The sequence below is a fragment of the Odocoileus virginianus genome, chromosome 20 (assembly GCF_023699985.2).
Source record: "Odocoileus virginianus isolate 20LAN1187 ecotype Illinois chromosome 20, Ovbor_1.2, whole genome shotgun sequence".
Lineage (NCBI taxonomy): Eukaryota > Metazoa > Chordata > Mammalia > Artiodactyla > Cervidae > Odocoileus > Odocoileus virginianus.
This window is the reverse complement of record NC_069693.1, coordinates 23,796,761-24,049,135: the sequence shown is the minus strand read 5'-3', so window position 1 is coordinate 24,049,135 and position 252,375 is coordinate 23,796,761. Positions and strand designations below refer to the sequence as shown.

General features: G+C 38.1%; 3 protein-coding genes, 1 long non-coding RNA gene and 1 pseudogene across 6 annotated transcripts; 1 reads left to right on the top strand and 4 right to left on the bottom strand.

Annotated features, from left to right (window-relative positions):
- Positions 1 to 9,972: 9,972 nt before the first annotated feature.
- On the bottom strand, positions 9,973 to 19,434 carry PSMD7 (proteasome 26S subunit, non-ATPase 7). The gene is made up of 7 exons (XM_070451084.1): positions 19,267 to 19,434; positions 17,207 to 17,298; positions 16,055 to 16,147; positions 15,262 to 15,359; positions 14,611 to 14,691; positions 11,813 to 11,904; positions 9,973 to 10,900 (listed from the first exon to the last, which is right to left on the bottom strand). The coding sequence occupies exons 1-7, from the start codon at positions 19,338 to 19,340 to the stop codon at positions 10,462 to 10,464; spliced, it is 969 nt and encodes a 322-aa protein (XP_070307185.1). The 5' UTR covers positions 19,341 to 19,434; the 3' UTR covers positions 9,973 to 10,461.
- A 59-nt stretch (positions 19,435 to 19,493) lies between these two features.
- On the top strand, positions 19,494 to 176,968 carry LOC110122666 (uncharacterized). Of its 3 annotated transcripts, none has more exons than XR_011482175.1 (4): positions 19,494 to 20,473; positions 21,120 to 21,205; positions 97,373 to 97,577; positions 176,853 to 176,968. It is a non-coding gene; the product is annotated as an uncharacterized lncRNA (long non-coding RNA). The 3 variants fall into 3 exon arrangements; XR_011482176.1 differs by having other exon boundaries at positions 21,120 to 21,210; XR_002309300.2 differs by lacking the exon at positions 176,853 to 176,968 and adding an exon at positions 98,858 to 100,775.
- Positions 161,566 to 162,180, bottom strand: LOC110122665 (large ribosomal subunit protein eL20 pseudogene; annotated as a pseudogene).
- Positions 162,752 to 167,741, bottom strand: LOC139029893 (protein PALS1). Its single transcript, XM_070451079.1, has one exon. It carries the CDS (start codon positions 167,475 to 167,477, stop codon positions 165,450 to 165,452), a length of 2,028 nt encoding a protein of 675 aa, XP_070307180.1. The 5' UTR covers positions 167,478 to 167,741; the 3' UTR covers positions 162,752 to 165,449.
- Positions 176,969 to 235,360: 58,392 nt separating the features above from the next.
- LOC110122673 (small ribosomal subunit protein uS12-like) lies at positions 235,361 to 239,475 on the bottom strand. The gene is made up of 3 exons (XM_070451886.1): positions 239,454 to 239,475; positions 237,822 to 237,866; positions 235,361 to 235,874 (listed from the first exon to the last, which is right to left on the bottom strand). Exons 1-3 carry the CDS (start codon positions 239,473 to 239,475, stop codon positions 235,432 to 235,434), a joined length of 510 nt encoding a protein of 169 aa, XP_070307987.1. The 3' UTR covers positions 235,361 to 235,431.
- Between the last annotated feature and the right edge of the window lie 12,900 nt (positions 239,476 to 252,375).

Genomic DNA, 252,375 nt, shown 5'->3' with positions numbered 1-252,375 from the left:
CCAGCTCCTGGTAGCCATTCATTTGAGAAACATTTCCTCTTTTCGTGAAATAGAGGGAGGGATACCCTGGACTTGAGCTCATGGTCAGCCAGGGGCTTACCATCCACTTTTTTGAACTTAAAGATTCTGATGGGACCCATCAGTGCAGTCTTGATGCTTTTGACATGGAAGTGATTTTGTCCTGGATCAAGCCTTGCTCTGATCTGGCTTCTTTCTGGGGTGGGCTGGGGTGGGGGGAGGCAGAAGTGTGCAGAGCATCTTCTCCTGGGAGTTCATCAACTGAAGTCACTACCCCCAACACCAAAGTCATTTCTTACTTGACAGGGCTATGCTGTACTTTGAGGAGGTTTTGACAAAAGTTCACATGTTATACAGACGTCTCATAATAAATACAAATAAAACATCTCTAGTCAAGATTGTTCTCCCCTTTCCTATCTCCCAAAGTAGCTGCTGTTCAGTTTGCTGTCCTTCCAGACTATTTTATGTGTATAAATCATATGTACATACAATTTAAAAGTATATAAGAAATGAGATCTTACACTTGTTAAGCAGCTCATCTCATTAAATGATACAGGGGCACCTTTTCGCGTTTGTCAGCCTAGGTCCAGTGAATCCTTTAGTGCGTGATATTCCATGTCATGGTTGTTCTGTAACACACCCACCTTTGTCCTAATGGGCACTGCATTTGTGTCCAACAGCCTCTCGGCCAGGTCTTGTGCACCTTTTCTGGAAGGGGGCAGTCCTAGAGTTGGACTACTGAGTACAGATTTTAAAAGGGTTTAAAATTCCAGGTTAGGAAGGGTTCACAGTGAAAGCCTGCCTCTTTTGTTCCTCGGGCAGCTATTGTTGCTGGTTTCTTTTGGATTCTTCCAGATAGACTTTAAAATCCCAGCAAATTCTACTCAGTTGCCCTTCAAAAAGGTTCTTGTTTTAACAGCCTTAGCAGTGGACAGGACCCCTTGCCACCCCACTCTGGGAACTGGATCTGTGAGCTCCCCTGTCTATTCTTCCAGCCCTTCTTTCACTTTTCCAACTCCTAACTCTGGGCATCTTCCCTCTTACTTTTACATGATCAAAGTTGTTTGTTTGTTTGTTTTTAAACACTTATGTTCTATTCTGTAACCATAATGCTCTACTTTTTCTAAAGGTATATTTAGAAAACTGAAAAGCAAGAAAAATGTTAATATTACTATAATGATATAAACGCTGTTTACTCCAGAACTAAATGGTGTAATGTAATACAACTATGTATTCTTCATACAGCTCTTTAACCTTAGGGTTTCTAATTACTGATCTTTGCTTCTATTATATCCTCATTTTTTTTCTTTTCTCTGAAGTGTTTCAAGTTAAATTAGACAGTCAGGAAGGGTCCCCACCTCTACAAGCTGTAATAAGTCCCTGATAAATTAGCCAAAGCTACAGAATTATTTTGGAAGTGAAGAGTAGATCTGACTCGGTTTGTCCCCCAAAGTCCTTAGTGGGGCTCAAGATTTACATAAGTAAGACCTCACTGGATTTGGAAAGCTCAGCTGTTGCTCCCCCACTCTCCTTCTATATCAGGGCTCATGGCAACCTTCTAGAAAAACTTAGACTAAAGACCTATGTGCTTCCATTCAGGGGAATGCTTATAAACATCAGGCTGTTCTTGGTCTTGAGCTAAACTTAGCAACAAGGCCCCAGTCTCATCTTGGGGAAGAAAATTGAGTCAGTGCTCAGAATTATTACCTCAACTCAGTTCCCAGCAGTCTCCCCCATGAATCTTTTTCTCCAGGTCCCTCTGATTCTGAGGTTGGTTCAAATTCCACAGTCACAAACTCACTTTCCTATGGTCCATGCTGTGAGTCAAGCACCAATCAGCTGACTCAGAGAGGTGCATGTGATTTATCTTTGGCATGCTATCTGTTATTTGTACCTTCTGAACATCATTCTGGACTCAGGGCCTCGCTTCTACTCAGTCGGTCCCGGTGACAGTGATCATTGTTTTCTTTTTGATGCTTGTCACAATTTTGGCCCCTTCACCTTGACTCTCTTGTCACCTCTCCAGATGTCCTTGATGGTCTCCGTGACATCCAATCCCAACTCTAGTTCTCTTGCCCAAACACAGAATCAGCTCTTCCACTAAGAACCCTGGTCCTTTTTGGTGTAAAATAGTACTAGAAACCAAAATGTGGGCGTTCCATCAAAATGGTACCATGAACTCATGACTTGATCAGCTTCTTGGCTTCAAAACTGTAAAATAAAAAGAGAAGACAAAATATAAAAAAGAAAAGGCTGGCTTAGAAACAAGGTAAACAAGCTCATGGGTTATAAATAAAACAAAAATGCAGAATGTTGGGCAAGATGGAACTGTTCGGGTCTGCTGCACCTAGAGCCTGGCAGTGGTCGCTGAGAGTTCAGCTGCTGTGGGGTAAAGGATCTAAGTATGCTCCAGAATAAATGGGGAGTGGGTACCAGTTGTGTACCTGATCTGGCTTTGAGAAAGATGGAGGCCCAAGGAGGAAAACCCCTTAAGCCAAACCATCCCACTGGTTGTGGCCTGGATCTGTGACATTCCTAGGTTACTCTAGGCTAGGGCCCCAAATTGCCATTCAAAGACCAGGCTGTAGAATGGTAGACAGCAGGACAGGACGTGGCGGCTGCAAAACCATCAGACAGGAAAGAATGAGTGCAGATGGAGAAGGAGGAAAAAAACAACTCCCCTACTGAAAAATTTTGGCTCCGCATTTCTGAGAAAGACATTCGTGAGTGGTCTCTTGGCTGATGGCCTTTGCTGTCAGGGCAGTAGGTGAGCAGTGGACGCTTTCATGGGAGCCTTAAGTGTCATTGTCTTTTGGGGGGTGATCAGTTTCTCCAGAGATGAGTCCTCTGCACCTCACCTGAATGGGAGACTATACCTGAGTCAGGTGGCCTGCCTATAGGCTTCCTGGGAGTAAGAAGCAGGAAGGAGCCAGGGTTTTCGGAGTCCTGACCACAGACCTTTTTGTCCCCCCTGGGCTTCTGCTCTGGCTCAAGTCCCTGCAGCCAGCAGAGTGGAGGGAGCCAAACTGTACAGGGCTTCGGGGCGGGGACCCACCCTTCTGTGTAGAAACTTTTACCTACCCCAGTTTTCAACTTTCTTCCTGCCTTCCTGCTGCCCCTAAGTACTGAGTCTCTGAGGACTTGCTCATTTCCTTTCTGCATCTCCCTGTGTCTGAGGTTAAGATTTCTCCCTGGTTAGTTACACTCCTCCATGTCCAAACTCTTTGTTAAACGACCTTGTCCATTGCTGAATCCTCTAATGTTCTCTCTGCCCTTGTGGATTAAGACTTTTCATAAAGCTTTCTTCACAGTTGTTTCAGCGAGGCTGGAGAGGGAGAAGAGGCGCTTCATCTGCTGTCTCAGTTAACTTCCTCTCCTTTGATAGGTCTGCCTGTGGGCAGCTTGCAGCTGAGCACAGAGGTCCCCACGAGGGCTTGGCTGTTCTGTTATATTGACTTTCGACTAAGCTGCTGTGTTTACCCCCGTGGCACTAGCTCCAATCTTAAGCCTGAACCTTTCCCGGCTCAGAACCCTTGTTGGCTTAGCTCCTGCCGTGTGAATTCGAGGCTGGGGCTCCTGCTGCTTGGTCACTACTCCTAATTTCCTCCTTCCAGAAATGTGTTTAATTCCCTCCTCCACCTCTCATTTGCTGCCTCTCAAATTGGGTCACTTGGCAAGGGGAAAATACGAAACATTTGACATACATTCACTCTCGTTTTAGTACAGTCTCGGGAGGGAGGAAGGATAAATATTAATACATATATGTCAGAACTTTTTTCCTGTTTATTTTTTTAATTGGAGGATTGTCGTTAACTGGAGGACATTGTTACAATGTCATGTTCATTTCTGCTGTACAACAATGTGAGTCTGCTATATGCACACATACATCCCTTCCTTTCTGAGACTCTCCCCCATCCTGCTCTTCTAGGTCATCACAGAGCAAGCTGAGCTCCCTGTGTTAGGCAGCAGCTTCCCGCCAGCTAGCTGTTTTACACACGATCGTGTATATGTCAGCACTACTCTCTCAGTTTGTCCCACCCTCCCCTTCTGCTGTGTCCACAAGTGTGTGTCTATTTCTGTCCTGCACATAATAGGTTCATCAGTACCATTTTTCTAGATTCCATATATATGCATTAATATATGATATTTGTCTTTCTTTTTCTGACTTTACTTCACTCTGTTATGACAGACTCTAGGTTCATCAACACCTCTAAAAACAGAATTGATTTTTGCTAATCAGCCATGATTTTGCACCTTATCTTTTAAGAGCATCGACTTGGTTCCTAACTCTAGGGGTTTTATTTTGTTTTGGTTTGTTATCTCCAAAGCCCCTGGAGGCAATAGGTAGTCCTGCTTATAAACAAGAGGGATGTTTTGCTTCTGCATTTTCTATTAATATCTTTATTCTAAGGTTTTCATTAGGCAATGAAATTTAAAATGAAAACCCTATTGTAGTCGATTGTGGATTACCCTGGTGAATTCTTATTTTTATCTATAGGGGACAGTCTTCTTAAGTGCCCCCCCATCACCCCCTCTTGATATGCACACCTTGTGGTATAATTCCTTCTCCTTGAGTGGGAGCGGTCTAGAGACTTGCTTCTAACAAACAGAATATTGCAAAGGTGATGGGCTCTCTCTTCTGTGATTAAATTATCAGAGATTGGGACCTGGTTCTTGCTTACTGACTCTCCATTGCCTTCTTGGCTTGTGTACTTTTCTTTTTTAAAAAAAGGTATGTGTGTATTTATTTACTTATTTGACTGTGCTGGGTCTTAGTTGCGACACACAGTATCTTCAATCTTTGTTGCAGCATGCAGGATCTTTAGTTGCGGCATGTGGGATCTAGTTCCCCGACCAGGGATTGCTCCCAAGCCCTCTGCTTTGGGAGTGTGGAGTCTTAGTCACTGGACCACCAGGGAATTCCCTTGGCCTGTGTACTTGGATGAAGCAAGCTGCCGTGGTGGGGAGGCCCACATGGCAAGCAATCGAGGGCCTCTTGGTGTCAATAGCCAGCGAGGAACCGAGGCCCTTGTCCGACAGCCCGTGAGGATCTAAATCCTGCCAACAGCCACATTCTCCTGGAACCCTGAGACAGCAGCAGCGCTGCCACCTTGATTGCCACCTGTGAGTGTCGGTGAGCAGCGGACCCAGCTAGGCTGTGCCTGGGCTCCTGACAGAAACTGTGAGAACTAATGTGTGTTGTTTTCAGCCACTAAAGTCTATGGTAATTCGTTATGCAGCAGTAGATAACTAATACACTATCCTAGCTCAGGTGAAATGGTCTTGGATTTGCATGTCTTCCACGTCCCAGGTCCTGAATGTGGCCAGTCTTTTTTTTTTTTGGCTGTGCCGCACAGCATGTGTGGATCTTAGTTCCCTAACCAGGGATTGAACCTGTGCCCCCTACAGTGGCAGTGGGGAGTCCCAATCACTGGACCAGGGAAGTCCATGGTCATGATTTTTAATAATGAGAGAGCCTTGGCCTGTAGTTCAAAAACAATCACACTAATCAGGAATAAAGATAGAAAGGTACCAGCATCACTCTCCTTCCTTTACTTGGGAAAAGAAAATACTGGGAAGTGGGAGTCCTTTCAATACCCACCCTGAGTCCATGGCCTGACATCACTGCCCAGGTGGCACCGATGACCTTAGAGGCCTTGGGTCTGGCCAAGCCTGCAATGGTGCCCTGTCTTGGGTTGTCATTCATTCTTATTTGGGCAAGAGTTGGCACAAGTCTTGTCCAGACTCTCAAGGACAATTTTGGGTCTGTTTTTTGTATAATTACAGGGTGAGCAGTAGGGTAGACTATGCCAGTACAGCGGTGAATACGCCTGGAGGACAGGCTCCGCTGTTTCAGGACTCCCACTGGGGTTGGTTCAGGGGGCACATCTCCCACCTCAGTGATGCCTCCCTCATGAGCATCTGGGCCTTGGTGAGTTGTGGGTGTAGAAGCATTCTTTTCTCCTGGGATGGAATGCATTTCATCCTTGAACTTTGGTTTTTATAGTCATGGTTGTTTGCCAACTCTTGTGATTGGTTCACGTTGGTTAAAATATGGGGTGTATTGGGTGGAGGAGGAGTAGCTCCTGCATTCAACTTTGGCTTTTATCCCATCCCTACTCTTGAACAAGGGCACAGATCCCTGAGGCATCAGCTGTCTGCCTTGAGGTACAGAAGCCCCAGGTTAGGTATATTTTTCCCCAGCTTTATTGAGATATAGTTGACATATGTGTTAGTTTAAGGTGTACAATGTGATGATTCATGTACATGTAAAATGGTACCACAGTGAGGTTCGTTGACACACATCAGCTCACAGAGTTCCCATTTTGATGTTGTTGCAACCATTTAAGTCTGCGTTGTGGTGAGAACTTTTAAGTTCTACTCTCTTAGCAACTTACAAGTGTAGGATACAGTCCCAGAGTCTTATCTGCTGAGGGGATAAAGCCAGGGTTGAAAATGGGGCAGAGGGGATAATAGATGAACTGAGGCTGTTGGTTGGTTATTTTGGTTAAAAGCTTAGCCAGATTATCACTGATCAGACACTAGCTGTAGCATGTAGATAGAGGTGCTATGTTGCAGAGAAGGACAACGCTTCATGGACTGAAATAGACACATTCGTATGAGAAGAGATCTTAAGCTGGGAAAGGACTGATCCACAGAGTGCTGATGGTAAGGCAAAAAATTAGTAGTTTTATCTACATTAAATCAAGGTTGTCTAACTTGCATATATGCAGAAACTACCGATTTCTTAAAAACACATTCCCAGAGATTCTAATGCAATAGGTAAATTGTATAAATTTACAAAGAAATAAATGATATCTAAAAAGGGGTAATAAATGCTCACTATGCACTATAGCTTAATGATTTTACTACAGTTTACTATCATCTGTGTTCTTGAGGCTATTTGTATCTATTGTATCCATATTTGGGTAATACTATGTAATGCTGTGCTAATGTGCATCTTTTCCCAGTTCATGTTGGCCTTGAAATCAGCTGTGTTGGGAGTATTTACACCAGGGAAATTGGCAAAGGCCACAAATCAATACCCTTCCTCCTCTTTTTTAGAGAACTGGCTGTTACACATTTATCAGCCCTTCATTGGAAATGGTCCTTAAAGAAACCAGGAGTGGTATCAGTAGTCAGGAAAATCAAAGCATGAACTATCTGAAGGGCAGAGAAAACTTTATTTATCACAGAGTACAGCAGGGGTGAAGGTGTGGCAACTTGACCCAATTTTTTTGCAGCAAGATGCTCTCCAGATTCCTTCAAAGCCTAGTCTAGATGGTTGCAGCCAAAAGCAGAAGTGGTGGGAAGCAAATTTGGGGAAGGTTGCCAATTCCATGCTGAACTGGAACGTGAACCAATGTCTCTTGTTGAGATGATATTAGTCAATGGTGCCATCTAGTGTTGAAGTACAGATTGGCTCCAAAGAGGGATGCTTAGAGGAAGCTTTCTCTTGAGTTAGGCCTTGGAAACACGCTAACAGTTTCCTCTATTTTCTTTTTCTACTTCATTTCCCTGCTTCTGGAGTAATTTTCTACCCACTCCTCCAAGAATAGCCACTGGTTTTTTCTTGTTGCTATTGTTTTTTTTTGAAAGATATGAATTCTGTGTGGTTTCCAAGCAAAAGAGAGAAATGCCAAGAGTTGAAAGGCAAAGATATGGAAATCAGCACTTTCCTGTATTATGTATAATTTGAAATGAATTTGCTTAGGGAAGTTGTAGAGATCTTCTCTTGTAGCAGATGCTTCTCTGCTTTTCCAGCATGTCCCAGATATCCTTCCTATTTCCTGTGACAGGGGCACATGAAGTCATCACAGCATGTTTTTGCGTAACAAAGAACCCAAATTCATTCTTAAGTCTTTCTGCTTCATAGATATTTTTTTTGTAGAAAATAGTAGAAGGAAAGTCCTGTTCATGACTTCCAAGTGAATAGGATCTTACATTCTTTTATGAGAATGTGTGTTAGTAAGTCTTTTATTTGAAGTGAAGGTAATTGTATATGATTAAGTTCTCAAAGCTGGAGAGTCCTCCAGAAACTAGAGTAAGATTCTGGGATTGTTAATTCCCAGTGGAAAGGTTGACTGCATTATGAGCATTGGAGAAAGCACTGTGGTAGTCCCTCAATGAATATTACTTCCTTTTTTCCCCTTTGGTGATTGATGATCTGTGAAAAATGAAAGAACATTTAACTAATTAGTGGACTCAAAGCTGTTGTTCCACCCTGACAGTTTTTATCTTTTCACTAAGGATAACTGACCTGTAAGTTTGGGACTCTTTCAGATGTTAGTTATCAAACAGAATACCAGTAAGAAATCAATGCTATCCTGTCTGTAATGTGTGTAGCTGGAGCAGCCTGAACTGTCGCTGTGAAACCTTTCAAAATGGAAGGAAGGGAATGTCACAACTCTAGATATGAAGTCTGAAAATGGGATCAGACTTTACCCAGGATACTCTTTCAGTGTTCAAAGAACAACAAAAGTAGTTTAGAAATCTCACCTTGAGACTGCTAAGCTGTGTGAACACATGACTTTATTTTAGGTGAGGGCCATGTGTTTTGCAGTCAAATCAGCTGCTATTTATATAAGCAAGCCTTCATCAACAGTCTTATAAAGCTCACCCTCTTACGTAGGATGGCAGCAATTTTGCCTGAGAAAATGAGCCTACATGACTCTAGAGGCTACAGACACTTTTTGTTAGAAGGAGGAACTGAAGATCCTGTTAGTAAGGTAAAAGTCAATTTTGTCCATATGCAGGTCCAACTGTTAAATATAACAAGGCCTGGGTATTCCCATGTTCTTACATGTTCAAGACATTCCAATTTATCAAACAGTGACAACTTAAAAGCCTGTGACATTGTCCTATTAGACCCTGGGAAAGCTTTTTAAATGATCATTCTTCTAAAGGTGGATCTGATCCTGTGTAGTCTTGAGTTGCCCCCACCCCACCCCCACCCTACATAAAGGACTCACTCTTTGGGATAACTTTCTCCTTGCCCCTGCTTGGCCCCAGGGCCGTGGCATCTCTTGTCTTTGCTGCCTACCCTGAAATGTTCCCTTTCTCACACCAGTCTGTTCTAAACATGGCAACAAAATCTCAAAAACGTTAACACACCCTTTGTCATTTTAAATGCATCATCTCAAGCTTTGAACTATGTATTTCAAATTTCTTTTACTTAGATGTACTGGGAACAACCATCTGATGTTTGACTGCCACAACAGACAAAAAACTTCTCTAGTTTTCTTCCCTTTGCTATTTCTTTTTATCTCAGCATCTTAATGAACTTTGAAGTGACCACTGACCTGGGTAGTTCTATTTCTGTCAGATAAAAATCAACCCCCAAATTTCCACTAACTCGTTCTTTGGCAGGCAGGTCTGTTGATTAAAAATGTATGCTTCTGGCAACTTTGAGGCATTGTAACATTAAGAAGTGGTTTATGAGATTCCACTAACTTCATTTTAGTGCTATTTTATTGTATTCTTAAATAGTTGAACACCGATAGTCCATGTAGTACATTAGAGAACTCTTAGAGAGGTTCTAACTACTCAAAAAAGGAAGTTAGTATCCAAGTGACAGCTATTAAGTCAAATGATTAAGTACCTTTATTTACTTTGGGAAGCTTTGTTCCATCCCACTGACCTTGTCGTTTGATGTACCTACTGCAATAGTAAGTAAATGTGTCCCTTATGAAAACTTAAGAAAGACTGCTCTAGGGACTTCACCAGTGAGGAATCTGAGGTATGAACTATGACCCAGGTCTTCTGGGCCCAGTTGGGAACTCTCATTACAGCTCTATTTTTAAAAGAATGAGATTCTCTTTTTCATAAAGGATCCAGTCTAAAATTCTTTCAGGCAGCTTCAAGGATTAAAAACTGTCAATTAAAAACTGTCTTTGTTGCTTCTGAAAATAATGGATCACCACTCCCAGAGTTAAAAACGACCAGAACACAGACTTAAAAACCAAGCCATTTAATTGTTTCTTTGAAGGTAAACAATATCTTGATCCCAAGCCCCGAGAATGCCAGAGCTACGGGTCTGAGAAGTCCCGCGGGGCAGTATTCTCAGAGTCCTGAGGGTCAGACCTCAAAGTGTTCCAAGGCAGAGCACTTATGGAATTCATGCATTCCATTCTGCAATTTTGTAGACTGCCAGAAACAGACCCCAAGAGTCTCTTGAGACGGGAAAAATTCAACTCCTGGTCTCACAGATAAAAGTAGGGGGAGTACGCTTACTTCTCTTCACTTTTCTCACACAGTCTGAAACCTGAGCTATCACCTCCCCAACGCACAGTAGCCGAAGCTGCAGTTTAGGTTCGAGGTCAGTCCCTCTATCCAGAGAGCTCTCATCAATACAGCTTTTTAACAAGCACTTTAAAGAACCCTCTGGCGGCACAATGAGTTAGTTTACAAGATTTTAATTTACAAATTAAAAAGCTACATGTTTTATTTTTTCTCCTTTTTCTCTTCTTTCTTTACATCACTCTTTTCCTTCTCTTTCTCTTTGTCATCTTTTCTATCCTTTTTGCTGTCTTCCTTTTCTTGCCCTTCTTTCTTTTCTGCGTCCCGGTTGGCAATCTTGTTGTTGATGAGGTTGTGCAAGGCGACCACAGAACGGATCAGTGAGGCCAAATATACCACCACCATCTGATCGTTGGTCTTCAGGTAAAAGGCCTTGACAAATTCCTGCAGGCTGACATCTGGCAGCAGGTTGAAGACATCCTGCAGCTGGTAGATGATCTGGTGGTTGATGGGCAGCTTGCCAGTGGCCACCTTCTCCAGGTAGCCCCTGATGTCTAGGAGCTTGGAGTTGAGTCCCTTCAGACCATGGACCTGGTTTGTGATCCGCTGGGAGAGAGTGCCCACTGTAGTGTCTTTGATGTCTCTGTAGGAACCCACAAGAAAGAGCAAAGAAAAGGTATCCATCAGTGTCCTATACCATCACACAGATTTTCTCATTCTAAGGGAATAACTCAGTTTGTGAGGAGGGGCAAGTTTTCTAAAGCAAAAATGTTACTTCTCCATTTGATAAAGATTTGAGTATAAAGTGCCTTAACCTTGTTTTCATTTGGAAGCATATGTTTTATCTTTCTCATCACATGACATCTTTCAAAAGAAGAGAGCTAAAATGAAATCATGTTCACTAAAAATTAAAAAAAAATCCCCCTCTACTTCAATTTCTCTTTTTCCTAAAGAGGGTAGCATTCTTTTCACCTGCATCTATAAGATGTTTTGAGATGCTTTTAAATCAGTCAGTACCAACTTTCTGAACTGAAACAAATCTTATTGAGAAAATCTATGACCTTTCAAACAAGTCAGGGTTCTGTAAGTATTTTTCTTTTTTCTTTTTTAATATTTGGCCATGTCGGGTCTTAATTGTGGCACTCTGGATCTTTAGTTGCAGCATGTAGGATCTAGTTATCTGAGCAGGGATCAAATTCGGGCCCCCTGCATTGTGAGCGTGGAGTCTTAGCTACTGGACTACTAAGGAAGTCCCCTACAGTGTAAAAGGCCTTGATGCAGATTCCCTGCAGAAAACTGGCTAGCTACATTCATTGAAAAGGACGTACACTTAAAGAACACACACTTGCTTTTAACATGCATCTATTCCTGTCACAGCCAGCATTGTAGTTTCCAGACAAGGTGCGCTATCCAGAGTCATAAATCCTAACTCAGGACATTTCATAGATGATCCAGGACTACAGCCCAGGTCTCTGGACTCTTGATATGGATCTTTTCCTTACACTAAGCAGCCTCTTGGGCAGTTTCTGATTCTGATGCCATCCTAAAGTCTCACCGTAACAAGTGTTCAACTCCAACTTCCTCGGCTTCCTCAGCTCCAATTTCACTGGTCACGTGCTCAAATGTTTTTGAGGTTGGAGTTCCATCCTGGGAGAGGAGACTTAATTATAGTTATTTACTTACAACAAATAAACAAACTAGCGGTTGTTTCTTTTCACACCTTGATGCTTCTGCTTTAAGTCAGATCACTTGAGGGATGTTATTACTGGGTTTTCTGTGGCAAGGGTGGATAAAGTTTGCTTTGAAAGCTGTCACAGCAGTCCTACTCAGGGTTGAGGTGTACTGGGGCATCATCCTTAGCTTATTTCTGAGGAAAACCTTGGTACTGTCTTTAGTAGAGATGGACATTCAGAGAAGTCTCAATTCAGCTAAATTTTAAGGTTTGTCACAGTTCAATCTAAAATAGGCCATACTCTCAACATTGTGCCTGAGACAAGTTTATGTTAGAGAATATAACTTTGAACCATCTACTGTCCATTGGGTCAAATGATCAGTGCACCAAATAACGTGGTGAGAATCACTGATTTTCTGGTGGCCTGAATTAATCAAGGAACCCATTAGTAGATGTGGTTTGCTGTATTACCTACTGATTTCTTTTTGAGTTCTCTATTCTGTTCTTTTTTTTTTTTTTCCATTTATTTTTATTAGTTGGATGCTAATTACTTTACATCATTACAGTAGTTTTTGTTATACATTGAAATGAATTAGCCATGGATTTACATGTATTCCCCATCCCAGTCCCCCCTCCCACCTCCCTCTCCACCCGATCCCTCTGGGTCTTCCCAGTGCACCAGGCCCGAGCACTTGTCTCATGTACCCAACCTGGGCTGGTGATCTGTTTCACCCTAGATAATATACATGTTTCAATGCTGTTCTCTTGAAACATCCCACCCTCGCCTTCTCCCAGAGTCCACAAGTCTGTTCTATACATCTGAGTCTCTTTTTCTGTTTTGCATATAGGGTTATCGTTACCATCTTTCTAAATTCCATATATATGTGTTAGTATACTGTAATGGTCTTTATCTTTCTGGCTTACTTCGCTCTGTATAATGGGCTCCAGTTTCATCCATCTCATTAGAAGTGATTCAAATGAATTCTTTTTAATGGCTGAGTAATAATCCATGGTGTATATGTACCACAGCTTCCTCATCCATTCGTCTGCTGATGGGCATCTGGGTTGCTTCCATGTCCTGGCTATTATAAACAGTGCTGCGATGAACATTGGGGTGCACGTGTCTCTTTCAGGTCTGGTTTCCTTGGTGTGTATGCCCAGAAGTGGGATTGCTGGGTCATATGGCAGTTCTATTTCCAGTTTTTTAAGAAATCTCCACACTGTTTTCCATAGTGGCTGTACTAATTTGCATTCCCACCAACAGTGTAAGAGGGTTCCCTTTTCTCCACACCCCGATTTCTTGATGGGACTCAGGAGGAACTTTTCTCAGATCCAGTGCCAGAAGAGGCAGTGCATCTCCTGTAAAGGCTGTGAATTGTTTGCAAGCAGGAGTGCAGTGCAGCGCGTGCACAGGATGTAGGCAGATGGCTTAGATGCAAAGCCTGGCCCGGCCGTGTGTGTGCCAAGGGAGCTGTGCGATCTTGGGAGAGTCACTTCACTTACACTAAGTGGTATAAACATCAGCTGTTGTTATTTTATCCAGCATAGTGTGAATCCTGAAAATGACATTTTCCTCTTGGCTTGGTATGCTAGGATGGTCAAAGCCTTCCAACACCTGTGCAGGACTTCATGGCATGTCTTTTCAGGTACTGATTTTTTCCCTGGCTTCATCGTATACTATGACCCTCACATCCCCTCTATCTTCTATTAAAAAATCCTGTTTCATTGGGGGGTGTGTGTGTGTGCATGCATATGCATGTGTGTGCGCAAGCAGCCTCAAACTCCTTTTTGAAAGAGGCAAGGTAAAATTTAACTTGTAACAACTGTATCAAGACCAGGGAGGAAAGCTTTACTGCAACTATGCAACAGATCTGGATCTAAGTTCTCTAGTAGTAAGGCAAAGAGAAACCCACACAGAGCTCAGGGCAAGGAACATTTGCAGGAAGCTAAGTTAAAAAAACCTTTTCCAGATTTTAAAATTGGATAACTATAAGAAGGAAGACAATATTTACTCTATATCTCTCCGACTTCTGACTTTGGAAATTCAAGATTGAGCTCTTTGTATACCCTAAATGCAAATACTTTATGCTCAAAACAAAACTCATATAGTTTCCACAACAAATCTTATCCTAGAATCTGCATTCAATTCTGTTTCCTGGAAATAGAGAAAAGCTATTTTGGCAGCTTATCCTGTCCATACCCAAGGCACAAGCTAGCAAGACCACACAGCAGGTACTGAATACAATGGAGCCAACTATATAGGTGTCAAATTGTACAGATGGGTTTTGCCATCTAGCTCCAGGCAGTTCTGACTTACTCTATTTGAAAACCTAGTAACTTCCAGGAGAAGACTGTCAGAGGTGGGCCAACAGTGGAAATGGGACTACATTAAGATGAAGCTCACCAGGCTCTGCATTTACTCTGCTGAGAACATCTCTGGGTGATAATTTGACTACTTTGGTCTCAATTTCATTTGTAAAAGGAGATTTTAGATTGCTGTGGTCCTCTCCATTTCTAAAATTTGGTGACTCAAACACTCAAGGGGGAAAAAACATAATATCAAACTGTTGACAGAAATCAATAACCTTTTGTTATAAAGTATTTGTTGACTTGAAATGGGGGAAAAACCCAATGGCCCTAAAAGTAGCAATTCTAAATAGGCTCATAACAAGATGACTTACATCATGAACTTCTTCCACCGAAATATATGCTTCTGTGGGCAGTCCCAGGTCCTTTGGCTTCACATCAATGATGACCAATACCTGGCAGAAAAACACATCTTAGCAAACCACCTTGTACTAAGCACACAGGGAATAACTGCAGCCATTCTGAAAAATGATTACTGAAGCTTTTTCATTCATTTAACCAGATGAGCCAGAATTTTCAGGGAAAAAAAAAAAAGACTTTACATTTCAAATTTCTTATCATTTGCTCTGCTCTTCAACCCCATCCATTAACAAGGTGAAAGGTAGATAGTGAGGAAGGAATCAAGCAGAAGGAAATTAAGAGTCAAGACAGCCAGCGTTTTAATCCTAGCTGCACCCTCAGAAGACCTTACTAACCATTCTGAACCTCAATTTTCTCATTTGTAAAAATGATAACAATCCCATACAGTTGAGAGGATTAAGGAAGGTAACTTACATACTTAGCACTGAGCAGATGTTTAATTTACTAAATACATTGGGTTATTGTATACTACAAAAAGCACTGCAAATTAACACAAGTTTATAGAGAAAAAGTGGTGAAATGATTCACTATCCACTAGGAGGCTCTTTTTCTTGTTTTTGGCAAACAATTATCAGTCAAGGGTTTTAAAGATAAAATGCACTTACTGAGTTAGGGCAGTATCTTTTCATGAGTTCATTGATGGCGATGTCATTCTTGTGTAGTTTAGGGCCTGTGTGGTACCATCCAACTATTCTTTCTCTGGCTATGAAGGAAAAAAATAGTGGCTTTCAACTGTTACATAAAGATCTATATATTTCCCTCAAAAAGGGTAAGAACTTCAGTAGTTATGTTCTCTACCTTTTCAAAAATTCCAGACATCCAAACCTTGACATGCTTATGAAATCTTAAATTCAAAAGCAGGAATCTCTGAAAATAAACAGCAGGAGAAATCTAGAGAGAGCTATATCTCAGACTAGTTTAGGAAACCAGCCATACATGAAGCAACTAGAAAACAATTCCAAGGGAATATATAAACAAATGCAAGTTCATCTCACATAGATTACAACAGTGAGAGCTGTGGGAATAAACATTTCCAAAGCAATGTGGCTGCTGTAATGAAATGAAAATGATCGACATGAAAGAGATATTTACCTTGGTGGTACTAAAGCTCTAGAGGCATGTGGATTTTATTTGATAACTTTTTGCTTTTCTGCTGCAGAGGGCTCTCTCCCCCCTGAAACCTAGGTGGTCTAGCTGGCCTTAAATTGCTACGCCAGTTTCTCATTTATTCTACCTCATTTGTCTACTACCACTGGCCTTACTTTAGTCTAGCTAAGTGAAAGGGTCTTTGACATTAGAGAAACAAAAGTGAATACTTATAAAAGGCATTAGGGACACACAGGTACATTTACATTACCACCCCTCACACACATATACCCGTGCTACAATGCCACCTACCGTTGACCTTCTTAAACATTCCATACATGTTTTCCAAGTAATCATGGTCTAAAAACCAGACAGAATCATCTTTGTCGTCTTCATCAAAAGGAACTAGAGAGGAGGAAAAAAACCCCCAAAAAACAGTTTAGGGTGCCAGATAGAAAGAACTCTAAGGGCATACACCACAACTGGGGACCTCTAGGCCAGATTTGACCCATGTCTTTAGCTTGTCCAATACAGTATTAAAAGTATTTTTGAGTTGTTTTTATTAAAAACTGGAAGATTTCACATACAAATCTAGACCTCCAGGCTCTCTTGAAAAATTGGAAGACCTGGCAGTAACTGGCTATAGCCATACAGAGGTCACCTCCATTGAAAAGGATACATGTTCTTCAGTTTGCTAAAAGCGCCATCATTTCCTAGTATTTCTGTTGGGCAAATTACATTACTGCCTGATCCTTTTAGACACTGGAGTTAGTGACCTCTAGTCTAGTAGCTATGCCAGCAATTATTTTGTTGTTCATTATTGTTGCTTTAATCATAAAATACACAGATACATTCTTCTGAACATTCACAAAACAGAGTGAAAAGAAGGTTTTTACCTCCCCCTTGCCTACCCATGTTACCGCTGCTGCTGCTAAGTCACTTCAGTTGTGTCCGACTCTGTGCGACCCCATAGACGGCAGCCCACCAGGCTCCGCCGTCCCTAGGATTCTCCAGGCAAGAATACTGGAGTGGGTTGCCATTTCCTTCTCCAATGCATGAAAGTGAAAAGTAAAACTGAAGTCGCTCAGTCGTGTCCGACTCTTAGCGTAACCACGTTTAATAGTTTAGTGCAGGGGTTGACAAACTATACCCACTGCCTATTTTAATAGTTTTATGCAATATGGATATTAGTTTGTCTACATACTGTTTTTAGTTGCTTTCCTGCTACATCGGCAGAGCTAAGCAGTTGCAATGGAGACCACATGGCCTGAAAATACTTAAAAATATTTACTATCTACTTCTGTGTGTAGCCTTTAGCATCCCTGTTGCAATAAAAAAAATGGAGACCACGAAATTTTCTTTCTTTTTAAAAGTTAAGTGACATTTTAATCATACTCAGAAAATGTAAAATTTGTCTATTATAAAAAAAACAACTGAGGTATAATTGACAGATTTTTCTTTTACCTGCAAAACTGTTGGATACATCGAGTACTTTCTTTTGCCACGACCCCAAAAGCACACCAACAACACGTTTTTGGTTTCCAACCTTGCCTATTCTGAATGAGAAAACAAAAGATCAATCTGGATAGGAACAGACTCAACAAGAAGATACCTAAAACGAAATACCAATGCACCGATACAATTCAGCTTAGCTGGGAACTGACCCCACTAAACAAATGTAGTTAGTCTTAAAACAAACAAACAAACAAACAAACAACCCTCAAACCTTATAGAAATTTAAAATGGAGAAAGTGAAAACTCCCCAGATCTTACAGTTTTAAATGTTATCTGGTTGGTGTTTGAAAACACATTTAACTTTTTATTTTGATAACAGCTTACCTTTCTTTCTTAAACTTTCTCTATGTTCTCTAGCCTCCAACCTTTTCAGGGATAAAGATGCTAAAGTTGAACCAGTGTTACGGTCCAGGTTGCCAACTCTTCTCTGAAACAAGCCCAACTAGATGGCGTACACAATTCTGTGTGTTATCTGGGGGCTGAGAAAATTGTGCTGACCCAGGAGTGTGTGTATGTCATTGGTCATCTCTCTGAATGGCTAAATGAGGCAGAAGCTGGAACTGAGCTGGTGACTAATCAGCTGGGAGGAGGGCTCAGTGAACGAGAAAAATTTCTCCAAATTTCTATCTCCAAACCAAACCCCCTTAGTAATTCTGTGCTAAGGAACGACAAGTGTTTCACTTATTTCATTGGTTTTTATGTAGAATTCTCCTTTAACCACTAACAAATGTGACATAACAAACAATTCTATGTTCAAAGGACAGACAAAAGTCATTGTGAAATGAACCACAATTTCTTAACAGTTGGTGGTTCACACCGATTGAACTGTACTTATCTAAACACATGATTTGGCAAACTTATAAATGCTTACTATGTCTAGGGCTTGGATCAGAATTAAGTATTCTGCATTCTGATTTTTTGGGGAAATCTAAGTTCAAAGGAAATTTCCACACATGGGTTTTTCTTCCAATCTACAGAAATGAATTTGTGTTTCAGAAAACCCTACAATTGTCTGATACAGCAGCTTGCAGTGTCTGCCTTCACTATGCCCTTAAAAATGTTTGTTTAATTGACTGAACAGAACTGAAATGATTCCTGCCTTCTTAGCACTTCTAGTATCCTATGGGAGAAAAACAGTAATTGTACAGTGGAAAAGCTCAGGTATCTTGTTAGGCTAAGGGTCCTACAAAGAAATGGAACTAAACTGAGGACCCTAAACCTCACAGGAGTCTTTGAGTTTGGTTTTGGCTCTGGTTGAATTGGGAGTTGTATAAAGCAAGAGAACGGGCACTTAGCAACAGTGACTTTATAGCAGATGCTCCCAACTGGGTCTTACAACTTTCCAATTCAAGTAACTACTGTAAAACTTATGAACACGTGTAAAGGTCCCGCGAGAAGAAGAACTCGAAAACAAGCAAGCGAAGGCAGAAGAAACATCTGTGGGATGTTTTCTTATTCATTAACGCCTACATCTCCAACTGGTCTCATTTTTACAAGAAAAACTTGACTTTAAGACTTAATATAGCTACGTTTTAAGCTATCGTCAAACCAGATTCCCACTCCTGAAACTTCCACAAGTTAAAAGCACAGTTCTTGGCAGGGAGCCCTTCGGGACCAGACTTTCGGTGACAGCCTTCAGAGCCAAAAAGCGCGAGTCTGAAGGGCTTTCCTACCAGACATCGAGTCTCTTAGGCGAAAAGGGGCGGACGAGGCGATAGATGGGCAGGAGGACTGGAGATCAGGATCAAATGAAACCTGCTCCCCATACTCTGGCATCGTACGGAGTGGGTAAAGGAAATGATCAGCTCAGCTCCCGGGAGTGCCGGCTGGGCAGAAGACTCCGGGTAACTTGGGCTTCATGAATGGACTTAATCTGGGCCCCTCGGCGACTCAAGGCCACCCCCGGTGCGTCAGCACCCCCGCGGCCGCCGCGCCGTACCCAGCGCGCCCGTGACTCAGCAGCGGCGGCGCCACCGGCCCCGGCAGGCCGCCCCGTGCCGCCCGCTCACCGATTGAAATGATCCACCACACTGAGCAGCACCAGGGGGTGGACCACCACCTTCTGCACCGCCAGCTCCAGCATCGCGACACACCCCGCCCACCAGGCCCTGCGCCCCGCGACCCGCAAACACCGGCAGCCGGAGCGGCAGTAACTCTCGGCTATCCTCCAGGCCTGGCTCCTCCTCTTCCGGCTGAGCCGCCGCCGCGCGACTCCTTCTTCCGCTCCCAGAGTGCCCCGCGCGTCGGACTGGTAGTGTCCCTCCTGCTCCAGCCTTGAGGAGGGGAAGTGCTGGGGAAGGCGGGACCTGGCTCGGGTGACAGGCTAAGAATTTCCCAGGTCATGAAAGCTAACAGCTCACTAGAGACTGAAAAAGGTTGACCTCCCGGTGTTTGCCCTGCACTGTCACCGCTGTGACTTTTCACCTCAGAATCTTCTTAGCTCCCCTCCCCTCCCCCACCCGAAGACCAGACAATGCTGAGGAAAAAATGTAAATAGTAGTGTTTCCATCATTCAGAAAATGTTCACTTTCAATTCTAGTCAAAATCCTCCAGAATTTCTTAGAGGTTGTTCAGTCGCTCTGTCGTGTGCGACTCTTTGCGACCCCATGGACTGCAGCACACCTGCCTTATCCTTAAAAGGAGCTTCTTAGAGGAACTAGCTTTGAATTTCTAGCATTAGGGCATTCCCTTAAAATAGGTTTGGTAATGTATCTCATTATTATTTTATTGTCGGAGAATTTCCTCTTAATCTTTGCTGTGGACTCTTAGCTAATAGTCAACCTGGCTATGTTTTCCCATCTGTCTTTATATTACTTACCATTTAACAAGAGCTATAAGAATGAAAACTTATAAAAAGATTGACCAAAAAAGCTGGAAAGCCGTAAGGGAATATGTTTTCATATTTAGCTGAAAAAGAGAAAACAGACTAAAAGAGGAAACGTAGGAAAAGAAGGTTTAAGCTTATTTGCGGAAGGAGGCAAACTTAAAATCCATACAAGTCTAGTTTTCTGTCAATTTTTTTTTTTTTTTTTTTTAGTTTTCTGTCAACTTTTTGAGTTGCTGTTTCTGCAAGCAAAAATAGTACTTCAACAACGTGAATTATTTATTGTTTGTCCTGTTTCGAGGGCTTCCCTGGTGGCTCAGTTGGTAAAGAATCGCCTGCAATGTGGGAGACCTGGGTTCCATCCCTGGGGTTGAGAAGATCCCCTGGAGAAGGTAACGGGCTACCCACTCCAGTAATCTGGCCTGGAGAATTCAATGGACCGTGTAGTTCATGGGGTCGCAAAGTGTGGGACACTACACAGCGACTGAATAATAACAACCTGTTTTTAAGCACCTTCCAAATTACCTGTAACACCAGAGAACCTGACCTCTCTGAAGAATGACCAGGAGACTTTTGTTCTGAACCTTAGCTTTCTTCCAAAAAGAAAGCTTTTGATAGTCTTTTTTTAATTTTTAAGATTGGAGGATAATTGATTGCAAACTTTTGCTCTTCTTTCTGGGCCCTGCCTCTCACTTTCATTTCATGTACTGTTCCAACTTTTGGGAACACTGTTTTGGATTTTCCTCATTTCTTTTAATAGTTTTGATTTGGCTGTTAGATAATTGCTGCTACTTCTTAAGAATTTAAATAATAGAAATTTTAAATTAAGGAAATTTAAGTCAGTTCCATTGTGTGATGTGTTAAAGCTTGCTTGCTGGTGTTTAGTGCCTTGTTCAAAGTAGATGTTCTTGTTTCATCTTTTATATGACGCTATTCAACATGGGGTAGACATGTAACTGTTACAAAAAGATCTTGGAAGGGTTTTTCCCCTTAATTTTTTAAGATCAAAGGTTGATTTTAATTTTTCTTATGTGTCAGGTTAGGCATAAGAATTGAAGTCTAAAAGAAGCATGTTTTTGGACTAACTTATTTAAAGGATGTAAGAAGACAGCTTGAAACCATAAGTAAGGTATTTTTCATGTCCTATTTTTTTCTTTTTCTTTTTTAATGAAACTGACTTGAAATAATAATTGATTTTGTACCCACTAGGGGCTAAATTCATCCAGAGGAATGTAGAAGAAGACATAAGAAATCTACTTTCTTTTGTTCATTTAATTCTAGACTTCACTTTAAGAGGCTCTGATGAGAGCATAAGTGTAGTACATTTTATTTTCGTTTAACTGTTTTTCTATATTTTTTAAAGAGATGTAATTTTTAAAATTTTATTTATTTTTTATTGGCATATAGTTGGCATATTATATAAGTTATAGGTGTATGATATAGTGATTCACAATTTATAAAGGTTATACTCCATTTATAGTTAATATAAAATATTGGCTATATTCCCTGTGTGTATAGTATAGTTTTGTAGCCTATTTTATAATAATAGTTTGTGCCTTTTAATCGCTTACCCCATGTCTTTCTTTTTTAGTGTTAAGTTCATTTCTCAAATTTATTGAGATGTAATTGATATGTAACATGTAAGTATAAGGTGTCCAATATGATGATTTGATACATGTTTATATTGCAAAATGATTACCACAATAAGGTTAGTTAACACTTGCATCATTTCACATAATCACCATTTTCTTTTTGTGATAAGAACATTTAAGAGCAACTTCAAATATATAATAACTATAGTTATTATTAACTATAGTATTAACTATAGTATTATTAACTGTAGTCACCATACTGTACCTTAGATCTCCATTTCTCCATTTTATAATTGGGAGTTTGTACCCTTTGACCAACAACTCACATTTCCCCCACTGCCAGCCTCTGGCAACAACTAACTATTCTACTCTATTTCTGTGGATTCCAGTTTTTTCAGTTCTGCATATAAGAGAGATCATATAGTATTTGTCTTTCTGTGTGACATTTCACTTAGTATTAATACCCTCAAGATCCATCCATTTTGTTACAAATGGCAGGATTTCCTTCTTTTTTATAGCTGAGTATATATACACCACATTTTCTTTATTGACACTTAGGTTGTATCCATGTCTTGGCCATTGTGAATAATACTACATTGAACATGGGGTTTCAGACATCTCTTTGAGATAGTAATTTCATTTCCTTTGAAAGTGGGGTTGCTGAATCATATGGTGGTTCTATTTGTAGTTTTTTTTTTTTTTTTTTAAGGAACTTTCATACTCTTTTCCATAGTGGATATATCAATTTACATTCCCACTAAGAGTACACAAGGGTTCCCCTTTTTCCATATCCTCACTAATGCTTCTTATCTCCTGTCTTTTTGATAATAGCCATTCTAACAGGCATAAGGCGATAGCTCATTATGGTTTTGATTTGCATTTCCCTGATGATTAATGGTGATGAGCATCTTTTCATGTACCTGTTGGTCATTTGTATGTCTTTTAAAAAAATCTGTATTCAGGTCCTCTGCCCATTTTAAATTGGATTAGGTACTGTAATCCCTTATCTGACGTTCTTAGTGCTTGTGAAGTTATTTTTGCATGTGGATGGTTGTTCCAATTGATGTTTCCGGGAGAGGATGAGTGCTAGAAATTCCTATGCCACTGTCTCATTCAATCTGTCACTTATTTCACCTTTGTCTTTCAATCTAGGGAGATAACTCCCAGAGACCTTAGTATCTTGAAAGAGTTCTTATTTTTGTCATGTCCAGAACATGGAATAATAGTCCTGCGATCATGGCAGCAATACTTTGAACTCTGCATCCTCTGTTTATCATCTTATTAGATTTGGAAGAAAAAGTTAGAAGATATGCCACCTTTAGTCTAAGCTGTATTCATTGCTGGAGTTCACACATCCTTGCAGGGGTGCTGAAAGTTCACCATTTTCTTTGGTGGTGTCCTGTTTCCCTGATTTCTTGTGTTCCCTATAGCCATGCACATGCATTTGAAGAAGCAGTCACCTCTTCGAGACTTTCTGGACTGACTTCAGAAAAAAATAAACACCTTCACTTGTGAGTGCAGTCTGGAGTGTGCTATGGCTGTGGCTCTAGTGGTGTGGGGTGTTAATTGTGGGTGTGAGTAGAACCTCAGGGTTCAAGGGTGTGTGACTTGTTGGCTCAGGTACGGGTCCACCACATCGATAATGCATGATTCTTGGGGAGACCTGTGAGGGATCTGCAGTAACTGCAAGGACTGTTGAGGTACTCAGTGGTGCCTTTAGGTCTCTGGTGCCTAGGTTCCGGTTCAGGTAGCAGTGGTGGTAAGAATCTGGTGGTGTGCACATGCTTGGCAGTAGGGGCCAGCTGCAGATTCCTGTGTGGGGGCTGGGGCCTGCTGTAGACACACACACAGTGATGAGAGACAGGGCCAGCAGCAGAGGTTGGAGCCAGCTGCGGGTTCATGAGTAGCCGAGAGGACCCTGGCTGAGTAGTGTAGACCCATGTGACTGCATGGGTTAGTTGTAGGTGTGTGTTCTAACTAGACCATTCTTAATTGCTAGTAATGGTACCCTACTCTAATCAGCTGAAGCAAAGGGAAATTCATTATCTCATGTAACAAGCACATTCAAGGGCCCTGCTTGTTCCAGGGGTTCAGTTTCTCCATCTTTTAGCATCTTTCAGTGTTTTGGTTGCATTCAGACAGATTTCCTCCTAGTGATTGGGAAACATGTTGATGGCTCCAGATAGTCACAGGTTTAAATCTTTAAAGGAAGGGGGACTTTGGACTGCAAACCTTTGTTTATGAAATTTGATTGACCTTTCTTGCACTGGGAGCTTTTCTGAACTGACTGCTGTGCTCGAGGGAATGTAGTTCTCTAAATGTCCAGTTTAGAGTCGGTTTGGAGATGGTACAACTATGATCAATCGATCAGCTCACCATGACCAGTTTGAGTGGGGAAGGAAAAAGGGGATACTGTAATTGGAAGGGGGGAATGAATGCTTAGCTGGCAAAAACAAGTCTGTGATATAAAGAGCTTAGCATGGTTCTTGGAACATAGTGAGAACTCAGCAGATGTTAGACATGGTTATCATTAGATTGTAGGATTGTTATTATATGTTATAGGAGACTATAAGAATATTTTCTTGGGAATTCCTTAGTGGTCCAGTGGCTAAGATGCCTGCTTTCACTGTCAAGGACCTGGGTTCAACCCCTGGTTGGGGAACTAAGGTCCTATAAGCTGCGTGGCACAGCTTAAAAAAAAAAAAAGTTTTTAAAATTTTTTATTAACTGGTGTTTATATTTTAAGTAATCCAGCAGTAAAAGAGTTGAAATTTATCTTTTGCATTTGCTGAGTGTTTTTTTTTTTTTTTCCGGCTGTGCCTCATGTGGGATCTTAGTTCTCTGGCCAGGGATCAAACCCATGCCCCCTGTATTGGGAGCATAGTCTTAACACTTGACTGTGAGGAAAGTCCTTGTTGAGTGTTTCTTTATCCTTCTTTAGCCTCAGGTATATTTAGTTTACAGAAGAGTGTTTAAAAGATTCCTTTTTCTAAATGTATTGGTGATCATTTTGATTTTTCAAAAGGCTAATTGTTGCAGAAAGATTGGATTCGTTTAAAGAGGTTTTTCTTGTTTTATGCTTTACACAAGTGATGTCCCTGTGTGTTAGCCATGGACACCTGCATGATTGTTATTTCTCTTGTTGTTGTCATATTTCAGGTAACTGCAAATTAAAAAGGAATGAAAAAATTACAGCAATTTCTAGTTTATATCCAGAAATGGAACTCTCCACAGGAGCCCTTGCATGGTACAAATATGTTAGAAAACCATTTTCCATTGTGCTTTGAAAGCCTGTAAGGAGGCCACAGTGGAGCATAGTTCATCTATCTTGGATGAAGCCCAGAGAGACTGTGCAGACTGTAGGAAATCTCCCATCTGAAGAGTTAATTTTCTTTCAGGATCAGTGTTAGCGGCTGCTGTGATTAAAACAGGACACTTTAAGATTGGTATAGGAACACTTATAACAGTTGACTGTAAAAGAAAACCCAGGAGGCCAGATTCAGCCTTGGGAGCTACTTTGGTTTGAGCCTCAAGGACCTTTATTTTGAATTTACCTCTTCTTTGATTACACATGTATTCAGCTGTTTTTTTTTTTTAGTATTCATTAGATTAATAAATATAAGCAAGCAACTAGTTTCACCTATGTAATATTTTAAAATATCTTGAATGCCATTTTTGTCTTTTGTTCCTATTCTTTTCAGAGCTACTCTTTTTTTTTTTTTATTATTATATATTGGAGCATAGTCGATTAGCAATGTTGTATTAGTTTCAGGTGTACAGCCAAGTCATTCAGTTATATATGTGTGTGTGTGTGTGTGTATACTTGTATCTATTTTTTTCAAATTCTTTCCCTATTTAGGTTAATACAGAATATTGAGCAGTTTTCCCTGTGCTATACAGAGGCACTCTAGATAAAGTGTAAAATTGAACTTTTTTTTTAAACCAGATTTTAATTTTTATTTATTTAAAAAATTTTATTTACTTGGCTGTGTCAGGTCTCAGTTGTGACACATGGGATCTTTGTTGTGACACATGGACTCTCTAGTTGTGACATGTGGGCTCAGTAATTGTAGGACACGGGCTTAGTTGCTCTGCAGCATATGGGATCTTAGTTCCAGGGGCTGAACCCATGTTCCCTATGTTTCGAGGCAGATTCTTAAGCACTGGACCACCAGGGAAGTGCCTTTACCAAATTTTTATATGCAGGTTTATGAAGGTAGTGTGGAAACAAGCATAAGGTTTGAGGACAGATCCTTTTAAAGTGGAAGTTGCTCAGTTGTGTCCGACTCTTTGCAACCCCATGGACTATACAGTCCGTGGAATTATCCAGGCCAGAATACTGGAGTGGGTAGCCTTTCCCTTCTCAGGGAGTCCTTCCCAGGGATCTTCCCAGCCCAGGGATCGAACCCAGGTCTTCCTCATTGCAGATGGATGTCTTACCAGCTAAGCCGCAAGGGAAGCCCTTCATCATTTTTAAGGACATATATATTTTCCTTTATTTTCTTCAAGATAGTAAATCAAAGTAGCATTTTTTAAAATTAGAAAAACAGGGGCAAAAATATTAAATAATGGCTGTTTCTCAAACAGAGCAACTAATTTTAGATTTTTGTATTCATCTTTCAGTTTTGGGCACATGCACACATACTTCAGTTGAAATTGAAGTTTTAATGCAAGTAGAAAAACTATTGAGAAATTTATGATGAGTTGAATCAATTTGAAGTTGCTATACTTTGTGTTTTAGGAATAGAGAAGTGTTTGTCTTTTTTTTTTTTTTTGCTTTCAGCAAGAACAAGAAAGGGCAAAAGTCAGTGTGTTGTTCATATAATATGAAAGATTCTTCTTTTAGACCTGAAAGTCAGAAGTAGGCATTAACCTGGGTTTGTGGTAGTGCTTCATTATTATTGACATTCTCTCAAGTTTTCCAAATTTCTGCAGTTTGTTCCTGCAGGTACCTCTTCCCTCCTCCAGCCAGGACCTTCAAGCCATCTTTCAAATTGCTGACATTGTTTTTTTCTCCCAATGCAAAGTGCTGATATAACTTCCTTAAAATCCTTCAGAACCTTTCCAGTGCCTACGAGATAAAATCTGAACTTTAGGAAGGTGTCTAAAACTCTTCCTAACTTTGCCTCAACCATCCCCTCAGAGCCTCATCCCCTATCCCTCTCTCTTCTGTGAAACCAGCATGAAACTCCAACCGTTTAATCTGTTTCCAAAGAAATGTGCTGTTCCCTGTGCTCATCATTCTGTTTCTGTTTTCTGAATTGCCCTTGACCTCTTAAACACCAGAATTTCTAGATCTCTCTCAAGGACCACACTCAGTAGATCATCTCTTGTTAGTTTTCTTTAACTTCCCCAGCAGTGTTGGTTCCTTTCCTTGAAGTCCCCACGGCACTTGGTACATATTTCTATTGTATTGCTCATCGTGCTCAATAGTAATGATTCATTTGACATGCATCTCTTTAGTCTTAGTGTATATGTGGAGGCCAGGACCATAGCTTAGTCATCTTATTAGCATCTGCACCAGAGTCATACACTTACTAACTGTATTGTGTAACTTGGGTAGTGTGTTACACAGTACATCCATAATGTTGGTCAGTGATCTTTCAGCATGCAAAAGAGTAACAGTATTCTCTGTAGTTTCCTGTTTAGTCAATGATCTTTCAGCATGCAAAAAAAAAAAAATAGTATTCTCTGTAATTTTCTATTTTAGTTTCTCTGTATGCAAAACCAAAACAAAACCAAAGTTATATGGAATGAGCAAAGCTCTTTGATTAAAAGTTTCCCATCATTGCATGTCATTTTAAATATACCCGTTGTTTTGAATATAAATGAGGTGTGTTGAAATGTGAGTGAAAAAAAATTCATGAACTATTATTGATGAAACCATTCAAAACCAAATGGTATATTCTGGGTAGCTGTAATTTTTCAAAAGGTACTATGTACAATTTTAGGTTAGTGTCAGATAACCTCTTCACCTTCATTTCTCTCTTAACACCTTTTATCATAATTTCTGAAGCTCCCCTTTGTAGTTCCAGTTAAAAGTCCTGAGGCAAGCTCTTCAGAAGTCTAACACCTGCTTAGGGCTGAACTGGCAGGGGGAAAAATTGAAAAGCAGTGAAGAGTCTTTTCAATAAAGTACTTAGCATTTTAAATAGTAGATGTTTGAAAAAAAAATAATGGTAATAATACTATTGGAAACTCTCATACCACCCCACGCAGAGAGAGGAATGTGAAGCTGTTTAGTAGGTTCTTTCTTTGAGTTCTCAAAATCCTTCATTTGCGAAGATAGTTCAAACTTGATTTTGATCAAATTAAACTACTAAGAATGTGAACTTTTCCTTGAGCACAGATTTATACTTTCTCTTTTAAAATTCAAACCCTTTTCCTTCCAACATCAAAGAGAAAGGATTCAAGGCTTTTAGAGTCTTATTCTTAAATACCAAAAACCCTGGGATAATAGTTAGAAAATTAAGAAGGGGGTTTTAAAATAATTAAATTTTGATTCTCATCTGCTGTTTCATCTTGACTCTCTAAAGTACCATAGTCTAGGTTAATGACAAAGTTTTAAAAAGGTGCATGTGTTTTTTTTAACTCTTAATGATTTTGTATTGTTCTCATGAATTCCTGGAGCCTTTTAAGATTCAGAGACCCATGGTGGACTTTTTGAGGTTACAAATTTTAATATTTTATCTTTTCGTTCTGTAACTGGAGGAAATTTAATTTGTTTTTCCAGCAGAGGGAGACATCTGACCATGAACGTGCTGCTGCTGCTTACCAGGAGTATTCTGTAGCCCGTTTTATCAATATACATAAAAAACTCAATGTTCAAATTAACTAGTTCAATAAGTAATTTAGCTCATTGATTTTTGGGCATATCCTAAGTGCCATTACAAGCTGCGGATATTTTAAATGCCATTACCTAATAGAAGGAATGTTTTAAGCACCTTTTATTGATTTTATTACTGCTTTATTTTGCTGTCTTGGTTTAAAATCATTTTAACCACTCTGTAATCAAGAAGAAATATATCGTTGGTGAAATACAGTCAATTTCCTAAAAACCTTTGACATCGTTAAATAAGGAATTACAGTTGTTAAATCATGTCAGGCAATAACTGAGGGACAGAAGAGATATAAAATTTGGAGCAGTGGGCCAGCATACCAGTAAGCTGCGTTGACCTCTAACATTCAGCCTCTGCATGTGACAGTCACACTTCAGGTTTGCTTATGGTTTTTACATCAGCAAGACAGATTTAAAATCTCAGATAGCAGGAAAGATGGAAGAACGATAGCAAAGTATAATACAGGGACAATTATAATGCTTTTTAATGACCTTTTGTAGCTTTCGGTAAAAAATGATTCTCTAAGCAATTTTTAAATTTCATTTGCTTTACTTGCTAGATTATAGGATATTGATATTCTGCATAAAAAGCAGTCAGAGTGCTCATAGAGCTTTTTTTTTTTTTTTAACACTTTCTTTTTCTGCTCATTTGATTTTCTATTAGCTGTATTACTGAGCTGATCAGCTGGTAGATAGGCAGGGACACCGGTCCATACACTGCTTAATCAAAGAGGTGCAGAAGTGGGTAGTGACCACTGAAGCTTGATACAAGCCTGCTAATGAGTTGATTGCATTGACATTTGATGTAATTTAGCTGTAGAGTGGCAAATATCAATACCTGTATATGATTTGGCAGATGGTTGTTGAACTGTGATTCGAAGTTTAGAATGATTCCCGGTAAAAGACCACCTGGCAGTAACCCAGGAACAGGGAACTGAGTTTTCACCATTAAATGGAATAGATCCATAAAGTCAAGTGTTTTGATCATTAATAGAATCTTCCCTTTTCTTTTAGCAAATGTTAGCTTCAAGAGGAAATTGATAATTATGCATAGGTCTATTAAATGATCTTAGGGAGAGCTCTTTGCATTCCTTCAAATGAGCTCAAATCTATAGTTGTGGCAGTTATTCAGCAAGGAAAGAAAACTAGTTAAAATGCTGATAGGTGTCGTTTCAAATATAGCAGGCATGTTGGAAGCATCTTTGTAGAATTAATTTCTTTGAGGCTAAAAATCAGATTTGGTTGTAACATTATTGATTATTCTATATTAATTTATATACTATATGACTATGTTATGAAATAATTTAAGGTTTACTGAGGATTGTTATGTGTAAGACACTCCTATAAGTGTTTGAAATATAAAGAACACCAAGATGATGCCCTCTTTTCACTCAGTGAAGGAAGGGTGGTAGATGGACTCATACCATGCACGTCCCATGGAAAGAATGGAATAAAGGTTCAGGAGCTGTGGCAGCATAGAGAAGAGTAATAGGTTCCTCTGTGGCAAGAGGAAATGTCAGGAAGGGCCTTATGAAGGTGTCACTTAAAATAGGTTTTTAACAGAGATCAGCATCCAGAGGTAGGGGGACTAGCAATACAAAAGCTGTTTTTTAAATAGGTTTCAGTTTTTAGATCAGTTTTAATTTCACAGAAAAATTGAGCAGTGAGTATGGAGAGTTGCTATATGCCCCCTGACCCTACAGATACACAGTCTCCCCTACAGCCAGCATCCTGCATCAGAGCGCTACATTTGTTACAGTTGATGAACCTGCATTGACATGTAGCTATGACTCAAACTCCTTAGTTTATATTAGTGTTCACTCTTGGTGTTGTACATCTATGGGTTTTGACAAATGTCTGATGCCGTGTATTCACCATTGTAGTATCACAAAGTGTGGTTTCACTACCCTAAAAATCCTCTGTGCTCCGCCTAATCATCCCTCTTTCCCTCTGATCTTTTCACTGTCTCTGTAGTACAAAAGCTTTTGAAAAATTTGAACTGTTTCATACACCATTATTTATATATATATAAAAATATAAATGTGTTGTATAAAGAAAAGTGAAATAAATAAAATGTATTCTCTTTCCAGCTGAGGTGGTAGAATATTACCAATATTTCTGAAGCCCTGGTGTATTCCTGTCCAACTGCTTTCTTCTGCCCTACCAACACTTCAAATTATTTAATATTCAAAGTACACCTAGTTGCAAAGCACACAAAAACCTGAAGACCCACGTCCCTCTTATTCTTATTTTTGGTTAGGTCCATGCAAGATGAAGTGAAGAAATGGGTTGATATTTGCCTACTGACTTCAGATTACATGGAAAGCTATTTTGTGTGTGTTGTGTGTGGAAAGAAAGGGGGAGTCCTGGATAACCTAAATGACTATCAAATTTGAAATAGGGCATAGTCTGATTTATTCAAATTATGGTATCTGCTTCACTTTGAGCTTTACAGACCTTTCTTTTCTTGCTCAGTATGTCCAGATTGAATGACTAACCTCAGTGTCATATGGTAGAGCCACATACTTGGCTGTGGAGACTCATTCAAAATTTTCATGGATATAAACATCCATATCAGCATGGAATACTCATCTTTAAATTTAGCAGCAAGCATTTTCAGAATTATTGGGTATTTTTATAATTTGGCTGACGTCCATGCTCTTATTCCTTTGGTTTCATTTTCTAGTTTCATAGGACTTATAGCTGAATATGTTTTATATTAAAGTCAATGTATGTTGAAAAGTAGACCTCTGTAGGATTCTTTCCTTCCCTCTCTGACCCACTCTGTGGGCCAGTTCTTTGCCTACACCTGGATAATATCTCAGACACACCCCTTAGGTTTTCCAGCTACTCTTAGATTTAAGAAGATACATTCTAATTACCTCTAGTCATTATAGCAGTCTAATAATTGGTAATAAAAATGACCAGTCCAGTGTAACATTCTGAACTTTATTACAGTCCAAACCACTCTTCTTGCCCAGCTTGGTGATAGGTTAGGTTGAGAATCTCTCAGTAGGAAGTGGGGATGGGGTGACTTCTCCATTTTCCTTTTGGAGCTTTTCTTCCCCACTTATCCCAAACCCTGGGTAGGGCTGAGAGAAGTGAGGGAGTCTGGCAAGCATAGGAACGTCTCCCTTGGCAGTCCTGTCCTGATCCGCTGGTGGTGTTCTCTGGGCTTGGCAGAGGCTCTGACTCTGGAGGCACACTCCCCTGGGTGCCCCCTCTGGGAATGTAGGACAGCAGCTCACGTGCCCCTCCTCTGCATTCCAAGTCCATCTCCAGCCTCTTTCTACTGGGGCTGACCCTCTTGAGTTGGGATCTCTTTTTAAATGACCCCCTGATTGCCTGTTTTACATAGGGCCAATCATGCAGTTGCTGTGGGGATTAAATGAAATAACATATGTAAAGAGCTCTTCCTGGCATTTATCTGTTGAATAAGTTGATTTGTGTTGTACTGGGTACCTTCTCTCTGGGGTCACTCTGCAAGTGCTTTATAAACCTAATTGTAAACGAATCCTAGGAGATAGATTTAAGAAACTCCGACTCATAAGGTTATTTGCAAGGTCACGAAACTAGAAAGTGGCTAAGCTTAAATTTGAACACAACTCTGGTGCAACACAGGAGTCTCTGGTCCTTTGGACTATGGTCTGTTGCCTTCTGAAACAGCCTTGCATGGGCCATATTGTTCTAAACCCTGGGAAATCTGGTTAATACTCTTGGATTCTAGTGCCGGTTCTACCTTATCAGTTTCTTAAATGTCAGGTGTGCTATAAATCTACAGGAATTTAGATTTATCTTGTACTTTATCTTGGATACTTTCACTTGACTATGTGACATTTGGACAACCTTAGTTCCTTGACATGACTCCTTTATCTCCAGAGACGTGGGCTACATTTCTGATCAACTCAATCAGAAATTCAAAGAAATTTATCCTGATAATCCAGAAAAGCTCCAGAAAAGCTTCATTGGAGTTCATAGCACATGTGGAGCTTTGAGCCTCACGGGATAGTCTCTGTAAGGTAACCGTACATCTTTCTTTTGCCTCCGGTAGTCTGGGGACGACAGAGGATGAGATGGTTGGATGGCATCACTGACTCAGTGGACATGAGCTTGAGTAAGCTCCGGGAGTTGGCGTGCTGCAGTCCATGGGATCATAGAGTCGGACACGACTGAGCGACTGAACTGAACTAAACTGAGTATGAGAACTGATAACCAAGACAGCTCTGCAAGCTGCAGCTGACTGCCGAGGGTGACTGCAGGTTGATCTGTGCAGATTGGAGCTCAACAGAGAGCCCTGGAAGAGTTTGGAACCTTATTCATTCTTACTCACTTGGGACAGCGGGTTAAGAAAATTTACTTTGGGAAGAATTGCCCAGAGTTAGACTCAGATAGAGCAAACCATAGAAAAGAAACAAAATCCTTAGAACATTAGTTCTGTTTTGTTTTACTAAGGTGTCATTTACAGAAATCCTAATGGTAAAGCCAGGTCCTGGATATACACTGCTGTGAAATGTGTACTTAATCTGTATGTTCTAGAAACCTACATTAAAATTAGCTATCATTTAGCTTCTTTAACTTTTGTAGCCCACCAAGCTGCAAACTGCCACAAATAGATAATTCGAAGATCTGCTTTTCATTTGCCCTGTTGCTTGCAGCAAAGAGAAGTTAAACCCCACATTGTAAACTGGCCAGTTTCTGTATTCAGTCAATTTAAATGGATAGCTGTCCCTTCTTTACTCTGCTGTGGAGCTATTGTCAGAGGAAATGCATTCAAAAGTCTTATTTTGTGTGCTGTAAAATAATTGAGGTCTTATGATAAGAATACCAACTCTAGTTAGTCCTTTTTTGGGCTCTATGGAGAACTTAGTGATAATCAGGAAAAGACATTTCTCGTTTTTTGTGCCTCAGCTTCCTCTGCAAGAAAGTATAAGTAATAAAGCCTGCTCTTTAGGACTTTGTAAGGCTGTGTGGCAGAGTATTTTAAGCTCCTTGGAGAAAAAACCTACTCAGTGAAGTTGCTATTCCTTTTAACGTCAATTATGTTCTGAAACACGATTTCAGAATTTTAGGATCCCAGGACCTATGATTGAACTGGCAGCTGATGGATTCAGTGGAATTCAGAATTCTCCTTCTCAACACCACACCAAAATTTGCCTTGGCTCAAAGAGGTAAAACATACAATTATGGTGAGAAATGTAATAATAAATCTACTGTAACAACCTTGTTTCCACCACATATCTTTTCTGGTATTTATCTGAATATCCATGCTTATGAAAACTAGAAGAAGTTGTAATTTCAATAGTACCAGCAACTCTGTGAGTATACAAAGCCATTTAAATTATGATCTGCTTTTATTTTTTCAAGGTGCGTGTCTGAAAGATTTTCTTTTTTTTTTGTTTGCAAATTTTAAAAAAGGAGACAAACAGTTAAAAGTATGGAAGTTCCACGCATGCTGCTTTTTCTGCACCTTGAGGACTAGCAAAATCTTTAATATGAGACTTTATTTGTACAAAGCAAAACTTCAAAACCACTCAAAAGCTTTTCTTATTAACTGCTGTCAGTCCTGTGATTTACAGAGGCAATAAAGAACTAGAGGGGGCACATTTATCATGGAGTTCAGCACACCAGGAGCCATTTTCTCCAGCGGTAAAGGCTAGTGATAAAACAAATTCTTTTGTTCTATAACCAAGACACATTCTCTGTTCCTTGCTCTCTAAACTTGGCACTACTTCATCCACACCTGATGATGAATTGTTGGCATGAAAACATTGATGGCATACCCGGAACACCTGGCTGTGAGAGGTGCTGCGTGTTTACCTTCAACACACAATAGCCAGCTCTCAACACACTTGTGTATTAATTCCTAGTTTGCCTTGAACAGTGCTCCGTGTGTGTATGTGTGCACACTTTCTTTGGTTTCAGAAGGGAGTATGTGGAAACTTTAAATAATTTGGGTTTTATTTCTTTGTTCAGTAAAGAGCATATAAAATTTGGATTTTGGGAGCGGCACATTTCTTGTTCTATTAAAGAATGCCTCATCTGAATTTTGATACCGAAAAGCAAAATCAGTTCCGGTACACATTGTTTTTCCATTTTCTTTGTTTTTTTTTTTTTTGTATTTTGTTTTCTAGGCAGATAGGTGTGATATACTTTTAAAAAGTTATTTATTTTTTAATTGAAGGATAATTGCTTTACAGAATTGTGTTGGTTTCTGCCAAACATCAACGTGAATCAGCCATAGGTTAAGTTGTCTCTGAGCATTGATTGTAACTTTTGGGGGTTTTTGAAATGAATATATTGGACTTTGAGCTAAGGTGGACGTAAAGGCTACAACACTTTTGCTCTTTGGGAGACTTACAAAATGGAACAAAATGAAGCATTTTGGAATATTCTGTAATTGAGTACATCCATCATCCAATAGTATTTATTAAGTGCTCACCTGTGCATGACAATGTTCTGGGCACAAAGATTATTGGGAAAAAGGTCAATGACTTGGAACCAGAGACAGTGGTAGTGTTTATACCTTTGGGAAAATGAACACAAATATTAAATTGTGAATGCTATTCTTAATGGAGCAAGTTATGTCGTTAATTTAGTCTCAGAAAAAGACAAGAACACTCAAAATCTCCTGGCCTTTTCCAATTATATAATCATTAACTATACTCTTATTGGTGTATTAATGAAAAATAGTGTGTTTGAAAGACAGTAGTAAGGCAGAAGAGGGGAAAAATTCAGGAAAAAAATTTGGGCCAGGTGCTTTTGAGACTCATTGGCCACTCTTAAAAACTTTTAGCTGGGAAGGAATTTGGAATAGAATTATGTGGGAGTTTCATTTATCCATCTGTTCTTTGCAGTGTATAATTTAGTGGTTAAAGTTGTTCTCTTGCTTCTGTCACTATCAGTTTCTTTTCAGAGGAAGGGGAAATAGGTCCTTTTGTCAGTAATTTGGCAGAAGTGCTGAAAAGCCCATTATCTCTGTTGGAGAGAAAGCAAACCACCCCTGATATTTGAGGGCCTGGCAGGCTTCATAGAGAGAGATGAGCCCAGCGAGAAGGTTGTAGTGTGAGAGGTGGTTTTATTTTTTTAAAATTTCTGGGAGATACTGATTGTTAGACGTTCTTTTTGAAACTGCCTAACATTTTCTTGAAGCAAAGTTATCTGCCCCTTACTCTCCACTCCCAAAACAAATTCATTGATATTAGAAGATATGGGAGAGAGAAGGAAAATAAAGCACAGTCATTTGAATAAAGAAGTCGTACCTTTTATGTACTTTATGCTATATTCTGTGTACTTGGGAAAGGGCTGCATCTGTCCAGAGGATGGTGGAAAATTGAATACTATGCTTTATAGTGTGCTTCTTGTAGTATTTCCTTAACCAAAAAGGAGCAGCTGTTGAGTAGCAGAGAAAGCACTGTTACCAGCCTGAGCATATGGAAGTTTGAAGCTTTGGCTGATATGGATGTCTGGGCAACGGTTGCAGAAAGACTGTCATAATTGTTTGCTGTGATTTTAGGTCCACACTTCAGTGTTGGAAGGGAAAACTTTTTACAGAGGCTTACTTTTTTTTTATATGGCTTTGAAGGGAATTGTATTTTACTTCTGACACTTACTGTATTGTAAAATCTCTAGTCTCTGATATTTAAAGGTGGAAACTTTTAACTTTCTTAAAAATCCAACTCTAGGGACTTTTTAGTACTATAGCCTCTCAAATAATCTTAAAGCTTTGAAAAATTAAATACTTTATTTTATGAAGCAATTTCGGGGTCAGTTTTTTTTCCCTAAAATGTATGCTTTTATGTTGGGTAGTTTAAAGACCAGCTGTTAACTGAAACCAACCGTCTTCGAAGTTACATAAAGTTGTGTTTCCTATTAGTCTTGTATCTTTCCTATTAGTCATTTGTGAAAGGATATAGGAACATCTAAGAGAACTCTAAACAAAAATTGAAAAAACAGATGTCAAAACCATATTGACTTGATAGTTTGCTATTTTTTTAAAAATAGAAAAGGAGCTTAGTAATTATTAGTGGATTATGAAATAAGGCTTGTGATGCTAATTTATCAGAGAATTATTTGTGGTAGTTTGCAGTTGAAAATTGGTGTTTATCTAGAATTTCAGAGAATCAGAAAAATCAGTTCAAGGTTATGCCTGGGAGGACCATGAAGGAGGAACTTTGACATTTTCAGTAGTTGGGCATGCATGGGCCTCTAAAGGTGTGTTTATTATGTTGTCATGGTGAGCAGTGAATTAAAAAAATAACAAGACTGATCCTTGGGTAGTTGTGACTTATTGGTAGTTATCTTTACAAGAGTTCCATGCTGACTTAAGTAAAGATCTTTGGGGGAAAAAAAAAAAAATCAACAAACTTTATTTTTCAAATAAATTCAGCTAAGAGCCCACAGGCTTCCATGACACTGCACTGAATTATTATTAATGTGCACTGCTGTGAAAATAATGCTTGCTGCTGTTTAACAATAACCCCGTCCTCTGGAATTTTAGGCAAGTGGTAGGAAAATGAGAGGCAGATTTAAATGCTGCTGCTGAATTAAATGTGCTGGTTGATGGGCACAACATTTTTATAGTTACTTGTGCAAGGGAGTGTAGAAAGAGATCTTTATTTGGGGTCAGGTCACATGTGGGACCGGTTGTTTGAGAGGCGATTTTGGCAAGCACGGGCATTGCTCCTGTTTAGGAAAAGACCTGTTCAGCCTATTGCCTTGGATGTCCCAGTTACAGCCTTCTCTTGAGGGTTATGTGTGGTATTTCTTGAAGGCAGGGATATGGTCTTTTAAGGATCTCCCTTATTGATTTTAGGAGTCTGTTGTTAAAATCAAATATTGGATACATCATTTCTCATTAGTACTTTTTAACTTGAATGTTTAGTAGACTTGATTTGAAGTTCATTATTATGATTACAGATAACTTATCTATTTGGAGTTATCTTTAAGTCAAGGGCCTACATTTTCAAACATGTATTCCATTATTCCTGATAGTCTTCCTTCTTCCTACACTCTCATCTTTTAGCCATGCCAGACTATTTGCTGTTCTCCACATATGCCCTCTCATATGTTGCCTCTTCAGCACCTAATATCTGTGTGCCTTTTCCCACGCTGTGCGGACGGAATACTTATACACCAACCCCTGTGCATTGTATAAGGTCCAGGTTATAGTATATTACTGCTGAGAGTGATTTCCAAAGCCGTGCATATACTTGCATGGAGTAGACTTCTCTCTGACCTCCTCCCCTACAGCACTCATTTTTTAGTGTTAATGTGTTCCCCCTTCTTCTGTGGATGGTACGCCCTGGAAGTTAGGGGCAGTGTGACTCTTATCTTTGTATCCTACATGTGGTCTTGTACAGCACCTCATGTGGTTCTACAGGGTAGGTAGTAGATAAACCTTTAGCAATTGGAATCCAGTTGTGGATGATTGAAGATCCCTTATAAGATGAGATAGTCAAGGGGTTCTGGAAACTATTAATTGGTCATGTAAGTGTAATTCTAGTGGATGGAATTTAATTTTATTAAGGAAGCCTCATGGCCATGAGGGTGACAGATGTCACTAAAGGGTGGGGTTGCATCTTCTAACTCAGTGTGACTTCCTGTTTGGGTGGAGAAGCCTCAACAATGTGGTATTTTGGAGGACATTTAAAATACTTAGGTGCTTTTGGTACATTTTCAATTAATCCTTAGTTTTCCATAGAGGCATGGGAATCTTAGAGATTGCCTAAAGTCACCACCTTCTCTAGGCAGAAATCTCTTCCTAGACCTTCTTCATTGTGTCTGCTTCAAGACATCAGTGTTGTGGAGATTGCCACTCTGACCATTAAAAGAAAGCTGGGGAGAGGGTAGAAAGTTTCTTCCTGTGATGGCTTGTTCATAGTTTAAGTCACTTTTCCTCTTAAGTTTTCTCTTTTCTAGGCTGACTGTTTCTAATTCCCCCACCGTGTGAGTCCATCTTGCCATCTGGCACAGCTGATTGAGATGGAAAACTTATCAAAGTCACCTGTTCCACTGGCTGGCCAGTGACTGATCCAGTTTTCTGTCTCTGGAATCTGACTAGGAGACAGTGACTGTAGTTAACTGTAGGGAGCTGAGCTAAAGGGACCTGTGGGGGAGGAGGCCTGAGTCAACACCTGGCAAACCAGTGTCAGATGAACTACAGTTATGGTACAGCCATAACCACAGGTCAGAGGGAGCTGAGTGTAGAGGATGGAGCAGAGCCACGCAAACAGAATTAAGAGACAAGACTCATGCAATTCCATAGAGAGCTGGAGAGAGAGCCTGTGTCTGTCCCCAAAGGTGGGCCCTCGTGGCAACTGGAACTGGGAGGCCTTCTTCCAGGGGCATCTGTCATACCGATGTGTGGCACAGGAGAGGGGATGTTGGCAGTTACTCAGGAGGTAGTTTAATGCTTATCTTCTGAGGCAACAGCGGTTTAGATCATAGATGCTGGTATGAGGCTGGCAGCATTTGGATCCTGTCTCTGCTACTTACTACTATGTGACTTTGGGCTAGTTATTTACTCTTTCTCGGGGCCTTAGTTTCCTTACATGCAGGGTGGACACAGTCCTAAGACTTACATCATAGCATTGTTGAGGAATCAGACAAATTAACGTGTGTAAAGCATTTTATTTGAAAGAGTACCTGGCCTCCAAAATGTTAGCCATTACTATAATTAAAAATAATAATAGTTGTAGTTGTTTTACTGTTGAAAAATCGGTCAGACCTTATTTTTGAAAGTAAAATATAGTGGTTAAGATGGTGGACTTAGTCAGAGTCTGACTGCCTGCCTGGTTTAAAATAACACCATTTCCAGCTTCTTCAAGTTTTATAAGCTTCTTGTGCCTTGGTTTCTTTATTCTCTAATAGTGCTAATACAGAGTTCATGTGAGTGAAAGTGAAAGTCACTCAGTCGTGTCCGACTCTTTGTGACCCAGGCCAGAATACTGGACTGGGTAGCCTTTCCCTTCTCCGGGGGATCTTCCCAACCCAGGGATCGAACCCAAGTCTCCCACACTGCAGGCAGATTCTTTACAAGCTGAGCCACAAGGGAAGGCCAAGAATACTGGAGTGGGTGACCTATCCCTTCTTCAGCAGATCTTCCCAACCCAGGACTCAAACCGGGGTCTCCTGCATTGAAGGTGAATTCTTTACCAACTGAGCCATCAGGGAAGTTCATGTGAAGAATAGTGCTAATACTCCCAGAATTCATATGAAGGTTAAATTAATTAATATGTGCAACATATTTGGGAAAGACTGTGTATAGGAAGGATCTCAATAAATATTATTACTACCTCTTGTGACTTCAGCGTGGCTTTGGGTTTTCACTAAGACATTATTTTAATGAAGCTATAGGAGACCTAAGTATATTTACTTGTATGCCGTTCTGTCTCATTTTCTTCTAGGAGTCATAGTCTCTCTGATGGTCATATCCAACTGATGTAGGATTTCACCAGCCGTCCATGAGGTAGAGCTTGAAGATGTCTTGTGGGCTGTAGAAAGTGTACATTTGGAGTTCAGAAAGAGGTCTAGAACAAAGTTATAGATTTGAGTAGGTATAGCAAGGTGATAGGCTTCCCTGGTGGCTCAGATGGTAAAGAATCTGCCTGTAATGTGGGAGACCTGGGTTCAGTCCCTGGGTTGGGAAGGTCCTCTGGGGAAGGGATCAGCTACCCACTCCAGTGTTCTTGCCTGGAGAATTCCATGGACAGAGAGCCGGTGGGCTACAGTCCATGGGTTTGCAGAGTCAGACACCACTGAGTGACTTTCACTTCACTTCAGCAAAGGTGATGGGAATGGGCAAAGTCATCTTGGGAGAATGTTCAGAATGAAATGAGAAAAGGCTTGAGACATATCATTGAGGTTTTGGGGGTAGTGGAGATTTTGGAGTGGGGTAGAAGGTGACAGAGGAACATGAGCCACCAAATAATACTCAGTGTGTTCAAACAACTGGTACTAATAATGAACATGGTTGAAAGCATACTGTGTGTCAAACATGGGTCCAAGTTCTTTTATTCATTTATTTAATCTTCTCAACAACTCTTAGGTAGATATTATTATATTCTCACTTTACAGAGATACAGAGACGTTAATTTGCCCAAGGCTGCAAAGCTAGTAATTGATAAAGCCAGAGGAATTTGAACCTACAATCTGATTCTAAATCTTACAATCTTTTTTTTTCCTTTTAATATTTTCCCCTTTTGTTTGGATTTTAAAAAGTAAAGTATAGTTGATTTACAATGTTTTGTTAGTTTCTGCTCTGTAGCAAAGTGATCCAGTTGTGATTCAGTTATATATTCTTTTTCAGATTCTTTTCCATTATAGTTTATTATAAAATGTTGAATATAGTTCCCTGTGCTATACAGTAGGACTTTGTTGTTTATTTTATATATAGTAGTTGGTATTTGCTAGTCTCAACCTTCTGATTTATCCCTCCCCACTCATATCTCCTTTGATAACAATAAATTTGTTTTCTGTGTCTGAGTCTGTTTCTGTTTGTAAATAAGTTCATTTGTATCACTTTTTAGATTCCACATATAAATGATTAGATCTTAGAGTCTTAATGACTATACCAGCTGGCCTCCAAAGGCAAGTAAAATAAAAATAGAGACTAGAAGTTGTCTCTCTTGGCATTTAGATTGTTGATGCTTTCCATTTTGGTTTATTTCTTTTATTATTGTTTCAAACAACAGCACATGATGTTGTCTAGTAATAGCAACTCATGGTATATTTAGAAGGTAAACAGTTGTGAACTGAGAAATGAAAGTGTGTTGGTCAGTTTTTGCTGCAGTAATAATGAAGAACAAGCAACCCCAAGCTGTCAGTGGTTTACAACCATAAGTGCTATTTCTTGCTCGTGAATCTGTGGGTTGGCTCTGCTTCAGGCTATAGGATGGGTTAGGTTGGTTTCACATATGCATTAATTTGTTATGGCTACCGTAACAAAATACCACATCCGTGGTGGTCTAAACAACAGAAATTAATTTTCTTAAGAGTTCTGGAGGCTAGGGATCCAAGATCATGGTGTCAGCAAGTTTGGTTTCTCTTGAGGCCTTTTTCCTTGGCTTGTAGTTGTCAGCGTCTCACTGTGTCCTCACTTTGTCCATTCTTTCCTCTGTGTATCCCTTTGTGTACGAAATTTCCTCTTCTTATGAGGACACCAGTCAGACCGGGTTAGGGTCCACTCTGACAGTCTCATTTAAATTTAATCATCACTTAAAAAACCCTATCTCTAAATACAGTCACAGTTTGAGATACTGGGAGTTAGGACTTCGATATATGAACTTGCTGGGGTGGGGGGCCCCAATTCCGTCCACATCAGTGTTTCTCCTTCTTCTGGGACCTGTGGTTAAGTGGAGCAGAAGCATAAGATACCCCTTAAGGCAGCTTGGAACTGGCACACTGACACTTCTGTCCACATTCTGTTGTTTAAAACAGGCTTCACGACCAAGCCCAAAGTCAGTGGGATTGGGGTCAGTACTCCAGCCACAACCAACCTATGGGATTAGTGCAGAGGAGAGGAAACACTGAAGACCAGATATAGAATTCACCACAGAGCACTAAGGGCTTCCTGATAGCTCAGTTGGTAAAGAATCCGCCTGCAAAGAAGGAGACCCTGGTTCTGTTCCTGGGTTGGGAAGGTCCCCTGGGGAAGGGAAAGGCTACCCACCCATTCCAGTATTCTTGGACTTCCCTTGCTCAGCTGGTAAAGAATCTGCCTGCAATGTGAGAGACCTGGGTTTGATCCCTGGGTTGGAAAGAACCCCTGGAGATGGGAAAGGCTACCCAGTCTAGTATTCTAGCCTGGAGAATTCCATGGACTAAATACTCCATGGGGTCACACAGAGTTGGACACAACTGAGCGACTTTCACTTTCATTCAGGTGTTTACACAGAATTAAACTGTTTAATTGAAAACCAAGTCCATACAGAGCGACTTTCACTCATGAAGCAATAGCTGATCTTTTCCAAGAGGTTTTGTTAAGGGAAGTAGAATGATGGGGTAATAGGTAGATGGGACACCTGTTCTCAACAAATGTAGATGGTGTGTAACTAACAGATTTCGGTGACAGTCTTTCAGAGCAAGCCTACCAGTGGCACGAACCGGAACAGGAGTGCCTTCTCTACCAACCTTGACTTCTTGGCGATCCCTAAATGCCTCCTCTTTGTTCCTGTTCTTGTATGCTGAATGCCTTTCCCCATTTTTATTTTCTTGAATAACCACTGTTCATCCTTCAAGACTTAGTTCAAAAGTCACTTTCTCTGTGATGCTTCTGTTTCCCTGAGGCAAAGCAGGTACTTCCTTTTCTATTCTCTTGCAGCACCTTTGTTTTAGCTTTTATTACTTTTTAAATTATAACTTTGTGTGTAACTCAGATATCAGCTTTTCTTTTGTCCTCCGGGTCCAGCATCATCACAATCAGTGTATGCCCTGGGTCCACAGGATGTGAAGTTCAGTGCTGCTTTGGGCTCACAATCTAAAGTGGCCATCACCACAACAAAACCTGAAATGATAACTGCCACCCTTACCCCCTGCACGGAAACAAAAACTGATAGTAAAAATTTAGGTTCACTTGTTAAAAATCTTAAGGGAAAAGATGCTTTTGGAAGGGAGGTGGTAGAAGGGTTTATATCATACTCTAAGGCAAATAACTACAAAAATCCCTTATGGACATTACTACTCTTGTTTCAAATTTCTTCTTGGTCATTAGAGAGTCTTTGCCCAGCATTGCCCAGTCCCTCTGGCTTCTGCATGGCTGCTGGCTAGATTAGTGCCATTCACGTAGAAAATGATGTATGTGGTGCTCCCTGGGGTTGTGTGTCGTGGCCCTGGGCCAGTTGTGTCTTCTGCCTTGCACATCTGCCTATACCCTTGGGACTTTGAGTTGCTGTTCCCTGTTAACGCGAAACAATTCAGCCTGCTCCATTTAGTCCTCCAAATGCATAGTGATACTCAACCCAGAAGAAGGGAAATAGAAACCACTGACTGTAGAAGGAGGTTTAGTGACTGTTTTTGATAATTTTAGGAGGCCCTTTAGTGGACCATACCCGTAGGGGCCCATCAAGACATTTTCTAAACCAAGCTGATGTTCTCTTATAAGAAATTCTTATTGTAGTTTTTGTGATACTGCAGTTTTCTCCATATCACTATACATGTTCACTTAACTGTTTACTATGATATTCTTTAAGGCAAGAATTTTGCTCTATTTGTTTTTGTATTCTGACATCCACAAGAGTCCCTGAAACTTAATAAGGGCTTAAAAATGTTGGCTGAAAACCTAAATGAGTACAATTCAATATTCTCTATTTTAAATCATAATCAGTAAGCCAATGGAATATGAATTTGAAACTAGTAAATATATGTCCACATTCCCAGAATTGAACTAGAACTGTTATTTTATTGAACCTGAACTAAATTGAAGTAAAGCTTCTTGATATTTTCAATGTAAGTCAGTTAGAATTGCTTACTGGCTTGAACCAGAGATAAGCTGCTTCACTGCTGAATGCAAAAAGGGGACTAATTTGAAAAAATTACCAGTTTATTCATATTTAGTAAGGTACTTAGACATTCTATGAATATGAAATTACAGTTTCATTGACAGTAGATCTAAATATATTAACTAGTAGGTAAGATCTTTTCCTCTTTCTTCCAGTGAGATCACAGAATTTCTTATAAGATTCTCTGACCTAACTGGAATTATTCTAGGGCTTGCCAAAATACTGTGAGTAGTCTTCTCTTTGTCTGTCTCTGTCTCTCACTTACTCAGTCATTCCATGACTCCTTGCCTTATTGCCAGAAACCCACTCTAGAGTAAGATGAAGATCTGTAAGGAAATTAGGCTATGGGAGTAGGGAACTTTTATTTTGGCAGGGGGAGGTAGGAAAAATAAAATAGCACTAGGAAAAGCTTTGTATCAAAGTATGTGCCCCAAAGTCTTATACATTTTGCTAAATAATACTGTAAACTTTAATAATAGTAATGATAGTAACATATGGTTAATTTGGATCTAGTAGAACAAAGTTGAGTGAACTGTGAGAAGAAAATCTTTGTATTTAAATTTTACTAAATTTCTTCTGCCTTCCTGATTTGTGATGAATTTATATTGGCTTACCATTCAAAAACATAATTTCCTCCCCTTAAGTTATTTGAATTCATTTGCAAGACAAACTAAAATCTGGTGAGTAATTTCAGAACTTTGCCCTTTAATTTGGCTTTATTAATTGATCCATAGAAAATATTTCTTGAAAGTGTTTTCCTTCAGCTAAAAAATAATATGCATGGCTCCAAATAGTCTTATTTTATGATGATATGCCGCATTGTCTCATCTGTTATCATAATGTAGTGATAGTCCCTTTAATTGCCCCAAGATTCCATTAGAATTTAGAAAAGGTTAATTAGTTATCCACTGATCTTAGTTGAAGAAGATTTTTAAAAAATATAATATTACAAAACATTCTAGTAGGGTATGAAGGTAACACCACAAGGGGGTACTATAATTTCATCAAATTTGTCCTGGTAAGTTGGCTCAGAAAGTGAAATGATTAGAGCTTGCAGAGTTAATTTTAATATGCTAATACATCACAGCAAGTTGGGAACTTAAATAAGATGATACAATTAATATACTTTTATGGGATGTAGAAAGACTTAGTAAGGTCATTTGTAGATTATATTAGAGCTACATTTAGAATTATTAGGTTTAAGATTCAGCATTCTTAAAAGAAATTAGCAGATGTCTGACGTATGCATTTTAGTGACCTTTGAAGGAAGAAGTGAATGCTGAATTGTGTGGATCTTGTTCTGGGTTCTTAAAATAAATTAACTCTCCGGGCTCCCCTCTAAATACAACTAGGCTCAAGTCTTTAGATTTTAATTTCTTTAGTGTTGCAACATAGGAAATATTGCAGTATGTTAATCCCAGAAGGGATTTTTTAAAAGGATATTTAATCATAGAGGACTCCAGTTTCTTAATGTACCTCTGAAATGATTCTGTAATATTGCTTGGTAGTAAATTTGAGTGGCTTGTAGTCTCTCTTGGTCGGACAATTCTCCTCTTTTATTTAGACCTAAGTATATATATTTTGGATATGCTGAAGCATGCAGGATCTTAGTTAGTTAGTTCAGTCGCTCAGTCATGTCCGACTCTTTGAGACCGCATGAATCGCAGCACGCCAGGCCTCCCTGTCCATCACCAACTCCCGGAGTTTACTCAAACTCATGCCCATCGAGTCGGTGATGCCATCCAGCCATCTCATCCTCTGTCGTCCCCTTCTCCTCCTGCCCCCAATCCCTCCCAGCATCAGGGTCTTTTCCAGTGAGTCAACTCTTCGCATGAGGTGGCCAGAGTATTGGAGTTTCAGCCTCAGCATCAGTCCTTCCAATGGACACCCAGGACTGATCTCCTTTAGGATGGACTGGTTGGATCTCCTTGCAGTCCAAGGGACTCTTAAGAGCCTTCTCCAACACCACAGTTCAAAAGCATCGATTTTTCGGTGCTCAGCTTTCTTCACAGTCCAACTCTCACATCCATACATGACCACTGGAAAAACATAGCCTTGACTAGACGGACCTTTGTTGACAAAGTAATGTCTCTGCTTTTTAATATGCTATCTAGGTTGGTCATAACTTTCCTTCCAAGGAGTAAGCATCTTTTAATTTCATGGCTGTAATCACCATCTGCAGTGATTTTGGAGCCCCCCAAAATAAAGTCTGACACTGCTTCCACTGTTTCCCCATCTATTTCCCATGAAGTGATGGGACCAGATGCCATGATCTTAGTTTTCTGAATGTTGAACTTTAAGCCAACTTTTTCACTCTCCTCTTTCACTTTCATCAAGAGGTTTTTAGTTCCTCTTCACTTTCTGCCATAAGGGTGGTGTCATCTGCATATCTGAGATTATTGATATTTCTCCCAGCAGTCTTGATTCCAGTTTGTGCTTCTTCCAGCCCAGCATTTCGCATGATGTACTCTGCATATGAGTTAAATAAGCAGAGTGACAATATACAGCCTTGACATACTCCTTTTCCTATTTGGAACCAGTCTGTTGTATATGTCCAGTTCTAAGTATTGCCTCCTGACCTGCATATAGGTTTCTCAAAAGGTGGGTCAGGTGGTCTGGTATTCCCATCTCTTTCAGAATTTTCCACAGTTTATTGTGATCCACACAGTCAAAGGCCTGATCTTAGTTTCCCTCAAATCCATGTTCCCTGCAGTGGAAGCACCGTGTCTTAACCACTGGACCACCAGAGAAGTCCTTAGACTGAAATCTTTGAAGATGCTTATATGGTAAAGGAAATTTTTTTTTGTATATAACATCTTGGTACTCTGTGTTTTTGTGCTAATTTTACCAGGTGTTGCTCATTTGCTGTCAGGGTAGACCAGGGTTATTTAAAATAAGCTTATGATTCATCTATGTGGAAGAGGAATTACATGTTTACAGACTGCAAACAGAACTGCTAGATATTGTTTTTTATCACATACTTACCCAGTGGTGCATTGGTCCAATATTTAGTATCGTGCTTGGATTAAATGAGATAATGTGTGTAAACTGCTTAGCTTAGTAGCCAGGGCAATGATGAGGCAGCTCACAGCATCAGGGCTGCTGGGGGCCTCCTTGGCTCTGCCATATGCTCCTCATCTCACCACAAGATGCAAGATTAGAAAACTACCTCAGTGTCTCTACCCCTCAAATGAGCACAAATGCTAGAATTTAGTGACTAAAAAACACAGTCGTTTTTCTTGATATTCTTCTACTCAATAAAGTAAGAAATCTATATTTTTATAATTTGTAATTTACTCTTCCACAGGACTAAACAAAATGCATAATTTAATTTTGTATTTTAAAAAAGCAACCTTCTCAATGTATGGCAAAAACCACTACGATATTGTAAAGTAATTAGCCCCCAACTAATAAAAATAAATGAAAAAAAAAAAAAACAACAACCTTCAACTCTTTTGATGTACTTTAAATTATCCTAGGCTAAAAACGGTTGCTCATGATATCCAAGGACATACTTTGGTATTTTCTTTCTTTTTTTCCTTCTTTTTGCCAGTAAGGGACTCCTGTTTACCTGAGGGCCCTGACTTGCCTCCACTCAGAATGATGCTGATCACTAAGCAGTGGCAGCTGTTTGGTAAGATATTTTCATTGGGATCATATTTTCTTCTTGGCTTTTCAGTCCTCATGCTTGTTTCTGAAATCCTTTGTATAAATTCAGTCTTTTGTAGTTCATACTGCCTCATATCATTTCCCTCTGCTCTCTGTGCATGATTTCCTAATGCCAATATGTGTTATTTCAGAATCTGGGCTCTACTTGTCCATCTTCCCTTCTGTTCTGCCTGGTGATGGTCAAAGTTGACTTGACTGGAAGACTTAGTTCCCAGTGTTACTATACTCTGAGCCAGTGAGAATCAGTCTCTTTCTTTCAGAACTTTGATATGTTAAGCTTCATATAAGCTTATCTTTATGGCTAATAAATGGACTTGCCAGCTGGCTCAGATGGTAAAGAATCTGCCTGCAATGTAGGAGACCCGGGTTTGATACCTGAGTTGGGAAGATCCCCTGGAGAAGGAAATGGCAACCCACTCCAGTATTCTTGCCTAGAGAATTTGATGAACAGAGGAGCCTGGTGGGCTACAGTCCATGAGATTGCAAAGAGTTGGACATGACTGAGTGAATAACACACACACAGCTAATAAATAGATTATACAACAGCATGCTCAGCATCAACCCATTAAAAATAGTGCCTGTTACTATCAAAGTCACTTTTTAAATGAGTGGCTCTTTGGAGGAAATGAGATACTAAGAAATTCCTGCTTCTGATGGAAGATGCAGTGGAAAATAGAGGGCCCTGTGGGGAGCAATCTTTTGCTTATGATGGCTGAATTTTAAATATTGATGCGGAAACCAAACATCGTGACAGGAATTGTGTCTATTTTCTTCACGATTGTTTCTCCAGAGCCTAGGATAGCACCTGTCATGTAATAAGCTCATAAGAAATATTTGCTGAATGAATGAAATGAAGAACGGGGTCCTGAGCACACAGTGGGACTATTGCATGATGCACCCAGACTGGATGACCTGACTTTTTGGATTTCCTGAAACAAGTGCCTTTGATGGTGACCTTCAGCATCATGTTGTGGCCCCAGGAGATCACTAAGCTGCCTTCTTCCATTAGCTATATCTTTTTCCAGATAGGATATTCATACAGGTGTTGCTACTTCTAGACAAAAAGCCCCCCCTTTTTTTTTCCTGAAAGGGATTGATTTATTTGACTTGTTCTGAAGATGGATTGTGGGGATTGGGATAAACTATTTCCTTGAAGATTAGGAAAAATTAAAGGAAAAAACCCATCTTAACTCCTACTCTAACTCAGGGATTGACTGACATAGAGTAGATATCTAATCTTTGCTTCTTGCCTTGGGAGAGGCTTGTGTGTCTTGCAGGTTGTAGCAAAAGAGCCATAGGAATGAAATGGGGTAATTGATGGTCAAAGACTCAGCCAAGCATGTGGTGATGGGTAGGCATCACAAGGCCAGAGGAGGGACTTTTTTTCTGGACTCTTTTAAGTCAGAAACCAGATTGTTTCCTGTCCTCCTCTGCCACATCCAGTTGGACCACATGAATGAAGTATCTTCTTCTTAAATCTTGAGGTCTCGTCCCTTCTCTTTTTTATCTGCTGCGGTGATGGTTCAGGTTCTCACTTTTGTAGCCTAGACCTGTAACATGGTGAAGTGCTGTACTGGACTTCTGTTTACAGCAAAAATGCTGTTCTGGACTGTTGTAAAGTGGTCCATTGCTGTCTGCAGTATTCTAACAAGAGTCTTTTCCTTTATTCTAGTCTGCCTCAATTGATTCCTTTATTCCAGTCTGCCTCCATTGATTCCTTTATTCTAGTCTGCCTCAATTGACTGTTCACCCTGCTGCCAGAAGGATCTTTTTGAATGGATCTTTTTAAAAGGATCTTTTTAAAATCTTTAAAAAGTAGAATCCTATCTATTTTCTATTGAAAAAAAAAAAAAAAAAAAAAACAACCCACAGTGACTCCCCCTTGCTTTCAGGGTAAAATCTCAGATAAAAATCCCTGGATTCCAGGCTAAGGATCTGGACTATGCCTACTTGTTAAGCTTCACCTGTTATAACTCCTCCTATCAGACCCTATACCTCAACCTATATATATCCTGAAAGTTATCAGCTCTTTTTTTAATCCCTGTACCTTTGTTTTAAGATTTTCTTATTTATTTATTTTTAAATTAAAAACATTTAATTGGAAGATAATAGCTTTACAGTGTTGTGTTGGTTTTTACCGTTTAACATTAATGAGCCACAAGTATATGTTTGTCTCCTCACTCCAAAGCCTCCCTGCATCCTTGTACCTTTTCCTGTGCAGTTCCTTGAATTTGAAGCATCCTTTCCTCCCCTTTCTCTGCCTTTGTACTTGGTCATGGTTAGTGAGAGCTTGATAGTGGAGCCACATTTCCTTGGTGCCTGATTTATATTATCTCTGTGCCCTCTGTTGATCAGAGGCAGTCTGCCTGCCTCTTCCTGTTTTAAAATGTATGCTTTGTTTTGGGGTGTTCATATTGTTTCTTGTTTTCTGTTCTGTTTTTAAAAATGTGATGATTTTTATAGTTCACTGAAGAAGTAATATCTCTTAATTCTACTGTAATCATATAATGTCAGAAGTATTAATCAAACAGTAAAAACTAAAGAGATGATTTCTACCAATTATAGAAGCTGTTCTGTCATGTTCAAACCAGTCAATCCTAAAGGAAATCAGTCCTGAGTATTCATTGGAAGGACTGATGTTGAAGCTGAAACTCCAATACTTTGGCCACCTGATGTGAAGAACTGACTCCTCAATGAGGTACCATTACATGCCAGTCAGAATGGCTGCTATCCAAAAGTCTACAAGCAATAAATGCTGGAGACGGTGTGGAGAAAAGGGAACCCTCTTACACTGTTGGTGGGAATGCAAACTAGCACAGCCACTATGGAGAACAGTATGGAGATTCCTTAAAAAACTGGAAATAGAACTGCCATATGACCCAGCAATCCCACTCCTGGGCATACACACCGAGGAAACCAGATCTGAAAGAGACACGTGCACCCCAGTGTTCATCGCAGCACTGTTTATGATAGCCAGGACATGGAAGCAACCTAGATGCCCATTAGCAGACAAATGGATAAGGAAGCTGCGGTGCATATACACAATGGAATATTATTCAGCCATTAAAAAGAATACATTTGAACCAGTTCTAATGAGATGGATAAAACTGGAGCCCATTATACAGAGTGAAGTAAGCCAGAAAGATAAACACCAGTACAGTATACTAATGCATGTATACGGAATTTAGAAAGATGGTAAATATAATCCTATATGCAAGACAGAAAAAGAGACCCAGATGTATAGAACAGACTTTTGGACTCTCTGGGGGAAGGCGAGGGTGGGATGATCTGAGAGAACAGCATCGAAACATGTATATTATCAAGTGTGAAACAGATTGCCAGTCCAGGTTGGATGCATGAGACAAGTGCTCGGGGCTGATGCACTGGGATGACCCAGAGGGATGGGATGGGGAGGGAGGTGGGAGGGGGGTTCAGGATGGGGAACACATGTAAATCCATGTCTGATTCATGTCAATGTATGGCAAAACCCACTACAATATTGTAAAGTAATTAGCCTTCAACTAATAAAAATAATTGGGGGGAAAAAAAAAGAACTGACTTGTTGGAAAAGACCCTGGTGCTGGGAGACATTGAAGGCGGGAGAAGAAGGGGATGACAGAGGATAAGATGGTTGGATGGCATCACTGACTCGATGGACATGAGTTTGAGTAAGCTCCAGGAGTTGGTGATGGACAGGGAGGCCCTGCGTACTGTAGTCTGTGGGGTCTCAAAGAGTCAGACACAGCTGAGCAACTGAACCGAACTGAACTGACTGTCATATTCGCTGTCAAGGAAAGGCCTATTTAGAGTCTCCCTAAAGGCAAGGCAATGAGACTAACAGGGGGTCTGATATTTGGTGGAAAAAATGCAAAGAAGGGAGAATGGGTAGAAATGGAGATGATGATTTAAAAGCACTTGCAAGGTTAATATACTCGCTAGATAACTTTCTTATTAAAAGTTCTTTTGTGCCTCTTTCTGGGAATAGGTGTACAAATAAAGTATCTCTTTTTGAATTTCTGTGGAGTCTTGATAAGTATTGCGGGGCTTATTCTTGATTATCTGTGTGAAGCTTTAATTAGAGTATAGTAATATATTTTTGAAGCAGAAAAAGCAGGAATAAAAAAATACTTCAGCTAATTCTCAGTTTCTATTTAGCAGGATCTGATATGAGCAGAAATAATTAGAGTGATAAAGTCTAACCGGCACTAGTAAATTTGACTAAAAGCCAAGAGCAGCACAGCCAGGACACTTATGTTCATGTTTAAATTACTCAAGTGCTTAATTGTATAATTTCAGTTTCAATTACTAAATGCCTTTACTTTTAAAATTAGTCCTTTGGGTATTAGCTGCATGATGTTGTTATTAAAGTTGAAAATCTGCTATTATGGTTTAGAGGATTATTGTAAAGTTGTTGGCATATGTCTTGTTTAATAAATAAGTTTAATTGTGCATGTAATCTGGTAATTTAATAATGATGAATTATATGTTAGAGAAATATAGAGTGACAATTTTTTCTTGGGATAAAACAAAATTACTTTTTAGGATTTATTTTTTAGAGGAAATATTTTATTATAAAAATACCTAAATGCCTGTTGTACCATGTTAAATCCTGTGAAAAGTAAGACCAAATGGAGATTTTACAGTAAAAATCCCCCCCTCATATAAAAGAGGTTAGCAGTAGAGAAATGAAGTTTGATTAACAAGGAAGTGTTGTTTATACATTTAATGCTTTTTCAGTTTGTCTCGCCTCTAGAATATTAAGAGTATGACAAAGTAGCCCATACAGAAGATTAGTGAATTTTTGCCCCGAGAGGCATATTCCCGTTTAGATGTGAACTTGCAGCTGCTATTAATGTTAATGAGCTTCACTATTCAAGTAAGTCCCTTGAGCTCATCCTGAATTACCTTGGGCAAAACTATCTGATTGGCATTATATTGTTCATGCTTCTGTCAGCTCTAGTTGTCTCTATTGAATTCCAGTGGCCAAAAAAAGCCAATTGTTTTCGACCTGTATGTCAGAATAAGAAATTTCAGAAATTTAGAATTCAAGTATATTCTCTTTTTCTAAATGATATTGTCCTGTTTGTTGATTTTTAGTTGAAGTCATTGCATCAAGAAGGGTTGCTTTTTTGACCTCTACCTTTCTTTGATGGGTAAAGAAACAGAGGGACGAAAGGTTTCTTCATCTTTTGTAAAAGATGTAAAACTCCAATTAAAAAATTCAATTGATACATTACCTGACTTGTTTCAACACATTGAGAGGAAATTGAATGCTTTTTAAAAAGCTGGGTATAAGCTTGTGATGGGTACATAGAATATTAAACAACTAAAAAAAAATTCTTGCCTGTAGGTAAAACAGTAAGTTGTATTAAAAAAGAAATGAAGTCATTTACATCATGAAGCTCAGTTATAGACTATTTATATGATCATGTTAATTTTAACACTGATTATTGATTTAATGAAACATTATACAGTTATGTTGGGTAGGAGGAATTGTGTGTGTGTGCGTGTCTGTGGTGGGCTAAGTATTAATAGATGGGTGGATAGTGGTATAAATCTTTATTTTCCATAATAGAAAATCAATAGATAAGCGTATTTTTGAAACATTTTTTATTATTTATATTTATTTATTTAACTTTTTGCTATGCTGACATTTGCTATGTGCTGGCATTTTTCTAGTTGTGGCAAGCAGGGGCTACTGTCTAGTTGTACTGTGTGGGTTTCTTATTGCGGTAGCTTCTCTTGTTGCAGAGCACAGGCTCTAGGGTGCAGGCTTCAGTAGTTTGGGGCTCTAGAGCATAGGTTCAGTAGTTGTCAGTGCATGAGCTTAGTTTTTCCTCAGCATTTGGGATCTTCCCAGATCAGGGATTGAACCCGTGTCTCCTGCATTGGCAGGTGGATTTTTTTACCACTGAGCCACCAGGGGAGTCCCAATGATAAGCATATTAATTAAAATACAGATGTAGATATTAGAAGAGCTAAAGCAATCAAAAGTGTGTGTCTATGAAGAATGCCCACCAATTCTTTAATATTCCTCTCTTCAAGAGGTGAGCGAGTGTAGGCTGGACTTAGTGACTCATTTGATGAATAGAATAAGGCAGAGTGATAGTTTGTGACTTCTCAGATTAGATTGTAAAAGTTATTGGGGCTTTCTTATATCACTTGCTTTGGATGAAATCAGCTACCATGTGTAAGGACACTCAAGCTGTCCTATAGAGTGATCTGCATGTTGAGGGCCTTGTAGTTGCAACAAAGTGAAGCACACGATTGAGTCTGGGGATGTGGCTATACATGGCCTGTGTCATTTAGTGATAAACTGAGTGATCATTTCTAAGGTGGAAAATGGAGACTTTCATATCCTGAACCTTTTGTTGTTGTTTAGTCGCTATAGTCATGTCCAACTCTTTGTGACCCCATGGACTGCAACATGCCAGGCTTCCCTGTCCTTCACTGTCTTCCAGAGTCGGTATTGCTATCTAACCATCTCATCCTCTGCCACCCACTTGTCTTTTTGCCTTCATTCATCAGGGTCTTTTCTAATGAGTCGGATCTTCACATCAGGTGGCCAAAGTATTGGAGCTTCAGCTTCAGCATCAGTCCTTCCAATGAATATTCAGGATTGATTTCCTTTAGGATTGACTGGTTTGATCTCCCTGTTGTCCAAGGAAGTCTCAAGAGTCTTTTTCAGTACCACAGCTTGCATCAATTTTTTGGTGCTCAGACTCCTTCATGGTCCAACTCTCTCATTCATACATGACTACTGGAAAAACCATAGCTTTGACTATATGGATCTTTGTTAGAAAAGTGATGTCTCTGCTTTTTAAAACCTTGTCTAGGTTTGTCATAGCTATCCTTTCAAGGAACAAGCGTCATTTAATTTCCTGGCTGCAGTCACTGTCCGCAGTGATTTTGGAACCCAAGAGAATAAAATCTTTCACTGCTTCCACTTTTTGCCCCATCTACTTGCCATGAAGTGATAGGATTGGATGCTATAATCTAGTTTTTTTGAAGGCTGAGCTTTAAGCCAGCTTTTCCACTCTTCTCTTTTACCCTTATCAAGAAGCTGTTTAGTTCCTCTTCACTTTCTGCCATTAGAGTGATATCATCTGCATATCTGGGGTTGTTAATATTTCTCCCAGGAATCTTGATTCCAGCTTGTGATTCATCCAGCCTGGCGTGATGTACTCTGCATAGATAAGAGGGTGACAATATACAGCCTTCTCATACTCCTTTACCAGTTTTGAACCAATCAATTGTTCCATGTCCAGTTCTAACTGTTGCTTCTTAACCCACATGCAGATTTCTCAGGAGACAGGTAAAGGTGGTCTGGTATTCCCATCTCTTTAAGAATTTTCCATAATTTGTTGTGATCCATACAGTCAAAGGCTTTCTTGTAGTCAACAAAGCTGACATCTGAAAATTGAGCTCTAAACTATTTTAACTTCGTGGTTGCCCCTATAAATTTTGGATAGTGAACAACTCTAAATGGACCTCATTAAGATTTCTGAAATTAAAATATAACATATTATTTAACTGTTCTCCACAAATGTTATATGGCCTCCTAGGGTTTAATTAATTAGTTAAGTAGCTGATTCTCTTTGCTTATATTTCTGGATTTCAGCTTCCACTTTACTTTCGTCCTCAGAGGCGTCCTTGGGCTTCCCTGGTGGCTCAGAGGGTAAAGAATCTGCAAAAGGGGGGAGACCCAGGTTCAACGCTGGGTTTAATCAGGAAGAGCCCCTGGAGGAGGGCGTGTCAACCCACTCTAGTATTCTTGCCTGGAAAATTCCATGGACAGAGGAGCCTGGTGGGTTACAGTCCTTGGGGTTGCAAAAGAGTTGGACACAATTGAGCGACTAACATTTTGAGAAGTGTCATTTTCTTAGTAGCCCAACTCTGCATTTGAGTTTTATTTGAAATTATTATACCCAGCATTTTTAGTTGGTTGCAGTGGGAGAGTTATTCAGGGTCTCTAGTTTGTTCCATTGGCAAAGATTCTGATTTAGTTATGCCAGTGTTTGTGAAGAGTCGAGTCTGTGATGACCAGTTTGAAAAAATTCCATACTCAAGATAAGAAAGCTCAAGAAAAACTGCTCATTACCAGCCATGACAGGTATTGTTGATACCCCATAGTATTCTATCAGCCCATCTACATTTGCCTGCACTGAGGTCAGCCCTGGGTATGCCAAGCTTTTCATCTTAACAATTCCCACATGAGGGCTTTCTCTGGTCCTGTAGTATCTGGGCTGGGCACAGGTGCAGCCTATAAGGGTGGGATTGGTTTCATGCTCAACCCTCAGCCAATGAGGGCTAAAAGTTAGTAGATAAATACCCTTCCTCCCAGGCCTCATGCACATAGGTTTTTGGGGCGTGTGTTACAGAAGTCTTGGAGCGTTTTAGCAGCACTGTGCTTCTGGCATTTGTCAGGTAATCTGCTCAGCAATGCACCCTTATGTGATTTTTTCTTTTCCCCACTTCCTCACTGGTGCCTTCTGGGACCACTTCTCAAATTGACTACCTATAGCTTTATCTTAGGGTTTGCTTTTGGGGGAAACATAAGATGCCATTACCTAGCTATAAACTTTTTTTTGACTTTGTATAGTGGAACCAGTCTCCAAGAATTAAAAAAAAATTACCTTATTATTTATTTTTGGTTGCCCTGGGTCTTTGTGGCTGAGTGCAGGCTTTCTCTAATTGTGGTGAGTAGAGGCTACTCCATGGATTTCTAAGGTTTGAGACTTCCCTGGCGGTCCAGTGGTTAAGACTCCAACCTCCCAGTGCAGGGGGCCGGGGTTTGACCCCTGGTTGGGGAAGTAAGATCTTGCTGGCTGCACAGCACGGCCAAAAACAAACAAACAAAAAGCCTGCAGTCAGTTTTTCTTGATAAAATACAAAAATGACTTCTCTTTGAATTTAGTCTTAATAAAAAAAGGTTAACTGCTTAGTAACAATTTTGGGTTGATATGTGGAGTGGGGTGTTTTTGTGGTCTGTTCTCATTTTAAAAAATGCTGTAGGAAAAGTGTTGATAAAGCTACCTTTTCCTTTGTTTTTTTTTTTTTTCCTGATATTTTAAGTCAGTTTTTGTCTCTTAAAATGATTTAGAAGTATTGCAAACTATTCTGTTAATTGACCCAGAAAGAAAAGTGGTAAATCTTTCTAGAAATTCCACAGACTGAGAAGTGGTAGCACCAGGTGATAGCCTTGATTACTGCTGCGTAAAAAGTGAGAAAATTAATAAGAATAAATATGAATTCAAACCTCTGTAAATAGTAGAGGCTATGATTAATATTGGTAAGAATTCCACTTGTTATATATATGTTTCTTTTTTCTTTTTAATTTCTTATTTATACTTTTGGTAACACAGAATTGTTTTAATTTGCATGTTTTGTGGCTTTTTCTTTTGGTGCTCACCGTTGGACATCCAAAGTAACCTCTCATTAAGGGGTTTTCAGAAAGTTTCCAAAGATGGACATAATTGAAAATAATTATATGTGCAGATAGGTTTGATCTTTGTTAGTTAGTGGTGATTTGAGTTTTTCTTGGTGATGCTGGAAGGAGGTTTTGATCAGGTTGGTATGTCACTGAGGGGCAGGATAGCAGAGTGGAAGATACGGCTTTTGACTTCAAGTACCCATCCTAGCCTTTTGCTGACTTTGTGCACCTAGGAAAATGGTAGTTTCCTCATCTGGAAAACCCACTTTTGTGAGGTAATTATAAGGGTTAAACAAGGTAGTCAGTATGAAGTACTAAACAGAGTGCCTGGCATGTGTTGCAACTGTGTAATGCTAACTTATTGTAATGTAGAAACCTTGAAGTAACCTAAGCAGGATGACTGTCTCCTATTTCCCACTTTTTCATTGGTGCTTAATTTCTGAAGAAATGTGGTCTTCTTATAACTTTGCATGGGAGTTTTTTATACTGCCTCATTTAGCTATCATATTGTTGCACAGTTTATTTCTCCTCTTGAAATAGCTCATCCTAAAATATGGATCTCTCTCAAATTGTAATTTCAATTCTGGCATCATTTCCAAAATGGTTTGGTCTGTGTGGGGTTGTATTCCAAGTACTGTAACATCACATGTTTGACCTACCCCATTCCTTTTGAAAATTTAGTCTGGGCTCAGTTCCAAGATAAGTATTTTATTTTGGGATTCTCCTGGATACTGTCTTAGGCCCCAAATAGTTGAGAGTGACTCCCAAATTGGAACTTAGGCCCCAAAATGTCATATTAGGGTACCAACATGACTATTTGATCATAGCATCATATTTGTGGAAACAGTTTAGTTAACAGGAGAGTAAAGAATTAAAAATCGGTCCCAGTGTAATATTCCCTCCATAAGGCATGTTGAGTAGTAAGGCATGTTGAGCACTCACTGCATGGTGAGTGTTTGCAGTCAAAAAGCTTTTTTCTTAGGCACTTCTGTACTGGTAATTTGAGTCACATACTGATGGTGAATCAAGACTGTTCTCAAGCCTGTTATGCCAATTTTACTTGATATTTTAACTATGCACTGTGGTTAAATATTATGTAAACTGATGAATTATGAGCATAAGTAAAGAGTTGTTGTTTTTATGAAAATTATGTAGAATACTTTAGAAAAACTCAAAGGCACGCCCAGTGCTGTCAAATTAGATGTTTAGTGCTGGAAAATATCACAAGTCCAGAAGTGTTCTCTTCCTAGAGTGCAGGCAAGTTTCTTTACCTTACTTTACTTTAAGGATATGGACTAGAAACCATAGACATTGTCTTAGGTGCAGCTCATGTGAGTGTGATACTAGAGTCGATGGATTTATATCTAAAGAAAAGTCTTGGTTTTATATCAGAAGTTTGGCAGCAAATATTTTATAGCAAATAGATGGCTTGGATAGAGGAAGAAAATTAAGATGTCACATATTGTGCAATAGAAGGGAGACATTATCCAATGAACAGTCTGTTGATTAGTAGTCTGCAGATTAGTGAATCATTTATCAAAATATTTTATAGGTGAATATTTTTATAATATTGATAAACAGGCCCAAAGTGTAAGACACTGCTTATGAAAACAATTACATGAAAAGTAGAATGTGCATCATGAAGAGCCCAAGAAACACCCAGAGCAGTGGCCAGCAGACTACCACCTGAAGCTTAAAAATTGCTGCTTGAGGTAACTGACCAAGCCACGAATCCTAGAGCACTTAAAACCTATGAGTTTACTGGTTTACAACAGCTCACAAAATATGGCGTGGATGATTTCTACAAAGAGTTTGTTTTTTATGAAGTTGTACGTTTTCTAAAGAAAACTACCTGAGAAAGATACTAAAAGAACTATGTCCTTTTAGCTATCACTCCTTTACATTCCCATTTTAAGGACTGTGTAGGGTATATAAATGCCACCTTTTCCCCAGCAGGTATCATCTGTTTGATTTAGCCAGTGATGGATTAAGGAATTCTGAAGTGTTTATCAAATAAAACAAGTGGAAGCTTTTGACTTTTATTTTGGAAACAATTTAAGATAAAAATGTAGGTAGTGCAGAATTATTGAGTCATCAATGTGATACTGTTTATAGTACAATAATGTAGTAAAATAGTTTCCAGTTCAGCATATGTTGCATCTTGGAGAAAACTGGCCTGAGCTTGACAACCACTGCAGAAAATCTAGATGTATAAGAAAATAATAAAGGGCATGATTTATTAGTTTTCTGATCTCAAAAAAATCAAGGGTTCTAGTGATTTTTAGGAGGATGATATATAACATAGGGTTGAGGGTGACAATTTATAGGAAAATGAAATTGTGAATGATGCAGAAATTATGCATGCCAAAAGAAGAGATGGAACTGAATATGAAGAAAAGAACAAATCAAGAGGCAAAATTACTCATGTTGTAACCAAAAAAATACCCCTGCATAGTATACTGAACTACAGTCTGAAAGTTGCATGCCAATTAATTTGTATCTAACAAATTAATGTTAGATTTATTGAATGAACATATATTTGCTTTTTAAGGTAAAATGTTTATGAATTTAAAGTTATTTTTCTTCCTTTAACCTAAATTAAATTTTTTTTTTTAAAGTTAGCATGTCAACCATCAACTCTGAATAAGATAGTAAGATTTCTACTGTTCTTACGTACGCTCTCTGAGCTTCTGTTGCTGCTGTTAGCTTGATTCTTCTCAAATTAGATTCAATAATGTGAGATGAAACTTTATCAATTGAAAGTTGAGAGGCATCCAGAGTCAGCAAACTTAACTCCAGTGTCTTCCAAGTGACACAGATATTATACCTTCAGAAGGGCAAGAGTAAAGTGACTACTTAGGCGTTTAGGTGACTTGGAAGCTGTGATCTTCACCCACATCTCTTAGAGAGCATTGGGGTATTTCCTGTAGTGGTCAGTCATATAAGTAGATACCCATAGATTTGGGAACTAAACACTTTTAGTATAGACTCAAAATTAGCTGTCTTTGAAAATGTGACTAATGCATCAGCACCATGCATCCCATAACTGCAGTTGCACATTCAGCAGCTGTAGTTTTGCTGTGATACCAACAGGTGAGGTCACAGGATTGGTGGCAGTTTTGTGAGCTAATGAAATTATGGGCTTATAAAACAGTCTATATGCAGGACTTTTGTGTGCTTCTATTTTAGTTACATTTTGTCTTTTTTTCCCTTTTTCCCATGTATCACCCTTTGGCTATTACAGAGTTGAGGCGGAATCCCTTGTGAATTGTATGAGCCTCAGAAAAATAAAGCAAACATAAAGACAAAAAAGACTTGGTTCTCTGTTCTTACTGCCTACATGAACACCCACTCACTGTTTCCTTTTCACAGTGAATAGGGTCTAATATGCCTCACATTATGAACCTTAGAGCTTCAATTAAGTGATTCAATCACTCTGTTTTGGTCATTATGCAGAATTGACAGAAAGTTTTCTTCTTGCTCCCAGAAATTGCTGATATTCCTTTGGGAGAACTAAATAAAGACACTATTAAGAGGAACATTAAGAAACCTGACAAATGAGAACAACAGACAGCAGAAGTCAGCACATGTTCAAAGGAAAGTTACTACAACCTCTGTCATTGCATTTTCAAAAAATCCCCTTCTCGGATGATTAGTACAATGCTCACGTACTTCCTAATGTGTTTTGCTCATGACGTGATGTATTCTAGGCACATTTGTGGGTGTAGCAGGCTTTTCTTTTACAAAAGATTTGAATCAAAAGATGGACTGTATTTAAGTGGGTTTTTTTGGTTGTTTCAAAAATGCAGTATTAAAATATAGCAGTAGTAAAACTGTACACTAATAACTCTCATTCTCCCCAGCTTTGGATCAAAATAGCTAGCTATTGCATCATCAGTAATATAGATATGAATTTAATACAGTTGACAATATGGCTACACCTCTCTTGAAGCTTTGAGGAATGAAGAATACAAAAACAAGCCAATAGCTATTATTTTCCTATATCCCTGTGCATCCCTTTAACATCAAAATCCCGTACTAATGTCATAACACTCTTCTTGTTCCCCTTTTTCAAACTCTTCAGTTTAACCACTTTGTAATCCCCGACCGTTATATTAACACCTGGCCCTTATTGTTCTAGGAACCTTTCTACTGGATTCAGCAGTTTGGTAAGTTAGGCTCTTGGTTAATGTTGAATGAGTACATGGTATCTCTCCCAGCCAATCTTGCCTACCAGTCTTGCTTTTCTCTGCCCTTCACTGGTATCTCCAACCATCCCAGTGTCTGTTTCATTCAGGCTTTTTGGTAGAATTCTATGATTTATCCATCATAAGAGTGCCCCTTCCAATACCTATTACAGATACTTTACCACTTGCAGTTTATTAGTTTTGCAGTCTTCTTTATTCTCCCCTGACCCTGCCTTTCCCTAAACACACACAATACTCACACTCTGCCTCCTAAATCCATAGCATGTCAACAGTAGTATCCAACAATCTCTGGCCTCTTCCCTCTGCTTTTTTTCTAAATTCCTTGAAAATAATTTATGGTCTCTATCAGAGGGTGACTTGACCTAATTTAAGAGAGATTAGACTACCTAATAAAACCACATATCCTATATTTGACACATTATTTCATAGCCCTCTGACATTCCTTTCATACTTCTCTGGCAGCCTCAGATGATTCTTTTCCCTAAAGCCGATTCTTGTATTTTGGCACCTCAGCCCCACTGTTAGTCATAGTCATTGCATCCTTGAAATCTTCCATTGTTCTGGTCATATTTCAACTTATTTTTCTCTTATTTTTGCATTTAGTGTTTCTCTTTCAATTTCGTTTTCTCAAAGTAGGTTGTTAATTAATTACGTATACATTTTAAAGAGACACTACCTTTCGTTTGGTTCAAGTAAGTAAAGTAGGATAAATGCTTGACTCATTTTTGTTACCCATTTTTAAAATAATGAATTAGTTTCTAACTATACTTTAAAGGTGGCCAGTTAATTTCTTTAAACAATTATTTCGTTATGAAGTCATAAGTTGAAACATACTCAATAGGCTTCAACCCTTATTGAAGCATAAATTATCCCAGGTTTGGTCAGTGGGAGGCTCTTTAAATTGGCACTTGAATCTTTTTGGCATCACTCTGGTAGACTTTGCTAGTTTTCCTGCTATGTGAGATAACAAAACTTTCAAGCTCATTTTATTCATTTCCTGCCAAAGGCTTAGAGTCAGTTATTTCGCCAAGAAGCCCTATATTCTTTTGATAGGAAATGCTATTCCATCACCATGATCTGGGCTCTAGGGAGGTTCATTATTTCATTGTATTGTGTCTGCAAAAATGTCTGCTGAAATTTTGATTGAGATTGTTTTGAATCTATAAATGAATTTGGGGACAATGGATGTCTTAACGATATTGAATATTTCATTTGGGTTATTTCATTGATTTATGCTTTCTTAAATTTTTCTCACTGTTCTGTTGTATACAGAACACTGTGTAGACATTTTTGGTAAAGTTTATATCTATGTATTTCTTAATCTTTGATGTAATTGATAATTGCTCTTTAAATTTATTTTCCAAATTTTCCCCTTCCTAGTATGTAGAACTATGACTGAGTTTTGTATATTGACCCTGTATTCTGTAATCATTTTAGCACATTTATTCTGCTTAAAAAATAAATGGAATCTGTAGGATTTCCTGCTTATATGACAGTGTTGACAGTGTAAATAAATAGTTCCATTTATACTTAATGGTCTCAGTTCAGTTGCTCAGTTGTGTCCGACTCTTTGCGACCCCATGAATCTCAGCACGCCAGGCCTCCCTGTCCATCACCAACTCCTGGAGTTTACTCAAACTCATGCCCATTGAGTCGGTGATGCCATCCAGCCATCTCATCCTCTGTCGTCCCCTTCTTCTCCTGCCCCCAATCCTTCCCAGCATCAGGGTCTTTTCCAGTGAATCAACTCTTTGCATGAGGTGGCCAAAGTACTGGAGTTTCAGCTTCAGCATCAGTCCTTCCAATGAACACCCAGGGCTGATCTCCTTTAGGATGGACTGGTTGGATCTCTTTGCAGTCCAAGGGACTCTCAAGAGTCTTCTCCAACACCACAGTTCAAAAGCATCAATTTTTCGGCGCTCATGGTCTAGATGCCTTTTATTTGTTTTCCCTGCCTTATTCACTAGTTAAAACCAATAGCATAATGTTGAATACAAGTGGTGAGGGTGGATATCTTTACCCTGTTCCTGATCTTAAGGAGAAAGTATTTGTTAGTCTTATGCTGTTAACTGTGCTGCCAGATACAAGTTTACATAGTTGTCCTTTATCAGGTTGGGAAAATTCTCTTCCTAGTATGAGAGATTTTATCAGGAAAGGAGGTTAAATTTTTGTCAAATGTTTTCTTTCCATATTTGAGTTGGTTGCAGGTCTCTTTTTTAATTTAACATGATGGGTACATTGCTTGATATTTAAAAATTAATTCAGTTTTGTATTCTTGGGTTAAAACTCATTTGGTTATGCTGTGTTATGCATTTTATGTATTGTTGGATATATGTTAAAATGCTTAGAAGTTTTGCATCTGTGTTTATGAAGCACGTTGTTTTGTGATTTTCTTATGTCATTCTTTGTTGTAATTAATTTATTTTTAATTGAAGAATAATTGCTTTGGAATACTGTGTTGGTTTCAGCCAAACATCAACATGATTCAGCCATCAGTCAGTCAGTTCAGTTGCTCAGTTGTGTCCGACTCTTTGCAACCCCATGAATTGCAGCATGCCAGGCCTCCCTGTCCATCACCAATTCCCGGAGTTTACCCAAACTCATGCCCATTGAGTCAGTGATGCCATCCAACCATCTCATCCTTTGTTGTCCCCTTCTCCTCTTGGCCTCAATATTTCCCAGAATCAGGGTCTTTACAGATGAGTCAGCTCTTTGCATGAGGTGGCCAAAGTATTGGAGTTTCAGCTTCAACACCAGTCCTTCCAATGAACACCCAGGACTGATCTTTAGGATGGACTGGTTGGATCTCTTTGCAGTCCAAGGGACTCTCAAGAGTCTTCTCCAACACCACAGTTCAAAAGCATCAATTCTTCAGTGCTCAGCTTTCTTTATAGTCCAGCTCTCACATCCATAGCTGGAAAAACCATAGCCTTGACTAGATGGACCTTTGTTGACCAAGTAATGTCTCTGCTTTTTAATACATTGTCTAGGTTGGCCATAACTTTCCTTCCAAGGGGTAAGCGTCTTTTAATTTCATGGCTGCAATCACCATCTGCAGTGATTTTGGAGCTCAAGAAAATAAAGTCAGTCACTCTTTCCACTGTTCCCCATCTTTTGCCATGAAATGATAGGACCGGATGCCATGATCTTAGTTTTCTGAATGTTGAGCTTTAAGTCAACTTTTTCACTCTCCTCTTTTATTAAGAGGTTCTTTAGTTCTTCACTTTCTGCCTTAAGGGTGGTGTCATCTGCACATCTGAGGTTATTGATATTTTTCCCAGCAATCTGGATTCCAGCTTGTGCTTTATCCAGGAGTGGCAGCTGTGCAGCACAGGAGAAGCTGAAGTTGAACAGTTCTATGAAGACCTATAAGACCTTTTAGAACTAACACCCAAAAAAGATGTCCTTTTCATTATAGGGGACTGGAATGCAAAAGTTGGAAGTCAAGAAACACCTGGAGTAACAGACAAATTTGGCCTTGGAGTACAGAATGAAGCAGGGCAAAGACTAATAGAGTTTTGCCAAGAGAATGCACTGGTCATAACAAACATCCTCTTCCCACAACACAAGAGAACACTCTACACATGGACATCACCAGATGGTCAACACCGAAATCAGATTGATAATATCCCTTGCAGCCAAAGATGGAAAAGCTCTATTCAGTTCAGTTTAGTTGCTCAGTCATGTCCGACTCTTTCCGACCCCATGAACTGCGGCACACCAGGCCTCCCTATCCATCACCAACTCCTGGAGTCCATCCAAACCCATGTCCATTGAGTCAGTGATGCCATCCAGTCATCTCATCTTCTGTCATCTCCTTCTCCTCCGGCCCTCAATCTTTCCCAGCACCAGGGTCTTTTCAAATGAGTCAGCTCTTCACATCAGGTGGCCAAAGAATTGGAGCTTCAGCTTCAACATCAGTCCTTCCAATAAATATTCAGGACTGATTTCCTTCAGGATGGAGTGGTTGGATCTCCTTGCAGTCCAAAGGACTCTCAAGAGTCTTCTCCAACACCTCAGTTCAAAAGCATCAGTTCATCGTCACTCAGCTTTCTTTATAGTCCAACTGTCACATCCATACATGACTACTGGAAAACCCATAGCTTTGACTAGATGGACCTTTGTTGGCAAAGTAATGTGTCTGCTTTTTGCATTTCTTTAAGGTATACATTTTTTACATTACTTTAATAAGATAGACAATATTATGGTCTATAAAAAAGTATCAAATTTAAAAGGAATTTAAATTATACAAACTATGCCTTTTGACCTCAAAAGGAATTAATTTAAAAATCAATAACTGAGAAAATATGGAAAACCCCCAAATGTTTGGACACAAAGCAGAATAGTATTAAGTAAACCATGCATCAAAGAAGAAATCAAGGGGAATTTAGAAAGTATTTTTAGCTGAATGAAAATGAAAGCAAAAAAAATACACAATTTGTGACTATAACTGAAGCAGTGCTAGAGGACATTTATGGGGCACTAAGCATCTATATTAGGAAAGAAGAAAAGTCACAATTCAGTCACTTAAACTTTTATCTTTCACTTTAGAAACTAGTGAAAGAGAAAAACTAAAAACAGGTACAAGAAAGAAAATAGCAGAAATCATTGAACAGAAAAACATAGAAAAATAATGAAACCAAAAACTGGCTTATTGAGAACCTGCCTTCATTCCCCCAGAAGAGGATGAAAGACTGTAAAGATCCCTGCTCACATGGAGCTTATGTCTTAGTAGAATAAGATTTAATAAAATCAAGAAATCAAAAAAAGTTGTGAAGAAAATATAATGGAGGTGGCAAGAATAGTACACTTTAGGAACAGGTCAAAAAGGCTAGCTGGGTGGGACTAGTGTCATATTTTATCCAGGCCTAAATGACAAGAAAGTGGTGTTGGATCAAGATCTAGGGGAAAACTATACAAAGCTGGTGAAAAGGCCCTGTGGTAGGAAGAATAATATGAGGAAGAAATATGCTTCTATCTTGCTTAAGCCACTGTTCCTTTAAATATCTTTTTCTCATCCTTTTCTTCCTCTGCTACCCATGAAAATTTATTTTAGGTGTGTCTCATTTACATAGTATGTAGTTTTTTGAATCTGGCTTGAGAGCTTCTGTCCTTTAAACCTGGAATTTAACTAACTTATATGTATCAAATTATAGACACATTTATTTCTATATCTTTCATTTTATATTTTTTTCCAATACGCTATGCTTTCTTGTTTCCTTTTTTTGTGGAATTTATTACCTTTTTGTTACACTTTCCTCATTCTATTATTTTTTATGTTTTGTAATTTTATATGCTTTATATAGTGGTTTTCTATTAAAATTTTTTATTAGTATAGTTAATATACAATGTTATATTAGTTTCTGCTGTAGTATATAGTGGTTTGTAAATGATCACATTCAAGCTTAACATTTTTCTTTGATGCCTAAAATTAATTATTGCATATTCATTACTTATGTACAAAATGAGAATCAGCATATTGCTCACTTTTCCCTAACCCATCACTTTCTATGTTAAAATTATCTTAGATTTTATTTCTAAATTGTTAATTTGGAATCAGTTATTTAAACTGAAATATTGATTTTATTAGTTTATTTGCTTAGCACTTTTCGGTCTGCCATATCTTCTTCCTGGTCTTTGTGTTCTGGATCTTTAGTATAATCACATTATATATGTTCACTTAATCTCTTACTGGATGATGGGTGAAGACTCAGTTTTGCATCTCTTGAGCTTGGCTTATAGTAGATATGTAGGAAATGTTCACTGAATGATTTTAAGTTTTGCTATTATATCTTGGCTCTGTGCTTGCCTTGATCTGCTTTCCTCTTTTTTTAGGTTACCTCATTCTTCTTGGTGTAGGTCCTTATATGGTAACAGAACAAGGCTGTCTGCTGCTTTTATGGTGTACCACAGGTGCATCAGATTTGTCAGGAACAGTCCTTTTAAACTCAGGTCTCAAGGAGATTTTCCGAGAGGACGCATGTTTGCTTTATCTTCTGCCTTGACCTGCTTTTGCTCTGCTTTGACCCTCAGTCAGTTGCTGAAATTTATTTCCCTAGAAATTTGTATGGATGGTGGCAGAATACTTTATAGGGTTGAGATCGCTAAAGGGTAGGGATGTTAATGGAGGAGCAGATATGCACTGAGTATTTATTTGCTAATTGTGAAACAGGAAACACACATCTCAGGCATTAGATTGTGGATGAATCTCCAGATAGTCTATCTGTTTATCTGGTCATACAGTCTGACTATGTGATTCAAGGCAGGATCATTCTATAAAGACTCTTCCACAAAATCCTAGAAGTGTTAGGATGTTTACCCTAGGCATACATTTTACATCAATTTTCATTCTATTATATTCAGTCACTTGAGATATCAGACTAAAAATTTTCCTCTTGTGTTTACACCTTTAAAAGCATGTATTGGCTGTTATCATGGGTCCCTAGCTAACTCAGTGGTTGTTTGGTCAGACTATTCATTATTAATTTTTTATACTTTTTATGTCATTAGTTCTGCCCTTGTTACTTCTGCATTCCCGTCCCTATCCACAGCTGGCTTGTATGTGCTAAGTCACTTCAGTTGTGTCCAACTCTTCGTGACCCTATGGGCTATAGCTCACCAAGGTCCTCTGTCCACAGGATTCTCCAGGCAAGAATACTGGAGTGGGTTGCCGTGCCCTCCTCCAGGGGATCCTCCCAACGCAGGGACCGAACCTGCGTCTCCTGCATTGCAGGCAGATTGTTTACCCCTGAGCCGTTGGGGAAGCCCACAACTGGCTTGTGTCTACTCAGGCTCTCTTAAAAGAACTCCGAGTTTTTCGAGCAACCCCTTTTGTTTATCTTTCTCTTGAGAAAAGCTACCACCAGGGGTGAGTTAGGGCAATGACCAGGAACCCTGTACCAACGGGGCTGCTACAGTCATGGTGGGAGTGTGGGTGGGGAATAGTAAAGTGAATCCAACCAGTACCAGGATGTCCTGGATATATTTCCTTTCCCCCTTTCCTTCTCTCCACCCTCTCAGGTCCCTTTAGAACCTAGCAAACGACATAGACATAGTCGGGCATCTTCAGCCTGAGGGAGTAACTTTGTTGTTGTTCCTAGTAATCATTAACATTTACTTTCATCACCAATAAGAAATGACCAAGAAGACAGCTCGGCTTAGACTTTTGGAAGGAGGCTGTAGGAATATGGGGTGTGTTTGTGTGAAATACACTTTGCCATAGTTGTATGTTCAGGCCTGAAATTAAATAGCCTGATAGTTGACAGAATTCTTGCTTTCCTCTATGGAATTTTCAGTCTCTGAGCTGCACTATGTAAAATATTCAAGCATTTAAAATATATACTCACATGAGATTTCACTTAGAATAGGACTCTATGAATATTCATGTTGAAGTATTTAGCCTCAGGGTGTGAAATATTAATCTCTTACCTGAGTTTTACATCTAATTCTTTTTCAGTGACACAGAAGAAAATTAAATGTTACCTGCCACCAGGGGCATCATTAGGACAGGCTCTTTAGGTTAAAACTCTAAAGGAACTCAGCCTCAAATAAAATTTTGCTGATTCCTATCATGCGACAGACACAACTTGTAAAACTATTACTCTTGTTTTTGTACAATAGTGACCTATTTCTCCAGATGTGACAAGCACATAATATTAAAGATCAATTTCTATTGTAGTTAATGTGAGTAGTACAAGTCGTTTTTTTGTATTAGAATTTGCCATGAAGAGAGCATGCCTAGAGATTACATCAATAGAAACTATAAAGATAGATTCAATATGATGAATAAGCAATGAAAATAAATACTCCACATTGAGTAGAAAAAGTTAAGGCGTAGTACTGGGTTACATTTCTGTTGTGGCACATGTTTATTCGTATTTGTGTTTTTATTGTTACTTGGATAGTTTCAGGATTTTTGTTTTTTTTTTTTTGAAGGAGTGAGACAGATAAGGAGTGGAGGGGAAAAGGCAGCTGAGGGGTAGTTTTTATATTTGTTCCATTGTTTATTAGAAAAATAAATATTCACTGAGGAAAATTTAGAAATAATGGATAAATAAAAATAAACCAAAAATACTTCTGACCCTATTAATGGGAAAAACCACCACTATAATTTCAATTTCTTATAGTTTATTTGGTCTTTTATTCTATATTAAAAATGTAAATAAGTATATTTTACAAAAGCAGAATCATCTGTTAAAGTCACTCAGTCGTGTCTGACTCTTTGCAACCCCAAGGACTGTACAGCCCATGGAATTCTCTAGGCCAGAATACTGGGGTGGGTAGCCTTTCCCTTTCCCAGGGGATCTTCCTAACCCAGGGATTGAACCAGCTGAGTCACAAGGGAAGCCCATAACTTGCTGTACTTCAATAATTGTGACAGTTTTCTTGGAATCATTTAAAATAGCTGCATAGGATTCTATTGAGTTTCCCTGATGGCTCAGATGGTGAAGAATCTGCTTGCAATGTGAGAGACCCGGGTTTGATCCCTGGTTTGGGAAGATCCCCTGGAGAAGGGAATGGCAACCCACTCCAGTATACTTGCCTGGAGAATACCCATGGACAGAAGAGCCTGCTGGGCTACAGTCCATGGGGTCACAAGGAGTTGAACATGACTGAACGACTAAGTATATGCACCCACTTCAGTATTCTTGCCTGGAGGATCACACAGACAGAGGAGCCTGCTGGACTACAGTCCGTGGGGTTGCGATGACTTGTACACGGTGGAGTGACTAACACTTTCAGGATTCTATTGTATGGATGTATTAATAATTCATTTAAATTGATATTTTTGATATTTAGGTTGTTTACAATTTTATGTTGTTATAAGTGGCATTTCAGTGAACATCCTGAGACCTTAACTTGTAAATAGTATGCACTTTTAGTACCTTTGATATATATTGTCAAATGGCCCTCCAGAAAGAATATATCAGTTCATGTTCCCTCACCTTCCCTAATGCCAGGCATTTTCATTAAAATATATATGTATTTGCTAAATTTTATAGGGAAAATTCAGTAACTTTTTAATTTTAACTGAGTTAAAATTCTACCTTTATCACATGAAATGTATTTTTAAAGGCTAAGTTCTTAAAGAATAAAAGAGCAAAAGAAAATTTTCCTTTCCTTTGTACTGGAGGGAGATGGAATATCTTCAAAAGAAATGATTTTCATTTCAAGGATTAGTAACAATTCCAGTTGTGGAAATCATTGCAGTGGTAGGACATGGCTCCCTTGAGACATAGATCTTTCTCCATTGCCTTTTATTACAATTAAATTCATTGTGATGAGGTTTTAGCTGTATATAATTCAGCAAATTTACATATAAAAAACTAACCATGGGTTTGATATTGATACAATCCCATGAATTTAATGACTACAAGAGTCTGACTCAGGGTTATAATTAAGAAGCACATGGGTGGCCTTGGATATAGGCTAGCCAGGAGTAAGTAGATTACTTTCATATTTTGAGTTTAGTCCTAGGTGGGGAGAAGAATGCCAGATAGCATGAAAGGATAGTATTCCAACCAATAACAGTATTTATATTCTTCTAGAAGAATTGTTATTGTAATAATAAAAATGTTTGTTTAGGCTGAGATACTCACTATAGAAGTTCACTAACATGTCCATGGATTGACCTCACTAGCTCAATTTTGAACTCAAAGATTATATACATTTATTTTGGCACCTTTATTGGAAGATTAGCTTGAGTATTGGGAATTCCAATGAAAAACTGTAGCATGGAGGCATCCTGCTTGTGTCTCTCTATTTAAATGCTACTGGAAGTCTGTGTTTTATCACCCATATTTACTAGATTATGAGAGGTATTTGGCAAAAGCATATTAGATCATCCAGTTTATTTGTTTATCATTGTTGTTCTAAGATGATCATTGTTTCTGTTATCCCTACTCAACTATTGCAATTCTCTTCTGTGGTTCCCCCATACCAGACACATTATTGCTAGATTAAATGTCTAAAGAACATGAATTTGCTGAATTATAGACAGATCATATCCCATCATGCCAAAATCCTTTTGAAATCTTGAGTGGCTGTCTTTCCCGTTAGAAATTAGTAGGACTCAATTATCTGCCAGTCAAAGCCTATAGTTGTAAATGTCATTGCCTGTCTTTCCAGTTTCATGTTTCATGATTCATCTTCAGTTTCATACCCTGAATTTAACTCTTGCTGTCTTACCTGCTTACTTTTTAAAAACAGCTTCTGTTTTGAACTGGGATGTGCTTTTTCATTTACACAAGAGAATCTTGGGATATAAAGTCTGGGAGAGACCTTCACCATTCATGCTTTGTGATTTTTCAAGACTCAGAACATATATTCCTGACCCTGATTTCTAGTTGAAATGGTTTATTTCCTCTGATTTTCTATATTCTTTATTCATACTCCTCTTAAGACAGCATTGATCACATTCTGCCCTATTTTATAGTTGTTTATGTACTTGTCTTATTCCTCTAATAGATTAAAAATTGCTTGGGATCAGGGACTGCATTTTATTTTCTTGTTCTTGAATTCTTTGTAGCACCTAGTACAGTGCTCAGCATACATTACTGATACACTTTTATGAATAAATGTCTAAAAGACACAGTGAGAAATTATTTGCATTATTCATTTGATTTTGAGGGTATTTAATTATGATAGTAAATTTTGATGACATCTAAAACTTCCAATTTTTGTGCATAGAAACAAAGACTTTATAGTATAGTTACAGTTCAGTATAGTTATCTATACTGAATCTTTTGGAGGGCAGATTAAAATTTTTAATTAAAAAAGCTTTGATATAACTTGAAGTTTATTTTAAAAAAAATAGCATGGAGGCAAAATTACCACCCTTATAAAAGAGCAGTTAAGGCTGACTTGAGAGATGGGAGCGAACATAAAATGTGTGAATTTTCTATTCACTCACTTTCTTGATTCTGTCAGTGCCCTGTTCAGTCATCCTGAAGGAATTTAGACCTAAGGCATTTTTGGGGTTCTCAACCAGTCACTGTATTTAATCTTTTTAGAGAACAGTTTACAGATTTGTTGCCTCTGTTCCAGCTCAGTCTGAATCACTTGAACAACTGCCTGACCACCTTTCTTCTTCATGCATCCCTGCTCTCAGGGCACTGGAAACACTCTCTGCTTAGAATCATCTGCAGAAATGTTGTCGATAAACCTGTTCCCCAACATCATTCATGACTTCCTGTTGATGAAATTCAGACTGGAGCTTTGAAGTCTGTGCTCTGGCTAATCTGGTTCCCTTCTACCTGTGCAACCTATCTTTCCTTTTGCAAATGGCATTTTTTTTTTTTTAAACTTGGAGAATCATAACTTGGAGGTCTTTCAAATCCACCACTCTTAATCTTTCTATAAGCTTTGTATGGTTGGTGCTGCATGGAGCAATTTCTCTCTCCCTCCTTTTTCTTCAGACTTTGTCTCTCTGGCCAGGTCATCTTTCCTCCACAGGAATTCCCTCCACAGGTGCTACAGCCTCCCCTCTCTGGCCCACTGATGGTCTAGTTTGCCCAGTTGGGCCTGGTTGCCCAGCTGCTGCATTTGCCTGGTTTCTCTTAATATACTGATCACTGGCACACATTTGGTGCCAGGGTAAATATCTAGTGATAGAAAGTGGAAATCATGATGTGTGTATCTCTTGTATTGCTGTGGTGCTTATAATGTGCTGGGGAACCTTCAGTGAACATCTGAGGGTCTATAACTTGGGCAAAAGTTCTATCTATAGTACAGTATGCTGCCTTTCAGAAAGTTTGTGATATTTTCATGATACTTTTATCTATCATAATTTTTTTCTTTTCCCCCAACTTATTGTTCAGTTGCCCAGTTGTGACCAACTCTTTGCAACCCCATGGACTGTAGCATGTCAGGCCTCCCTGCCCCTCACCCTCTCTTGGAGTTTGCCCAATTTCATGTTCATTGCATTGCATCAGTGATGCTGTCCAGCCATCTCATCCTCTGATGCTCTCTTCTCCTGCCCTTAATCTTTCTCAGCATCAGGGACTTTTCCAGTGAGTTGTCTGTTTGCGTCAGATGACCAAAATACTGGAGCTTCAGCTTCAGCATCAGTCCTTCCAGTGACTATTCAGTGTTGATCTCCTTTCAGATTGACTGGTTTAATCTTGCTGTCTAAGGGACTTTCAGGAGCCCTCTGAAAGGAGTCCTCCTTTCACAAGTTGGAAGGCATCAATTCTTTGGTGATCTGCCTTCTTTACTGTCCAGCTCTCAGAACTGTATGTGACTGCTGGGAAGACCATAGCCTTGACTGCATGGACCTTTGTTAGCAGAGTAATGTCTTTGCTTTTCAACAGCTGTCTAGGTTTGTCATCACTTTCCTGCCAAGAAGCAATCATCTTCTGATTTCATGGCCGCAGTCACCATCCTCAGTGATTTTGGAAACCAAGAAGAGGAGATCTGTCACTATTTCCACCTTTTCGCCTTCTATTTGCCATGCAGTAATGGGGCTGGATGCCATGTCCTTATTTTTTTAAAAAATATTTAGTCTTAAGCCGGCTCTTTCACTCTTCTTCTTCACCCTCATCAAGAGGCTCTTTAGTTCCTTTTCACTTCCTGACATTAGAGTCGTATCACCTGCATATCTGAGTCTGTTGATATTTCTCCTGCCTATCTTGATTCCAGCTTGTAACTCATCCAGCCCAGCATTTCTCATGTACTCAGCGTATAGGTTAAACAAATGGTGACAGCAGACAGCCCTGTTGTACTCTTTTCTCAATCTTTAACCATTCAGTTATTCCATACAGGGTTCTAACTGTTGCTTCTTGACCTGCACATAGGTTTCTAAGGGGATAGGTAAGATGGTCTGGTATTCCTATCTTTCTAAGAGCTTTCCACAGTTTGTCATGGTTGCCCGTTTGTTTGAATTCCTGTGGAGGAAAGAGGACCTGGCCAGAGATACAACTTCAGTTCAGTCCAGTCCAGTTGCTCAGTTGTATCCAACTCTTTGTGACCCCATGAACCGTGGCATGCCAGGCCTCCCTGTCCATCACCAACTGCCAGAGTCTACCCAAACCCATGTCCATTGAGTTGGTGATGCCATCCAACCATCTCATCCTCTGTCATCCCCTTCTCCTCTTGCCCTCAATTTTTCCCAGCATCAGGGTCTTTTCCAATGAGTGAGCTCTTTGCATCAGGTGGCCAAAGTATTGGAGTTTCAGCTTCAGCATCAGTCCTTCCAGTGAACATCCAGGACTGAGACAACTTATAAAACTCTAAAAAAAATGTTGGATTTCACTGAAACACCTTTTGTATGATAATTTTAAAGCACATGATAAATACGTAAAATTTAGCGTCTTCTTATACATAACCAGAGTAGACTTATGCCTAAATAACAGCATGGCTGTTGACTGCCTAAGTAACTGATGCCTAAATAACAGTGCCTGTTGGCTGCAATTGGGCATTGAATGTGGAGGTCAGGACCATCAGCCCCTGTCTTCATGAATAAATTTAAGCCAACTTTTTCAGAATTTTCCTAAAAGCAACCTAAACAACTTAGGAAAAAACTCTGATTTTAAAGGACTTGCCAGGGGAATTTGTGTTCTGTGTCTCGTTTATCCTCCCAGGTGACAATGTGCAGTGGCAGTCTCTGTGCTCCCAGACAGAGAGGATAGCCCATTCTTTGGGTAGGAAAATGAAAGGACTAAGGCTTTCTGATGGCTCTTTGAAAACTCTGCTCTTTCTCTTTGCCTTCTTGTCTAAAATATTTATTTGAGTATTACTAAAAACTAATCATTGCAATTTTCTTTGTTTCAGATTAAATGGTTCCTTGCAGTCTAACACTTGATTTAGCTCTGCTTTGTTATTCAAATTTTACGTTTTATAGCAATACAACAGTTAACAGCTAGTAAAGCTCTGTGAACATCAGGGGACCTGACCATGACAGTAAATAACACATACCATGGAAGAAGTCATCTGCAAGTTTTAAAAAGCCATTGTCATATTTATATAGAGAGCTCTGTATTTTCTCCACAAGAGGGCAGGAAAGTCTGGGCTGTAAATATAATTTTTCCAAAAAAAGTTTTTATGGGAATAAGTGTTTTTACTTTATCTTCCATGCATATTTGTTAAAATATAAAAATGTTTCCACTTAAAAAAAAGATCCATGAGTAGATTTTTTTTTTTTTTAAATGTTTCTCTTATCCTCTGGGCAGGTACTCTTTAGCTTTACCTCTTCTAGATTCTAATCATAGGTTCTAATTGCTGAAATGAGTGTTGTTAGGCTACTGTTATCAGTAACCAAAGTAACTCCTTTTCATCTACTCTTGATTTTAGACCCTTAATAAAATGCGGTGGTAAGGAAAAGACCAACTTTTCACTAGCTGTTTCTGTCAACGAGAAAATAATACCCATGTCAAAGGAAAGATCACATAAGTAAATCACAAAAATCACATAATAGGTTTGAGGCCAGTCCTGAACATCCATAGGCATTCATACATTCTCCTGCTCATATTAAGTTTTATTCTTCACTGCTTCCCACTGGCTCCCACCCCGACACCACTTTCTTCTGTTTTGTTGTGAGAGATTTAAATTATAGGCCATGCTACAAAACCCATCTAAATCTGTGATATAAAAAACTAAGTGCTTCTCTCTTCTGGTGATCACAACAGGATTGGCCTAACATGTTAGGTCCCACTGTGCTGACATAACAACAGGATATGCCATGAAGGAGGAGACATTTGACAAATTCAGTTTATTTTCATAAACATATACTTGGGGAAATATTTGTAGGATTCACATTTGGGGGTTGAATGCTCCTTGAATATGCACTTCCATGTGAACATTTTTTTTCTTTTTTTCTGCTTATCTTTCTTATTTTTTTAAAAAAAGAGCTCAGAGACAATTTGAAAGATAAATTGTGTAAACCAATAAGGCATTAAAGACTCAATTTTTGTTTAAGGCCGACAGTGATTCCCCCCTGTAGGGCATGAAATTAAAATGTGTGCACAAAACCAAATGATTTCTTCAGTACCATGTTTTTAGTGGCAGTTGTCCTCTTGAAGCAGTTAGTGCTGCTAAAAGGAAGCGAAGTGGAACAATGCAGGTGGCAAAAGATTGATTCAAAGAGGATGTTTATACAGAAGAATTATTGACAGCTACAGACATGATCAGTTGGCACAGCTTGGTGATAGGCATGGCGAAAAGATGTGAGAAAGATATCACAGAAGTAACAGAGGGGCTTTTTTTTTATTTTTATTTTTTGCTTGTGAGATGCAAGTATAACTGTCGCTCACTTGCATACCACAAGTGTAAGCAACATGGCCACCCACACGCTCTGTTTGCTGCAGTATGACTGTCCAGAAATTCCAAGTCATTCGGCACCCCTTCCTTTCAGTGCCATGGCAGATTGCAGCCCCTACGAAAGGTCTACTTGAAAAATCCCTTATTGTCTCACTCCTCATTATAGATACAGATGGCCACATGGGTTTGGGAAAAAGAAACTGTAGAATATGTAACAGTCCTAAAAGTTCATTTCAGTCCTATGAATGCTTCATGTCTTTTTTTCATAGTTTGTCTTCTTTTCAAAACAGTGGGAGTTAACTATTTTTCTTAGAAGTAGTGTAATAGGTGGGGTATATATGTATCTGTATGTGTATCTATATATTATATATATATATATATAAAATAATTTTTTTTTCCATTGTAACTCATTTTTGTCCAACTTTAACATAGTCAGTCTTGGTTGAGTGAGTGATATCCCAGCATTTCTGGCTTCCTTCCAGCAGGCAGCCCTTTGCAGAGGGAAAAATGACAAAGTTCGACTAATAATTCCATAGCACAATGTAAAGGGGAATGTACTAAACAGACTTTACCCAAAGGAAACATGAGGAAAACATCTTATTATAAGATATATATTTAATATGTTTTTCATATTTGGAAAGAGAAGTTAATGTCTGGGAATGTCCTTTGATTCACTGGCCAGAAGAATTTTTGTTACTCTATGTACCTCTCCCCTACCCCCACGTCTTTAGATTAGAAATGATTTATTTACAGAGAAAAGAGCAGTACTTTGATATGTTATACTAATGTTAAACATTTATGGGGTTTAAAAATATTTATGAATGTGTAAAAGTTATTAAAGCGAATGTGCTTTAGGTTACCTTGTGATCAGGTAGTGTGAATATAGAAACAGGAATTTTTATGAGAGAAAAAGACGAAGAGAAAATATTTATGAGTAAATTTGTAAAGTTTAATAATCTTAGGGTATATGAATGTGTCTCTTTTGTATATAATTTAAAATATATACAGTAATCTTGTTTAATGTAGATTTAATATATATGTACTTCTGTAGAGTCTTGATAAATTATAATCTTAAAACTCCAGAAGTTTCCTTATAACTCTTTATTTCTATTCATTCAAAAAAATGAAAAAAATTTTTCAATAAAAAACTTATTTGCTCTTCATTAAAAATTATTTGGAGAAACATTGCACTGCTTTTTTGGGCATTAGTTTTAGAGGAAGAGAATTTTTATTTGTTCTGTAAGATTATTCAGGCCTTGTGCTAGTTCACAAGAAAAATGTTCAATACATTTTCGTAAAATTGCATATACAAGTAGGATACAAAGATAGAGGCTATGGACTATTTCAATGACCTAGAAGTAAAGTGAACCTAAAAGTAAAAGTTTATATCTTTATTAACTCCCATTTTTCTAAAAGCATCTACTTATCCTTAAAAGGATAGATGCCATTCTAGCAAAGTTAATGGCACACCTAACACAAACAAAGCAAGGCCCTTTCCCACCCCCCAGTTTTTCAAGGAAACTTTACTCCAAAATTTTTCTTAGTTTTCTATTTTGCATCTGAGATTTGTCAGCATTAAATGATGCTTAAAACATGCACACACAAAATCCTGATCTTTATGTACTCATCAGAACAGGGGTTAGGGCGTTAATGAGACCAACCTAAACGTGTTGAAGAGATACCATCTTCCTACTTCCCTTTCTCTCAATGCTGAGGCCTCTTTTGTGGCTTTGTATCCAACTAAGCCAACTCAGCCCAAAATAAAGCCTCACAGATCTCCTTTCACTGTGGAAGAACTGGAGACGATCCCAGTGCAGCTAAACTTTATGTACTTCATTATTATTTTACCACCTCAAATTCTTTCTGCCTTGTTGAAACTTATGTTGAATTTTCATACATATCTACAACTGTTGTGATTACTTAGTTTAAGCAGAAAATTAATATTTTGATCCTAATCCCATTATTGATGGCAGGAGGTGTGGGAGAAGAGACAAGAGGGCCCATTATAAAACCTTAAGTTTTGTGCTTTACTTTGGTGTAATAGCTGTGGTTTATAAATTTTAATTATAGTGAAAATTAGTAGGACATGCAAGGTAGATTTTTTAATTAAAATTTTAATTATGTAAAGAATCACTTGATAATTTAGTTTTATCAAAGAATTGTAAAAACCTGTATAGAATTTACTTTTCTTTCTTTCTTTTTTTTTTTTTAACTTATTTTTCTTATTAAAGCTTGCATTTTATATCTGTTTAGCCATTTAAAAATATTTATTTATTTGGCTGCACTGGGTCTTAGTTGAGGTATGTGGGATCTTTAGTTGCAGCTTGTGGGGATTAGTTCCCTGACCAGGGATTGAATCTGGGCCCCCTGTGTTGGGAACTTGGAGTCTTAGCCATCAGACTACTGGGGAAGTTCCTGTATAGACATTTTTAATTGTAGTTAATGACTGTCAAGATCTTGAGGATTTTTATACTCCGTGTTTACTGTGGTTCTGTCACTTGGGGAAGTAGATAATGAAGGTCGAGACTAGTTAAATTGTTGATATGGAAACAATATGTAAGTGCTATCTTTATGAAAATATTAAGTAGGTAGGTATTTTTTTATTCCTGTAAATGAAGATGCCATGGTTGAATCCTTAATTGAAGCACAGGTTTCACAGTGTTGGGGAAAAGGCAAAAGGTGAGAACTAGCAACTCAGTGCTCAGCTTTGAGCATCAGATTAAGTTATAGGGGGAAGTTGCAATAAGACAGTAGTCTTGAGAGTCAGGCTTTGTCAAGAGAGAGAAGGGACTTCTGTTTTCCAAAGCTCCTGTCACATTGTCCAGAGACAATAAGCAGAGGCTGAGAATGCAAAAATGGCGATATCCACTGGGCTCTAACAGTGCCAGAACAGATCAGAAGTTTTATCAGTGAGGGACTTCAGCAGGGGTTACTGCAGGGTGACCAGGAGGGAAAGAGCTCTCTCTCTGGAGGCTGCAAGGCAGTGAGGACCCAGAGGACAACTCAGGGTCTGACCCTTGAACCCCAAATGCTATAAAAATAGTACAAAGAGCTCCTCTGTATTCTTTACTCAGAACTACCAATTTATAACTTAAGCTTTAGCGGGCTCTAATTATATGCAGGTCAGGAAACAACAGTTAGAACTGGACATGGACCAACAGACTGGTTCCAAATGGGAAAAGGAGTACGTCAAGGCTGTATATTGTCACCCTGCTTATTTAACTCATATGCAGAGTACATCATGAGAAACACTGGGCTGGAAGAACCACAAGCTGGTGCAGATGACACCACCCTTATGGCAGAAAGTGAAGAGGAACTAAAAAGCCTCTTGATGAAAGTGAAAGAGGAGAGTGAAAAAGTTGGCTTAAAGCTCAACATTCAGAAAACTAAGATCATGGCATCCGGTCCCATCACTTCATGGGAAATAGATGGGGAAACAGTGGAAACAGTGTCAGACTGGAAACAGTGTCAGACTTTATTTTTTGGGGCTCCAAAATCACTGCAGATGGTGATTATAGCCATGAAATTAAAAGACGCTTACTCCTTGGAAGGAAAGTTATGACCAACCTAGATAGCATATTAAAAAGCAGAGACATTACTTTGCCAACAAAGGTCCGTCTAGTCAAGGCTATGGTTTTTCCAGTAGTCATGTATGGATGTGAGAGTTGGACTGTGAAGAAAGCGAGCACCGAAAAATTGATGCTTTTGAACTGTGGTGTTGGAGAAGACTCTTGAGAGTCCCTTGGACTGCAAGGAGATCCAACCAGTCCATCCTAAAGGAGGTCAGTCCTGGGTGTTCATTGGAAAGACTGATGCTGAAGCTCCAATACTTTGGCCACCTCATGCGAAGAGCTGACTCATTGGAAAAGACCCGGATGCTGGGAGGGATTGGGGGCAGGAGGAGAAGGGGACGACAGAGGATGAGATGGCTGGCTGGCATCACCGACTCAATGGACATGGGTTTGGGTGGACTCTGGGAGTTGGTGATGGACAGGGAGGCCTGGCGTGCTGCGATTCATGGGGTCGCAAAGAGTTGGACATGACTGAGCGACTGAACTGAACTAAATATTATTATATATAATATATATGAGATAATTATATCTAAAGATATTATTTTATAGTATATAGAATAATAATGTAAAATTATTTTTTGAACCATTTGAGAGTAGGTTGCATAAATTGTCCCTTTTTTACCCCTCAGTCTTTCTGGGTATGTTTTCTAAGAACAAGGATATTCTCATACATAATCATATCAAATGCAGTACTTCTATGTAGTCTATGGTACATACACCAATTTCATCCTTTGCCCCAACGGTATCCATTTTAAGCAGATTTTTTCTACTCCAGGATTCAGTCCAGGGCTACCTTGTGAATTTTGTTGTCTTGTGAGATGGAATTAGCTTTAATTGACAATTTCTAGTCCAATTTCTCATTCCACACACCCAACCTCCACCTCCCAGGATGGGAGCTTCAGGGCAAGTTTTTTCTTAGTTTTACATATTTATCTGTAACACATGTTAATTGTGCTACTCGTATCATCTGTGTACCCTTTACCATTTCCAAATGCTTCCAAATGAGCCCTCTATGTGCAGTTGAGAGATTTTGTCTTTTTTCTGCATAAAATCGGCATCAAGTAGACTGTCAACCCAGTGACAAAGGGATTGTTCTCACTTCTCTAGCCTTGTAGGGTGCTTTAATGAAGTTAGAAGAAAGTCAGGGTCATATATAATAAAATACAATAGCTACATTTTATTACATGAACTAGATACTTAATATCTACACTCTTACTTTATCTCCAAACAAGTCCATGATGTAGGTTATATCCTTCATGGATCATAAGTCCAGTGTTCTCTAGCCTTTGTCTGACTTCCCACCACTCTTGATTTTCCACTCACAGAGACATTCAAGTTTCTCAGAGGGTTGTGTTCTTTGCCATCCCAGGGTCTATACAAACACTCTTCCTTTGCCTGCAACAGTCTTCTCAATATTTTTTGAAGAAGCTTAGCTGTTACAGGAAGATGAGAGATAAGAGGGTCAAGAGGGAGTTTTGTGTGTGGTTCTTATTTTTGGTGTTGTGTGTATATTTTAATGACAGCCACATATTTATTTTAGTAGCTGAGGGGAAAGAGTAAAGAAGATAGGATAAAGATACAGAGGATGGAAGTTAATGGAGATTCCTAAAGAGGAGGGTGGGATGAGAAATGGGATACAAGTGAAGAGATGAACTTTGTACAGCTAGGAAAAATCAGTGGCAAGTGTGCCAGAAGTTGAAGTTTGGCTTTGTTTAAGAGTCCTACTTTTCACTGTGTAATGGGAGGTTAGGTCATCTGCTTGGCTACTCTGAGTAAGGAGGCTGGAAGAGAAAGGGAGGATGAAGGGTGAGAGTGGATAGACAATAGGGCCAAATCATAAACTGAGGAATCTGGGGACAGAGTTACCTGTGCCCTCATTCTTATGCTGGTGTTCTGGATAGCAGTATGATTTTAGAAGCCTCTTAGGTGTAGCGTAGTGTGGGAGCAAAAGGAATGTAGGTATAGGGTACCTGAGAAAGACTCATGGAGTCCTGGCCTATAGGACGAACAATAAGAGTTTTCCTATGTGGTTAGAGTGGCACAGATAAAAATACAAGGGGATATGGAAACAAGGAAGAAGTGGAAGTGATTTGTGAAAGGAAACCAGATGGAAACAGAAGCATTTGAGAGGACACCAGCCTGACTGATAAAACTGATGACCCAGTTGTTCTTCCCTGTGCATTAGTTCTGTCTAGTACCCCTAATGGAAGATGGTAAAAATCTGAGCTACACAGAAAGGTTGTCTTCTGAACCTACATGCCCTAAGAAAATATAATTGCCTTATAAATAACATCAAAAAAGTCTTATAAGACAAACCCTAGTTCGGCTATCTTATAAATGGGAGGCACTTGTAAATGTTAGTGTTACAAGGATGGAATTGGTTGAGGAATTTCCATTGAGAGTTGAACTGAAAGAGATGTGAAATGATAGAAATGGAAATCTTTCTCTTATGAGCCTTTGGAATATAGACCTTTTTACTTTCCAATAATTTTCTGCCTGAAGCAATGACATGTCTAATTAATAATAATATTCTATTAAACAGTATGATTAATCTGAGAGATCATTATGAACAAGTAGATTAAAAAAGCAACCTAAATCCCCTTGGTCTGATTTAAGATAAAATAAACCTGAATTTCTTATCCAGAGAGATTTTTTTCCTTGTGATATAACTTGAGGGTATGTTCTATTTCTTTGATTCTTTTGGTGTGTGTTCTCTATTATCTGATTAACTTAAAGGAGACTTTTTGAATAAGTAGCACCTATTCAGTTGTCCCTTAATTTAATTACACTTTTGTGTAAGCTATTTGCATGCGGATATTTTTGCAGAATGTATCAGTTACATAATATCTTTCTGTTGTTAGCTTCATATGGGGCAAAGCTGTTAATATTTTACTAATAGAAAAAAAGATTTGAGAGAAATAGGCAGAGAAGAACCCCATGAAATATTTCAGCATAAATTCTAAAGCTTGAAGCTTTGTCTGATTCCTAAGCTAGAGAAGTGGCAGCAGCACTGTTTAGTAAGTTCAGTGATTGAAAACAGCATAAGTGGTCTTGATTTCTTAAAGGGCATGATTTTATGCAAGTCCAGATATTTTAAGAATTGTTGTTCCTTAAATCTCTAATTCATACATGAGAAGATTACTGATAAACTTTCCCTCAGCAGGCGTTGGAATACAGCCACTGAAACTGAGGTTTCGGAACTGCTTTGCTTCAGGATTCAGTTTGCCACTTACAGGCCGTGAGATCTTCGACAAGTTGGTTAATGCCTCAAGCCTCAGTGTCTTCATCTATAAAATAAAATTGGGAAATCACTGCTTTGCTAGGCAGAGTTTCCTCATTTGTGTGCCTTTTCTACAGAAGGTGTGAGTGTTCATCTTCTTGGCCCTTTCACCTTAGGCTCCAGCAGTGGGACGGGCTTCATGGGTTTCTATACATACTGAGTAGTGGGGAAGTTGAGGAGGCAAAGTCAGTTGTGAGAATTAAAAGTAATATATGAGGAAAGTACAGCCTTTAGCTTTGTCTGGGACCTCATAGTTGTCCAATGAGAGTCAGCATCTATTACTACTTATTGCAGTTGAACATTCATCAGATTTTTAGATAATATATGTTATTTTTAGTGAGTCTTTTGACTTTTAGTCCGTTATCTTTCAGTGAGTTGTCTTTCACCTGGAATTTTAACATTACAAAGATTTATCTATCAGCTGAAACTTGGAGCCATATGACAGCTACCTAAATTTCCTAGTAGTACACGGACATTATATATATTTTACAAAACATTTCTCACATTGTATTACCATTTTAGTGTACGATCAATACTAATTTTGATCAGTTTCAACATTTGATTTTGCCTAAACTGATTGTCTCTGGACATCACATAGACCAAATTCTGAAAGTTCAAGAAAATGCTACTCACATGTACACACCCCTCCTATCTATAGATTGTTTCAGTAAAACACACACATTGCTTAGATAGTAATACTTATAAATGTTGACGCAGTTGTAGTAATTTGTGCTATTGTGTAATAAAACTTGATTGGCATTGGGAATACTTCCTATAATTCCTTCTAGTAGCTAAAATAAGGGTGAAAATGTAGTAAACAAAAATGACAGAAATATCTCATAATGTAGGTAACATGAGTAAAGTTTTAAAGTGTCAATGGAGAATGAAAAAAATTGGGATGTTAAGAATTTAAAGATGCGACTTTGAAATGAAAACATGTTTTAAACTAAACATATTAAGTGGAAGTTATCTAGAAGACAGTTGTTTAGTCGCTAAGTCATGTCTGACTCTCCTGCAACTCCATGGACTGTAGCTTGCTAGGTTCTTCTGTCCTTGGGATTTCCCAGGCAAGAAAACTGGAATGGGTTGCCATTTCCTCCTCCAGGGGATCTTCCCAACCCAGGGACTGAAACCTTGTCTCTTATGCTTCCTGCCTCCTGCATTGGTAGGTACCTTCTTTACCTCTGAGCCACCAGGAAATCCCCTAGAAGATAATAGGATAAAAACTCAGTGAAGGTATATGCTCTTAAAATACATTGTATTGATAGTTAATCATCATCTCCATGATGGTTTTCATGTATTTCAAATATTTATTTATCCATAAAGAGTGTATGCAGGGCTTCCCAGGTGTCGCTAGTGGTGAAGAACTCACCTGCTAATGCAGGAGACTTAAGAGACACAGCTTCGGTTCCTTGGTTGGGAAGATCCCCTGGAGGATAGAAGAATCAGGAGAGGAGCCCATGGAGTGTAATGCATTTCCACTATTGAGTTCTCCTCTGTGGGTAATTTTAGTAGCCCTTGAGTAAGTTAGAATTCCTCCTAATCTGGCTAATTGATTCTCTGATCTCTGTAATCAGAGATTCGTACCTTTTTGGTCTTATCAATACTTAGTGTAGTGCAAGTAGTTCAGACTTTAAGCAAGATAACCTTGGCTTCAGAATACAGCGGTGCCACACCGCAGTGCCAGCAGGTGCCACGGTGAGGCAGTTTATGTGCATAGTGCCTAAGGAAACAAAAGGCACGGAAAGCGTCAGCCTTCTGCATGCCGTAATTCTTTCGAGTAGTATCAGATGCTGTTTTTGATTTTGACAGGTCATGTGAATAAAATTTTTCCATGGTAAGGACCATGTGCAAAAAGCCATTCTGTTCAGGGAAACATTTGTGCCTGTCCCATGTAGGCTTTACTTAAGTCTCATATGTACACATAACAAAAATCATGTTAATTCAGACCCCACTAGATTGGAAGGTCTGGTAATGGTGATGAGAGCTAGAGTAGCCTCTCCCATCTTCTTTCTGTCACTCTGCTTTGGGAGGTCCTGGCCCTATACTCCTCTTCCTATTCAATATCCTGGTTGGAGGCCTCGCTGCCTCTGTTAACATGGTGATCAGCTAATGAAGCTTAAAATGGTTAATGAAGGAGTAGATGTTATAAGTTTGATCTCTGTCATCACCCATAGGGCAAAGCATCCCATTCCATTTCTGATCTCTATTTATCTGTGAGTTTGGTGAGAACTTGTTGTGACTCTTGTAGAACTTCTTCTATTGTCCTTCAGCTTCTTTACAGAACAGCTGTGATCTGAATCTGGGTCCTGGAGTCTTGCAATAAGCGGGGTAGATTGGATTTTACTTTTGGAATGTTCATGATCCATTGAGCAACTTATTAGCATCATAAAATTGCAAGTTTCTTCCATATTAAGAAGGTTAATTTTTTTTCAGACAGTTTTAGAAGAACTATTTACACATGGACAAGATACTTACAGTGTGACACAAGCTTATATTATTTAAATTGGTAGTCTAATTTAGCTGGTGTCATAGTAGATTGTTATAACAGCCTCTCAGTGAATCATACCTTTCTGCTCCACACCTGCTTTGTTACTGTGATATCGTTTTTCTTGCCATCAAGAAGTGGAGTCTCTTTCTCTACTCCCTTGAGTCTGATCTGGCTTTGTGATCTGCTTTGGCTGATAGGATGTGATAGAAGTGGTATTTTAGACTTCTAAGTCCAGGTCTCATAACTTCTGTTCCCATAGCAGGGGGACATAGCTGTTAAGGAGCCCAGGCTATCCTTCTGGAGAAAGAGGCCACATGGAGCAGCCCCAGCTGAGCACCAAGGCCACAGACAGTGAGTCAGGCAGTCTTGAATCCTGAAGTCCTAGCTGAGTCACCGCTCTGCCAAGTCCTTCCCAAATTCTTGACCCACAGATTTGTGAGCAGTTAAAATGGTTGTTCTTTCAAGTCAGTATACTTTGAAGTGGTTAGTATGCAGTAATAGATAATCAGTTGAACTACAAATCAAAACCATCATGGGGGCTTTTATAAAAAACAGATTCCTAGGTCCCATCTCCAGAGATTCTGATTTGTCTAACTCAGTGAAACTAAGCCATGTCGTGTGGGGCCACCCAAGATGGACGGGTCATGGTGGAGAGGTCTGACAGAATGTGGTCCACTGGAGAAGGGAATGGCAAACCACTTCAGTATTCTTGCTTTGAGAACCCCATGAACAGTATGAAAAGGCAAAATGATAGGATACTGAAAGAGGAACTCCCCAGGTCGGTAGGTGCCCAATATGCTACTGGAGATCAGTGGAGAAATAACTCCAGAAAGAATGAAGGGATGGAGTCAAAGCAAAAACAATACCCCGTTGTGGATGTGACTGGTGATAGAAGCAAGGTCCGATGCTGTAAAGAGCAATATTGTATAGGAACCTGGAATGTTAGGTCCATGAATCAAGGAAAATTGGAAGTGGTCAAACAGGAGATGGCAAGAGTGAACATCAACGTTCTAGGAATCAGCGAACTAAAATGGACTGGAATGGGTGAATTTAACTCAGATGACCATTATATCTACTACTGTGGGCAGGAATCCCTTAGAAGAAATGGAGTAGCCGTCATGGTCAACAAAAGAGTCTGAAATGCAGTATTTGGATGCAATCTCAAAAATGACAGAATGATCTCTGTTTCCAAGGCAAACCATTCAATATCATGGTAATCCAAGCCTATGCCCCAACTAGTAACGCTGAATAAGCTGAAGTTGAACGGTTCTATGAAGACCTACAAGACCTTTTAGAACTAACACCCAAAAAAGATGTCCTTTTCATTATAGGGGACTGGAATACAAAAGTAGGAAGTCAAGAAACACTTGGAGTAACTGGCAAATTTGGCCTTGGAGTACGGAATGAAGCAGGGCAAAGGCTAATGGAGTTTTGCCAAGAGAACACACTGGTCATAGCAAACACCCACTTCCAACAACACAAGAGAAGACTCTACACATGGACATCACCAGATGGTCAACATTGAAATCAGATTGATTATATTCTTTGCAGCCAAAGATGGAGAAGCTCTACACAGTCAGCAAAAACAAGACTGGGAGCTGACTACGGCTCAGATCATGAACTCCTTATTGCCAAATTCAGACTTAAATTGAAGAAAGTAGGGAAAACGACTAGACCATTCAGGTATGACCTAAATCAAATCCTTTAAGACTATACAGTGGAAGTGAGACATAGATTTAAGGGACTAGATCTGATAGACAGAGTGCCTGATGAACTATGGATGGAGGTTTGTGACATTGTACAGGAGACAGGGATCAAGACCATCCCCATGGAAAAGAAATGCAAAAAGGCAAAATGGTTATCTGAGGAGGCCTTACAAATAGCTGTGAAAAGAAGAAAAGTGAAAAGCAAACGAGAAAAGGAAAGATATTCCCATTTGAATGCAGAGTTCCAAAGAATAGCAGGGAGAGATAAGAAAGCCTTTCTCAGCAGTCAATGCAAAGAAATAGAGGAAAACAACAGAATGGGAAGAACTAGAGATCTCTTCAAGAAAATTAGAGATACGAAGGGAACATTTCATGCAAAGATGGGCTCAATAAAGGACAAATGGTATGGACCTAACAGAAGCAGAAGGTATTAAGAAGAGGTGGCAAGAATACACAGAAGGACTGTACAAACAAGATCTTCATGACCCAGATAATCACGATGTTGTGATCACTCACCTAGAGCGAGACATCCTGGAATGTGAAGTCAAGTGGGCCTTAGGAAGCATCACTACGAACAAAGCTAATGGAGGTGATGGAATTCCAGTTGAGCTATTTCAAATCCTAAAAGATGACCCTGTTAAAGTGCTGCACTCAGTATGCCAGCAAATTTGGAAAACTCAGCAGTAGCCATGGGACTGAAAAAGGTCAGTTTTCATTCCAATCCCAAAGAAAGGCAATACCAAAGAATGCTCAAACTACCGCACAATTGCACGCATCTCACACGCTAGTAAAGTAATGCACAAAATTCTCCAAGCCAGGCTTCAGTAATATGTGAACCGTGAACTTCCAGATGTTCAAGCTGGTTTTAGAAAAGGCAGAGGAACCAGAGATCAAATTGCCAACATCCACTGGATCATCGAAAAAGCAAAAGAGTTCCAGAAAAACATCTATTTCTGCTTTATTCACTATGCCAAAGCCTTTGACTGTGTGAATCACAATAAACTGTGCAACATTCTGAAAGAGATGGGAATACCAGACCACCTGACCCACCTCTTGAGAAATATGTATGCAGGTCAGGAAGCAACAGTTAGAACTGGGCATGGAACAACAGACTGGTTCCAAATAGGAAAAGGAGTATGTCAAGGCTGTATATTGTCACCCTGCTTATTTAACTTATATGCAGAGTACATCATGAGAAACGCTGGGCTGGAAGAAGCACAAGCTGGAATCAAGATTGCCAGGAGAAATATCAATAACCTCAGATATGCAGATGACACCACCCTTATTGGCAGAAAGTTAAGATGAACTAAAAAGCCTCTTGATGAAAGTGAAAGAGGAGAGTGAAAAAGTTGGCTTAAAGTTCAACATTCGGAAAACTAAGATCATGGCATCTGGTCCCATCACTTCATGGGAAATAGATGGGGAAACAGTGGAAACAGTGTCAGACTTAATTTTTTTGGGCTCCAAAATCACTGCAGATGGTGGGTGATTGAAACCATGAAATTAAAAGATGCTTACTCCTTGGAAGGAAAGTTATGACCAACCTAGATAGCATATTAAAAAGCAGAGACATTACTTTGCCAACAAAGGTCTGTCTAGCCAAGGTTATGGTTTTTCCAGTGGTCACGTATGGATGTGAGAGTTGGACTGTGAAGAAAGCTGAGCGCCGAGAAATTGATGCTTTTGAATTATGGTATTGGAGAAGTCTCTTGAGAGTCCCTTGGACTGCAAGGAGATCCAACCAGTCCATCCTAAAGGAGATCAGTCCTGGGTGTTCATTGTAAGGACTGATGCTGAAGCTCCAGTACTTTGGCCACCTCATGCAAAGAGCTGACTCATTGGAAAAGACCCTGATGCTGGGAGGGATTGGGGGCAGGAGAAGGGGACGACAGAGGATGAGATGGCTGGATGGCATCTCTGACTTGATGGACATGAGTGTGCGTAAACTCCGGGAGTTGGTGATGGACAGGGAGGCCTGGCGTGCTGCGATTCATAGGGTCGCAAAGAGTTGGACATGACTGAGTGGCTGAACTGAAGCAAGGATAGGGTCACCCCAAGCCTCTGTAATGTCCCCACGTGACTTTAATTTGGGAAAATTTCAAATCAATGGAGAAGAAGAAAAAATAGCACAGAAAGCGCTCAACTACTCCTAAATCTACAGATTGTTAGTATGTTACCTATTTGGTTCATCTATCTTATTAGATAAAAGAATCTGTCTTATTCATCTCTTTTTTCTAAAATCATTTGGAAGTAAGTTGCAGATGTCATTTGTTTCATTTGAATACTTCAGCATTTATTGCAGAGGAAAAGAACACTTTTACATGACCACATTATCATTCTCATATCTAAGAAAATTAACATTGATTCAATAAAACCACTTAATATAGTCTATATTCAAATTTTTAAAATTTGGAAATGTCCTTTGTAGATTAAAAAAAAAATCAATTGCCTACTCCTATCAAAGGAATTCCACTTCTTATATTCTGGATCAAATCTCCTTTTGCTTTCTTAAAACTTCACTTCTTTTCATCATCAATTTTTGCCTTTGTACAGAATTGTTACTACCAGCAAATGAACACATGCCCTGTCATCTCCCTTTCTTTAACTTCTCATCTCCTTACTCCCCATCTCAGCTAAGGCCTCATCTCTAGGTTGCCTTTTACAACAACATTTAAATCATAAAAGTTGCTGACACTAGCTTTTTGTGCTTCCTTACATCTTATTATCTTTTCAAAACTGTTGTAGGTTCTCTGTCCTCTTCACTTGCACAAAAAGTTTCTCTCTAAGGTTACCAAAAATTTTAATGATTTCAAATTCAGTGGTTACTTCTCTATCCTCACATTCCTTGACCTCTCAAATCTTTTCCCCATAGCAAACTATTCCTTAAAACACTGTTCATTTGGCTTTTGTGACATCACACTCACCAGGTTTCCTTCTTATCTCTGTGGCTGCAACTTCATGTTCTTTTTTTTTTTTTTTTTTTTGCTGATTTTCGTAACCTTTTCTGCCTGACCTCTTAAGTGTGGGAGATCCTCAGGGATCTCTCATCCATTGACAGTCCCTCCCACTAATACCCTTGCTCCAAGCCACATGATCTCATTCAGTCCTAGGCCCTTTGCATGCATATACTCAGAGGTTCCCCAGTTCATATCCAGCCCTGACCTCTCTTCTGACTTCATCTCATGAAACCATCTGCCTACCTGATATCTCTACTTCGATGTCTAAGAGTGCCCCCAACGTGCCCCCAAATATTTTTGATTCCCTCCCCTGCCTTACTTCTGCCCCAGGTCTTCCCAATCTCGGTTGCTTTATTTATCCAGTCCCTCAAGGAAAGCCCAAGAATAAACTTACTCTATTTTCTTCACCCTGCACAACTAACCAATTTGCAAGAACTTCCAACTCCACCCCTGAAAGGGACTCTAGAAATGCTCAACTTTTCTCACCTGGTCCAAGTCACCTTCATTTCTAGTCTAGATCACTGAAAGACCTTTGAGCTAGCCTCTCTGTTTTCTTTTTAACTCCCTAATCTATTTCCCCATGATCTGTTGTCACTTCTGCTGAAAACCTGCAAATTTTTTTCTCTATACTCAAAATTCTTACCTAGCCTGTAAGTCTTTTGTAACCTTACCCTGCTTGCCTGAATCTGCAGTTTTATCTTGTTCACCATGACAAAACTGTCTTGGCCTTCTCTATGTTCCTTGAAACTGCTCTATTTTCTTCACAACACTTACCAATTCTAATAGCACTCTTTCGTTGTTGCTTTCCGTTTGTTCTCTAAGTTTAGGGGTTTGGATTCTTATGTGGGCACTGTCATGTCTTCAGTATTTAGAATGGTGTCTGGCACCTATTGGGTAGTAAATAATTGTTTAAATGGTGGATGATACCAACATTAGAAATCTGGGACTCATCCTACGATTCTGTCATGCTCTGGCTTTCTACTTCTAATCAGTAGCTGAGTCCCGCAGATTTTTTACTCTTGATTTTTCCAAAATCTGTCTCCTCTTCCCTCATTCTACTACTGCTGTCTTAGTTTATACCATTAGTACCTATGTGGTTTCTAAGCCTCTGGCCAAGGACTGACGTTGCATAGAACTTTTTTCTTCCTACAGGAGAAACCAATCAGCTACTCTTTGTGCTACTGTGATATTCCCACTTCTGCAATAGGACCTCTGAGGCTTGGTCACACTTACCTTTTACTGTGTTCATCTCCTTTTACAATATTGTAATCCATCTGGATACAGGGACCATATCTTTCTGATTTTTTTTATTCCTGACACCTAGCACAGTGCCTGGCATATAGTAGATATCCATTAAACGTTCGAAAGAAAATGAGTAAATACGAATGGATGAGTCTGGCTAAATGGGGCCATTTGAAAACAGCTACAGTAAGATACCTAAAATTTAGATATATAGATAATGATGTTTAACTTGTGAATTTAAAATTTTAAAATCAAATTCACCCATTATAATTAAGCCTCAGTGAGTAATGATTGATAAACTTGCTTTTGAAATTACTGTGCCCTGCATTCCAGTATCTTCAGTTCTACCTCTTAATGTTTTTTTAGATAATTTTATATGTGAAAATTAAAAAGGTATCATCTCCATTTTTTTCTTATAGATATATAAAAATAACTTAGGGTAAGGAACCCCATGTTATATACAAGTTTTAGAAAATATTTCTTTTTCTTGCCCTTTGTGTCTTTTGGTGTCTTTTAAATTCACAGGGCTTCCCTGGTGGCTTAGATGGTAAAGAATCTGCCTGCAATGCAGGATACCTGGGCTCAATCCCTGGGTCAGGAAGTTCCCCTGGAGAAGGGAATGGCAACCCACTCCAGTATTTTTACCTAGAAAATTCCATGTACAGAAGAGCCTGGTGAACTGTAGTCCATAGGGTTGCAAAGAATTGGACACAACTGAGCGACTAACACACACACACACAAATACATTTCATATATCTAAAATAATTTAGGAAAACTGTAAATAAAATTATTCACACATCCTAAGATCCTAATCTAACAATGGGTGATTTGACTTTTCATTCTTATTTTGGCTACAATACTCACTCCACATGTATCTTTTGTTTTTTTAAAATATTAAAATCAGAATATATAAGTCCACATTGATTACCAGGAACCTGTAACTTTGTACTATTTCCAGACAATGAATATATAGTATATTTTGCATGTAATTTTTATCTCCTTCCATCAAGTGTTAACAATATGTTGTATTTGCCATGGGCCTTTAAAGCTTCAATGCTGTGAAGAGCTCTGCATGAAATTTTAAAGAGACTGGACCTTTCATCTGCACAGCAGCAGGGCACCTTGCTATAGGGACAAGAAAGGGGGAGAGAGAGAGAACATTTCTGAAGCAATAGCAAAAAATAACAGCAGAAGCAATTATTTCATCAAAGGTTGATTTTTTCTTTATTCCCTATATATGTGTGTATGTGTGTGTGTGTGTATATATATATATATATTTTTTTTTTTTTTTTCTTTTTACAAATTTCTTAGCTGGAGATTGCTGTATTGCCTTCGTCTTCGTCTCCTGGTGTATGTTTAATTTGCAGGTTTCACATGGTCAAAATGGGCATAAATTCATAAATGAAAAATATTTATTCTAGGAAGTGGTGTATTGATAACAGTATTTAAATACATCTGCACGAGATATGCAAGTTGGGAATGATGCAAAGAACTAAATTTGGCATTCCCTAGGGTTCTTAGTGTGTTTATCTGCTTGGGGATGTGAGTGATAAAGATATCTTTTCTTCTTGACTTCATTTTTTCTCTTTTTTCTCCCATAAACATTAGCATAAACTGACTGCCCTGGGAGGGTAAGAGAGTTTTCTCTCTGTCTCTGTGGCTAATATTTACATACTTTTTTGGGGGGTTGGGACTGGACATCCCTGGCTGTGAAGTGAATCAGTACTAGCACTTAGAGCAAGGACATTATTTTACTGGCAGTGAGAAAAACCAAATATAACCCACCATTTCCTTTTACTGTGACACTGAGATTGCATCAAAATGAAATGCCTGGGCTTTTCTGTGTATAGGACCTGAACTTTTCCCTCAGACGAACCTTAGTAATCTTCCAGAGAGCTTTCTGCATTTTTGAAGTTGGAAGAATCATGTTGTGTTCTGGGTATTAAACTTGGTAGTATTTTCTTTCCTGTTCTGCTGTTTAGTCTTGGATGACTTGCTGTAACTTCTCTCTGTCTCCATTTTCTTTCTCTTCTCTAAACTGTTAAGAGGATTAATAAAATACTTACCTGAGCATTGAGGTTTCTGAAGGAATCCCCATCTCCCCATATTACTTTCCTATTTTTTTTGTAACTAACCTTAAGCTTCAGTTCAGTTCAGTTGCTCAGTCGTGTCCGACTCTTTGCGACCCCAAGAATTGCAGCACACCAGGCTTCCCTTGTCTGTCACCAGCTCCTGGAGTTTACTCAAACTCATGTCCATTGAGTCAGTGATGCCATCCAGCCATCTCATCCTCTGTCATCCCCTTCTCCTGCCCCCAATCCCTCTTAGCATCAGGGTCTTTTCCAGTGAGTCAACTCTTCGCATGAGGTGGCCAAAGTATTGGCACTTAGTGGCTCAAAAAGAAAACACATTTATTCTCTTCCAATTCAGGAAATCAAAAGTCTAAAATGAGTCTCATGGATCTAAAGGTGTTGATGGAGCTATGTTCCCTCTGGAGGCTCCAGGGGGATAATCTGTTTCCTTGTCTTTTCCAGATTATAGGAAAAGACTACCTTTCTTGGCTCATGGCCACTTCTGTCTACAAGGTACATCACTCCAACCTGAGCTTCTATCACCCTATTTCTTTCTCTAGAGCCCTAATCACACGTGAAAAGTTCTCATTAGCAGGTAAGGTAACATAGTCACAGGTTCCAGGAATTAAGGCATGGATATCTTTGTCAGGGGGAGGTATTATCCAGTTTATCACCCCTTCAACATTAAACTGCTTGAAATTTGTGTAATCATTCTCTTGTTTCTTTCTTCTTCATCCCATCCTCAACTGGCAGTGATTGTGTACAAGAGAAAAGTTTCATTGACATCCTCTCCACAGTTGCTCTTAAGATTCAAGCAGTGATTAGCTTCAGAGGAGTAAACTTCTTTCTGAGATGACTCCCTAAGTATTTGAAAGTGTTTTTCCTATATCTTTGAGAGGCCTGTGGACTATGAGGAAGCAGATTTTTAGGGTCCTTTGCTTTAGGTTCAGCCTGATGCCTGGAGGTGCAAATGTTTGAATTCCAGCTATTCTATGCTTTCTCAGTGGGTGGTTATACTTCATCCTCTTATATTTGTGATAAACCTCTCTTCATTTTTTAATCAATTCACATTCTGACCTGCTGCTTATACTTTTAGGAAGATCTCCCCTTCTCTGCCAAACTTAGTCATCTAAACTTCACCCTCTCTTTTCCATAGCACTTGGTATATACTTTTATTATAACTCCCATCTCTTAGTATTATAAGTCTGTGTCTCCTAAAAAATGGACATGTTCGAGGGCAGAAATCCCACCTTAGTTACCTTCTTATTTCCTTCACTAAAATGGTGATTGGCACAGAGTAAGCACTTAGCATGTATTTTTCTGAACAAGTGAATTACTAAACAACTTTCAGTGGATCCCCACACCCTATAGACTGAAGCCCAAATCTCAGCAGATCATGAAATCTTTAGTTTCCCTTCTTCCCTCTTCATGTTCCCTATTTACTGTTCAATTCATGGCCTCCCTGTGTTGTACTGCTTTCTGTTCTCCAAATTAATCTTGATTTAATCTTCAAATCTTTGTTTCCAATGAGACAATATATAAACTAACATTTGAGGAGATTTGATCTGAGCCTCAGTACAAAGCACTTTATTGGCATTTAATCCTTATAATACTCCAATGTAGTTTGTAGTTTACATCTTACATATAAAAATTCTGATGCTTGGAGAGATTACACAACCTCCCCTAGACTACATGGCTATTAAGGAGTAGCTCTGGGGTTTAATGGAGAAGGCAATGGCAACCCACTCCAGTACTCTTGCCTGGAAAATCCTATGGATGGAGGAGCCTGGTAGGCTGCAGTCCATGGGGTCACTAAGAGTCGGACACAACTGAGTGACTTCACTTTTACTTTTCACTTTCATGCATTGGAGAAAGAAATGGCAACCCACTGTAGTGTTCTTGCCTGGAGAATCCCAGGGGCGGAGGAGCCTGGTGGGCTGCCGTCTATGGGGTTGCACAGAGTCGGACACGACTGAAGCGACTTAGCAGCAGCAGCTGGGGTTTAAATTCAACCCCTGAGGTCTGGAGCCTATGCTGATTATTCTCTTTGCCTCCTGAAGGGATTGCTTAGCACTTTCCAGAAAACTCTGCATTCCTTTTGTGCCCAACATAGTGCTTAAAAAACCTACATCTATTTAGGATTGAAGGTTGGGGTGAAGGTTTAATTATGATGGCTCTTTTATGGCTGTAAATCAAAAAGAGCACTGGTAGAGCCGCTCTGGAGAACTGCTTGGAATCCATTCCCAACCACATCTCAATCAGCAATAGTCACAAATGCCTGAGAATTAATTTCCAAAGAAACAACAGTCATTATATGACTGAACCGAACATCAGCCATCCCTCCCTTCTATCTCATTGGTGTCCAAGCCTTTTTTGTTTAAAGCAGTGGAATCCATTCTTGAAAAAAATCTCATGTAGACCTCTAATATACAAAATAGGTAAAAGTGTACATGAATTTTCAAGATATTAGTGGGTCCTTCCAGAATTCTTACATAAGTCTCTTTCTCAAGCTTAAGGACACAGCATCCTTCCCTGCAACTCCTTTCTTGCACCCCTACTTGACCGAAATCTGTATGTGTTAATGCCAGGTCTGTGGTGAGAAGCCAGGTGGCCTAGGTTTATGATGGATATGTGATATATATATTCTTCAGCAATGGATTGTGTCATTCACTTAGATTGTTTGAATTCAAAATAGGCTTAAAATATCCAAAAGGAGTGGAAATATACCTGAAAGACCATAGAAGTTCCTAATAGAAAAGAAACTCACTTAGGGCCCATGGAGGAGCTGTTCGTTTTCTAAAAGGCATTCTGGAGTGACATTGCCTTGGTGAATCCACAGTCTAGGCACTGGCCTTTATGCTGGAAGACTGAGAAATTTTAGTTTGTCCATATAGTATGTGGTCCTGTTGGCCTATTGGTGGAACCAAATGGATCCCTGGACTGAGGTCCTTGTTGACTCTTTGAATAGGCACTATCATCATGTGCTTGTCTGAAACCTTTGTTCTGTGCTTCCATGGCTAAGCTATACTTGTTTTACTTTACCGGTTATATCCTTAGCTATATTAGCACATAAGCAAGAATATCATCCGGTATTGCTGACTCTGAAGACTTTCTGCTTCTGTGACAGGAGACGGCATACCATTCATGATAGTTAAAAACTTAGGTGTTGGATTAAACAGGGCTGAACTCAAATCCTTGGCACTACCATGTGCATATGGTCTATGTGATCCTTGCTAATTTCCTTAACTTCTCTAAGTTCATTTTCCCTTCAATAAAATAAAGACAACCGAGGGTTGTTGTCAAAATTAAGTGAGATATGATGTGTGAAAGTACCTGGTGGCTGGCCTAGGAGATTGCTTCGGAATTGGTAACCGCGAACTTTGTTGCTATTTTAGGCAGCCTCTCATCTCTCTCCTCTGATCCTTTCTGTGTTGATTTTCAAGTTTAACTTTCTTCTTTTTTTTTTTTTTTAATTCCAGATTCCAGGAGGATGCCCCCACAGTAGTCTTAAAATGCCAAACATGGTGTCCCTGGCACAGCTCGCTGCTCAGTGCCTCCTCTCCTCTGCCACTGAGGAAATCATGCTACAGGGGCACCCGATGCCAGTCCTGGCTCTCATCTGTGTCGGTGCTGACCATGCCGTGGCTGTGAACCAGGACGTGAGTGGGGATTTCCTCTGTGAAGGTACAGCTCTTTCTTTGACTCCTTGATTGAATGAGTCTGCGCTCTGCCCCTTTCTCCTGATCAAGTATGTGAAGTATACACAAATTGTATGCACATCACATATATCTATGCTTGTGGGACATTCAAGGGATACATAAATATGTAAAAACTTACTGTTTTCCTTCATTCTCTCAGCTGTTCTCCCCCTGTTAACTGAGCATGGCTATTATTTTAGTGTATATCATTCTAGCCTTTTTAAAAAATTTTATTCTAGCCTTTTAAAAATATCATTCTAGCCTTTTTTCTGTGCAGTTATATACTTAATAAAAAATGGTGTTATAGTCTTCTTTGGCAACCTGCCTTTTAAATTTAACATTTCTTGATCTTTTCATGTCCGCATATACAAATCTATCACATTCTTCTAAATTTTTGCATAGTTTTCTGCAGGTGGGTGAGTCAGTGTTTACCTGAGAGTATTGATGAATACTTAGTTTTTCAGTTTTTTTATATTAAAAACAAGGTTTCAGTGAATATTTTTGGGTTAAAAGGCATGTGCCCAATTAACATTCTAAAAGCCATGCTACACTACTGTGAAAGAAAGCTATTTCTGTACACAGTGATCAATATTGGACTTTATTTAATCTTTACAATTTTTAATAATCTGGGTAAAATCCTTATTTAAACATACTTTTTTCTGATTACATGTGAGACTAGCCGCCTTTGCATGTTTTTAATTTGTACTTATGAATACTGTCAGTGTATTTTTCTCAGTTTTATTGTGGGTTGTCTTTTTTAAAATGGTTTTATAGGAACTCTTTGTATGCTATTGCTTTTTAGCTCTTTGTTGGATATACCATAACCATTTTCTCCTAGTTACCTTTTCAAAATGGTGTTCTTTGTATCTTTTACTATATATAGAAGTACTATATATAAAGTTTTATTTTATCATTCTTGTTTTCTTACTGTGACACTTAACGATATGTTGTATTTGTAAAGGGATATGAAGGTGTAAACTCAGTCTCCTTTGTGGTGAAACAGGCTAATATTAATCACACACCACAAGTTAGAAAAGCAAAGCAGAAACAGTTTAAAGATCTGTTGTAAATTCCAGCTACTTTCCTTTTGAATCAAATCAAGTATTTATGAAACGCCTATGTGTTTTGTGTGTTAGATAATGAAAAATACAAACTATGGATTCTAGAGAGCATTTGTATGTGAATCACGAATATTTAGCTACACTCTGAGAAAACTACACAGCATTATTTAGCTTAAGTGCTAATTTCTTTTTTTTTTTTTTACAGAAAGAAGTAATATCAAAAGTCAAAGGTCAACAGAGTACATAACATTAGTACCTGTTAAAGGCCATGAGCATAGTAGAATACTTGAATTGAGACTTAAAGCCTGGGAAAGACACAGTTATGAGGTTGTAGAATCTGTAGCAGTTATCTATTTCTGCATAAAAACCACCTCAAATCTTAGTGGCTAAGAAAGTACCTGTTTAATTTAGCTCAATATTTTATTGCAGGTTGACATTGTTGGTTGGGCTTAGTGGGCAGTTCATCTGATGTGCGCTAAACTTGACTAACCTTGGCTGAGCTCCTTACTTATGTATTGACAGTCAGCTGGCAGATTGCCAGGGCTGATTGATTTATGATCCACAAGATCACATCCGGGACAACTGGGATGACTGGGGCCATTTCCCACATGGACTTGCAACCTCTAACAGGTTAGCCTGAGTTTATTTCCATGGTGGACACAGAATTCCAAGAGTTTGAGAATGGAAGCTGGGATGTCTCTTGAGGCCTAGGCTCAGAATGAGTGTAGTGTCATTTATGTGTATTCTCATGGTCACAGCTATAAGACCAGCCAAGATTCAAGGGTTCTATACCTCTTGTTGGAAGGTGTTGAAATAGTGTGACTCTTGTAGTCTACTCCAGGAGTCCAGTTCAGACTCACGTTTGCTGAGTGATTTAACCCTTGCAGTTAAGTGTGATGACCATGCTCAAAATCTATCTTTGACAAAGCCTAGTAGAAATACCAATATAAATAGCAGCAGGGTAAAAGTCTGAATACAAATGGCTTTTTCCTCAGCCAAATATGTATTGACTTTTTAGGAAACCTTTCTTTCAACTTGTTTTAAATAGGTCAGTTAGGAACATGATGTCTGGATTGCTAGGCTGGCCAGGGTGATGTATGGTTATCTTGCCTTCCCACTTCTTTGGGAAAAAAAGCACTACATACTGAAAGGGTGAAGGAGATGTGGTGTTTAGTTCTGTTAATAAATGCCATGGTCATGAATGCAGAGCATTAAAAAAGCTACACATGACAGTTCTCCAATTTAAAAGAGCCAGCTTCAAGTCTTGATTTCTTTATTTTCAACTTAGTTGACTTTGCAGTTTCTGATTTCAGTAATTGGTGTAATTCCTCTTACTTTATTTTGGTTTTGTAGAAGCAGTTCTAGAAATTTTGTCAATTCTTGTTTTTACTATGCGGAGGTAGGGGGAGGTGGCAAATAAGTCCTTTCTCTAATAAGCTTCTCTCCCCTAAATTGACCACGATAGCTTCTCAATCCAGACAGTTATATGTGAGGTTTAGACAGAGCCAGATAGACCTACTGGTTCATGTCTTTGTTTATAAAGTTATGGTTTCTTGGTCAAACCTTTAACTCAGAACGAAACATGAGTAATGTCAGGGTGTAACATTAAAGGGGAAATACTAAAGATGATGCTTTATAAAAATTCAAGGTTATTTTTTGTTGTTCTCAGTTCTTCCTTACCTAAGGACCATATATATCTTGAGGTTGTTACATATTTATGCATAAAAATCCCAGTTTCCCTCTGATTCTTGTAAATGTACCAAATGATGCTAATTAAAATAAACATCCTGTTCAACAGAGAAACAGTGTATTATAGTAGAACTGTCAGTGAATGCTAGAGCCAGAGTCTTGTTTGAATTAGGAGTATGTCTGCTAAGTTAAGGCATCCTACAGAGATGTATAATGTCAGAGCTTCCAGCAGTCCATACTGTCTTTATTGAGAGACGTATTTATATATTCCAGACTAGTAATTAATCACTCAGTGGGGTTTTTGGGGGGACATCATGCTCACAGAGAATCTTTTTGTGCTGCCAGGAATCACAAAGCATGGGCACAATTAAAATGCTGATTTAGTTTATTATATTGAGGCATGGAACAGGAATGTTTAAATGATGTTGACAGGGCCAGAATTTCAGAACTACCCTTTTAAAAATAGAAAACAAATGCCTACCCCCTTAAATTAAATTATATTAATAACATGTTTCTCTAAGTTGCTTAGAAGCAAAATAAAGCTCTTGACATTAATTAAAATTTAAAGATATTGTATCATTTGTTGTTAATGTGCAGTCTTTGTTAGGGGAAATACATTTCAAAGTGATCTATTTATGAAAATTAAATGGAGGAAAATTGCCTATTGAGCAAATGTCATTTAATAAGGCTGCTTTTCTTAGAAATGTGGATTCTAAAGTAACAAATGTTTTTATATTCTAATAATGGTTTCTATTTTTGATCCTCTAAAAATTGTCTTTGTTACTTGAATTTTGATATTTCCACACAGAACTTCATTGTCAGGGGGGTTATAAACTCTAAAAACCAGGAAGGCTTTCATATGTTTTGGGGTATTGGGTAACACGCAATTGCAAAGAGAATTTCATCTGAAATTGACATGGTTAGGCACTTGGATCTCATTCAGAAATCACGGCAGGACCAGAAGCCAAAGGGTCCCATTAGCAGCCTCTAACTAGCTTTCCTCTAATGAATACTGTGTTCTGTGTCTTTAAGCTACACTTTTCTGGTGCCACACAAGCTAGAAACTGCCATGAGATAATGGATAGATGTTGTCAGCAAGGGGGAGCTAATAGTCACCTCTGTGTGGACCTCACATGAAGATAATGTACTGAAAAGTTGCACATCTCTACTATTATGGGAGAAAGTTGGTTTTTCACTCTGATGCAGGTTTTTTTTTTTTTTTTTTTTTTTTTTTTGTGGCATTGGTACAGATGCATTTGACTTGAGCTTAAAGTTCACTATAGAATAAAACTGTTAGAAAATGTTAAAATTATGTGTTCTTCAGTGAATGAAATAGAGAAACCATAAACTATGCATATTGTTCCTTATCATGCTACTGCCTTTTTTTTTTTGCGGACTTAATACTCCAATTACAATACAGGAATTAGACACCCCTGTTGGTCTTGATAATTCTGGTGATAGGAGTGCAAATTCGATGGATGAAAGGGAGTACTTCTTCTATGTGGGATCCCCCACTAGTTAAAATTAAAGCCCTTACAGTGAAGTCAATATTTATTTTGTGACCACTTACATGGAGTGAGTTTTCTTCTGGGAAATATTCCTGTTTTTTTGGAAAAACTCTTTGACTTATGTTAAATAATAATTAGCTATTTTTAACATTTTGTTTTTCCCCCACATCCATTTAGCTACTAATTCCTGTGGCTTCCACTCTTTAACATCGAAATGTTTTGTTCCCTGTTCCTCCATAGGCTCCCAAACTGCCATCACTACAAACGTTGGTTTATTTATCTGTCTCCTTTACTAGACTATAAACTATTAGAGGGCTTGAATCACATCTTATTTGACTTGGACACAGTGTCTGGCACATAATAGGTCTATATGTATTCCATGTATAAATGAAGGCTTTTATATAAACCATTTAATTGAGTCAGTCTTAGCTGAGTGTGGGGGTGGTTTTTGACTCCCTCCCCACAATGGAGTTTTGGCAATGTCTGAAGACACTTCTGATTATTCTTACTGGGGTATGTGTGTATTCTACTGGTATCTGGTTGGTAGAGGCCAGACATGTGGCTGAACATCCTACAGTGCACAGATTTTCAACAGGAGATATCGGGTCCAAAATGTCAGTAGCGCCAAAGTTGAGAAATTGTGTTCTGACTTAATTTTCAAAGTGTCTCTCTCAGGTAGGTGGACAGTTTCTTCACTCAAGATATGAGAAAACACACTTGGAGAGATTAAATGACCATTCCAAGTCCTCTCAGTGGAAGGTAGTGACAGGACCAGGAATTTAACCCTAGGCCCTTGATTCCACATGTTAATAATAGCTAAATTACTTCAGTTACTTAGGTGAGCTACTTAGATGAGTACTGTGATATTTCACTTTAATTATCTGGGCATTTGCCTTAGATTTTAGCCTTGAAAATCTGTCCATGTACTACTTGAGTGTAATATTAATCATTAGAAAATAAGGCAGAAAGTATTTGTGTGCTTATTTGAAAGGTATCTCTCCTGGAGATTGCTTTGGATTTTATATAAAAAATTTTTGAATTTTCTGGACTTACTGAGAGTGGGTTTCTCTAGTGAAGTGACTCAATCTGTGCCTGGATCTTATTAACAGTTCTGAATGATTAGTAATACAAGAATATTTAATATGGTTAAACTTGAGACCTGAAACATTTGAGATGGCCATTAGATCTTTCAAGCTAATACCTGATTTAATTTTTCATGTAGTACCTACATACATTCTGGGATTACACAGAACACAGAAGCTGTAAGCACATGAATCTGCTTACCACCTGAGTTGCAGCTCTGAAGTAAAAACTAGGGTGTGTTTGTGTCTAGACCACTGTATGTTGTTTAGTGCTTGCCTCTCTAGAAGCAGCAGGAAAGATGGAATAGGAAAGATGCTGATCAGAGTAACTAATTGGTCTAAGGGGAAAAATAGTTGGATGAGAGATGGGAGCTCTGGTGTGCAAGGATATTTCCAGTATATAAGCTTTTGAGGGAGAAACAGAGAGAGATATTTAAGACATATTCTCTCTCCTCAAGGAGTGTTCAGATAGTAGATGAGATGTATGTATGTATCAAAACTAACAGAATAAGATAGCAGGAAGGTCAGATGATGGTAATAGCAGGGAACACAGAAGACAAAGTATTTTATATTGGTGAGATTTATATTTTATATTGGTGAGACCCAGGAAGGAATTAGCCTTCTTGGATGTAAAATACACATATTTAATCCAAGTTGGAAAATATAAGTTAAAAGCATTGGTTACAAAAAATATTTCATAGTAAGTTATTATAGATAATATCATTTTAATATTGTCAAATGAAAAATAACCCTTTCCTGGAATTTCTGTGCAATCTTTTTGATATCCAGATGTTCAAAAAGTAAATATCTTTATGAAAGATTTATTTTCCATTTAAAATTCTTTTTATGCTATCAATTCTTCATGTTTGCAGTTTCTGAGTATTTCTGGGTTCTTTAGGGCACAATACCACATTGCAAGAGAATTATAAGAACCTTCTATATAATAATCCTTGAAGCCACTTGAAGTAGAATTTGAAGACTGTTGAGAAGAACATAAAATACCCTTACTTCCATCCTACCTTTGAAAATCTGCATTGACATTGCATTTAAGCCTGTGGTTCCCTCAAAGTTGGAATGGGTGGCTCTTCAAGAACAGCTGAGTCAAAACAGCAGAAAGATAGTCTTAGAGGCAGATTCAGGTTTATGTTTTCAAAATTATGAAAAATATCCAGGACAAAAATTATACTTTAGTTCATAGTAGAAAGGAAAGTGTCTGAGAATCATTCCAATGAGAGGCAGAAGTAAAACTACTAATTGGCAGTACTTGTTTTATCTTTTACCTTAATTCCAAATTTAGTATTAGACTGAACCATTTTGGCCACCAAAAATGGCAGTTTCAAAGTTAAAACTAACAGTGGCTAAATATGCTGGGAATTGTGGCTAAATATGCTGGGAATGGAGAATTCCAATTTTGAAATCAGCAGTTGAAGAAATATAGGAATACGTTAACAAAATACAAATACGTGAATAACATCAATACATAAAAAATTGTGTCCCATTCAAGAATACCAACACTTGTGAAAGTTAGATTGATGGCATCAAAAAGTTATACTGTCCATCTGATTCATGGCAGAGTAGAAAGATAATTCATGTAAAAATTATAAAATTGAGAAGTCTTAAAAGAGACTAGAGGAAAAACAGGTAACTTGGTGATTTCATCCCCCAAATCTTATTAAAAATCTTTCAGTTAAGCTTGTTTAAAATTCTTCATTAATAGGAATGTTTGAACATATTACTCAAAAAAGCAGAATTAAACAGACCTCGAGGTTACGTTATTTTACACTGAGATATTACACAAGTTGTTTTTTAGCTCATGGAATATGGCAGCTGAAAGGATTAATTTTAAATTTCAGTCCAACATATCTAAATTGTAAATAGTAGAAACTGTGCTTTCCAAATGATTTGAACACTTTTATTCAGATGAATAGAGGAACACACTATCTCCTTTTAAATAGGACTGGTGTCAGGTAGAACTGTGAAGTAGCTAAAGATTTTTCTCTATTTGGTTCCAGACTCTTCTTTTTATGTAGTTTCATGTCCACGTCTGTCAATACCTACTTTCAGAAAAAGAACTGATAAACTCATTCACAGAAGAGTGAAATGCCTGAGGTTCACTTTGTGACCACTTTCTGAAAAGTTGGCAGGCTGACTATTCTGTCTATTTAAACATTCTGCTAAACTATTAATTTTGGAATTCAATTATTTGATTTAATGATTTTTTAAAAAATTTTCTGATTTTCCTTGAATATAATCCTAGTAAAAAATGACTTATATATGTGGTATTACCATCTTCTTACTTGGGCTTTATATAAGATTTGTTTTCAGAACTTTTTTTTTAAAATTAATTAATTTATTTATTTATTTTAACTTTTTTTTTTTTATTATTAGTTGGAGGCTAATTACTTTACAGCATTGCAGTGGTTTTTGTCATACATTGAATTAGCCATGGATTTACATGTATTCCCCATCCCAGTCCCCCCTCCCACCTCCCTCTCCACCCCATCCCATAACTTTTAAGATGACTGTTTGTATAGAATCTGACGGCTGGGGCTGGAATTAGTACCTGGTATGTAGCTTATAAGGAAGGTTCTAAAAAGTCTGTGTGAACAAATGCAGTGTTTGGAAGAACATAGGCCATGGACTGGGGAATAAAGTGATGGTAGAGGAATCAGGTAAAGAAGCAGATCAGCAGATTTGACCATGGGATGGGGCAGATGTGAGGCCAGAAAGGTAAAGCTGGGGCCAGCAGGGTACAAGCAGTGGAGAAGATGGGTGAAGGTGAGGGTGAAGCTCAACTGAGGACTTCATATCTGCTTCCTTGTGGGTCAACCTTCTTGGGCCTGGGTCCTAGAAGAAACAGGGCAGAGCTGGACTTTCCTAGATATTATGATCATATTAACCTTTGTAACCAAGCAATTTGTTATGTATCTGTTATGTACAGAATATAAAACAGACATTACAGATGTTGTTTTGAAGAATCAGTGATCTGTAGAGGAAAAACAAAGTGCACATCGGAAATTGTGGGTATGAAGACAATTCATTGGTGACTGTATTATCTAAAATTAGGTGTTAGAAATATTAAAATTCAGCATTTCAATTCAGGTATTTGACAAAGGAGATATCAAAAGTGAAGAGGATCCACGACCTCATTTAGGTAAATGTAGAGCCACTTCACAAATGTTTATCTCGTCCTTTATTCAGAAAAATAAAAAGTAGAAAATGTGAGATTAAAAAGTTTCATAAAATTAATTTAAAAATACTTTTATGTTCTAAGACTATGTCTTATAAGAAAAGCTCAGTGATAACCATGCAAAAAACTATGAAAGCAAGTTTGCTCTGAAGTCTTACTGAATATCAAGCACTTAATGAATACCCATGCTTTGTCCAGTACTGTGCAAAGGGATAAAGGTAAATATTAATAGAAGGGTAGGAGTTAGGCCTCCTTCTTTAACTTCTATGCTCAGATCAGAGAAAATTCTGAGGAAACATCAAACACACTCTGTTAGATGCCAAGATGAGTGTCATAGCTTATTTTGATGATATTAAATTATGTAAGTGATGGTACTCCAGATTTTCACTCAGCTTTCTTCTTCTAAATGTACTGTTTCTTTTTCTCCATCTGTCTTCAATATTTTTTTTAGCAGTGTGACTATGTTGTGTCTTTTTTTTTAGTAGCCTGTTTTTGCTTTTTTAAAACAAATCCCGGTTGAGGTTTTCTGGGATTGGTTGGTTTTCATTAATTTTGGAAAATTTTTTCTTCAAACATTTCTTTCTATCTCTTCATTCTGACTTCAGTCTATATATGTTAGGCCATTTGATATTATCCTATAGCCCTGTTTTTTCTATTTTTTAACTTCTTATTTTCCTTCTTTGCATGTGTGTTTATGTTTTAGTTTGGACACTTTTTATTAATCCATATTTAGATTCATTCTGTCCTGTCTGCTAATGAGTCCATCAAAGGAATTCTTCATTTCTAATACTACTTTTTTTCTTTTTACTTATGGCAATTCCATTTGAGCCTTTCTTGTAGTTTGCATCTTTGCTGACATTACCTGTTTGTTCATATATGTTCATCTTTTCCTCTAGATCCTTTAATATTCTAATCATACTTATTTTAAAGTCCCTGATTGATAGTTCCAATATCTAAGTCATCTCTGTGTTTACTCTTGTTAGTTGGTTATTTAACAGTGACTTGCATTATTATTTTTTAATGTCTTTTACTTTTTATTGAATTCTGGACACTGTGTAGAATAATTGAAGAGACTGAGTTAAATAGTATTTTTGCCTGGTGATAGACATGCCTTCTCTTCTTTCATGCCAGTAGTGTGGAGGTTGCATGGATCTATTCAGAAGTTGTGCCCAATTAGGGCTTTCTTATTTTTATGGTTAACTTTAGTTCTTCACTGGCTTTGGATTACCCCAGTGGTGGCTGGTTAAACACCTTGTGCTTAGAGTGGGGCTTAGGAGTGCCCAAAGGCTTTTCCTCAATGTTCCCATTCTACCCTATCTACCTGAGCTACAGAGGGGTGTCACTTTTTATTTCGTGAATTGGTATTGGGCTCTTGGTAGGCACAGGGAGTTCTCTGTTGTGTTGATCCAGCCTCAGTCTTAAGAAGCTGCTGTGTGTCTCCGCTTTGGGGTTAAGGTTTTCTCAGCATTCCTTCCTCTCTTCCCACGGCAGCCAAACTCTGCCTTGAGTATGTGGTTGGTCTTAGGTAAGAAAGAATTTGTCTCTCACCTAGCAGAAGCTGATCTCTGCTTGGCATCAGTCCAGAATCCTGGAAGATCTCCTGCTTCACTTCTGCTTCAGTCCCTTCCTCATAAGCAGTGCATCTTTGCATGGTTGCTGTGGGCAACTGGGTTTATTGTCCCTCCTTTAATCTCTCTGTGTAAATATTATCATACTAAGACAAAATTTGAGGATTGCTAGACAGCACTAAAATGCTCAGAGGAGACATCACTATCCTTTTCTCCTTTGCAATAGTAAGATAGTTGAAATAGTTGAAATGATATTAATAGTGTTAACCTTGAACTTCCTGAAGCTGTTTCTGAATCCCAAGTCCTTTCACCTTTGAGTTTTAGTCAATGCCCCTCTCTCCTCCATCTTCCTTCTTCAGAGTAATGGAATGGGAGGATTGAAGCTGCATGTCTTCTACTGCAAGTTGGGAAAGGCTCTAGAAGCTGGGTGAGCAAGGTAGGGGTTGAAGGGAGCTGAAGCAGCAAGTATAAGAACACCTGTGTGTGTGGGAAGGGACCATATAGAAGTAAAGAACAAAACAAGAGAAAAAGAGAAAGTTTAAAGAAACTTTTAAAGTGTTATTTATTTTTACAGTGCCGATGTTACAGATCAAAATCAGACCTGATTTTTATCAGGATCCCTTTTTTCCACTTTTTTTCTAAAGTTTTAAAATTTAAATTATAAATACTTTTATATTAGCACTAATATTAATGTAAATAGGTTTGTAAGGCCACAGTGGAAAAATATATTGAAAAGTTCAAACAGATTTTTGAAGCTGTATAGACAAGGTAACTTACCAAGCTATCTGTGAAATGTCTTTCTTTCTTTAAAGCATTTATTATACATTCTATTCATATATCCCTCCAAAGTAACATTGTATTGTGTTTCAGAACTAGAGCTTTTTTTTCTATGTGAATATACGGAAAAGACTTTATTGTATTTCTCCAAATGTAAGATGCACATGGTTTTTCACATTTTAATGTCTCCAAAATGGGGATGTATTTTGCCACTGATGGACTATCATGATAACCTAAGTGGCATGATTTTTTTCTTAGTAAATAGTATGTTTTATGATTAATGACATCTTAAATTTGAGGAAATATGATATACTATTTTACAGATGAAGAAGCTAATAACCATTTTGACTTTTGGGTAGTGATCCACCTACAAGGTATTACATGCTTATGTTTGAGATATTTAAAACCTTAAATTTGAATTTTTAAAAAATGTATTAACTTTTAGCCATGGTATAAAATATAGTGCCTTTCTTCCTACAGATTTAAATTATTTTTATTTTATTTCTTCTGCTTTTCAGTTTATTCACAATCTCTGTAGAAATTTGACCAATCTATTTTCACTCCTATTTTCAGAGCAACTGGTGTGTATTTTATGTTCATAAAAGGATCTTCCAAAAAAAAAAAAAAAAAGGATCTTCCAATAGTATATGTGCTTATGTGCTTCGTCACTCAGTCCAGTGTTATATATGCATGGAGAAATTAGACTAAAGTACTTAATTTCTCTTGTTTCTTTGAAGGGGATACATGTCCAGAGGACAATATTTTAATGTAATTACTATGTAAATGGTGGCAGAAAAAAACCCTTGAGTTTTTAAATTCAAGCTTTGTCGGGTAGATCATAATTTGTTGTCTTTGCCTCATAGGAATCCAGTTGTCTTGATTACAGTGACTGGATAGCAAAAGATGACTAAATGAAATGAATGACTTGTGCAATAATAATTTTAAACACCCTTAAGTTATCCATAACTGTTAGCTTTAATTAAGGGCAGAGAATCTTAGTTACACCTTGACATCAAAAAGTACAGTCAAGTCTTTACTAGATTTGTTCATTGTCTGTATTGGGTCATATATGTATATAGCTTATGGGTTAGATAATTTGAGAAAGTAAATATTCTTTCTCACTATCAACATAGTTAAAACTCTTCTTTGAAGAGTTGTCACTTTTACATAGGAAAATATGGTGATGTAAAGAAAGCTGTTTCCTAATTTGACTTAAAGCATTTTATTTGATTTGGTGGCTTCTCTTAGACCCAAATCTCAATCATCCCCCCTTAAATATTCATTCCTCACTCCAGTAACACACGACTTCTTTAACCCTTGAATTCTGAACAAACACATGTGGAAGAACAATAGGATAGAATTCTGATAAAGCAAAATAAGCACTATCAAACCAGAGTTTTGGCATGTGTTTTGGAACAACTACAAGGAGCTATAATGTGCTCTCTAATCAAGCCAGTTGGTCTCATTTGGGGGTCATCACTGAGGAGATACTAAAGAACTGTACAGAGGCTCTTTTTAGTGTCTGAGAGAATTCATCTAGACCCATTTGTACTGAATCAAAGATAAAAACAACTCAAGTTAATATTGATGATATTTTAACACATTGAAATGAGAAAAAAGGTAAAAATGAACTCTGCAAGTGAATGTAATTTAAATGAAATGCTTCTCAAGGAGCAATGCAATTGGCTGGACTTAGGAGAGATAAATATTTGATAACTTTTGGACTTAGGTCTGGGGCAATGTAGCTTGATTCTGGGCATATGAAAAAAATGAGAAAGGACCTCATTAGAAAATTTCAGGATATTAATCAGTCCTGGTGACCTTTGGGTAAGGACCTCGTTAGAAAATTTCAGTATATTAATTAATCCTGGTGACCTTTGGGTTGGTTGGAGGAGTGGGATTATAAAGAAACTGTGTACCTACTAAGCACTCATGTTGAAATTGCTAGAGATCAGTAGAGAATCTACCACAAATTCATAGAAACACACTTTCCACCAGAAAAGCTGCTTTCACCCCCTTATATTTAATAACTGAAGTGTAAATGTAATTCATGGGTCTTCCTGGGTGGCACAGTGGTAAACAATCTGCCTCCCAATGCAGGAAATGCAGGAGACCTGGGTTTGATCCCTGGTCAGGAAGATACCCTAGAGCAGGAAATAACAACCCACTCCAGTATTCTTGCCTGGGAAATCCCATGGACAGAGGAGCCTGGCAGGCTACAGTTCATTGGATTGCAAAGAGTCAGATATGACTGAGCATGCACACATGCAAATGTAATTCATAGTGAATGTTTATATATAATCAATTGTTCTTTAGTTAAAAGAGGAAAACCAGGAAGAATGGATACATAGAGGAATTAGATGTGTATGGAATGGATTTGGGGCTAATGGGTGTTTTAAAAGGAATTCAAAAGGATAACATGTATCAAGACATGATACCAGAGGAGGAAAGTATTATTTAAAAGCCTAGTCACTATATATCATGCAGTAATTCCGGTATTTCTGAAATGTGTAAGACTGTATTAAAAATAAGTTACAAAGTTCTATGGCTTCAATGCAGGTTCATTCAGAGAACGGGAAAAAAGCCCTTTGTAAAATATGGAAACCATCTTGAGTTCAACAAATGCCAGAAAAAATTATAATTGTAAAACTGAGATGTCGAGTATCGTTATTACAGTGGCTGTGTTGTTTCCAATAACAATTTGGCGTTTTATTTAGTCTGTAACAATCTACAATTGAAATATAAAATAAAGATTTTTCTTTTATTTCCCTCTGAAGTTCTGTGCCAAGCTAAGCAGAACTGAATGAAACATCTGTGGATGATTAAAGCAAGCTTTCCTATGAGGCTTTGAATAGAAAGTAAACATGGATTTTATCCACAGTCAACAGCATTTACAAATGTAAAGGGGGGAGCTACTGAGTTTGTGAAGAATGAGCTGTTAGAGAGGAAGCAGAAGTAAGACACAGCAGATGGCGATAATTGGTTCCATGTGGTGAAAGCCTTCCGTTAGAAAAAATGACAGTGAGCTGCTCTGGTTGGGTGATATTTTATTGAAGCAGTATTTGTGTCTTGTTTCCTATCTTTGTCTTTCTAGAATTGTCCCATCTCACAAAACCAATTAACTGTGACTAACAAGTGAGGGATTGTTTGGGAGTGTACTTTAGTACTCATGAGTGAGAAAAACTTGAGTTAGGGTATTATCCAGTTTGGGGGAACGTCCCTTGAGTTGGACGCCCACTCATGTCTTCTACCTGGGATTTTCAATTCTCCAATTTATTACTTAACTATTTTGGGACAGTCAGAGTTCCCTAACTTCTTGAGACTGTGTTGTATAGTGCTGAAGGAACCCTGGCTTTGGTGCGACTGCCTGGATTTGAATTCTGTTTCCCTTTCCTCACTAGTTACCTGAACTTGGGGCATGACCTAACCTTTCTATGCCTCAGTTTTCTTATCTGTACAGTGGAAATAGTTACAATACCTGACTTGGAGTATTGTACAACCTAATGGTACAGTTGTTGTAAGGATTAAAATTAATATACTTTAAAAATGACCACCAAGTCATCTGGACCCCACCCTTGACCTACTGAAGCAGAATCTGTATTTTTGATCACATATTACTTCTCAGTAAACAATTTTTGATTATTTATCTTCACTATAGGCTTGTTAATATCGTTGGTAACTGATGTGTACTATTGTTCTAATATAGAACATACATTTTATAAGATCTATAAGACAGATTGTTTAAAAGAGAGGAAAATTAAATATAAAAATTTGAGTGTCTTTTTTCCCATATCCTGGTAAATTAGGATTTAGAAGTCACTGGTTTAGAATATATTAATAACATTAAAGAGAGTAGACTTCAACTAGCCACAATCTTCAGGCAGCAACAGCAAACAATAGGACACAACCCCAGAGCTTTGGTAATCAGTTTCTCCATCCCCCCGGGCTCATGCCAAGGCCAAATGTGAAATCCTGTTCCCAGTTCCCTCTGTTTTGGATTTCAACAGTATTTTTGTTTACTTTTATCCCTTTGTTCTTTGTGCTTTTTTATATCGCCAACCAACTCACTTTTTGCAGTTATGACCTTGATGGTATTCAGAATCCTCTGTTCTTAGCCACAAATGTCAGTAGCTTTCAGAAAAGATGAAATAAGCTCTTTGTTTTTAATTGTTGATAAAGGTTTCCTCACTCGCACCTTCTTTCAATTTTCTTCCCAACTGGCAGCAGTTGCAGCAGCTTTCTTAGTTCTGGGTCACTGGCAACCCTGTCTGAGTTATGCTGCATCAACATGCAGAGGTGTTAATCTTCTTTTGTTCCCTCTCACAGCCTTTCTCTAGCTTCATAATTATCTGAGGTTGGTAACAACTCGTAAGAGCATACTCTGTCACCTTGAATCAAGAGGGTTTTAGCTGAAAACTCAAAGTCTTTTAAAGATGTTGTTTCTCTCAGCCATGCATAGTGAGCGAAAATTTGAACATGACAGTCCTTAGTTGTAATGATATTTAGACGATGGATCCCATTACTTTGCATAATGTGGGGTGCTGACGTTTTATTCAAACATGTAATCCTTGTCGCTGAGTGTGGGAAGGAGAGAGATTGCTACCTGCAGTAGGGGCGATACAGGATGGCACTACAGAGAAGTGGCATGAAGCCCCAAATAATAGCAATAATCATCTTCCGTTTCCTATCTTGTCAGTTTTGTAATTCACATGATGTCCTCTGTTTTGATGATTCTGAGCAGCTGGTGCAGTTCTGAGCAATGTGTAGAACACTTCTTATATAAATGACTTACATGTTAACATTGGTTATATTGAAACAAAGTAATTTGTATCATTAGAATCATATCAAAATATCACTGAATTACTTATAGATAAGCTTGCATTTGAATGCTTATTCTTTACATTATTATTATCTTGAGAGAGAATTCATTGGTGCTTTAATGTCACAAACTTTGTGGTAAATATTCAAGAACAGAAAGATAGTAGTATACACTGCTCTTTATTAGATTCAAGAAGAGTTTTATTTAGCTTGAATATCCGATATGTACCATGAACTGATTAACAACTTACAAATTAACTGAATGCAACAAAATAGTAGACATAAAAATGCAAAGAATTCCATCTTTAGAGTTCTTGTAGGAACATGGTAACAGCCTAGAATTTTAAGTTCCTACCTCCTTTCCTAGAAATCATACAAGGAGAAAGCAATATATAAAGCATAAAATTAGCATAACATAGAGTCAAGGAGAAAGGAACACTTGGCCTGAGTGATGAATCACCATTGAAGATATGTGGGGAAGACCATTCCAGATTGTCGAAGGTAGTACAAAGGCTCTGGGGAAGAAATGAGATTAGGTACCGAAAGAACAGAAAGATCTGTGAGGCTTAATTAAAGTGAATGAATGGGGAGTGTGTTAGGAGATGATGATGATGATGATGATGATGGAGACATAGGCAGGAGTCTGAACATGCAGGGCCTTATTCATCAAAGTAAATAATTGAGTTATTATTACAATATAATAGACAGCCATTGGAGTATTTATAGCAAGAGAGCGACATAGTTTTATTTATTTTTTAAAAGATCACTTTATTATTGGGACAATTGTGAAGTTTGAGTAAGGTCTGTAGATAATAAAATTATCCATGTTAATTTCCTGATTTTTGAAAAGTATACTTTTTTATAATGATACCAGAAATGATATTATATTCTTTATTGTTTAATTAAAAGCGATCTTTAGCACTCATGCAATAACTATCAAGACATCACAACATAAAAGGCTTTGTTTATCAATATGATGAGGGAGATACAATTGACTTTTTGCATTTTTTATTATTAAATGTTAATTGTGATCAGTGTATTCTTCATCCAAGAGAAAGTTATTGCTTTGAGGAAATACAGCTGAAAGTATTGAGAGGTAAAAAGGTGGAATTGTTACTGAATTGTCACCTGGACCTATGCTGGCATCCTAGACTGGGCTGAGACCCCTTGTTTCTGCTGGGGAAATTCTTTTTCTGCTTGGATTTGTGATTCCAGTAACAAAATGAATGCTGAGACTGAAACAGTGCAAGTTTTATTCAATGGCCAAAGAATGGAGAAGTGGGAACTTACTGAATAGTTCTCAAGTTAACTTCTCAAACTGACACCATATATATGACACCACATATAAAAGAGGGTCGAGGTGGGAATTGGAAGCAACAGTTAGAACTGGACATGGAACAACAGATTGGTTCCAAATTGGGAAAGGAGTATGTCAAGGTGGTATATTGTCACCCTGCTTATTTAACTTATATGCAGAGTACATCATGAGAAACGCTGGGCTGGATGAAGCACAAGCTGGAATCAAGATTGCTGGGAGAAATATCAATAACTTCAGATATGCAGATGATACCACCCTTATGGCAGAAAGCAAAGAATTAAAGAGCCTCTTGATGAAAGTGAAAGAGGAGAGTGAAAAAGTTGGCTTAAAACTCAGCATTTAGAAAACTAAGATTATGGCATCCGGTCCTGTCACTTCATGGCAAATAGATGGGGAAACAATGGAAACAGTGAGAGACTTTATTTTGTTGGGCTCCAAAATCACTGCAGATGGTGACTGCAGCCATGAAATTAAAAGACACTTGCTCCTTGGCAGAAAAGTTACAACCAACCTAGACAGCATATTAAAAAGCAGAGACATTACTTTGCCAACAAATGTCCATCTAGTCAATGCTATGGTTTTTCCAGTAGTCATGTATGGATATAAGAGTTGGATTATAAAGAACGCTGAGTGCCAAAGAATTGATGCTTTTGAACTGTGGTGTTGGAGAAGACTCTTGAGAGTCCCTTGGACTTCTAGGAGATCCAAGCAGTCCATCCTAAAGGAAATCAGTCCTGAGTATTCATTGTAGGGACTGTTGCTGAAGCTTAAACTCCAATACTTTGGCCACCTGATGCAAAGAACTGACTCGTTTGAAAAGACCCTGATGCTGGAAATGATTGAAGGCAGGAGGAGAAGGGGACAGCAGAAGATGAGATGGTTGGATGGCATCACCAACTCGATGGACATGAGTTTGAGTTGACTCCGGGAGTTGGCAATGGATAGGGAGGCCTGGTGTGCTGCAGTCCATGGGGTTGGAAAGAGTCGGACATGACTGAGCGACTAGACTGAACTGAACTGAGAGGAATATCCATGACTTATCTGAGAACAGGGGTGTGGTTTGGACCTACAACCAAGGCAACATTCCTTTTCAGTCCTTGTATGGGTTTCCTCAGTTGTCATGGCAACTGTCTGCTGTCTTAGTGCTGGTGGGTGTGTCATTTATCTAATGTAATACAATGACTGTTTAATGAGGTTCAAGGTCTACTGGAAGTCAAATGTTGACCGTCTTGGGCCTCGCTGGTTCTAACTAGTTATTGTCTTTTTGCAGCTTCCTCCTGAAATTTAGATAAGAGCAATTGGTTTCCACTTGAGGGAGAGCCAGGGGTATAATTCTGGGGCAACAGCCTTGATAATGGGATATCTAAAATGCTTCAGAAAAAAAAAAAATGTGTGTGGAGAGAGAATGATACATAAATGTGGTAAATGTTAACTTGGGAATTTGGGGGAAAATTACATAGAGCTTGTTTGTGCTATTCTTGTAGTAATGTCACAACTTTTCTGTAAGTCTGAAATAATTTTGAAATAAAAAGTAAAGAAAGGAAACCAATGCTGACCTGTGTAAGGAATGATTTATATACAAGCAAATGTGGGAGCAGAGAGACTAGTAAAAGAAGTATGGCAGTGGTCTAGGAGAGCAGTGATAGTGGGTGGATTGGGAAAGTAGCAATGAAAATAGAGAAAAATGATCAGATTTAAGACATACATGGTTGATTAAATATGGTTGGTGAAGGAAAGAAAGGAATGATACATGACCTCAGGTTTCTTGGTTGAAATGATGCCCTTTTCTGAGAAGGGAAGACTAAAGTTATTCAGAATATATAAAAAGTTATCCTGGTTATTTGAGGTTTTGAGTTATTAGAGTTTATGGTGCTAGAACCTACAACTTACATTTTATAAAAGTTAAATTCTTAATCTGACAAAACCAGAGGTTAAGTTCCTATAAATAACAATTAGTTTTGCTTCATTTTGTTGGTGGCATCTCTGTCTTTGAAAGAATATACCACGTATAAGAGAGGAAGCATTTGAGTGGGTTGGTTAAAAGAAAAAATCCCATCACCACATTTGACTAAACAACTCAGTATTTCCTCACCATTACCAGTCAAGAACATGATACAAGGATAATTATGCAGAAAAATTCCAAGAATTATATTTATACTATGAACATTGTATGGGCTTATTGTAATAAATTCAAACATTATGGAAATAAAAAGTACAATTTTTCTTCTCTTATAATTCTGTAGTGAGGAAAGTCCAATAGCAGTTGGATTGTTCTCCTTCCACACAGCTATCCCTGTAGTTCCCAACCCTCTCCATATGTATCTATAACGTAGTTTTAACTTTTTGTATATATAAAAATAGGGTTGTATTAGTTATCTCTTGCTTTGTATAAAATTCCCACCATCCCCCTCCCCCAAACGTAGCAACTGGAAAAAACAAACATAATTTCAAAGATTCTATGGGTCAAGAATCTGGGTGTGGCTTAGCTGAATCTTCTGCTTCCAGGTCTCTTTTGAGGCTGCAATTAGGTTGCTGGCTGGGGCTGTGGTATCAGATGAAGGCTCACCTGGGAAGAATATGCTTCCAGATCACTCATGTGGCTGTTGGACTAAAGCCTTAGTTACCTGTCTGTTGGAGGCTTCCCTTATTTGCCACAGAAATCTGTCTATGGGGGCAGCTCACAGTATGGCTTCACATCATTGCCAGCATTTGGGCTTTTTCTTATGCAGGGTTTTGGTCATTCTAAGAGGTATGTAGTGTTACCTTATTTTTTCATTTGCGTTTACCTGATGATAAAGGGTGTGGAACATATTTTCATATGCTTGTTTGCCATCTGTATATCCTCATCTTCTTTGAGGTGTCAGTTAAAATCTTTGGCACATTTTTAAAATCAGGTCATCTGTTTTCTTATGGTTGAGTTTTTAGGAGTACTTAAGAGTTGGAGAAGCTGGGTGTTCACTTAATGTGCTTTCACTTTCTCTGGCGAGAGCAGTCATGGGTGGAAAAACTCTCTTGGATGTAAGCTATATTGTCTTGGGAGAGGGATACTGCAGGTTAAGTCAAACTGCTCTTACCCTTTCCAAAGCATCCAAATTCAGTTTTTTTTTTCCCTCCAGTGGGATACTAGAATCTCTTTAGAGACCTGGCCTTCCAAAAAGGTTTTCTTGTTTGTGCGTATTTGTCTAAGAGAGTGTTTTCCAGTTACTCACAGACTATAATAGGCCAGAGTGGCTGGAGCCGGTCATGAGCCACTGCAGGTCCACAGCTAGAACTGACATCTGTCTATATGTCTATCACCTAATGCTGGATGGGTGAGACTCTCCTAGGTCTGTTGACACATAGTGCTGGATTTCAGATCTCCCACAAGGCACTTCTGTTGGTGTATAAATGCTGGATTATTATTTTTGGCAGGGAGTGATGGTGTCAAGGAGGACAAAGCAGTGAATGTCTTTGCTATGATGCTGATGTCACTTTTCATCTTACACATTTTGGTATGTGGTATTCTCATTGTCATTTATATTTTTTAAAAAACTTTATTATGAAAAATTTGGATAGTGAAGTAAAATAATGAAGTCTCAATTTTTATACCACTAATTTCAACAAATGTGTCCGTTCTTGTGTATCCATACCATGCTCTACCAACCTTCTGGTTTACTTTAAAGCAAAGTCAGACATATTTTTAAAACATCTTTAAGTATTTTTATTTGCATCTCTAACAGACTTGAACTCTTAAACATCTACAAATGGAGAAAGTAAATGAAATTCCCTGTATCATTTAATAGCCAATCAGTATTTAAATTTCTCCCACTTATCCATGAATATCTTTTTTCAGCCAGTCAGTCAGTTCAGTTGCTCAGTTGTGTCCGACTCTTTGCGACACCGTGAGCCATAGCACGCCAGGCCTCCCTGTCCATCACCAACTCCCAGAGTTTACCCAAACTCACATCCATTGAGTTGGTGATGCCATCCAACCATCTCATCCTCTGTCATCCCCTTCTCCTCTTACCCTCAATCTTTCCCAGCATCAGGGTCTTTTCAAATGAGTCAGTTCTTTGCATCAGGTGGCCAAACTATTGGAGTTTCAGCTTCAACTTCCAATGAACACCCAGGACTGATCTCCTTTAGGATGAACTGGTTGGATCTCTTGCAGTCCCTTGCAGTCCAAGGGACTCTCAAGAGTCTTCTCCAACAAAAAGCATCAATTCTTTGGTGCTCAGCTTTCTTTTATAGTCCAACTCTCACATCCATACATGACCACTGGAAAAACCATAGCCTTAACTAGACGGACCTTTGTTGACAAAGTAATGTCTCTGCTTTTTAATATGCTATCTAGGTTAGTCATAACTTTCCTTCCAAGGACTAAACATCTTTTATTTTTATGGCTGCAGTCACTATCTGCAGTGATTTTGGAGCCCCCAAAAATAGAGTCAGCCACTGTTTCTATTGTTTCCCCATCTTTCCCATGAAGTGATGGGACCAGATGCCATGATCTTAGTTTTCTGAATGTTAAACTTTAAGCCAACTTTTTCAGTCTCCTCTTTCACTTTCATCAAGAGGCTCTTTAGTTCTTCTTCACTCTCTGCCTGCCATAAGGGTGGTGTCATCTGCATATCTGAGGTTATTGATATTTCTCCCAGCAATCTTGATTCCAGCTTGTGCTTCATCCAGTCCAGCATTTCTCATGATGTACTCTGCATATAAGTTAAATAAGCAGGGTGACAATATACTGCCTTGACATACTCCTTTCCCAATTTGGAACCAGTCTGTTGTACACGTCCAGTTCTAACTGTTGCTTCCTGACCTGCATACAGATTTCTCAAGAGATGGGTCAGGTGGTCTGGTATTCCCATCTCTTTCAGAATTTTCCAGTTTGTTGTGATCCACACAGTCAAAGGCTTTGGCATAGTCAATAAAGCAGAAATAGATGTTCTTCTGGAACTCTCTTGCTTTTTCGATGATCCAGTGGATGTTGGCTATTTGATCTCTGGTTCCTCTGCCTTTTCTAAAACCAGCTTGAACATCTGGAAGTTCACGGTTCACATATTACTGAAGCCTGGCTTGGAGAATTTTGAGCATTACTTTACTAGCATGTGAGATGAGTGCAATTGTGTGGTAGTTTGAGCATTCTTTGGCATTGCCTTTCTTTGGGATTGGAATGAAAACTGACCATTTTCAGTCCTGTGGCTACTGCTGAGTTTTCCAAATTTGCTGGCATACTGAGTGCAGCACTTTAACAGGGTCATCTTTTAGGATTTGAAATAGCTCAACCATCACCTCCACTAGCTTTGTTCGTAGTGATGCTTCCTAAGGCCCACTTGACTTCACATTCCAGGATGTCTGGCTCTAGGTGAGTGTGAGTGATCACATCATCGTGATTATCTGGGTCATGAAGATCTTTTTTGTACAGTTCTTCTGTGTATTCTTGCCACCTCTTCTTAATATCTTCTGCTTTTGTTAGGTCCATACCATTTCTGTCCTTTATTGAGCCCATCTTTGCATGAAATGTCCCCTTGGTATCTCTAATTTTCTTGAAGAGATCTCTAGTCTTTCCCATTCTATTGTTTTCCTCTATTTCTTTGCGTTGATCGCTGAGGAAGGCTTTCTTAATTTGGCTGGTTTTATTACCATGGTGTTGTTTAACATGTTCATCTAACTTTAGTTCACCTTTAACTAAAGGCTTGATCAGATTCAGGTTGAGTTTAATAATTTTGACAAAGATTTCCTATAACTGGGCTTCCCTTGTGGCTCAGCTGGTAAAGAATCTGCCTGCTACGCGGGAGACCTGGGTTCGAGCCCTGAGTTGGGAAGATCCCCTGGAGAAGGGAAAGGCTACCCACTCCAGTATTCTAGCCTGGAGAATTCCATGGACTGTGTAGTCCATGGGGTCACAAAGAGTAGGACACGAATGAGCATCTTTCACTTTCACTTCTCTTATAACTGGTGCTGCATACTTCCTATAATATCAAGAGACTGTAATGTTTGATTGTTTTTCTTCATGTTATATTATCAGTGGGCTCAGGTGCTTTCAGCCTAATCCATCCATTATAATGTTCCGCATTACTCTTATCTAATGGTGTTAGCAGTCATCCATGATCACTGCCCAGATCCAATATTTCATTAGATGTTGTGAAGTGGGGAGTTTCAATTTTATAAATTCTTAATATCAACTAAATGATTACCCTGAGATAGATTTCATAGAGAAGGGCAGGATACACTCTGGAGTCTCTTATTTGTCATTTTTTCAAAATAAGTTGGTGTTTTAGAAATCTCTAGAAGTAATCATTTTGAATGTGTTACTAAAATGCATGTATTTCAATGTTTGTATCTCAATCTATTGCATTCCTGACTTTTTCAGTGTTCACAAAGTCTGTCCCATATTTGGCCATTGGAGGTCCTCTGTACTGTTCCTTGGTCCTTTTCACGTGACCCTTATAGTCTTGTTTTCTGGGACAAGTTATCAGACTTACATTGTACAAACTTACATTGTACAACTCTTTCTCCTGATCTGGACTCTGTTACTTCTCCAAGAAGTTCTGGGTTTTTTTAATGGGAACCATAATTAGTTTCTAAATAGTCTATGATTTTATTCTTATGTGTTGAGTTATTCAGAAGAGTGTTTTTAAATTTCTAGGTAGGTAGTTTTTGGTTTTATTATTAATTTCTTTATTTCCCTGGAGCAGAGAATATTACTGTATGATTTTCTTTACAACTTTCCATTGGATTAATTAAAAAATGTTTTATGAGCATTTGAAAAGAAAAGCGACTGTTATATTGTATTCACAAACATCCCTTATCTGTAAGTTTTAAGGGAGCTGTGTTGAAAACAACAAGCTATTATAGAGGTTTGTCGATTACTTCCTTTCTGAAAGCATTCCCATTTACTTTAAAGGGCTGTGATTTAGAATGTAAGATTAGGGTCTATGGAGAAAATCTAATTCTCATCTGTAAAATGGGTAATTTGAAACAGCATAAAATTAAATTTTCTTCTCTTTATCAAGGATTAAGTTCCACAGAGAACAAATGTAGATTTTTGCTTCTGTGAAAAAGTACTTGGATTTTGTTGGTAGCTCCTGGAGGAGTTGAAAATGTCATGCTTTGGGAGCTGTGGTGCTAATTAGTATATGCAGTAATTTAATCATACAGTGAAATGCAAACTGTTGAGCAGATAAATAAATGAGAAATTACTGGATAGAGGACAACATAATTTTTGTCAGCTGCACATATTTTCTTTTAATACTGCTTCTTGGTAACCTGTTAGCCTGAAGAAAACAAAGATATGGGTAGAAATGAGTACAATGCAGATGCCCACAGATTGTGCCTTTTCCTTCCCTGGAATGCTGTGAAATTATAAGAGTGCTTGCATTAAGAAGGCCCAGCATATTACCTGAACACCCCATGAGAGGGCCAGCCTCACTTGCTCTGGGATGCCATCTGTGACAGGCAATGTTCACGTGACACTTCAATACACTTGGTTGTGGCCTAGTCAAGAGAGCCATCCATCTACGAGTCTCCTTCCATTTCAGCTGTTTAAAAATACAATTTCACACATTCTTTCATTTTATTAATGAAATGCTATGCTTCAAACCAAGGGGCTTGCCTGCCAGGTGGAGCTATAATTATGCCTGGGCAGTCTGCAGCTGTGCTTAGTTATAAAGCTTTAACTAAAGAAAAGAGAATTCAAGTTGCTTTTCTGCATCTCATAATGTTGCCCCCAGATCAGTACATTTATATGACAGTTAAATAATTTCTAAAGAGATTGCTGGCATTCAAAAATATTCCCCACCCCACCCCCCCACCCCCACCTTTGGCCAGGACATTGAAAACCTGGTGCTTAAGATGACCTATTTTTTGGTTCTCTTTCAGCAAAACTAACCCTAAAATGATTGTTTTGTTTGCTTAGAAACAGCATAATACACCTTTTCTTTTTTTTTTTTTCATTTATTTTTATTAGTTGGAGGCTAATTACTTTACAATATTGTAGTGGTTTTTGTCATACATTGACATGAATCAGCCATGGAGTTACATGTATTCCCCATCCCGATCCCCCCTCCCACCTCCCTCTCCACCCGATCCCTCTGGGTCTTCCCAGTGCACCAGGCCTGAGCACTTGTCTCATGCATCCAACCTGGGCTGGTGATCTGTTTCACCCTAGATAATATACATGTTTCGATGCTGTTCTCTTGAAACATCCCACCCTCGCCTTCTCACACAGAGTCCAAAAGTCTGTTCTATACATCTGAGTCTCTTTTTCTGTTTTGCATATAGGGTTATCATTACCATCTTTCTAAATTCCATATATATGCGTTAGTATTCTGTATTGGTCTTTATCTTTCTGGCTTACTTCACTCTGTATAATGGGCTCCAGTTTCATCCATCACATTAGAACTGATTCAAATGAATTCTTTTTAATGGCTGAGTAATATTCCATGGTGTATATGTACCACAGCTTCCTTATCCATTCATCTGCTGATGGGCATCTAGGTTGCTTCCATGCCCTAGCTATGTATAAACAGTGCTGTGATGAACATTGGGGTGCACATGTCTCTTTCAGATCTGGTTTCCTCGGTGTGTATGCCCATAAGTGGGATTGCTGGGTCATATGGCAGTTCTATTTCCAGTTTTTTAAGAAATCTCCACACTCTTTTCCATAGTGGCTGTACTAGTTTGCATTCCCACCAACAGTATAAGAGGGTTCCCTTTTCTCCACACCCTCTCCAGCATTTATTGCTTGTAGACTTTTGGATAGCAGCCATCCTGACTGGCGTGTAATGGCACCTCATTGTGGTTTTGATTTGCATTTCTCTGATAATGAGTGATGTTGAGCATCTTTTCATGAATACACATCTTTCTTGACCCCTTTTTACTTCCCACCCGCTACCCCGAGTCTATTGGCAAATCTGCTGGTCTGATTTAGAAAAATACCTAGGATCCAGCCACTTCGAACCCTCTGACAACCACAGCCTGAGCCCAGGCTGTATCACTTTTTGGCAAGACCGCCACCAAAGCTGTAGATACAGGCTCCTACTTCCCTTCCGTGGTGTGTTCTACACCCACCCACCTGACCTCTTGAAAAGGTAGATTGGGTTATGCTTCTGCTCTGTTCGAGACCTCTTTTGGTGTCTTCTCATTTGGAATAAACCTAGAGTTATTGCTGTGGCCCACCACACTGTACCTGACAGGGACCCTTCTTGCTTCTCTCCTCTCATCTCCTATCACTCTTCTCATTGGTGCCTCCCTCCCAGCTGTACTGGCCTCCCTGCTGGTCATGGACACAGTGAGCATGATACTATCTCAAGGCTTTTGCACTGCTTGTTTCCACTGCTCAGAATATCTTTTCACACGTATATATGTAGGGTTTGTTCCCTTCATTCAGATCTCTACATAAGTTTGCCATATCAGAGAGGCTTTCCTCCCCAAAATCTTACCCTCCTGCTTACTGTCTTTTTCCTTACCTAGGCTTATTCTTTTCTTAACTCTTACCAGCATGATAACATGTAATCTAGTTATGCAGATAAAAGTTGCAAGAGTGCCCATATTTTGTTTCATTCATGCATTGTGTTCCTGTGACTAGAACAGTGCCAGTTACATTAATGCCAAATCAGTATTTATTGGATGAATACACAAAGATCAGTGCCTACTGAATCTCCTGCAGTTGAACTGGGTGCCCTCCTGCCAGGAAAGTCCCAGCCTGAATTCATACTTTCCTAAAGTTGGATATAGCAACCCATCAATTCAGTTCAGTCGCTCAGTTGAGTCCCACTCTTTGCGACCCCATGAATCGCAGCACGCCAGGCCTCCCTGTCCATCACCAACTCCTAGAGTTTACTCAAACTCATGCCCATCGAGTCAGTGATGCCATCCAGCCATCCCATCCTCTGTCGTCCCCTTCTCCTCCTGCCCCCAATCCCTCCCAGCATCAGGGTCTTTTCCAATGAGTCAACTCTTCGTATCAGGTGGCCAAAGTATTGGAGTTTCAGCTTCAGCATCAGTCCTTCCAATGAACACCCAGGATTGATCTCCTTTAGGATGGACTGGTTGGATCTCCTTGCAGTCCAAGGGACTCAGGAGTCTTCTCCAATAGTTTTAGTTCCAATGCTTTTAGTTCAAAAGCATCAATTTTTTTGGCACTCAGCTTTCCTCACAGTCCAACTCTCACATCCATACATGACCACTGGAAAAACCATAGCCTTGACCAGACGGACCTTTGTTGACAAAGTAATGTCTCTGCTTTTTAATATGCTATCTAGGTTGGTCATAACTTTCCTTCCAAGGACTAAGTGTCTTTTAATTTCATGGCTGCAATCACCATCTGCAGTGATTTTGGAGCCCCCAAAAATAAAGTCTGACACTGTTTCCACTGTCTCCCCATCTATTTCCCATCAAGTGATGGGACCCATAGCCACTTCTATTTGGCACTGCAGTCTTACTGTGTACAAATGGCCTATTGACTGTCTCACCCTTTTTTCTTTCTTTTTTTTTTATGCACAATGATTTAGCATTTACAAGCCTTTCCCCACATATTATCTCATTGAATTCTCATTTTTTAAATTTTAGTGGTGAGAAGATGTAGATACAATATGACAGAGTTGGGATTGAATCCCAGGTGTTTTAAGCTCAGTGGACTTTTCCTGCCTAAACAAATAAAATTATATTCAGGTGCTTTTTATAAGGATAGCCTTTTCAGAATTTTAAGGAAGTTGATACACTTTTAAAGAAGAATACTTTAGGCATTAAAACTTACTGCTGTTGAGATTTAAACCATCTTCAGCAAGAAATAAGGTAGGAAGAACATATTCTAAGGATAGGTTGAACTTGCTCACAGCATGGCAGCTAGTTCCACATGGGGCATATTGGAGGTCAGACAAAAGCTGCAGATCTCTTAAGGCCTGGACTATAATTTTTTTTTTTTTATGTCACTTCTACCACATCTGGATTGATCCTGTGATCAAAGTGGGTCACAGGGCCAGTCCACATTTCAGGAGAAGAGAATAAACTCCATCTCCTGACTGAAAGTAGAAAGATTACCATCGCAAAAGATGTGTTTTGGCCATTTGTCAGAACACGACCTACTTCCAGATGTCATCCTGAAAAACTCTTAATTTTATTACCAGTAAAGAATCGAGAACTTTTAAAGACAATGATGATAATTACCCCTTCAAAAAACTATGGATTTTCTTCGGTGTACTGGTTATTGAAGAAAAGTTTCACTTCTGAATAGTACCTTCCTCACTGGATCTGCCATTAGATCCAAGAGATTTATTGTCCCCGTTGATTGTGACAGCATTGATAACACCTTCAAAAGTAAGAACAAAAACGTAATAATGGAATCTCATTGAGTTCTCTGTATTTCAAATACATAGCCCCTGTTGGTATTTTGCAACAGGAGATAATGAAGCTGACATACTATTTGTCACAAGGAAGCTTGGACAAGACGATGTAGACCAATCATTGCAATGCAATTCTATTAGCAAAATAAAATTTGAGGTAATGTTTTAATCTTGTAGTCTTTCAAAGTAAAAAAAAAAAAACACAAGCATATGGATGGTTTTAAATTACTTTTCTTTAACATTTATTTAGATATACTTCTACCATAGTACAAGGTACATGGTGGGGCACTGAATAAATATTTGCAAATGTTGGATATTATAACAACTGCAAAATCAGTTTTGTCTTAGAAATTTCTTATGAGAAAGAAAGTACTCTGATTAACTCTAACTGTAGATTCTTACCAGGTGTTACTCTTTTACAGACATATGTAAACTATATGTATATAGTATACCTAGTCATTGTTTTAACTTTCACTTTATCACTATCATTTTCAATTTTGTGATATTCTGGTCTCATGTTTTAGTTTCCTACCCTGTTCTGTCTTCCCCAGCTCACCCTCTGCTGCTTGGCAGGACAGTTTGTCTGGAATTGCTGAGTTAACAACTTCCTCTGCTACGATCATGTAATTCTAATCTTTCCCCTCACGAGAGGACTTTTGTGAATTCTAAGCCCATATGCTGCACATTCCCACTTTGCCTCTGAAGTAAGTTCCAGACACGTGACAAATGTGGTCAAACTATTTACAACAAATGTCCACAGGAGCATTCATACTCAGTGACTGGGAAACTAGGGTTGATTCACAGAAAAGTTTCTGTTTGACTTGACTGTCATAAACAATGAGATCACAGAAGTAAATACACCACATCTGGCGCTCTGGATCCTTGCTTGCATGGATATTTCTGGAAAGAAAAAAGCTGTGTGTTATCAGGCAGCATCATATTGTCCACATAATTACAGGGTTTTCTAAGAAGTAAAAATTTGTGGGCAGAGGTGATTCTATGAGTAACTTTCATAGTAAGAAAGCAGTCACTGTGTTTCAGGCGGCACTATTGTATAGGCAAATCAAAGCATTTGGATGGTTCGATGTGCCGTGGAAATACTTGTGGTAGAAGCAAACATCAACTAAGTTCACAGGTTACAGTCTTGGCTTAGTGCAAGAAAATAGTTGACTAGCTGTCCAGAACGTATAGATATCTTGTTTTTTTTTCTCTTTTTAAGAGGTATTTTCTTAAGATGCTCTTTAGTTAAAAGAGCTTGTCCACATTCAGATGTTTTTTCAGTTACTTAATTTCATAACAAAGTAGGTGCAAAAAACTTTATAATAAATAAATTAGGTACAAAAATGCCAACTTGATTATCTCCTCAAGAATTAACCAAGCATTCAAATAGTTAAAATTGCTGATAATTGTTAGCCATGAATATATATTTCAGTTAGGGGTAAAAAGAAATAAATTCTCCTAATGGGCCAGAATATTTGTTAAAATATATATTTTTCTTGAAATGTGTATTAGGTATAACCTATATTTCTTGATTCTTTAGCATATTATTTGCACTTCAAATGCTTTTTCTCTCCTTATAATGCACAGTAACAAAAGGTATTATTATATTTGGAAGTATGTTGGCAAGGGAAACTGGTAGAGTTAATCCAATAACTTGAAGCTTCTTGGAGAAAAGATGCTATAGAAACTCAGGTATTATTATTATTGTGTGGAGCTGGACACCCTGCCTGCTGTTTATGAAAGCTGGCCATTTAAGAAGAACTGCAGAATTGGCATAGGTGGAATTGAAGGTGTTTTCAAAGTTTGAAAAAGTTAAACAGGTAATAGAAAAACATTTTTTTTTTAATTTAAAAAATGGTTTGCTTAGATTTCTTGTTACTACTCTCCATTTCTAAACATGATGCTATCAATGATTATTTTCTAGATATAACATGAAAGTGAAAAATCCAATTCTGGGAGGTGCTAGTAGTCAAACTGGAAATATGATTCTTTAAAATAGAATTTGTAAAGCACTGACCTTTGAGATTTAGATGAAGGAGAATCCAGGATGCACAGAATGACATATAGTTTTACATTGATAACTGAACAGTTGTGAATGGGAATTGTCAGAGTGTGTCAGTACTGGGGAGGCAGTAAGTACAGTGGAGAGAGGGTCATCTCTGAAGTTAGACTGGCTTGAATTTAAATTTTGGCTTACTAGTCATGTGACCTTAAAAAAAATCATGAATCTCTCCAAGCCTCAGTTTCTTCATCTGTATATTGGGGATGGTAATATAAAAACAAAATTAGTGATTTGCACATAGATGAGTTCTCAGAAATGGAGGCCAACATACCAACCAAGTGTTACCATCATCCTAATTAAAATTGACCTAGAATTATACTGGAAGCTCTTAACTGAGTTATTAGCAAGATATTTATATAGTTTCTGCATAATTAAGTTCTCTTAAATTACTTTTACGTTCAGCTGCTCACTTTAGAGAATGAGATGGAGAAAGGAAAGGTCACAGAAATTAATTCTCCTGTTTTGATAGTTATTACTCATTACCTTTGGAGGTGAGAGGGAAGTTATTCATAATACAAAAACATTGGTTTGATGTAAGTTTTTACTACAAAAATAGCAGTTAAGAAAATAAGTTAAAATTTTGTTAGTTAATTATCCAGATACCTACATGTTTATTTCACTGTTATCAGTGCCATAGTTAAGAGTTTTCCTGGATATCATGTAGTAAATGACCTCTTCAAGGGTATATTGTAAAAATTGCTTTAGCAATATTTCTACCAGGTATATTTGCTTATTCCAATTATTTGAGTTATTCTGTAACTAACAAAACAGAGGAAATGTGTTTCAACTTTTTCTTTCTGTAGATTTGTGTCTCAGAAGAGGATATTGTAGTGTTACTAGTTAACTTTAGATAAAAGGTAAATATTACCTAAGTTCATTTGCATATTGGATCCTGTGTCTGAAAAGAATTATTGAGTGCAAACATTCTGCATTTCCAAGTACGATGAAGTATATTTAGGGTGTCAGAGCAATGATTTACAACTATGTTTGTCCAGCTACAGCATTGATGGAAACACTGGGCAAATATCAGAAGCAACTAATTTTATTGCTGTGGACTGCTCAGTAGACGTGTCTTTATTCAGCTGAGAAAAGTGATTACCTCAGTTCTTTTTTTAAGATGGTATTTAAATTCGACCTAGATAAAAACTTTAAGGTGGCTTTATTTCACTGAAGATCAACACATTCTCATTTCTTAACTTTTAAAAAACAACATAAAAAATATTGGTTCCTGGGTACTCCTCTTGCTATACAGTTTTACCTGTGTCCCCCCATTTATATATACATGCATATCTGCGTATAACCATTTACTTTGTTCCTGCTATTCTCTTTCATTTAAATTGTTTATTCATCCTCCCTTAATTTTTCGCTTGTATTCTCCTTGCTAGTTTAGAAATGAATTCCTCTTTCTGAAGAAGCTCAGCAGGAACTGTATTAATGTAGCTGGAACACCACTATTGTGGTGTCAGGATGCTGGGGTGACCTCTGTATTTGAAAAATAGAAGAATTGAGAAGTATCTAGCAGCTAAAATTCAGGAGGAAAAAAAATCTTGATGTATCTTGTTCATTTCCACCAAGGAAGTGTTTGCCACATCTCCAAGGTATCCTGTGAGAGAAAAATCATGATTAAAAAAAAACTTCAAATGAAGATGAAACAGGCAGAAAAGCTGAGTCTGGGATATGTATTAATACTTTCAAGTTGCAACTCATAAGAAACCCTGGAATGTTGAGGTGCATGATTGATATGAACAGAAATACAATATTGCCCCTACCCCATTCACCTAAATGTATTATTTCCAGGAATGAGAAAAATCCAAAAATTTATCTTCCAAAGATAGAAATGGTTTGTGTTTCTAGCTATCCTTTATCAATGTCAGGCTATGATGGTTGGATATTGCCTGGGTATCCTTGTTACTGAGGCCAACACAACTTAGGACTGACAGGATGTCCATTTCTCTCCTGCTGGGTCACTTGCTTGCCAACAATATTTTTTTTCCATGAATAATATTCAGTGAAATATGTGATATTTAAAAACAAGATGCTTACCCTTGCAATTGTTATTAAATTCTTTTCCTGGCCAATAATACATAGGCTTTGATCTAAAGTTCTACCACTGCTAGAAGGACTTGTGTGATTACGATAATGTGCACTGCTCTTTTTGCTATTCCTATAGGGAAAATAAACCCCACATTAGTTCCATATTAGTACCTGACTTGGAGAAGTTAAAAAGCACCAGAAAAAGGTTAAACAGAGTCAAGTACACATAAGAGAGCAGGGGTTATTAGTGTTCAGGGAGCCATTAAAAAATTCTGCTTATACAGAAGAATTTATTGGTGCTCCTGCTTCTGGCCACTTTATGCATTTTAATAAAGAGGGTGTGTGTGTGTGTGTGAGAGAGAGAGAAGAGAGAGGGAGAGAGAACAAGCGTGTATGTCTGCACTTGCATGCATTTTGTGGCAATGATTGAACAAGGACTTTAGCTATTTAGTCTGTTGCTAATTTTGTCTTTCTTTCCTTCTTTCTCCCAAGTCTCTCTCTCTAACTTTTGGCTTCTGAAAGTTCTGAAAGTCACTGTTACATTTTTATTAAGGCAATGCATGAAGAATATGTCTATTGACTCTATGGATATTTGTTTTTCTGATACATATATTTGGGAAGGCTTTTTATTTAGCTAGGTGTTTGAAGACAATTATCTAGAGAAAAAAACTAAATTTGCAGTTATATGAAACAAAGTTTATGAAATTCTATATTTCTTGGTGCTTTGAAACAAAAAATGCAGTTTAATAAGATACATGGATCATGAGTTAAAGTTGTGTGAGCATACACATTTTACTGTTCCTTCTACATTCTCATTGAAATGATCAAAGGAATATAAAATTAGAGAAAAAGGCAGGCCAGTGCTGGAAATTAGAATAAAATGTTACCAACACTTAGGAGCTTGGAGAGATATTTGCAAAATATTCTACGGACAAGATTGAACTGTGAGGAGAGCTAACCAGTATGTGAAAGAAATGTCTTTTTTTCTAAGAGGAACAGACCCTGAGGCAGACCCAGTTGTAGGCTTGATGAATCTGGGTACTTGAGAAGAGTAGTCTTCATGAATGGAGGAGGAAGACAAATATTGGTCTGAACATATGCACTAGATAGAACTCTGCACAGCACTTGCTCCTGACTTATACCTGGGTCAAATATCAGGATTAGTTATGTAGAGCTTGATTTTATAGCTAACCTCTATACTTTTTTTTTTGGATGTGTTCCTTTTAATCTTTTACCATTGTAGTTAGCGAACACATTTTGTATGACTTGAATTATTTTAAATTTATCAAGATTTGTTTTATGCTGCCAAATATGGTCTGCCTTGGTGAATGTTCCATGTTCACTTGGGAAGAATGTGTATTCTGCTCTTGCTGGATAGAGTTAATTAGGATATGTTGGTTGAATGTATTGTTCAGGTCTATATTCTTACTGATTTTCTGTTTGTCTATTCTATTATTGAGAGATGGGCATTGAAATCCCTAACTATAATTGTAATTTTATCTATTACTCCTTGCATTTTTATCAGTTGTTGCTTTATGTACTTTGAAACTTTATTATTAAGGGAAAAAAGTTTAAAAGTATTATTTTATTTTGGTAAATTGATCCCTGTATAGCTATGATATTCTTTACTCTGAAATCTAGTAAGTCTGAAAAATACCATCACTCTTTCTTTTGATTAATGTTAGCATGGTGTATCTTTTTACATTCCTTTATTTTTAACCTAAATGTGACTTTGTATTTAAAATGTGTTTTTGTAGGCAGAATGTTAGGTTTTGCTTTTATATCCAATCTGACAATCTGTGCCTTTTAGTTATGATATTTAGACCATTTATGTTTAATGTGATCATTGATATGGTTTGGCTTAAATCTATCACCTTGCTATTTGTTTATCCTCTTTGGTTTTTTCTTCTTTTTCTTATTTTTTGACTTAATTGAACTTGTTTTATGATTCCATTTCATTTCCTTTTTTGATGCATTAGCTATAACACTTTGCTATTTTAGTGCTTGTTTTACAGTATACAATACATAGTTTTAATTTACCATGGTTTACATTCATGTGACTTTATACCGTGTCATGTTTACTATAAAAATCTTACAATGGCATACTTCTTTCTTCCTTCCTGACTTTTGTACTACTATTGTCATATATTTAGCTTCTACATATGTTACAAATTGCATACTGTTTTGTTGTTGTTTTTATTTAAGTAATTATGTTATCTTTTTAAAAGATTTAAATAATGAGAAAAAATCTACATACTTACCTATGTTATTATTTCTGGTTGTCTTGATTCTCTTCTGTAGAGCCATATTTCCATCTGATATTATTTTCCTTTGTCTACAGAGCTTCTTCTAACATTTCTTAGAATGCAGGTCTGCTGGTAATAAATTTTCCAGTTTCTATATATCTGAAAAAGTTTTATTTACTTTGTTGTTCAAAGATATTTTCACTGTGTATAGAATTCTAGATCTCCTCAAATCAGGAAGTTCACTGGGTTCTGCCTCAGTTTTCCCTCCCTGTAGAAACTCTCTCCAAGCAGTAAGCTAGAGAGGTTTTAGGGCTCATTGTGTTTGTTTTTCACTCTTAGGGATCACTGTTTCCACTGCCTGATGTCCTGCCGGGGTTCAGCCTGGGCAGGACCAGGAATAACCAAGGGATAAGTGGCGTCGGCAAGGAAGACAGACAGACAGACAGACAGACACACAGAAGGTTGCGTAGAAGAGGTAGATTTTTTTAATTTTAGGATAGCTCAGTTTTTATAGAATGAATGTTACCTCCCCTTTAAGTCACCACATATTACATCAGATATTGGTTTGTGCTTCTGTCAATATTTTTTTTCCCTATGCTTTTCCCCTGTGCATTCATTTAGAACGTTTCCGATTACAGGGTTTATTCTTAAATGTCCTGTACATAGTCTTCTTGCCTCAATGGCCTAACATTCTCACTCTAGCAAAAACAATGTTCCACAAATCTCAGGTATAGTGTAAATTCTTTGGACAATAAAACAATACATGGGAAGGGTCACAGTAACATGTTTGACATTTCTGAGAATAGTACCATGAGAAAAACCTGATATTTTTCTTTACCTGAAACCACAAAATCTCAGTTTACAATGATTAACTATTAAACAGCAAAAACACCTCTAAAGCAGCAAAACATCTCTATTAGTAGTAAGATAATGGCAGTGAAGCTGGTTAATATAAATCTTCTATTGAAATCCTATGTATCCCATTTTCTAATTTTACAAAAATACCCATAATATCCCATGTTGTTTAAAGAAAGGGAAACAATGAACAAATAGCAGCAAGGAAATAGCAATAGTGAAAACTCTTTCAACCAAGGAGCAAGTAAACTAAAGCAGTATATCTACTTCTAAATCTAAATGCCTCTACTCTTTTCTATTCTAGAACATTATAATCTTTTAAGCAAGCAGCCAAACTATACCCGTGGCCTTTTCTTTTTTGACTTGATGTTTATGGTTGTGTCCTGAGCCAGAGCAATCATGAGCATTTCCAAAAAGGCTTAGACTTTTCCAGGGAGGCCTTATTACTATATATTATATTTCCAAAAATTAATAGAAAGCCCAACAACAGTAAGACAGAAGGAAGAAAGGGACATACCGGGCCCCCGGGACAACCTCGAGGGGAAGAGCTGCCTTGCAGGTTCCTTTCTCATCCCGGTGGCTCCGGAAGGGACATATTGGGCCCCTGGGGCAGCCCCGTGTGAGGAAGAACTGCCTTGCAGGTTCCTCTCTCGTCCCGTGACCTTGTCACGGACTGGGCACATCCCGGCGGCTCCCGACAATGTCCAATGTCCTGAAAACTGTTACTCATATATTTTGATGCTTACTTAACTGTTTCTGGCAGCAAGGTAAATCTGGCTCCTGTTATTCCATGTTGTTTGGGAGGCAAAGTCCCTTTACTTGGATTATAATCAAATTAAAAAAAACTTCACGTATTTAGCTCTATATGTTTAGTGAAAGTGAGTCTATGAATGTTTAATCATCTTTGAAAATTCTGCCACTTATCATTACATAATTTTACTTTTTATTTTATTTATTACTTAAATTTATGTTTCATAATTTTTTGTCATTAATGTTGCTACTCCTGCTTTACTTAAAAATTTTATTGGAGTATACCAGAAAAATAAATGACCCAATCAAAAAATGGGCCAAAGAACTCAACAGACATTTCTCCAAGGAAGACATACAGATGGCTAACAAACACATGAAAAGATGCTCAACATCACTCATTATCAGAGAAATGCAAATCAAAACCACAATGAGGTACCATTATACGCCAGTCAGGATGGCTGCTATCCAAAAGTCTACAAGCAATAAATGCTGGAGAGGGTGTGGAGAAAAGGGAACCCTCTTACACTGTTGGTGGGAATGCAAATTAGTACAGCCACTATGGAAAACAGTGTGGAGATTTCTTAAAAAACTGGAAATAGAACTGCCGTATGACCCAGCAATCCCACTTCTGGGCATACACACCAAGGAAACCAGATCTGAAAGAAACACATGCACCCCAATGTTCATCGCAGCACTGTTTATAATAGCCAGGACATGGAAGCAACCCAGATGCCCATCAGCAGACGAATGGATGAGGAAGCTGTGGTACATATACACCATGGAATATTACTCAGCCATTAAAAAGAATTCATTTGAATCAGTTCTAATGAGATGGATGAAACTGGAGCCCATTATACAGAGCGAAGTAAGCCAGAAAGATAAAGACCATTACAGTATACTAACACATATATATGGACTTTAGAAAGATGGTAACGATAACCCTATATGCAAAACAGAAAAAGAGACTCAGATGTATGGAACAGACTTGTGGACTCTGGGAGAAGGCGAGGGTGGGATGTTTCAGGAGAACAGCATTGAAACATGTATATTATCTAGGGTGAAACAGATCACCAGCCTAGGTTGGGTGCATGAGACAAGTGCTCGGGCCTGGTGCACTGGGAAGACCCAGAGGGATCGGGTGGAGAGGGAGGTGGGAGGGGGGACTGGGATGGGGAGTACATGTAAATCTATGGCTAATTCATATCAATGTATAACAAAAACTACTGTAATGATGTAAAGTAATTAGCCTCCAACTAATAAAAATTAAAAAAAAAAATTTTATTGGAGTATAGTTGATTTGCAATCTTGTGTTAGTTTTTATTGTACAGGAAAGTGAATCATTTATACTACACATTTATCCACTCTTTTTAGATTCCTTTCCCATATAGGCCATTACAAAATATTGAGTAGAGTTCCCTGTGCTGAAGGTCCTTATTATCTATTTTATATTATCTATTTTATATATCAGTTCAGTTCAGTCGCTCAGTCATGTCCGACTCTTTGCAACCCCATGAACCGCAGCATGCCAGGCCTCCCTGTCCATCACCAACTCCCGGAGCTTGCTCTTCAATGATTGGTTATGTGTATGAAAGACCCTATAAGAAATCACTAATTAACTGGAGCAGATTATTTGGACATTTTCATAGACCTATGCCTTATGGCAAATCACAGACAACTAGCCAATCTAATCACATCACCACAGCTTGTTTAACTCAATGAAACTAAGCCATGCTGTGTGGGGCCACCCAAGACAGAAGGGTCATGGTGGAGAGGTCTGACAGAATGTGGTCCACTGGAGAAGGGAATGGCAAAACACTTCAATATTCTTGCCTCGAGAACCCCATGAACAGTATGAAAAGGCAAAAAAACAAACAAAAAAAGATTTTATATGTAGTAGTGTGTATATCAGAGAAGGCAATGGCAACCCACTCCAGTACTCTTGCCTGGAAAATCTCATGGATGGAGGAGCCTGGTGGGTTGCAGTCCATGGGGTCGCTAAGAGTCGGACGTGACTGAGCGACTTCACTTTCACTTTTCACTTTCATGCATTGGAGAAGGAAATGACAACCTACTCCAGTGTTCTTGTCTGGAGAATCCCAGGGGCAGAGGAACCTGGTGGGCTGCTATCTATGGGGTTGCACAGAGTCGGACACGACTGAAGTGACTTAGCAGCAGCAGCAGCTTGTATATGTCGATCCTAGTCTCCTACTTTATCCCTCCCTTCACTTCCCCTTGGTAGCCATAAGTTTGTTTTCTATATCTGTGACTGTATATTTTGCAAGTAATTTGATTTGTACCTTTTTTTTAGATTCCACATATAAGCAATATCCTATATTTGTCTTTTTCTGTATGACTTACTTCACTCAGTATGAGAATCTCTAAGTCTATTCATGTTACTGCAAATGGCATTATTTCATTCTTTTCATTACTAATATTCCATTGCATATATGTTTGTTTTATATCTGCTTTGAATCTCTTTGACCATCTCTTCATTTGGTTTTCTTGTTTGAAATTTACATATTTAGTTGAGATATATAATATTACAAAATATTGCAAGGCCTATAATACATAATATTCTAGATCTCAGTCCTGAGGCCTGTTCCCTGTTGGTAATTACTTTTAAAAACTTTAGCTCTTTTTTCTTATTTCCTTGCATACTTAAAATTAAAATACTGTAATGATTTTTTTCCTCCCATTTTCAGACATCACCAATGGACTTCCTATTAATTTCATGAGGTTTAGTTTATACCTTTCCTCACTCCCAGTTATATACACAGTTTTATTCCTTCAGTCTTCCCATTATAAATATGTCATGTTTGTTTAAATCAATGATCAGAATTTTCTTTATATGAAACTATATAAATCATATTTTTGTGCTCATTATCTTGTTTAACCTTTTGTTTTTTCTGCATTTTGTAATTTTCTTATTTATTTGTAACTAATTCAATTTCATATTATTTGCCAAATTGAAAAATAAACTAACAGTGTATTTTTATTAATAGTAATTTGAATGCCAATGCTTTCTTTAGTTTCTTCTGGAATCTTCCATCGTTGTGTTACTGCTTGTTTTGCAAATCTATTGAGTAGTTATCAGCCTGGGACTTCTCTCATCTTCCTGTGAATTCCTGTCACCAATCCTTTTTGTTGAATCACCCATTTTCTGTATTCTTGGTTTAAGTTCAAAGTTTTGTCTGTCACCTCCTCAGGCAGCTTCCTAAGATATGATTAGAGATACATTTTTTGAGATCTTCATACCTAAAAGTGTCTTTACTCTCTAGTTTGATTAAAATTTGATTTGGTTTACGTTTCTAAATTGGAAGTTCATCTTTCCCTTAGAACTTTTCAGGGGGACACTAGCTTTTACAGTTGCTGTTGAGAAATCAAATGCAATTCTCACTTCTTCCGTTGAACTCAACCTGATTTTTCACTCTAAAAGTTTTTTGTTTTTTTGTTAGCAGATACTGTGCCCCCGAGGAGTTCTTAGATTCATTGTATTGGGCACCAGCTCAGGTTTTAAATCTAGAATCTTGTGTCCTTTAGTTATGGACTTTTAAAATACTGTTGCTTGATACTTTCCCTCTCTCCTTTTTTCTTCTGGAGTTCTTAATACTCAGTTTTCATTCAGAATTTACTATGGGTAGGTACTATTCCAATGGCTTCACATGTACTAAATTGAAATAGGTTTCACTAGCATAATCATTTTTCACATGAAGAAACTGAGCTCGGAGAGGTTAAGAATTTGTTCTAGGTTACACAGGTGACACACAGGGCTTCAAACCTTGACTGCTGGTGGGAATATGAACTTTCTTTCTTTCATATGCATACACTCAAGTGTCCCAAACTCCAGTCTTTAGAGTCATTGGGCGCCTCACCTGAAGTTGTACATCTCAAGTTAGCTTACTTGGTGCGGGCCTAGCTTTAGCTTTGTCTCATCAGTCAAGGCTACTAGTCTGACAGATTTCCAGGTTCAAATGCCTGGTAATTTCTTTTTTCTTAATCATTACATTTTAATTCTCTTTGTCAATATGTCTATATGTACTTTTTATTTCTTTTAATTGCTTTCTTGGGTTTCAGGAGGGATAAGAGATAAAGATAAATATTTGATTTGCTTTCTTTAATAAGAATTTCCATCCACTTGTTTTCAGGTTTCTGTTAATTTTATATTACATATCACCTGACTAAGTTTGTTTTTTTGATGCATTCTGACAGTGTCTTTTCTCTTAAGGTAACACCTGATTAACTTGATTGTATTCCTTATTTTTTTTTATTGTATTCCTTCTATTTTTATTAATTATTTACTTTTTATTTTACTTGGAATTTTTGTGGGAATTAAGTAGCTTAATATGTAAAATTCATGTGGAATAGTGTGTGATACATAATTACTAGAAACATCAATTATCCCTCATGCAGTGCTGGTGGGGTTGTAAAGCAGTGCAACTGCTTTGGAAAACAGTTCCAGAAAAAGTTGAGTAGAGTTACCATATAACCAAGCAATTCTACTCCTAGCTATATATCTATGAGAACTGTTTTTATGTTCACACAAAAATTTGAACATGAATGTTCGTAGGAACATTACCCATAATAGCTAAAATAATGGAATCAGCTCAATTGTCCGTTAACCTATGAATGGATAAACAAATGTGGTGAGACTATAAAATGGAATATTATTCAGCCACAAAAAGAATGAAGTACTAATACATGCTGTAATGTGGATGAACCTGGAAAATATTTTGCTAATTGAAAGAAACCAATTAACAAAAGGCCAAGTATTATATGATTTCTTTTGTCCAGAATAGGCAAATTCATAGAGACAGACAGTATATTAGTGGTTGCCAGAGGCTTAGCAGGAATGGGGATGTCTGCTAATGGATGTGGATTTTTTTGAGGGGGATGATAAAAATGTTCTGAAATTAGACATTGATGATAGTTGTACAACCTTGTGAATTTACTGAAAGCTACCCAATTATATGTTTTATTTTTATTTTTTTAATTTTATTGAAGTATAGTTGATTTACAATGTTGTGTTAGTTTCTGCTATATAGCAAAGTGAATCACTTATATACACACAGACACATGCATATATATTCACTTATTTTTAGATTATTTTCCCATATAGCTCATTAGAGTATTGAGAAGAGTTACCTGTGCTATACAGTGAATTGTATATTTTTAAAGGGTGAATTTCATATTCTGTAAATTGTATCTCAATTTTAAAAACTCAGAGAAAGTTATGTTCATTGATTGGAGAACTCCATAGAAACTGCTGTCAGTCTTCCATAAAGCTATAAAAAGATAATTCTAATAACTTTTCTGGATTTTATTTGTGGAAAGTGATAAGCTGGTTCTAAAATACATGTAGATGCATAATGGGCTAGAAGTAGCCAAAGCAGCCTCCAAGAATGACAAACTTCTGGGTTTTACAAAAACATCAAGGATATAATCTAGAAATATGTGTTATTGCTATAATGAAGACTATGTGGCCCATATATATTCAGAGTTTATATTCAGTTATTCATAAAACAGACTTGTGGAATGGAGTCAAGAAGCAGGAAGAAAGCTATGCTTAGTTTCAACAAGTTCTTAATTTCCTATGGATGATGTGTGTCCAGCTTAATAAGTGCTTAGTAAATCTCAGTTCCAGAATCCTTAAAGGGTACAGTGAGCCATGTATTCAGCAGTGGTTTTCCATGGAGAAGTTCAAGACAGATAATACCAAAGGATGGGTAGTGGCTTTTGGTCAGTATTTTTATGCAACACATTAAAGATAAAGAGGAAAACAGTTATAAATGGCATTATCTTGGTATCTCTATAGGATATTAGACCAATTCTTTTCATTGGTATGTTTCTGAGTTAATACTGTTTCAGACTGCATTTTTGCCTTATACATATATTTTCAAACAAACTTAAACATGCTCTAGCATGTTTTACTGTCTTTCTCAAAAGAGTAAGTAAAAGAAAAATGTCCACGAACAAAGGTATATCTTGGTGTTGGATCTCAGCAGCTCAGGATTATGACATCTATCTATAATCTACCCAAGAAAGTCAAAGAAAAGCCAAAATATACATATTAGCATATGGAGTTTTTGCTTCTGGTGGACACCATTATTAACAGCCCCACACAATTAACAAACTTGACCTAATGGACATATTTAAAACCGTCTACCTGACAACTGCAGAGTATATATCTTTTCAAGCACACATGGAATATTTATGCAAATTAACCTTATTCTGAGCCTTAAAGCAATTTACAACTTATTTTAAGGCGTTTGGATAATATAGTCTGCATTCTCTTATCTCAATGAAACATTTTTTTAAAAAACTAGTAGAATCCCATATGTATTTGTCAATGTTTAAGAAGGAATAAGAGACCACTTTGGATATTTCGAACAGATGATACAGAAAATTTGTTGCAAAGGTTTTGGAAGAGCTGGGAGAACAAAATGAAAAATATGTTTACATAGAACTGATGGTGGCTGTTCTTCTGGGATGCCACTGTCGTACCTTTGTTGCTGCTGTCATCACTGCCAGAGGCACAGCCAAAAGCTCTATTAAAGGCCAAGTAAGAGTGGCTTCTTTCTCTCTTCTGCTTTCTAGTCTCTTATTAGTGCCTCCCTCTAAAAGAACCAACAGGAAGACAGCTGAGGAAAGGAGTCCAGAAAATGTAATTGCAGGTTCCTAGCTCTGGCATTAGAGGGGAAAAACTGAAGAGCAAATGGAGGACAACTGATACTATGCAGAATGTGTGCATACTAAGTCACTTCAGTGTATCCTACTGTTTGCGATCCTGTGGACCATAGCCCACCAGGCTGCTCTGTTCATGGGATTCCCCAGGCAAGAATACTGGACAACTCCTTTAGGTATATGTACTCAGCACCCATATGTACTCTCATCTTTAAGCCCATGTAAGTAAAATAAATTATGCTCTATTTTAAAATAAAATAAACATTATGCTTCTGCCTAACAGGCTGAAAGTATTTCTAGTACAAACAAAATGGAAGATACAGAGTTCTGTCCCTAAATTCATCACTAGATGATATATATTTTTTTTCATTTATTTTTATTAGTTGGAGGCTAATTACAATATTGTAGTGGGTTTTGTCATACATTGACATGAATCAGCCATGGATTTACATGTATTCCCCATCCCGATCCCCCTTCCCACCTCCCTCTCCACCCGATCCCTCTGGGTCTTCCCAGTGCACCAGGCCCGAGCACTTGTCTCATGCATCCAACCTGGGCTGGTGATCTGTTTCACCCTAGATAATATACATGTTTCGATGCTGTTCTCTCAAAACATCCCACCCTCGCCTTCTCCCACAGAGTCCAAAAGTCTGTTCTGTACATCTGTGTCTCTTTTTCTGTTTTGCATATAGGGTTATCGTTACCATCTTTCTAAATCCCATATATATGTGTTAGTATACTGTAATGTTCTTTATCTTTCTGGCTTACTTCACTCTGTATAATGGGCTCCAGTTTCATCCATCTCATTAGAACTGATTCAAATGAATTCTTTTTAATGGCTGAGTAATATTCCATGGTGTATATGTACCACAGCTTCCTTATCCATTCATCTGCTGATGGGCATCTAGGTTGCTTCCATGACCTGGCTATTATAAACAGTGCTGCGATGAACATTGGGGTGCACATGTCTCTTTCAGATCTGGTTTCCTCGGTGTGTATGCCCAGAAGTGGGATTGCTGGGTCATGTGGCAGTTCTATTTCCAGTTTTTTAAGAAATCTCCACACTGTTCTCCATAGTGGCTGTACTAGTTTGCATTCCCACCAACAGTGTAAGAGGGTTCCCTTTTCTCCACACCCTCTCCAGCATTTATTGCTTGTAGACTTTTGGATAGCAGCCATCCTGACTGGCGTGTAATGGTACCTCATTGTGGTTTTGATTTGCATTTCTCTGATAATGAGTGATGTTGAGCATATTTTCATGTGGTTGTTAGCCATCTGTATGTCTTCTTTGGAGAAATGTCTGTTTAGTTCTTTGGCCCATTTTTTGATTGGGTCATTTATTTTTCTGGAATTGAGCTTCAGGAGTTGCTTGTATATTTTTGAGATTAGTCCTTTGTCTGTTGCTTTGTTTGCTATTATTTTCTCCCAATCTGAGGGCTGTCTTTTCACCTTGCTCATAGTTTCCTTTGTTGTGCAAAAGCTTTTAAGTTTCATTAGGTCCCATTTGTTTTTTTTTTGCTTTTATTTCCAATATTCTGGGAGGTGGGTCATAGAGGATCCTGCTGTTAGATGATATTAATTACCCTTCTAATTGAGTAACAATCCCACTTAGATATCCTGTAACCTAAAGACCATAATTTTAGTCACTTCCAACATAAAATACAATGACAGGGGAAAGGGAAAAGGGAGAAAAGATTAAAAGATACAGTTATGCAGATAATAAGCAAACAAAAATATGCTTGTCTGCTGTAATGCAATTAATATAGAAATCAATAACAAAATTGGAAAAAGCATGTTAGGAAATAAAAAAAGAGCTTCTGAAAAATTAGAGTCAATGAAGACGCCATCATGAGAATTAGAAAGCACTTAGAACTGTCAAAACTGAAATGCAGCTAAAGCAGATCTTAGAGGAAATTTTATGGCATTACATGCTGTTATAAAAAGAAATAAAAAGCAAAAATTCAATAAAATTCCATATTAATTAAATGCAAAGAAAGTAAAAGGAAGAAGGTAATATGCATATAAGCAGAATTCAATACAATAGAAATTAAGGTATTAATGAAGAGGATCTATAAAACTAAGTTATTTAAAAGATTAATATGACTGAAAAATGCCTAGTGAGACTAATTAATAAAAAGTAGTCATTATTGGGATTGAAAAATAAAATTTAAGTATAGATATTCTGGATGTTATAATGATAACAGCAGGCTGTAATAATAAATATTCAGGCTATAACTTTGAAAGTTGATGAAAAATGGGCAAAATCTCGAAAAATTTACCAAAAACAGACTCAAGAATGGGTAGGAAACCCAAACAAACAAACAAAAAAAAGAAATGTAATTAATAATAAAAAATGTTCCTACAAGGAAAACTCTAATTCCAGCAAAATCTGCAAACATTCAAGGAAAAATAAGTCTAGCATATTCTATTCCAGAACATAGAAAAAAACATTAGCATATTCTTCATATCAACACTTGACATAGACAATATAAGAGTCATAGAACAGTATTATCATGAAAATATGTTTTTAAAAACCCCGTACAAAATATTGGCAAATCAAAGCCTATGATATATATAAAGGATAAAGATGCAAGACTGAAAAGTGTTTTACCAAGGAATACTAGGTTGGTTCAACTTTAGAATGTTAGTGTTATTTACTACATTATTAGATTAAAAGAAAAACTATCACCTTGATAGACACATACAAGTGATTTGAAATTTACTGTGCAGTTAGGAAATATTTTTAGCAACCTGAGACCAGTAGGGAAATCCCTTAAATTGGTCAAGGATTTCTAAAAAAAAAAAAAAAAAAAAGTAATTGGCATACTTATTGTCCCTGTAGCTATTAATACTTTTATTCAGTAGTTATATAAAATTTTGATGAGCACCATGAAGAATAAGAAGTAAAAAAAAAATAAGTAAAAAAAATTAAAAAAAGAAGTAAAAAGTATTAGAACTGGATGGAAGGAGGAAAAAAAACTCACTATTGACAGATGATATAGTTGCATAGAAAATACAAAGAAAGTACAGATAATTTATTAAAATTAATGAGTTTAGACAAGTATAATTGAATATAAAAATCAATTTGCAAAAATCAATTGCATTTCTACAGGCCAGTAACGTCCAGAAAATGGATAGAAAAGATGTTCATAATTACAAAGATGTGAACACCGAGGAGTAAATATAACAAAGAAGATGAATGAGCTTTATGGAAAAATTATAAAGTTTTATTGAAGGATATTAAAGAGGACATAGTGTGGCAGCCCACTCCAATATTCTTGCCTGGAGCAGCCTGTGGATAGAGGACCCTGGTGGGCTACAGTTCATGGGTTGCAAAGAGTCGGACACAACTGAGAGACCAACACACACACAGAACCAAGAGATAGCCAAGCTGATGAATCAGAGTTTTCAATATTGTAAAGCTGTCAATTGTTCTGTAACTGATTTAGATTCAATGCAGTTCTGCTTAGGATCCACACAGGATTTATTTTTCTTTTGTGAAATTTGATAAGCTTCTTATATGGTGATGCAAGGGACCAGGAATAACCATAATACTCTTAAAGACAAAGATCAAAGTTCAGGAAATTGCCCCGCCGGATCAGGATGTATAAAGCTCTAATAACTGGTGCATTTTGGTGTTACAGGGACGGAGCTACGGGAGAGCATGAAGGAGCCCAGATAGACGACATCACACAAATAATGATGCTTGATGCATGACAGATGTCATAAATTCACATCAGAGGAGAGTCATTGGTGATGGGACATCTGGCTATGTATACAGGAAAAAAAAATGTACTCCCACCTCATACTGCACATAGAAGTCACTATCAAACTTAACACCTAATGAGTTTTCAAGTTATAGTTTTTTAAACCAGATAGCTTTTAAAAACTAATATAGAAGATTATTTTCATGACCTTGATATAGGGAGAGATTTCTTAAATATGAAACACAAACTTGAACCATAAAGGAAAATGTGGATGAGTTTGTATATTGAAATTGAGAATTCATCAAAAGCTAGCCAGAAGAAAGTAAAATAACAGTAAGCAAAGAGTTCTGTAAATATGTAGAAGGTATTTATAACATATAATCTAACACTGGACTAATAACAAGGGAATACAGTGAGCTCCTCTGTGGCTGGAGCTGAGACTTCCAGACTTTTCGCCCAGGGGCTTCTGGCTAGTTTCTGCAAATGAAGGCCCAAGAGTAAGCTCAGGAGGATCTAGATGAAGTATCTCCTTTCCTTTCCTTTTTTTGTTCCTGCCCCTGTGGTTCCAGCCACAGCATACAGTTGACTCCAGCTTCCAGCTTCTTTCATCACATCCAGCTGTTACTGCCCTTCAGCTCTGTGAGAGGGATCCTTTTCTCTAGAGAGCCCCACCTTGAGCTCCTTCTGCCTGCATTCCTGCCTGTGGAGCAAGGAGTCTGCAGGGCCAAAGCGGTGTGACTATGTGGAGTCTGTTGCCTGCCTGCTCCAGGAGGGGTAACACAGAACCCTGACATTCCCTGTGCAAAACACTGAGTCCCTCCTTCCAAGGGTGGACCATGCCCCTTGGAGTGTGCACATTTCGGCTTAGGGATGGCTAATTTTTATATAACTGTGTGCATGTGCAAATGACTGGAACTTGCAAGGGTGTGCTTGGGAGATCACATGTATGTACCTGAGGCCCCTGATAGAATAGGACGTGCTGGATGAGAGGGACTGGCTCATGATCTGGGGCTCTGAGCCTAGAGTATGGGCAAGTGCTGCCAGATACTAGCCAGAAGCTTTGAGAGGTTGAGAACTTTCAGTCAATGCTTCTCAAACTGTGGTGAAAATACAGTTTTTCTTTCTTAATTTTAAACTTCAGATTTATCAGAAACTTATACTTTTGTTAAATGCAATAAATACAAATTGCAAGAAAAATCAAATTTAAAAAAGTGTACAACCAACATAACATAATGGTCAAATTGCTCTAAAAATTTGGACCAATAACAAATAATTTTCATCCTGGTATTGTAGGCCATACTTGGAGTACTAGTCACCTAAGTTAATTTCTGCCCCCTGCCGCCTCCCCAGGACATTGCAAATATATATCTGTTAAAGTGTGATGATAGCACATAATTTAACTGTTTAAATGTAGACAACATTTATTGAGTCCCTACTATGTGCCAGGCACTGTTCTATGTGCTGGGGGAGACCTAATGGAGCTTACATTCTAATTGGGACAGCACATAGAGAACAAAGAACATATTAAATAAATGCAGTGTCAAAGTGGTGAGTGCAATGGAAAACAAAAGGAAAACATGGAAAATGAATCAGGAATTTCTGGAAGTGGGGTAGAGTGTGTGTATAAGTGCAGATTCAAATAGAGAGGTCACGTAGACTTATCTGACCTGAGAACGTGACAGTACAGGACTTGAAGATGGTAAGGTATGAGCCACAGGAGGTAGACATGGAGGAATCCCTCAGGCTGTAATGTATAGGCACAGGTAGGGGCATTCCTGGAGAGGAGGTAGAGAGGAATGAAATTAAATCAGAGGGGTAACTGTGTGCTCAGACTGTGAAGAGTCTCACTGGCATTATTGCTTTTACTGAGTTGAGTGGCCACTGTAGGGTTCAGAGCAGTCAGTGTCCCAGCTTGACTTACATTTAATAGGATTGCTTTGGCTGCCACAAAGGGAATAGACTTGGAGAATGGACCATATTGCGTAAAAGAAGCTTGTAACTGAAAGTATACATGCTCGAGTAGTAAAACTATAAAGAAAGCCAAAGGAAGAGCGAAATAAGCATTCAGTTCAGTTCAAGTCGCTCCAGTTGTGTCTGACTCTTTGTGACCCCAGGGACTGCAGCACGCCACACTTCCCTGTCCATCACCAATTCCTGGAGCTTGCTCAAACTCATGTCCATCAAGTTTGTGATGCCATCCAACCATCTCATCCACTGTCATCCCCTTCTTCTCCTGCCCTCAATCTTTCCCAGCATCAGGGTCTTTTCCAATGAGTCAGTTCTTTGCATCAGGTGGCCAAAATATTGGAACTTCAGCTTCAGCATCAGTCCTTTCAATGAATATTCAGGACTGATTTCCTTTAGGATTGACTGGTTTGCAGTCCAAGGGACTCTCAGGTGTCTTCTCCAACTCCACGGTTCACAAGCATCAATTCTTTGGTGCTCAGCTTTCTTTATGGTCCAACTCTCACATCCATATTACTGAAAAAATTACTGGAAACACCATAGCTGTGACTAGATGGACCTATATAAGCATTAGGGTACAGATTACTTCCGGGAGAGAGCAGATGATGTGATGGGGGAAGGATTCTAAGTGGCCATGTTCTCTTTCTTCATCTGGGTGGGATTTTTAGTGGCAGTCACTTTATTAACAGTTTAACTTTTAAGCATATGTTTTAGACATGCGTTTCATACATGCAAGCAACAATAAGAAAGAGAGACAGCAGAAAAAGAACCTTTCTCTTAGTAATAACCTAAACTGTTTTGCCCTTCAATTATACAACAGGTTACTGTTTTTCTAGATTAAGATAACAGTTTAAGTTGTGCTTGAATACTCTCTGGGGAATGAAAAGAATATTGATGTATTATTTGGGTGTGAGTTGTCCCTGACTTGTAGATATCAACTTTTGACTATTAAAATAACACAATAAAATGGAGAATTGGATGTCAGCCAGTATGTTTACAGGCTAGACACCTCCAATTTAGATAAACATGCTTATCAGTCGGTATTTTTTGAGCTGCTACATGTGGAAAGAAATTTGGTGGTACAAAGGAATATTTAATCTAGTTAGCAAGATGAGATCAATATAACAATTAATTACCCAAGACATTGTATTATTAATTGCTAAATTGTGTGGTACCAGATAAAAATGTGTTGATAGTATCATCTGAAAATTCTAGCCATAGCAACAGATACAGTCCATGCCTTTATTTTAGAATGAAGAACCTGAGTACAGAATTTTATTGTCAGTTTTTATTATCATGTTAACAGAAAAGATTATGGAAAGGAATTTGCTATTGTGTGTCTATGTGAATGTTAGTTATCTTTGATGTTTAATAATTTCACACATACTTCAGCCGATATGCTCAGTTTTCTTTTCATGATTCTTCATCTGCCCAGAGTATTTCCATGTTTCTCTTTCTATATTAGAAAGGCGCAAATAGTCCTAGGAAATTGGGCCACTCTTGCTGCCTTTGTCTTTCACATGTTCTTAAGTGTGAATGATGTTATTAAGTATTTTAGCTTAAAACACCCCCTGCTGGGCTGTATACAGTATAAGTAATCAAGAGATAATGAATACTATAACTTCAGGAATTTTTAACTTCTGGTTAATTATTTCAATAAGATCTTGAAAACAAAATAAACTGGTAATTGAGAATTACCTTAATTAAGCAAATTAAAGAAATTATTTAAAGTCACTTTTGGGGAAGATTTTATGTTTAGAGTGCTTTGCTGTGTTTTAATATATTGATGAAATATATTAACATAGCTTAATGTCTTTATTTATGAACTACTATATTATATATTATGAAGTTAATATATTTGTTGTCAAGTCTTGATAATTTTCCTTTGGAGCTCTGGAAAGAAAAACTATTTTAAAGTTTTGTAGTCAAATGGACTCTCACCTTAGGTGTCCACTGCTGTCAAGATCCAAGAACAAAATTAGTTATGTTGAATGCTTGACATGACTCTACTTCTCATAAATACATGTGGAGAAACAAAATAGTTCTCTTTGTGCTGTGCTTTCATGTGTGGCTAGAGTCTAAAATAAATGGTATATTTCAAGTAAACTGTTGAAAAGTCTGACTTTAATGGTGATTCAGTTGTTTTTTTAGTGTATGGATTTGCCCAAAGTATTTTATCCCTGGAAACATTTGCATACCATATAGTTTCAGGGGTTTAGTAGTCCCATTTGCTTTTCTTTCCTAAATTCTATCCTAATTCCAGTCACTTATTCTCCCAAGCTGTGTTAATATTGAGAATTATCCGGGAGGGAAGGTGGGAATGAGGAAAGTGTGGCCTCAAAGGTATGTGTTTATCTTTTGCTTTATTTTATTTGACATTGTTTTGGCCTTAAGCAAAGAGAGGAAATTTGCTTTTGTGTTCACTGCTTATATAAAGGAAAAAGAACTGCTTGCCCTTTTTTTTTTTTTTTTAAAGAGGGAGAGAAAGACATCTTTAATAATTCTGTTTTAGGATTTCTTCAAGGTATGACATATATCCTAGATTAAAGGCATTCGTGTAGTCAGCAGGAATCTAGCCTCAGTTCATATTAATGCCTGTAAGAGTCGATTCTGTGCCAACACTATTTCTAGGGATGAAATTAACAGCAAGGTGCAACAGCTCATTGATGTCAGAATAATAACTTACCATCTGAATGTCAGGAGTTGGTAGAGCCTTATCTGCTTGGGGATTTTAAATGTCCTGAAAGGCCTGAGAAACTTAGGTAAGTCTACATTTGACTTTGTTCCTTATCCCCAGGTTGTTTTCATTGGGAAATTTGAGCTTCAAGTTCTATTCTGTGTTTAAGTGGGTGTTCCTTGCAGTGTACTGAAGTGACTAGCAACTGTATCAGAAGTATGTGTGTGGGAAGATAGTTGAAGAAGACTATAGCCTGCCCCAAAGTAAAGATGTTTAGATAGATGGAAACTCAGTGAGAATGGAGGGTTCTTTGGCACCTTTCCAAAGGCTCTCCTTTTAGTTTTAAGCTCCTTGAGGTATTTGGAAGGTAGGCAGTATTAAAATTGACATATTAAATACTTCCCATTCTGTAATGACTCTTGAGTTTTTGATTTATATTAACTAGGCCTGGTTATAATATAAGACCAAATATAAGAATATAAGACCAAACGAGAATGCTCATTTGGATTAAGGTAATGCTTGCTTTTCCATTTTAATGTAACTACTACTGAAATAATTATCCCCATCTCCCTCCATCATTTCCAAAAAAACCATTTATTGAGTGCTTGTGTTAGATTTTCACAAATAATACCTTTTCTGTTGGCCACATTGTATTAATAATCTAAACTGGGAAGAGTTTCACATTTGAAGAGGTGTGATTCTTCTTAGACCCATTCCCTGCCTATCCCTTGCTGTTCTGTTTGTAATGGGTCCAACACCTTGAGTCCGTTTCTTAGGTTCACTTGCTAACTGGTTTCCAGTTAGATTTGGCCAACAGCAAGAGAATGGTGGGCAGGCTGAAGGGAGAAGCCAGGGCATGTCTCCGTGGGCATGCCTTCCTGTCTCCTGCTTTGGGTTGAGTGCCTGACGGTAGCTATGTCTCTGTTCTGGTTCTAGCTCCCACCCCATCTGCCCTCCTGCAGTGGCTTCAGTTTCTGCTGGGGGCTCTGGTGAAGCACTTCCACCCCTTGTCCCTTTTGGTTAGAGATTGATAGTGGCTCCTTTCTCTCTTCACTTCTTTCCTTTCTTTTTTTCTTTTTCATTATTTCCTCTGACTAAAATATAATTCAGATGCCATAGAATTCCACCTTTCAAAATGTACAATTCTTTGATTTTTAGTATATTTACAGACGTGTGAATATCACCAGTTATTGAATTTTTGAACATTTTCATCATCCCAGAAAGAAACTTTGTACCCCTTAGTAGTCACTTACAATTCTCCTCTACTTACAACCCCTGGCAAACAAGGTTTGCCTGTTCTGCATGTTTAGTATGGAACCATATAATGTGGCTTTTTGTGACTGAATTCTTTCAGTTAGCATAATGTTCATCCACATCATAATATATATCAATACTTCAGTTTCATGGCTGAATGATATTCCCATTGTATGGATATACCACATTTCATTTATCCGTTCATCAACTGATGAACATTTAGTTGTTTGCATTTTTCGGGCTATTATGAATAATGCCGCTATGAAGTTTCATTTGTAAGTTTTTGTGTGAACCTGTGTTTTCAAGTCTCAGATTGAAATTCTCAGTTCTCTTAAGCCAAAAGAGAGAGAGACCTAGGAGTAGAATAACTTGAATCTTAAGGTAACTCTACATTGAACCTTTAAGGAACCGGACAGTAGTTTCTTTGTACTGCAGATTCTTGCATTACTGTCCTCTTTTTGGCCATTTGGCTTTTCCAGCCCCTTTATTACTAGTTTCTTTTTTTAAAAAAGATTTAAATTTCTTAATTGAAGGATAATTGCTTTACAGAATTTTGTGGTTTTCTGTCATACATCGACAAGAATCAGCCATAGGTATCCCTATGTCCGCTCCCTCCCAAACCTCCCTCTCATCACCCTCCTCATTTCACCCTTATTTTTCTCTATTAAAATAGACAATTCTGGTGTAAACTTTGTCTCCTTGACTGAACCTGACTGAGATGGTTTCACAAAAGTCAAGGCTATTTATCCTCTCAACTTTCTTCTCTTTTGTGTAACTGAGAAACCACAGTTATGTCAAAATAGAAGAAACCAAAAAGTTGTAAGCACTATCAGGGAACAAGGTATCTGGCTAATTAGATTTTGCAACTGTATTTGGTAATTTGCTGCTGTCTCTAACCTGGTGACAGTTCTTTTGAACCTCTTGTTTCCCCACAGTCACCAACTTTGAGTATAAGTAATTTATTTGGAGAGCAATTCCAGAACCCTTCAAGGGAGTAGAGAAGTGAAACAGGAGGGAAGAAGCCAGTAAAAGATTCCTTGATAAGCAGGTGACTGTTGAGGTCAACTGGGGCTCAGTTCTGCTGAGGACTTCAGAGAAACTATAGTACATGTCCCAGAATTGTCTAACCTCAGGAAACTGGGGGATCTCTTCACTGTATTTTGTCATTGTTTGATGGCTGCTCCCCGGGGAATTAATTCCCCAAGCACTTCAGGCATAGTCCTATGGACTGAGAAAGACTGGAGATAGGGTCCCTGATGCTTGCAGGAAGCATTGCTTGAATGTTGACAGAGGTTGGGAGATCTGTAAACTCCTCTAGGGTAGAGATCTTGCATTTGTATCTTTAAATTTCACTTGTGAATAATAAGAATTAATTGATTTTATGCATGTGTGAGGGAAACTACCCAGGGAAACTTCCTGAAGCATTTATTTATTTATTGAAGCTGTCACCTTATGTTTATACATTGGAACTTTCCTTTCAGGTATTGGTTGATCTGGAAATTATATGTTTTTAGAAAGAACCGCAAATTCTCAGTTTGTAGCCCGACCATCAGCTCTATTGTCACATCCTGAAAGAAGCCTCATAGAAATACATACAAAGTTAAAATTTACAGAAGTTTGTGACTTATGGACTTTGTGATTTCAGAAGTCCTGAGAAATGACAGCATTAAAAGAAAAAAAGGACTGATTAAAATCAGGAAGGTTTAAGGAGTTTCTTAAAACAATGGACCAATAGACAGAACTTGTTTAGATCAAGTTTAAAAAGGCAGTGATAAAAATGTAAATTAGTAATTGCCTCTGGATCTCTTAACTAGCTGAGTAAATTTAGATGTAATCAATTCTCCTCCCTCAGATTAAAGCTGTATTTTCATCATGTTGAAAGCAAAGTGATAGGAAAGTGGAGAGCTTTAAAAATTGAGAAATTACATGTAAAGGGGTTAAAGCCACTGGTGTTTAGGAAGCTTCTTTCCTGTTCTTGGATCTAACCCAGGGATTCCTGGGGTAGGGCTGTGCCACGTCTAAACCGTTTTAAAGAATTTGCAATGTCTCTCCGTCATCCAGATGGGTCACGGTGATCACTGTTGCATACGTTATTACAGAACCTTCAGTGTCCGTGGCTTAATCCCTACAGTCTGGAGCAGCAGCGGCATTTAGTCATCTCTGGCCTGGTCTGTCTCCTCATCTGGAGAGTGACAGCGATTCATACTTTGCCTTTAGCACCCTCCACTTTCTGCTTCATGCCTTCAACTCCTCTCTCCACAATCCTGCTTGTTTTCTTTAGGGCAGTGTGAAACTGAAAGTTGGTCACACGTGTCTGACTCCTTGAGACCCCAGGGACTATACAGTCCATGGAATTCTCCAAGCCAGAATACTGGAGTGGGTAGCCTTTCCTTTCTCCAGGGGATCTTCCCAACCCAGGGATCGAACCCAGGTCTCCCACATTGGAGACGGATTCTTTACCAGCTGAGCCACAAGGGAAGCTCTTTGGGTAGTGTATGCTTCAGCAAACCGTATCACCTCTTGGAATCTAAGATTTACCAGCTACAGATAATAATAGTGGCTACTTCAGAGTTGTAAGAGTTAAATGAGAAAATACATATTTATGGCTGCACAGAGTGGTACTGAATAATTGGTAGCAATTATGATTACATCCAGGCCCCACTTATTAGGCGAAGCACACTGACTGAAACCACCCACCCTGGCCAGGCACCATGGTAACCATCTGCATGAGTTGTTTTACAACAAGAGGTCCTGGTAAGGAACACAGAACTGTTAAGTCACCACCAACCGCAAGAGTTTGGGAAAGGTCAAAGGGAGACACCACATGTCCCACCACCTCCCAGAATCCTCCTTGCATCCATCTTGGCTGAACAAGGCATGCACCACCAGGAAGGACTCCTGAGTCAGAATGATTGGCTAAAGACAACCCAGAAACTAATCCCAACACCATAAAACCAGAGACTGCCAGCCATGTGGCAGAGCAATTCTCCTGGGTTCCCCTAACCTACTGCTCTCTGCCCGGGCACACTTTCCCAATAAAATCTCTTGCTTTGTCAGCACTTGTGTCTCCTTTGACAGTTCATTCCTGAGTGTTAGACAAGAGCCTGGTTTCAGTCCCTAGAAGGGGTCCCCCTTCCTGCAACACACTCATCTGTCTTCTTCTTGAGTGACCTCTATTACCTGCTGCTTCAGCCTTCCACCCATCCTCTTTTACATCCTTGGGATGTTTTCCCAGAAATTTCTTTCTGTCTTGCTTTCTAAGCCCTCTCCTTTCCCCCTCTGTATTTTTGTAGGTTTTTCCTTCCCTTGCCACCCCTTGCTAAATTGTTTTGGAACAGTTGTCTGTACCTGCCACATTCACTTTGTTTCCTAGTTACCCTGTATCCCTTGTGCCCTGGCTTAGACATTTTCTTCCAAATGTGACCCTTCTCAAGGTCATTAATAAGCCCCTGCAGGTAACATCATGAAGCTTTTTAAATTTTTTTAGGCTCCTCTACTTCTTGGCTGTATTTCGCACTGTGCTCACACGCTCCTTGAAAACGTCTGTGCTTATGGCCTCTGGGACCTTGCTGTCTAGGTCTCCTTCCTTTCTGACCACTCACCTTCATTTCCCCCATTCCTTTCCTGTTTCTTAAAGGCTGATGTTTGCAAGTTTTCTGTCTCTGGGATTCTTGCTCTTTCTGAGATTACTGTGTGCATCCATATCTAAGGCTTTGATGTTCATTGTCTCAGGGTAAGAGCTTATTCTGAACTCCATTTGCTTACTAGTTATTTCTAATAAACTGGGCACTGACTCCCAAACTGAACCAATTACCTTCTGACACACCCTTTTCCTTTCTTGTGTTTAATGGTGTCAGCATCCACCCAATTGCTTAACTGGAAACCTATCTCCTTTGGACTCTTCAGCCCCTCACGCTAGGGTCCGTTTCACCATTTTACTTTTTGGCATTCAGATCTGCTCCTTCCTGTTTGTTTCTCCTGCCATTAAGACTTTGTGGTCTCCCAGATAAATTGTTATGGTAGCAACTTAAGTCACCTCTAGACCTAAAAACTCTCATTCCTCTTCACATTTCTTAAACGCAGGTTGTATCAGGCCACTTCCCTACTTGAAAACCTTTGATAGATTTTCATTGCCTACATCACTGACTCCTACTTTGTGCCTTGGATGCTACTTGAGAAGAATTAAGTGTTACTGGAATGGACCTGGCCGGGAGGAAAAGTTGCCCAGAACTGAATTCAGGGTTCAAGCATGGAGGATAAGAAGAGTTTGGCAAGGGAGGAGGAGGGCCTTTTATCAGGTTCATTGGTGATGGCCCTAAATTAGGCACATTTACTCAGGCCCCACCCTTCTCCTCTGCTCTCCTTCCCTCTATCAACTTCCACTGGCCACTCTTCCTGTGATGAATTTCCCTGCAGCCCAGCTGTACGTTTGGCTTTCCCAGGCAGAAGCACCCTAGCCTTGTGCATCAGGCTGGACCAGGTGTCCTAGGAAACGTGAGAAAGGGCTGTGGCCCCAGTTGCATTTCATGTCCCCAGAAGGCCACGGGGTACTAGTGCTGGAAGCTGACCCAGCGGGGTTGGAGCCATGAGTCTTCCCTTACAGGTAGTGTAAGCTTCATTGTTTTGAACTTCAGTCTCCTCAGCTATAGAATGTTATAATATAGTGTATTATACTATAAACACAGCAGTTACTTTGAAGAAGTTGTGAGTTAAATGAGGAAAAGCATGTTGATAGCTTCATACAGTGGCTTTACATAGTGGTGAATAAATGGTAGCAGTTTATTTACACCCAGGGCCCGTTAGGCCCACTCATCTGCTCAACAGTACTGAAAGCCTTGTCTGAGAGACCTGGTAATGAAACCTCCTAAAGAACATATCTGAAGAACTTGTCATCATTATTTGGGATATTATGAGGAGATACTCAAAAGATTGCAAGAAGATCCTTCTAAAAATTTTCTCAGACTATGAGGTGGGGTGAATATTATGGAGAATCTCTTTTCCATTATTTTTCTGTTATTTTCAAATAACATGAAATATACTGAAGTAGAATGGGTTCTAGTGCTCTGATCAGATGGCTTCTGGTGAGAAGAGATTGTTGAGCAGAAGTGATTATCATTTTGGTTAGGGACTGATGCTTAGGATGCAACTGTATTAGCGAAGGGGTTAAATTTCTTTGGCTTTTTTCAATTATGTGTACAATAAATCATGATTTTCTGTGCTTGAGGGGAGAATTGTCCTATTGATGTGGAACCTCTTTTTAAACCTAGTGAAAATGAGCCAAATTTTTTTTTTTTTAAGTAGTCACCAACAGTTCTGTTCTCATCACTGAGGAATCTGTTTACAGACACACATTTTAACACATCAGTCAGATTTATTATTTGCATATTTAATTAAGATATTTTCATTAAAACTTAATATTTTATGGATAACTTAGTTATAACAAGAAAGATTTTCATTTAGAATAGTGATAGGATGCTTCCTTTTAAAATAAATGTTTACAAAGAAAAAAATAAGAGAACTGACCTAATAACATTTTTAAATACAATGAAGTAAAATAGAAGAGTGGGTGGCTCATAGATATAACAAAAACATAAACCTTACAGCATCTGAACTCCTCGACATGGCTTCTGTACTGGGTTCAGCAGTGTTTCCCAAACTAACTTTCATGACCATCTGGAATATCAGAATGTGACCTCATTTGGAAATAGTCTTTGTGGATACTTAGCTAAGATGTGGTCATGTTGAATTAGGGAGGCCCTAAATCCAATGACTTCCTTATAGGAAGACCATGCATAGACACATGGGGGGAAGGGTCCGGGACAATAGAGGCAGAAATTGGAATGATGTGGTACAAGCCAAGGAACCCCAAGGATGGCTAGAAGCTAGGAGAGAAACATAAGATACATTTCCCTCAGAGCCTTCTGAAGGAGTCAACCCCATTGACAACTTGATTTTTGACTTCTGGCCTCCAGAACCATGAGAATAGATTTCCGTTATTGATATTTTGAGGCACCTGGTTTGTGGTAACTTGTTAAAGCAACTAGTATGAAACTAATACAGCCTCTCTTCCCAGATCTGCCTATTATTCTTAATATTTTCTGAAGATGCATGGTGCTTCTCAGGCTTCTGTTCCAGGCCTTTCCCTCTGATTGGAATGCAACTTATCTTCTTTTTCTTCTTCTCTCGCACCATCTATTTGTAGACCCTGCTCAAATTTACGACCTCAGAATCCTTTCCTCCTTTGCTCTCCTACTTCATCTGTGCACAGTCCATCTTTTGTATCCTGTTGTATTTTCTCTTCCCAAGATGTTGTACATAGCTTGTTCTGTGTCTGCATTTCTTCTTTGGAGCTGGGGCAGTTTTATCTTTATACTTTTCCTACTTTGGCTATGATGGGCACTTAATTGATTTCCATTAAATATTCAATTAGTGAAAGTTTCTCTTTTGTTGTTGCTGTTTCTGTCTTTTAAAGTGAAAGTGAAAGTGAAGTCGCTCAGTCATGTCCAACTCTTTGAGACACCATGGACTGTAGCCTACTAGGCTTCTCTGTCCATGGGATTTTCCAGGCAAGAGTACAGGAGTGGGTTGCTATTTCCTTCTCCAGGGATCTTCCCGACCCAGGGATCGAACCTGGGTCTCCCGCATTGCGGGCAGACACTTTACCATCTGAGCTACCAGGGAAGCCCTCTGTCCAAGCCAATTTCTTTCATTTTGGAAGATGTGTACAGAAATGAATATTACTTTGAGAGATAGAGACACAGACATAGAGAACAGATGTTTGGATATAAAGGAGGGAAGGGGAATGTGGCATGAATTGGGAGATTGGGATTGATCTATATAGATACACTAATATGTATAAAACAGATAACTGATGAGAACCTACTGTATAGCATAGGGGATTCTACTTAATACTCTGTGGTTACCTAAATGGGAAGGAAACCCAAAAAAGGAGATATATGTATATGTGTAGCTAATTCACTTTGCTCCACAGCAGAAACTAACACACCATTATAAAGCAGCTATACTCCAATAAAAATTAGTAAAACAATTGTTAAAAAAGAATGCTACTTGGATATAAAAACAGGCCATTTTGAGATACAAAGTTAGCCTTTGCTGTTAGCAACTAGCCTTGCTGTTAGAAACTGCTATTTAAAATTTGTTTACTTTAGAACTTAATTTTATTTTATGAGGTTACATAGTAGAGTAAAGGAATAAGCCAATAAATAACTGTCTTGAAATTCTGGAGATGATGCCACTGACGGCTCTTAAAAGTAATGTCGTTGTCGGCAAATCAGAGAAATAGTGAGATGCGTTCACCATATTAAAGACATGAAAAGCTTTTATGCCCAGAATTATTCATGCTGTTTTCTGCCACAGGTGTGGGAAATGGGTTAAGGGAAAAATTTGTGGGAAGAGGTCGAAAACATTTTTTAATCCATAATAAGTTGAGAGTGATATTAAGATAGCTGTCATTTAAAGACTGAGGACTTTAAGGAAAGAAAAAGAATTACACAAGTGGAAGACCAAGCATTTCAAGGATTCTGTCTATTTTATTGTCTTGTGTTTTTAGAACTATCTTCTCGCCTTACAGCATTGACCACTAATTATGATGATTAATTTATTATTCACAAAAGGGAGAGAAAACATTGACTCCAACAGGTTCTTAAAACCATAAGCCAAAATCCCAATGAGATTATGCATTTGAAAAAACTGATTGTGGTTGTGTTCTTAAATACCAGTTTTATGTAGGGAAAGAAAAAATATTACCAACGTGGCTTTTGGTAATAAATTTAGGTTTCCTGAAAGTTAGATGTAGTTGCAAGATGGCTTTCTATGGGCTCTGTAAGAAGAAGTTTTTCCAAGTATTTTTTTTTTTTTAATCGTAGGTGAAGTGGTAAGGAACCCGCCTGCTAGTAAGGGGGAGACATGGGTTGATTTCTGGGTCAGAACAATCTCCTGGAGGAGGAAATGGCATCCCACTCTAGTATTTTTGCCTGGGAAATCCCATGAACAGAGGAGCCTGGTGGGCTACAGTCCATGGGGTTGTAAAGAGTCGGACATGACTTAGTGACTAAACAACAAGAAGAAAGGATCACCCCTCTGCCAGAGGTGTTCTAGCTACTTTCACTGTCTTGGTTCTTATATGTAGCCTCTACCCAGTGAGTCTGGGATTATCCTGCAAAAAGAATATTTCAGGAATTGCAGTTCTCCTTTTTACTTTTGGGGGTGATGCTCATGTCTAGCATTATCCAAAACTTCTAGTGCATACACCCCAGTAAAATTCATTAAGAGAGTAAAGAAATTGATGAGCTGCTTCTGACAGTCTAAGGCTACAAATAAATACAGTTGATGGTTTTTGGGTTTAGACTCTGTTAGTTATCTATTGCCCAAAACTTTTTTTAAGATTTTTTTTTCTTATGATTCTATGAGTTGAGGCAGTGGGCTTATTTAGCTGGGTGGTATTTTTTCCTCATGATGTCAACTATGGCTACTCAGTTCTCTGTGTTCAGTTGGTGTCTTGGCTGGGCTAGAAGTTTCAGGGAAACCACTCCAATGCCTTATGCTTTGCTGTTTGTCCGTGTGTCCTCTTCATGTGGTTAGCTAGGGTCTCCCTAACAGCATGGTAGTCTCAGGTTAGTCAGACTTCTTAAACTGAGCTGGCTTCAAGGGGAAAATCAACAGTTGCCAAGAGTTTAGAGTCTAGGCTTGGACCTAGCACAGTGTCACTGCTACCCTAGGTACAAGCCCAACCCAAATTCAGGGAAGGGAAGTAGACTTTCTTTTCTGACAGGAAGAGTGACTTGCTTTTTTTTTTTTACAGGAAGGGAAGAAATTGAAGGCAGCCATCTTTGAACTTAAATTGGTACTACTTAATTTAGTAGTTTAATTTTTCTCATACAAATTCAGCTCTCTTTGAGTGATTTTACATTCAGTTGCCAGTTTCAGTCAGCATATTCTCGTCCTTTAGGAAAGGTGGTCCTAATTATTAATAATTGATATTTAGTTAGACCTTACTAAGTGCTCAGCTGTGACTTCAGTTCTTTATGTATATGATCAAGTCCTTAAAACAACTCTGTGAGAAAGATATTATTCTATTTTAATAAAAAAAACTCAAATGTTGAGGAGGCAAGAGCAAGTAAGCAACCTGGTCAGGTTCTCACAATTTATAAAATTGTAGAGTCAGGTTTGAAAACTAGAGCATCTTTAAGCTTGGTGCTTTTGCATTGAAAAGTGGTAGTATTTTTAGGTCCATTTTGAAATTTCTATTCGAAACTGCTGTCAAATCCTGCTGCACCAAACTTGTTGATTTCCCTGAATTCTGCTCACAGAATTTCCTTGAAATAGATATTTCTGTTCTGGGCGTGCAGACCAGGACAAAGGTCTATGAGATGTTTTGATTTATGGAGTCTCTAAAAGCAAAATTATTTTTTGGGGACTTCTGCAGTTCTTTACTGGGCCTCTGTAGTGGCTCAGACAGTAAGGAATCTGCCTGTGATGTGGGAAATCTGGGTCAATTCCTGGAATAAGAAGATCCCCTGGAGGAGGGCATGGCAGCCCACTCCAGTATTCTTGCCTGGAGAATCCCCATGGACAGAAAAGCCCGGCGGGCTAGAGTCTATGGGATCGCAGAGTCAGACACGACTGAGCGACTAAGAACAGCAGCTCTTTACACCAACCCTAGAATCCTTCCCGTGGTCACGTACTACCCACCTGAGCAGTGTGGAAGGTATTTCCACATCCCCAGGTCTTACTATTTTCTTGCCCAATATTAGCATATCTTAATTATATTTCTACTGCTGAAGTATTAGACTGAGGCTGTCCATAATACAGAGAATTTTTCAGTAGGTTAAACAAATATAAGACTGGCTTTTACTATTTTGAGTGTTAGATTCTTGTCATGTTCTCTTGTGAACTTTAGTCTGTTAAATTCTCTACTACATTCCTTCAGGCCATTAGTACTTTCTGAGCCTTTCTGTAATTCACTTTGATGTTAATATTTTATGTTTCTGGTCATGTATTTACTGTTCACCATCATTAAAAATAGTTAAATTGCTCAATCACAGGCTTTGGATTTTTATTATAATTCTTTAATTCCCTGAGACCTATTTCTGTGATAAAAATGCCAAATATATCCAGAAATTGGTCAAAGTTGGATGTTTAAATATTGTAATTCTCTTACAGTTTTTAAATTTTTTTATTTTTCAGAGGGTACAAGAATTTAGAACTTTTAAAGATCATAAAAGGCCATTAAAAGTTTGACTTCCACCTTTTATACCATGAGTAAAATAGTTGGACAGACATGATGACATCGTATTCCTATTTCAATGCTTGGGTGGAGATTTTAATTCAAGGTTGAAATTGATGCTGTATCTTAGACCCAAAATACTGGAGGATGAAATCCACTTTGTCTGATATTAGTATAAGCCACTCCTCCTTTCTTTCAATTTATATTAGTACAGAATATCTTTTTCATCCTTTTTACTTTTTGTTTTTTTTGCAGCAGCAGCATAGAGTTTGGTGTTACCTCTTTTTTCTCCTAATGTAATTATCCCTGCTTTTTAGTTGTGTTTTTAAAGACTATTTACATTTAATATGATTCTTGGTATAATTGTGTTGAACTGACCATCTTGCTTTTGTTTTCTGTATGTCCCTTCTCTTCTATGTTCCTTTTATACTCCTTTTCTGCTTTCTTTCAGATTAATATTTTTATGGCTCTTTATTATCTCCTTTGTGTTATTAATTATACCTTATTTTACTGGTTGTTTTGGAGTTTATATTATTTATCTTTAATATTTCATAGTCATTCTTTGCTGTTGTACACTTACACTATAAGAGACTGACAATAGTATACTTTCATTTTTCTTTCCTTTCCTGGCCTTTAAGCTATTGTCATACCTTTCATTTTTATGTATGTTGAAATGCATACAAAATCTTGTTACTATTTTTTTTTTTGGGTTTAAACAGTTGATTCTCTTTTAAAGATATAAATTTTAAAAGTCTTTATATTTACATTTGTAATTTCTATTTCTAATGATCTTCCTTCTTTTGTGTATATCCAGGTTTATGTCTGGTATCATTTTCATTCTGTTTGAAGCACTTTACTATTTCCTGTCATGCAGGTCTATTGGTGATTAATTCTTTCAGTTTTTTATGTTTAGACCAGTCTTTGTTTCATCTTCATTTTTCTATTTTCACTCTCTCCACCTTGCCTCTCTCTTCCCCACCCTAGTCTGTACTTTAAAAATATTGTACTGTTTCCTAGCTTACATTGCTTCCAATGAGAAATCTTTTTCTCATCCTTTGTACATAAGGTGTCTTTCTTCCCCCCTCCTCTGACTACTTCTCACATTTTCCTTTTTATCGCTCATCTTAAGCAATTTGCTTATGAGGTGTCTTAGTCTTCTTCACTTTTCATAATTATGGTTGGGGTTCACTGAACTCCTTAGGGGTTTTCTCCCGGCAAGGAATTTATTTTGGCAGACCTGGGGATGCGGAGGGCCCTGTATCTGAAAGAAAGTATTGGGCTTCTTGATTGTGAAGCATGGCTGATGCTGGTGATGTAGGACCCAGTGGGGGCAGCAGAAACTTGATCTTGTAGCTGTGAAGCCTCTTGACCATTGGCAGATGGCACCTCTTGGCTGTGATCTCCTCCATCGTCATGATCTGGATTGAGTGCTAGACACCTGTGACCTGATAGCATTGAGTGACATTACCTGTGTTAGTCAGGTCCCAGTATACCTGGTACATGTGGGTGCCACTGCAGGAGCTGTAGTGCAGTCAGATGCTCAAGTTCCTCACTTGCCGGGAGATTTCTTGAACATCTGCCTACAGTAGACAATTTCCCTGAAGAATTCATCTTCTTCAGTTAAGTTGCAAAGTATCAGAACTTGGAACTTGGCATAATTAGATGCAAGGATGCAAAGATTTTTATTTGATAGAGGAGTGGTAAGTGGAATTTGGGGGTGGGCAGGGAGGCTCCCCCACACCTTGTATTCTCATAGTGTGCCTTAGGCCTTCATGACGCTCTCTCCATGCTGGCCGCCACACACAAAAGGCTTATAATTTTTTCAAATTTAGAAAAACGTAGCCATTATTTTTTCAAATATTTTTGCTCCCTACCCTCAGGGATGCCAGTTATATTTTGCCATTTGAGGTTGTCTTGACTTCACTTTCACTTTTCATTTTCATGCATTGGAGAAGGAAATGGCAACCCACTCCAGTGTTCTTGCCTGGGGAATCCCAGGGACGGCGGAGCCTGGTGGGCACGACTGAAGCGACTCAGCAGCAGCAGCAGCATGGTTCGCTGATGCTTTGTTCATTTATTCCTCGTGTGTGATTTTTCCTGTCTGTTTCATTTTTGGATGGTTTCTATTGCTATACCTTGTAGTTTATTAATCTTTTCTAATCTCCTATTAATCCCATACACTATATTTGTCATCTCATGTATTACAGTTTTCTTTTTTTTTTTTTTTTTTTTAAAATTTGAAACATAATTTTACTTTTTACTTTTACATTATGTTGTGCAGTATTACATCTCAACAAGAGTGCAGATACAGGCAAGGTAAAGTACAAAGGAAGATTAAGAACAGGTGTCAAAAAAGTTACCTTTATTAAGGCTAAATCCCTGGTTTATATTTTCCACACACATTCACAAAATTACATTCAAATTATTCCTTAGGCCATGAGAAAAGGGAAAAAAAAAAATCCAGATATTAGATTTTCATAGAAAGCAAATCTGGATTAATCTAAAAACTATTCTCCTTTCTATTCGTTCTGACTTAAGAAAATTTAGTAAAGAAGGTTATTATTTGAACTAATGTGCATTTCATTAGCTATTGGTATGGTTCCTGTTAAGTGGTTAAGACCTCCCCAACATTGGGGTCTCCAATCAGAAGCACAGGAAGGCCAGGAAATGGAATTGGCCAGAGTGGTATATAGCACAGCTAGGTAGGGAGCAAGGTTTTTTTCTATTTTCTTTCAAAGAAGTCAGCAACAACTCAGTTTTCACTCTGGAGGGACTGGGATGAGTACCAGCACATCCATATCACTAGGACTGAAGAAAGTGTGGGACATAAACATTTCTATTCCTCTATCACTGCTGATGAGGAAGGAGAGAATTACATAAGATTTCAATGACCCCTGAAATATCTCATCACCTTAGACTTTTAAGAGTATATTATGGCATGGCATGTGCCTCGGTAGGGTTCTTGAATCTGCTTGTGAAAGCCATGCCCGAGTCCACAGCACATGGCCGTTGTGTGGCCCTGTGGTCTGCAGGCTAACTAGGAGACTAGCGTGGTAGCCACTTACTGACACCACCTAAAATCTCAATTCTAATTTGACTGAAACTACATTTTAGACCTTAGGGTTGAAAACACTTGTCAGTTATGCTAAGCAGCTCACAAAATTCCACAGAGACTACCTTTCATTCCTAAGGAGAAAGTAAATTGGAAAAGTGAAAAGATTTAGTACTTACAGTCCTTTGTTTTCATTGCTGAAAAGCACTGTGACTTTGCATTTTCCTGCCATAAACTGGAGTGTTTCAGACCTGAAGAGACAGTATGTATGGCATTCCTTCCCTCAACCCAGGAATGTTACTTTCCTCCTAAGGAACATTATTTCTGTGTAAGACCTACTCTACAGCCAATTTTGAGGCCACACAAAGTTGAACAGAAAAAGGCAACATATAAACAGTCTACATTTGTTCAAATAATATTATGCAAAAGAGAAAAACTCAAATATATACATGACACCAAGACAAACTATTCATTAAAAAGTTGCTTATGTTAATAAGTGACAATTCAATATTATTCCAGTGTTTAGCTTTGGAAACAGAATTGTTGTAGCTGTAGTCATCATAAAAATAAAATCAAGACATTCATATTTGAGGTTATTTGTCACACACCACACCACCCCCTAAGCCTGGAAGAGATTACAAATTAACTTTCCATGCCAATTGCAGAAGTTGACTTTTAAAGCTTCAAGCTATAGAGACAGTATGAAAATCCATTAGCTTAAATGTTTTATGATTTAGCTTGTTGCATTCTGGTCATAAGAGGCAGACTTTTTGAGGATAAACCCTATTTCTATATGCTTTTTACTTCTTTCTATATTTCTATATGCTTAACTTTTCCCCTGCAGTGTTCTTTTCCTAAAATGTTCAAATGACTTTCAGGTCATTTTTTCCTTCCGATCTCAAAGTCAACTGTTATATCATTTCTCTCATATAATTTTATTCCAATGCTGAACAATGTAATTAATGACCTCTTTGTCAACCTATTAAATATTAGTATACAGTACAGCAGCTATATTGATCACAGAATTCCAGTTTATTACCTACATATGTAACACAGTCATCAAATTATACTGTGCTCATATATAAAATGCAAAAACCGTCAAATGTGCTATGTCCTCTCATGTATGTAAAAACCTGCATCATGAGGAAGAAACTTTTAATAATCAACACAGTTTATATGAATATCTTCCATTCATAAAAATATAACTTATACATTCTATTGTACTATGCAGATCAGGAAAAGGAAGTTACCAAATCAGTTGTGACAATTTAAGAAAAAAATTCAAAAGCTCATTATACCTTTAAAAAGATCAGCATATGTTGTCTATGTTTTAGATCAGAGTCTACAGTGAAGTCTGATCCACAAAGTTCGAGCTAAAAAATTGGTTCTTCTAATGGAATGTTTTTAAGAATTAAAAGGCATATAAATGAATTCAACGCTAACATAGCTCCAGACCAAAGTGGCACCATTTTTTTTTTAAAGTAGTTCTGATGACTAAACCAATCTTCTAGCCAAATACTGTTGTCTTGCCCAGTGCACAGAAGCACAGTTCCCCCTCACTCCCAAATTCTCATGAAATCATTTAAATTAACTGTTAAATAACATTAATATTTATTGCAGTGTAAAACACAGACCATTGTGTATATATACACGTTTTTGTGGAAATATGACTAGGCAGAAAAGACTTGGTTAGATGAAAACAGAATTAAAAGGCTTTTACCATGGATAAACTAGAATGGCTCTGTTGAAAAGGTCCATTTAAAATCCCCATCTGAGGCAAGAACCTCTAAAGCCAGGTACAGAAAGAATAAAGACTGCTGTTAACAAATTGCTTAAGGGGATTTTTTTCTCACTAGTTCAAGATTTAAGAACAGGTCTACAGTTTACACTGCCTGCCACCTTCTCAGAGATGTGCTCAAGTATCAGGGCTATCTTCCTATGGGCAGTTTGCCAGATCAAGTCCAGTCCTGCTACAGAATGAATGTTTTCCTTCACCTCAGCCAAGTGGATGGCACCCACTGAGGTTCAGTATCAAGTTTGTTAATCAACCTAAGCAGTTCCTGATAGGCTTTATCAAGATCTGAGTTCACAATTGCTGTGTCAAAGTAGTGGCCATTGTTCTGCTCCATCTCTCTAGTCTTCTCAATGATTTCTCTCAACTCTTCAGGCTTTGGATTCTTGCCCTCTTTGGCCAATAATGCCCGAAGTCTTTCTTGTGAAGGGGGTGCAATGAAGATAATATATGGTTTCAAGTCTGAGTTCCGTAGAGTCTTCAAGGACTGGGTACGAAGACTTAAAAGACATATTTTGCCGGAGTTGATCACTTGGCGAACAGAATCTATACTGGTTCCATACAAATTTTTCTCAAATTCACCATGCTCAATGAACTTTCCAGCTGCTATGTCTGCCTCAAACGCCTGCCGTGAAACAAAGTGGTAATCTCTACCAGCTACTTCATGGTCTCGCCGATTCCGAGTTGTATGAGGAACTGCAGATGCAAAGCGGTCTTTCTCTTTGTTCATGAGCCTCTGACGCAATTCATTCTGGCCACAGTTCTGTGGACCAATCAAAATGATAGGTCTTTTCCTATTTGCTGGCTGATGATAAAGTGACATTTCCTCATAAGTTAAGATTTCTTCATTGTCATAATCATCATTTTTATTGGCATTATATAAAACCTTTTTCCTCTTCTTTTTATTCTTCTTTGCACACCATAGTTTTCCGGATTTTTCTGGTTCCTTATCTTCTTCTATGGTTTGCTTCATGGCTTCCCTTTGCTGCTGAAAGCTTTTCCCTGGAACGAGCCCAGCTAGAGGCTGATTATCTTCATCTCCTTCCCTGTAGGCCTGCCACCAATTTGGATCTTCTTGGCTGATTACATGAAGTATATCCCCTTTTTGGAAAGACAGACCTAACTCTCGACATGGAACATAAGGGTCATCTGAGGGGTCGTAGTCAAAATGAGCCTTTACGTGGATTACTGTTTCTTTGGCAGGAGGAGGCTTGATCTGTTGACTGGGAATCAGAACAAATGTCAAAGTACCATGCATATCAGACAACAAGTCAAAAACCTCATTGACATCTTTCCCCCGAATTTCAATGCCATTAATTTCCAGAACTTCATCTCCTTCATGTAACAGACCACTTTTTTCTGCAGCACCCCCTTTAACTATCCGACTAATGATGACAGAATCCATTTCATTTCGAACTGTAGCACCCAATGGAATATCTCGAGCCTTTTCTATACGAACTATTTTTACAGTTTCTCCTCCATACTGGCCAACGCTTTCATAAACTCTCTCATCTGTAATAGGCTCTAGCTGCATTTCCTGCTCAGCGACCTTATCATGGGCCAGTAAAAGTGCCTGAATATGTGGAGCATTCAGCAGAGCAGTTAATTCTTGTCCTTCCTTCTGGTGAACTGGCTTCAAAACAGTTTGTACCTCCTGTGCAAGATCTTGTGCATTGGAGATAAGAGGAAATGGAGGACTGGCCTTGTTCATGTGTACTGTGACAGCATTGTGTATCTTAAACGCATTCTGGAAATCTTTATTTTGTACAAGTTGTAAAAGCAGTGAAATATCCTCCTGGCTCTGAGAATCTACCAAAGTATGTTGGATATGTTTAAGTGAAGAAAACAAGTCTTCCACTTCTAATATTTTCACAGCATAATGAGGACTTTCTAAGACAATTCCTTCCTCTGTATCAAATATAGGGTTATCTATTCCAGTTTTTGGAGGAATCTGGGCTAGTTTCTTAAGTCTCATGGAAGAATTAAGGTCAAGTTCTTGTTTTTTCCCTTCTTCCTCTCGCCTACGCCTCATGTCCTCCTGTTGTTGCCGAATACGTTCCAGCTGTGCACTTCGACGCACCGGCATCATCCTGGTGCCCAAATCTCCAGGGCAGTCAACAGCCATCTCTCGGTGCTTCTGATGTTCCTCTGGTGATGCAAGATCAACATTTTTTACTCCGTTGTCTGATTCCTCAGTAACATGCCCATTCATATGAGATGTTGTCATGGTTATCTATAAAAACCTGTACCACTCTTTATAAATCAATTTTTCCTATAAAGCCAATCTCTTGATTCTGTAGTATAAAATCCATGTTACTTCAAAAAAAAAAAACCAAAACAAAAAAAAAAACTTCTCACATCACATAATAATGCTATGAAAATGTATCCATGAAGGAAATATTATGCAAATCGGAAAGTTCTTGTCGACAATCTTCTTAGTTCTTTTCTGATTTTTTCACAAAACTCAGACTTTCTTACTCCTACTAACTTGGTGGTAGTGGTTTAGTCGCTAAGTCAATGTCTGACTCTTGCAATCCCATGGACGGTAGCTTGCCAGGCAGGGTCCCGGGGATTCTCCCAGCAAGAATACTGGAGTGGGTAGCCATTTCCTTCTCCAGAGTGTATTACAGTTTTCATCTCGAGAAGTTCAACATGTGTTTCTTCTTAACACCTTCTAGGTCTCCATTTAACATGTTCAATCTTTCCTCTATCACTTGCCCTTGATAATTCTGTCAGTTTTTTATTTTTATAGTTTGAAGCTATATTGTGTTAGGAGCATGTTAGGAGCATGTGTTAGGAGCATTGTGTTAGGAGCATGTTAGGAGCATACTTTGTGCATGCATTTATACATGTGTGTGTCCAAGTATGTATTTTTGTGTACACACACGTACATATACCTATACACATACACACACACATAAATGAAATCTTCTTGTGGAATTTTTCTTCTATTTCTTTTAAAACTTTTTTGCTTTAATCTGTACTTTGATACTAAAATTACTAAAAATCACTAAATTACTATTTTCCTCTGGTTAGTATTTGCCTTGCCAGTCTTTCCTATATTCTTATTTTTAATCTTTCAAGCTCTGTTTTCTCTTCTAAGCACTATAGAACAGAAATTAATTTTGTTTATTCTAATAATTAGTCTTTGAATTAGAAATATTATCTGTTTATGGTATTTTAGTCTTAGTCATCACAAAGAATTAGACAGAGTTGTAAAAATAGCTATGGTGGGAAGCAAAGACGTTTAAGAACTTTTACAAAGGTCTTGTTCTTAGGTCCCAATTTTAATTTTTTCTGACTTTCTTTCTAGAATAGAGGCTTGAATTCAAGTGATTCCCATCAAATCATCTTTCTTCTTGGCATGTAGGCCTGAAGATGCTAATGGAGAAAAACGATCTTACTTTACTAAGGTTTTCACACTTTCCCAGCCTCCTGTCTCACATGAGAATAGACCTTTTAAAGCATTTATAAATAGTATTATTTTGTATTTTGAATGTTAATTTTAAACAATGTCAATTTGTAAAATATATATATATATATGTATATTTCTTGGTGTATTGATTTCTGATTGTCTCATTTTCTTTAGTTTATGAAGTTGCTCCTTTTGGACATTTGTTTTTAGTTTACTTGATCAGTGTTGGGGTGAAATTTTTTATTCTGATAGACTATATACTGTTCAGGGTCATTTATAATAAATACAGGGTAACATGCCTATTACATAAAAATAAAATAGTTTTTGTGAAATGAATTGGAAGATGTGGCATAATTAGACAGTAGGCATTTGTATTCTCCTATTATCACTTTAGAGCAGCAAAAAAAAAAAAATGAAGGTAATTTATTTCATCTTGGTAATGCTCCTTCTTTCTGGTCCAACAATTTATCAGAAATGTTAATCCAGCAAGCAGTAAGTTGGGGGGAGGTGGTGAGAGAAGGGATTTAAAATTAGCCTGGAAATATTGCACAACTCATTAAAAATGTAATCATGCGTAAAATGAGATCAATGAAAATTTATCTAAAAGTGCAAGGAAAAGGCATTTTCTAGTATGATACTGGATTTAATAGACTGGATTTTAATTTAGTCAGTTTGCTACAAAAAAATCCCTCCAGGCTAAATAAAACAGTTTTCCCTCCCAGTTATTGTACAGACAGCTAATTTTCAGACCCTTTCCTTCTGATATTCAATCTTATCTCTTGCTGCGTACGGGTTTCACTATATTGCAGAATTTGTTTTCTTTACATTTTCCATTACTGCTTTCATTTGCATGATAAATGATTAGAAGTAGAAACAGGGAAAAAAACTATGCAGAACATTTCTTTATTAATTTTGTTTAAATTAGAGTAACTTTTTTTATTCATCCTCCTCCCTCCCTCCCCTTATAACAACCAATGTGTCTGAATTATTTTAGTATTTTATTGTAGAGGTAGAGAATTGGGTTGCAGTGTTTTCCTTGCACTTTCTTCATGTAACATTTTATTTTTTTCTTATGTTTGTAGTTTACGTTTTGGTTCCTACCTTATACAGTTAATGATATTGATAAATTCTTCTCTTAAAAGACATCCTTGTGTCTGACTCTGAGTCTAAGGTATAGGTGTGTAATTTATGTTGACATTGATGACATTAAGTGCTTTGAAGATTTATTTTTGCAGACAATATCATCACAATTCTTAAGCAATAAATACAGTTTTAAAAATTGGGTTTCATTTATGTATTCTCCCCCTTTTATCTTAGCTGCTTTTCTAGTCTGATAATTTCAAATTGTGAAATGATGTAACTAACTAAACACATTAATGAAAACTTTCTATTGTTTTCCTTTTCCCCAAAGTTGTAAATCAAAAGAGGCTAGCTTTATTAATAAAAATTTGTCTGGGCAAAACTTGCCTGAGCAAAAATTAGTTTGTAAGCCTGAATGAATGGTTCCAGCAATATTTGTTTGTAACAGAAGAATCTTATGATCATTTTATGATAACTCACATAGCTTTTTCTTTTCCTATTACACAAATTTTATGTAAATACTGCCCTGTTGTTAAAAAAAAAATTCAAACATTTCTGTTACTGTTGTCTTGATTATTCTTCCTACCTTCTCTTAACTTAAAATTAACACACTAGTCCTCAGCTATTCTTCTTGACATTTTTCTCTGTAACGTAGACCTATACCTGAAGAAATGAAAAGTGAAAGTGTTAGTCCCTGAGTTTGTGACACCATGGACTGTGGCCCACCAAGCTCCTCTATCCATGGGATTTCCCAGGCACGAATACTGAATTGAGTTGCCATTTCCTTCTCTGATAAATTGGTTTTAATTTCTGTTAAATTATTCTAATATGAATGATATTACAATATTTAAATTTTTCTGCATTTTCTTATTTTAATTAACATATCTTAGATAATTTTCCATTTCGGTATGTACAACTCTATTCTGCTGAACTGTTGAGTGGTAGTCTTATGACATGGAGCTAGGAAGATCTGGAAGGAACCTAAGCATCAATCTTTAGGAGAGGGTTAACTTTGACAAACAATGGGGCAATAAGAACCTTTGTGCATACTTCTGTGCACAGTGGAAATGCTTTTGTGGGGAAGACGCCAAGAAGTAAGAGAGCAGGGTCTTTGAATGTCCCAAATTTTTATTTTTTTTAATTTATTTTTCTATTTATTTTTATTAGTTGGAGGCTAATTACTTTACAACATTGCAGTGGTTTTTGTCATACATTGAAATGAATTAGCCATGGATTTACATGTATTCCCCATCCCGGTCCCCCCTCCCACCTCCCTCTCCACCCGATCCCTCTGTGTCTTCCCAGTGCACCAGGCCCGAGCACTTGTCTCATGCACCCAACCTGGGCTGGTGATCTGTTTCACACTAGATAATATACATGTTTCGATGCTGTTCTCTTGAAACATTTCTTCTGAGTACTGTTAGAAGGTGGCTCAGTGGTAAAGAAGCTGCCTGTCAGTGAAGGAGCTGCCAGAGATGCAGGTTTGATCCTTGGCTCTGGAAGATCCTTTGGAATAGGAAATGGCAACTCACTCCAGTATTCTTGCCTGGAAAATGCCATAGACAGAGGAGCCTGGTGGGCTACAATTCATGGGGTCACAAAGAGTTGGACATGATTGAGCATATACGTACTGTTTACCTAAATCCTATGCTTTAACAATTGTCTCATTGTCATTCATTTCTAAGTAGTTTGTAAATTCTAAATTGGTTTTTCTCTTAAACATGAGTTATTGTCAAGGGGAAAGTTTCTAAGAATATAGATTTTGGGGCTATCTTTTTGATGATGAATCTAATTTTACTACTATGTTGTGATAGATCAATATGGCTTTGTATGATTTCTGCTTTACAGGAGTCAATGAGATTTTTCTTCATGACATAATATGTGATCAATTTTCTTTTGTCAGTGTCCCTGAGGAGAATGTTCTTTATTATATTCAGTCTTCTGTTTTATACTTATTATATCAAACTTGTTAATTATATTATTCAAATACTCAATATTCTTACTCTTGGTTCATCTATTGTATATGCTGGTTCCTGAAAACTGTGTTGTTAGATATGCACAAAAGTTCATGTGTTGAATTTTATTGGCAAATACCCCTTTTTGTCCTTTAGTGCATTTGCCTAAAGTTTTCTTTTTTCCTAATACTAAAATTGCTTAGTGTATCTTTTCTTATACTGTTATCTTCACTGTTTTTATGTTGTCTTATTTTAGATAGGTCTTTTAAGTATGGCCTTGGAGAAGGAAATGGCAAACCACTCCAGTATTCCTGCCTGGAAAATCCCATGGACAGAGGAGCCTGGCAGGTTACACCCCATGGGATCGCAAGAGTTAGACATGACTTAGTGACTAAACCACCACCAACCATGGGTTTTCTACTGGAATATTTAAGTTTCTGTTCTTAATAGATAGTGATCCTTCACCCATTTGTTAGTTACCAATGTTTTGGGCTTATTTACGTTTTCTATTTTATGGTACTTTTTTTGTTTTTTTCTCCTTTCTGCCTTTCTTTGGTTGATCAGTTTATTTTATTCCATTTTTTTCCCTCCACTTGTGGTTTGTCAGTTATATGTCCCACTTCATTTTTTTTTGCTAGTTGTTGTTGTTTAGTTGCTAAATCATGTCCAGCTCTTTTGTGTTCATGTGGACTATAGCCCACCAGGCTCCTCTGTTCATGGAATTTCCCAGGCAAGAATACTCGAGTGGGTTGCCATTTCCTACTCCAGGGGATCTTCCTGACCCAGGAAGATATGATTGAACCCGTGTCTCCTACATTGGCAGTCAGGTTCTTTACATTGAGTCAACAGGGATGCCCCCCATATTTTCTAGTTGTTGTTCAGTTTCTCAGTTGTGTCTGATGCTTTGCAGCCCCATGGACTGCAGCACACCAGTCTTCCCTGTCCTTCACCATATCCCAGAGTTTGCTCAAACTCATGTCCTTTGAGTTGATGAGGCCATCCAACCATCTCATCCTGTTACCCCCTTCTCCTGCCCTCAATCTTTCCCAGCATCAGGATCTTTTCCAATGAATAGGCTCTTCCAATGAGTCATCTCTTTGCATCAGGTAGCGCAAGTATATTGGAACTTCAGCATCAGTCCTTCCAATGAATATTCAGGGTTGATTTCCTTTAGGATTGACTGGTTGGATCTCTTTGCTGTCCAAGGGACTCTCAAGAGTCTTCTCTAGCACCACAGTTCAAAAACATCAATTCTTCAGTGCTCAGCCTTTGTTATGGTCCAACTCTCACGTCCGTACAAGACTACTGGAAAAAATTGTAGCTTTGATTATATGGATCTTTGTCAGCAAAGTGATGTCTCTGCTTTTGAATATGCTGTCTAGGTTTGTCACAGCTTTTCTTTCAAGGAGCAAGAATCTTTTAATTTAATGGCTGCAGTCACCATCTGCAGTGATTTTGGAACCTAAGAAAATAAAGTCTGTCACTGTTTCCATTGTTTCCCCATCTATTTGCTATGAAGTGATGGGACCAGATGCCAGGATCTTAGTTTTTTGAATGCTGAGTTTTAAGCCAGCTTTTTTACTTCCCTTTTTCACCTTCATCAAGAGGCTCTTTAGTTCCTCTTTGCTTTCTGCCATCAGGGTGGTATCATCTGCATATCTGAAGTTATTGATATTCCCCCTAGCAATCTTGATTCCAGCTTGAGCTTTATCCAGCCTGGCATTTCACATGATGTACTCTGCATATAAGTTAAATAAACATGGTGACAATATACAGCCTTGACGGACTCCTTTCCCAATTTGGAACCAGTCTATTGTTCCATGTCCGGTTCTAACTGTTGCTTTTTTGATCTGTATATAGGTTTCTCAGGAGGCAGATATGGTGGTCTGGCATTCCCATCTCTTTTAGAATTTTCCACAGTTTGTTGTCATCCATACAGTCACAAGGATTTAGTGTAGTCAGTGAAGCAAAAGTAAATTAAAAAAAAAAAAATTCCCTTGCTTTTTCTATGATCCAGAGGATGTTGGCAATTTGATCTCTGGTTCCTCTGCCTTTTCTAAATCCAGCTGGTACATCTGGAAGTTCTCTGTTCACCTACTGTTGAAGCCTCGCTTGAAGGTTTTTGAGCATTATCTTGCTAGAATGTGGGGTTTCCCAGGTAGCTCAGTTGATAAAGAATCTGCCTGCAATGCCAGAGACCCCAGTTTGATTCCTGGGTCGGGGAGATCCTCTGGAGAAAGGATAGGCTACCCACTCCGGTATTCTTGGGCTTCCCCTGTGGCTCAGATGGTAAAGAATCCACCTGCAAGGCAGCAGATCTGAGTTTGATCCCTGGGTTAGGAAGATCCCCTGGAGAAGGGAACAGCTTCCCACTCCAGTATTCTGGCCTGGAGAATTCCATGGACTGTATAGTCCATGGGGTCGCAAAGAGTTGGACAGGACTGACCAACTTTCACTTCACTAGCATGTGAAATGAGCACAATTGTGCAGTAGTTTGAACATTCTTTGGCATTGCCTTTTTTCGAAATTGGAATGAAAAGTGACTTTTTCCTGTTCTGTGACCACTGCTGAGTTTTCTAAATTTGCTGGCATATTGAGTGCAGCACTTGAACAGCTCATCTTTTAGGATTAGAAATAGCTTAGCTGGAATTCCATCACCTCCACTAGCTTTGTTAGTAGTCACACTTCCTAAGGCGCTCTTAACTTCATACTCCAGGATGTCTGGCTCTAGGTGAGCGACCACCCAATATCCCCTGGCTAACCTTCATGGTTATCTGGGTCACTGAGACCTTTTTTTTTGTATAGTTCTTCTGTGTATTCTTCCCACTTCTTAATATCTTCTGCTTCTGTTAGGTCCATACTGTTTCTGTCCTTTATTGTGCCCATCTTTGCATGAAATGTTCCCTTGGTATCTCTAATTTTCTTGAAGAGATCTTCAAGAATATTAGTAATGATATTGAAATCCTTCAATAAGGTCACTTTCCAGGATCAATGCTACTTCCTTTGAGTTTTCATTGCCTTCTGAAATGTATTCTTTAGCTAATTTGTAGATAGTAGCTTTCAATGTGCTTCCTTGGTGGCTCAGTGGTAGAGAATCTACCTGCTAATTCAGGAGACGCAGATTCAATCCCTGAGTCGGGAAGATCCCCTGGAGAAGAAAATGGCAACCCACTCCAGTTTTCTTGCCCGGAGAATTCCACGGACACAGGATCCTGTAGGGCTGCAGTCCGTGGAGTCGCAAAAGGGTTGGACACGACTTAGCAACTAAACAATTACAACAACAACTTTCAATGTATTTTAAATAATATGTGCTTAGACTGTGAGAATGTAATAAATGTTTCAGAGGTGTTTCAATGCTTAATCAAATAGTCACTAAATAATTTATAATAGGTAGTAGTCAAAGAGTTATGTGGTTTCTAAATTACATGAATTCCACTGGTTTTAATAAATGTCAAAGTACTAATTAAAATTTTTTACTAAGTGATGCATAAGGTTATATAGTAAAATAGTCACAAAACTAAGTTGATTGGCAAACTGTTAAAAACTAGACTTTGGTGAACCATCTGGGCCTGTTGAATTTGACACTATGTCAAACTTGAGCTCTTCCTATGAATCACCTTTAATTTCCCTCCTTGGTAATGGCCCTCCCCTCAAAATCTTATTTTGCCTCTTAATAACCTAATTCATATCTCTTTTGAAATATCTTTTCCCAGTAAACTTTACTTCCAATCTGCCTACATGGCAGAAATCTCAGGATTTTACATTTCAGTCTTATCATACAGCTTTTTCATTTTATATTCTGTAGGGTTGTACCAAGATGGCTTCAAAAAATTGGTGTGCAAGTAAACAATTTCTTGCTCAGGGGACCTAAATTTCTATCTACTCTGAACCATTGGATAGACACATTAGCTCACCCATGTTTCATGGAAACATTTCCCACTATGAGGTTGTCTGCATATTTCCATGTGTTGTTTTTTCCCCCTAGTGTATGGACTTCCTTTATGGTCAGGAAACTCCTGACCTAAAGTTAATGTCAGAATATCTCTAATAGGGCAAGTTTATTTCACAAGACCTCTAATATTACTCTACAAAAGTGATATTTCTTCACCTTAGTTATTTCCTTGGGTCACTACAAGAATATGAGATAACAGTACCTTTTGTTTCTACATTAGATCATTTATATACCTTAATAATTGTTGAACGAATGGATTCCTCTGTTTTGTGGATAATTTCTTTTTCTCCCCCTTAACATTTTATCCTGGTGGCTGTCTTATTGTTTCATTTGTGATATTCCATAACACATGCTTCTGTATGACTCAGCTCTCAGAGTCTGAGTGCCTCAGGTCTGAAATATAGGGAAAAAAAGGACTCTCACCTTTCTGTATCATTTATGACTATCAGCATTTTACCTAAGAGTTGGCTGAGTGCTTTGGAATTTTTTGAGAACAGTCTTTTCATAATAAATATGTGGTGTCATTATTGTCATCTTTTGATCTATATAATGTCACAGTGAACATCAGTTCAGATTATGTCTACTGCTTTCCCCATGTGTTCTTTTTACATTATCTCCTTAAATATTGCTCTGAATGGGCTGCCTGGGATTTGCCTTCATGGCTATATGTACACATCTTTATTTCTCCATCAGCCCATCTTTCTCCAGATGGATTATAATCTCATTGCCTGTTAAGATCTCCAGATACAGATTGCTTTTACAGTTAGATTTACTACTAATTACTGGTCTGTAACACTCTTGTTTCCTAAAAGAGTGGAAAAACAATTTTTGCCAAATCATGCAATTATTTAAAGACAAAGCCTACATGGGCTTCCCTGGTGGCTCAGAGGGTAAAGTGTCTGTCTGCAATGCAGGAGACCTGGGTTTGATCCCTGGGTTGGGAAGATCCCCTGGAGAAGGAAATGGCAGCCCACTCCAGTATTCTTGCCTGGAAAATCCCATGGATGGTGCAGCCTGGTAGGCTACCGTCCTTGGGGTCGCAAAGAGTCAGACATCACTGAGGGACTTCACTTTCACTTTCACATGGTCTAGTGTTGGGGGAAGGCTTTTTGGTTCATCCATGGGACAGTGTGTTATATGTGTACATAATTAGGATACTTATTAGAAAATTGTATTTAATCTCATTATATTTGTTTTCAGGTGGAGTCCGATATATAATGTATCACAAAGATGACATGCTGATGACCTATTAAAAATGAAAATGAAAGATGGGGACAGAGATAGAACAACTTATTTTAATAAAGCATGTTACTGAAGTTTTCTTCTGCTGAGATAGGAATATATATAACTCCTATGTAGTTTCTTCTAAGGTGATTCTATAAACGCATTTCCTTTTAGTTGAAAAAAGATTCACACTGGCTCTCTAAGAATTTAATTGTGTTTCTGTTCTACAGACACAGTAGATTTTCATGGAATTTTTGTGACTAAAGAATGTTATATTGACTCTGTAGTTTCAAAAGGGTTATTAAACTTGCAAGCAACAGAAAAGACAACTTAAAGCAAAAAAGGAGTATATTATTTCAACTATCTGAAAAGTACAATAGGCTTCAGGCACAATTTGATTCAGGAGTTCAAACTGGGCCACCAAGATTTCAAATCTGTTTCTTCACTCAGTTTCCTGTGGTGATCTGTTCTCAGCGCCTGTGTTGGAAGGATGGTGCCCGAAGTCTCCAGGCTGACAAGTCTTTCCTATCGAATCTTGTGCTTATTGTTAGTCTCTAAGGCAGAGTACTGTACTTCCCTGAAACAGTTTGTGCTGCTTAGAAGCAAATTTGTGTTTGTTGCTATTTGATTTTGAGTAGAAGAAGGTAAGCTTGGTATGGAGAAATTTGACACTGCAAAATACTGACATTTGCAGAGTGAGCTGCTGAGAGCTGTACTTAAAATTCATCTGTGAATGCAGTTTCCTCATAATGGTGTCTCAACACACAAATATTGTCAAGACTGACTGTCCTGTGGATTTGGAGGTATATAATGATTTGGTGAGAAGGAAATAAAGGAGAACATCATCAGTTAGTGTTGACCTCTGTTATTGTTCCCCACCACCAGCAGAGAAAGTTTGGTTTGTTTCCCCCAGTGTTCAGGGGGTGTAGGCAAGAGTTAAACTTCTTGATGAGAGGAAAATTTTCTTTTTTAAAAAATTGAAATTAACTGCAGTTGATTTACAATGTTTAGTTTCTATTTTTAGTTTTTTAAGGAGCCTCCATATTGTTCTCCATAGTGACTGTACCAATGTACATTCCCACCAATGGTATAGGAGGGTTCTCTTTTCTCTACACCCTTTCTCTCATTTATTATTTGTACTCTTTGATGATGGCCTTTCTGACCCTCTTGAGGGTCATTGTAGTTTTGATTTGCATTTCTCTAACAGTTAGTGATGTTGAATATCTTTTCACATGTTGGCCATCTTTTTCTTCTTTGGAGAAATGTCTATTTAGGTCTTCTGCCCACTTTTTTTTTTTTTTCCCTGTCTCAGAGCTGAAATTTTTCTTTTCTTTTTTTTTTTTTTTATTAGTTGGAGGCTAATTACTTCACAATATTTTACTGGTTTTTGTCATACATTGACATGAATCAGCCATGGATATACATGTATTCCCCATCCCGATCCCGCCTCCCACCTCCCTCTCCACCCGATCCCTCTGGGTCTTCCCAGTGCACCAGGCCTGAGCACTTGTCTCATGCATCCAACCTGGGCTGGTGATCTGTTTCACCTTAGATAATATACATGTTTCGATGCTGTTCTCTTGAAACATCCCACCCTCGCCTTCTCCCACAGAGTCCCAAAGTCTGTTCTATACATCTGTGTCTCTTTTTCTGTTTTGCATATAGGGTTATCATTACCATCTTTCTAAGTTCCATATATATGTGTTAGTATACTGTAATGGTGTTTATCTTTCTGGCTTACTTCACTCTGTATAATGGGCTCCAGTTTCATCCATCTCATTAGAACTGATTCAAATGAATTCTTTTTAATGGCTGAGTAATATTCCATGGTGTATATGTACCACAGCTTCCTCATCCATTCGTCTGCTGATGGGCATCTAGGTTGCTTCCATGTCCTGGCTATGATAAACAGTGCTGCGATGAACATTGGGGTGCACATGTCTCTTTCAGATCTGGTTTTCTCGGTGTGTATGCCCAGAAGTGGGATTGCTGGGTCATATGTTCTGCCCACTTTTTGACTGAGTTGTTGTTTGTTTGATATTGAGCTGTATGAACTATTTGTATAGTTTGGAAATTAATTCCTTATCAGTTGCATCATTTGCAATTCTTGACAGTATAATCATGGAATTATAGAATGTTAGAGGTGAGAGGGATTTTTGAGATTATCAGGTCCTGCTTGTCATTTCATATAAGAAAAGGATGAAGGAAATGTTTAGAGATGATGTGACTTGTGCTGGTCAGTTTTTGGTCAGTGTCAGTGGTAGATGGCAAAGTGGAGAAAGCGTGACATTTGGAGGCAGACTAGCCAGTTTCTCTTCCTCTGCAAAATGCGCAGATTTGAGCCAGTTACTTAATGTCTGCATGGTTCAGATATTAAGTTGTTGAGTGATATGTAGGTAAAGCACCTATTAGCGTGCCTGGCCCTTAGTGTGTGCTCGGTAACTGTTCTCCTGCAGGGAACATATGCCTTCATTTATTTCATCCCTATCTTAGAGTGTCCTTGTGAGCCTTAACTTTATTAAATCTATCACAACGTCATCTATGAGTGCAAACAATCCACTCATTTCTTGTTGTTGTTGTTGATTTCTTTGAAACCAGTCCTTCCCCTTGAAGAGGAAGGGCAGGTCTGAGTTTATATTTACCTGGTAAAATTAGGTGCTTTGTGTATTAAACAAATCTGTCTCCATGAACATTTCACATTATAACACGAAAGTCAATACAAATAAAAATATACATGAATACTGCTATATGTAACACGAGGAGATTCTAGAGCTTGATCTGGCCTTTGCCTACCTTTCTGCCACCCATCTACTACTTCTCTCACCCTTATTACCAGGTTCTTGTTAAGTTGGCCTTCAGGACATTCCTCCAAAAGGTCAGGTTGGTTCCTGCTCTGTAGCCTTGGCAATAGCTGTTACCTCCAGTGCCTGGAATGTTCTTTCCCTATTTTGCTTTTCTTCTTGTCACTCAGATTTTTTTGAGTCCTTAGCTGATCAGCGATTCTGAAAAGCCCTTAGTCCTCTATCACATCAACTGGTTACATTTTCATTATTCAGTTCAGTTCAGTCGCTCAGTCGTGTCCGACTCTTTGCGACCCCATGAACCGCAGTACGCCAGGCTTCCCTGTCCATTACCAACTTCTGGAGTTCACCCAAACTCATGTCTATTGAGTCGGTGATGCCATTTTCATTATAGCACTTGTTATTTGTTTGCTGATTTATTTTTTGTGGATTGGCTGTGTCCTTCCATTAGACCATTTAACATAGTTAGCTCTGTTATAAAGATAACTACATAGTTACTTTGTAGTTAATTATGTAGCTCTCTCTCTTGTTCCCCATTGTATAATGTATAAAGCAGTGCCCTGTACACAGTCCATAAATATTTGTCAGATGAATGGGGGAGTGTATTTGAATAACCCATTTAGGTTGCACTGTGTGTTGTGAAAAGAGGTCCAGGCCAACATTCTAAGCTACTTTTACTGCAGACTATGTGATCTTGGGAGAGAATTCTACCTTTGGATGTTGATTGCTTTTCTGATAAAATTAACTAGATCACATAAAGCTTCTTTCTTCTCCCAAATTGTAATTCTGTGGCTGTTTCCTTCCATGCTGGACAATTGATAGGACCCAGGACATAATATCCCCAAATATGGTACCTCGGCATATTGAATATTTTAAGCTGAAGGAATTTGAGAAACAGTCAGTACAGGAAGGACCTTCCAACCTTCTCCTTCTTTGGTGAAGCAGATAACAACACCTTCATGTCATAAAGACACCCTTCCTGTCTTTATTATCTCTGAAGGTGGAGGAATGCTGAGAGGAGTACAAATGAACAGGCTCTGTTAAGTTTTCCCCAGTTATTACTTTTCACCTGTACCCTTTTGTCCTATCACATGTTCCCCCGACTTTGCACTTTTCGTTACGCCCGTATCAAAACACTCAGGCTTAACCTCTTCTTCAGGTCTGTTTCCTTATGAAGGCTCCAGTGTAACTCAAAACTTATGTTAATTAAATTCTTATGTCTTTATCCTAATTTTTTTTTTAATCCTAATTTTTTTGGTCGATTGAATTTTCAGATCTAGCCAGGGAACTAAAGAGGGTCAAGGAAAAGTTTTTCTTTCTTTACACAGTCTGATAAGAATTTACTTTTATAGGTAAAGGTGCTCCTTTAGATGGTGTTTGTGTATCAAAGCACAAACCAAATACCAGGCAGTAGTTCTGGTTCTGGAGAATCAGATAATAGGTGAAAAATAGGCATTACCTAAGGTGAAAAATATAGCTTTATATGGGGTGAAGTATTGTACTACCTGTGAAAAGTAGATTCATAAATACTTAAGAATCTTCCTGACAAATGGAAAAAAGGTGATAGTAATCAAAACATAAATACCCATCAGAATTATTCCTTCCTATGTAATTTCAGGGAAGTTGTATAAAATTAACATTTAGGCCTTTCCTTCTGTGATTACCTTTATGAACAAACTGATATTTGGCAGAATTCTTTTCTTTTCCCTACATTATTTGCCTTTCAGAATAGAAACTGGAAATTCAGTACTCTGCATTAGTTTCCTATTGATGCTTTAATATTGATGCTTCTTATTATGCCAAACTTGGGAGTTTAAAATAACACATATTTAGTATCTTAGACTTCTGGAAGTCAGAAGTCTGAAATATGGGTCTCATTGGTCTGAGATCAAAGTGTCAGTGGGCTGCATTCTTTCTTGAGACTCTGGGGGAGAATGTTTTCTTGCCTTTTCCATCTTCTAAAGGCTGCCCACCATACACACAAAGGAAACCAGATCTGAAAGAGACACGTGCACCCCAATGTTCATCGCAGCACTGTTTATCATAGCCAGGACATGGAAGCAACCTAGATGCCCATCAGCAGACGAATGGATGAGGAAGCTGTGGTACATATACACCATGGAATATTACTCAGCCATTAAAAAGAATTCATTTGAATCAGTTCTAATGAGATGGATGAAACTGGAGCCCATTATACAGAGTGAAGTAAGCCAGAAAGATAAACACCATTACAGTATACTAACACATATATATGGAACTTAGAAAGATGGTAATAATAACCCTATATGCAAAACAGAAAAAGAGACTCAGATGTATAGAACAGACTTGTGGACTCTGGGAGAAGGCGAGGGTGGGATGTTTCAAGAGAACAGCATCGAAACATGTATATTATCTAGGGTGAAACAGATCACCAGCCCAGGTTGGGTGCATGAGACAAGTGTTCGGGCCTGGTGCACTGGGAAGACCCAGAGGGATCGGGTGGAGAGGGAGGTGAGAGGGGGGACCGGGATGGGGAATACATGTAAATCCATGGCTAATTCATTTCAATGTATGACAAAAACCACTGCAATGTTGTAAAGTAATTAGCCTCCAACTAATAAAAATAAATGGAAAAAAAAATAAAAATAAAGGCTGCCCACATTTCTTGGTTCATGGCCCCTTCCTCCATCTTCAAAAGCCAGTAGTGGCCAGTTATGTCTTTATCTCATACTGTATCACATTGGGACTCACTTGTCTGCCTCCATCTTCAACTGTTAAAAATCCTTGTGATTAAAAACCCTGGATTATAACCCAGGATAATTTCACCGTTTTAAGGTCAGCTGATTTGCAGCCTTAGTTCAATATGCAGCCTTAATTCCCCTCTGCCCGGTAATATATTCACAGGTTCTGGGAAATAGGACATGGACACCTTTAACTAACCACACGTACTCAGTCCTGTCCAGCTCTTTGTGACCCCATGGACTGCAGCCTGCCAGGCTCCTCTGTCCATGGGATTTCCCAGGCGAGAATACTGGAGTGGTTGTCATTTCCTCCTGCAGGGGTCTTCCCAACCCAGGGATCAGACCCAGGTTTCCTGCAGTCCTGCATTGGCAGGTGGATTCCTCACCACCAAACCACCTGGGAAACCCATGGACATCTTTGAAGGAGTGTAATTCTTCTTTTTAAAAAATAATTAGAGGATAATTATTTTACAGTATTATATTGGCTTCTGCCACACATCAACATAAATTAGCCATAGGTATATATATGTCCCTTTCCTCCTGAACCTCTCCCTGCCACCCTCCACGGTATCCCTCCCCTCTAAAGCACTGGGTTTGGGCTTGCTGCATCATACAGAAACAAATTGGAGGAAGTGTTATCTTGCCTACCATACACTACTTAAGAAAAAAAGAACAGTCCCCAAGAAGAACAAGTTGCAAGGCATCTGCCAAAATGAAAGCAATGTATGTATTAATATATGAAGATGACTGTATTCCTTTTTCAAATGTTTAAGACAAAATGTGATGACATCTATTTTTGGGTCTATTGAAGAACAGCTACCATGTAGGTCAAGCAATATCCCCAATGATAGGTTAAACATATCAGTAGCTGGGGTTTGTAACCCAGATTCAGAAAACCATCTTGATCCTGGAACTCTCTCTTTAATCTACCAGCACCATCTTTTATGTGTTGAGTTAGTAGAAATTGTACAGTCCTATTTACATAGATATGCTGCCCACAGAAAATGTTCACTGATTTAGTTTGGTTGAAAACCCTTTTGCCCTGAAACTGGTTTCAAATGATTTGGGAAAGAATCTACAGATATGACCGACCACACAACAGAAACCTGTAATATTCCCTTATGAAACAGCAGACATAAATTTCTGCTTTGCTTACCTGGAAGCCAAGTGTACAGAGGGAAGGGAAGTTAACTTCTGGCCCTGATTCATCAGTTTTATTGAAGTTAAATTCTTTTGTTTCAATGCACACTCGATTGAGCAAGCATTTACTGAGGCAGTTATGGTTTGTAGGCGAAAGAGACAGTTGAAGAAAGAACAAATGAATCTAATGTAAATCAAATACTTAGTCCTTTTATAGGGACTACAAAGACTTAAATCTGTGTTCTTAATGGTAATTTTGACAAAACTCCAATAGGAGGCTTTGACAGTGATTGTTTCGGTGGGGAGATGGGTTTTTCCTTTCACATGCTAATCACCTGCTCCTGGTGATATCTCTCTCCTTGACTGCAGTCATGGAATTGAATAATTTATGGAATGAATTTTGTTGTAAATTTATTGTGTCACAAGCAGGTTGTAATTTCACTAACAGTTCACTTAAGTTATTAAGTTAAAAAAATGTGTTTGATAGGATAGTGCATTTGGAGGCTTTTTTCTTCCTCTCAGCAAGTTCACATCTTATATATTTTCAAAACAGAGTACTTGCCTAATTTTTATTCAGAATCTGATATGCGAGAAGGAAGTACACATTAACATAAGTGGAATCGCATTTGCACCCTATTGTTGAATTTTGGCAGTCATAAACAAATTATTGAAGATTTTATAGAGACAGAAATCGCATTAAATCCACAGTTGCTGTGGCGCTGCTGCCGTTGTTCCCCGCATTACTGTCCCCAGCTTGCTGATGACGAACGAGAGGCTGATGGTATAAAGGTGACGATGTTCCTGGGAGGGGGAAACAGCCACATTAATCCCTTCATATTTTGCTTCAACTCTGAGGTTAAGATAATGGCACACTATCACCCCCCCAAATCTTACCCAATTCTAATGGACTACAAAGAGAATAGGAAAGAAAAAAGTCTTTAAATATCTCTCGCAGGGGTATCTGATTGGCCTCTATCTACATTTGGTACAGTCTCAGGGCTTCTCTTTTAATGGCCCTTCATTCCACTGTGATATGAGGCAACATTTGGCTACTGCAGAAGAGTCTGCTATTTCTGCTCCCAGTGCTTCAGCATTCAGCAAATACACATTTAAGGTCGCCAGTTATTTACATTGAAAATTTTCTATTGACCCTGCCAGTGTGAATGAATTTCAAACAAGTCGTTTCTTTCTCTGTATAGATGATTCCCCTAGGTTCCTGGTGGGGGTTACTTTTAATTCCTCTAGGGGTTCCCTCCGTTTTTGTTAGCACCCTGAGGATTTACTTTCTGTTTTTCCCCTGTTTCCCAATGTGTGGCCCCCTCTGCCTGCACCCTTCCCCTGGGTATTCCAACCCTTGCATGGAGGGCGCTGGATAATAGCCACTATTCTTGAGCAGGAATAGTTTTTAGGCCTTTAGAATAGACATTTTCACCATCTGTTACATAGAATCTAGAAATGTGATGAGAAAACAGGTTGTAATTAGTTAAAAAAATGGTAAAACTCTGTGTCTTAATACATTTAGTCAATGAAATAGCCTCTGAATTTCCATGAAAAAGAAACGAAGCTTGTACTTGAAAAAAAAAATCAATCAATAGGGTTTACTTTTTGGAGCAGTTTGGGTTTTTAAAAAATTGAGGGGGAAGTACAGAATTCCCATATGTTCCTGTCTCCTTTCCCTTCTTAACATCTTGCCTTAGTGTTGTTAAAAAGCAAAATTTAACTGAGTAAAGTGTAAAGTCTTACTGGATTTATTCAAGGATAAACAGGCAGCATCCTATCTAGCATACAGAAAGGAGCTCTGAGGAGCTGTACAAAAGGAAAGACTTTATAGGCAGAAGGGAGCAGGACAGGAGTGTATACAAGTTTCCCCTTCAATCTGAAAGTAGAACCTTCTTAGGAAGTCCTTCATAAGCCAAAATGGTGTAAAGTGAAGAAGCAATTACCTTAGGACACATCTTGCTAACAGATGCACAAAATAAATTGAGATGAAGCACAGATGCTCACAGACACAGTTCAGAGTCACGGTGGCTTGATGCCGAGATGCTGAATGTAGTTCCTGGGGAAGGAGCTTGGTGGTGCCACTCTTGCTCTTCTGGTCGCCCGCTGCCTCTGTAAAGGCTCACTGCAAAACAAATGCTGAACACTTTTCATTTTTGCTTTTTTTAAAAAAAATGAAAATCCTCTTCAGATTTATCTTGGTTAGTCAAAAAAGGCACTAATGCAGATCTTTTGTAAAAGCAAAGTGGCATAAAGCAGACTTTCAAAAAGCAGGCGATACCAGGACTAGCAAAAGGTTGATTGGTTGTGGCAAGGTCACTTTCCTTTAGGGGACTGCGGGGGCCTACTAGGCAGATTACCTAACTAGTGCTGACCAGGTGTTTCCTGACTGACTGGCTTATGATTCCATTTTTCTGCTAAGTTGCTTCAGTCGTGTCCTATTTGTGGGCTATTTGTGACCCTATGGACTGTAGCCTGCCAGGCTCCTCTGTCCATGGCTTTCTTCAGGTAAGAATACTGGAGTGGATTTCCATGCTCTCCTCCAGGGGATCTTCCTGACCCAGAGATGGAATGCACATCTTGTGTCTCCTGTGTTGGTAGGAAGGTTCTTTACCACTAGCGGCACCTGGGAAGCCCAAGGTTCCATTTCGGGGAGAGGCCAAAACTGTAGTCTTGGTTTGGTGTGGTGGGGCTTGAAAGTGAAAGTGAAAGTCGCTCAGTCAAGTCTGACTTTTTGTGACCCCATGGCCTATACAATCCATGGAATTCTCTGGGCCAGGATACTGGAGTGGGTAGCCTTTCCCTTCTCCAGGGGATATTCCCAATCCAGGGATCAAACCCAGGTCTCCTGCATTGCAGGCAGATTCTTTACCAGCTGAGCCACAAGGAAAGCCCAAGAATACTGGAGTGGGTAGCCTATCCCTTCTCCAGGGGATCTTCCCAAGCCAGGAGTTGAACCGAGGTCTCCTGCATTGTGGGTGGATTCTTTACCAACTGATCTATCAGGGAAGCCCTGTGATGGGGCTTGGGATAAGTGATTTCATCTTGGGTCTGTTGTTCTGTTTTGAAAAGTGTGGAACTTTTATTACAATGGAGTCAGTGTTGATATATCACAACTAACTAAAGTCCATTGTTTACATTAGACTTGGTATTGTACATCGTGTGGATTTTGATAAACATGTAACACATCTCCACCATTACAGTTTCATATTGAACAGTTTCACTCTCCTGTGCTCCATCTGTACCTGTCTTATCCATCCTTATCTGATCCCCTCATCCTGTGGTGGCAGCCGCCGTTCTTTTCACGGTCTCCGTAGTCTTGCCTTTTTCAGAATGTCATATAGTTGGAATCATACAGTAAGTAGCCTTTTCAGATTGGCTTCTTTCACTTAGCAATATATATTTAAGTCATTCCAGGTGTTTTCATGGCTTGATAGCTCATTTCTTTTTAATGGCTGAATAATCAGCTTGTACTTATTGGGTGACATTGAGTAGGAATTCAGATTTTCTCATATGGAAGAAAAGATAAGTAAACTCACCTTTTGCTCTTCTGCATCCATCCTGGCATCTTGTATTTTCTTTTAACCACTGATAATGTGATAGTTAAGTCATCATTATAATGTATGGCCACAATAATGAGAATGATTAAACAGTACACACAGGAAAATCAGACTCATTCATTTGGTCATATTTCATATATACCTGTTAGCATTTTCCTTTGGTTAATTATATTTGGCATAAATATGTAGTCTCTTGATAAGAAAAAGAGACTTGTTTTTATTTTTTTTTTTATTTTTTTTTGACTTGTGAATCTTGATTTTTATTTATTTATTTTTTCCATTTATTTTTATTAGTTGGAGGCTAATTACTTTACAACATTGCAGTGGTTTTTGTCATACATTGAAATGAATTAGCCATGGATTTACATGTATTCCCCATCCCGGTCCCCCCTCCCACCTCCCTCTCCACCCGATCCCTCTGGGTCTTCCCAGTGCACCAGGCCTGAGCACTTGTCTCATGCATCCAACCTGGGCTGGTGATCTGTTTCACCCTAGATATACATGTTTCGATGCTGTTCTCTTGAAATATCCCACCCTCGCCTTCTCCCACAGAGTCCACAAGTCTGTTCTATACATCTGAGTCTCTTTTTCTTTTTTTGCATATAGGGTTATCATTACCATCTTTCTAAATTCCATATATATGTGTTAGTACACTGAACCCTCTTACACTGTTGGTGGGAATGCAAATTAGTACAGCCACTATGGAAAACAGTGTGGAGATTCCTTAAAAAGCTGGAAATAGATCTGCCATATGACCCAGCAATACCACTTCTAGGCATACACACTGAGGAAACCAAATCCGAAAGAGACACGTGCACCCCAATGTTCATTGCAGCACTGTTTATAATAGCCAGGACATGGAAGCAACCTCGATGCCCATCAGCAGACGAATGGATGAGGAAGCTGTGGTACATATACACCATGGAATATTACTCAGCCATTAAAAAGAATTCATTTGAATCAGTTCTAATGAGATGGGTGAAACTGGAGCCCATTATACAGAGCGAAGTAAACCAGAAAGATAAAGAGACTTGTTTTTAATGCTGTAGATATATACTTGATCTGAAACCAACTCAAGTAAATTATCATTCTGTGTGCCTATACATGTCTACAATCAGGCACATATTCAACCCACAGATTTTTTTTTTTTTAACACATACTGGGTATTTGGTACCAATCTGTATGCCAGCAAAAGATTGGTGAACAAGATGGAGCTTACAACATCTTATTGTAAGCAACAAAAAGGCAATAAACAAATGGTGAACATTAATTTAGGTCCTAAAAAGTGCTAGAAAGAAAAACAGGATAATGTGGTAGACTGTAAGCGTGTGTATATGTGAGTGTGTATGGTACATTAATACAGTATGTGCATGTACACATTGTGTGTGTGGTGTATGCGTGTATGTACGGACACTGTGTATATGTGCAAGTGTGTTAGGAGGCAGGTCGCAGCTGCTTTTGCTAGGGTGTGCAGGGAAAGCCCCTCTGAGGAGATGGCATTTAGTGTGATAACCAGCAGGCATCCATGTGAAGATCTAAGGAAGGGCATTTAGGCAAAAGGTACAGCAAGAACAGTAGTCTTGAGTTAGAGCTGGATGTGTCGCAGGAACCACAAGAAGGCTGATGTGACTGGAGTAGGGCAACCAGTGGGGAAATGGAGATGTTGGGAAAGGCAGGTTGGGGCCAGATATTATCTGGCTTTGCAGACTGTGGTAGGTTTTTGTTCTAAGTGAATTGGGAACAATTAAACTTACCTAAAGAGAGGTCTGGCTTTTGCCCTTGGCTCCTGGCAGCTCCTTGTGATGTTCTGCTTGATTAGAGTGTCTTTTTTACCTGAGAATCTTGAGCCACACTGGATAGTCTAACAATGTGATTTATGGTGGTGACTTTAAGCCATGCAGGAGCAGCTCAAATTCCAGATTAACTGGAGACTGAAGATCAGCCATGTAGGGAATCAACTGTATCTGAGTGAGTGAACCCCAGTAAAATGTCTGAATATCAAGTCTTGGGTGAGCTTTCCTGGTTGGCAGTACTCCGTGAGTACTGTCACACATCATTGCTGGGGTAAGTTACTGCTATATATGACTTACCTGTGAAGGACAACTGAATGCTTTGTGCATGGAATTCTCCTGGAATTCCCATACTCCTCTATACCTTCAAATTTCAGTTTATATCTTTTCACTGTAATAAGCCATAAATATGCGTATAAGAGCTTTCAGTGAGTTCTCTGAGTTCCTCTAGAGAGCTATCAAACCTAAGGGTAGTTATGGTAACTCCCAAACTTGCAATTGATGTCTTAAGTGTGGGCGATCTTGGAGCTGCCTAAACTTTGTGGTTGGCGTCAGAAGTGAGAGCGATATGGAGACTCCCTCAAAATGCAGAGAAGACGTTGGACTTCAAGCAAGGGAGGAACAAGGTTGGACTTCTGCATCAGGAAGATGACTTGACTCTGTTAAGAGGCTATCACGGAGACTATCACAGAGGTCTAGATAAGAGATGATGGAGGCTTAACGTGGGTGACAGCAGTGGAGATGGTGTCCATGGAATTCTCCAGGACAGAATACTGGAGTGGTTAGCCTTTCCCTTCTCCAAGGGATATTCCCAATCCAGAGATCGAACCCAGGTCTCCTGCATCGCGGGCGGATTCTTTACTATCTGAGCCACAACGGAAGCCCAAGAATGTAGGAGTGGGTAGGTAGCCATTCCCTTCTCCAGCAGATCTTCCCGACCCAGGAGTCAAACCAGGGTCTCTTGCATTGCAGATGGATTCTTTACCAACTGAGCTATGAGGGAACCCCGAGATAAAGCATATATTTTGTCAGTAAAAATGACAGTACTTGTTGATGAGTGAACCCTCATATTATTTGTCACAGACAAATATCTGTGACTTGCAGACAAATCCCACTATTAAATATCAGCACATTTTAAGTTGCATGATGGAAAGATTTTCTGAGAAATTTAGAAAACTCTACTTGAGTTTTTCAAGCCCTCTGAGCTCATTGTCTCCCGAGGACTGTATCTTTTTTTTTTTTTTTTTTAACTGGTTCAACATAAATCTTGGTTTATTTGGTCTAATGTTAGCCACAAATGTATTTCTTTCCAGACAAAGCATGGACTGTATCTTAAAGCATGTTTAACAACATACTATTAGTGTTCAAAACCTTCCAGTATTAGTTCTCTTTGCGTGTAATTCAAAGATGTGTAGTTTAGGAAACATTGGTAATTACATGGGTTTTGTATACTGGGTGTGAATTTGGAAGCAAGTACTTTCCTTAAGGTTGTTATACTATTGTGTCAAGCCAGTGTCCCAGGTCATCCAAAAACTTCATGAAACGTTCTTTAATTCTTTTGTATTGCCCCCAAATAAATGCTGACATCGAAGAAATGTGCTCAAAGTCTAGCGCTGGGTCTGGCTAGTACATAAAAGGTACTAGACAGGTACTGGCAGGATGGAAGAATGACTATGAGGCATTTGAGTCTTGACATTACCCTAATAACAAACACATGGAGAACTTACAAGTCTTGCAATATCTAGTTTTGGGGGCAAACAAGTGTTCTCACTACTACAGTCTATCTTCTGGGTAAGAATCTAAAGTTTGGCTCAGTTGAGAAGGATGTCATGTGAATAATGCTCACTCTATTATTACTCACTATACCTACATTGAGTTCCTGAAGAAGTGAAGTGAAGTCACTCAGTTGTGTCCGACTCTTTGTGACCTCATGGACTGTAGCTTACAACGCTCCTCTGTCCATGGGATTTTCCAGGCTGGATGCCAAATACTAGGCTGGCTCTAGGGATTATAAAAGCAAAGAAAACATGATACTTACCCTCAGTAATTTCATGTTCTTGGTGAGCAACACTTCTTAGGGGTTAAGGAGAAGAAGTGAATGGGATTCATTTTCTGTAGAACAAGATGTCTGGGTGTTGAGGGTCAGGTGGCATACCTAGAGGACAAAAAAGAAAGCAGGAGGCAGAAGTCCTCGATTATCTTTTATCTTTTCCATGACTCATTTCTACTTTGGGTAAATGAGCAGAATCTAACATTCAAGGGAACAGGCTGTCAGTTCTTTCCTGGTAAAAGATAAATTTCATAATATTACTTCTGAGCAGGTAAAATTTTTCCTTGATTATTCTCTATAAATCTTTGGTTTTTTGTTCCATCTTGCTCTGGGCCTTGGGAATTTGATGCTTCAGAACCCCATCATCCAGGCCCTTTGCCCAAATTCTGTATGGGCTTTAACAAGGGAAAAAAAAAAACAACACAATGAAACAACCCTCACATAGTTTCTAAAGTGCAGGGAGATAAAGCAAATTCTTGAAGAAATATATGATGAAGGGAATAATGCAAGTTAAATACAGAGTGCTCTAAGGGGAGAGGAAGTTCCAGGGTGGCTCACGTCATGTCTACTGGGGGAAGGGGAGCTGGGACATGACAGAGAGGATTAGGAAGGATGGCAGGCTGAATCAGCTTATATTGCCTCTCTGCAGTCCATTGTTATATTTTCAGAAATTTTGTTGTGGGTTAGTGTTACCTTACTGGGTTGAAGTCAGCCACTGTTTTTATACCTTATTAGGATGAAATCAACCACTGTATTTCTGTGAAGTATTTACACCACAGAAATTGGCAAACACTATAACACAGGGCTCGCTTCACCCAGAGCTGATTATTAAACACTCACTAGCATCCTGCTGAATGTGGGAAACCATAGTTCTGACAGGGACCTGGGATGCAAAAGGGAAAACTCTCTAGGTAGGGAACCTAGACAGGGAAGTATGAAAGGAAACATTGTGTGTGTGTGTACATAAGAATGTAAAGATTAGCATGATTGAGGAGTAGGAGAAACATCAGTTCAGCTCAGTTCAGTCGCTCAGTTGTGTCCAACTCTTTGAGACCCCATGAATCGCAGCATGCCAGGCCTCCCTGTCCATCACCAACTCCTGGAGTTTACTCAAACTCATGTCCATCGAGTCGGTGATGCCATCCAGCCATCTCATCCTCTGTCGTCCCCTTCTCCTGCCCCCAATCCCTCCCAGCATCAGGGTCTTTTGCAATGAGTAAACCCTTCTCATGAGGTGGCCAAAGTATTGGAGTTTCAGCTTCAGCATCATAGGGGAGTGTTAAAAATGAGACCACAAAGTAGGTTAGGGTTTTGAATATCACAGTTTTCAGTGAAAGGATTTTTTATTTCATTTGATAGTAAGTAGAGAGTCTTGGAAGGTTTTGGATCTTAAGAGTGAGTTAATCAGAAGACGATGCTACATAGGCTGTTGAATCATCATCCAAGATTAAGGTCACAGAGCTCTCTGAAACTTACCTCATGTCCTTCATATGTGGTGTTTCCAAATATTACAGCTGTTACTTTAACAGTTTCTGTTCCTTCCATCCCTTCATTTCCATTGTCAGTGGGAAGCTGGGGAGCTGACCTTGGGGTTCAGGAATGAGCTTTCTTTCTTTGAAAGGTCTTTTCTCCATCAAAATTACATTTTTGGCATTTGTAGGGGTGTGCAATCTGAGGTAAGATGTCTAATTTAATTCCCCGCCCACAGTTAGCTAGTGGTTTCAATTTATTGACTAGTTCATCGTTTCCTCACTGATTTTAAAGGTCAGGACACATACAGATGATAAAGGTTAAGATTCAGACTGATATCATCAGACTGTCTGATGCTTTTCTCAATGAGTTATAATTATATTAGCATCTCTAACATGATCTAAAATCCTTTGCTTTAACTTCAGAGCTTTCTAACTTGTCTTATCAATGGGCTTACTTTAATATGGGTTCTCCCAGAAGCTGAATCTGAGGCACAGTAGTAGAGTTTTGGGGAAGTGATGAAAGGAAGGGAGGGTATCCAATAAACATTCCTTTGTAATGCAAGTTACCATTGTGTGTAATTAGTTTTGGTCTTAATCTGTGTAATAAAAATTTTAGCTACTAACACTTATGTAGTGCTTGTTATATACTGGGCACTGTTCTAATTCCGTTACAAATCTTAACTCATTTATTTTTCATAACAACTTCATAATTCTTCCATTTTGCACATGAGGAAGCTGAGGCAGGGAGAGATATGATCAGGGCCAATAGCTTGTAAGCAGCAGGTCCAGGAATTGAAGGACTTTAAGAGATTACAAGACTGATTATCCAGGGGAAAATGTTCTTTATAGTGAAGTGGGTAAAATGCTAGGGCTTCTGAAATTACATCAGAATTGGCAAGAAGTATTGCTTCTGTCCCTAGGTAAATATTTGTGGAAACCCAGACCTGACTCTTAGATATGCCATTCTATTTTGAAATAGAGTAGACAATAATTTCCCAAAGAAAGCTGTTTTAAAAAATACTGATTAGATTGTCCATTTGAATGATACTGAAATGCCTTTGTAAACTGCTGTGTGTAAAATAAGGAATGAAGGAAAATGCAAAAACCAGAATCTTTTGTTTTTTCTTGCATTGGTTTATATATCAACCCATTTCCCCCATCACTGTGTATCAAAAACCAAAATGTAAAAAACATTTTTATCTTTCATTTTTTATTAAAATACAGTTAGGACTCCAATGTTGTAAGAATATATTTAATTTTTAATTTGCATTTCATTTATCTGTCCCATTGTAACTGGTGCTCACTCACCCCAGGATACAGGTCAATAATCTCCTAACCTAAGGAAAAAAGAATGATAAAAGAACATCCTATGGGTTACATAACCTTTTAAATCACTGTCTTTTTAAAAAATGACCTGTTTTTCTTGCTTTTTCTGCCCGTACCATTTTGTGCATTACAAAGCTCTTTTGGCCATTAAAAAAATTAATTACATCAAGGCATTGTTATCAAAATAATTATAAATAAGTTACTATAAAACTTTGGTTTATACCATAATGGTAAGAAGACATATTTATATTTCATATATATATTAAAATTAGAGTAGTGTTTGTGATTTGTAATACACTAAGGTTTTTTTCTTATTCATATCTTAATAACAGCGTTAGTTAATGTGTTTCTGAAGCACAGAAGCCAATTAATCTTGAAGAAAGTTATATAATGACATCAACAGAGTTTTAAGAAATGTGCTCAAGTTGTAGGTCAAAAAGCATGCCAAACCAGTGTAGCTCCCCTCATTATATGTTATAAATAAAAATGTTAGTATAACCACTTAGCACAGTGCTTTGCACATTGTAGCATCAGATAAAAGCTTTTTGAATGAATGGATGGATATGTGATGGTTAATTTATCTGTCAACTTCGCTAGGCTGTGGTACACAGATATTTGCTTAAACATTATTCTAGATGTTTCTGTAAAGGTATTTTTTTAGATGAGATTAACATTTAAATCAGTAGACTTTGAGTTAAACAAGATTATTCTCCATAATATGGGTGGGCCTCATCCATTCAGTGGAAAGCTTTAGTAGTAAAAGGCTGACTTTCCTCACAAAGAAGAAATTCTACCTCTAAACTTGAGATGAAGTAGAAACTTCCTTGGGTCTCCAGCCTGTTAGCCTGTCCTGCAGATTTGGGATTTGTCAGCCAGTATAATCATGTGAGTCAATTCCTTAAAATCTATCTATCTATCTACACACACGCACACACACACACACACCCTGTTGGTTCTTTTCTCTGAAGAACCTTGAGTACTGTTGGATAAAGCTATTGGATAAATATATTAAGTTATGTACATTGTATTAGAATTGTGAAGGTAAAAAAAAATCTATCCTCCCAAAATCTTGTGTTGAGATGAACACCAACTTGGTTATTACCACTGACAATTTTTTGAAATGAATTTGCCTTGTGGTGAAATTCTCCTTTTTTCATTTCTTTACCAAAGCCTTCTCATACTCTTTTTTTTTTTCCTTTTTCCTTTTCCTCTCCAGAGACTCTTTGGGTTTACACTGGCTTGCATCTTTAAAGGTGTTGGTGTTCACCCCCCATCAGAATTTGATTAGCCTCTCAATGCTGTCTGTTAAATGATGATCTCTAAAATGTATTAAAGCTTTAAAAGTTGACTATGTCACTAATTTATTCAGTTATCTTTAAAGAGGAATTACTAGGTCTTTGTGGAATGCAGCATAACAATTTTTTGTGTGAAAGCAATCACGGTGACAGTAATTCTTTTGGTGTTTGTTGCTTTCTGTTATAGCTTGTGGAATTTTAAATTAGACAGAATAGAGAAAGTGAAATGAATCTTGTGTCCATCTTACAGGCATCCATGATTGTAGAATAAGGGAATGTAGATGGCACAATAATAGAACTGTGCCCAGTAGAGCACAGAAACCCAGAAAGCAGCCTTGTGGAAATTGTAAAACAACCTTCAGGAGAGATGGTTCACTGGTATTTCTGCCCATGTGCCACTTGCCCCAGTGCACTGTAAGACAAGGGTGTAGGTGCAAGTAAGCGAAGATTTAGGGCCAGGCGTTCAGTGTATGCGCTGTTGTGTGTGCTCAGTGGCTCGGTCATGTCTCACTCTGACCTCACGGGCTGTAGCCTGCCTAGCTCCTCTGTCCATGGGATTTCGCAGGCAAGAATACTGAAGTGGGTTGCTATTTTCTCCTCCAAGGGATCTTTTTGATCCTGGGATTAAACCCTAGTCTCCTGCATTGGCAGGAGGATTCTCTACCATTGAGCCACTTGGAAATTCTAGTACATTCTGTACCATTATTTGAAAAAGTAAAAAACAACAACAACAAAAAACCTTTACAATATATTGGGAAAATCAAAAGGAATTTCTGTTCAAAGGTTTTCTTTCTAGTCTAGCAAAGTCTGATCTGTCTAGATTAGTGTTCCACTGGATGGATAATTTTTTAAAAAAATTTTATTTATTTATTTATTTCTGGCTCTGTTGGGTCTTTGTTACTGCATGCGGGCTTTCTCTAGTTGCAGTGAGCAGGGACTATTCTCTAGCTGCGGTGTGCGGGCTCCTCATTGTAGTGGCCTCCCTTGTTGCAGAGCACAGGCTCTAGGGCGAGAGAGCTTCAGTAGTTGCAGCTCACAGACTCTAGAGCACAACCTCAATAGTTCTGGCACACGGGCTCAGTTGCTCCGAGGCATGTGGGATCCTCCTGGACCAGGGATTGAACCTGTATCTCCTGCACTGGCAGGCAGATTCTTTACTACTGAGCCAGCAGGGAAGCTCTGGAGGGATAATTAATAAGGATATTAATTGAAGAGTTGATGAAAAGCTCCATTTCCACAGAAGCTATGGTGGGTTCTCATGCCTTATTTGATTAAATGTTTCATGGGCGTGAAACCTTCCCTTTGGGAATTAGACATGTTACCTTAATTCTTTGAGCCAGTTGTTTCTTCTGATGTGACATCTTTACAATGTTCTCTCAATTGAGGGAGTATTGATCAGTTTGCCAGCATTATAGATTTTCATTCAGCAACAGTGCTTCTGAAACAAATGCAGAGTTGTCTTTTAGAGAAATGCTTGTCCCATAAAAATTTTAAGAACTAGAGCATTGACCATCTGTTTTGATTATTTTAAGCGCAGTTCTTTTGGCAGTCTGGTACATGAGATGACCTCTCTGAGCCCTTTTCAGTAGTGTGATTTTAAGATTCGTTGCTGGAAAAACTTACCGAAGCTCTTGCAGAAACAGATCAACAAGGGACTCATAAGTGTTCATTGTTTTACATTTGAGAGTCTTTTGCTGCTCTGAGGATCAAGACCGGCTCATTGCTGGGGATTAAAGGGTTTCAAGGCAGGCCAAATGATAACCAGCTGGCTTACAGTAAAGTTTATATTTTAAGCCTCTCTCTTATAACCCCCAAAGATTTTATGTTTACAAAAGCATTCAGAGTGAATTTGCCATTAGTTCATGTTGGTATCCTCTTAAGTCTTATCACGTAGGAAACTGAAGAGGAAGTTTAGGCAGACAAAAGGAAGGAGGTATAACATAAGAAATGTGAATGAGAACCAAAGAAATTTTATAGGACTGAAAGCAATTTGGACCTAGTAACGTGTTTGAAAACACTGAAGGCTAGGCTAGTGAAAATTCCACTTTTTCAATAACCTAAACAAAAATCCAGAAATAGGAAAATGAAGCTTGAGGTTTGACTGCCCCATACTCTTTTTGTCCACTAGTAATTTTTAATAAAGAAAAATTGTGTTTCAGAGGGGGAATCATAACCTGAACAAGATGGTTTATTCACAGTCCTTCAGACGTGATGATCTGTGGTATTTAGCTGAGGACCAGCACTGCAACAGCTGAGAGAGCAGCAGTGACTCTTGATTTCTAGATGGAGACAAAGATTGCTGTTGATTTTTTTTCTGGGGGTGGGGTGTAGATATTCACTGAGATACAAAGTCAGCCACATTTTCATGAGGAAGTTTCACTTTGATTCTTACTGCAGCTATAGCATTTTATATCCCCACACACTGTTCTACAGGCATTTCATACATTCTGACAGTATCCTCTTAAAGTTAACAGCTAATTAACTTGATTGTATTCCTTATATTTTTCTTCATGTTAATTAAGAAAAAATTAAAATTTATTTTAACTCGGAATTTTTGTGGGAAGATGCCTGTAGAACAGTGTGTGGTATATAATAAGCACTGGAAACATCACCTATCCCTCATGCAATGCTGGTGGGCTGTAAAATGGTGTAGCTCTTTTGTTTATTTTTTGCTGTACTGAGTCTTGGTTGCTGGGTGGGCTTTTTCTCTAGTTGTGGTAAGCAGGGATTACTCTGGTTGCAGTATGCAGGCTTCTCATTGCAGTGGCTTCTCTGTTTCAGAGCACTGGCTCTAGGGTGTACAGGCTTCAGTAGTTGTGGCACATGGGCTCAGTAGTTTTGGTTTGTGGGCTTAGCTGCCCTGCAATATGTGGGATCTTCTCAGAGCAGGGATTGAATCTGTGTACCCCACATTGCAAGGTGGATTCCCAACCACTGGACCACTAAGGAAGCCCCAATTAACAATTAAAAAAAAATGTTGATGCTTAGAAAAGTTTATGTTAGTGTCCTTACTCTTTATTGGTAAGGTTATGCAAAATTTTAAGAATGTTTATAATTCAAATTTAGGAAAATTATCCCCAGGTTTCTTTTCTTTGTGAGTTATGAAATTTGAAGGCATTTCTTGGACAGTGAACAGTCTTAGTCTTTGAACTGACAATATTCATTGTTGTGGATGTCCTTGTACATTGTAAGGTTTATGTTATTTTCATCAGTATCAGAACTTGCTATAGAATCAGGAGGATATTTAATCTTTCCCCAATGTTTTCTTTTGAGTTCCTCTTCTTTATTAATTTAACAAACAATCCAAGAATGTATTCATTATGACTAGTCAACATTTATTTCTTCCTGTAATAAATTAACTGCTTTTGGCATGTTTTCAGCAGTTTTGATACAGTTCTTTTCTTGATATCAGAGTCACTTCTATTGATTTCACCTTTCATCTTTACCTCTTTTGTTAAATATTCCATTATTTTTAATCTGAATTTTCATCTCTTTAATAAATAAATTTAAAGAAGCCCAAAGAAGATGCCCTTAAATATACATCCAAATCAAGGGTCTGCAATTTCTTCCTTATTTATTGAAATCTTACAAGACATCTTTCTAAATTATAGTTAAAATGGTAGTCTCAAGCTTTCCTATTAAAAAGAGAAGAAAGATACCTATGATGTGTTTCAAATTGTACACAATGTATCATTTTTGACAGGAGAGAGCTTCTATTTTGACTGTGCATTTATGAGAACTGAATCCTCTGCTTGCAATTTTATGTATCTGATGATTGGAAGAATTTTTTACAGACTAGCTTCTGACTTGATACCTTTCAAACCTTGTCATATCATGATACAACTTGTGACCCTGCTCCTTCATGTCATGTAGCTGGGTGAGTGGGCACAGTGGGGAATAAGGAGTATTCCTGGAAGCCTTTCCTCTGGGAAGATGAATGGTATTTTAACCACGGAAGGGACAGCAAAACACATCACTGAACCCATAAACCCAAAGTCAATGTGTTCCCAACTCCTCTACCAAACGTCCAAAATGCCCGTCAGTCTAATGCCACCTGACACAAGGGGCGTGTGGCAGGGAAGTCAGAGTGGAGAGAGACAGTGTCTTAACTAATTAATGGTTAAAAAACATCTAGGCTTTGAAAATTTTTAAACAACATACTGCTAAGGACTGTCCACAGGTTTGGAAGGGGCTATACAATTGAGAGGCCCCAAAGTTCAAACTTCACTAGCTTCACAGTAAAGATGCCTTAACTGTAAAGATAAAACACAATTTTGCCCATCCCACTGAGGTATTCTCTTGGTCATTGATATGTCTTTCTGGGTCACACATTTTTCATGTGTCACTTAAGTATTCTAGAAAATACGTACATGCAAAAATTATCTCCTCTTTCTGTTTTTTTTTTTTTTTTTCTCTTCTAGTTCTCTCTACCAATATGTTTACCCTGAAGGAAACATGTCTCTGGACATATGTAGCCTCATACACTTACATGATTTTAACTTGATAGTAAAGCCAAGTATTATTTTCCATGTCCTTCACGGATGTACTTGAAAATGGTTATTTGGTTTAATTTCAGAGGTTCCCTTGAAGCTAACTTAATCATCATAGACGTTGGTTTTCTTTGCTTATTCTCATGTGAAGTTTAAAGATACTTCTTCCAGTTTAATTTTGTGGTGAATTTTTGATTATAGCTATTAACAAGTTACATATCATGTATGAGGATAGGACGACTGGGATGATGGTCCTTCAAAGATTTGCCACATAATCATAAACAAATGGTCTTTCTCTGTGAACCATGTGATTGCGACTATAAAGGCATTTTGTTAAGAATCTTCTAGGGGTGATATGAGGGTATCAGGAGCGGTTATGAAAGTACCATTGATGGAGATTTATGATACTACAATGAGCAAAACCACCAACTTCAGAGAGCCCTTGGCTGCCTATTGCTTGGCCTATTGGTTAGTATTTTTGTGATCTGGCTTCACCAGTTTTCACACTAAGCTTGATAGTGACTAGGTGTTATCATTTTCTTTTGTGAAGAAGGTTTTTTCCCCAATGTAGTGAAGTTACTCTTTATAGAGATAAGTTTTTCATGTCTACTTGTCCAGGGGAATAATAGCTTAAGATTTTTAAACAGATAATCTGTAACTAGGGAAAGCAATATCTGATTATTAAAACTTTTTTTGATGTTACATTTTTAATTAAGAAACTAAAATTCTCTTATTTTCTGGGAAATTCAGTGTAGTTCAGACGTGAGAAGCCAAGTGAACAGTGTATATTTTCTCACTGTATTACTCTAATCTCTTTCTTTAGGTCAAGGTTAAATGGGTCTAGCAAAACAGACATCTGTGTTTATAATGCAATAAAGTGTAATGAGTGTGGTGACTTTTTCTAATTTACCTCAGCTGGATATGCAAATGAAATGATTAAACTCATAACCCATAACTCTGTGGGGGAACTGATGGGTAACGAAAGTGCAGAATATTTACTGTAGCTAATGGGAAAGTTGTTAGATGATAGGAATGTAATATGTTCTATTTGCAGATGTACTAAAGAGCTAGTTAGCAGTATAAATGAGGGTTTGGTTATTTAGGAATAACCTTCAAATTGGCAAAATTAGTCCCAACAGCACGATTTAAATTAAAAAAACCAATCATTTTATGGTGTTTGAAGTTACTAACTATAGCTTGTTATGTGTATTTAGAGATCTACTTTTATAAATAGGAAATTAGTCTTAACATGACATAACATATCTCTGCAGTATGTAGTTCTTTATTTTTATATAATATTCTTCTGCAAGAAACTCAACTTCTTTACAAGGGTCAACTGGTTAACTTCATAACATATTTGTTAGGAAGGTACAAGGTTCAGGGTTATAATAATAACTTTATAGATAGAAAAATTACAGATGTAGTCATTTGCTCCAATTCTATCATTAAAGACACTGAGTGAAAGCTAGGTATTTTGTCTGTCAAATATAGATAATACAATGATTTTCTTCCTATAGCCATTTATAAATATTTTCATTTTATAACCTATGTATTTACAAATTCTCCAGCCTTCAGAGTCACCTTCCCCTTTTATGCCCATATAACCTGCTCTCAAATATTCTATAGTTAGAGGGATAAATGAGTAAATAATAGCAAAGCGGTATGAAAAAGGTAACTCCATGTTAAGGAAGCAGAGAGAAGTCCCTCTTTGGACTCAGCCAGAAAGAGGATTGCCTAAGCCATTCACAAAAATGTGGACTCAAGATTAGAAGAGGCACCACAGTCTATTTTGCCCACTTTGCTCATAATGATGCATAGATTGCTTTACTCTGTAATATCCTCCATGGCCAGGGATCATTTGACTTAAGCACTTGAAATGTCAGGAAGCTAGCAGGTATATGAAATTGCTGATATACAATCATTTTTGACACATACAGTGGCAACATCATATAATTTAATAACTTCTTCCTTACCATAGACCAAAATTTAACTTTCTGTTGCATTATTACATAGGAATATTATAAAAACTGTTCAGAAGAAGATATTTAAACTTTGTTGTTAGTACATTATTCTGTTGTTTCACATTTCCAGTTTTTTTTTTACCCTTGGTGAGTACAAAAAAAAAAAAGCAATTAAAAACTTATACTACTGCAAAATCATACCTTTTAAAAGTTACCTCTTACATCCTAAATAGAATTGTTTTTTGCCCCAATTTGCTTCAGTTTTGTTTATACACTTTTGATGTGTAAAACTCTAGTGGAGATAAAATGAGGTTGCAGGGGTTCCACCACCAAATTCTTCTCTGAATTTCCCTAAATGAGAACCATATTCTCTTAATAAAGCTGGGGGGAAAAAAGAATCATATTCCTTCCTATGTCTCTTTATTTCTTAAAGCAACTTTTCAATACCTGTAAGACAGCACCACAGTATAAAGAAAGCTCAATGGATATGATATGGAAAATAAATAATCACTAAAATAAAATAGGATCTTCTGAAATCTTTCTTGAAAGTGTTTTATACTCACCTGAGTCATAATTTAGTCCAGAATGGTCCACATATACTACAGACTATCGGGACAAAGTTTGATGGATATTTACATGGTCTCAAACTCTCTTTCTACAAATTATAAAGGGAGAAAGAATAATTTTAGAGTGACAAAAACCTGACAGACATCACCTTAACCAAGTCATCAAAGTTAATATTACCAATGATTGGATAAAATGATAGGGCATGCCTCCTGATATGTGACACACTCAGGACACCATATCAGTTCATTGGCATTCCTGCCAAAAAAGTGTTCTATATAAACTGAGTCTAATCTTGGGGGAGGAAGCATCATCTAACTCAAACCAAGGGACATTTTTGTAAACTAATTACTCTGTTATCTTAAAAAATGTCTGTATCAAGACAAAGATGAATCTCCATATTAAAGGAGACGAGAGAGGCATGGCGGGCTTCCGTGATGGCTCAACTGGTAAAGAATCTGCCTACAGTGCCAGAGACCTGGGTTCTATCCCTGGGTTGGGAAGATCCTCTGGAGAAGGGAAAGGTTACCCACTCCAGTATTCTGGAGAATACTGGTCTGGAGAATTCCACGGACTGTGTAGTCCATGGGGATGCAACTGAGTGACTTTCACTTTCAGAGAGGCATGGCAACCAAATTGAATGAGCAAGAAGGGATTGCGTCTCGTACTGAATGCTATTCAGGATAGTATTGAGAAAATTTGAGAAATATGAATATGAACTAAGTAGTTAATGATATTAATGTTAAATTTCTGACTTTGATAACATCTTTGTTCTTTGGGAATACACTCTGAAGTATTTAAGTGCTATAGAGGCATGATGTCTGCAACTTACTCTTAAATGGTTAAGAAAAAATATCATGGAAGTTATTTATACTACACTTGCAACTTTAAAACATTTTTTCAGAATAAAAATTTAAAAGATGTTCTCCATAAAAAAATCTACGGATTTGCTGGAGTTTCCCCTTTGATTTTATATAGGCTCGTATAAACATGAAAACAATTAGTATGTTAGCTACTCTAGGAAAACATGGTAACAAAGAAATGGTCCCATACATTACCAAGGCCAGGGCATATTTTTATACTGTGGTATTGATTCTAAGATCGTATTTTAACTTTTTAGAAATCAAGATCCATCTTAAAATTGACGATGTGTACCACAGTTTGTAGTTTTCTTTTTTTCCTCTTGGTGTTACATAAAATAATGATTTGAGGAATGTCAGATATGATAAAATATGATAGTTGTCAGTTCAGTAGGTCCTGGATTAACTTAAAAGACATTAAGTTGGCAGATTTTGTTTGTGAAATCCTTGGGAGATCCTAACCCTGTATATCACCTCAAGCTTCTCAAAGAATGATATATGTATTATACCTATCATTCTTGAACTGAGATACATATATAACCAAGTCCTTTAACTAAGCACAACACTTCAGTCTGATGATTTCAGCCCCTCCAACACTACATAGTCTCCTTCCATAACACAATGAGGGCATGGGGGTGAGGCAGGGGAAGAACATTATCAGGAGAGACAAGAGCAACCACCTTGCCATGCAACCTCCATTTTGAAATTGGAAAGTTTGCATATTTTCCGCAGTGAGCTCCTGGCTTCTTTGTGACTTACCAAACATAACTCCTAAAGAGTCAGTATACTGTTACTAAATAGTTTGGTGCTTCGGTCCCTTCTGCAAGTCCAGGTTCAATAGATCAGAGACTATACACATTATCTAGGGCCATGGTTCTCAGTGTGGTTCCCCAGACCAGCAGCATCACCATCATTTGGGAACTTGTTAGATGAGCAAGTTCTTAGGACCTCCCTGTCCCCTCCCCCTCTAGACCTAATGAATCAGAAACTCTGGGGCTGGAACACATTATCTGTGTTTTCACAAGTCCTCCTGGGGATTCTGAGGCACACTGGACAAAGTTTGAGAACCAGTGATCTGGGAAAATGAGAAACACAAAGGGAAATAGATTGTCATTTGTGATTCTTTTTAATAGAGAAGGAAATAGGAATGTGAGAAAGATAATAAGTCTGTTGGTTCTTTTTATTTATTTATTTATTTAGTTTTTTCCTAAACAAATGTGATTTTTATTTTTTTATTATTTTTTTTCCATTTATTTTTATTAGTTGGAGGCTAATTACTTTACATCATTGCAGTGGTTTTTGTCATACATTGAAATGAATTAGCCATGGATTTACATGTATTCCCCATCCTGGTCCCCCTTCCCACCTCCCTCTCCACCCGATCCCGCTGGGTCTTCCCAGTGCACCAGGCCCGAGCACTTGTCTCGTCTGTTGATTTCTAAGCAGTTATGACCGTAGGCCAGCCTGTGCTTATTTGGTGGCCCAGGGTGCATAATTTGGGTGGAAGAACAATCTGGGCACTTGTTTGCTTGGGTTGATAGTACTTTGCAGGAGCTTCACTGAGGTGAGAACAGTGGCAGTTGTCTCAAGAAACACTTGCTTTTGTGAGTGATCCTAGCATGTGCTGGCTATCAGTAGTTTGAAGTAGCTCTTCCATTTTTACCACTTTGAACTTTAAAAACCACCAAAAAAGAAATGTGACAGTTATTTGTTTTCTATAGTGCATAGATGTTGTGTGTTACAGAAGCTTAGTAGGTTTGGTCTACTAGTGGTTTTAAGTTTTCTTTCAAAAAGGAGAAAACTTTACACTATGCAAATAAGTTGGTTTCAAGGACTCTCATTAAAATTTAGTCCCTCAGTTTCTGTTGCCACAGATTTTAGTTCTGGTTTTCAGTGGATTTTCTCTTCATGGGTCTTAGTTCCTCACTTTTTTGCATGCCTGGTAATGTTTTGGATATAGACATTGGGAATTTTACCTTAAATACTGGATATTTTTGTATTTATATGTTCTTGAGGTTTTGGACAGTTCGTTAATTGTGTTTGGGACACAGTTACTTGGAAACTATTCAATACTTTTGGGTCTTTTAAGGTTTGTTAGGAAGGACCAGAGTTGTATATAATCTAGGTCTATTTTCTACTACCGAGGTAAGACCCCCTGAGTTCTCAGTCCAAAGCCCCTTATTCCCAGTTTGGTTGGTGGTAACAGTCTTTGTTCTTGACCCTGTGTGAGCTCCAACTTTTGTTCCCTCTAATCCTTCAAGTGATTTTCTTCCCAGTCATGGCGTGAGGGTAGCCTCCTCACACCATGTCCTAGCCGGTTCTGTACTGAAAGCTTAGCAGGGAGCCTGGAGACCTCTGCAATTCTCTCTGGCAGCTCTCTCGTCTCTAGCATCTGTTCTGAGAACTCGAGCTGCTTGGCCTCCCCAATTTCCAGTTGCATTTCTTCAACTTAGTGGATCACTGGGCTGTACCTGAGTTCTGTGCTTCATTCTATGTGGCCTGGAATCTCTCTCCAGGCTCCTAGCTGGGGCAATTGTAGGGTTCACCTTGTTTGTTTCCCATTTGTCATGGATCATGGACTTCTGCTTTCTCATATCCAGTGTGTGAAAGACTTTCACACATTGTTTCTCTTTATAATTGTTTCAGGTGGGAGGGTAAATCCAGTTCCTATTACTCCATCTTGGTTAGAGGTACAAATTCTTAGTGATTTTATATATAATTATAACAGTTATAATAATTCATAATTTTTAAAAGATGTTGTCTCAATTTAAAAAATATCCAAAAATGCTTGTTTAAGCTTAGAGGGGATACAAGATTTAACACTGTAAATGAGTGATTAAAGAGGTGTGTGTGTATATACACACACATATAAAATTCACTGCTGTGGTTAAATGATACAAGTGCTAGTACTCTGAATTGTGTATTCATTGTAGCAGAATTCTTTGTGGAAACACACCTCTCCCCTTTAGCTTTATGTTTAGTGATGCTTTCTTCAGGTTATATTTGGATGTACAGTTGTGTCAGGTTCCTAAAACCGAAGTCACAGCAGAATGAGAACCACAGACCCTTCATAATTCTCTTTACTTTTGGTTGTAGTGTCACTTTTTAAGTAATAAATCTCAAATAGCAAAATTTTTCAGGTTTGAATAAAGAGACCACATGTCAAACTATTAGTAAGACAATCTGTGTATCTAAATGGAGGTCATGAAATGGTCCGGAAAAGTTAGATGAGGGCTTTGGGAAACACTTGAGGCAAATAAAAAGTGAGAGAAGAGGATACAAACATTTTAAGTGAGAAGAGAATACAAACATTTTAAGTTTAGATGGCCTAAACTCTTTAAATAGGAAGAATATACAGCTAATTCTACTTATAAGTGGGTTTTGTTCTTCATCTTTGTTTTAATCGGAAATTACATTACTTATAAATCGGGAATTACATTTACTTATAAGTAAAGTACATTACTTATAATTACATTGCTTATAAATTACACTATTACGTTAATAAAGTGGTTTGTTTTTAGTGAAAACTACCTGGTGAATTGATGGGATATTTCATGTATTTTTGCTATTCAGGTATTCACATCTGAAGTACAACCAACCACTGAACTTTTATTGTGGTAAATAGTCACTAAAATTTGCCTAGAGGCAGTTTCTTAAATCCAGACATATTGGTTGGAGAGAGTTAATTTACTTCTTTAAAGACTTGATTTGAATACTATTTCAGGATGTAAATATCACAGTTTGCCAGCTTTAGGGGTTACAGTGATTATTCCACAAGAACAATATTTGAATAATCATAACTTTTTTTCATTTTAGAAGAGAACAGATGATCATTGAGCCAGCCATAAGTACCAGCACCTATGCTCCTAGTTTCAAATGTAACTTGAATTCATTGTTTTCAGTAAAATGAGTAGGTATTTTATAATTAAATGTTAGTAACTAAATAATATGGTTTTCCAGTTTTGATCTTTGATATTTGACCACATGCATTTGCAGAGTTATATGCTAAATGATGACTTATTTTCTTAAAATTCACAAAATGGCACTTGAAAATAGGAAGTTTAAACTATATCCAACTTAAGACAAATATTGACTACTTCATAGGTGTTTCCTATGCTAATGAAGTTTGATTATCTGAATTGTCTTATGAAAGATACTCAAGTAAATGACTCATATGACTTACTTTGAAAGCTCGTTTTACTAGATTAAAATTATTTACCCAAGACAGATATAAACCTAAAACATTCTCAAAGTATTCTTCAGATCAGCTATTTCAATGTCACCTGAGATACCTGTTAGAAATGCAAGTTCTCCAGCCCCACCTTAGACATACCAAATCAGAAACTTGGGAATCGGGCCTAATCATGTGGGTCTAAGCAAACCCAAGGTGATTCTGATACTTGCTCACTTTGGAGCTCCTGTGATCTGAAAGAATGCTTCTCTGACTGCAAACACAAGGCCAGAAAAGCTGCTTTTCACAGGAATTTTCTCTAATGTTCATTTGTATCTCTGAATCTCCTGTCATAAATCTGGGTTTGAACTGTTAGTTGAAGCTAATTAGGATTTGAACCTATTTAGAGTGAATAAGTGCAGTCTTCTCAAACCATTTTTTCAATTTAATGCCCAAATGATCATTTCATTGCCCAAGATGAAAGTAACTAATTTGTCGTATGATTTCCAAACTGTAACTAACTCAAGTTAACCAGGAGAGTTTCATCTAATTGGATCAAGTTTTGAAGGGTAAGCTCACCAGAACTAATCTGAATGCAGAGATTTTCTTTTTCATTTGTCTTTCTCCACCCACAAAAGGAGGAAATCGACTAACTGCTGATAGTTGCTGCTTTCATCTGTACAATTGCCAGCTTGCATTTAGTTTCATGAAATACACTTAGATTTGCTTCAAAGTAGATTTGCTTCAACATCTTTGAGTAATTGCTGCAACCTGGAAGACTGGGAGTGAGCTCTTAGCTCTAGGAGAACCCAAGTTTATAGGCTATTTCAAAGCAAGGAGGAGTGACAAAAACTGTGCTACCCTCTGCCATGGGAAAAGAAAGACCTTTGAAAGGTGAGTTTGAGAATTTTTCCACCTTATAGGACAGAAATTTGTTAAATTAAATGTCATATAACCTTAAAGGGTTGAAATATTATGAAAATATATAGATGTGTGCAGAAAAACACTGCTTGTGATGAGAAATTTCTCCTGTGAATTACAATGAAGGATATTTGCTCTGTTTTAAACTTGCAATGAGTATTGGGTTATTAATATTATGAAATTTAATCTGAGATTTAGACTGTGTCAGTGTCTTTATTCTTATTTGGATGGCCTCATGAGATTAATGCTCTGATAAGCATTGAAAGTTAGTGGTGGCTAAATCTTAGCCTGAATTTCAGACATATCTACGATTTGTTCTTGCATTCGGAGTTAGCTGGTGTGTGCAGGTAGCTTCTGAAAAATGGCTTAATTTTGGTAGTCCTCTGCCTTTTAGATGAAACATTTCAAAGTAGCCATTAAAAAGAATGAGGTTGAAAAAACAAATCTCTGGGAGATAGTTAGGGAAAATGTGTAGGTAATTTTTTCCTCATACTTCATATATGATTATCACTGGATGTATTGCTGTTTTTTTTTTTTTTTAGATTTATTTTTCTCCTTTATTGGAGAAAAGGATAAACTTAATCATTTAAAACAATAAATTCAGATTAGGGTGGTAAAAGGAAAAAGCCATCTCATTATTAAAGAAGACTCTATGCTTTGTCTACCACATGAATCTAGTACACAAATTTTTAAGCCTTTACATTTTGGTTAAACCTGTCAGCCATGGTAGTCCATCAGTCCTCCATCTCCCTTTCATCTTCCAAACTTTTAGAACATCTTTCACTTGTGTTTTTTCACCCATTTTCCTTGCCCTTCTCACTATATACATATTTTAAATCTTCTGTTAGTGTGTCACTTTAATGGACTTTTAGAAACAGAAATGGTAGGGCATCTTAATCAGAGACCCTCCATAGAGAATACCATCTGGCCTGTCTGCCTCTGCAGAGTTGGTTCTTCCCCTGGTGTGTCAGAATCATCCAGAGCACTTGTTAAACAACAGTACTGGTTTCACCCTCATAGTTTCTGACTCAGCATGTCTGGGGTCAGGCTCAGAACTGCATTTCCAGCAAGTTCCCAGGTGATGCTGAGGCTGTTGTTTGGGGATCCTACCTGGAGAACCACTGCTTTAGACTCCATCCCGACCTACTGCTTGCTGCAGGTATTAGTTTTCTAAAATAAATCTGCCTATTGCAATGCCCTGCATAAGTATTTCAGTGATCCCTGATCACACATGGGATGATGTCCAAATTTCTTGGTGGGTGCTGGATTGTAATATAATTTGAGAAATTGGTTTGGCTTTAGTTGGCTCAGAACTTGCCCATTAACCCTGCAGGGATGGTACCCAGACATGTGTTTTCCTTTGCGTCAGCGGAGGTTGGAGTTGTGGTCCTAAAGTAAAAGATACACACACAGAGAGTTTTCTAACTTTCATTTTCTTGAAATGGATATACCAGAAGAGTATGCTAGGGGAAGAGAAGAGAGGAGGAAAGGGAAGAGATGTTCTTATAGTCTAGGAAGGTATTGTATGGAGGCCCACCCTTTGGTCTGATGACCATCAAGTACCTTTTGACACTTATTGAAAGGTGCATTTTAATTAGAAGAACATCCAGTGTGAAACAATATGCAAATTGTCATATACAGTGTCAAATACAGTGGTTTAAAGAATTTGTGACTACCTTACTATTGCCAGGGACGGGGGTAAGTGCTTTGAATCATTACTTCCTATTACTGATGCTCTCTACTTATATGAGAAAACACAAAGAGGCATCACTGGCCAGAGTCACACTCTGATGTGATTCATCTCACCTGTGTCATAAAATTTGCCTAAGAGTTTTATCCCTCTTCTCCTAGCACATCAATCCGCTTTTCCACCTTGCCCTTAAAGCAATGGGTGCTTACATTCCTCTCCATTTCCTTTTGGAAAATTCTGGCATGCGGGTTATATTTCTGTTTCACTGTTAGCAATTGTGACAATTTCACTTTGAGTGTTTGTAAACTGTAAGTCATTCTTGTTACTGGTATTTGAAAAAGTGGATACTGGGGGTTAGGAATAGAAGTTGGTGCAAACAAAAGTTAGAAGACATGAGAGAAGCTGAGGAAAGAGTAATTTGGATCTTGGGGCTGCATCTTTGATGCTGTGGGAGGAGGAGCAGAGGGTTAACATGGACACAGAGTTCCTGAGGACTAGGGGAGGGAGGCTCAGAAAGTTATCCTTGCTGCAGATGCATGACTTAAGAGAAACTATATTCTATGTAAGTCATCACACAGATTTTTGCAAAGTGGTGGTTGCTGCTGTACTTCTTCCTCTCTTCCTCTTCTTTTTCTTTTCTCTATTTTTATTCCTACTCATCATATTCTAAGTCCAGTAACTCTGTGGGGTCTGGGGAGAAAGAATTTATTTTCACTTAAATGGATTGAACACTTGGGTAAATGACTTACACAGAATATAATTTCTCTTAGGTTATGCATCTGCAGCAAAGTAGAATGAATTTACATATATAGAACTTCCATAGGAATTCTGGCATTTATTTTTGCCTCCGTGGGTCTACTCCTTTCTGGGCCCTAGTTTTGGCCACAGGACTTGCCAATGGAATAATAGCAAATATGATGTAGAGGCTGGAAAAGTACTTGTGATTGGGACTTATTTGGCCTAGTTGCTGAAAGCCCTTCTGCCATTGTATGGATTAACCCCATCAGCCTTTTGGAGGATGAAAGACTGTGTGTCCTGACACCCAACCATCCAGGCCATCCAGTGAAGGCCACAGACATGAGTGAAGCCATCCTGTATCACTTGGCCCTGGCCGAGTCACTCCACATCAGTCATGAGAAATAATGAATGTTTATGTCACCAAACTTTGAGGTGGTTTGTTCTATACTAGAAATTAATAGTATAGTAACCTCTGCTATAGTAACCTAGTATCTCAACTATGTGAAATACTGTTAATTTTAATTTCATATGTAACCTTTGTTGTGTCTTAATCTAGTTCTATAGATCAGTCATTAAGAATGTGGGCTCCCTAGCCAGACTACCTGAATTTAAATTTTGATTTCTTAGCTGCATGACTTTTGCACAAGTCATCAAATCTCTCTGGGCTCAGTTATTATTAGTTTTTTTTAAATCAGTACTGTTGAGAGGATTAACTGACAATACAGTGAAAGGCACCTCATGTTGTTCCTGATGTGTAGTTCAGTTCAGTTCAGCCTCTCAGTCGTGTCCGACTCTTTGCGACCCCATGAATCGCAGCACGCCAGGCCTCCCTGTCCATCACCAACTCTCAGAGTCTACCCAAACCCATGTCCATTGAGTCGGTGATGCCAGCCAGCCATCTCGTCCTCTGTCATCCCCTTCTCCTCCTGCCCTCAGTCCCTCCCAGCATCAGGGTCTTTTCCAGTGAGTCAACTCTTCTCATGAGGTGGCCAAAGTATTGGAGTTTCAGCCTCAGCATCAGTCCTTCCAATGAACACCCAGGAATGATCTCCTTTAGGATGGACTGGTTGGATATGTAGTTAGTACTCATTAAACATGAACAATTAGAAGTAGTATGCAATATTTCTAGAAGTGCTCATCAGTTTAGTTGAGTTGCTCAGTCATGTCCAACTGTTTGCGACCCCATGGACTCTAGCACACCAGGCTTCCCTGTCCATCACCAATTCCTGGAGCCTACTCAAACTCATGTCCATCACATCGATGATGCCATCCAACCATCTTATCCTCTGTCATCCCCTTCTCTTCCTGCCTTCAGTCTTTCCCAGTATCAGGGTCTTTTCTAATCTTAGCATCAGGTGGCCAAAGTATTGGAGTTTTAGCTTTAGCATCAGTCCTTTCAATGAATATTCAGGACTGATTTCCTTTAGGATGGACTGATTGGATCTCCTTGCAGTCCAAGGGACTCAAACCCATGTCCAAGAGTCTTCTCCAACACCACAGTTCAAAAGCATCAATTCTTTGTCGCTCAGCTTTTTTTATAGTCCAACTCTCACATCCATACATGACGACTGGAAAAACCAGAGCTTTGACTAGATGGACCTTTGTTGGTAAAGTAATATCTCTGCTTTTTGATATGCTATCTAGGTTGGTCATAGCTTTTCTTCCAAGGAGCAAGCATCTTTTAATTTCATGGCTGCAGTCACCATCTGCAGTGATTTTGGAGGCCAAAAAAAAGTCTCTCCTGGTTTCCATTGTTTCCCCATCTATTTGCCATGAAGTGGTGGGACCAGATGCCATGATCTTAGTTTTCTGAATGTTGAGCTTTAAGCCAACTTTTTCCCTCTCTTCTTTCACTTTCATCAAGAGGCTCTTTAGTTCTTCTTTACTTTCTACCATAAGGGTGGTGCCATCTGCATATCTGAGGTTATTGATATTTCTCCCAGCAGTCTTGATTCCAGCTTGAGCTTCATCCAGCCCAGAGTTTCTCATGATGTACTCTGCATAGAAGTTAAATAAGCAGGGTGACAATATACAACCTTGATGTACTCCTTTTCCTGTTTGGAACCAGTCTGTTGTTCCATGTCCAGTTCTAACTGTTGCTTCCTGACCTGCATACAGATTTCTCAGGAGGCAGGTCAGGTGGTCTGGTGTTTCCATCTCTTTAAGAATTTTCTAGTTTATTGTGATCCACACAGTCAAAGGATTTGGCGTAGTCAATAAAGCAAAAGTAGATGTTTTTCTGGAACTCTCTTGCTTTTTCGATGATCCAGTGGATGTTGGCAATTTGACCTCTGGTTCTTCTGCCTTTTCTAAATCCAGCTTGAACATCTGGAATTTCATGGTTCGTGCACTACTGAAGCCTGGCTTGGAGAATTTTGAGCATTAATTTTCTAGTGTGTGAGATGAGTGGAATTCTGTGGTAGTTTGAACATCCCATGGCATTGCCTTTTTTTGGGATTGGAATGAAAACTGACCTTTTCCAGCTAAAGGCAAAGGAGAAAGAGAAAGATATACCTATTTGAATGCAGAGTTCCAAAGAATAGCAAGGAGAGATAAGAAAGCCTTCCTCAGTGATCAATGCAAAGAAATAAGAGGAAAACAATAGAATGGGAAAGACTAGAGATCTCTTCAAGAAAATTAGAGATATCAAGGGAATATTTCATGTAACAGTGAGTGCAATAAAGGGCAGAAATGGTATGGACCTAACAGAAGCAGAAGGTATTAAGAAGAGGTGGCAAGAATACACAGAAGAAATAGACAAAAAAGATCTTCATGACCCAGGTAACCATGGTGATATAATCACTCACCTAGAGCCAGACATCCTGGAATGCAAAGTCAAGTGGGCCTTAGGAAGCATCACTATGAACAAAGCTAGTGGAGTTGATGAAATTCCAGTTGAGCTATTTAAAATCCTGAAAGATGATGCTGTGAAAGTGCTACACTCAATATGCCAGTGAATCTGGAAAATTCAGCATTGGCCACAGAAGTGCTCATAGGTAACTCAGTATTCTGACCCTATTTTTCCATAAACTTCTGAAAGATGTCTTAAATGTCACTTCTATTGTGAAATGGATATTCATTAATAAACTTCAGGGTTGGTAAAGGACTCCAACTTTGTTATCATTCATCACATTTTTTCTTTGTACATCTCTTTCTGTAGGCTGTGGTTTCTTTAGGACAGGGGCCAGGAATAGCTGTTATATTAGCATCTAGTATGCTTTCTGTCATGCTGTGAAGTAGACAATAAGTAGCAGTTGAATGACTCAACGTGCTTTTGGCAGTACCCCTCCCCTCTCAACACTTACCACCTTGGCAGCTGGGGCCCTCAGGATCCTTCTCACTGAGGCTTTATCCCTGTTTATGATGGTCATAAAGCCAAAGCCGTAGAAGGCATTTGAGTTTGTGACCCCTGACCCAAATCCCATCAAACATGAAAAATCAATCACATCTCTAAACTTTTTTGTGCCTTATGATAAAAGCCATCATCATATCCCATTTAGAGAAAGGCTTCTAAGATAGAGGGCTGTAAAGTGATGTGAAATCTGATATCAGTCAGGAGGAACTGACAGAACCATGAGGAGAAACTAGGTTCGTGGAGCTGTTGGCTTGACTCTGGTGGTGAAGATAGATGAACTAATGCACGAAGCAGTTGCAGCTGACATTCTGTCCTCTGTCTCCCTGGCTTACAGTTGAGTCCACTTGCAGCAACTGTGACTGGTTTCTGTGCAGTGTGGCAGCTTCCACCTCCAGTCCTGTGTCTCTGCTTCTCCACCTAGGAGCTTTCTCTTGCACTGTGCCTGGATGTCTCAAAGCTGGGGAATTTCCTAGGAGCAACTGTAGCTCCTGAAGGATGAGAGGCAGTGAATACATTTTCCTGCATTCCTGTCATCGGGAGAGACATTCTGATTTACCTGCCAGCTCAGAGAGTCCCTAGTCCCTAGTCCCTAGTCCCTACTGCAATAGCCCCTTATAAACACACTTTTTTTGTGTGTCTTTTCCTTCCTTTTAATTTTCCCCTTTCCCTCAGTTGTACTTCCTGGGATCACCTCCCGAATAAACTACATATGCTCAATGACTTGCCTGCTCAGGACCTGTTTCTCACATCAGGAGTGACTGCCTTGCTTTTTCCCAAGGAACATTTAAGTCAGAAGTAAGAGTGCTTATTTCTCCATAATAAAGCGTGTAAAAGATAGATTTTTGTACACAGCAGAAAAATAAGGAGAACAGCTGGCAGTATTATGGGCCAGTGATTTCTACAACATTTCATAGATTTCAGATATCTCCAGAGCAAAAAAGTCCCAGGATGGCAGACCTGTTCATTTATTTTCTGGATCTTCTCCAAGCCTATCCATACATTGCGCCAGACTTCCCCACCCAAATAAGCTAAAAAATACTTCAGTGGAGCCAAGTTAAGAAATCTTTCATATTCACAGTGACTGCTATTAAGTGTCAGGTAATGTGCCAACCATCCAGGGAGAAATCTCTGTCCTTATATTATTCCTTGAACACAGTGAGTACTTAATATATTTTTGTTGAATTATGCTTGAGGATCTTACATCCTAATTAAGGAGGCAAGACATGGACTCAGTGGTTAAGCACTTCTTAAGAGTGTTATTTAATTAAGGACAATAATTAACAGAATAGGTAATAAATGCTTAGGGTAATTCCTCTAGGGTTTGGAGGCTGGAGTGAGTAGAAGAAAATTATAAAACTGGTTTAAAATTATCTAGCCCCTTCTCTTGATTTTATAGATGCTGAAACTAAGAGCATTCATTGCAGAGTCCCTTCTCTTAGTTAAACATGATTATGTGATTAAATCTGTTTAAAAACAATATTTAGTGCTGTACTTTGAGCATAAACCTGAGTCAGAGGAGGGAACTAGGATTAGTTCTAGGAGTAGTAGCCTAACCCTCTTTATATATATCTGTATTTCTTATTCTTGTACTTGATATAAGAGCCTCTAACAAGGCAGGGAAGCACCAGAACTGGCTATTAGTGTCTTGATTTTTTTTCCTATTATTGACTCATCACCAAAAAAGAAAAAAAGCTATCCTTTCCCTCCTGTGCTGTCATTCCAACAGGATGGTAAGTAAGCCTGGATATTCTGAAAAACACCAGCATTTCAGTGGCAAAGAAGTATAATGATTATGGAAAAAACAGTGGAATTGGGAGTGTTTGTGACTCTTTTACAGAACAGTATAATAGGATTGCTTCTTCCAGGTCCATATTGAAACCTCTCTGCTGTCCAGATTTGTTGAGAGATTCTACATATACTTTTTTTTTTTTTTTCTTGCGCTGAGCTCAGGGCTTCTGCCTTTCATGACAAAAAGGGTAGAGATCTCGACCAGGTCCACCGTAGGTGCTGCTGAGACCATGCCCTGGGGCCTTTCATAGATGAGCTGTCCTTGTGGTGTCCACACCAAGTTTATTAGTTTCCTATTGGCTCCCAAGACTGTGCCACTGAGTGTGGGTCATAGATTTCCAGACAGCTACTGCTGTTTGAGGTTTGCTACTTACAAGTTTCTACCATCCATGTTACCTGCCAATCCTGTGCTTGGAAAACACTTCTCAGCTGGGAGGAAATAGGCCTGGACATAAAAGATTTGGGCTGGTTGTTTGCCCTGAGAGTAGACAAATTTCCTTTTAATTTTTTGCTGAGTTGATAGTAGGGAAAGTTAAGATACCATAATAATTTCTCTCTATCTCCCAAATAGGAGTCTCTTTTTGCTGAGTAAATGAGAGAAGTTATGAGGAGGCCAGATTAGAGAAAAACTTTTGATTCCCTCAAAAAGGTCATCTGAACTGTCTTAAGAGTGGTACATGTTGAATGGGAGATTGACAGAACAAAATAAGTGTTTCAGGTATTTTAACCTGGTGTGTTTCAGGTGTTTTAACCTGGTGTTTTTCAGGATAAATGAAGAGTGTAGAGTTATTTACCAGATAGTAAGGGTTGAGATCGAATTGCCAACATCCACTGGATCATCAAAAAAGCAAGAGAGTTCCAGAAAAACATCTATTTCTGCTTTATTGACTATACCAAAGCCTTTGACTGTGTGGATCACAATAAACTGTGGAAAATTCTGAAAGAGATGGGAATACCAGACCATTTGACTTGTCTCTTGAGAAGTCTGTATGCAGGTCAGGAAGCAATAGTTAGAACTGGACATGGAACAACAGACTGGTTCCAAACAGGAAAAGGAGTACATCAAGGTTGTATATTGTCACCCTGCTTATTTAACTTATATGCAGAGTACGTCATGAGAAACGCTGGCCTGAAAGAACCGCTAGCTGGAATCAAGACTGCTGGGAGAAATATCAATAACCTCAGATATGCAGACGACACCACCCTTATGGCAGAAAGTGAAGAGGAACTAAAAAGCCTCTTGATGAAAGTGAAAGAGGAGAGTGAAAAAGTTGACTTAAAGCTCAACATTCAGAAAACTAAGATCATGGCATCTGGTCCCATCACTTCATGGCCAATAGATGGGGAAACAGTGGAAACAGTGGCTGACTTTATTTTTTGGCCTTCAAAATCACTACAGATGGTGACTGCAGCCATGAAATTAAAAGACGCTTACTCCTTGGAAGGAAAGTTATGACCAACCTAAATAGCATATTTAAGAGCAGAGACATTATTTTGCCAGCAAAGGTCCGTCTATTCAAGGCTATGGTTTTTCCAGTCGTCATGTATGGATGTGAGAGTTGGACGGTGAAGAAAGCTGAGTGCTGAAGAATTGATGCTTTTGAACTGTGGTGTTGGAGAAGACTCTTGAGAGTCCCTTGGACTGCAAGGAGATGCAACCAGTCCATCCAAAAGGAGATCAGTCTTGGGTGTTCATTGGAAGGACGGACGTTGAAGCTGAAACTCCAATACTTTGGCCACCTCATGCAAAGAGTTGACTCATTGGAAAAGACCCTGATGCTGGGAAGGATTTGGGGCAGGAGGAGAAGGGGACGACAGAGGATGAGATGGCTAGCTGGCATCACCGACTCGATGGACATGGGTTTGGGTGGACTCTAGGAGTTGGTGATGGACAGGAAGGCCTGGCATGCTGCGATTCATGGGGTCACAAAGAGTCAGACACGACTGAGCAACTGAACTGAACTGAAGGGTTATAGTAAGTTTTAGAATGAGATGCCTGACTGGTGGCAAATGATTAGAAATAAATTCAGAGGGAGATGGTTGGAATACTGTTGACTTAGTACCAACTCTGTCAAAAACACAGGATGAATAAGGCCCATAAGGTCCCTGCTGTCATGGAACTTAGCTTTTAGAAAGGAAGACAAGTAAATAATAAACCAGTAAGCAAAATACAAAGAAATAAGATTTTTGGATGGTGATACATATTCCAAAGAAAATAAAACAAGATGATGTAATAACAGTGACAGGGAAATGGGTGAGGATTTCTACCTTATATATCGTGGTCACCAAAGGTTTCTCCGAGGAGATAACCTTTGAGCTGTGTGCCACCTTTGTCCCCTCCTGTCATGTGTGAACTCCAGTGCACAAATGCCTGCACTTTAGCTTCTTCTGTCAGAGCACTTAATAGGCTAAGTTGTGAAGATGCATTGACTATTATGAGGGCAAGAATTTGTCTTTATAACCTTAGGACCTCCCACAGTAGTTGGCACTTCACAGACATTTAGTAAGAGTTTGTTGAATGAGTAAATGAGTGAATCAACTTAACAAGAGAAGAGTGTAAAGAGAATGGTGAGTGAAGGATGGAGCTTTGGGAAACTCCCATAGTTGGGGATGGGGTCAGAAGGAAGAGGAGCCAAACAGGGGAGTCTGTCTCTTTACTCCGTCATCCCTGCCCAATTAGCACATTATCCTGTGACTATCTCATTTGCTTCTCCTTGCAGTTTCTTTATCTGTCTGAAACTGAGCTTTTCAGCATGGTAGCCACTAGACAGGTCTTGGGTATTGAACATCTGACATAAGATTAGTCCCAGTTTAGGTATGTTGTAAACATGAAACACATACCACAGCACAAACACTTAGTTTCTTTCTTTTTCTTATATCGTATAAAAGTGAATACTTATATGTTGATTGTGTTAAAAGATACTTTAGATATATTGGATTAAATTAATATTAATGTCACTGTTTAGTTTTGCTTTTTAAATGTGGTTACTAGAAAATTGAAAAATAACAGTTGGCTCACATTATATTCCTGTTGCATATCATTGATTTATTATGTTGTTGTTTAGTCGCTAAGTTGTTTCCAACTCTTTATTTTTTTTTTTTGTTTTTTTGTTTCCAACTCTTTATGACCCCATGGACTGTAGCCCACCTGGCTCCTCTGTCCATGGGATTTCCCAGGCAAGAATACTGGAGTGGATTGCCATTTCCTTCTCTAGGAGATCTTCCCAACTCAGGGACTGAACCCATGTCTCCTGCATTGGCAGGCGGAGTCTTCACCACTGAGTCACCAGCGAAACCCAACATTGGTCTATATCCTATACTAAATAGATTAGTGTGATTTTAGCTGGTCATCTCTGAAATGAGTGGTGCAAAAACGAGTGATGACTGTCACCTCCCTCTCAACAACAACCAAAAAATAACCAACACAGTGTAAAAATTGGGACCAGACATAGCAGGTGTCAAATTTTCTAGCCAGTGAGACATGACCCAGTGTAAAAACATATTTGGGAAATGACAGGTTAAACTTACAAATTCACAAGTAAATTCTACCTCCTTTATTGGAAAATGGCTTTTAAGTTTTGGAGTGGAGGGTAACCCTTATAGCATTTATGCTAAAATATCCCTTTTCTAATTTCATTTCTGGTTTATTCCTACTCTTTGATATTTCAGCCACATGATAACTGCATAACTTAAAATGTGTTTTTTTGTTTGTTTGTTTTTCTCTGTGATGGAGTACAGTCCCCAAAGATGAAGTCAGTGATGTCGTGGCTTCACATAAGTGATAGCAATATGAAGACACTTAAAAAAGAAAAGCAGATGTTAGTTAGACACTCTACTTTTATCCTACCAATAACTTTTTTAAGATTGAGCTCATAGTGCCCGGATGTTAAAGTTCTTTCACAGATCCCAAATTTGGAATGTTCCATGTTGCTTTAATCCACTCCATTGCAATGGCTTTATTAGATGAAACACCCTGCTGAGCATCTGAAGAACAGTGGGATTATCACATTTCCCTTTGAAAATCCAGTAAAGACAAAATAAATGGTTAACAAAACAGAGCAAATTCAGTTTGCAGGTGTTCATAGGCGATGCAACCCCCTGATTGAATGAGTGTCTGTATTCCTCTGTGCTTGCAAAATGCCTGTTAAGCAGGCCAGAGAAATTCAGGAGGAAAAAGAAATCATAGGGCAAAAGTTGCTTTTCTCTCCTTTTGATGTGTTGCTAATTGCATTGTGTTGACTGCAAGGATGGAGTGTTGGAAATCTGAAAACTTTACTTTGTTAAGTTTTACTTTTGACTTCACCCTGGGTGTGCCAATAACAGTTCTTTATCATCTGTATCTCCTAGAGTGTTGACTCTTTAAGGATTGATTTTTTTTTTTTTCTTGGCAAATCTAATGAACTATTTGAAGAACTTCATCCAGTGACACCCCAGTTACTACACATTCTTGGTGGGTGGCTCTTTGAGATTCTCTTAAAAACATGGTTACATCCCAGTACTCTAGAAATTATCATCTGTGAGAGCAATTTGAATTTTGTTATTAGTGTCTGCTGGAAATTGTAATTCAATAAAGAGTAACTCATTTAAAAATGTTTCATACTGGGCATATATTAGGTAACTTGGGCAACTTAGGAGACAGAAAAATATACAAACATTCAGGTCTACACAGGAAATTGGAGTGATAGTGAACAATTTGTAGGAGGCATTTTGTATTTTTTTTTTTTTTTTGCATTTTGTATTTTTAAAGAAGCTAGATTAGGAGTGTATGTATATGTGTGTGTCTGTGTATGTGCATGCATAATACACACACACATTTAAATCAGTGGGCACAGCAGTCTTTTCTTTTGCTCTCCTAATTTGCTAACATTTTCTACCAATCCCCAAGTGCAAGGTGGTGGATATAAAAAGAGCTTCTGTCAACATTTAAAATAATCATAAACAAGGACTCTCCTGCCTGTTTCTTTGTGTAATGCATGTGTGATCCTTGAATGAGATTGTATCCGTCTCCTGTCTTCTCCCTTTCTCTCTTGTTCCTTTTATGGACATAGGATTATTGCTATAGAAAATATGGTCATGCCATAGGGGAATGTACCTCCTGCCCAGGGTATTTTTTTTCAACTACATCTGCAGACTGCAGCTGCTGCAGCCTTTGGGAAAAAAAAAATTTGTGTCCTTATGAAACTGTAATTCTTGAACAATGAATTCTTCCTCACAGGACACTGTACTTTTTCACTGCTATTTAGCACAGTCTGACATTAGTCTTCCCTGCGGTTTATTTGCTGCCCAAGTTCACCATTTGACATATGTAGGAATATTTAAACAAATTTTTTCCCCCAGAGAAGTTTGTTTCATCTTTGGAACCACGGGGCTTCCTGCTGACTTCACAGGACCCCTCATACTCTTCCCTCCTTTTTTTTCTGTGCTGCTTATCTGTGCCCACCCCCACATGTCCCTTTTCTTTATGATGAGGTCTCTCACACTGTTTTCCATTTGCCTTCTGAGCTGGATTCAGAAAATATCATCCCTTCCCCATCCCCCACTTTCTGTCTGTATGCCAAACCTCTTCATCTTTGCAAAATATCAGCAGAGTTGAACTTCCAATTTCTCCTTCCTTTTTTTTTTTTTTTATTGTTTCAGTACATTTTGTCCTTTCATGAATTGTAATTTCCCTTGCTCTTAAACCCAGTGTGTAGACAGATTATGAAATTTTTTTCTAACACTGGGTAAAAATAAAAATATATGTACTTTATTTTGATATATTTCCTTCTTTTGTCCTCTAAACATTATTAGATACTTGAAACATAAGGGGGACACACCTTGATTTGATAAATGGAAGTCTGCAGCCTGTAGGCAAATAAAAAGACAGCTAGATTATGGTTGATAATTCATCATATAGAGAGATACATTTTTGTTTCTTTAACTTTGTCTTTTTAAAGAAATAGGCATCCTTGTTTATCAATATTTTAAACATTGATAGAAGCCCTTTTTATACCCACCAGATTGCATTTGGGGATTGGTGGAAAATGCTAGCAAATTAGGGAAGCAAAAGAAAAGACTGCTGTGTCCACTGATTTAAATGTGTATGTGTGTGTGAGCACATGTACACAGATACATGTATATCAGGTGAAGTCAACCTTGATGTGTGATTTTATAGCTTAATTTAACAGTTTTTAAAAATGGGTGTTTTCAGAGACTAGTTAGTTTTCTTTATCCTTTCAATTCAGAAGCAAGTAAAACCAAACTGTTGATTGTCCTCTAATGATTTTGAGGTGTTTCTTATAAGTCCTTTAAAAATAAGAATTAAATTGAGAAAGAAATCTAAAGTCGTTACTTTCTGATTAGTACACATGTCTATGCTAACATTCAAGCTTCTCGTCAGTTAATATTTTTATGGGGAACTTTTGGTGCCTTTTCTTTTTAAAAATAGTATAGAGAAAGCAGTTGGCATGTTGACATTAAGCTGTATTGGGGAAAGTGGGTCCCTACTCTCCACATCTGTTCAGTGTTTCTGTTGCCTTTCATTTTCTAAAGTGTTACATATGGAATACATATGTCTTTGTGTTCTGGTACCACGGGCAAAAAAAAAGGGAAGAAATAAAAAAGAAAAATCACAAAGAAATCAATAAACACCTGTTATTCCCAGATCTGCAGTTATTTGGGCTCAGAAGTGCCTGCAGGCAAAGTTAGAACAAAAATCCTTGGATGTCTATATGCCTTCATAGATTTCTCTTGACCTGTATGAGAGTTTTAAAAATTTTATTTTATATTTATTTCATTTTGTTTCATCTTATTTTATCACAGAGTGGACCCTTCACCTTCTGTTATTTTACTGCCCTGGATTTGTTCTCTCCAATGTATATTTCCTCTTCCCCATATGCCATAATTTTGTATTCAACAAAGTGGAGAATTTTTTTCCCAACAACTCTAGGATGCAGCCTTACTTTCACCACTTCCACAGCAGGTTTCCTACGTTAGATTGCCCCCTGCTGCTTCTGGAGCATTAAAAACAAAGCTCAAAATAAAATGTTTGGGGACATACCATTACAAAAGTATACAGTGAAATATATTGGAACCTAATCATTTGAAAACATGTTCAAAGATAAGTAGTAATTGATAGATGCTTTGGTGTGTCATACGGAAATTTTAGACTTGAGAGATTGAGCTCACATGGTTGCACATATACTTGTAGCCAGTTCACACATTGTCTCTTCCTATTTTAGTTATGAATTAGAAGGTGTTGTTTTAAATAATTATGAATCATGTGATATGCTTTTTCTTTTGTCTGTTGCAGGCAATATAGTTAATAGTTCTCACAAGTGGATTTTGACCCAATTGTGCAATTTTTTTTTCTTATAAAAAGTATACTTTTCTTTAAGGGCAGGGGCCATATCTTGTTTGTTTTTGCATTTTTGATCCAATGCCTGACATATAAAAGACACTAGATTAAAATCTGTTAATTTCACTAGATTCATTCATTCAGCAAAGAAAGAATAAGATCACTAAGCTTTAATTCATCAAAAGAATTTTTGTTGGACTTAGAATCAAGAAGAGTAAGTAATGTAGCTAACATTTTTAAAGAAATAACTCCCAGCAAATATACAAGAAAATTTTAGTAATCTCTACTGTCATGGAAGATTCCACATTACTGGCTTATATTGTTGGCTTTCAGAATTTAGTTTCTCTTTATTGCTGTTTCTTTCTCAGCTCACATTTTATATATAGACTTGACCTACCCCCCTGAGTACTCCTCCCTGGCCCCACATATGTTCCCTGGATACCTCATTCAAGACTTTGGTTATTAAAATTTGTCTGCATCCTCTGATAAACCTGTGAGTGACTTGAGGGCAAGAGCTATCTTGGATTCATTTCTGCGTCCCCAGCATCTATGCCAAGATTGTCCATTTGCTATTGAATAGTTGACACTGAAATGGGATTTACATAGCCTCCAAAGAAAACAAGCATTAAAAATATGAATAAAATAATAAAAATGGAACCAAAGTAATATTACATGTAGCATCTAGTTTTAGGGGTAATCTAATTAAAAGCAAAGGACAGCAGTGAGGTATAAAATGACTATGGTGCCAAAGTCAAGGATTGGATAGTGGAATGAAAACACAAAATTAATCGTGATTGGTTGCTCTAATCTCTATCCTTCTTCCCCACATGTAGTCATTACAGCATCTCTTTGAATATATTCTGATATTTCTTCCTTCCTTCACCCCAACACTTGAGTCCACTAGGTCTGGCATTTTGATTTGACTAGTACTATGATCAATGACTTGGTTTTAATAGCCATAAGAATTTCGAGATTCTAGGGTAGGACTGAGGGATCTTGGCTATCTCATTTACCTGGATACTATTAGAGGTTGTAACCATATTTTAGACCTTTTGCTTCTCTTTGATCCTTGGCCTGGAAAGGGTAAGTTCCTGGGGCATAAGTATTTACTGGGGCAGTATGTAGAGAGGCCAGACCCCTCATGCTTGGTCAAGAAATGTTCACCATCTAAGACCCCAGGAATGTTCTGTATTACCTTTGGTTTCAAGTGTGTGAAAATTAAGTTCATAAAAACCATTTGAGCTTTAACCATTTGCTATCAAAATAAAGAAGAGCTTATTTATGAAAATTCCTTCAGGACTCATTCTCCTTCCCAGCTAGAAGTAACTAGCATCCTGAAAAATTTTTCTCTCATTATGTTGCCCCTTAAAAAAAAGTAAGTTTGCCACTGTGTGATATGGAGGGATCATATGTATGTGTACCTGAAAATATTCTTTGTTTACTTTGCAACTTTTTAAGAATGGTGTCTTTTAAAGATTATTTCCCGCACCTTCCTTTTCTCAGTAAAATTTATCTATATTTCTAAGGTTTATTCATGTGATTGCACAGAGCTATAATTCATTCTTTTTCATTGTTACAAAATATCTCATTGAATGAATATAGCCCAGTTTCTTTATCAAAATCTCTAGGCGTGTGTGTGCTCAGTTGCTCAGTTATGTATGATTTTTTGCCACCCCCTGGACTGTAGCCTGCCAAGTTCCTCTGTCCATGGGATTTCTCAGGCAAGAATACTGGAGTGGGTTGCCATTTTCTTCTCTGGAAGATCTCCCTGACCCAGGGATTGAACCTGCATCTCCTGCATTGGCAGGTGGATTTTTTTGCTGAGCCACCTAGGAAACCACATCAAAATCTCTACTGATGGACAGTTGAGCTCTTCCCACTTTTTGCTATTTCTGACTTTGCTACAAGGGACATTCTTGCCCACATGTAAGCATTTCTCTAGGGTATGTATCTACCATAAGGATTTCTGGATTGTATGTACATTTTCAACTTTATTATGCCATATTATATACCAAGATGGTAGCACAAATTTATATCCCCATCAGTAGGGTATAATCTCATTCTTCTGTATTCTTGCATTGGCAGGCTAATTCCTTACCACTGTGCCACCGAGGAAACCCACTTATTCTTCCATATTATTGGCAACCCCCATTTTTGTTATCCAAATCTTTATATCAACTATCTAGTTTCTTGATATTGCAGACTTTGTAAAACTTGAGTGAGTTTTTTAACTATGATTCTCTTTTCTAAGTGAGACTTATGGAGCTGTTGGATTTCGCTGTTTTCTATCTCTAGGAAGAAAAACACATAGAAATGATGTTTCCACTAATGAAAATTCAGTAGAATCTTAATAATATTATGATACTGATACTGTAAAATGAATGTAATACCTGTTCTGTTGTAGACTATCTGAATCATAGTGTGAGGAGCTGTGTGTGTAGGGGAAACACGGTGGCGCTTGATTTTATCCATTTGAATCCTTGCAATAGCAAGATGCATTGATTGTTTTTATTTTTACCATACATGTGACATTTTAGGAAATAAACTTCAGATTTAATTTTGAGGGGAAAGGACTTCCTAAAAGGGCTTCTTCCATTAAAAGATTCATCTGGTTGCTTTGAGGAGTGTTTCTCATCTGAATTTTATTTTATTTTAACATTCTATTTTATTTTATTTTGTTTTTTTTGATGTTCAAGCTGTTTTTTTGTTCTTCTATTTTTATTAGTTGGAGGCAAATTACTTTACAATATTGTAGTGGTTTTTGCCATACATTGACATGAATCAGTCATGGATTTACATGTGTTCCCATTCTGACCCCACCTCCCACTTCCCTCCCCATCCCATCCCTCTGGGTCATCCCAGTGCACCAGCCCCAAGCACTTGTCTCATGTATCCAACCTGGACTGGCAATCTGTTTCACACTTGATAATATACATGTTTCAATGCTGTTCTCTCAGATCATCTCACCCTCGCCTTCTCCCATAGAGTCCAAAGTCTGTTCTATACATCTGTGTCTCTTTTTCTGTCCTGCATATAGGGTTATCATTACCATCTTTCTAAATTCCATATATATGCATTAGTATACTGTATTGGTGTTTATCTTTCTGGCTTACTTCACTCTGTATAATGGGCTCCAGTTTCATCCATCTCATTAGAATTGATTCAAATGAATTCTTTTTAATGGCTGAGTAATATTCCATGGTGTATATGTACCACAGCTTCCTCATCCATTCGTCTGCTGATGGGCATCTAGGTTGCTTCCATGTCCTGGCTATTATAAACAGTGCTGCGATGAACATTGGGGTGCACGTGTCTCTTTCAGATCTGGTTTCCTCGGTGTGTATGCCCAGAAGTGGGATTGCTGGGTCATGTGGCAGTTCTATTTCCAGTTTTTTAAGGAATCTCCACACTGTTCTCCATAGTGGCTGTACTAGTTTGCATTCCCACCAACAGTGTAAGAGGGTTCCCTTTTCTCCACACCCTCTCCAGCATTTATTGCTTGTAGACTTGGATAGCAGCCATTCTGACTGGTGTGTAATGGTACCTCATTGAGGTTTTAATTTGCATTTCTCTAATAATGAGTGATGTGAGCATCTTTTCATGTGTTGGTTAGCCATCTGTATGTCTTCTTTAGAGAAATGTCTGTTTAGATCTTTGGCCCATTTTTTGATTGGGTCATTTATTTTTCTGGAATTGAGCTGCAGGAGTTGCTTGTATATTTTTGAGATTAGTCCTTTGTCTGTTGCTTTGTTTGCTATTATTTTCTCCCAATCTGAGGGCTGTCTTTTCACCTTGCTTATAGTTTCCTTTGTTGTGCAAAAGCTTTTAAGTTTCATTAGGTCCCATTTGTTTCTTTTTGCTTCTATTTCCAATATTCTGGGTGGTGGGTCATAGAGGATCTTGCTGTGATTTATGTCAGAGAGTGTTTTGCCTATGTTCTCCTCTAGGAGTTTTATAGTTTCTGGTCTTACATTTAGGTCTTTAATCCATCTTGAGTTTATTTTTGTGTATGGTGTTAGAAAATGTTCAAGTTTCATTCCTTTACAAGTGGTTGATCAGTTTCCCCAGCACCATTTGTTAAAGAGGTTGTCTTTTTTCCATTGTATATTCTTGCCTCCTTTGTCGAAGATAAGGTGACCATAGGTTCGTGGATTTATCTCTGGGCTTTCTATTCTGTTCCATTGATCTATAGTTCTGTCTTTGTGCCAGTGCCATACTGTCTTGATAACTGTGGCTTTGTAGTACAGCCTGAAGTCAGGCAGGTTGATTCCTCCAGTTCCATTCTTCTTTCTCAAGAATGTTTTGGCTATTTGAGGTTTTTTGTATTTCCATACAAATTGTAAAATTATTTGTTCTAGTTCTGTGAAGAATACCGTTGGTAGCTTGATAGGGATTGCGTTGAATCTATAGATTGCTTTGGTTGGTATACTCATTTTTGCAATATTGATTCTTCCAATCTATGAACACGGTATATATCTCCATCTGTTTGTGTCCTCTTTGATTTCTTTCATTATTGTTTTATAGTTTTCTATGTATAGGTCTTTTGTTTCTTTAGGTAGATATACTCCTAAGTATTTTATTCTTTTTGTTGCAATGGTGAATGGTATTGTTTCCTTAATTTCTCTTTCTGTTTTCTCATTGTTAGTGTATAGGAATGCAAGGGATTTCTGTGTGTTAATTTTATACCCTGCAACTTTACTATATTCATTGATTAGCTCTAGTAATTTTCTGGTAGAGTCTTTAGGGTTTTCTATGTACAGGATCATGTCATCTGCAAACAGTGAGAGTTTCACTTCTTCTTTTCCTATCTGGATTCCATTTATTTCTTTTTCTGCTCTGATTGCTGTGGCCAACACTTCCAAAACTATGTTGAATAGTAGTGGTGAGAATGGGCACCCTTGTCTTGTTCCTGATTTTAAGGGAAATGCTTTCAATTTTTCACCATTGAGGGTGATGCTTGCTGTGGGTTTGTCATATATAGCTTTTATTATGTTGAGGTATGTTCCTTCTATTCCTGCTTTCTGGAGAGTTTTTATCATAAATGGATGTTGAATTTTGTCAAAGGCTTTCTCTGCATCTATTGAGATAATCATATGGTTTTTATCTTTCAATTTGTTAATGTGGTGTATTACATTGATTGATTTGTGGATATTAAAGAATCCTTGCATTGCTGGGATAAAGCCCACTTGGTCATGTTGTATGATTTTTTTAATATGTTGTTGGATTCTGTTTGCTAGAATTTTGTTAAGGATTTTTGCATCTATGTTCATCAGTGATACTGGCCTGTAGTTTTCTTTTTTTGTGGCATCTTTGTCTGGTTTTGGTATTAGGGTGATGGTGGCCTATAGAATGAGTTTGGAAGTTTACCTTCTTCTGCAATTTTCTGGAATAGTTTGAGTAAGATAGGTGTTAGCTCTTCTCTAAATTTTTGGTAGAATTCAGCTGTGAAGCCATCTGGTCCTGGGCTTTTGTTTTCTGGAAGATTTCTGATTACAGTTTTGATTTCTGTGCTTGTGATGGGTCTGTTAAGATCTTCTATTCTTCCTTGTTCAGTTTTGGAAAGTTATACTTTTTTAAGAATTTGTCCGTTTCTTCCAAGTTGTCCATTTTGTTGGCATAGAGCTGCTGGTAGTAGTCTCTTATGATCCTTTGTATTTCAGTGTTGTCTGTTGTGATCTCTCCATTTTCATTTCTAATTTTGTTAATTTGGTTCTTCTCCCTTTGTTTCTTAATGAGTCTTGCTAACGGTTTGTCAATTTTGTTTATGTTTTCAAAAAAACCAGCTTTCAGCTTTGTTGATTTTTGCTATTTTCTCTTTTGTTTCTTTTGCATTTATTTCTGCCCTAATTTTTAAGATTTCTTTCCTTCTACTAACCCTGGGGTTCTTCATTTCTTCCTTCTCTAGTTGCTTTAGGTGTAGAGTTAGCTTATTTATTTGACTTTATTCTTGTTTCTTGAGGTAAGCCTATAATGCTATGAACCTTCCCCTTAGCACTGCTTTTACAGTGTCCCATAGGTTTTGGGTTGTTTTATTTTCATTTTCATTCATTTCTATGCATATTTTGATTTCTTTTTTGATTTCTTCTATGATTTGTTGGTTATTCAGAAGCGTATTATTTAGCCTCCATATGTTTGAATTGTTAATAGTTTTTTCCATGTAATTGAGATATAATCTTACTGCATTGTGGTCAGAAAAGATGACTGAAATGATTTCAATTTTTTTGAGTTCCCCAAGGCTAGATTTATGGCCCAGGATATGGTCTATTCTGGAGAAGGTTCCGTGTGCACTTGAGAAAAAGGTGAAATTGATTGTTTTGGGGTGAAATGTCCTATAGATATCAATTAGGTCTATCTGGTCCATTGTGTCCTTTAAAGTTTGTGTTTCCTTGTTAATTTTCTGTTTAGTTGATCTATCCATAGGTGTGAGTGGGGTATTTAAGTCTCCCACTATTATTGTGTTATTGTTAATGTCCCTTTTCATACTCATTAGCATTTGCCTTACATATTGCGGTTCTCCTATGTTGGGTGCATATATACTTATAATTGTTATATCTTCTTCTTGGATTGATCCTTTGATCATTGTGTAGTGTCCTTCTTTGTCGCTTTTCACAGCCTTTATTTTGAAGTATATTTTATCTGATATGAGTATTGAAACTCCTGCTTTCTTTTGGTCTCCGTTTGTGTGAAATATTTTTTCCAGCCCTTCACTTTCAGTCTGTATGTGTCCTTTGTTTTAAGGTGGGTCTCTTGTAGACAGCATATATAGGGGTCTTGTTTTTGTATCCATCCAGCCAATCTTTGTCTTTTGGTTGGGGCATTCAACCCATTTACATTTAAGGTAATTATTGATAGGTATGGTCCCATTGCCATTTACTTTGTTGTTTTGGGTTCTCATTTATACAACCTTTTTGTGTTTCCTGTCTAGAGAAGATCCTTTAGCATTTGTTGAAGAGCTGGCTTGGTGGTGCTGAATTCTCTCAATTTTTGCTTGTCTGTAAAGCTTTTGAATTCTCCTTCATATCTGAATGAGATCCTTGCTGGGAACAGAAATCTAGGTTGTAGGTTATTCTCTTTCATTACTTTAAGTATGTCCTGCCATTCCCTTCTGGTCTGAAGAGTTCTATTGATAGATCAGCTGTTATCCTTATGGGAATCTCTTTGTGTGTTATTTGTTGTTTCTCCCTTGCTGCCTTTAATATTTGTTCTTTGTGTTTGATCTTTGTTAATTTGATTAATATGTGTCTTGGGGTGTTTCACCTTGGGTTTATCCTGTTTGGGACTCTCTGGGTTTCTTGGATCTGTGTAACTATTTCCTTCCCCATTTTAGGGAAGTTTTCAGCTATTATCTCCTCTAGTATTTTCTCATGGCCTTTCTTTTTGTCGTCTTCTTCTGGGACTCCTATGATTCAAATGTTGGGACATTTCACATTGTCCCAGAGGTCCCTGAGGTTGTCCTCATTTCTTTTCATTCTTTTTTTTTCCTTTCTGCTTCATTTATTTCCACCATTTTATCTTCTACCTCACTTATCCTATCTTCTGCCTCTTTTATTCTACTGTTGGTTACCTCCAGAGTGTTTTTGATCTCATTTATTTCATTATTCATTTTTAATTGACTTTTTTATTTCTTCTAGGTCCTTCTTAAACATTTCTTGCATCTTCTCAATCCTTGTCTCCAGGCTATTTATCTGTAACTCCATTGTATTTTCAAGATTTTGGATCATTTTTATTATCATTATTCTAAATTCTTTTTCAGGTAGATTCCCTATCTCCTCCTCTTTTGTTTGGCTTGGTGGGCATTTTTCATGTTCCTTTACCTGCTGGGTATTTCTCTGCCTTTTCATCATGTTTAGATTGCTGTGTTTGGAATAGGGTTTCTGTATTCTGGTGGTCTGTGGTTCCTTTTTATTGTGGAGGTTTCTTCCAGTGGGTGGGGTTGGACGATCGACTTGCCAAGGTTTCTTGGTTAGGGAAGCTTGTGTCGGTGTTCTGTTGCATGGTACTGGATTTCTTCTCTCTGGAGTGCAATGGAGTGTCCAGTAGTGAGTTCTGAGATGGGTCTATGTGTTTGGTGTGACTTTGGGCAGCTTGTATGTTGACGTTCAGGGCTATGTTCCTGTGTTGCTGGAGAATTTGTGTGGTATGTCTTGCTTTGGAACGTATTGGCTCATGGGTGGTTGTTGGTTTCAGTGTAGGTATGGAGGGTTTTGGATGATCTCTTATTACTTAATGTTCCCTGTAGTCAGGAGTTCTCTGGTGTTCCCATGTTTTGGGCTTAAGTTTCCTGCCTCTGGATTTCAGTCTTATTCTTCCAGTAGCCTCAAGACTTCTCCAACTATACAGCACTGATAATAAAACTTCTAGGTTAATGGTGAAAAGATTCTCCACAGTGAGGGACACTCAGAGAGGTTCACAGAATTACATGAAGAAGAGGAGAGGAAGGAAGGGAGATAGAGATGAGCAAGAGGAGAAAAAGGGGGACTCAAGAGGAGAGAGACAGATGTACACAGTACTCTGTTCCCTAAGTGTTCTCTGTAGCCCAGAACACCCACAGAGATTCACAGAATTGGATTGAGAAGAGAAGGGGGAGGGAGGAAATAGAGGTGATCTGGGGGAGAAAAAGGAGAGTCAAAAGGGGGAGAGAGTAATCATCACAGCCCTGAGTAAAAATGGGTACTGAATATTGGATTCTTAAATGTCCAAAATTGATATCAAATACTGAAAAACAAAGATTAAAAATCTAGAGTAGGGGGTTAGACTCTTAAAAATACAATATCAAAAACAAAAACAAAAGCACAAAAAATTTAAGAAATACATATGAATTTGCTTTAAAAATAGGGTCTTTTTTTTCCCACAAGGTTATAGTGAAATGAAAATGAAAATTAAGGAGTAATAGAGGAGTAATAGAGGACCTTAAAAGAATATAAAAGAAAAAAATTAAAAAAAGAAAAAAAATTTTTAATTAAAAAAATAGTAAAAATATATGAAAATGAAAATTAAGGAATAATAGAGGAGTAATAGAGGACTTTAAAAGAAAATTAAAAAATGAAAATTAAGGATTAATGGAGGAGTAATAGGGAATTTTAAAAGAAAATAAAAGAAAAAAAGAAAAAAAATTTTTTTAATTAAAAAAATAGTAAAAATATATCTAGGAATTTCTCTGGAGCTGTTGTGGGCAGTGTGGATTTGGTTCAGTTTCAGATTGCTCCTTGTTAGAGCTTACACTTCTTGATATCTATAGGCCCCTTCCGGTGTGGTCAGTGTTAACTACAGGTATTTTAATCTGCCGCACCTGTCCCTTCTGAAGCGGTTCCCTTTGTTTATTTGGCTTCTGTTTGCAGGTCTCTTCAGTGTCTAATTTCTGTCCTGACACAAGCGGGCGGAGGTGGTCTCTTGTTTAGGCTCACTTGTTCAGTCGTGCTGTGGGGAGGGAGGGGCCCTGCAGACAAACATCACTGGCCTGTGTGGGGAGGACCCGCAGTGTTCCGGCCACACTGGGAATGCCCCGCTCACGGGTGTGTGCTTTCCCCGTCTACACTGCTCAGGCTCCAGGCTGCTCTACAGGTAGGAGGCCCTGAGTTGTGTGTGGTTCCAGTTTTCAGGTACTCCACAAAAGCGCAGACTCAGTTGGTCCTGCATTTTGTGCCTTCCCCTGCCTAGCAGCTCAGGCAGCCAGGAGCTTGACGCCCGGGTGCAGTGCGCCTTATCCCTTCCGTGGTCCCAGCCTCAGTTTCACGCATGCCCCGGTCTGGAGCTGGTCTCTAGCTGCGACCCTCCTGGCAGATGTCAACCATCCAGAATCTCAGGAAGTCTTTGGTTAGAAACTGGAAGCCTGTTTGCAGTTTGGTAGGGGATGCCGTCTCTGGGGCCGAGTTTGCCCCTTTCCCCTCCCCCCTGCCTCCTGCCTCCAGTGGGGGATGGGCTGGTCCCCAGCCGACTAGCTCTTCTCTGGAATTGCTCAGTCCTTCCTTTGTTCTGGGAACGGGCTGGCAGTGTGTTCGGTTAGCGCTTTTTGAAGGTTAATTTTCTCTCTCTCTTGCTATCCCACAGTTTAAGTTGCTATCTCATGTTAGCTCCCTCCGATTGCCCTCAGGGCATTCAGGCCTGGTCCTTACCCTAAGCAATGCTGCCCGCTCCTCTCCATTCAGCCCCCACTTGCTGGTGGCGGATGCGAGCGTCTGGGGTACTTTTCTGCTGGGAGTTGCTTTTAGGCATGTAATCTGTGGGTTTTATTTATTTTTCCCCCCAGTTAGGTTGCCCTCCGAGATTTGAAAACTTCCCCCCGACCCGCCAGTGAGAGGGTTTCCTGGTGTTTGGAAACTTCCTCTATTACGATTCCCTTCCTGGGATGGTTCTCCATCCCTAACTCTTTTGTCTCTCTTTTTATCTTTTATATTTTGTCCTACCTCCTTTCGAAGACAATGGGCTGCTTTTCTGGGCACCTAATGTCCTCTGCTAGCGGTCAGAAGTTGTTTTGTGGAGTTTGCTCAGTGTTCAAATGTTCTTTCGATGAATTCATAGGGGAGAAAGTGGTCTCCCCGTCCTATTCCTCTGTCATCTTCCAGAAATACCTTCATCTGAATTTTAATAAAAGGCACACATTTTTATTCCAGTTCTCCTGTGACTGGTATGTATATACTTGTATTCTTTTTAATAAATAAAAGGAAAATGGTAATGAAGGGATCTACACATTTCAAAGATCCAATGTAGTGATAAACTACTCAGTCTTGACTCTGTAGCTATGATGATATGAACTGAAAATTCATTGATGTATGTAGCATTTCTGTCTTAAATCATAGCTGTATATGTGCAGGTGCAACTATACAGATTTCAACAGATTATAATTTCCATGTATTCTGCATAGTCTATAAAATTTATGCACCAATTGTGACTTCATGTACCATTTGACCTATGAATTGAATTTAATTAGTTTTGCTTGCTGAAAATATTTTGATATTATCATCATCTTTATTTTAGGTATGCTGGTCATTTTAAGAAAGGCATCATTAGATGTATGCTCTCTGACTTAGAAGCCATAAAGATAGAAAAATAATCCATTGCTGGGAATCAAGGGATATAGATTTATATCCCTGCCAGAGGTGTTGCTGTTCTGATCTAAAATCCTCTCTCTCTTAAATTCATTCATTTCAACAAGGAGATAAAGCTGAAGCATCATTTTGAGTTCCTTTTAAAAGTGAATGACATTACCAGACACCACTAAAGCCATAAACTGTTAAATATATTATGTTTCTTTATAAATTCCCAACTTTCCCCAAACAAAGAATTTGGGTGAAAGGAAGACCCTAGTGGTAAGCAAAGAGTCTTCCTTTGGCTTTGAATAAAGGTCAAGGAGTGGGAGCCCAGTCATGGACCAATATTTCCTGTTCCATGTTTTGACATCCTTAGTGTAATCAAGAAAATGCAGATCCAAACCAATGTTCTCAAGGTGTGGTCCCTGAACTAGTGGTACCAGTATTCCTTGAGAACTTTATAGAAATTTAGATTCTCAAGCCTTACCCTCAACCTGCTAAATCAAAACTTCTGAGAGTCAGGCCTTGTAAACTGCTTTAACAACTTTCTTGGTTATTCTCGTGCATACCAATTTTGAGACCCATTGATCTAAACTATTAATGTATCATTAAATTGTTGTATTTAACCAAAATTTCCCTTGGAAACACAGATTAAGCATCTCCATATAAATGAACGTTTATCAAGTACTTCTTGCTATGTTATCATTGGTAAATAATGGAAGAAAAAAATGATCCTCATTTTTATATCATTTTTTTTTACATTAGCATTCCTCCAGTATCCTTTTTTGGGCAACTTTGTTATTGTTCAGTCTCCTGTTGCTTTTAAGTATTATATAATTTTATATCAGTTTAACTTGATCACTTTTGCAACAATTCAGTTTTCTATATGAAAAGTATCCTACTGAGTGCTTTGGAAGTAACAAAGGAGAAAACACAATATTTTCCCTCAAGGAGGAAGAAGAAAAGCTAGTTAAGAGGGCACCAATTCCTTAATTTGAAATGTCTCTACAATTATAATAAAACAATATAGAGAGGGAAGAGCTATCTGATTTGGGGTGGACAAGCTTTTACATGAAGTAAATTAATTTTTTTGCATTAAAAATTTTTAAATGCTGCTAAAATAAATATAAAATACACTATCTTAACCATTTTTATGTGTATAGTTCAGTACTGTTAAGTACATTCACATTGTTGTACAATAAGTTTCCAGAACTGTTTCTTGTAAAACAGACATTGTGCCCATTAAGCAACAACTCCCCGTCCTCCTTTGCCCTCAGTCCCGGGCAACAGCGGTTCTACTTGCTGCCTCTATGAATTTGACTTGTCTTGGTACCTCTTATGAGTAGAATCATACAGTATTTGTCTTTTTGTGACAGTCATATTTCACTTAACATGTCCTCAAGATTCCTCCAAGTTCTACCATGTGTCTAAGTTTTCTTCCTTTTTTTTTTTTTATTTTTGGTACATGAAAATTTATTACTATCGTGCTTTCATCATCAAAATTTATGATTTTGGTCTTTCCTTCTTGCCTTTGTATAAAGCCAAAAGAGAGACATTGGCTACTTTGACAACCTTAAAGCGGACTCCAGGAATGTCACCATCAGCATGACCTTTGCGACCAAATCCAGCAACCAGAACTTCATCATTTTCCTCAGTAAAATTCAAACAACCATCATTGGGTACAAAAGCAGTGATTTTTTTGCCATTCTTGACTAGCTGAACCCTGACACACTTCCTGATGGCAGAATTTGGCTGTTTGGCTTCAACTCCAACTTTTTCCAGCATAATTCCCTTGGCGTGAGAAGTGCCGCCAAAAGGGTTGGCCTTCAGGGCTGTGCCCAAATGGGCTTTCTTGTACTGTTTATCACGCCACTTCTGGTCTTGTCGGCAGCTATGGAGCTTCCTGGCAGTACGAAGACCTCGCCCATCCTGCCGGCACCACGGGCCTGAGTGAAAGAGTTTCTTTCTTTTTAAAGCTGAAAATGTTCCCTTTTATGTAGATACTGCATTTTGCATATCCATTCATCTCTTGATGGACTCTTGGGTTGCTTCCATATTTTGGCTAGTGTGAATAATGCTGCTGTGAACATGGATATGCAAATACCTCTTCAAGGCCCTACTATCAGTTCTTTGGCTATATACCCAGAAATTGCGGAATCATGTGGCTTCCGTGATGGCTCAGTTGGTAAAGAACCAGCCTGCAATGTGGGAGACCTGGGTTTGATCCCTGGGTTGGGAAGATACCCTGGAGAAGGGAACGACTACCTGCTCCAGTATTCTGGCCTGGAGAATTCCATGGACAGAGGAGCCTGGGGGGCTACAGTCAATGGGGTCACAGAGAGTTGAATACGACTGAATGACTTTCACACACTGGAAGTTTTATTTTTAATTTTTTGTGGAACCTACATAGTGTTTTCACCATTCTACTTTCTCATTAATAGTACATAAGGGTTCTAATTTCTTCACAGCCTCACCGACTTTTGTTATTTTCTATTTTTTTGTTTTTTGGTAGTAGTTATCCTGATGGATGTGAAGTAATACCTTCTTGTGCTTTTGATTTGCATTTCCCTAATGATGACTGATGTTAACCATCCTTTTGTATGCTTGTTGCATGACATAAGTTTCTATTTAAGCTCATAGAAAATAATGGACTTGGACTTTTGAAAAGGGGAATAGGTTTCCCAAGTGAACAAAAAGCCATTATTTGAAAGAAAATGAGACTTTTTTTTTTTTTTTGGCTGTGCTGTGGGGCATGCAGAATCTTGATACCCTGATCAGGGATCACACCTATGCCACCTGCATTGGGTGCATGGCGTCTTAACCACTGGACTGCCAGGGAAGTCCCAAAAGGAGATTGTTTTGAAGGACAGGTGATAATGAGATAAGAAGGGTGGAGAACTGGTGGTGTTGGATGATGGAGGACACTGTTGATCACATGTGCTGCACTGTGGGATGCTCTTGGAGAGTTTTGCACACTGAGATTACATGATAATGGGGAGACGTGTTATTCTGGCAGTTGTTGATTGAATTTCAGTGGCCAGGGATAGAGCCAAGAGAATGTTTTCCTAAGAGCTATCACCCTCATCCAAGTTTGAGGTTCCGAATGACAACTCAGTGACCTAAATAATAGTGTTAAATTATATAGTAAGTAGTTTTCAAAATGTTAATGTAATTTTTAAAACTAAATGATCTCCAGATTAATTTTTTTTTAGCTGCTACATTGGAAACTTTGGATTAATTTATGTACAACAACCATATATGCAGGTTTAAAAAAAAATTATCCAAACCATTGAAAATTACTAAAGCAGAGTAGAGGGGTGTGGTAGACTGTAAAATCCTCTCCCCCCACTCCAATGTACACACCTGGAACTTATAAGTATTATCTTATTTGTAAATGTTACCTGATTTGGAGAGTTTCTACAATGTGATATGGTAAAGATTTTGAGATGAGGAGATTATCCTGGATTACCTACGTGAACCCTAAGGACAGCCATAAGTGTCCTTATAATAGGGGGAGACAGAGGGAGACTTCAAACACACACACATATATGGGAAGCTCTGTGAAGATAGAGCAGAGGAAGAGATTTAAAGATGCTGGCCTTGAGGATTGGAGAGATGTGACCACAAGCCAAGGAATGCTGGTAGTGAACAGAAGCTAGAAGAGGCAAGGAATGTATTCTCCCCTAGAAACTCTTAAGAGAGCACAGTACGGCTAACACCTTGACTTTACTGATTTCGGACTTCTGGCTTCTAGATTTATGAGAGATAAAGTTATCTTGCTTTGATCCAGGAAGTTTGTGATTATTTGCTACAGTGACTAAAGGAAACTAACACAGTGGATCAAAACTTTGTAACCTAGCTTCCCAGATGAATAAGTTGACATTGCCACTTACTGGCTATGTGAACTTGTTCATCTGGTTTACTTCTATGCTCCTCATCTGTGAAATAGGAATAACAAAAATGGGAGCTGCTTTATAGCATAGTTATGAGACCCAAATGAGCTCACCTGGCTGTGATAAGCTCTGTCATCACTGTTGTGGTGGTGGTGGTGGAGTCACTAAATTGTGTCTGACTCTTGGGACCCCATGGACTGTAACCTGCCAGGCTTCTCTGTCCATGGGATTTCCATCATAGTCAACATTATATATCTCTATCACTGTCATCATCTCTTTTTCCCAGGCGACCTTTAGGGTTGGATCTTTGTTGATCTTCTAATCACCTCAGTTCATATTTTTTACTTTGAAGCCTTCTATCCTTTTGTAAATCTGTATCTGAGCTCACGGTCTGGGCTTTCCTTGAAATTTTATCGTTTCAGCAAAGTAACTTCACTTTAAGCAATAGATTAGAGAACACTGCAAAAATCGAATTATGGCCAACAGTACCCAGACCAGCTGGGGCTTTACCTCCTCCCGTTTCTTATCCTTACTGTTCTCCCTTTCTCTTCCGCCTCTTCCTCCTCCTGCTTCCTTCCACTATGTCTTCTTACCCTTTTTCTTTCTTCCTTTTCTGCTTCTATTGAAAATGGTTCCAAATCCTTCCTTAGTTTAGCATAAGGTAGAGAGTCATTTCTTGATTATAAATTCTAGAGGAAGAAGACACTGTGATAATAAATCCAAATGTTAGATGCAGGCATGCCTCATTCAATGGCAGCCCAGCAGGCTATGTGATTTTACAGAAATATAAAATTAACCAGGCAACACATTTGGTTTCTAAATTATTTGAGAATTCAGATTTTGAGTAATTGATCGCTTCCTTGCTTGCTTATCTCTATATTTAGGCCTTGTGCTAGCACATTGTCTTTATCCAGTCCTCTATTGATGAGCATTTAGGTTGCTTCCATATCTTCACTATTGTAAACAGTGCTACAATGAACATTGGGGTAAATGTATCCTTTTGGATTTTGGTTTTCTCTGGATATATGTATGCCCAGAAGTGGGATTGAAATAGAGTCACAGATGTAGAAAACAAACTTTCAGTTACCAGGGGAACAAGAAAGGGAGAGATAAATTGGGAGATTGGGATTGACATATATATACTTTTATTTTTCATTTTGCTTTTGTCATGAAGTTGTGTCTGACTCTTTTGTGACCCCATGAACTGTAGCCCACCAGGCTCCTCTGTCCATGGGATTTTCCAGGCAAGAATTCTGGAGTGGGTTGCCACTTCCTTTTTCAGGGGATCTTTCCAACTCAGGAATCGAAATCACAGCTCCTGCCATGTCTCCTGCATAGCAGGCAGATTCTTTACAGCTGAGCCATACTACATGTAAAATAGATAAACCAATAAGGACCTACTGTATAACACAGGGAACTCTACTCAGTGCTGTAATGACCTATATGGGAAAAGAATCTTAAAAACAGTGGATAACTAATTTGTTTTATTGTATAGCAGAAACTAGCACAACATTGTAAATCAACTATACTCCAGTAAAAATTATATATATATATATATATATATATATATAAAGTAGGCCTTTGCTCTTTTCTAAAAAAGCTTGTCTACTTTGCTCAATGCTGGATGTTTACCGAATATCTTTGAAAAGGCCATAACGATATGCTTTCTTAGCTACACAATGAATTTCCAAGTATTTACTTGACTAAAAGTACCTTGGGAACAGATTTTTCTCCTGTCACTTTGGTACACAGGAGGGAGTACTCAGAAATTCTGAAGAGGCATGGAAATGGCAAATAATGAAGTCTGGATGAAATGTTTCATTGCGGTTGAATTTTAAAAGCACTTTTATTTAATTTATTAACAAAGCATGAGTTTGTTCAGATCAGCATACATTTTTAAGTAGAAGACAAACTATCATCGTGAAATAGAGCATTTTTCTGGGCCTTATTTTTAAGAGCAAAGGACTGAATCTCAAAATAGCTAGTGCTGTTAGCTCATCCAGTGGTTATCCCATGCTCTGTATATAACTTTGTCCTAACTTGTTTTATTGGAGGAAAAGTCAAATTCTGGACACAATAGTGATGCTGTGTTAGTTGACAAGGTGGTAAACAGACATGGGAATCAGCGAAGATGGTCTAAGGACCTTCCTTTTTGGAGCTGACACATCTCAGACTTGTAACATGTCTAACGCTTATTACCCATCCCATGATTTCATGAGGCCCAAGCAACCTGGAGATTTAATACCGTTGTCAACATGGCAACATTTTAAAGAGTCACTTGTTCATTTTTCACCAGGAGGAAGAGAGTCCATGCTCTGAATAGAGCATTCTTTCAGTTTATGACATTAAATAAAATTCTCTTACTGGCTTTAAAATCTTGGGATTGAAAGACCCTGATGTTATATTGAAATAGGTTTATGGGATGTTCTGAGGACAGGATGTTAGGACTATGAAATATCAGATGCACATTTGGGTAATTTTTCAAGTGAGTGGAAATATCATCCTGGGCTTGTTTCATTTCATGTTGTTATGCTCTGCCCTTTCTGGTTTTTCTATCCTATTATTCATTAGGGATTTCACTCTTTATCCTCACCCTTAGGACAATTTGTTTTGCTGAACATTGTGAGAAACAGTTTGTTCGTAAAAATGAAGGCCACCTTATGCACAGCCAGAGGCAAAAATTCCTAAGGAGAGTCTTTGCAGGACTCAGAAACCTCCTCTTCCCCAAATAACCCTACTTTCTCTTAGCATCCACTGTTATTGCCTCAAATTTTTAGTCAGTGAGTCATTCCTCTGGGCTAGCAAATACTATTAGAAAAAAAATGCAAGCAGCTATCAGTCACCCTGGGAAGGGCTTTCCAGGTGGCTCTGTGGTAGAGAACCCACCTGCCAATGCAGGAGATGTAACCTCGATCCCTGAGTCAGGAAGATTCCCTGGAGAAAGAAATGGCAACCCACTCTGTATTCTTGCTTGGGAAATCCCATGGACAGAGGAGCCTGGCTGGCTACAGTCCATAGGGTCCCAAAGAATCAGACATGACTTAAGCTACTAAAAAACAATAATAATCAGTCATACACCCCCTAATGCAAATCATCTCTTTGGCTCTTCCCAGCCAATAACTGAGCTTGGAGGGAATGGAATTTAAATCAGGGTTAAAGGAGAAGGATAATTTGGAGTAGAAGCTCCTTTAGAGATCAGGCCTAAGTGAGAATGATAGGAGGCTGTACTTAGGGCAGCATTTGGGAGGGTGACAAGGGAAGGTAGGAAGACACATTTTAGTGACTATAGTTTCCTAGATAACTTCATGTGAAAGAGGAGAGTGAAAAAGTTGGCTTGAAACTCAATAAAAACAAAACAAAACAAAACTAAGATTGTGGCATCCAATCCCATCACTCCATGGCAAATAGAAGGGGAATAAGTGGAAACAGTGACAGGTTGTATATTCTTGGGCTCCAAAATCATTATGGATGACACCTATGAAATTAAAAGATGCTTGTTCCTTGGAAGGAAAGCTATGACAAACCTAGACAGCATATTAAAAAGCAGAAACAGCACTTTGCTGACAAAGGTCTGTCTAGTCAAAGCTATGTTTTTTCCAGTAGTCATGTATGGATGTGAGAGTTGGGCCATAAAGAAGACTCAATACCAAAGAACCGATGCTTTTGAATTGTGATGCTAGAGAAGACTCTTGAGTTGCTTGGACTGCACAGACATCAAACCAGTCAATCCTAAAGGAAATCAACCCTGAATATTCATTGGAAGGACTGATGCTGAAACTGAAGCTTCAATCCTTTGGCCACCTGATGCGAAGAGCTGACTCATTGGTAAAGACCTTGTTGCTGGGAAAGCTTGAAGGCAAGAGAAGAAGGAGGCAGCAGGGGATGAGATGGTTGGATGGCACGACTGAATCAATGGACAAGCTCTGAGAGACAGCAGAGGACAGAGGAGCCTGGCATGCCGCGGTCCGTGGGGTCACAAAGAGTTGGATGTGACTTAGCAACGGAACAAGTCGACTTCATGTTGGTGACCCACCACGTTGAGATTCTCATGATGTGATAGCCTAACCTCTCACTGGAGCGTAGCTCTGCAGACACAAGGCCTATTCATTCAGTGGTGTTGTCAAACAACTACTGCTAAGTCAGCACATAGTATGTGCTCCATAAATATGTGAATCAATGGATAGTCTGGTACACACAGATTACTTTTAAGATGTTTTGCTTTACACTGCTGAAACTATTTTTTGAGTTAATTTCAAAAATGCTTGTATTTTTAAGCCCAACCCTGAAATAATTTTTAATCCTCAAGCTATACCAGACATAGTTTCTTAAGTAAGATTCATCTTACAAGTGTTAAGTGTTAGATATTCTAGCAACTAAACAAGCTTATTACAGGAATAAATCAGTCAAGTATTTGACCACATATTCTGTACTAGGAGCTACTGTGTTTTTTTTTTTTTTTTCTGGAAGAGGGCAAAGGCAAATTTGTTAATCCATATTTTACTTTTATACTTACGTTTATACTTAGAAGAACCCAAGGCAAACAATTAGGACTTTTATCATTTGAGGATACAAATATGCATGATAAATAATTTTCATAATTTTAATCTTTCAGATTTTACTTTATGGTTGTATTGTGACCATTTGTCTGATGTATTTAATTTTCTAAATTTCTGTTGCATGAAAAATGGAAACTGTATTGATTTAACATCAGAAAAATGTACAGTAGTTAATATAAAGAAAGGCTGCATCTAATTTTGTTAATAAACTATAAATGATAAAATGACATACAGGTTTTAGATATAAAAGTATTAGGAACCCTCAGTTTTCTGTACCATTAATAAAGTAGTTTTAGTTTTGGCAGCAGCATAATTCTATAGTGTGATATTTCTACTTTATTGTTTCTTGAAGTAGGCTCAAAATATTGACATAATATGGGAAAATTTCACCTAGTAAAGTGTGCAGTGAGCTAATGGGATGTGATATTTGCATTACAAAGGTAAGTCTTACATAGATTTGCAGACCAGTCATCATAACTACCCTCAACCCTGAAGTTGAAAGATTTATTAATATCAGGTGACATACATTTGCCATCATTTATTATGAATTCAAATGTAGTTTGCTCTTCTTGACTGTCTCTGGAGTAATAGTCAAGTTTAGTAGCTAACTCTGGAATATTATGACCTTGATTTGAGTCTTGGTCCTCCACATATTAGCTGTATCATTTTAATCATTCCGTGTTTCCATTTCTTCGTCTATAAAATTTGGATAATAACTGGATCAACTCATAGGGTTGCTCTGAGGATTATATAAGTTAATACAAATAAATGTGTTTAACAGTGACAAGAACATAGTAGGTACTTGATAAATATTAGAATTCCTAGAAATAGATTATGAATAAGGGTATTATAAGCAAAATTAGTTTATGAATAAAATATAATGAACTGTATCAGTTTGGCATGTTATGTCTTGGAAGAGATTTAGTTTAGTCACACAAGGAGAGGTTAGGCTAAGCAGAGAAGACTTAAAGGTGAGAAAGAACATGGGTCTCTGCATTTGGAAGTTCTGCAGAAGTTGTTGAGCTTGTGAAAGATGAGATTGGATAAGTGAGGACTGAATCCTGAATGCGTGACACAGAGCTTCGTGGTTATCTTGAGGACAGTGGGGAGCCCTAAAATATTTTAAGTTGTATAGTGACATGCTGAGATGAGTTTTGAGTAACACCACTGTGCCTGCAGTACAGAGAATGAATGGATTGGAGGATTGAAGGGGATTTGACTGCTTCAGGAAGTGAGTAAAGAGGCTATTAAGAGGCAAGATCAGCTAAACCAGGCTGGTGTGCCAATGAGGAGAGAAATGGACAGATTTGAAATCTATTGAGAAGATAGAATCAGTAGCATTTAGTGACTGTTTCCATGTGGTCAGTGAAAAAGAGGTAAGAGCTAAGAAGGATGGTCAGTTTCCAGGCAGTGGCTGACCAAGATATTGCCTACCTACCTGGCCAGATACCTAGGTTTGTAGTGGGCCATAGGGCTTACGGGAGTAATGTGATCAGATGCAGCTGCTGTTTGAAGTGAGACAGCATCATGTGTAAAACTGAAGTAGTTAGTCACAGGGAGAAGGAAATGGCAACCCACTCCAGTACTCTTGTCTGGAAAATCTCATGGATGGAGGAACCTGGGAGGCTGCAGTCCATGGGGTCACAAAGAGTCGGACACGACTGAGCGACTGAAAAAAAAAAAAGAGGTCAGGAAGGTATATAAAAACGCAGAGGAGTATGTTGTTAAAAATAGAAAATGAGGGCAAATCTGGGGCCAGATTTGCCTGAGACATGGCTCCTACACTGTCAGGGTTCCACATATATGTTACAGTGTGACTCTTCTCTAGTGTGTACTGTCCCCCAGAACAGCCCCTCTAAGCTTTAAATGCCCTGGGCAATTCCAAACCTCTGTTGACTCTCCTCTTATCTGCCCTGGAGCCTTGGTACTAGCAGTTAAGGATTGTGTCTCTATCCCTGAGGCAAATTGGAGGTCACCTTGAACGTGAGGTTTTCTTGAGCTTGTATTTCTAGGTTCGGAAGACCCTTTCTTCCCTCTGGGACTGTGGACCCTGAGGAATTAAAGCAGAGTGCTCCTAATTCTTCTTCATCCATATCCTATTTGTGACATATTTATTCCTCAGTCCTTAAGGTTTCTTTTACATTATTCTGCTGAAACCTGAAACATGATAAATTTTACCTAGTCATTTCTGCAGGCTTGGCTCTAGAGATGGGTTAGGGTGAATTCAGGTAATTGGTAAATTAAATTTCAAAGTTCAAGTTTTACAAGTGATCACAAAACTTTTATGATAAAACACAAGCCTTAACAGTGTGAATTGCAGCACTGGTGGGTGGGAATTAAAGAATTAGTCTTGTTCAGAAATTAGCAATCTAATCTAAGAACGGTAGAATTGTTCATTTGTGTGGATGAAATGCAAATCTTTTTTTTTCAGTTTGTTTAATATTAGGAATTCAAGAAGAGGAAGATTCAAAGCATTTCAAAATATTGGCAGCCTTCTTAAGGGAATCATTATAGCAAACCTCACTGAAAGTAAACAGCCCTCTCTTGCTTCTTCAGCAGACAAACTGCGATGGTGAGAATGAAATTAGCACTCAAAGTATTAAAATATTGATAGCAATCATTCCATGTCCAAGCTTTGCCAATTAATAATTAATTTTACCTTGAAGGTAGCTGTAAGAGTCAGACTTTTTTTTTTTTTAATGCTTTCACTTGGCAAGAATGTTGACTTTTTCCCCCTCAATGTTATCAAGTCTCCAGCAAATAACTCACATTTTAATGTGGTTAGTAGCTGGAATTTCTTTTGTGTGCATTCATAAAATGAGAAAAAAAATTTGTTGTGAGTGGTTTAGAGAAGGAGTGAGTTAGTCATCTCTCTGATTTATATGTGGCGTTAGTAGATTCTTACTGTGTCATTGCCTGTTATGTACGTCTCACAGTGTACCTGTTGTTTAAAAATTTTTTTTCAAGTGCCATACCCAACAGGAGAGGGAATGATATTTATCCTCTGAATGCTAATGATTACAAAAGGGTTGTAGATGGTTACAAAATGGATGCTTTCTCACCAAACTAGGAAGCATTTTTCAGTTTTTTATGGCTTTTTCAGCAAGGTAAGTTTGTCTTGAATTCCTTGTATTATCATGAGTGAACAATCTTGTTGCAGCGGTGCTATTTTGTAGCCAGAGGAGGTTATGTTGTCTCAGTGTTGATCTTACTCTAATGGTTGGTAGCAAAACTTGTGTCCTAATTTTCTTTATATATGCAATAGTTTTATATTCAGAAATCCACTGCAAGGTATTTTAGGTTTTTTTTTTTTTTTTTTTTTGATAAATAAAAAGTGGCTATAGTCACTCATTCTCTCAACTCTTTGCTGACTGCCTGGTATGTGATTGTCCAGAAAAAAGTGGATTTAAAACCTGTTTGTGTCATACTAATTAAAGAAAGGTGCTCTATTTCTTGTTTTCTAAAATGGAACAAGATATTTAAAGTCTTTGGTCCTTATGCTGAAATGTTTCCCCTGTTTAAAAAAAAAAAAAATCCATCCCTTCCAGTGAAAAGCATAGGCTTAATAATTTTTAATCCCTGGTGACTCAGAGAGTACAGAATCTGCCTGCAATGCAGGAGACCTGGGTTTGATCCCTATGTCGGGAAGATCCCCTGGAGAAAGAAGTGGCAACCCACTCCAGTATTCTTGCCTGGAGAATTCCATGGACTCTAGAGGAGCCTAGTGGGCTATGGTCCATGGGGTCGCACAGACTCAGACATGACTGAGTAACTTTCACTTTCTTGAACATTAGATTTTTGTATTTATTTACTTTATTGAAGTATAGTTAATTTACAATGTTAATTTCTAGTGTTAAGCAAAGTGATTTGGTTGTACATATATATATATTCTTTTTTATATTTTCCATTACGGTTTCTCCAAGGACACTGAACATAGTTCCCTGTTAGTGGGAATGTAAGTTGGTGCAACCACTATGGAAGATAGTATGGAGGTTTCTCAGAAAACTAAAAATAGAATTATATATGATCCAGCAATCCCTGGGCATATATCCAGACAAAACTATAATTTGAAAAGATAACTGCAACCCTATGTTCATAGCAGCACTATTCATAATAGCTGAGACATGGAAACCACCTAAACGTCCATTAACAGATGAATGTATAAAGAATACTACTTGCTCAGCCTTAAAAAAGAATGAAATAATGCCATTTACAGCAACATGGATACAACTAGAGATCATCATACTTAGTGAAGTAAGTCAGAGAAAGACATATACCATATGATATCACTTATGTGTGGAATCTAAAATATGACACTAATGAACCTATTTGCAAAGCAGAAACAGACTCACAGAACAGACTTGTGGTTGCCAAGGGGGTGGGAAGGGATGGGGAGGGATAGACTGGGAGTTTGGGGTTAGTAGATGGAAACTGTTACATATAGAATGAATGGACAAGGTCCTACTGTATAGCATAGGAAGCTATATTCAATGTCTTAGAGTAAACCATAGTGGAAAAAAAATATTAAAAAGAATTTATATTAAAAAAGAATATATGAATAAAAAATAATGTATATAAAAATATAAAAAGAATATATGTAAAAACTCTTAGAACTGATAAACAAACTTGTGTCCGACTCTTTGCTACCCCATGGACTATGCAGTCCATGGAATTCTCCAGGCCAGAATACTGGAGTGGGTAGACTTTCCCTTCTCCAGGGGATCTTCCCAACCCAGGGATCAAACCCAGGTCTCCCACATTGCAGGCGGATTCTTTACCAATTGAGCCACAAGGGAAGCCCAACATTAAAAAGAATTTATATTAAAAAAGAATATATAAATAAAAAAGAATGTATAAAAATAGAAAAAGAATATATATAAAAACTCTTAGAACTAATGAACAAATTCAGTAACGTTGCAGGATACAAAATCAATACACAAAATCTTGCATTTCTATGCAAGATGTAAACTATTACATATAGATTGAATAGACAGCAAGGTCCCATTGTATCACACATTTATTGATAGTTTTTGAGTAATGCCTTTCTTCAGGTTTTGGAAATATTTTGTTTGAAAATATTTTCTTATGTGTAAATATAGGGAAAGTGTAATTTTCCTAAGTGACCTTGTTCAAATATTTGAGAATAGCACCTAGCACAGTGCCTGACACATGTATTTATTGATACTGAGTGTAGTGTGATTTCAGTCTCAAAAATCCAGTAATTCAGTTCTTGCTCTATGTAGTCATCTGTCTTCTTAGTAGTGCTTTCTTGCTTTTATTTCGGTCTCAGTGCCTTAGCTCCAACTTGACCCAGACCACTCAATCTGCTTGTTTCTACCTAACCTATAATGAGCAGTTTTCAGACAATTAACTGCAACATTATACATAGGACTTGCAAGCATTGATTATTTCAAATAAAAAAGTCAGGAATAGAAGGTAGTGTTTTTATTTGGGTGATATAAGTCCATGGGATCGCAAGGAGTCAGACACTACTGAGCAGCTTTCACTGGGGAATACATGTAAATCCATGGCTAATTCATTTCAATGTGTGACAAAAACCACTGCAATGTTGTAAAGTAATTAGCCTCCAACTAATAAAAATAAATTAAAAAAAAAAAGAAAGAGAAGCTACCGACCAGGTTTCATAAGCCACCATATTTATTATTAACAGTATTTGTGTGGCTTTATAGTGTTTCTGCCAATTCCTGTTCTACTGATCCACTGCCATAAGTTATACTGAGACACTTGCCAAAGAGTCAGACACTTATGGTTCTCTGTAGTTCCACATAAGATTTATATGGTACAACCAGTAATATAATTTCTACAATTTTAAGGTCAAGAGGCATTGTCACTTGTGAAATGTAAGTGACCCAGAATTTATAATAGTCTTCAGATGACTATTATTTTGCTCATTATAGTTACTCTCTCCCTTCATGAGTATCTATGAAAACAAAGATGTACCAAAACAGTATAATACTTATCATTTTCCAGATTCATTAGAAAGCACACATTGCGTCATAGTAGAGTTCCCCGTGTAAGTAGACAAGAAGTGCTATAGTGTTTTATATTCAGCCTTTCAAAACTCTGTTAATTATGTATAAGGTAATACTCTTCAATAACATCAGGAGTACACAAAAGAAATCATTAGTTTTATATTCCAGAGTCGAATGTGCATCTGTTATAGCTATGCATTGGATACCTTCACCCACATGGCTCAAAATCACATTTTGATATAATGTGATATCATAAATGACTATGAAGAGTATTATATGGTGGATGAAATTAGAAAGACTTTTATAAACCTATTTCATTATTTGGAAAGGATAATCTGCTGAGAACTTATGACAGTGGAAGGAGAGGTATTGATCAACCATTTGCCACTGTCTATATTTCAATAAATAAGGCCTCTGACAAATATGTCATCCTCTCCAACATGCTTAACATGCTACCACAGCAGTTTGAGAATAGATAGAAGTGGATCTTGGTGGTGGAACCTTCTAGGAATATGTTAGAGAAAAAGCTCTGTCTTCCTGTGAAGTCTGGTCATGACAGGATATCCAGCAGTATATCTGCATATTCCTTTAAGTTGGAAGCATCCTAGAGAATTATTTTGAGAGGTAAGAGAAGAAATACACATTGTACATTTAAAGTGACTTTGTGAAATGATACGATTTGTCAAAATGCACATTATTGTAATTTAGCCTAGATAGGTATCCAATTAAATGTTCATGGGACTGTGTCTATATGCTATTTACAAGGCCCTTTCTGATAGAGCTAGCAAAATGTACCTTTTCCTTTCAGTATCCATTTGGTTAGGAATGCATCCATTACTTATAAATGATGGCACCCTCTCTCTCTTTTTCTTTTGGCTCCTGTAAATACACGTGAAAGTAATGTGGCTTTTTTCTATTTTTGTGATTGTAGAAATTATTTTTAAATATACCATGTGTTACCTTAAATTTCATTCTAAACTGTATATTTGCTTAAAAAGAAAGGGGAAATAAAATCTGAGAAAGACAATCATATCCAAATAGAGAATAATTTTAGCCAAGTGTTTTATAGCCAGAATTTCAAAGCATGGATGGAAATATTCTAAGATTTTATTATTAAAATATGGTTAAATTTTTACAAATGTCACGTTGCTGACACCAACCAGAAGCAATTAAACTATGAAAATAGAATTTTTATATCTGTTATAGGAATGATACATTCACTGAAAAAAGTCATGAAATAAACATTGATAGACAGTGATAGTTTTGTTTTATAGTTTTAGAGTATAAACACATGAACAAAATTACAGAAAGGGATTTGCTCTTATTTTGTTTATGAATTCCACTTATTGAAATATTTTTTGTTGGAAATATAAAAACATGAAAAACTAAGCTTTGAAAATTCTGAGTTGTGTCTTCCATGTTAGACCTGAACATAAATGTCTATCTCTAGTACCCACATCTAGTTTGTTCCTAACCCAGGAACCTATCTACTAGCTGTTTGATCTTAGGCAAGTTATTTAAATCCCTTTGTGCCTCAGTTTCTTCATCTGAAAAATTAAGAAAAATAGTATAATAGTGTTTCTTTCAGTAAGTTGTTAAAGATTGATTTAATACATGTATCTTGTATAGGAATTCAAATAATACACAATGTTGGTTATTCCAAGTTGTAGTATATTAATAAAGTTCTTAATTAAAATGTTTTTTCAAATTATAAAAATTGTATATTTTCATTTAAAAAATTTAGGAAATGCGGAAAGATATAAAGAATATAATAAAAATCACTTATTACTCCCCACAGAGATAATCACTAGTACATTTCATTGTGAATCATTGCTTTCTTAGTAACTGCACATTCTTTTGGTTAGTATTTGCCTACTATATTTCTCTTTATCAGTTTATTTTCAACTTTTCAGTGCCATTCTGTGATGTCTCATTAATGAACAACATATAGTTTGATTTTAATTATCTTTGATAGTATATCTTTGAAAAATACAATCTAAATAATTTGCATTTATTTGATACTTAATTTTTTTTAGTATCTTTATCTTTTCTGTTTGCATTTTTCTTTTTTCCTTCTTTCCTGCATTCAGTTGAATTATTAACTTTTTTTTTTTAATCTCCCCTGCTCAGGCATCTTCTCTATTGAATTTGAAGTTTACATTATTGGAAGATTCAATTCTTCCAATATATACCTGAAAATATTTGTTGTGTGTGCTTTTCCTTTTTTTTTTATTGAGATATAGTTGATTTACAATGTTTCAGGTGCATACTTTAGATTTTCCTATTCTATCTTGCTCTCAAATAAAACAGTGACTCTGGAACCTAAGCACCTCATTTCCTTGTTTCATGTTAATGTTATCAAGAATTTTATGATTTTATGCATCTGACAGCCTGCAATTAGTTTTAGACTCTCTAATGAACATATGTTTTCCTTAATGGTGAATGATTATGGATTATCATTTAATTATAGATAATTACAAATACTCATCTATTTTTTGTGAATCTAGAAATAAATCCAAGTATTTGTCAAAGACGGGGGGTGAGGTGGGGGGGGCAGGGAATGTGATTTAAAACCCTCTAAAATTAGTTATTACTAACTTAATTCTACCAACCCATGTTACCAATTACTTCGCTTGCTATTATTTCTTGTATCCTATTCCTTCTTATGGGATTCATTTTCCTTACAAGCTCTTAGTTTTCATATCTTTGACAGTCTTCATTTTATTTGTACTCTTAGGTGATTGTTTAACTGGGTATGAAATTTTAGGTTATTTTTTATTAGTATTTTGAAGTTAATATTATCCTTGTGCATCTTTCGATGCTTTTGATAAGATTCCTGTTTTGATTATTGTTCCTTAAAGGTAGTTTCTTTACTCTCTCGCAGCTTTTGCATTTCTTTTTTTCTCTTTTTTTCCTTGGTGTTCTGGAGTTGTATCTTTATTCAGTCTGGGGAGTTCAGGAACTCTCAGTCTGAGGATTTATATCTTTACTTCTGAAAACTTTAAGAATATTATCTCTTTCTTTGTTCACTGTAGTCTCATTTTCTCAGATAACTATCATATGTTAGAGTTTTTCATTCTCTTCTAAATTGCTCTTTCATATTTTCCATTTTTTTAACTTCCTGTGATACATTCTAGTTGACTTCCTTAGACATAATTTCCAGTTTACTAAATTTCTCTTCCTGTTTGTCATGTGTGCTGTTCAGTGTATCATTGTTGTGTTTTTTTTTTTTTGGGCCAGTGGTAGTCTTTTAATTCCAGAATTCTTTTTCAGATTTTCCACTTCAAAATATTTTTCACGAATTCCAGAAAATTAATGTGACTTGCTTTGTTGGGATACTTGCTTTATGATGGTGATGTAGAACTGAACCTGCAATATCGCTCAGGTATGCATGTACCCTGATCCTCCCATGTGGGATCTATTATCTTTTTCATCTGCTTAATGGCTAAAGTTCTTAAAGTTTCTTTAGTATCCAAAGTTATTTGATTATGAGCTTTTGTTGCCTTTTAAACTTTTATAATGTTAGATTTCTTTGTATTTGCAATCTTTTTACAATTACTTCAGATCCATTTTAGTTTATCAGTAGTAATTGTATATTTGTAAGTACATTCTGGGTTATGGAAGGGCCTTTATGGGGCAGTTTTGTGCTTTATTCCACTGTGGATGACTGGATTTCTCAGCTTTTTACCACTTTTTATATTAATTTCTTAAATTGGAATTTGCTAATAGCTCAAAGAATTTTGCATTGTGCTTGCGTGCCTTGCAGGGTAGGGAATTCACAATTGTCAAAACTGACTCTGCTTCCTATCTGTACCTTGAGGCAAACTTTGTTTTTCAATTGTTGTTTTTACCTTCTGGTCTGGCTTCTTAACTTTGTGTGTCATTGCCACAATATACATCCATTTCTTTCTGAGGGACACATGGCTTATTTTTCTAGCCCCTAGAAATGTATTTTTCCTATCAGGTCTAGCTGTGTCAGAGAAGGCAATGGCAACCCACTCTAGT

Coding starts and splice junctions, on each gene's coding strand:
- PSMD7 (XM_070451084.1), bottom strand. CDS start 19,340: ATGCTGGAGCTGGCGGTGCAGAAGGTGGTGGTCCACCCCCTGGTGCTG. Junction 14,692..15,261: donor AAAGATACTGCCCTAACTCA/GTAAGTGCATTT, acceptor TTTTTCTGCCAG/GTATTGGTCATCATTGATGT. Junction 10,901..11,812: donor GGAGTTGAACACTTGTTACG/GTGAGACTTTAG, acceptor GGGTTCCTACAG/AGACATCAAAGACACTACAG.
- LOC139029893 (XM_070451079.1), bottom strand. CDS start 167,477: ATGACAACATCTCATATGAATGGGCATGTTACTGAGGAATCAGACAAC.
- LOC110122673 (XM_070451886.1), bottom strand. CDS start 239,475: ATGGCCTTTTCAAAGATATTCG. Junction 237,867..239,453: donor GGCCTTTTCAAAGATATTCG/GTAAACATCCAG, acceptor CCTATTTCACAG/ATGAGGAGCATAGAAGTAAA. Junction 235,875..237,821: donor TGAACAAGTTCACATAGCCA/GTAAGTGGCAAT, acceptor TCTTTCACTCAG/GCCCGTGGTGCCGGCAGGAT.